The following is a 269042-nucleotide window of genomic DNA, read 5'->3' as shown; positions in this document are numbered from 1 at the left end:
CTGGGGGTCCAGGCTAGGCCCGCGGCCCCGGCTCCTGCTCCGGCTTGGTCCCGGGCACGCCGCGGATGTCCGGCAGCAGGCGGCAGCCGGCCACGATGTCCAGGCGCTCGGCCAGGGCGCTGAGGTCTCCGCGCGCCAGACGCACGCTGTGCGCCGCCGCCAAGCCCGCGGCCTGCGCGGCCGCCAGGCGCGCGGTCAGGGCGGCCACGTCGCGGCCGGCGCGGCGGTACACGCCGCTCACGGCGGCCGCCACGTCGTGGTCCAGCCGCGCCTGGCTGTCGGCGAGCCGGAGCTGCAGCAGCGAGCGCGCGGGCGCGGCGGCGGGGGGCTCCTCGGCGCCCCACGCCTCCCCGGCCGGCGCCCGCTGCACCACGAGCGGCGGCAGGTCCCGCGGCGCGGCTTCGGCCTCGGGCTCCGAGTCGGTCTCCGCGGCCTCCCCCGCCACCCGCAGCCCCGTGGGGCGGCCGCGCGTGGGGCCCGACGGGCCCAGGTACAGCTCCTCCTCCGACGAGGACGCAGAGGGCTCCGAGTCCGTCTCGGCCGCCTCCCCCGGGACCACGGTCTCGGGCCTCCGCCGACGACCCCGGGACGCCATGGCGCGAACTGGCGGGGGAGAGGGAAGGCACGGCGTGAGCGGCGGGCACGGACGCGGTCCCCAGAACCCCCCCACGGGGGCCAGAGGCTTTTTTGCGGGGTACTGGGGGCACATCCGGCCTGGGGGGGTCTCTCCAGGATCTACTGGGTGGGGAACTCGAGGTGCCGTGGTCAGAGGCTTGCAAGGGGAGCCCCTGAACCCCGGCACTATGTCTCGCCCCGATCAGCGACCGAGAATGACCTGCTCCCCCACCCCGGGAGCTGTTTCCTCTTGTGTAAACGAAGCGCGCCGGCCCTGTCCGCGATGGGGACTACCGGACCCGTTAAATGGACCCACGGGGAAACTGAGGCCCAACTGGACTCCGAACGGAGGCCACGGCCTCTGAGCTTGCATCAGACCAGGGTCACTTAAAGGGTGACAGTCCAGCTGGATTCTGGGGAGGGCGGGGGAACGCAGCACCGCGGAGCGTACCGGGTCACTGGAGCGCCGAGAACACGGAATCCGACTTCCAGGCGAAGCGCCGGGTCCTGCCGTGGAGGTGCAGTCCCAGCCAATCAGAGAACAGTGTGTGCGGGCGTCAGTGGCCAATCCCTGCAGCTGAGCCACCAACCAGAAAGCAACGCTTCCGTGCGATCACGTGAGAAGCGGGCTGACCAATAGGAGAGCCGTTAGTAGGCGCGTCCGGGATGAGGGTAGGGAGTGGACGAATGGGGATTTAAAATAAAAAAAGCAGAAAGTCACGTGTAGCGATTGGTTTGACCAATGGAAACACTTCGGGAACCCGGAACCAGCGCAGACTCCGAAGGAGGCCGCCCCCTGGTAGCTCAAGCTCACGCGCGCACCTCGTGAGCCAGGGAGGAAGGCGGGGCTAGTCCGAGCCACCAATGGCAGCGGGAGGAGGAGGGCCAGAGCGGGCCAATGAGAGCAACGGAGTGCGGGACAGTCGCTAGGCGCGCGAAGCTAGTGCATGGCGGACAGCACGTTGTTCGAGTTTCTGCACACAGAGATGGTGGCGGAGCTCTGCGGGCACGATCCTGACCCCGGCCCGGGGGTGAGCGCCGGGTCCCGGAGGCTGGGGAATGGGGCTGCCGCGGGAAGGTCAGGTCGAGACCCCAGGCAACGCGGAAGACGGTCCAGAGGTCGGAAGGGAGCCCCGGCCCCGCCCCAGCCCCAGCCCCCGCTTGCTCCTCCTCTAAGTGGGGGTGGCCGCGGGCGAGCCTAGGGGTGGGGGCTAGAATCGAGAGAGAGGGATCGGGGAGGGGGTGGGGGGGGAGGTCGTCGCTCACTGAGTGGCCCTTTGTGACCTTAACGATTGACCGCCGCCTGGGTTGAATCGCGGCCGCCCCGCCCAGTAGGTGTCAGAGCCAGTCCCGCCCCGTCTGTGCCTCGGTATCCTCTCTTGTATGAGCTGCATCGTGTATGCATCCGAGTCTCGGAATGGGACGCTGATTCATTCAACAAAAAATCAAGTTTGTGCTATGAAAGAACTTGGAAGAAACTATGTTGAGATGTAGTAGCAACACCCTTATTAGTTTTTTTTTGTGTGTGTGGGGAGGGGTTTGAGCCACATTCTGAAAGCTCAGGGGTTACTCCTGGCTCTGCACTCGGGAATCACTCCTGGCGGTGCCTGGGGGGACCATATGGGGTGCTGGGGATCAAGCCCAGGTCAGTGATATGCAAGGTAAAAAAAACTTACTGACTCATGCCCCAATACCCCCTTAGGGAACCTAATCTGAGGCAGTACAAAAGTTGTGTTTGTTTTGGACACCCAGTAGTGCTCAGGGCTTACTCCTCGCTTTGTGCTCAGGGGTCACTTTGGCCACGTGCAAGGCAAGCACCTTAATCCCGTTCTATGTCTTCTGTCCCTTCATTGGACAGATTGGGGAGGGGTGGGGGCAGCACAGGCGGCACACCTGGCAGTGTTCAGGGGACCACACAGGGTGCCAGGGATCAAACCTTGGTCAGCCACGTGCAAGGGAAACACCCTTCCAGCTGTACTATGGCTTCGGCCCCTCAGTTGACAGTTTTAATTAAAACTTGGGAGGTGCTAGGCTTCTCTCTGGGCTCTGGGGATTATCATAGAAGTTGGCAAAAATCCTTGTCCTCAGGGCAGAGCGATAATACAGCTGGTTTGGCATTTGCCTTGCATGTGGCTGACCCAGGTTTGACCCCCAGAATCCTGTATGGTCCCCCTGAGCAACGCCAGGAGTAATTCCCGTGTAATTCCTGCGTATAGAGGCAGGAGTAACCCCTGAGCATTGCCAGTGTGACCCAAAAAGGGAAAAATAAAAAACAATTGTCTGCTGGAAACTTGGGTTACTAGGTAGGGGTGGGAGACAGGTGGTTCTGGAGTCAAACACAGAGTAGATTGGGAAAATATTGGGGGGAATAAAGCAGGGGAAGGGTATTGGGGTGTGTGTGTGTGTGTGTGTGTGTGTGTGTTGGAACTTGCAGTATCTTCACATACCACCCATCTTTGCTCTCAAACCAGAAATTAGGGTCCTGGGGACCAAAGTGATAGTACAGCAGGGTTGACTCAGGTTCGATCCCCGGCATCCCATTTGGTCCCCTGAGTACCACCAGGAGTGATTCCTCAGTGCAGAGCCAGGAATAAGTCCTGAACATGGCCCAATATGACCCCAAACCCCCACACACACCCAAAAAAGATATTAGAGCCCTTGCCATGTTGTCATGTCTCTTTTGAGGGGGGGAGTGTTGGAATTTTTGGCTACATCCGGTGGTGCTCTGGCACTATTCCTGGCTCTGTGGGGTTGAAATGGGCTCGATACCTGCAGGGCAAGTGCCTTCCTTCACCCCCGTGCTACCTCTCTCTTGCGCACTCAGCACTTGCTGGGTTTTGCCTCATTTGTCTATGGGGTTCCCAGGGACCCCTCCCCTCCCCAGGGCCAGGCTCCCTCCTCTGCCCTTGGCCCTGTCTCCAGCCTCACCTCCACCTGCTCATCCTCTGTGTCTGGACTCGAGTTACCTTTACATGCTCACAGCCCCCACCACCCCGTCCCCATCCCCCCTCTTCCAGGGTCACCCTCCTGCATTCACTGGAATGGGGAACATCCCCCGAGTCAGATCCCTGCGCGGGGTTGGAGCTCAGGGCTTGTACAGAGGAGTGGGTGCAGCCCTGTACCCCGGTCCTCAGAGGCCCGGGATACCTGCAAGAGAGGGACTTCCCACCTAAGGCTCGGCCCTGGAGGAATGGGGTCCCCCCAACACCGCTCTCCCCACAGCACAGGCTCCCCGGATGGGGAGAGGCTCCCAAGATCTGGGTACCAGACTCCCAAGATCTGGGTACTTGAGGGCAAAGACACCAGTGGCCCAGGGACAGCCCCCCCAGCAGGCCCTGGGTGGGGGGCAGAGGCCAGAGGGCACAGTCCTTGTCCTCAGACCTGAAGTCCGGGGATCCTGGGGGGACAGTGCAAGGCTGCTAGGGAGCCCCGCCAGGGATCCTGGGGGGACAGTGCAAGGCCTCTAGGGAGCCCCGCCAGGAGTCGGGGTGAGGGGCAGTGTCCTGAGGGTGCTGGGGTCACAGGAGGCTCGAGCAGCGACCTGGCGGCTCCCAGGCCGTGCTCAGCACCTCTCTCGCCACTCTTGGCCCCCCCCCCAGCTGCTCAGGGGGACCGTGGGGTGCTCAAGAGGGAAAAGGGGTCAGCACATAGTCACATACAAGATGCACCCCCCAGCCTGTGTTGGCTCTCAGCCTGCGGCCCCACCCCGTGCCCCCCAGTTTGTGCTCCAGTGACTCTCCCGGGGGTTTCTGGTGGTGCATCTCTCCGCAGGATGCTGCGTGGGGAGCCCCCAAGCACCCCGACTCTGGGCTGGGCTCTTGTGCAAGCACTCAGAGAATGGGTGAGGCCTGCCCGCCCCAGGATGATGAACCCCTAATCCGAAGGCAGCTGCCAAGGAGCTGGGCGTGAGCACCCCAGAGGGAGCACTCCCCACGAGAGGGCACGGCAGGTGACACCTCTTTCCCGTGATCCCCCCATCAGTCAATGGGTAGATCCCCAACCCAGGGCCGGGCAAGGACTGTCCCCGCCCTGTTTCACCTGTGGGGACACTGAGGCTCAGGCCATGAGGGTGTTTGTTTGCCCCCCTCCCCAGTAAGCAGTGCAGCAGGGGTGCAAACCCAGGTCATGGAAAGCATCCCGGAGGGACCCAGGAAGCGGGGGACATTCTCAGAGTCTTTATCCCGGGGGTCAACTAAAAGTGGGCCCCTTCCTCACTTTGAAATGCCCTGCTGGTTGCATGGGAGGGGGCGTCTCAGGAGTCCAATGAGGGCCCAGGTGTGGCTGACGAGGAGGGTACATGTCCCTGGGACGTGTGAGGCCCCAGACTCTGTCCTGAGCACTGCTGTGGGGGCCCCTCCGGCCGTGACTGCAGAAGCAGCATCAGACACCCCTCCCCCGGGGAAACCAAGTCCTGGGGCAGCTGGCCATGGGCCTGTCCACCCATCCATGGTGGCAGGGGCGGATCTGGGCCACCAGGCCCATGGCCCCCTCCCCATGCAGCTGAGTCACAGATGCTCTGAGGAAACCTCAGAACAGTGGCGGGAGGGACCTGCCGGAAGCTGTGTCATCGCCCCGGCCCCGCAGACAGATGGGTGGCCCGGCCCTGAACTTTGTGTCATCAATGTCCAGATCCTACCCCCCACCAACCACCGTGGCTGGGGCGCCAGGGTGGTCTCCTCTTGGCCCCCTAGCCCCTCTCTGGGCGTGAGTGCCGCCCAGGCCCCAGCACCACTGTCCCTGGGACACGGCTGGACTCGCCACCTCGGACATGTCTGCTCAGATCCAGGCTCTGCCCGGGACCACCCACCGCCACATCCCGGCCCACAGCCCAATCCCTGAAGCGCCACTCACGAGCTGGTGCCAGCTTCTAGGGGCAGGGTCGGGAGACCTGGGAGAGGAGGGCCCAGAGAGCCTGCCGGGCGCGCAGGGCAAGGTGACAGGGTTGGAGGGACACTGGGTGCAGGAAGCTGTCCCCAGGCTGCGCCCCAGAGGAGTGTGGGGAGATGGTGAGGGGCGGGGGCTCAGCCAGCCTCTGCAGGCCCCATTTCTCAGTCTCCCACCTGGCATTCACGATGCCCCCGATAAGGGGCCCTTATCCAGATACGGGCCGAGAGAATGTACAGCGGAGGGGGACACTTAATGCCTTCACGGCACATGGCCATCCGGGTTGGATCCCTGGCACTGCATATGGTCTCACGTCCCTGAGCGTGGACGGGTGGCATGGCCATCTCGGGCCAGGCCAGCCCCACTGAGGGACACTCCAACAGCCCCCGCTGTGGGGTCCCCTGCTGTTCCCTGGCTCTCAGCCCTCCCTCCAGGGCACCCCACCTGCCTGTTCTTCCTGGGCTCTGAGCCGCTGTCCCAAGGTGCCATGACACGGGTGAAATTTCCAGTCCCCTCTTGGCCAGGCCTAGCCTGGAGGGATCGTTGGCTGTGGCCAGTGTCCTGGGCACTGCAGAAGGCCTGAGACATGTCCTAGGAGCTGAGCGGACCGCAGGATGTTGTGAGGGGTCACACTGACAGGCGACAGACATGGGGTCACTCGGGAGGGGTCGGGGTGAAACAGCCTGGGGAAGACCCTCTGCCCCCGAGTCAGCCTGGCACCCAGGGAAGTGGGGTGCGGGGGCCTCCATGATGCACCGGGGGATCCTGGAGGGGTGGCAAGACCCCTGAGCCTTCTCCGCCCCCCTCCTAGGGAGTGAAGCTGAGCCTGGCCGTGCTGGAGGGTGTGGGCTTCCGCGTGGGCCAGGCCCTGGGGGAGAGGTGAGCAGCGCCTGCCCACCTGGGCTGGGGGTCGGGGGGGGGGGGTGCCGGCTCGGGGCTTCCCCCTCCTCCCTGGGTCCGCTGGGTCTGTTGCATCTCCCCGCCCCCCCCAGGCTGTCCCGGGAGATGCTGGCCCTCAGGGAGGAGCTGGACGTGCTCAAGTTCCTGTGCAAGGACCTGTGGGTGGCGCTGTTCCAGAAGCAGATGGACAGTCTGCGCACCAACCACCAGGTGCGGCCGCGTGGGGGATCCCCGAGGTTCTCCTGACCCTGGGCAGAAGTCGCCTGAGTGCGAGTGCGGAGGGACTCAGGGTGGGGGTGCAGCCCTGCCTGCCAGCCCCCACAGGCCTCTCCTGCGCCGCCCCCAGGGGACCTACATCCTGCAGGACAATTGCTTCCCCCTCCTGGTGCGGATGGCCGCCGGCCCCCAGTATGTGGATGAGGCCCCCAAGGTACGGGGGTGCAGGGCTCCACCCAGCACATGCCACGCCCCCATCCCCACAGTCCCGTGTGGCCCCGACCCCCGGGGTGACCTGTGCCGCTCCCCCACCCCCGCCCCCCAGTTCCTGGCCTTCCCCTGTGGCCTGCTCCGTGGCGCCCTCAGCACGTTGGGCATCGAGAGTCTGGTCAGCGCCTCCGTGGCCGCCCTGCCCGCCTGTGAGTCGGGGGTGGGGGTGGGGGGCGGGAGTCCCCACATCCTGGGGGGCAGTGCCCCAGAGAACCAGCCACAGCCTGTCCAGGCCCCCTAATGTGCCACCCCCACCCCTGCCCCGCCTCCCCGGAGGGCCAGCCCGGGAACCCACCGCTGTGGCCCTCCTCCGGTCGCATTCCTACACTGGGGGGCAGCCTGCAGCCTCCTTCATCGGTTGGTTCGGTCCTCCCCTGCCTGGGGGCGGGGCTTCAGTGCCCAGGCCCCGCCCCGCCGCGCGCTTGACCTTGATACCCCAGTTCCCCTGGGATGCAGGTCAGGTGGGCGGGGAGCCTCGGGTCCTTTGAGCTGAGAGGCAGCAGCCAGCGTGGCCCCAGGCCACCGGGCAGGAGGAACAGCTCTGAGGCCAGGGGTGCCGGCTGCTTCACCCCCAGCTCCTGGCTCAGCTGAAGTCACCCCTTCTCTTCCAGGTAAGTTCCAGGTGCTGATCCAGAAATCCTGAGGGCCCCCCCGCATACCTGCCGAGCCTGGGCCGCTGCCTTTGGGGATGACCTATGGGCTGGGGAGTCCCGGAGACAAGCAAGATTGGGGGGGAGGGGGCGCAGCTGCTGGGGCATCCTGTGTGTTCCCATGAATGGGTGTCATGGGGAGGGGGTGGTGGAGGGACAGAGGGAGCAGATGTTTGTAATAAAGACTTTGAACCCCAGTTCCGAGTGGTGGGTGACTGGGTGGGGGAAGGGACGCGACGGGCTGTCCCTATCTGCAAGGGAGAGGAGGGGACACGCTCCTGTGAGGCTCCCCCACCTCCCCCCTGACCCCCAGGCCTGAGCCCTGGTTCTGAACATTCCTTCCACCTGCACACTTTCGGGGTCCCCTCCCCCTGGCCCTCGCAGCTCTGCGAGCACCAACAAGTCTGGGAACACCCTCTCCTCAGGCACGTGGCGCGCGGCGTGGGGGGGGACAGAAGTGGGGGTGCCCGAGGCTGACAGGGGCAGGCGGTGATGCCAGGCTGGGGTCGGATGAATGGACAGATGGGCCAGACGCCCTGCCCACCTCTCACACTTCACGTGTATCGCTGACACGAGTCCCCGCAGCACCGGGACCGGCTGCCTGCACCTGTCCCCACCACGGCCCGTCACCACCTTCCCCGTCTCTATTCCCAGCACCTGGGGGCGCCTGCACCCCACTGCCTGCTGCCCTGCCGGGTAAGTTAGCCTGCCTTTGGGCATTAAGCTGACTGGGGGCCCCCAACTGCTATGAGGGAATATCTGCTCCCCCAACCCTGCATTGCCCGCCGTGCCTCCCTCTGACCCTCCATGCAGCTGGGGCGAGTGCCTCCCTCAGCAGCTCATGGTTCAGCCTGGGGGGTTCCCCCGCTCACCCCGCTTGTTCTGGCAGGCCTGCGGGGTCAGCAGCCAGGCAAGGTTCCCTCTTCCCCTGCCAGGCGCCCCTCAACTCACCATGTGTGCTACGTGGGCCCCATGGCACCAGCAGCTGCAGGGGGTTGTAACCCCCCCCAGCCACCGGCCCCCTCCTCTGGGAGAATGTTCCAGAAGGTGGGCAGAGCAGAAACAGCCCCCCCTGCCTTCATAGTGCCCTGGGCAGGGCCTTCACCTCTGTGGGACTCAGTCGCCTCCTCAGGGACCTGGCTGTCCCCTGGCCCCTCTGGGGGGCCGAGGAGGTGGAAGGTGTCGGAAGCAGGGCTGTGTGTATGGGGGTGCTTCCGACACGCAGGCCTCCCCCGGGGGCCCCAGGAGCAGGGAAGTGGGTCAGGCAGCCGGTCGCGTGGCTCAGCAATGAGGAAGCCGAGGCCCAGAGAGGTGAAGTCACCTGCCTAGGGTCACACAGCTGGGCCCTGAACAGCTGGACTCTTGAGTCTCCCGGTTTCTCTCCTCCAAGGGTCCTGGGCCGGGGCTGGGCCCACTGGTGCCACAGCCCCCAGAGCCCTGGAGCGGCCCTCCTGGGGCAGGTCTCTCCATCCCTGACCCGCGGTATCCTTTACCCGGGTGCCCCCACCCTCCTCACCCCCAGTCCTAGAGAGCAGATCCAGGCGGGGGAGGAGGCGGGGCCGGCAAACCGGTCTGGTGGGGCCTCCCTCGGGCCTGCGCGCTGGGCCCCGGCAGCTCCGGCGCTGGAGCCGGGGCCGACAGGCCACCCTCAGGTACGGAGCCGGCTGGGGTGGGGGTTTGGGGGGGTGGGGACCCCAGCTCAGGCCCTCGCCCTCTTCCCGATTCCCTCTGCCCCCGTTTCCGCTGCCCCCCGTCCCCCGTCTTCCCAGCAGCATCCACCCCGGTTGCTTCGGGCTCATGTTCTAAACCCACCACTCGGCCAGTGTCCCCCCGAACGTCCCTCCCTCAGTCTGTCCCCAGGGGTGCCCGGCGCTGAGCAACACCCTCCCCGCCCGCTCCCCCAGACCCCCCACCTGCTGCTCCCTTCCTTCCGCTCAGTGCCCCGCAGGCTCCCGCATCGCCCAGCCCTCCCTCAGTGCTGCCCTCTCGGGAAAGGTCCTGGGGCTCCACCAAGAGAACCCCCTGAGCCCCGACCTCCCACCGTCAACTCTGAGAAGCACCTTGACCCTCCTGGCTGGCCCAGGACCCCAGCACTGGGCTGGCCGGGGGGCCCGGGTGGGGGTGGCTGGACACTGAACGGCATCTCTGTGCCCCGCAGCAGCCCCCCCGCCATGCACAAACACTACACCATGCACTTGGCCAAGGGCGCCCGGCCGCCCCGCACCCCCGCCGAGCACTGCTTCCTGGACCAGGAGCTGGGACAGCGGAAAGGTAGGCGCTCAGTTTGGTGGGGGGGGCTCCTCTGCAGGCCTGTGGTGGGGGGTCGCCGAGCAGGGCCGAGGACCCTGGGAAAGGAGGCTCAGTCCCCTCCCCGGGGCTTCTGCAGGGCCCATGGGGCCAACGGGGGACCCCCCTGAGGAAACTGCCCCCTAGGCTGAGTGCTTATCCCCTGACCTGGGGGCGCTGGGGGGGCGGGAGAGGGAGCCCCTCGTGCCCTGCTGAGGGTGCAGGGACAGACTGGGGCTTCCAGGGGTGCCTGTGGGTGCTTTTGGCCAGGCCCCCTCTGGCCAGCCTGGCCCTAGTATGAGGGCCCCTTCTCCAGTGCCCGCTGTCCCCTCCATGCTGGCCTCTGGGCCCAGCAGGCCAGCGAGTCGCCAAGCTGATGCCCACAGGGAGTGGGGGGGACACTGAGGCACCTGGGGCGGCTCGGTTCCCGCTGCCTAACCCACTCGGGCCCCAGGCCCAGGGCCCCAGGCCCAGTATCCCCCACTTCCTTCCTTCCAGGATGCGGCCACCAGCGAGCCCATGGGCCCTGCCGGCCGCCCCCCCAGGCCTGCTGGCAGCTGGCCTACCTCGGCCCCTGGGGGGGCTGCCGCTGGGGCCCCCAGGGCCCTGTGCTGCAGCAGCGGCAGCCCCCAGCCCCACCTCCCGGCCCCCTGCGCCAGCGCCTCTGCCCCCTTCACCAGGCCCAGAAGGGGCAGCCAGCAGCCAGCACTGCCCCCAAGGGACCGGCCAGCGCCTCCCAGTCGTCCCCTGCACGCACCACGGCCATGGCCACGGCCACGGCCAGCAGCGGCCCGGCCCCACCCTCCACCTCTGCGGCCCCGAGGCAGCCGAGCCAGCCCACGGACGCCCGGCCCCTACCCGCGCCCGCGGCCTGCGGCCCCTTCAGCTCCTTCAGTGCTGGTGCTCACCCCGCCCTCCCCGGGCACTGCCCCCCACCCCGCGCCGCTCGCCTGCCCCGGGCCGCTTGCTCTGGGCCAGCTGTCCGCCCTGTCCACTCCTGAGCCTGGCCTCGGCCTGCTGCTGGGGATCCAGGCCTGGCTGACCGCTGAGCCCCGCGCTCCTGCAGATGCCTTTGCCCTGCTTTCCGTCTTGCCAGCCCCCCTCCCATCCCCTCACCCCCCAGGTCCCGGGGTAGGGGGCAGGGGCATAAGCCTGGCAGCTCTGGGGGACCCATGGGGACCTCCTGCTGCAACAGGAAGCAGAGAGAGGCCTGGGGGCTGGAGAGAGCAATGCAGCCGCGGGTCTCTCTATTGCTTGTTCATTCATTGCCATGTGTGCAAATGCCTTCATTCATTCATTCATTCATTCATTCATTCATTCATCCATTCTCAGAGTAGATCTGCAAGTCTCCACGGGTGTCAGGCTCTGTTCTGGGGCGCAGCGGGGAGCTGGGTGCAGGTCTGCTCTGGGTGCTCACTGTGTGAGGGTCGGTATTGCACAGCAGAGAGGTGGGCACAGGAGGGAGAAATTAAATGAAGGGGTGGGCCAGCCTGGGGGGCAGGCAGGCAGGGCACCTAGGGCCATGTCCAATAGGGTCATGCTTGCGGGGGCTGCAAAGGTGAGCAGAGATGCAGGATGCGTGGCCAGGGACAGCCAGGCAGTCAGGGGGCTGAAAGGAGTAGGCGGGGACCTTGCAGGTGGGGTGACATGGATCTTTTGGCTAGTGGAGGAGGTTGCAAGGTGACAGATGAGGTGACCAGACTAAGTGTCCAGGCAGGTGGCCGGTGGCCTGTCCACGTGGTGGCTGGAAACTAATCTCTTGTGGGAGAAGCCCCGGGTAGGGTCTGCTTTTGGGGGGGGCTTATTTGTCGGGGGGGGGTCACACCAGCGGTGCTCAAGGGATCATTCCTGGTGGGGCTTGGGGGACCACAGGGGATGCCAGGGTGGAACCGGGGTTGGCCGCGTGCAAGGCAAGCGCTCCCCGCTGTCCTATGGCTCCTGCCCCTTGAAGTCTATTTTTGAATGAGGTGCGGAGCTGAACAGCCTCTCGGGCTCCAGGTCAGACGCACCCTGACCCTGGGGCCCCCGGCGCTGTCTCCAGCCCCGGAAATGGAGACTTCAAAGGTGAGAGGTGCCTCATCACCAGCCCAGTGCCGCCTCACCCTGAGCTGGATGCTGCCAGACCTTGATCCCCACCTTTATGGAGTCCCACCCCAGGTCCCGGAAGTAGCTCTCAGTGTGTGTGTGTGTGTGGGGGGGCCTCAGTGTCAGAACGGATTCTATGTCCCTTAATCCCTTAATATGGGGTTACAACTTAGACTCCAATATGCACCTAAAGGCCCAAGTGGACCCTGGGGCTGCCCAGACCAGGCTCTGGCCCCCTCATACCCGGGGGTCAGGCCCTGCCCGTGCACGTGACCTGCATGGTGGGCTATGTGCTGGTGAGGGGCGGGGGTGGGCAGCGGGCTGAGTCCCGGCCTTGGAGATGGAAGGCAGGGGTTCCAAGTCTGTGGATGTTTTGTGGATTGGTCGCGGTGCTTGGGCTGTTCCTGGCAGTGCTTAGTGGACTGGACTTCTGCATGCAAAGCTGGCTCAGCCCGTGGGTCCTTGTCTGGGGGGGTCCAGGCTGAGTTCCTGAAGGGTGTTGTGTGGGCAGAGCGGGGTGGGGGGGGTGGTCCTAGAGGCTGCCTGAGATCACAGGAAGCTCCATGGGGGTGGGAAAGACCAGGGCAGGGGAGAGGTAAGGGCAGCTCAGCCAGCCCCACTGACTTTTCCCCACTGCAACCCCCCGTCCCCAGATATCCTGACGGAGGATGATGTGTACTGCAGCTGCCTGGCCAAGACACTCTGCCATGTGCCCGTGCCCGTGACAGTGGGCTTCTACGCCCCCTTTGGCTGCCGCCTGCACATGATGCTGGACAAGATCACGGGTGAGGATGTGTGTGAGGGGGGAGGGGGGCCTCCTGGAGAACCAGAAACCAAAGCTCTGGCCTGACCGTGGCCCTCAGCTCCCAGAGTCTCAGCCCTGAAGACAGCCTGCCCAATCGGCATGCCCATGAATTGGCATGACGTGGGCACCCCTCCCATCCCCCATGCCCTGTTCCCACTTCCCCTCTAGCTTCCAATCTTCCCCCATCCCCCCCACTCATACCATAGATGGTTCCTTTTTTTGCTTTTTGGGTCACACCCGGATGCACAGGGGTTACTCCTGGCTCTGCACTCAGGAATCACCCCTGGCGGTGCTCGGGGGACCATATGGGATGCTGGAAATCGAACCCAGGTCAGCTGCATGCAAGGCAAATGCCCTACCCACTGTGCTATCGCTCCGGCCCCCACAGATGGTTTCTGAGTCCCCACTTCCCCCCCCATCACTACTCCTCCACACCGGCCCACACCTGTAAGTGGATTCGCTGAAGGTGGGAACTGCAACCCAGCTGAGCAGGGGAGATGGCTCATAGGGCCTGGGTGCAGGCTATGCATGTGGAAGGTCCAGGTTTGATTCCTGGCACCACACGGTCCCCTGAGCACTGCAGGAAGCAAACCCCCAAAGCACCGAGCTGGGCCTAGCCCGTGAGTACCGCTGGGTGTGGCCCCAGAGCCACAAGAAGAAATAGCACAGCTCTGCCCCATCACGCGAACAGACTGAGAACAAGGCATAGCAAACAGGAGCCTGCGTGAGTCGGACGCAGCTCCCGGCTGCTGGGTGACGTCGGCCGGTCGCCACCCCTTCCCGGCTGACCTCAGAGCAGAGAACCAGCTCGGCTCCCATGACGCAGCCGCAGACACTCCTCCATCCAGCGCTTCTTCCCGCGTGCCCAGAGCACAGCAGATCATCAAGATAGCAAGGCCCCAGGGCCACAGCGGTAGTACAGCAGGGAGGGCGCTTGCCTTGCACACAGCTGACCCGGGTTCCATCCCTGGCATCCCATAGGCTCCCCTAAGCCTCTCCAGGAGAGATCCCTGAGCGCAGAGCCAAGAGGAAGCTCTGAGTACTGCCGGGTGTGACCCAAAACCAAAAACAGAAGCAAACAATTGAGCATGGGCCCTGCCCTTCACTGTCCAGCCAGGGAAACCAGCTCTCGGCAGTGACCACCCAGTCTAGGTGGCCAAGAATGGGACAGGAAGCTCAGGGGAACGACTGATCTGATCAGGGAGGGCTTCCTGGAGGAGCTGAGATCCTCTCATTTTTTTTTTTTTTTTTTGCTTTTTGGGTCACACCCAAAGATGCTCAGAGGGTTACTCCTGGCTCTGCACTCAGGAGTTACTCCTGGTGGTGCTTGGGGGACCATATGGGATACCAGGGATTGAACCTAGGTCGGCAGCGGGCCAGACAAACGCCCTACTTGCTGTCTATCGCTCCGGCCCTCCCATTCATTCTTTCATTCCTTACCTTCTTTCCTGTGCCCTCTCTAGCCTCTGTCCTGGGGGCCCGCGTGCTCTACCTCTCTACCTCTCAGGTGCCCACTCCTGTCCCTCGCCTTCAGACATCCATCCACGGAGCCCAACTGGGGGCCCTTTTCTGTGCTTCCTTCTCTTCCCCCTCCTCTGGGATGGGGCTCGGGGTGTGGCCAACATCGGCCCCGCCCCCACTGGGACAGGCCTCGCCCACACGGGTGGGGCCACGCCCCCTCCCTGACCCCCGGGTTCCCTCGCTCTCCCTCCGCAGCGCTGATGCAGCAGGAGGCGGCGCAGCGCGAGGCGGAGGAGTTGCAGCGCGTGCAGTGGCGGCCGCGCCAGGTGAGCGGCTGGAGCCTGCCGCGCCTGCTGTGGTACCTGGTGTTCCTGCAGCCCGTCATCACCGAGGTGCACCTGCGGCGCAAGAACGTGAAGTTCCTCTTCATCCGCTTCAGCGCCTGGCAGTACGCGGGCACCGACAAGCTGTGGGCCGGCCTGGTGACCACGCTGTGCGAGGGCATCCGGCGCCAGTACGGGGCGCTGCCCTTCAGCGTCTACTCGGTCCTGGGCAACAAGCCGGCCACCACGTCGGGCTTCCGCCAGCGCGAGTGGCACTGCCGCCGCCGCGTGTGCCTGGGGCTGCTGGCGCTGCTGGCCGCGCTGGGCCTGGGCGTGGGGCTGCTCTACCTGTCGGTGGGCGCGCGGGCGCCGGGCCACGCGGGCGCCGGCGGCAACGTGCTGCGGGTGTTCGGCGGCGCGGCCACCACGCTGTCGGGCTCGGGGCTGCTCATGGCCGTGTACTCGGTGGGCAAGCACCTGTTCGTCAGCCAGCGCAAGAAGATCGAGCGGCTGGTGTCCCGCGAGAAGTTCGGCAGCCAGCTGGGCTTCATGTGCGAGGTGAAGAAGGAGGTGGAGCTCCTCACCGACTTCCTGTGCTTCCTGGAGATCTACCAGCGGCGCCGGCTGCGCGTGGTGCTCGAGGTCACCGGGCTGGACACGTGCCACCCGGAGCGCGTGGTGGGCGTGCTCAACGCCATCAACACGCTGCTGTCCGACAGCCACGCGCCCTTCATCTTCATCCTGGTGGTGGACCCCAGCATCCTGGCTGCCTGCCTGGAGAGCGCGGGCTCCATGAAGGGCACGGCCGACAACGGCTACCACTTCCTCAACCGCACGGTCACGCTGCCCTTCTCGGTGCCCATCATGGGCCGCCGCACCAAGCTGCAGTTCCTGCAGGACGCCGTGCAGAGCCGCGACGACCTGCTCTACCGCGAGATGACGCGCAAGCTGCGGCTGCCGGGCCAGGAGGCGACGGCGGGGGCCGAGGGCGCGCAGCTGCTGGCTGTGCAGACGCAGCAGGAGGGCGCGGTGGCCGCGCAGAGCCGCGTGGACGCCGAGGCCGCGCGACGCATCCAGGAGGCGCTCTTCTGCCTGCACGACGAGCGCGACTGCTTGTACGAGTACGTGCCCGACAACGTGGTGTCCATGCGGCGCATCGTCAACACCGTGCCCATCACCGTGCGCCTGCTGCAGCAGCAGCAGCTGCAGGGGGCCGCCCCGGGCCCCACGCCGCGCCAGGCCGTGGCGTGGGTGGTGCTGGCCAACCAGTGGCCCTGCCGCCTCAGCTGGGTACTGCAGTGCCTGGAGGACCGGCAGCAGGCGGGGGGCGCGCCTGAGGCCCGCGCACGCCTCTGGGACGTGTTTTGCGACGTCAGTCCAGAGCTGCACAGCATGACTAAGGCGCTGCAGAACGTGCTGGACCTCGACGGGGACCCCGAGCTCTTCGAGCGCTTCCTGGACACCGACTTCCCCTTCACCGTGGGTGAGGCGCAGACCTTGCTGCGTTGCACCGTCAACCTGGACCACTCCATCCGCCGCCGCATGGGCCTCATCCGGGCCGTCAGCGCGCTCAAGCCCCCCAGCCCCCCCAAGTCCCCCAGCCACGAACCCCCGCAGCCATCTAGCGGTGGCAACAGTACCCCCCGGGGACATCGGGCAGGCCAGAGCACAGGACACAGCCCTGGGCAGATCAGACAAGCCCAGCCTGCCCCCCCAAACTGGACGCTGGGGCCCAAGACAAGAATCATGGCCTAAGCGCCCTTCCTATAGGGCAGTCCAAACCAGGCGGACATTGAGTTGGGGTGCTCTGGGCAGCAGCCAGTCCTGATGAGGGCGTAGGAGCCCCCACCGGGCACACAGCCCAGGGTCCCACCGGGCGTTGTGCGGACAGGTCCCCAGGCACGTCTGGGAACAGGAGGGAAGCCGTCCACAGGAGGGCACAGCTGGCCGGCCAGCAGAGTGGATGCCGGAGCAGAGGTCCAGTGAGCAAGTCAGGGTTCAAGTGCAATAAACGAGGTGTGCCAGCCCCGACCTAGCTTGTGCCGTGGTGTCCCAGTCTGCATGACGGTGGCGCCTGCTCAGGCCCCCTCCCCCCCTTGGCAGGAGTGACTGTGGGGGTGTTGGGTGAGAGGGCGGGGACTGAGGGAGGAGGGATGTCCTGGCTGACTCAGGCCAGGAAGCGCGCCCAGGCCTCGAGGCATTCAGGTCCTTGTCGCTGCATCCTCACCTGTCCCTGTCAGAGGGCCAGGTGGCTGTTGGCATTTCCGAGGGTGGCGTTCCCGGTGACCTCAGAGGGCCCGGCCCTCCGGGGCTGCCCCGCCTACCAACATGGCTCAATCAGGTCTCACTGGCGCCCTCTCGCGGTGACGGCTGGCACTGCACACGCTGAAGACAACCGTGCGCCTTTGGAGGATGGGGGTGTTGAGGGGGGCCAGGACACAAGACTAAGGCAGGCCAGGGTATGAGGGCGGGCACTGGTCCCTGCCAGTGTGGTACCACCATGCCTCACACTGGTGGTGTCCAGCCTAGGAGGGAGATGAGGCTCCTCGTGGCCAAGTGCCACCTACAGGCCTGGTGCATCTGCCCCGCAGGCCCCTGGCTTGCCAGCGCGCCCTGTGCCAGAGGCTGTGTATAACTGCCAGGATCCTAGAGGCACAGGACTTGGTTTGCCACTCCTGGCTCTGCTCTGTGGAACCTGTGCTCCAGAGACGGAACCCCGGCCGGCCGCGTGCAAGGCAGGCGCCTCAACCCTGCACCCCCTTAACAGCACCCGGTTCCCTGCTCTAGCCCCAAAGCTGGGCACAGCACCCCTGGCCCGATGACTGCTCTGAAGTGAGCACAGGGCAGAGCTGGCACTACAGGGAAACTCAGTGCAGGCAGAAACCCGAGCAGCCTGCAGGGGGGTACCCTGACACCTGGGTCAGCATGCAGGTGCCCTTCTGGAGTCCATAGGTGGGTGCTCCCTGTGCCCTGCAGCCAGGAAGGGGATGGAGGCAGACATGCATACAGGCCTGCTGATGGGGAGGAGCAGGGCAGAGTACGCCCCAGGATCCAGAGAGGTGGTGCTAAGTCTCTCTTACACCCCGGCCAGGCCAGGTGCCACCTAAGGCAGCCAGGAGATGGGCTCGTGGAACACAACCAAGCTGACATGAGTAGCGGTGCCCACTGGTCTGCCATTTCTCTCCCAGGACACTTGGTTTTGTCTTGAGGCCATACTTGGCTTACTCAGGGTTGACTCCTAGGGTACAAAGGTAGTCCCAGGAGGGCACGTTTAAGGCACGTCCCCTATACTCTCTCCAGTTCTCACTCTTGTCTTCAAGAGTGAGCTTGGGGAGCTCAGGGCAAAGCTCACATGGTTGCAGGCAACAGACTCTTTCCCCCAGAACCCCCCGCCCCAAAAGCAGGAATCAACACAGCTGAACTGGCCTGTTTATCTCCTGGGGTTGCCAAGTCACAGAATCTGAGGGTGCTGAGAGCAATTCCCTCCCTCAGTTCCAGGAGGAAGGAATTGTGTGGGACCTGAGCCCAGGGAGGCGGGGTCCTGGCCTCAGAGCCTTGGGGGGAACTGGGGTCAGAGAATACCAGACCCCCTGGCTCCTGTCAGCGCCCCTCACACAAGCACCCCAACAGTCCCCAGTCCCTGCAGCAGCCTGACCCACGGGAGGGGGCACTTCCACTTCTCTGGGGTCCTGGGCTCCCCAGCACCCCTCCCCTGCCCCACTGTATACGGCGTGTAGGAACAAGGAGAACCCCATGGTACTGTCAGCCAGACCCGAGACGGCATCTCTGGGGCTGATCCCTCACCCGCTGACGGGTGTCTGAGTCCACCCCTGGGGCAGTGACACAGGCCCAGGGGCACTGTGTGGGAGACAGTGGGCAGTGATGGCTCTGCACCAGCAGGGGACCTTCCCAGGGCACAACAGACAGCAGCACACGGTGAATGCAGCTCTGGTTTATTAGAAAAGGTGAGAACAGAGTTGCACCGACAGGAGCCCCCCCCGCACCCCTCCCCCGGGGTTGTAGTGCCTCTCAGGGCGCCCCACAGAGGGGCTGCGGAGCCCGGCTGCTCCCCACCCCGGCTCCCTGATAGGTTTATTGCACTTAAGAAAAAAAGCTCTGATCCTCTGCCCTGTCCCCCCACCCACCCTGCTCTGCGATCTGGGGCTCCGTCACCACGCACTGCCCCGGCCTGCCCCGGCCTGCACCGGCCCACCCCACCACCACCCATGGCACCCGCACAGGGCAGCCGGGACTCCTGGACCCCGGGCCCTGTGGACGGCCTCACGGCCAAGGACCTCCGCCGCCTCCCCGTGTCCCCCCACGCCAGACACACACAGAAGTGCTCTGGTGGGGCGGCAGGGCCCCCGCTCAGGGCGTCCGCCCCCTGTAGTGTAGGGGGGCAGGGTCCCTAGGGAGGCCCCACCCCGGTGTCCAGGCCTCCGGAGGCTGGGGGGAGGGCCAGCAGTGTCTCATGGCTCTGGCCTCAGCTCCTTGAAGACCCCCTGGAAAAAAAGGAACTTAGGGAGACGGGGAGGGTCAGTCAGCACCAGGCTTCTGTCCCCAGCCCCGCCAGTTCCTCACACCCTCACCTAAAGTGTCACAGTGTCTCCTGCCCGGAGTCCTGACTGGCTTCCAGAAGCAGCTTCTCGAGCTCCTGCTCGTTCCGGGAGCAGCTCAGCTCTGGGGGGAGACGGGACTCCATGGAGGGGCCAAGCCGAGAACCCCACCCAGGGGCAGGGTTTCTGGGGCCCCAGCTCCTCTTACCGTGTTCCAGGCCACAGCTGCTCCCCTTGACCTCGGGCCTGGGGGGCGGCTCTGGAGGCAGGGCCAGGACAAACTCGGGCTTCAGGCCATTGGGCAGCGGCTGACCTGCCAGCGGCGGCTCCTGTGGCGGCGGAGGCTCCGGGGTGCCCGAGTCCTGGGTGGGCCTGGCCTCAGTGGGTGGGGAGGGTGGGGCAGGCAGCAGGGGGGGGTCCACTCTCTCAGGGGGACTCTCCACCCGGGTCACCACAAACACTTTATGGCCCCGGCCGGGGCTGGACACAGAAATGCGCTGCTCAGCAGGGGAGGAGGGGCTGCTGGGGGGCACCAGGGCCGGGCAGGGGGCGGCCACCTGCTCTGCAGCCACCTCTTCCTCCTCCTCCTCCCCATCCTCCCGCTCTGAGTCTGAGTCTGAATCCGAGTCCGGCTCGGGGCCAGCCGGGACCCCGTTCTCGTGGGTGCAGGCGGCAGTGGGCGGGGGCGCGGGGTCGGGGTCCCCATCGGCCGGGGCGGCCGTGACCGCGATCTCGGGCATGGCCGCAGACAGCTGCGCCTGCTCCTCGCGCTCCCGCGCCAGTACAAAATTGCGCTTGCAGCCGCTCTGGATCTCAGCCAGCAGCGCCTTCTGTGTCTCCAGGAAGCTCTTCACCTGCAGGGACAGGCGGGCGGGCTCAGGGGGAAGCCCAGGCCCTCCCAGCCCGGCCCCGCCCCGCCCCACTCACCGCCTCCTTCTTGGGCTCCCGGTCGAGGTCCAGGCGCAGCAGCGAGTGGTTCACCTTGAGGGCCAAGGACAGTGCCATGAGCCCGCCCGTCTTGATCTCGTTCTCCCGCAGGTCCAGTCTGAGGAGGCGGGGGCTCTCGGCGATGAACTCCGCCACGGCCACCGCGCCTGGGAGGGGGACCGCAGGGGCTGGCCAGGGGCCCACGCCCGCCGGCGCCCCGCCCCGCCCGGGCCCCGCCCCCGCCCGCCCGCCTACCCTCGCAGGTCAGCTTGCTGGAGGCCAGGCCCAGGCGCAGCACGCTGCGGTTGCTGATGAGGCCGTTCTTGAGACTCCGCGCGCCCTCGTTGCCGATGGGGTTGTGGCCCAAGTTCAAGGTCTCCAGGCTCTGCGTGTGGGGCTGGAGGAGCGGCACGAGTGGCGGAGTGAGGAGGATGCCCCCCCACACCCCCAGCTCTTGGCACCAAGACCCAGGAGTGTGTGTGAGGGCAGGTCGGGGCTCAGTGGGCAAGTCTGGGGGCCCGGTGTCTAATAAACCAAAATGCTACTGAACCAAAACTGAAGGGCTGGAGAGAGGGTCTGGGGGGAGGGCGGGAGCCATGAGCAGGTGCAGCCCTGAGGGCCCCAGAGGCCCCCAAAGAGGACTGAAGGCAGTAAGGACGGGGGCGGCAGACAATCTGGTGGGGTAAGTGAAAGGCGTGTGCACCAGTGTGTGCAAGGGGGCGCCGGCTGGGGAGGGCGCACTAAATAAGACCTAGTGGGCGAGGGGAGCCAGTCCCTGGCGCCCAGGACTCACCAGCGTCATGCCCAGGAAGGCCATGCCTGTGTGCGTGAGCTGGTTGTTCCACAGGACCAGGGTCACCAGCCCCTTGCGCTGCTCCTTAAGGCCCTCGCAGATGTAGGCCAGACCTGGGGGAGCAAGGGAGTCCTGGGGGCACGGGGATGGGATGGCGACCCCCAGCCCCACTAGTCTCGGAACCTCTGCAAGCCCTCCGGGGCGGGGCACACACCAAGGGCCGAAGGAGGTGCTGTGTCCTGCTCGGCAGGTCTCTCAGGGAGATCCAGGGGGTGGGATAACCTCCCAACACACGCCCGGAGCTCTCTTCGAGGCTGTTCCAAACCTTAGGGTTGACTGGTCCTATTCTCAGCCCCACAGGCTCCATTCACTCCGTTTAGTACTCTGCTGAGAAGTCCCCTCCTCCAGAAGTCCTTCCTGAGCCCCCCAGCCCCGCACACTAGGCCTGGTCAGATACCACTCTGGGCTCTGCTGTCCCACCCAGCAGGGTCCGCACCTGAGTCCAGCACATGGTTGTTGCGGAGGTCAAGGATCTGCAGGGAGCAGTTGAACTTGAGCAGATTGCCCAGCTGGGCCGAGTCCTGCAGGCCGTTGAGCTTGTTGTCAGCCAAGTACAGTTCCCGCAGGTTCATGTTCATCTTCAGGGCGGTGGCTGGAGGGGACAGATAGATGGACGTGACCGGCCGGCCCCCGTGCAGGGCAGTGGGGTGGGCGGGCGCGGGCCTCACCGAGCAGCATGAGCGGCCGGCCCGACAGGCTGGCGCTCTCCAGGTGCAGCACGGCCAGGCTGCTGCGGATGCGCAGGGCGCGCGCCACGAAGGGCGCCGAGTGATCCAGCAGCGGTGTGTTGCGGGCGTCCAGGTACTGCAGGCAGCTGGTCTGCGGGGCCAGGGGCAGGCTCAGAAGGACCCCACACCCCAGTCAACCACCCGGGATTTCCCATCTGGGGAAACTGAGGCTGGGGAGGGGGAAGGGGGGCTGCCTGGCTCCTGGGAGGCAGAGACCCTATGGGTGAAATGGGGGTCCAGTCCCCACTGAAGGCCACGCGAGTCCTGGAGGGAGAAGGCCCCAGGGGGACCCAGCACCCACCTTGCGCATCATGTGGGCGGCAGCCTGCCATCCCCGGGTGCCAATGTGCTTATTGAAGGAGATGTTGAGGTGTGTGGCTGACTCATAGTACTCGATCATGTCGAAGAGGGCCGAGGCGCCCTGGGAAGATGGGGTGCAGTCAGCACTGGCCCCCCCACAACCTGTGGGGGCCATGGGGGGTGACGCAGGCTGAATGGGAGAGGCTTGGAGCCAGGGAGAGCGCCCAGAAAGGCTCCCCTGCTTCCAATGTGTCTGCTTCTGGGGTGGGTCCAGGGGCCTTGCTGGGGGCCGCCAGTCACCCCGTCCATTCTGACCCCCCTGTCCCACAGTGGGCACGGGTGCTCACGTCCTCGTCCAGGCTCGTCTGCTCCAGGTCCACCACCCGGAACTGCAGTCTCTTGAAGACCTCCTCCAGCGCCTCGCATGTCTTGTAGTCGAGCTTCTCGCCTGTCAGGACATGTGGCCCTTAGAGTCCGAGACACGTCCAGGGCAGGGCCCCCCTTCCTCCTAGTGGCAGCCCCTTCCCCTTGGAGCTCCAGGCCCAGCAGGATCCATGAGCACCCCCCACAGCCCCCCAGGGGCCGACACACACCTTTCAGGTCCAGACAGTCGATTCGGTGGCCCAGGTCGGTGAACTCCTGCCAAGCAGAGGGTGGGGGTGGGAGCTCAGGCAGGGAACCCCCCACCCTGACCCCGAGGCCTGGCCAGAGCTGCAGGTCTGTGTGAGCTGGGCAGGCTCAGGGGAGCAGGGGACAGGGAGGTCTCTGGCAAGCAAATGCTCTTGGCCGGGGAGGCAGCTGGTATAGAAGCCGTGAGCTGGCCTGAGTGAAGTTCCAGTCAGGGCCACACAACACTGCAGAGCCGTGATCCCAATGCCCACAGGGAGGCTGTGCCCCCTCCACGTGCCCAGGGCCAGTCTGAGTGTGTGACCCTGGGGTTGCCACCAGTAGGGATGCCTGGGGAGTGGGGACTCAGCAACTGCAGTTTTTTTTTTTTTTTTTTAAATAATCCTATTATTTTGGGCTACACTTGGTGGTAATCAGGGATCACTCCTGGAGGGACTCGGGACCATATGGAGTGCTAGGGATCAAACACGAGCTGGCCATGCCTGAGGCAAGCGCCCTCCCACTTGAGCCCCTGGATTTTGTGTTTCAGGTCTGGAGTAGTTAATATACAATTCAAGGACACCTAGATGACCCTGGACCCCAGACTACAGGAATGAGGACAAAGAAGGTGGGAATGATATTGGTACATGATACCCAGAAACTCTATTACGAACTACTTCAAACCACAATTCTGAAGTGTAATTCAGACTTTTAAGAATAGGGGTCAAAAAAAAAAAAAAAAAGAGGGGTCAGAGAGCTAGTATAACGCAGAGAGGGGAGAGTGCTTGCCTTGCACATGGCCAGTTAGGGTCAGTCCCCAGCACCCCACAGTATCTCCCTGAGCCCTTTCAGGAGTGACCCCTGAGAACAGAGCCTGAGCATTGCTGGTGTGGCCCAAAAACTAACAAGAAAACTCAGACCCTTAAAAGTCAACAGCAGAGGGGCTGGAGCGATAGCACAGCGGGTAGGGCGTTTGCCTTGCACGCGGCCGACCCGGGTTCGAATCCCAGCATCCATTATGGTCCCCTGAGCACCGCCAGGGGTAATTCCTGAGTGCATGAGCCAGGAATGACCCGTGTGCATTGCCGGGTGTGACACAAAAAGCCAAAAAAAAAAAAAATAGAGTCAACAGCAGAGACGAGAATGAGCTTGGCCTGCAGCCCCAGGAGGTACCAGGGTGCAGCCCCCAATGTACCAGAGGACTTCAGGGAGTGCAAGTCCCCTGAAATTCTTTTTTCTTTTTGATGCTTAGGGCTTCCTCCTTGCTCGGTGCTCAGGGTTCACTTCCAGGCGGGACTCAGGGGACTACATGGGGTGCCCACATGCAAGTGCCCTACTCACTCCACCCACTCCGATATCCTTTCCCATACTCTGCATAGTGACAAGCTCGCCAGGGCCTGGTTCCCTTCACAGACGTGTGTTCCCATGGTCCTGAGCCACAGGGCCCCACAACTTCGTACCTGGAGCTGCCGGAGGAGCTTGGGGATCTGCCTGCAGCTCAGCTTCTGGCACGCCTGCTTGTAGGCACCAATGACCTCATCCACTGTCACATTCTGAGCTGTGGGGACAGGGACAGGCCGTGACTCTCCATACCCAACCGCCCGAACCCACAGTCACCATCATACCAGGTTTGTGCCCTGTCAGCCACCACCCACTCCCCATGCCCTTGATGCCACCCTATGGCAAGGCCTCAAATTTATTTTTGGGGCGGCCACCTCCAGTGGTGTTCAGGGTTTATTCCTGGCGGGAACCGAGGGTCCCCATGGAATGCTGGAGACCAAACCTAGGTCAGCTGTGTGTAAGGGAAATATCCTACCTACTGTACTATTGCTCTGGCTCCTCAATTTGAATTTTTCAAAACTATTTTGGGGCCTCCAAATAGTGCACCCTGGGCCTAGAGGCCACTCCTGGTGATTCTTGGCTAATGAGGTCAGAGGTTTAATGCGAGGGCAAATCAAACATGAGACCCTGCAGACTAGGATGTTCTCTTCAGGCATTAACCCCTTGCAGCCAGGTGTACCCAAACACTGCCACACACAGTCACCGCCCCAAGACAAAGAACCCCTGTAAGGGAAAGGTTGAGTACTCAGCAGAGCGGTTCCAGGTGTTTCTGGCCCCAAGGCTGTGCTGGTGCCACCCCAGCACCCAGGACCCTCTGCTGGCCCCACGAGAAACCTAAAGGGGACCTGAATGCATGGCTGAGGCCTGGGGGGTGCAGTCCCGGCCGCTCCTCCTTCATGCATTCACCTGGACAAGGAGGAGATACCACCCAGGGATGCACAGAGGGTATGGGCAGGAGAGTAGTGCAGCACGGTGAGGACACAGGAGCTCCCACACTTAGCACCTCCTTCCTAGGTATGCAAAGGGGGTGTGGGTGGGCAGGGGTGGAGCTGAAGAGGATGGATCTCCCAGTTAGCGATACCCACAAAGGGACAGGGGCTCCCCTCCAGGGTACCTCGATGGGCCCCAGGCTCCCCACAGCAGAGTATCCCACATTGCCTTCTCCCCCAGAGGTCATGAACAGAGTTGGGGATCCACGTGCCCAGAGGGCAGCGACCCTTGCGGTGTGCTCTCCCCAATAAAGGGCGGAGACTCCCCCACACCCCTCCCCTCTCTGATTGAAGGCGCGACACAAGGAAGTGCAGGAAAGGGGTGTCCTCCACCCCTTTCTGTAGGGACACAGGAGAACGAACATCAAGTGCCATAACAGGCTCAGGAGAAAGGTAAGACCAGCATCAGGATGTGGCCACCAGACCATCTGGGCAGGTGCTGTCTGGGGTGAGCTGCCACGTGATAGCTGGGCAGGGGCCCCTCACCCCAGCGCAGGAGAAACCCAAGGCGGGTGTCGGGATGGAACAGAGGGAGGAGACGCAGAGCAGGTCCCCACCTAGGAGGCAACAGTGCATGGGGCTTCTGGGGGAGCAGAGGAGGAGGTGGGGGGCTGTCAGGGGCCAGGCAGGTCTAGGGGGGCCCAGATCTGAGCACCTACTGCAGCAGCCATGGGAGCTGGCACCACATGCGCTGCATGAGGAACCCGGAGTGGGGGCAGGGGTGGGGACCTCTCTACAAGCCAAGCCAGCATCTCCCAGGCGCACAGAAAGCCCCTGCCCACCCATCCCAGCAAAACTTCCCAGGACGTTGCTCCCAGGACTCATCTGGGGAGCCTGTCCCCACCACCACCAGGTGTCTAAGCTTCCCAGAGGTCAGCCACCTGGGGCCTTCCCATGCGCATGCGCAACAGGCAACAGGCACCAGCAGCTTCCAGGCTTCCCGCCAGGTGCAGCGTTACAGCCCGGTGGGGCGGGGCTGGACAGGAGAGGGCTTGAGATTGCAAAGCCTCTGGGCTCTGAAATCCGGAAGATGCAGAGCCTTCAGGGAAGATTCCAGACTCCAGGCCCAGCTCTGACCCTTCCCTCTAAAGCCTGACTCGCGGCTCCGATTCCCCAGACCAGGCGCAAGCAGACCCACGGCCACCCTTGTGCACAGCCGCAGGAGGGCGCTGGCAGAGCCCCAGGAACAACCCTGCTGGCACTTTGCCCATGGGCGCCAACAAGGTCCCTGTGCCAGGTCTGCAGGGCCCCAGGAGGTGAGGCTGGTATATGCCACTACCTCACACCTGGGTCTGGGCCCTTCCTCCATGGGGTTGGCGGCACCACCTCTGGGCGCCTCTTCCCGCCTGGAGCCGGTGACAAACCTGCCCCAGAGACCACCAGCTTCTGGGTGCAGGCGGGTGCCCAATCCAAGGGTATTTCCCAGCTGCAAGCAGAGGCAGTCCGCATCTGTACCACTCACGTGGGACCACTCTTCCGACTGGGGAACTCCTCTAACTTCCCCCATTCCAACCTGTCCACGGGTATCTCGGAGTTCCCTCCCCAGAGCAGGGAGCAGAAGCTGAAGAACTCAGCCCTGCATAGCACAGTGGAGGGCTGGGGTATGCAGTAGCAGTGCAGGGATGGGGGTGCCTAAGGGCCTTAGGGGCTGGGACTGCACCCCCTGCACGGTGTGGCTGGTCAGGCTGGTCAGGTACTGCCAGGAGCTGATCTCAAGTAGCACGGTGTATGCCCTGTCCCCCCAACGCCCCACAAGAAAAAGAAGGCAGACGCAGGGTGGTGCCGTCTGCAGAGGTGGCATGGCCGGTACCCTGCCTGTCAACAGGCTAGCGGTCAGGAGCCAGCAGGCACCCGCACCCAGTGTGGTCTGAGTGGGGTGCCCAGTCTGAACCCAGACAGGGAGTGGGGAACGCAGACTCCCAGCCCTTCCATTTGGCTTTCTGGCACCTTCCTGAAGTGCAGAGGGCATTGCTGGGCTATGTGCCCCCAGGTTCAGAAGCCAGTCAGGAGAGGTCACAGGCGGTCACAGAGGTCACAGGGGTGCCCTCCCAGGCACGGGGAGAGGGGCCCTGAGCCCCAGGTGAAGGTGCAGGTCTAGCTCACAGCCGAGCCAGTACCCTGTGACCCCTGAGCACTGGGTGCAGCCACAAGCCCAGCCCAACCCCAGAAAAGGGAGAATAGCCACTGTACCAGGGCCAGGCCAGGGTCCACCCTGGGTCACCAAAGGGAGGGTCCCATGGGACCTCGGCAGCGTACCTGGCGGCACCCTGAGAAACCAGACCACTACGGTGGGCCACCCCTGTGAGCCCCCAAACCAACTATTGTCCCGGCCCAGCTTTCAGGCATCTCTAAACCCCTGGGAGGGGCTCTGAGCCAGGCCCTCACTCAGCCCTGGGTAACACTCCCCAGACGATGCTCTCGCAGCTCAGCTGCCATGGCTGTCAGCCTCCAAGGTCAGCCCCCAGAGTCAGTGCCAAGCCGTGCCAAGCTGACTGGCTTCCAGGAGGAAGTGTCCTGGGTTCGGTAGGTCCCTCCCCCTGGCTGGAAGACACCCCCACCATCTGCCCTGTGTCCTAGGTCCCGCTGGTGGCCTAGTCCCGCCAGCCTCGCTAGGTTTCTGCAGGGTGCACCCTATGGAGGGCTGAAGACAGCGGCCCTGATGGCTCACCACATCTGTGTGCACCTCTAGCACCCCTAGGTCCCAGCTTCTACTCCCACCAGCTTCCTTCCCACTTGAGCCCCCCTGCTGCTCCCCTAGCCCTCAGCTGCATATCACCTCCTCTGAGAAGTCCTCCTTGACTCCTAACCTCTGTTTACTTCTCTAGTCTCTGCGGGAGACCAAGAAGCTGGTCAGCAGTGATTGCCTGAGTCTGGGGAGCCCCTGCAGAAGCCTCTGGCTGAGTGAATGAATGAGGACACGCTCCCCAGCTCCCCAGGGGAGGAGCTGTTCTCCTGTCTCCTTCCTGGACAAGGAATCAGGGTGCTGGGGCGAGGTCCTGCTGGAGGGTTGGGCTGACACAACATCCCTGCTGGGCAGGGCCTGCCCACTGACAGCTGGCAGGTGCCCGGGGCTGGCCCACTCCCCCTCACGACTCCCCACACCCTGAACTTCCAGCCCGGCATGACACATGCAGATCCTGTTTCAGCCTCACGTGAGGGGCCAGGTCCCCCCAGCACCCCCAACCAGCAGGTGCCAATACACAAAGGGAACGCCCCACAGTGCAGCACACAGAATGAACATGGAGGGGAGGCCTGCGCCTGAAACATGGCCCTTTCCATGTCACTCCGTGGACTGCTTCTGACCACACTGTGAGGCAGGAGCCCCCGCTTTGAGGGGGACCATAAGGAAGGGAGCCATGTGGGCACCAGCCCTGGCAGTCTGGGTTCCACAATCCTTGTCATCACATGTGACTGGCACCACCTTTAAAGACACAGACCCCACCCCCTTTTCCAGAGGAGGAAAGTAGGGCTGAGGGTTAGGAGGACTCCAGCCTGGCTCCAGTGTCCCTCTGTGGGGGACAGACGAGGGCCATGTGTAGAACGGGGACCCAGGATGCTACAGATCACATGTGCCTAAGATCATGCCCCAATCGAGGGCACTGCTGAGATGTGTGTGCTGGCACACCTGGTAGTCTCTGACCCTCCCGCAGGGGTGGGGGGGTCCCTGAGAGAGGTGGGTGTGGGGAGGGCCTTGTCTGGGGGGCTGGTGGAGCCCAGGGCCCCCAGTTCAGAGACAAATGCCCTGACATGAAGCATCTGGGTTCTCCTGAGCCCAGGAGAGCACCAGACAGACCCGCTGTGGGGTCACCAGTCCTGGTGCTGGAGATCTCCAAACTCCCTCCTGGGGAGAAGCCCGTGAACTCCCTGTGCCAGTCATGCAATCTCTTCACCTACATGGCAGTGCCAGGACATGGAAGCTTCCAGAAGCAGCAGTGGGGGAGGCCCCAGGGATGGGTTAGGGGTCCTGCTCCAATGACCACCCTGCGCTGCCCCTCACACCCAGCACAGCTCCACCCAGAACTGTCTCAGACCCCCCTTGTTTGTGAAACAAGTGACAACTGTCTGCCTGGTGGGACTGGCGGGGGGGGGAGGGGGATCTGCAAACCCCAGGGGGGTATGTATGCGTCTATGGCCTCCGGAACCCCAACTTTGCTCCGCAAAGGCAGCACACTGCCCTGCCCTAGGTACTGAGCTCCACCCCTTTCCTGGGTTTGTTTCTTGTGCTGCCACTTGGAATTTGGAGGACTGCAGAGCTAGGGTCTCACCCCAAACTCCAAGAAGTGAAGGTTGTACTCAGGCCCTGGTCCCCCGGCCCATCCAGGCTGGGCTCTGCTCCTAAGCCCACAGCGTCAAGGCCACAGAAAAGCAGCTACAGAGAACACTCACTTCCAGTGGCGGATTTGGGGAGGGGAGGCCCTGCAGCCCAGCCAGCCCCCCACCAAAGCCAGTGACTGTGGCCCCAACACTCTAAGGGAAGCCACTGCTGTATTCACGGGGCCTGCTGGAAACCCGCTGCCACTCCTGGAAGCCAGCAGCCGGCCTCCTGAGGGGCACAGGCGTGTGGATGCCGCCATCGGTGCACCCTGTGCACCTGGTGACCTTTTAAGAACTTCTGAAAAGGGGCTGGAGCGATATTACAGTGGGTAGGGCGTTTGCCTTGCACGCAGCCGACCCGGGTTCGATTCCCAGCATCCCATATGGTACCCTGAGCACTGCCAGGAGTCATTTCTGAGTGCAGAGCCAGGAGTAACCCCTGAGCATCACCGGGTGTGACCCAAAAAGAAAAAAAAGAACTTCTAAAAAATCGTTGAGACCCCAAGATTTCCAGCAGGCAGGTGAGGCCCAGTGAGCAGAGGGATGAGAGGCTGATTTCAGGGAGGGGACACAAAGTGACAACACCAGGGAGTACATGGGTGCCCAGTCCCTCCAGATTTACTCTCATCCCACTGGTCAGCGCTGGGGCATGTCCTGCTACAAACAGGGGGGCTGGGGATCCGGGCTGTCTCCTGCTGGAGAGCCCTCCTGGAATGCAGTTTCCCCCAGTCAATGCCAAGCCTGTGTAGGGTGGGTGACTGCAGGATGGACAAGGGGTGGTCACTACATCCCCAGGAGGCCACAGGACTCCAAAGGATAAGATCAAGGAAGGTGAAGAGGAATCAGACCCCCAAGCACTGCACTGTGGGGCAGGGAGCCTAGAGCACATGTCCCTGGGGCAATGATCTGGCAGATGTTCAAAGCGTTCAACCCAGTTACCCCTGAGCAGGTAATTTGGCTGCTGGAGAAACACACGCGCCCTCAGCAGCCCTGGGTGGGAACAGCTGCTGCAGCTCGGAAACCACCCAAGGGACCAGCCGTGGAAGGTATGACCAATCAAGCAGGCAGAGCCATGCCCAGAGGTGGTTCGACAATGAGAGTGACGTGGAACCACATGCCAACTTGACTCCGGGAACTGTGTGATGCTGCAGGGGAACTCATGCACACACCAACATGCTCAGGCTTATACATGTGTTGACACACATACACACACACACACATATTCAGACACATGCGTGTGCACACACAGGCAGAAAGACAGTTCTGGAGTCAGCGCACAGGCTTTGTACAGGGAAACCTGGGACTTGTCACCTGCTACCACGTGGTCCCCAGCCCCAAGTTGGGAGGCCGCTGCCGCAGGTCCCCAACCCAACACCAACAAAATACAGTGAACAGACAGCAGGTCAGCCGGGAGGGTGAGACGGGGGCAGGGGTTAGCGGGGCAGAGGGCTTCTTTTTGGAGATGATGCAAAAAATTAAAAATAAATAAAAAACCAAAAACAGAAAAGAATCAATGTAGAAAATGGGGTGGAGAGAGAACAAGAGTTAAGGTGCTTCCACCCAAGTAGTACCTGGTCCCTCAGCACTGCAAGAGGACCCCCAAGCACAGAGCTGAGGATCCTCCAGCACTGCCAGGTGTGGCTCTGAAATCGGGCCGATGGCTGGGGGGGACCCCAGCTTTCTGCTCTTTCACTAACAAGAATTCACACAAATGAGAGACTCTTCTCCCAGTCCCCTGGGGTGCAGCCTCTGACCCTTGGAGATGCGTTGGGAGCGGAGGTGGGTCCAGGGTGCCACACAGACCAGCTGCCCCAGGGAGGTGCAAGAAGGTAACACGCCTAGGCTTGAAGCCATACACAGCGGGGACAGCACTTGCTCGCATGTAGTCGATCTGGATTTGATTTCTGACACCCCACATGGTCCCCTGAGCACTGCCAAGAGAGTTCCCAGAGTGCAGAGCCAGGAGTAAGTCCTGAGCATGCTGGGTGTGCCCCCCTCCAAAAAAAAAAAAAGCAGGTAAGCCCTGATTAACTCTGGAGAGGAGGAAAGGGTGGAACCAGGCAGTCAGTGGGCACAGAATTGCCGGCCCCACCCAGGACGGCTGGTGCTGTAATACCCAAAACTCAACTCATCCTAAAGCCCCTCATCCCCACTCCAGCACACACCCCAGCACGCAGCTGTGCCTTCCCAGGACTGCCCCCTTCCCAACAAGCACCTCCCCAAATGGGCAAGGGGTGGGTGGGGGCCCAGATAACCTCTAGGGGCAGAGCCCGTGTTCCTGCATGGAAGAAGGTGCTCTGGGGTGTGGGAAACTGTCAGATCATTTGGATGGCAGCAGCAAGAGCTGGGCCGGGAGAGATCCCCTGCGCGGAGCAGGAAGCAGGTTTCTGATGAGCGGGCGGAGGCAGGGGAGAGCATCAGGCTGGAGCTGGGGGCTGACTGCTGCTGACAATGACGTGCCTTCTTGTTGGGGGGCCAGGGAGAGAACAAGGGCTGGAGCTCGGGATCACCCCAGCACGGCCAAGTACAGCCCTGCGCTCCCCAGCACTGGTGGTATGCACTCCCCCATAAGAACTTGGGCTCTCTCAGTCCCACCCAGCAAGCCCGGTCCCTCAGTGCCCTTGACGGCAGGGGTGATGGCAGGGGCCATGCAAGACGCAGCAGCCCGGGCCCTGTCTGGATGCAGAGGCAGTGAGCAGCAGCGAGGGGTCTGCATCCACCCCCGTGTCCCACCAGGGCGAGGAGCTTGTTCACACTCCTCAAAGCCAGCCAGTCTGCGTGCCGCCAGGTCAAAGCAGAGGGAACCTGAGCTGGCCTACAGGTAAGCAGAGCCGGGGCCAGCAGGCCCGCAGGGATGGTCCTCCCTCCCCCCAGCCTGCTCCCAGACGGAACCCAATAAGGCACTGGGGTGCGAGAAATCGGGGGAGCGATGAAGAGGGGCTGCACCTCCTTCTCTGTACAGCCACGCCAAGGCTGAGCCGCCAACGTGCATGACCCAACGGTGTCCAACAAGCCTCTGCAGCCTTCCCCCAATTCTTGGGGGCCCCATTAGGCTGGGAGGGGCCTGGGAACGTGGTTCACCCCCTCCAGGGAGCCAGGTGGACAGGCTGCAGTCCCCCAGGCGCGCGCCCAGGAAGGAGGAGGGGCCAAAACAAACAACAGTGGTGTGGGGAGACGCCATGGCGACCTGCGCCTGGGACTGAGGCCTTGCCCACGGGACCTGGGCCCCCCGCTGCTGTGCAGCGGGATGAACAGGCTGGGTCATGAGGGAGGGGACAGACATCTGCTGGAGGGGCTCCCACCTGGCTCAGGGTACAGACTCTTTCCCTTTGCCTCAGGGTCTAAGGGAAGCTCCCCACCCGCAGGGAGGCTCTGTGCCTGAGTCAGTGCAGGTGGCCAAGTCCAGTCTGAGTGGCTTGAGGATGGTCCTTGTCGTCCTGTCACTACCTCCTGGAAGCCAGGGCCCTCCCCGGTGCACCTGCCTGGTGCCGAGAAGCACCAGAAACCAGCTTTGCTCCGAGCAGGGACAGAGCAGCCGCCGGCAGCTGGCAGCAGCAGGAGCTGTGGGTGGGAAGTGGCACACGAGTCTGACCCTGAGTGCCAGCGCGCAGGGCCGGCTGTGTGTGGGGCTGGAGCAGCGCTGCGGGAAGGGGAGGCGGCAGGCGCCTCACGCGGAGCAGGCGGCTGTCAGCAGACTCTCAGCAGTTGGGGGGAGGAGGGCTGTACCCCCAGCCACCACCATCCAGCCTCCAGAGGAGAGCAAGACCCCCCAGGGCACTGCCTTGGCAATAATGCCTTCCTGAGGGGGGGACACGGGGCCAGGGCCCGCTGTGGGGGGGAAGGGGTTCACTCCCTCCTGGAAATTCAGGACTCTAGAACCTCAAGCCCCTAGGCTGCCAAACAGAGTGATAAAGGCACGAAGGGGCTCCTCGCTGCACCCCAGTTTCCAAGTGGAACTCGTGGAGTGGCACCCCCATATCCCACAGCCCCACAGGGTGGGAGGAGGGGCTAAGCTTGCTCCTGCTCTAGCCCACTGAGTAACCGGGAGTTCAGGGGTCCACACAGACTCCTGGGGGCCCACCCACCTGGGCAGGTTAGCTGTGGGTGGGGGTGAGGGACCCACAAGCCTGCCATCCCTGGAAGGTGGGGATGGGAAAAGGGGGTGTTGCTCTATCCACAGGGCTGGGGGCCACCCAGACAGACTCAAACACAATGGTGCCATCAGGTGGCTCTGTGTGCAGGGGGGTCAGGCACGCAGGGAACACCTGGGGCCATGACCCCAGCCCTCGTCAGCCCCTCTCCACTATCCACTCAGAAGAAGCAGCTCCAGACCCTGAAGGTGTCTGAAGTCTGGCACGGGCGAGACCTTGCGCGAGAAGGTTCCCAGTATCTAGGGGCCCTCTGCTCCCAGCATCAGCTTCAAACCCTGCCTCCCAGACTCAGTCTCCCCCCTTTGTCAAAGTTCTGTTCAAAACAGCAGCCCCCAAACGAGCCTTCTCCAGCCTCCCCGCCAGGGGGAGCGGACTCGGGGTGCAGGGAGCCCTGGCTTCCATCCTGGCACGGGTCTGCCCTCCCACTAACCCTCCAACCCTCTGCGCTCACCCCAGTAACCTCGTGGTGGCCCTCAGCCTCAGTCCGCGCCCCCCCCCCATCCCTGACTAATCAGCTGTGGCAGTCGTTTGGTTTGACAGGCGCTGGTCCCCAGGTCTTCCTCATGTGACAGTAACCCCTGTGGATGCAGGGTCAGAGCACCAAAAGCCCAGGGAAAGGAGGGCCCGGAGGGCACCCCCTGCAGGTGGCCACTCCCCACTGTGGGTCCCTCTTGAAGGGACTGAGACAGGTCCCCCAGCTGAGTGGGTGAACAGTAGCGAGGGACGGCCCCCTTCGCTACAGTCATCTTTAGGCAGATATTCCAAGGCTTATCCAACAGTCTGTTCCCAAAGTAGCCCCTGAGGTGCACCCACAAACCCTTGCTGGGGTGGCTGACGGTGCAGCTGCCCACACTCTCCCCAGCCCCCACAGGACCCTCACACCCAGGGCAGCTGCCCAGTCGCCCCAGGACCCCACACACCTGCACTCCATGGCCTCTCGCCACTCTCCACCCTGCATCTGCATGCACTTTCTTTCCAGGGATGGGGGACAGACACCCCAGGGCCTCCGACTGGCACGGATGGAAGGACTCCCAAATGCTGCTGTGTGCCACGGGGCTGTCACACATCCTTGTCCTCCAAGGACACCAGTGCCAAGTGGACCATGGGGCAGAGGGCAGCATGGGGGGTAGGGGGCTTCCTAAGGAGGGTCCCGGCCAGGCAGGAGCTGCACCTCAGCCAAGACTGTGGCCACTCTCCAGGTTGTGTGGGGGTGGGAGTCTGGACTGTGAAGGGAGCCGGCTCCCCATGAACTGGTGACGCCCTCACAGTCCTAAGCCGGGGGCTCTCCCATGCCTGTCTACAGTGCACTGGCACCCTATTGTGTGTGTGTGTGGGGGGGGCGGGAAAAGCGGGGTTGCCCACACTATGCGGCAGGTGGGAGAGGAAGCAGCGGGCAGCCCGCCTGTCCTTGTCCTCAGAAGGGGCTCTCTGAGCCCAGTGAGGAGGTGACGACAGCCCTGCTGGGGGATGGCCCTTTCAGCGTAGACAGGTGCCCGCCACCTGCCAAACCAGTTTCCAAAGTCAACCTAGGGTTCAGTAAGGACAAACAGAGAGCCTCTGCCCCACCTTGCTCCCCACTGGAGAAGGGCACAGACCCTGGGTGCTTCTGCAGCTCAGCGATCTGAGTCACCCCTCCCCCCCAACAACCTCCTGGTACCCCCAGCTGCTGCCCTGGTTGGCCAGAGGCGAGGGAGTGGGGGTGAGTCACTGGCATGAGGGAGGGAGACAGTCACCACATCCCCCCACGAAGATGGGATTGAGTTTGGGTCTGGAGGGGTCCAGAGTCACATCTGGACCTGGCCCTCCAAAGGGCAGGAGCCCCTAGCCCCAAGGCCAATCCCTTCCCTACTGGCACCCCAGGGGCATGGGCCACGGGGTGACTCCTTCTAAGTCACTTCTTTCATTCACCATGTCCACCCTGGCTGCCCCTGCCCTCCACTGGAGTCCCCGCGAACCCAGCCCTAGGCTGCCCCTGCGGAGACCCTTCTAGAAGAGCTGTGTGCCTGCCATCCCTGGAAGGTGGGGATGGGAAAATGGGGTGTTGCTCTATCCACAGGGCTGGGGGCCACCCAGACAGACTCAAACACAATGGTGCCATCAGGTGGCTCTGTGTGCAGGGGGGTCAGGCACGCAGGGAACACCTGGGGCCATGACCCCAGCCCTCGTCAGCCCCTCTCCAGCTGGCTTCAGCTGCAGTAACCCTCTCCAGGTGACCTGTTGCAAAACCTGCTGGGGGAGGGGTGTGTCCCTGATTCCCCTACAGTCACCTTCCCCCACTCTCATGTGGACCCTCCAACCCCTTCTCCCCACAGGCCTCAAGGTGCCAGCAGGGCACCTTCTCACAGGGTCACAGCGTCAGGGACTCCCGAGCACTCCCAGAGGTCACCCCACTCCTCTGGCGCGGCACCCATCTCACCACCCCAGGCCCCCCACTCACCTCACCAACGTCACTACCTTCTCCCTACCTAGGGGCAGTGTCCCCCAACACCTTCACTGACAGGCCGATTTCCAGCCCCAACGCTGACCCCACCCCCACCTCAGACCTCACAAAGTCCTGACCAGGCCCTTGTCCTTCTGGAAACTTCCCAGAGTAATAGTCCTGACCCGTCAACTCCTCCCCGTGCCCACAGACCCTCTTCCTGGGCATACCTACCCACCCCAACTCCTGCCTGGCCTCGTCATGGGGTGAGGGGATGGACGGGAAAACAGCTGCTATCTCCTTTTTGCTTGGCTTGGGGGCATACGTGCTCAGGACTTACTCCTGGCTCTGTGCTCAGGAATCACACGAAGCTGGACACGTACAAGGCAAAGGGCTGTCCCTGCTACATGACTGCTCTGGTCCTGGCAGCTGCTTCTCCGGCGCAAGGACAATCTGATCCCATGGATAATCAGCACCTCCACCTGCACACTCAGAGGCTCCGAGAGGAAACTGCTCGCGAAGTCAGGCAGCCATTCTTCTGCGGGGTCCCCCCCGCCCGTTCCTCCAAAGCTCCCTGCACCTCTGCCCTCCCGCCACTCCATTTTCCCGGCCTTCATCCAGACCCACAAACAAACCACCCTCTGGGTCCTGCTTCTGGGGGTCTGTCTGTAAGGCACAAACAGGCGGTGCGGACAGAGCGGAACCCGGCCACCCCCGACACATACCAGTCAGGGGCTTCTGCCCCACGGTCCCAGGCACTGCTGCCCCCTTCACAGAAAGGAGAGCACTGGAGGCCAGGATGTGAGGGTACCTAGACCACCCCACTCTGTCTTGGGGTGCCCACTGCCTGCTGGATCCCCCATTCTCCAGTGGCTGGACACCACATGACAGCCCAGTCCCTTCCTCCGCCTCCCACTTCTCTACCCAAAAGGCAGCGCCTGTAAGGCTGGAGAGAGAGGCTCACAGGGCTGAAGCTTTGCGTGCAGGGGCCCCAAGTTCCATCCCTCGTACCACACAGTCCTCTGAGTAGACAGCACCTGGGGGCCACTGGGTGTAGCTCCAAAAACTAAAACACGACCCAGCAGTCACTACTGTGTGCAGGTTCCCAGCAGGCTGGGGAGCCACAGAGCTACCACTGCCTGGGGGGGTGGGGGGTGGCACATTTCCTTTTCTGTCCCCGGCAGGCCCAATCCCTCTCTCCAGATGCCTCTCTCTGCAGCCCCCCAACAGGACCCCCTCCTGCACTGCCCTTTCACGCCCAATATCCCGGGCACCTTCCCCAGGTGCTCAGGAAACGGACCTACTTCCCCACTCCCCCACACCTCAGGACCCCAAACTGATTCAAGGTGTCCACCTTCTCTGGGCACCTGTGAACGCTGTTCCCCAGCTCGGGGGGGGGGGGGGGGGGATAAAACCCCCTACCCACCCGGTTCCCAAAGCTCCTTTGCTGCTGAAAGGCCACTTCTGCTTCCCTTTGGGGGAAGAAGGGGCGCAGTGACCTTTCTCCTTTTTTCGGAGGAGGGCTTTGGAGTCACGCCCTCAGGGCTCAGGGATCACTCCCAGGCGGGCGGGGGCGGGAAAGGGGGTCTCCAAGGCGGTGCCAGCGATGGGCAGTGTGCCAGACCAGCGCCTTACTAACTCCAGCCCCTACTTGTCTTAGCAGCTGCCCCCGCAGCCCCCGGGCTCCCCTCCTTTCCGGCGGGCTGGCTGAGCGCGTTCCCCTTCCCCAGGCCCCCTTCCCCCCGCTCAGCAGCCCGCGCCCACATTCATTCCTCTTCCTCCTTCCAGCCGCGACAGGAGCAACATGGCCACTCCTCGTCCCGAACCCCCGCGGGCCCCTCCAGGGCGATGTGGACCGCCGCCTGCTTCCCCGGGGAGCCCCCCAAACCTCCCCAGGGGTGCAACTTTCTTGAACTGCTCCTGGCTTTCATTCCTCCTAAAGCGATTACCTTCGGCGTTCGGTTTCGTTTGGGGTTGTTTTTTTTTGTGTGTGGGGTGAGCACTTTCCCATCCCCCCCACCCGACAGCTACCTCCTGCCTCGGCCCCCGCCACTGCCTTTCTCCTCCGTCACTCGGGGCAACTCGCGGGGCGCCCCGTGCGCGCCCGGCGTGGCCGCGACTCGCGGGTCCCCTCCCCGCGCTCGCCCCCGCGCCCGCGGGCCCCGGCCGCGGCTACCGTGTCTCCAGGGGTCTTTGGGCTCCACGGCTCCGGACACGATATCCTCGTCGGAGGGGAAGGTGACGCGCTTGGCCGCGGCCTTAAGGCGCCCGTCGGCGGGGGGCGAGGTGGGGCTGGGCGGCCGGGCCTCGGCGGGGGCCTCGGCGGCGTCGCCGGGCCCGGGCGGCGCCTCCTGCGGCGGGACTTCCATCGCCGCCGCCGCCGCCGCCGCCGCCTCAGGGGGGCCCCGGGGACATGCCCCGGGCCCCGGACTGGTCTCTCCGGGCCCGCCCGCCGTCCCGGGGCATGGGCTCCGCCGCCGCTTCAGGCGCCGCCTCCGTCCGCGCTCCCGGCCGTCGTAGTCGTCGCCTCCGGGAGCCCGAGCGCGCCTCCCCCGAGCCCCGCGCGCGCCTGCTCATTCGCCACCGCACTTTCGCCAGGGGCCGCCGAGCCCGGGCCCGTCCTCCGGAGGCTGAGAAAATCCAGGCCGGTCTGGGGGGAGGTGGAGTCAGTCAGGGGGCGGGGGGCCAGCGCGGGCGGCGGGAGTCGCGGCCCCGAGACGCGGGAGCGGCGAATCGGCGGCGCCGGAACCGCGGGGCGGGGCGGACGCGTCTCCCGGCCAGCGCGCAGGCGCCGCCCCGACCCCGCCGCCCCCACCCCGCCTCGCCTCGGTCTAAACTGTGCTCAGGTTCGCACGCAGGCGTCATGAGCTCGGGCTGGGGAGAAGGGAGTGGACTGGAGAAAAATTGGAAACAGCTGCTTGGTGGGGCGCGGCGAATTGCGAAGGGCAGAGCTGTGGTTACTGTATGAGCACAGGTGCTTGCTGTGGACAAGGGGGTCTCGGCCTGGAGACGCCGCCGAGGCCCTCTGGCCAGCTATTCTTTAGCAGTCCATTTGCACCCTGCAGTGTCCTCCGTTCTCTGATTTTGGAGCACGTTGGGGCCCGGCCACGCCTCTCCCGGCTCCATTCCCGCCCACCCTCAAGTCTAACTGTATTTTTTAGACTTTAACATCTAAATGTACAAGTTAAAATAATTGGGAACCCCCCCCCGTGAGAAGCCTGAGTCTTGATTGAAAAATAAAATAAAGGCGGAAGGAAGAAAACCCCAAAAGCAAGAGCTAGAACTGCTAACAAAAAGACCAGGTTAAAAAAGAAAAAAAAAAAAAAAGACCAGGTGACAGCAGGTAAATTCAGCAAGCCCGGAAAAAAAATAAAATCCCGCACGAGCCTAGGCCACGCCTCCCAGGAGTCCAGCCCCTCCGGACACCTGCCGATTCGCCTCCGCACTTTCGCCAGGTTTTCCCAGCCCACCCCCGCGGACAGGGCGGGGCTTGAGAAAAATGGGGGCGGAGCGAGCGACGTGGTTGCCAAAGCAACCCGAGCGTTAGGCCGGGGACTGGCGGGCGGTGGCGGGCTGAAGGTCCGGGCGCGCTGCTCTCCGCTGCCCCTTCGACATCCTCGACTGTCGTCCTTTCACGAGTGAAGAGGAACAAAGCAAGTCTCTTCGGTGCTTAATGGAATTCCTCACTTGCGGGCTGAACTTGATGAGCGGAAATCCGACCCCCCTTTTAAAAAAAATTAAGACTCCGACTTGATTGGGTCTGGACTGCTGGAAGGGTTTGAAAAGGAACGTAGCCTCCCCGGGGCGCCAAACCGAAGACTTTCCTTGAGGCGTGGCTGCACTGCTTCCTCGCCCAGAGATGGGAGGCGAATCTAGTCACCCGTGGCGGGCCACTCCGCCCGGGTCTGCGGGAAGCGCGGTCTCCGCGACCCGGGTCTCATCCCCGCCCACCCGAAAGCCCGCCGCGCCAAATAATCGCCGCCAGCCAGGTTTTCAGATCCCTCTAGCCACGCCCAAAACTAACTGCACTTGCCTGGGCCTAGCCCAGCTGCACTAGACCGAGAGCCACCTTTCCACCCCCTCAGCCTGGCTGCAGCCCTGAGGATATAGTTCAGGGATGGAGATCCTGCACGTGCAAGGCCCAGGGTGGGATCCCAGCACCTCGGAAGAAAACAAAAGGAGGAAATGATTTTCGGTGGCCGAATTGGTTCTTTGCTAGGGGGGAGGATCTTCAGAGTTGCCCCACCTAGCAACCTCAAGAACCTGGAAAATAAAACAATTTACCTCCCTGGGGAGATGTTGTGCTGGGATGCACGTTTGATCCCAGCACCTCATGAGTTTCCAGTAGTAAAAGGCTAAAGCACATGCTCTAAACGTGGGGAGGGCTGGAGAGATAGCACAGCGGGTAGGGCGTTTGCCTTGCACGCGGCCGACTCGGGTTCGATTCCCAGCATCCCATATAGTCTCCTGAGCACCACCAGGAGTAATTCCTGAGTGCAGAGCCAGGAGTAACCCCTGTGCACTGCCAGGTGTGACCCAAAAAGCAAAAAATAAAAATAAATGTGGGGAGACTGGATTCTAGTGTTAGCACTGTATGGTCCCCTGAGCTTACCATGTATGTGAGGCCCTGGATTTGATCCCCAGGCCCACAAAAATAAAGACTCATTCCCGACCCTGGAAATAGGTCAGCATCTCAATTTATGACGCACTACCTGCCTTTTTTTCCCCTCTGGAGAAGCCAATGTTCTCTCTCAAACATGTGTCCAACCTCCCCCATCCCACCCCCATACCCCTGCCAACATCTTTCTAAGTAAATTTCTTTAAAACTACAGTTTTGGGAGCCGGAGAGTTAGTATGATAGGTAAGGTGTTTACCTCACACACAGCCAATCCAGCTTCGATCCCCACCATCCCATATGATCCTCAAGCACTGCAGGAATTGATTCCCGAGTACAGAGCCAGAAGTAATCACTAAGCATTGCCAGATGTGGCTCAAAAAGCCAAATAAAATAAAACAAATGTTTTGTTCTGTGACTATTCCTGGCGCTGCTCAGGGCTTAGTTCTGGCTAAGAACTCAGGAATTACTCTTAGTGAGGCTGGCAGGGGACCATATGGGATGCGGGAATCAAACATGGATCAGCCACATGCAAGGCAAGCACCTTGTCCACTGCACAACTGCTCCAGTCCAAAATAAAACTACTTTTTACTAAGAAAGAAAGAGAAGCAATTTTCGGCTGCACAGTTCATGTTCCTTTATTCGCCCTTTCTTCCCCACTCATCATTCTCCGAAGTCCTAAGGATCTGCTTTGGTTTTGAAGCCTGATTTCTACGGTTCTCTGCGGCAGGGCAAGAACACCTCCGGCTGTAGAATTTGACTGACAGATCCAGGGTACCCCCAAAGAGCCACAGTTGCCTGGAGCCCACTGCAGGAAATTCCGAAGCAGTTCTGAGCTTCCTGGGGTGCACGCAGAGTTCCGGGCCCAGGAGCACCTGCCGGCTTGGAGTCCCTTGGGTTTGTGCTCACGGCTTGAAGGTGTAGGCGATGATGTCGCTGCACCGAAGCAGCGCCTCTGCCTGCACCCCTATCGGAGTCTGCAGCTGCGACACGTAGAAGTTGGCCACGTCCAGGTCTGTGGCTCCGAAGTGCGCGGTCACGTGCACGCCCTCATGCAGTGTGAAGTTCACCTGGTGGCCCACCATAGCCAGCAGGCTGCGCAGGTAGCGTTCGCGCAGGGCGGCTCGTGCCCGCTGCTCCTGGACCTCGCGAGATTCCTGAGCTCCCGCGGCAGAGCCCGAGACTTCAGTCACGTCCGGCTTCCGGGCCGCCCGGCGCCCATCGGGGGCGAAGCCTCGGCTGAAGCCGTCGGGGCCCCGGGGGAGCCGCAGCACGGGTACGGGCATGGCCAGCGGGGTCTGCATGGTCCGGGCTGCGGGGTGAAGAAGCGCAGGGCGCCATTAGTGGGGAGCAGGGACTCAGGAAGGGGGCGGGGTGCAGAGGCTGGTCTGCCCAGCGCAGTTCGACTTGCCGGACCCCGGGCTCTGAATCCCTACCCCAACCCCCACCGTCCCTTTGCCCTCCACAAGCCTTCCCAAGACCCTTGGTGGGAACCAAGACTTAACCCCCCCAACACACACACACACACACATACACACATACCCACCACCACCACCACAGACTCTACCCCCCCCAACACACACACATACACACACACACAACCCCCCCCCCACCACCCCCCTTCCTCTCCAACACCACATCCTACGGAAAAATTTCCAGTCTCGGGAAGCAGCAGTGAGCGGCTCCTACTGGCTGATTGGAATACAGAAATAATGATAATTACAGATGATCAACCACCAGCTAAAATAGAGAAATACCTGAGACCACAGGAATAGGAAGGAAGAGAAGAAAAAAATGCCTTTGAAAAAAACTGGGGGTGGGTGGGGCTGTGGCAATAGCACAGCGGGTAGGGCATTTGCTTTGCACACGGCTGACCCGGGTTTGATTCCCGGCATCCCATATGGTACCCCAACCACTCAGAAGTAATTCCTGAGTGCAGAGCCAGGAGTAACCCCCTGTGCATCCCGGGGTATGACCCAAAAAAAAAAAAAAATGGGGGTGGGCCAGCGAGGTAGTACAGAAGGGAAAGAGGGAGCTTGTACAACAACTGACCCAGGTTGGGCCCCTGACACCCCATATGGTTTCCCAAGCCTGTCCTGGAGTGATTCCTGAGTGGAGAACCCGGAGTAACACCTGGGCATCATCAGGTGTGGCCCAAAGACAAATAGGAAGCAAGGTGGTAGTGCGCAGGTTAAGGCATTGCCTTCAATGCCCCACCAGCGGGGCTCTGATCCCTGGCACCGCCAGGGGTCGCCCCTGAGCACAGTCAGGAAAAGCATCCCCTCAAAACAAGTAACTAAGACTGTAGTATCAAGGGGACCGGAGTCATACTACAGCGGGTGCACGTGGCCCACCCAGGTTCAATCCCCAGCATCCCATTGGTCCCCGAGCACCGCCAGGAGTAAACCCTGAGCATTGCTGGGTGTGACCCTAAAAGAAAAAAATAAAGACTATCAAGGACTCTCTACAGTCTCCTCTCCCCACCCCCACCCCGCACCAATTCAAACCAATAAAAGACAAGTGAAAACATCTGTGCTCGCGCAGGCGCACCACGAAATTATCAACATTCAGGACTAGCCACCATCACTTCCTGTCTGCTCTGTTGAAGACCTCACCAGACTCCACCCTGCCCCACTTACACCTCCCCACATCGAGAGAGCCCCTGTCATACCACATCCCTTCCCCCTCTCGGAACCCTCCCCTGGCTTCTAGCTAGCTGTGTCAAAGCCCAGGTTCCTGGCAGCCCAGGCCTGCTGACACCCCTCTAGTGCCCTTCTGGGTACTTCCAAGACAGGAGCGCACCTAGTACTTGCCCTGCCTCTGTGCTTTCTTTCTGCAAGGTGGCTGTCTCCCCCCAGTATCCCCTGCTTGCCCCCCCCCCACACACAGGAGAGAGGGTATTTTTCCCCCTCTTAGCTGATTATCAGGATTCCACAGACTTGCACAGGACAGATTTGGTGGTATATTTGTCTCACATAGTGTACTTAAAGACAGTACAGCAAGGAGGGCGCTGGTCTTGCACTCACCAATGGGACTCAATCAATCCCATGTGGCTTCCCGGAGCATCATTAGGAGTGATCCCCTGAGTGTAGAACCCAGAACCCAGAGCATCACTATGTGGGTCCTAAAAACAAACATATGTGAGGCTGGAGCTATAGTACAGTGGACAGTGGGTAGGGCATTTGCCTTGCATGCAGCTGACCTGGGTTTGATTCCCAGCATCCCATATAGTCCCCTGAGCACCGCCAGGAGTAATTCCTGAGTGCATGAGCCAGGAGTAACCCCTGAGCAAAAAAAAAAAAAGAAAAGAAAAGAAAATTGTATATAGTACAGTGGGTAGGGCATTTGCCTTGCACGTGGCCGATCCGGGTTCAATTCCTCCGTCCCTCTTGGAGAGCCCAGCAAGCTACCGAGAGTATCACGCCCACACGGCAGAGCCTGGCAAGCTACCCGTGGCATATTCAATATGCCAAAAACACTAACAAGTCTCACAATGGAGACGTTACTGATGCCCACTCAAGCAAATCGATGAGCAACGGGATGACAGTGATACAGTGACCTAAGAAAGGGACTGAACTCAGTGCCAGCTGGGGACAGGATAATGACCGCCAAGAGGCAGGTTGACACACAAGTGTGGCTTTGTGGGAGGATGAGGGCAGGGACCCCAGCTGGAGGCAGCCCAGCCCGCAGGTAAAGTGTTCAGCGGGAGATGCGGCTGGAGAGATAGAGCAAAGGTCAAGGTTCTTGCCTGACCTGAGATAGGTTCCATCCCCAGCATCACGAGGTCCCCTGACCTCTGGCAGGAGTGACCCCTGAGCACAGAGCCAGGAAAAGCTGGCACCACTGCCCCAAACCAAAAGCCCTCAATAAAAGTGTTCTGTGAGTTCTCTGACAAAGTCCCAGCTTGGGGCCTGTGGAGCCGAGTAGGAGCCTTTGCCTGCCAGGCTCTTCCGGGGCCTGCAGCTCAGTGGGGAACCCTTTCTAAGGTGGTGTGGGCTAGGGTGCACAGCCACCGCGTGGTACCATACGGCCCCCGACCGCTGTCCTGTCGGTGCAGGGAGGCTATGGAGAAACAGCTCCCAGGGCCAACTCCTGACTTAGCCAGACAGGCCCAGGTTCTCACCGCAGCCTCCAAAGGGCCCCAAAGTTGGGCAACTTCTTCCCCTCTCAGTCCAGCAACTGTGGCGGCCCCACCCTCTACCTTTTCCTCATAGGTTGGCCCCCCAGGGAGCGGAAACTGTTAGAACTACATCTGAACATGTCTCCTCCACCAGGGCACCTTGGAGCCTGCCTCCCAGAGCCCAGAAGCCTCGTTACTCCAGGGACAAGGCCCCCAAACCAATCCCACCAGCCACCGGGCCCCCTGCCAGTCCCCAGAACAGGCCACACCTATCCTGCCTCAGGGCCTTTGCACTCGCTGGCCTTGGACCCTCCTCCAGCCCCAAGATTCATTATATTCCCAGATCCGGCTCCCCTCCCCTTCTTCCTTGCCCTCAGCTCACTGCTCAAGGGTCCCCTTGTCCCCTCATCAGGGAAGGACACAAGTGACCTTTCTACCACGTGCTCAGCTTGACCTACCCCCCACCCCTCCTGACTATGTGCACTGGCCTGCTGCCACATGTCCCTTCTCTCCAAGAACAGAGGGCCAAGAGTGGGGACCTAATCAGCATGTTCACCACGCCCTCCCCACCCAGCTTCGGGTCTGGCAAATGGAGGGAAGCCAACGCACATGGGAAAAAAATGAAGAATCACTGAGGCCAGAGCAAAAATACAGCTGGGAAGGCATTTGCCTTGCACAAGGCTGACCCAGGTTCCATTCCTGGCACCCCATGTGGTCCCCTGAGCCCTGACAAGAGTGATCCCTAAGCACACAAGATGTGGCCCAGAAACCAAAAAAAAAAAAAAAAAAAAAAAATCAGGATGGAACAACAGTACAGGGGGTAGGCTACTTGCCTTGCATGCAGTGGACCCAGGTTTTATCCCCGGCACCTCATATGGTTCCCCAAGCACAGAGCTAGCAGTAACAAGCCCTGGGCCCGCTGGGTGTGGCCCCAAACCCAGACAAAATAATAATAAAGGATCACCCATTCTGGCAACCCTTACCTGAGTGTCAGTGCTGTGCCCAGCCCATGAGGGTCAGGAAACATAGGCTCGTGGCTAGACAAGGACTGGCAGAGTGGTGGGGACAAGAATGAGCCCAGGGGCTGGAGCGATAACACAGCGGGTAGGGCGTTTGCCTTGCATGCAGCCGACCCGGGTTCGACTCCCAGCATCCCATAGGGTCCCCTGAGCACCGCCAGGAGTAATGCCTGAGTGCAGAGCCAGGAGTAACCCCTGTGCATCGCCAGGTGTGACCCAAAAAGCAAAAAAAAGAAAGCAGCCCAGGGAGCAGCCAGCTGAACCAAAGAGGGGGCTCTGGGAAGGACAAGGTGGAGATCTCTGAGTAGGTGTGAGTCGGCTGGAGATCTGGGGGGGAAGGCAAATGCCACCCCCAGGCTCCGAGGGCGCAGGACACGGTGTCTCGGTGGAGGACTGGGGCGCAGCGGCGAGAAGCTGGGTGTCTGCCAGGGCTGACCATGCTCCACCCGCTGCCCAGAGAACTGATGGTAAGGTAAGGGCAGGAAGCAGCCTCGCAGAAAGGAGACCCCGCTGAGGGCCAGGTATTAGATGGGGGTGGGCAGCGGAGATGAAAGAAGTGGTCAGATAAGGGTACATTTTATTTGTCTGGGTTGAGGGGCCCAAATTCTGCCCAGGAATTACTGGGGGCCCAAATACTGAGTCAGTCTGGGGCTGGTAGCCTGCAAGGCAACAGTCTTAAACCCTGAGCTATCTCTCTGGCCTGTTCAAACATACACTTTTTTTTTTCTCTTTGGGTCACACCCGGCGGTGCTCAGTGGTGACTGCTGGTGGTGCTCAGGGGACCATATGGGATGCCAGGGATCGAACCTGGATCGGCCGTGTGCAAGGCAAAATGCCCTACCTGCTGTGCTATCACTCCAGCCCCAAACATAACTTTTTTTTTAAATTAAATGTGTGGTTGTTGTTGCTTTTTGGATCACACCTGGTGATGTGCAGGGGTTATTCCTGGCCCAGGACTCAGGAATTACTCCTGGCAGTGCTAAGGGGACCATTTGGGATGCCAGGAATTGAACCTGGGTGCCCCATGTGCAAGGGAAATGTCCTAACCGCTGTACTATGGCTCTGGCCCCCTAGGATAGACTTTAAAAGGTAAAAAGCCCTCACAATTTGCTAATAAAGGGAAACAGCAGGGGCAGGGGGCACCCCCAAAACTTTGCTGTTGGGCGAGACCCCCATTAATGAATCTGAGTTTCATATTCATCTGCCCGCACTTCGGGATGGAGGCATCGAAAATTCTATCTGACCAGCAGTCTCCAAGTTCTGGCAAATGCCCCTGGGGCTGTCTCTCCTTTCCCTAGAGCTAGAATTAGCCAAGGATCAACAGCAACACAGCTGGTGGCCAGGAATTACTTCCAGTGTTGTGATAAAGCCCACGAAGGTGGGCCTGCCAGTGGGAGCATTTGTCTCCTCCACTAGGGAAACCCCAAAGCAGCTCTGTGGTGGTCTGACCCAGAGAATCCCAGTTTTCTCAAAAGGGGAAACTGGAGCTCTTCCTTTCTAGGCACAAGCCGGGAACTGGCAGAAAAGGGGCCTGACCCCACGGGGCCACCGCCCAACGCCAGCCCAGGGCAGCAGGGCAGACTGTGATGGGCAGTGAGTGCAGGGCGGCCGTTGGAGGTTCCAGGGACAAGGTGTGACCTGATAAGAAAGTTCTTTGAAAAAGGTCACCGAGGGTGTGCCCAGGCAAGCATTAGCCACTCTCTGGGGAGTGAGCCCAAAGTTCTTAATCCTTTCAATTTCCTGGCCGAGTATCCTGCTCCACGGCCACCGCCCCACCCACTCACCCACTGCACACTCCACTCACCCACACACCCGCCCACACACTCCGCTCTCCAGAAACATCCGAATCCATCTCTCACTCCTGGAAAAAACAATCAGCCAGGCTCCCCTCCAACCTGGAGAGGGAGGGCCAGAGGGTGGGGCGTTTGCTTTGCTCACACACAGCTGACCAGGGGTTCCATCTCCAGCATCCCCTAGGGTCCGGAGAACCGCCAGGAGGAAACCCCTGAAAATCGCCGGATGTGGCCTCCCTGCCCCCCAAAAACTGGCGAGGTAGCAGAGCGGGTAGGGGACTTGCCTTGCACCGGTGGCTCCTGTCCCCTACCAAGAGTGATCCCTGAGCACAGAGCCAGGAGTAAGACCCGGCAACTGCCGGGTATGGCTCCCAAACCAAACAAACAAAAAAAAAAGCCCATCGCTAGGTCAAAAGCAGGCAGACTGAGGGACTCACGCGGCGCCCTCCTTTGGGGCTAAACGCGTTGTTTCAATAAAATGGGGGGAAAAGCTGCGTCTTGGGAGCAGAGTCACCGGCGGGCGAGGCACGCGGCTGGGTGGCGGTGCCGGGATGCAAATGCGTTTAGTGCGGGCTCGCCCGAGGTTCCAACCCCAGCCCCGGCCCCCCCACCCCCCGCCACCGGCTCTGCGCGCCCCCGGGGACGGTCAGTTTCCATTCAACTCCGCACGTCCTCCCGCCCCGCCGGCGTCCTCTGCGCGCCCAGCGCTGGGCGTCCGGGCTGGACCCGCGTCCCGCTTGGGCCTCCCGGCCAGCGCGTCCCGCCCGCCGCCGCCGTTAGGACGGTTACGGCCGTCCCGGCGCTGGGGCCCCGCCCGAACGTGCGGGCGCGGCGGACGATGCACGGCGGGGAGGCCCCGCATCCGGCGTAGCCAGCCGGCCCGGCCCGGCCCGCCCGCCCCCGGGCGCGCGCCCCGCACTCACCCCGCCGCGCCGCGCGGTGCCCCGACTTCCGCCGGCGCGCGGGCCGCACACGCCCGGCCGAGCCCCGAGCCGCCGCGCCCGGGTTCCGCCCGCGCCGCCGCCCCACGTGGTCGCCCGCCCCGCACGGCCCCCGGCCCCACCCCGGCCGCCGGCGCGCGCCGCCGCCCGCCGCGCCCTGGGACGGAGGAGGAAACTGAGGCTCGGAGCAAAGCCACCCCCCACCCCCCACCCCTCCGATCTCCCCGCACCGCGGCAGTTACAGGCGGAGTGCGGTCTAGGCTCCCTCCGACTCCTGCACGTGTGCGCTCCTACTCCCCCCCATCCGAGCTCCGACTTCCCCCCGACCGAGAAATCGGGCTTGGAGAGCGGCTGCTGGGAGGGACCCCTTCCCTCCCCGCCCCGGGGTCATATTGTCCCCTCTGCCCACCTTGAAGTGTCGTTTTACAAAGGAGAAAACTGAGGCCCTGAAAGGTTATCTGTCCCGCCAGACAATTGAGCGGAGACCCAGACTTGACTGTCCTGGTCACTACCTCTCCACCCAGTCATTTTCCTGTAGGATATATTTTTTCCTGCGCTGGGTGTCTGGGTGTCTGGCTCCCAGACCCTCGGCTAATAGTTATTTAATCCACCTCTGGGAGCTGGGGAAATATACAGCCCTTTTTTTTTTTTTTTTTTTGCTTTTTGGGTCACACCTGGTGATGCACAGGGGTTACTCCTGGCTCTGGCTCTGCACTCAGGAAATTCTCCTGGCGGTGCTCAGGGGACCATAGGGGATGCTGGGATTCGAACTCGGGTCGGCCGCGTGCAAGGCAAACGCCCTACCCGCTGTGCTATCGCTCGAGCCCCAATATACAGCCTTTTTCTTGCACTCCAGGACCCGGGTTTGATCCCTGACACCCCATATGGCCTCCCGAACACTACCAGGGATAACCCCTGAGTGCCAGGTACTCAGGAATAACCTCTGATCTCCAAGTGCTCAGAAATAACCTCTGAGTATCCCTGGGTGTGCTCCCTGCCCCCCCACCAAATGAATCCACCTCATTTGTTTCTGAGGCCTGAGCTGCAGAAGGTCTAGGGTGAGGGAAAAGGTGTAATTGTCCCAGCCTTGGGGATTTAAGTGCTGGAAAGCAGATGAAAAATGAGTGTACTAAGGTAACAGGATGAGGAGGTGATAACCCAGAGAAAGCTTGCATGGACTGGTCAGAGGGGAAAGCACTGAAGAGACCACCACGTCCAGGAACAGATGGGGGAAACTGAGGCCCAGGCGCTGGGGACAGATGGAGGTCAGGGAGTGTACCTTGTAAGGCCTTGGGCCAGGTGGGGCCACTTTAGATATGGTGGTCAAGGAGGCCCTGGGCTCTCAGGAGGACAATTGAGCAGAGACCTGAATAACAATGAGGAGCCCCGGGGGCCTTGGGCCAGCTCTGGGGAGATTAGCATGTGAAATTCCCTTGCACTGGGCCGGACACTGCAGCTGGGGGTGGAGGACAGACCCTGGCCCTAACCTCAGGGGATTTGAATTGAGTGCTGAGGACAGTCCATAAACAGTTCTGATGTTATGATACAGACTGTGCCAGGAGAAAAGAAAACGTGTTAAGTGTGGAGGGTGGGGCCGGGTGTTGATGCCACTTCAAACAGTGATCAGAGAGCTGCAGGCAGGCAAGTTCAAGGAGGCCCGGTGGAAGGAGGTGAGACAGCCGGCTAATGAGTTTGCAGGGCATTCTAGGACTAGGAGCGAATCAGATATACACCAACGCCAACCTCCTCTGCTCAAAACCCATCTCCGAAGGCCAAGACCCTCTTGCTTGGCGATTTTGCTGGGGGAAGGGCAGAGATGCTCAAGGGTCACAATGAAGGTGCTGAGGGCACCAGATGCACTGGGGTTGGATTGAACCGGGATTGGCTACATGCAGGGTGAGTTCTCAAGTGCTAAAGAGTTTTTTGGATCTAATCCAGATCCCCCCACCCCCCAACCACCACCCTCCTGAGCTTCCTCCCCTCATTAGTCTGGAATTTCCAGGTTGACCGGCCCCTCAGCTCCCTCAGACTCTACTGTATGCTTCCCTGGGGAGGGAAGAACATTGAAAGCCCCCATCCCATTAACCCTGTCCAGTCCTTAAAACCAGTCCTAGCTTGCTTTTTTTTTTTTTGGGGGGGGGTAGCTGGCTCCTGGCTCCGAACCCTGGGATCACTCCCTGTGGTGCTTGGTGGACCATAGTTGCTGCCCAGGATGGGACATGTGCAAAGGCCAGCACTGGATTCTCTGGCCCAAGCCATTTGTCACTGTAGAGGACACTCTTTTTTTCTTTTTTCTTTTTTTTTGTCTTTTTTGGGTGACACCTGGCAATGCTTAGGGGTTACCTCCTGGTTCTGCACACAGGAATTATATACTATCGTTCTGTATAAGACACTCTTTTTTTTTTTGCTTTTTGGGTCACACCCAGCGATGCTCAGGGGTTACTCCTGGCTTTGCACTCAGGAATTGCTCCTGGCAGTGCTTGGGGGGACCATATGGGATGCCGGGGATAGAACCCAGGTCGGCCAAGTGCAAGGCAAATGCCCTACCCGCTGTGCTATCGCTCCGGCCCCTGTATAAGTCACTCTTATTTTACCTACTTCTCTGGTCCAGAGCGGTCTCCCTGAGCAAACGGGTGGCGCACAGAGGGTTGACGCTAGTTCACTGCCGTCTTTCCTTTAGCTCTACAAGTACGCACAGGGCATTCAACACTTAGTAAGGTTGGCCCAGCACAGTTTTCTTGTCCTACGTTGAATGGAGGAGTGCTGATAATTAGAAGGTGACCAGTTAGGTAGATGACCCTGCTATTTCCTGGCTGGAGACAGGGACACACATACATGCACTCTCTGCCTCTGTTCCACCAATCCAGACATGGCTTCAGAAATTGCCCTCCCGGGGCCTGAGCGATAGCACAGCGGGTTGGGCCTTTGCCTTGCACGCGGCCCACCCAGGTTGGATCCCTGGCACCCGATATGGTCCACCCAGCACCGCCAGGAGTAATACCTGAGTGCAGAGCCAGGAGTAACCCCTGAGCATTGCTGGGTGTGACCAAAAAAAAAAAAAAAAGGAATTGCATTGCTCTTCCTTGGGGCGGAAGCGATCGATGGACAGCGGGAAAGGCTCTTCCTCTGCACGTGGCTGACCTGGGTCCCACCCCCAGCATCCCGCACGGCCAGGAGCGATCCCCGGGTGGGTGCAGCGGAGCCAGGAGTCGGCCCCGAGCATCGTCAGGTGTAGCCCAGCCCCGAAAAAGGAAAGCAGTCGCCCTTTGCCGGCGCGGCGGGGTCCTTCATGAAGACTGGCCACCCCGCCTCAGCGGGTGGGCAGCGGCCCGGCCGGATTGGGCAGCGGGCGGGACCCCGGCGCGCGGCCCCGCCCTCGGGCCCCACCCCGGGGGCGGAGCCACGGGCCGGGCCAGCACGTGTAAGAGGAGTTCGCGGCGGGTCGCCGCAGCCACTCACCTGAGCGCCGCGGTCCGAGCGCGCACGGCCTGCGCGTCCTCCGCCCGCGACTCATGTCCCGCCGCAAGGCCGGCTGCATGCCCCGCCGAGTGGAACTCGAGCCCGCCAGCAGCTCGGACGACGAGCTGGAGATGCCGGACCTCGTCATCGACGTGAAGCCCGAGCCGGACGCGCGGCCGCTGCAGGCCCCGGCGCTGGAGGAAGCGCCCGCGCCGGGGAGCTTCGAGAGCGAACCCTACTTCTGCTACCCGGAGCCCGAAGCTTCCGTCCACGCCGCGGGCGCGCGGAACCCGTGCTGGGCGGCCCTGATCGCCAGCCCCTTCGGTGAGTGAGCGCCCCGCCTTCCCACCCGTGGCACCCCGCCACCCCGCCCCACGGGGACCACCCCCTCGCCGGTCGCCGACCCCCTGCCCCTCCCCCCCGCCCCTCGGCGTTCGCGGCCACTCGGAACCCCCAGCCCTCATCCTGGCCCCACCCGGTGCTCACCAACCCGCTTCCTCCCTGCAGACCGCCAGCCCTGCACCGAGAAACACCCTGATCTGTTGACCTGCGGCCGCTGCCTGCAGGCCTTCCCGCTGGAGGCCATCACGGCCTTCATGGACCACAAAAAGCTGGGGTGCCAGCTGTCCAGAGGCCCCAGCCCCTGCCAGGACTCAGGTAAGCGCGGTGGCCGCGCCCGGCTTCCTGTGAGAAAGGGGCCGAGCTGGACCGGCGGGCAGCGACTGTACTTCCCCTTTCTCGCTCCCCTTTCGGGTGCAGCCTAGGCGTGGCCAGGGCCTGCCCTGTCCCCAGGGCTGGGACTAGTGGTGAGGGGGTGGTGGAGGCAGGGGCCAGCCGGCCGGGCAGGCAAGGAGGGCCGCCCACAGGGTGTGGCCAGCTCCCGTCTGGGGATTTGCCATTATCGACGCCCCCCTCTAGTCCCCAAATCTGGTTTCACTTCTCCTTCCCCTTGGCCAGAAATAACTGGCCAGGTGGCTGGACCAGGGTGGCAGTAAGCGGCGAGGACCTCTGGGGAGGGCAGTGGCCTGGAGAGAGGCCAGCTGGGAGGAAGACTTTTACCATTTGCTGCCTTTCTCCCACTTCTGCCCCTTCTGATGGACAGGGCCCAGGGGTGCCTCTTGGTCAGCCGGGAAGGGGGTGCCTGGTGTGTCCCGCCCCCCCCAGGGCCCCCGGGGCTCTCCCAGGCCTCTCTGCTGGGAAGCCCCTGGTTTGAGTCAGGTCTCGGGCCTTGCTGGACACCTGGGTCCGTTCTCTCAGGCGGGAACTAAGACGCCTTCCCAGGGTGGCCATCTGAGTGGGCTGGGGGCTCCTCCTGGCTCCAGGGGTCTTTTCAGATTCTTTTCAGATGTTTGGAGTTTTTTTGTGTATTTTTTTGTTTCCCTTTGGGTGCCGGAATTGGAACCCAGAGCCTCACGCGTCCAAAGCAGTTCTGCCAGGAGGGTGCCATTCCCAGCCTCCTAGGATTTTGGAGAAATGGATTACCTGCCCTGGGTTCCCTGGAGAGGGTCTGAGAAGTCCAGTGCCTAAGGCCGGGCTGGGCAGGGGGCGTGGCCTCGTGGGCGGAGCAGGTCTGGGACAGGATTAAGGGGACTGAAGCCCCGAGGGCTCAGCTAGCCTGGTCCTGGTTCTGCGTCCCGGACACACTGCCTTCAAGAGAAGGCCCCTAGAGTCCCCAGGTTCCAGCCACTAAGGAAGGTGAAGCTCTGAGATGGGAGGGGGGGGTTCTTGTCCAGGGTTACCCAGCTTGGAGGCAGGTCTCAGAACTTGGAAAGTTTTATGCCCTATCCCTGGGTTCTCTGCAGCCATCAGCTGCCCGCAGGCTAGGATTTGAAATCTAAGGGCCAGTGGGTCCAGGAGCTGCCACAGGGACAGTGGCCAGAGAGGCCAGGCCCAGAGGGCTGTACGCCTCACACCCCTCCCTGGGTGGGGACTCGGGGCCACTCAGGGCCCTTCCTGCTAGTTCCTTGAAGAAGGCAGATTTGCCCTTTTTTCGTAAGCCAAACAGGTCTGAGAGCCTCAAGTCTAGACAAAACACCACGTTGGGGAGTTATCATTTGGGGTCCAGGCAGAGGGCGGGGAGCTAAGTCAACACCACACTCCTCTGTGGGGCTTTCTAAGCATGTCCCCATCCAGACCTGGACCCGTTCTCTTGAGGCAGGGATGCAGGGATGATGGGAAGCTACTTCTGTGTGTCTGTCTGGGTTTGAGGCACACCCTTCAGTGCACAGGGCCCAATCCTGGCTCTGCTCAGAGCCCCCCTTTGGTGCTAGGACTGGAACCAGGACTGGCTGCGTGCAAGTCCAGAACCTCAACCCCTGTGCGAGCTGTTTTTTAGTGTACAATCTGCCTTACACGCCCCAAGTTTCTGGGTTGGCACCCCAGCTCTGCCCCTTCGCTGCCATGTGAGAAGTGTGGGGGCCACTGGATGTCAGAGGGAGCCAGGGTGGACTCAGCTCAGAGCTCGGGCAGGAAGCCCAAACCTGCCCCTCTCCGGCCAGGTCCTGGATTCCACCAGCCCCAAATGTCCGGAGCGCTCCAAGCCCAGAAAGCACCCCCTAGGCGGCAGCAGCACCCACAGGGGTGGTCTTCCCCTGGATGCCTTCTAAACCCCCCTATTCTTCTCTGCAGATCACCCTGAGGACCTGAAAGTCCTGAGCTGCCTCCGCTGTGGCCGCCAGTTCGCCGGCGCCTGGAGGCTGCTGCGCCACGTGCAGTGGGACCACGGACTGTCCATCTACCAGACGGAACCCGAGAGCCCCGAGGCCCCGCTGCTGAGCCTGGCCGAGGTGGCCGCTGCTGTGTCCCCGGTGGCAGGGCCGGAGGCCGAGGTCAAGGCTAAGGTGCCGCGGCCAAGCAGCCTGGGCCGCCGGAGCCCCACCTGCCCAGTGTGCACCAAGACCCTGAGCTCCTTCAGCAACCTCAAGGTGCACATGCGCTCCCACACGGGCGAGCGGCCCTACGCCTGCGACCAGTGTCCCTACGCCTGCGCGCAGAGCAGCAAGCTCAACCGCCACAAGAAGACCCACCGGCAGGCACAGGCCCTTAGCCCCTGCCCGGCGCAGCCCCCCAGCCAGGAGCAGGCTGCCGCGGCCCCTCCCGAGCCCGCGGCCCACGCCGCCGCCCCGGCCAGCGCCCTCCAGCCCAGCAGCGGGGAAGGGGCCGGGGCGGCTGCCACGGCGGGGATCCAGGAACCCGGGGCGCCCGGGCTGGGGGCTCAGGCAGGCCCCAGCGGGGAGGCTTGGAGTGCTGCGCCCCAGGAACAGCACATGGACCCTGCCCAGCCCCAGAAGCCATCCCCCAAGAAGGTGCCCAAGGCCGGGGGCAAGAGCCGCGGGCCGGGTGGCAGCTGCGAGTTCTGCGGGAAGCACTTCGCCAACAGCAGCAACCTGACCGTGCACCGGCGCTCACACACCGGTGAGCGGCCCTACGCCTGCGAGCTCTGCCCCTATGCCTGTGCACAGAGCAGCAAACTCAACCGGCACCGCCGCATGCACGGCCTGGGCGCCGGCGGCCCGCGCTTCCCCTGCCCGCACTGCCTCGTGCCCTTCGGCCTGCGCGCCACTCTGGACAAGCACCTGCGGCAGAAGCACCCCGAGGTGGCTGGGGAAGCCTGAGCTGCAGGCCGCGCCCCTCCCCCCACCCCGGAGCACCCCGATGTGAAGCCCTCCTGTCCACCCCCCCCCCCAGTAAAACCTCCCCCTGACTACCTGCATTTGCACTCTGGCTTTCTTGGGGTGTCGGGGTGGGGGGAGGCTGGGCAGACCGGTTTGGGGTGAGGGGAGGCCAGCCCCCGGCGCCCGCGGCGCCACAGGACTGGCACAGAAAGCCGCGCTCCCGGTTCCCGGCCAGGGCGAGGCCGGGCAGAGGCCTGGGCCTGTCACCAGAGGCCCTGGGCAAAGTCCTGGCCCGGCCTCGGCGGCTGGGCACCGGGCCCTTTCCCACCGGCCCTGCCCTGCTGGCCGCCCTGGACACCCACGCGGACAGGCGGGACTCCCGCCGAGGCCCTGCTGAGGGGCACGGGCCTGTCCCCACAGGCAGCAGACACCGAGGCAGGGTGGGAATTAAATAGTCTTTATTTCACTGGGAACCCCAGCAGCCTCACAGCCTCGGCCCTTGGCCCTGCACCCCGTCCCCCTCGGCCCCCCTCTTCTGTTCAGTGTCGGTAATGGGGGCTGCGGGACCGGGACCTCGAGCGCCTGAGGAGAGAAGGGGGGGGATTCGTGAAGCTGCAGTCGAGGGGAGCAGCGAGGGAGAGGGTGTCCCCAGCTCACTCACCTTCGGGAAGAGCTGTACTCCCGACCTGGAAAGGAAGGAGGCAGGTGAGGGGGGGTTGGGGTGCCCCTGGGGTCCCTGTGCTCTGCGCACCCCCCGGCACTCACTGTAGCGGGGGGAGGGCGAGCGGCTCTGGCGGCTGTACTGGCGCTCCCACTCTTCTCGCTCCTTCTCACGGCGCTCCCGCTCCCTGCAGGGCAGGGGGCACCCGAGGGTGAGGCCACACAGGCCACCAGGGAGGCCACTGCCTCCCCCTCCCCGGTCACACACAGGCCGTCCCCAGCGTGGGACTGGCTGGACTGGGATCTGCAGGGCCAAGGGCCAGTGTGCCAGGAAGGGGGCCCGACATGCCCAGGCTGGCCAGGGCAGAGAACAACCCAGGCTACTGGTCAGAAGCGGGGGCTGGGCTGCAGACAGAGAGGCCCAGCCTCTCCCCACACCTACCCCCCCCCCACTTCCCCCAGGCCTCCCAGAGACCGGAAGCAGCTGCCCGGAACTCCCCACCTCCATGCTAGAACTGGTGCATCTTTTTCTGACTTTTTAAAAGAAAATGGTTTCGCTTTAATATAACTTCACCATCGTCGACAATGAAAACCTAAGACAGAGCCACCACCTCTGAGCTGGAGCCGCAGGGGTGAGGCGGGCCAGGCTGGCAGGCTGGCCAGGCAGAGGTGGGGCAAGCCCCCTGCAGGAAAGGGCAGAGCTGGGGCGTGGCCCTGGCAGGCTGGTCAGAGGCCTCTGTGGGGCGGGGGGAACCTCGAAGGCACCGGGACAAGTGAAGGACTTGGCAGGGCTCTGGGCGCAGGGGTCTTACTTCATCCGGATCTTGCGGGCCATGGCTCGGAGCTCGTCCTCCCGCTCCTAGGACAGGGGAATGAGGACCTGCCGCGCCCCTGGGGCCCCACTGCCCGCCCAGGCCTCCCACCCAGGCCCCTCACCTGGCGCTCGTGCTCCTGCTGAATCATCTTCTCCTGAGCCGCCTTCTTATCCGCCTTGACTAAGGGGGAACACATGGGCTGAGGGGTGCCCTCCGGAGCCCCTGGCCCCAAAGCTACAAACCCCCACCCGGGGAGCCGCAGGCGCCTACACTGTCTGTTGAGGGCTTTCTGCATCCTCAGCTTCAGCTTCTCCTGGGGCGTCAGCTTGGGCTGGGGAGGGGAAGAGGCAGGAGAGGGGGTGGGTGTCTAAGCCCCTGCACCCGACTCACCCAGAGCCTGGGACGCCCGCTGGGGTGTGGGGGTGGGTGCCCGGGGCTAAAGCCCCAGGGGCCAGCATGGCGGGGCGGGGCTCTCACGGGGCAGAACCCTCCCAGCCCCCCTGCAGGCCCGCCTGGCCCTGCTCTTGGGCACTGCCGCTGCTGTGGGACTTAGACGGGCGAGTCCGAATTCTTACTGACTTTGGCAGCTCCTGTCTCTTTACCAGCGGCAGGGTCGTTCCTGGGGCAGGGGCAGAAGCGCGGTCAGCCAGGACTGTGCCCCCCACGCCCGCCCCTGGACGCACACGCCAGCCCGGGCCGCCCACCCCCCTCACTTTTTCAGCTTCTCGCCCACGGCGGGGGACGCTGCCGGCCTGGCCAGCTTCTCCCTCGGGGGCGACGGCGAGGGGCTGCAGGTGGGGCTGCGGGAGGGGCTGCGGCTTCGGGAGGGGCTGCGGCTCTGGCTGGGGCTGCGGCTGCGGGACAGGCTGCGGCTTCGGGACGGGCTCAGGGACCAGCTGCTCCGGCTCCGGCTGCTGCTGTGGGGCCGGGGACAGCGGCCACCCCGCCGGTACCGGTCCCCTGAGCGAGAGCGGCTCCTGTGTGGGGGGAGCCGGGGGTGAGGCTCCGGGGCCCCCTCGGGCTCCCCCCTGCCCGGCTGCTGTCCCCCCTGCCCTACACACTGGATCCCCTCTGACCACAGCAGCCTGGGGGGGGGGGCTTCACGCTGCCCATGCTAAACACCTGCTGGCCAGCACCCCTTTTCCACACAGGGCCCGGACCTGCCCTCCCCCAGCTCACCTGCTGGGGTCTGTCCCCACCCCGCCTGCAGCAGACCCACAGATCAGTCCGGGGACAAACAGGATGAGGCTGTGAGGGACTGTCCTAGGGGCGCCCTCGGGTGAACATCTGAGGTTTGCCCGACGATACCTCCCCCATAGCCCTTTCCTGTCCACACGACGCTCAGGCTGCCGGAAATGACCTGGAGCCAGAACGAGTGACCACGCTGACCGCTGGGCTGCCCGAGAGTTTCAGGCTCCAGCAGTGAGCAAACCAGATGGGACCTTCAAAAGCCTGCCCGAGGGGGTGGTCCCGCAGGGGGGAGGTGGGGGCTTGGCCCACAGCCGATACAGATCCAATCCCGAGGACCACCAGAGGTCACTCCTGAGGGCAGAGCAAGGAGCAAGCCTTGAACACCACCAGGTGTGGTCCCAAATCCAAGACGAGTGGAGAAAACGAACAAGAACCCTCAGGAGAAAGTGGGCAAGGAGGCCCTCCCCAGCATCCTCCACCAGCTGAGTCCCACCTGGGTGTCAAGGGGCTGTTCCCCTTCCCAGACTGCCACAACACGGGGGCCTCAGAAGCCCCCGGGACAGGCGTCCCAGTTCCCAAGCCTGGGGCAGGGCTCCCCCACCACGCACCTGCTCCTGCGGCGGGGTCCGTGAGCCCCGCGCCGGGCTGGGGAGCGGGAGTAGCGGTGGCCATCCCGAGACCCGCACCCCGAGGGCCGCCGTCCACGACTGCGGGAGCGCGAGTAGCGGCGGGAGCGCGAGCGCGAGCGTGACCAGGAGCGGGAACGGGAGCGGCCGTGGCGGCCTGTGCGGTAGTACGCCCCGCCACGGCGGGAGCGGGAACTGGAACGGGAGCTGGAGCGGGAGCTGGAGGTCCTCGAGGCAGAGGAGGAGGACGAGGAAGAGGAGGAGGAGCGGCGGCTGCAGGCGGGGCACGGAGGGTCTGTCAGTCAGCTCGGGCCGGGTCCGAGGGCCCCCCTGCCCCGGGGCCAACCCCTCGACGGCCGGGCATAGGGCGGGCGGCGTGAGCGTTACCGACCGGGCGCTGGCATTACGTCCCAGTGCGGGCCCGCCGGGCTGGGGGGGTGCAGGGGCCTTCCCTGCGGTGGCCCCTGACGCGGCAGCGGCAGCAGCGGCAGCGGCAGCCTCCTCGTCGCTGCCCCCAAAACTGGTGATGAAGGTGATCTTCTCCTCGCGGCCCGGGGTAGGGGAGCGCGAACGCGAGCGGGACTCAGAGCTGGACTCGGAGGGTGACCTGCTGGGCACGCAAGAGGAGGCCAGTCAGGTTCCCTGCGGGAGGGGGAGTGGCTCGGCTGGGAGGGAGGCAGAGTGCCCCGGGACTCACCTCTTGTACGGGTCGTAGGTGGGGCTGTCTCGGCGGGCATAGCTGTGGGAGACGGGGTGGGTGAGGGACGGAGACGGGGCAGGCACGGAATTAGGCACAGCCCTCATGGAGATGCACGGGCCAGACACCAGCACGTGGGGGGACCTGGCCCTGTGTAGCCACATGCCCCCGCAAGAAATCCAGGCAGATGGCATCATGCATGGTTTACGGCGTGGAAGCCAGGCGCTGCCACCCCACCAGCTCAGGGGTCACAAAGCCACCGTCACCCACAACGTGAACACCTATCAATGGGGACAGGGGAGCAGGGGCCCAGGGCAGTGGCGCCCCAAAGCCTCCCCACAGGCCTGCCAGGCCTGTAGCTGGTGCAGCCCCCGAAAGCTGCCAGCGCCCGAACAGGAAGTGCTGGACTGAATCTGGGATGGAAGGAAGTGGGAGCAGGAGCAGGCGGGTCAGAGTCCAGGGCCCGCCCACCAGCTCCCCAGATGGGTCCCACAGGTGCCCGAGAGGGGCAAACACACGCCCTCCCGGTCCCTCCTGCCACTCAGTTCTTCTCGGGGAGCCCTGCAAGGGGTGCTCTCCACAGGAAGGGTGCCCGCCTCCCAGCCAGCCCCCATCCTAGCAACCAAGTCTGGCCCCAGGGGTGTGGGCGCGCAGGGCCCTGGGGTCCCACCTGGGGGGGCTGATCTTGCGTCCACGAAGCCTCTTCTCACGAAACTCCCTCCGCTGGCGCCGGGAGCGACGGCCCTAGAGGGGTGCCCGGCTGGTGAGGGGCCGGGCCAGGCACACGCCCTCGCACAGCCCACCCCCGAGCAGCCCCACGCTCACCGAGTACATGGCCTTTTCCTCCTCCAGGGCCTTTGCGTGCTTGATGGCTTCGGCCTCCTCCTTGTCTTTCCGGAGCATCCTGGGAAGGGGGGTTTGGTGGGGGGCATATGTCACTGGAGAGCACAGGCCGCCCGAGGACGGGGGCAGGAAGCCAAGGGCAGCCCTTGGGGCTCCCAGCACCGGGCACAGCTACCCAGAACTTGCTAGAAAGCAAACCAAAACCCAGCACTCCGGGGAGCAGAGCAGTAACCAGCCCTGTCTCTTGGGGCCACTAGTACCGACTAGTGCAGGTGACTGAAGCCTCCACTAGGGGGCACTGCCCACCCAGCCCAGGTCTGCACACCTGACAAAGTCGCCATCGGCCATGCCATAGGTGGTGGCCTGCTTGTTGAGATCAGCCACCTGCTCCTGGTTCAACTCGTCCACATCCACCTCCACGTCTGCACCAAGAGAAACACCGTCAGGGGCCATGGCCATAAAGGAAGACGGGGGAGCCGAGGCCGAGCCCCGGAGAGGGACGGGGGGGGGGGGGTCCCCACCACTGGGAGCTCCCGCAGGGAGGAACCAACCAGCTCACCTGGGTGCCCCCAGCCGGCACAGGCCGGGCTGGAGGCAGCAAACGGGGAAGGGCAGGCACAAGGCGCTGAGGGAAGCCCCAGAGGGACAGGGGAGGGGACGAGAGGGGGTGAGGGCAGGGAAGAAGGAAGAAGGGGCACGGGCAGGGCATGGGGGTAGTAGGACGGTGCCCAGGGGGTAGGAGCACCAATGTGTGACCACACAGCAGGGGGCCGCACCGAGGGAAAGGCAGGTGGGACGTCAGTGGGGGTCCAGGAGGGTGAGAAACAGTTGGGAGCCGGCCGGGGTCAGGGCCGGGGCGGCACCTCCTGGAAGCCACCCCAAGCACAGGCAGCACAGGCAGGAGGGAGAGGGAGCACGAGGCAGGGTGGAGGCAGCTCTAAGCTCGGGGAGCACCAGGTGGGTAAGGGGCCAGAGAACCGAAGCCCGGGGGCTGCGGGGGGGAGAGGGCAGAGAGGGGACCCCACCGATGTCGGGGATGACCTCATCTTCGTCCGAGTTGCTCTCCTCCTCAGCCGGCGACTCCTCCTCCTCCGGCTTCTCGGCTGCCTTCTCCACCTCGGCCACGGTGCTGTCCTCGTAGGTGTAGCCGATGGACGCCTTCTTCTCCGCCAGCCTGGCACAGGGCAGCCATGAGCCGGGGACCTCCCCACTGCCCCACCCTCTGCCTCCTCTTGCAGGCCCAGCTCCAAGGCTCAGGAAGGCCCCCCGGCAGGGCCAGCTGTCAAGGGACACTGCCCCCACGCCAGGATCCTCAGGTGCTGCTGACCTCACCCCAGAAGAGAGTTCGGGGCAGGGGGAGCCAAGAACTCGCAGCATGCCTGGGAATTCTTCACCCAGAGAGGGCGGGCAGGATCCTGGGACTATGGGTGCAGAGGGGCCGGGCTGATGGCAGAGAGGGGCCATATGGGGAGAAGCAATTGCTCGAAATTGCTCCCCCCAGTGATGGGCCTGCAAATGGCCTCTGGGGGGGCTCCTGCTCGGGGTCCAAGCCCCAGGCCCCTTCTATGGCTCCAGGGACTTGACCAGAAAGCAGCACAGTGGGGACAGCCCAACCCAGCCCTCGCCACCCGGAACCAGGGCCATGCTGGTACCAGTGTACACCAGGAGTGGCAGCTCAGGGAGAGCAACTGAGAGGGGTGGAGAGCGGGCATCCAGGAACCCCCCCATCTCCCCTAGACCCCACCTGTGTGCCCCCAACCCTCCCTCTCCACCCTCCCCATCCCGGCCCCCCAGCCAACTCACTTCTTCTTTTCCTCCTCACTGGGCCGTTGGAGACCCCCGTAGAGTTCATCGATGTAGATCTGGTACAAGCACTGCTCTTCAGAGACTGGGGGGCCAGGACACAAGGTTGATAGGAAACTGGAAATTCAGGGGTGGGGCAGGAAAGCCGGGAACCCCCCCACAGCACTCAGGGCAAAGGTCACAAACCCCAGCCATGGGAGGCAAGCAGCGGGAGGCAGTCTTGTACCATGTCGCCTGAGTCTACAGTCCTGCCCCTCAGTTTCCCTCCTGACATAGCGGAGCCTGGGGCCCCCAGGTTCTCACCCACCATCCAACTCTGGGGGCACTGTGAGGGGCCAGGGCACCTCTCTCCTTCCCTGCAGAAGACACCTGCCTTCTGCGGGGACCTTGGGAAGCCCCTCCGCATGGCCCACCCACAGGCCCGAGGGGCAACAGCCAGGTATACTGCAAAGGATGTGGCTGCTCCTGGCCCCTAGGGGGCGCCAGGCCTGTGGCTGGCCTCTGCTGGCTCACTGCCCCCCATTGGTCACAGTGTGTCATCACCTCATGAGGGACTGGGTGGGGGAAGGGCAGGCTAGAGGGGGATCCTGGCTGCACGCCCCCTCCATGGACCTGTCTCTGGTGACGACAGTGACAGCAAAGCCTGATCTCCTGCTCCTAAGTCCTTGCTTAAGTTTACTAGAATTTTGGCCACGTGGGGCCCGCTTCTGGTTCTGTGCCCACAGTGCTGGGATGAGCTGTCCCGGGTTCCGGCACAGAACCCGGGGGCCCCCTGCAACCTGACTTCTACACGCAGAGATGCCACCGCACCTCCCAGGACAGGGCGCCCAGCAGGTGAGCAGGCACGGCCAGGCTCCACGCAGGGCTGGAGAGGCAGAACTGGGGGACGGAGACTCCTGGTCCAGGTCCATCTGGGTTTCATCCCAGCACCTGACCCCTGAGCAGAGCCAGGAGGAGCAGGCCCTCGCCCCCTCCCACTGACAAATGAAGCTAGCGTAGCACCTTTCTGTGAGGCCCGTGTCCCTCCCCAGATCCCACAGGGAGCCCCAGAAACGAGCTGCCACGTGGGGCCCTTGTCTGTCTTTGTTTCGGGGTCACACCTGGTGGTCCCAGTGCTTACTTCTGACTCTGCATCAGGCATTACTCCTGGTGGTGCTCAGGGGACCCTATAGGGTGCTGGGGATTGACTCTGGGCTGGCAGCGCCCTCCCCACTGTGCTGCCACTGGCCCCACAAGGGACCCTTCTCTGTAGGATGGAGTGTCCCTGCTGCCTTGCAAGGGCACGAGTACCCCCGCCCCCTGGGAGCCGCAGGTGAGATACGAGTCCCGGAAAGAGTGAGTCGGGAACTGATGAGGCAGGGAGGCCGGGCACCCACGGGCTCCACAGAGGCTTTGGCGAGAGCTGGCAGTGCAGGCGGGGACCTGCCCTCCACGGCCCCCATGTGGTCAGGAAAGCGAGCAGAGTCGGGTACAGGCCACGGGGAGACAGACTGAGAAAGACTCCCTTCTCCCCACGCCGGACCCCATTCCCAGGATGCGGGGACCCTGCGCCAAGGGGAGGACTCACTCCCAGCGAAGTCGTTCTGCACCAAGCCCCGGTAACGCTCATAGTTGCACTTCCGCTCGTCCGACTCCTGCTCTGGAGAGCTGTGGGGAGGCCAGGGCCGGGGTCAGAGGTGGGGACCGGCACCGCCCAGGGGCCGCACTGGCCAGACACTTACACGGTGGTGAGCAGCGGCGGAGTGTAGTCGGGGATGTGGTCCAGGTGGGCGCGGACATCAAAGCGGTCGATCATATTGTTGGTGTCCCCCTGCCAGGGCATCCTGGAGTGGGGGGTGGGGGAGCCAGGGCTGAAGCGTCCCCTGGGCCCTCTCTCCCCCAGCACCCTACTCAGCGGCACCCCCAACGCCGCCACACCCTCACCTAGGGTCCTGAAGCCCCCAGACGCCAGTCTCAGGAGCGGGAACACTGGCACCCGTCTCAGGGCCACTGTGCTGAGTTCCCATCAGGGCCACTGTGCTGAGTTCCCATCAGCCCTAGACAGTCCCACACCGTATCCCCCACATGCCCCTGCCTCGGACAGTCCCGGTCCCCTCAGCCTCACATGTTCACGGGGCTCTCTGCAGCCAGCGCGACGGCGGAATCCAAGTGGACCTTGCATGCGCGCCCATGCACCTGCAGAAACTGCGCCGGGTCCTTCTTCTGCAAGGACAGGAGGGGTGTCACCACTGCACCCGACTCTTCAGCGCCCCCCAGGGGCTGCGCTCAGCCCAGCCGCCTCACAATCTTCCCGCAGGGATCCCCGTCAGCCAGGCTGAAGACCAAGGTCACAGGTGGCAGGCTCCAGGGGAGCACTGTCCCCCTTGGCAACACAGCCCAGGACCCAGCCTGGCTCAGCCCAGGCCATGACTCAAAAGAACAGATCTGGGCACTGGGCTGCAGGGCCAGGAAGACACACGCAGGAAGGCGGGGCTCCTGCAGGTGGGACACAGGGGGATGGGACACGACAGACAAGAGAAAGGGGCCACCTAAGAGCATCACAGCCTTGATGTGGGCCAAGCCTGCCATCGGGGCCACAGTCCACCGGTGGACCCACAAGTCACTCAGCGGACAGGACTGTGCAGTGCCGCTGACACATGGGTCCCTGTTTACACAGCTGAAGAGTGAGGACAGGCCCTGGGTCCAGCCAAACCCTCCACACTCAACAGCAGGGAACTCAGGGGTGAGCCTTGAGTCCAAGCCCGTCCCTGGCAGCCTGCCACCGCAACCCACTGTGCCACCACAACAACCAAGTGCGTGAGGCCATCATGACGACAAAAAACACGGGGACAATGGGGGCTGGAGCGATAGCACAGTGGGTAGGGTGTTTGCCTTGCACACGGCCGACCCGGGTTCAATTCCCAGCATCCCATATGGTCCCCTGAGCACCGCCAGGGGTAATTCCTGAGTGCAGAGCCAGGAATAACCCCTGTGCGTTGCCGGGTGTGACCCAAAAAAAAAAAAAAAACAACACAGGGACGAGAGGAAGGAGTGCTTGGGCCAGGGAGGTGGCACGGCGACAGCACACACAGTGGGCCTGAGGGATGCCCTAGGTTCCATCGCCAACACAGCACAGAAGGGGAAGGACTACAACCCCAAACAAGTGGGTAGGGCCTGGACCCCCAGCAACCTCCCCTGTGAGAATGAGGAGTTGCGGGGGGACTGAGAGGACACGACGGACTGGAGCAACAGCACAATGGGGAGGGAGGGCACTGGCCTTGCGCAACATGGCTGACCCGATAGGGGCCCCCAAGCAGGAGTCAGCCCTGAGCACAGCCAAGTGTGGCCCAAAAAACAAACAGTGAGAGGGGCTGGAGCAATAGCACAGCGGGTAGGGCGTTTGCCTTGCACGCGGCCGACCCGGGTTCGATTCCCAGCATCCCATATGGTCCCCTGAGCACCGCCAGGGGTAATTCCTGAGTGCAGAGCCAGGAGCAACCCCTGTGCATCGCCGGGTGTGACCCAAAAAGCAAAAAAAAAAAAACAAAAAAAAAACAGTGAGAGGCAAGTTGGCTCCACAAGTAGGGGTCACATTATATATGCCAGCTGCAGGTAACACCTCCCCCCCAGGTACCATACGATCCCCCAAAGCACCACACGGCCCCTCAAGCACTACACAGCCCACCAGGTACCACACCACACCACCCAAGCACCACATGGCCCACCGGGTACCATGGGAGCCACTCCCAAGTACCACCAGGTGTGGCCCAAACGCATGCACACAGAGTCAGGACTTGGGGGGCGCCAGATGCCTGAGCAGCCCACAGCACGGGTCAGAGTGAGTGCCACCTCCTGGAAAGGCACTGTGCCAAGCGCAAGGCTTGCAAGGAATGGGCGGCCCCAGCAGTGCAAGCCTAAGAGTAGACGGGACCCCCGTCTTTCATTGTGGGTTTCTGAGCCACCCAAGCAATCCTAGGGGCGACTTGTGGCTCAGAGCTCAGAGAATGGTGGTGCTGGAAACCAAACCCAGGCCTCCTGCATACAAAGTCTGCACTGCGTCTGCTGCCATCTCTCTGGCCCATCCCAAACTGTCAGCGCCCCAGACACCACAGCACAGGGAGGACAGATGCCCGTGGGTGCGGGGTCCTATGCCAGGACACCTCAGCAACCCCGAATGGGACTCAGAGCCCCCCCCACATGGCCAGGCAAGAAGGGGCGGGAAGGGGAGGAGCTCAGCCTGCGGTCTGAGCCGAGACCTGCTGGTCCCCCACTTACACCAACCAGAGTTCTGGTTCTTTCCCAAAGTGCTCTTAACAGCAGGAGCCAGCAAGGAGGGAGGCCAGGCTGGAAGCCTGGACAATGAGGGCTGTGTGGGGGAGCAGGGGGGGGGTGGGGGGGGAGGCGGGCGGGCAGGGAGAGGGTGGCAAGGGCGTGTGAGCACAGAGCATGGGCTGGGAGCACGGACAGGGAGACAGCAGCCTCTGGCACCACCCGGCAGCCACATCTGCAGGCAGCTCACGCAGGCTCCCGGGGACAGCGGCTATTTGTACAGGCTGGCCCACAAAGCACTGCACAGACACTCGCCCTGGGCCTGAAGCTCTTCCTTGTCACCCTGTGAGAAGGACTGGTCATCGCCATCCCCAGGGAGAAACAGCACAGGACCCGCACCCACAAACACGGAGAGCCCCAAGCCCGCAGAGTGGCCCAACTCCAGCCTCCTTGCAGCTGCACCCACACTACCCTGGCCCACTGCTCCCCTTCCAAGGAAAAGGTGCTCAGCACCTATGTCCCCATGCCCCCCCCCATAGCAATCTACCCTTGGTTTGTTTTATTTTGGACCACAGCTAACGGTGCTTGGGCTTACGCCAGAGGATCACTCCTGGCAGTACTCAGGAACCACAAGGGGTGACAGGATCAAACCTGGGTCAGCTGCAAATACCCTCCCCATTTTACTATCTCTCTGGTCCCAAAATCCATCTTCTTTATGCAAACTATTATCAATCCCCAGGTGCCCCCAAGGCTGTGACTGCCTCTCCAACAGACCTGGTAGCCTGCCGGGGATGACAGCCTCCTCACTTTGGACAAACTATTCTCTGGGACCCAAGACTCAACTGTGACAAGTCAGGCCCAAATAGGGCTGGGTTGCCTATGCCCAGTGCAGGGCCTGCCCATAGCTCATGTGTCACCCAGGGTGACACCCCTCCCTTCAGTGGGCACAGTCCTGGCCAGCAGGACCGAAATGGAGGTGTCAGGTGAAAACACCCGCAACTTATCCCCCCACAACATACGGCACAGGGGCCTCCCCACCCATTCCTCTAAAGGCACAATGGCCTGAGCCTGGCAGCCCCCTGATACCTGGAGGTGCTGTTGAGATGAGAAGGTGGGGGTCAATGAGGGACAAATGGGCCGCAGGTAGACACACTTCCACTGGGCTTTTAGCTTTCTGTGGGGCCTTAGGGGGGTCCTCTGGGGCCACACCTGGCAGTGCTTAGGGTTTATTCCTGGCTCTGCACTCAAGAATTGCTCCCTTGGAGCTGGAGTGATAGCACAGCAGGTAGGGCGTTTGCCTTGCACGCAGCCAACCCGGGTTCGATTCCCAGCATCCCATATGGTCCCCCGAGCACCGCCAGGAGTAATCCCTGTGCATCGCCAAGTATGGCCCAAAAAGCACTGTAGCACTGTCGTCTCGTTGTTCAACAATTTGCTTGAGCAGGCACCAGTAACGTCTCCATTGTGAGACTTGTTACTGTTTTGGCATATTGAACACACCATGGGTAGTTTGCCAGGCTCTGCCGTGCAGGCGGGATACTCTTGGTCGCTTGCCGGGCTCTCTGAGAGGGACAAAGGAATCAACCCAGGTCAGCTGCACGCAAGGCAAACACCCTACCCACTGTGCTATTGTTCCAGCCCATACCCAAAAAGAAAAAAAAAAAAATGCTCCCCCTACGTGGCTCAGCAATTGAACCTGGGTCTGCTGCACCTCCCCACCATGCTACGCTCAGGCCCTGCCACTGGACGTTAAAGAGCAAAGGTGCCAAAGCTGTTGCTGCAGGCCTGTGTGGCCACCGTCCAGCTGCCGCTTACACAATGGGCCTGCCCACAGGCCCGCCCACACTGCCGTCCACACTTTGGGCCAGAAGCAGCTGGATTCTGAACCCAGAGGGCCCAGGCCCAGGCCCAAGGCCCTGTCTGTCCGGTCATCTGCCTGCTGTCCGCGTGGCCTTCACCTCTCAGCATCGGTTTTCGCAGTATGAAGCCGAGGAGAGGAAGCCAGAGGGGCCTGGGTTGGTATGCCAAGTGTGGCTGGTGCAAGGGCCAGGGGTGGGGTGGGGGACTACAGGAACAGGGGACACTTCTATGACCAGCATCAACCACCACCAGGGCACCACCCCAAACAGAAGAACCCTGAAGGCAGCACTGCTGAATACAAGAGAAAAGACTGACCAGGAGGCAGGCAGAGGGCAGTGCACGGCCCCCCGCAGGGCATGGTCTGGCCCAGTGAGGCCTGCGGCACCACACCAGTTGCCTAAGCACTATCAGGAACAAATCCTGGGCAGGGATGAGTGTGGCCCCCACCCCCAAGACAGAGGGAGTGCCGGGGGCTGGAGCAATAGCACAGCTGGTAGGGCATTCACCTTGCATGTGGTCAACCCGGGTTCGATTCCCAGCATCCCATATGGTCCCCCAAGTACCGCCAGGAGTGATTCCTGAGTGCAGAGCCAGGAGTAACCCCTGTGCATCGCTGGGTGTGACCCAAAAGGCGAAGAAGGAAGGGAGGGAGGGAGGGAGAGAAATAAAGGGGGGGAGGGGAGGGGAGGGGAGGGGAGGATGCCAAAGGAGGGGCCCGGGGCTGGACTGGCACCCAGAAGCCACTACTAACAAGAGCCACTGTTCCCACCCAAGCACTGGGGTCACCTCCCCACAGGAAGCTGCACCCGGAGGGCTGCCTCTCGAGCCCAGCCAGTCTGGTCCAGTCTCGGGACAAGATGATGCCGTGGGAGAGGGGCGTTGCCATCCTGCGGGAATGAGCACTTTTCACTTTTCCAGGAGTCTACTTTGTGTTTGATTTTTAGGCCACACCTGGCACTACTCAGGGCTTACACCTGGCTCTGAACTCAGGAGTCACTTCTGGAGGTGTTCCGGGGACCATCTTCGATGCTGAGAATCGAACCCAGGTTGGCCACATGCAAGACAAAGGCCTGACCCGCTGTCCCGTCACTCCAGCCCCTCTTATCGGGTGCACGGTGGGCCCACTGTGACAGCGGGCGGGGCGGGAAGTGGTGTCAATGACTCTGCACGAGGGAGGTCCAGGGCACAGCTTTGGCTGGCTAGGCCCCTGTGGTCCCCAAACTAAACAAGTACTAAAAATCAAACAGTAACTGTCCCCACTCCCCTTCTGTCTCCACCTGTCAAACCTCCCTTGCTGGGCCTGACCCTGGGATGCAAACATGACCCAAACCCACACTGGCCCCAGTCTGGAACAGGCCGGGCTCGGGACTCCACGGAGGGAAGGAAGGGACGCTCAGTCAGCCAGCATCTGGGGTGATGCCAGGCCGACAGCTACAGTTTAGAGAAGGCCCCACAGGGTGACATCGGCAGCTGGAGCCACAAGCCCGAGCTGAGAGGGGTGTGGGGGGCTTGTGCCCAGGCCTGGGGCTGGGGCTCAGGGCACAGAGCCGGATCCTAGGATCCATGCCCAGCACCACAATAAATGCAGATTCTGGGGAGACAGTCTTTCCGTACCTCCCGAGTCAGACGAAAATCTTCCTCTGTTGGAAGCAAGAAGACCAGATTTTTATCGTGGGGGTGAGGGGGGCGGTTTGAGGGTTGGAGGAGAGAATGAGAAGGGAGGGAGGGCTGGTGCCAGACTGTGCAGGCCCTGAGGGTGGTGCTGTGGTGCTTGGGAATCCACCCCTGCCCCCCAGGTCTGAGCCTAAGAAAGGCAGGGTGGATTCTGTGCTGGAGAAAGACCCTTCTCCCTGCCACCAGGAGAGTGGGTCTGGTGGGAGAGGGGCAGAACACAGGGGCAGAAGCTGGAGCAGGGCGGTGGCTGCAGGGGCCAAGGTTGGCGTCATCTGACAGGGGACCGGGGGAGGCAGCATCGCAGCGACAGAGGAACAGGACAGGGTTTGCCAGAGAGAAGGGGACTGGAAAGCAGGGTGTGGAGAGGTGGGGCCCAGTGACACAGGCCTCCAGCCCAGGTGGGGGTCGGCCTGCCCAGGCCAGAGAAAGGACCCAACTGAACTCTCCGAGCACAAGCGCCCAACACCACAGCCACGTGGAAGCATGTGCTTGCCCACCTCCATCTTCACAACGGCAGGAACCAGGGGGTGCAATAGCCCTCCCTTCCTGAATCCCATCCGGATAACCCCACCCTCAGCACTGGGGTCTTTCTGTTGTCCAGCTTCTGTGTTTGCTTCTAATAAACGCTCTTGAGGAGGTGCCAAGAATCTGCCCGTGGTCCCGACTGTGCATCACGTCAGAGTCACCAATGGTAGCGGGGTGGGGGGGTGTCCCCACACAGAGAGCCGGCCACGCCACACGAGACCCTCCTCATTCCTGCCCGCCGACCCTGGCCTCCGAGTCAGCCTACCACGCCCCCACACAAGCCACCCAATAGGACCCCCCTCAAAAACAAAGCCACGCATCCCCAAAGATTGAGCTCAAAAGATGGAAGGAGGGGGCCGGGATGACACGACAGCAGGCAGGGTGCTTGCCTTGCATGTGGCCCACTCCCGAGTTCTGTCCCCAACATCCCATATGGTCCCCCGAGTCCTGCCGGGGTGATCTCTGAAAGAATGTGAAGGAGGATTTTGCCTGGGAAAACAGAGATCTAGCCTCTACCTGTTTCCAAGCCCCAACTTTTACAGGGACCCCAGCAGCCCCCCAGACGTGAGGGCAGGACTCACGATCTTCTCATAGTACTCCCGCCGCCGCTCCGCCCGCTTCTTGTAGTCCACCATCATGCCTCGAAGCTTCCGCTCATGCTTTCGAGCCTCGTGCCACATGGTGGAGAGGCCGAGCCCAGGGCCTCCGCCTGCAAGAGGAGGAGGGTCAGACAGGCAGAAGGCGAGAAGCAAGGGCCTGGGAAGGCGGGATGCTGTGGACCCAGAGAGCCCCCCTCCAACTCCCCAGAACCTGATCCCTTCCCCTGCGTTCTGAAAGTGAATGTGCAAATGCTGTGCTGGGTTCCAGGTGCTGAAATCAGGGAGGGAGGTGAGAGAGGGAGAAGTGCTTTTTTTTTCCCCTAGAGTATTTTTTTAGTTTTGGGGTTTTTTTTTTGTTTTGTTTTCAGGGCACATGCAGTGGTACTCAGAGCTTACACCTGATTGCACTCAGGAATCACTCCTGGTGGGCTCAGGGGAAACATAAGGGTGCTGAGGATTGAACTCTGGTCAGCTGCGTGCAAGGCAAGCGCCCTACTGGCTGTACTATTATTGCTCTGGCCCCAATTACTTTTTGGGAAAAAGGGAACGTTTGGAGCCACGCCCAGTAGTGCTCAGGAATTACTCCTGACTATGATCAGGGGACCATACGTCAGGTTCGGATCCAAACGGGGTGAGATGCACCTTAGTGCCTGTGCTGTTCTTCCTGCCCAGGGAGCATTTGAAACAAGGTGTGGAGACGGCTCTCCAGCATCTGGGGCTAATTCCCGGGAAGGAGAAAAGCAGAACTGGCTCCAAGGAGGTCCAACCACGGGGGCAGAGACAGGCTGCACAGCCGCGGGAATGGAATTTTGCCGAGGGACCGGAGCGAGAGGACAACACGGAATAGGGTGCTTGCCTCGCACGCAGCCAGCCCGGGTTGGACCCTCCGCATCCCATATGGTGTCCCCCTTGGAACGCTGCCAGGAGTGCTCCCTGAGCGTAAAACCAGGAGAAAGCCCAGAAAACAGCTGAATGCGCCCCTCCCCGCAAAAAAAAAAAAAAAAGAGAAAAAGCTGTTTTACGCGGAGTGGTCTGGAGCGTGGGGGTGCGTAAGATTGGGGACACGTGAAGGGCGTGGATGGACAATGAGCTCCCAGACGCGCCTGGGAAGGGGGGTCGACTGTGAGGGGGAGACCCGGGCAGGGCTGAGTGCTGAGAAAGGATTTAAACTGGGGCGGCTGAGGAAAGCAGAGGCGGAGGAGGGGGGCTGAGCTTAGGGGAGAAGTCCCCGGACCTGGGAGGAGCCGCGGATTGGGCTGGACAGCGCCGGAGGCCGGGGTCCGTGTCGCGCCCGGGGGTCCCGCGAAGTTTTGTTGACAGGGGGCGGGTCCCGGCGCGGCGGCGGGCGCCGCGGCCTGCCCCGACCAGCGCGGCCCGCGGCGGGGGCAGCGGCGCGGCCCGAGGCCCGGCAGGCCGCGGGGGGGACGGGGCGTGCGGGCCTGGCGGCCGGCGCCGGGCGGGGGCTCACCGCAGCCCGGGGGGACGCCGAAGCCCGTGCGGGGCCGCGCGGACGCCCGCCGCCGGCCAGGAGGTCCGGGCCCGCCGCCTGCACTCACCGGCTCCGCGCCGCCTCCCACCGCTGCGCTAGCGCGCTGCCCGCACCGGAAGCGGAAGTGGGCGGCCGCGTGAAGGGGAAGCGGAGGGCGGCGCTCGCTTCCGCCGGCGCGAGGGGCGGGGCCGAGCCGGCGGGGGCGGAGCCGAGCCGGCGGTCGCTCGTTTGTGGCCCGGGCCAGAGACGTAAAGAGGCGGGGCCGAGCGTAGAAGAGGCGGGGCCAAGCGACGCGCTGGAACTGAACGCACCTGAGCCGCGACAGAAGTGACAACCCCCCATGAGGCTCAAAAACTCATCTTTATTGGGAAGACTCTGAACAAACACCCCCCACACACATCTTCAGGCCTGGGGTAGGAGGGCTGGGGATCTGCGTCCTCCTCCCCTTTATATGCTCCAGACAGTGTGCCCTGGAGAAGGGGGGCCCCCTCTTGGGGCTGAGGCAGTTTCAAGGAGCGAGTGCATGAGAGACAAGCTCTGTCCTCTCCAGACTCAGCTTTCTCATCTGTAAAATGGGTCCAGGGGGAAATCGGCGTGCCGATGCAGCTCCTCCGCCGTGTCCACAATGTCCGGTTGCTTGAAGAAGGAGGACTGAACAACTGGGATGGGGTTGCTGGGCATCCTAGCCGGGTGCCCCCAGCCCTGCTACCTCCCTCCCAGACCTCCAGCGTCTCTCCTCCGGTGGCATAGGGGCTACGTGGCTTCAGGCCCTGGGGACAAGAGGCCACCTCCAAAGCCCGTCTCGCGGTATTGATTGGGGAACATGTTACTGCCCACAAGGCTGGCGGTGCCTCCATCCCCAGGGCCAGGGACTTGGTATGAGTCCAGCGTTAGTGGTTCAGGGCCGGGGGGCTCCCCAATGGGAGCCCCAGCACCCCCATTGCCCACAACAGCGCTGGCTAGTGGGGGAGCCGGGGACAGCATGTCCAGCATATTGAAGAGTGTGGGGGCTGAGGGGTCGTAGGTAAAGCCGTCTTCCAGGAGATCTGGCCCACCGGGCGGCTCCAGGCCAGGAAGGGTGACTGTGCCCGGGAAGAAGTCCGTGTCCGGCAGTAAGGCTGCAGGCGGAAGGAACGGTCCTGGCAGGGAAGAGAGAAGGATCTATGATGGCCTCCCTGCCAACTTCTTGCCAGCTCATAAACTGAACGTCCTGCCTGTGCTAAATAAATTTTCAGCAGCACCTTTGAGCCCTTGAATCCCCAGGAGGTCTTTTCAGTGGAGACGGTCATCATTGTCATTCTTTTCTTTTTTTTTTTTCTTTGGGCTCTACCCAGCAATGCTCAGAGGTTACTCCTGACTCTGCATTCAGGAATCACCCCTGGCAGTGCTCAGGGGACCATTGGGGTGCCGGGATCAAACCTGGGTCGGACATCTGCAAGGCAAGTGCCCTCCCCACAGTACCTCTCCAGCCCCTCATCATTCTCATTTAATAAGCAAACTGGAGAGTTAGTACATGTACATGTGTTAAGGCTCTTGCCTTGTATAGAGCTGACCCTGGTTCAATGTCCAGCATCATATACGGTCCCCAAGCCCCACCAGGAGCAATCCCTTAGCACAGAGTCAGGAATAAGCCCTAAGCACTGCTGGGTGTGGCAAAAAAAAAAAAAAAAAAAAGGAAAAAAGTTAAAAAGAAATGGAGTGGAAAGACAGTATAGCAGTTGGGGCGGCACAGCAGGTAGGGTGCTTGCCTTGCACACAGCCAACCTGAGTTAAGTCCTCAGCATCCTGAGCCCACCAGGAACTAGGAGTAAGCCTTATGCACTGCTGGGTGTGGTCCAACAAACTTAACCCCCTCAAAAAAATTTTTTTAGTGAAAGAACATTTTTTCAGGGGCACTCTCAGAGTTGCTTGGGGTAACAGGTGGCATCAGAAATCTAAACCTGGACCTACTGCATATGAAGGCCTTCGAGTGCTCCCTGGGTCCTGGAAAGAAATCTTAAAGGTCAAATGAAGCAGGCAAGTTGTGAGATTTTTCAGAGGTGCCCCTAAGACTCAAGTGCAGCACCTTGGCCAAGGTCACACCACTATTTACTAGCCCAACCTGGACCAGTCTCCTGTCTGGGGCTGCGGATAGTACAGGAAATATGGCACTTGCATTGCATTTGGTGACCCTGGTCTGATCCCTGATACATATATGGTCCCCGAGGTATCACTAAAGGGTGCTCCTAAGCAAATCTGGATTTGGTCCTCCCTGCCCCCAAAATCTCCCGTCCGTGTCTCCAAGCATAGTTTTGTTTTAAATTTTTTTGGGGGACAACACCCAGCTGTGCTCAATGGTTACTCCTGGCTCTTTGCTCAGGGATAACTTCTGGAAGGACTCTCAGAGGCGCTTGGGGTAACTAACAGGTGGCATCAGGAATCAAATGACCTACTGCATATGAAGTCCAATGAGTGCTCCCTGGCTCGTGTTAAAGAAATCTTAAAGGCCAGTGAGGCGGGAAAGTAGGGAGATTTTTCAGAGGAGCCTCTAAGTTAATCAAGCTGAGTGATCAGATGAAGGGGTTCCTCTAAGGGGCTGGAGCAATAGCACAGCCAGTAGGGCTTTTGCCTTGCACGCAGCAACCCAGGTTTGATTCCCAGCATCCCATACGGTCCCCCGAGCACCATCAGGAGTAATTCCTGAGTGCATGAGCCAGGAGTAACCCCTGTGCATCACCAGGTGTGACCCAGAAAGGGGAAAAAAGCGGTTCCTCTGAAAAATCTCCCCACAAATGTGGTGTTGGGGATCAAAGCTGGGTCAGTCATGTGCAAGGCAAATACCCTCCCGGCTGTACTATCGATCTGGCTCACCAAGCACAGTTTTTCATATTACTAACTGGCAACTCTTGTCCTGGGAGAGTTTCTAAGGTTCTCCAAAGGAGCAGGGATGCAGTTTGGGGGATGGGGGCGGGAGGGACTTACAGGCAGGAGAACCCACCTGAACTGTGGCTGGGCAGGAAGTGGTCCAGAAAGGCTGGCTTTTTCCTCCGCCGTTTGCTCTCGATGCCATGGGGGTCTGAGGGAAGGGAGAGATGAGGATCCCTGAGTCCAGCCAGCCCCACCCCACCTCCCCAGCCTAAAATGAGGCAGGCTAGGGGTGTCAAGCGGTCCTCCCCCAGGTGTGGACGGGGCCCTGGGGGCATACCAGAGCTATTCAGCTCCCCCATCAAGTCGGGCATCCCCCGCTTCCTCTTCCTGTCCACGCCATAGCTGTCTGCTCAAGAGAGAGAGAAGCACAAGTTATCTTTCTGCAGTGATTTGCGACTTACTGTCCAGACCACTTAAAGGGGCAGGAGAGCATGTGATAGGGCGAGCTCAGGCTTTGCATGTCGGAGGCCCCTGTGTTCCACACTCAGAACCCCTGGTCTCCTTGGCTGAGCACTGAGCCCGCATCCAGGAGCAGCCCCCGAGTACCACAGAAGGTGCCTCAAAACCCAGACTGAAACCAAACCCCGAGTACAAACCATTCAGAAAGTTCTTGAGAAGCTCAAATTTCTGGCCTAGCAATGCAAACATGTCGAAATGTCAGAGGGAAAAACCCAAACTTGCTTTTCGTTTCACCAGCCTCAGGGCTTTTGCACTTGCTGTTCCAGTTGCTTAAAAGCCTCCCAGCCTCTGTGCAGCCATAGCCTCCTGGCTGGGAGTGACCTCCATCACCACTGGGTTCCCAGTATCACCCAGAACGGGGCCAAGGCGCAAGCAGGGATGCAGAAAGATGGAATCACAAAGTCCCCACCCAAGCCCTGCTATGAACATTATCAGTATTTCTATTCTTCCCAGGAGATGGGCTCAGAGAGGCCAAGATCACACAGGCTGCAGCGACACAACCAGGTTCAAGCTCGGGTCTACGCAGCTCTGTACCTGTCTTCTGAGTGTTGCATGCTTCCCCTGTCCCCCCGGGTCTCGGGAAGCCGAGCACAGAGGCCTCCGAGTACATGTGCATGCCTGAGGTATGGGAAGGGTGGGCGTGCACACCATGACGTTACCATGGTCTCGGGGCAGGTAGGTGAAGGGCAGTGGCTCGCTGCAGACGCCATCCGTGAGCCGCTGCAGGAACACGTTCACCGTCACGGGCTCTGCGATTTCCAGGTCCTCGTAAGGTGGTGTCTTTAACACGATGGCAATCTGGCGGTGCACGTCGGCTTGCGAGAAGTCGGCCCGGCCTTCCCAGGACGCCCTGCTGAACACCACCGAAATATCCTCTGGCAGGAGAGAGAGGTGCTTCAGCTGAGCAGGACACTGGCCCAAGGCCCCCCCCAAATCACTAGGAATACAACCTGTAGCTGCAGTTACTGTCTTTTTGGGCATCGGTATGGGATACATCTGAATTTTTAAAATTTGGGTTTTTTTTTTTGTTGTTGTTGTTTTTTTAGTTTTGGGGCCAGCTGGATAATTTGAGGTTCTCGCAGCAGAGCCAGGCATGCAGTAAGTGTAGGAAGTTAGTAACTCTTCATTAGTCTTGTTGGTGATGTTGTGGAGGGTGGTCATGCCATAGCAAGTGTAGGGGTACAGAAGGAAGGAGGGTACCTACAGGCAAGAAGGCTCCTTCCTACCTAAGGTGGCTATATTTTTGGTGGTGGGGGGAGCGGTGGCCGGATCATACCCAGTCATGCTCATGTGCCAGAGAGGGAAACTGGGGTCTGCCCCATGCAAGGCAAGTGATCCCCTACACTATTTCTCTTGCCAAACCCCATCAAGTGTTTTTTTAACCCTTTGTGGGGGACCAGAGCAATAGTACAATGGGGAGGGCACTAACCTTGCAGACAATCAACCCGGGTTCAATCTCAGGCATCCTAGATGGGATCCCATATCCCCTGAGCACCACCAAGAGTAATTCCTGAGCACAGATCCAGGAGTAAACCCCTGAATATCACTGGTGTGGTCTCAAAACCAAACAATAAATAAACCCTCACGGGAAAAGGGGACTCTATTTATTTGTGTTTTGTTTTGGGCCACACCTGGCAGTGCCCGGGGCTAACTAACTCGTGGTGGTATCTGGGAAACCATACACAGTGCCAGGGATTGAACCCCAGTCAACTGTATGCAAGGCAAAGCAAGCGCCTTACCCGCTGTACTGTCTCCATACAAAGCTTTTTTTGGTGGGTGGAAGTTTGGGGACACACCTGTTTGGGCTTACTCTTGGCTCTGCATTCAAGGATCACTCCTGGAGGGCTGGGGACGGAGAGAGTGGGGTGGGGAGAGAGAAGCCGCTCATAGTTTGCTAGTGATCAAGCCCAGGTCAGCCTTGTGCAAGGCAAATGCCCGGACAACTGTACTAACTCTCCAGCCCCATAAAGAGTCATTTTACGTCACACACCTTTCGTCTGTCTGAGTCTTCCTGACAGTCAGCCAGGGGGTGGTGGGGAGCCTGGCACATAGCCTGCGCTAAGTCAGACCTCTCCCTGTGCACAGGAAGGAGTGAGGGCGCGAGTCCACCTGGCTCCAAAGCCCATTTCACCAGCTCCTCCTTGTGCCACCCCTGCCCCGTCCCAGTGCCAATCTCGCAGTGACGACAGCTCTCACCTTTCTGCACCTTGTCACACAGCAGGTAGAGCTCCTCACCCCCCGTACAGGGCCCACTCTCTTTGTTGATTCGGCAGATCCGCAGCTCTGAGGTGTTCGTGGACTCTGGAAAGGAGCCCGAGAAAGAGGCGCCTCGTGAGAAAACACCCAAAAATGGGTCATCCATCCCTGAGTAGGGAAGCTCAGAGGCCCACCCAGGGCCACAGAGACATGGCAAATGCAGAAAACAACACCCCGTCATCCTGGAAGCCATGCGCTAGAAAGAGGAAGGAGCCTCAAATATCCATCACGATCATCTGTCCCCATGCCGAGGACATGTCATCAGCATGGGGACAGAATGAATCTCCAGTCAAAAGGGAGACTCCCCCCACTCCACTCATCAGATCTCAGGGACACCAGGCAGGGACCAGAGATGACTGTGGTTGGTTGGTTTGAAACCGCACCAGATGTCCTGAGGGACTTATCCTCATTCCGGGTGGTATGCCCCCGGGTAGGGAGGTGGGGTAGGGTGGAGGGGGGGGTCCACCAAAAGCAAGGCAAGTGCCTTCATCTCTACACTCTCTTTCAGGCCACAAAGAGATTTTTCTTTTTTCTTTCTTTCTGGGTCACACCCGACGATGTACAGGGGTTAGTCCTGGCTCTGCACTCAGGACTCCTGGCGGTGTCGGGGGGCCATATGGGATGCTGGGGATCGAACCCGGGTGGGCTGCACACAAGATAAACGCCCTACCTGCTGTACTATAGCTCTAGCCCCAAAGAGATCATTCTTACAGGAGAGTTAATAGCATTCATCTGTCGCGAACTGTTGCTTTGCCCTTCTGGAGGGCCTGGCTCTTTCTCTTTTAATAGTCTCAAGTTGTTTTTCTTTCACGAAGGCAAAGACTACCTGCCACGCAGCCTGCACCAACTCAGAACCCTCCCCAGCTTTGCTCACGTGCCAGTGAGGGAGTCCTTGCCATTTCTGTCCGAGCCAATCCCCAGTTAGGCAGTAATCATGTGCTCCCTCTCCAGCCAATCAGAGCCTTGTCTCCCTGCAATTGGCCAAAACTCAGGCCAATGAGAGATAAGGCTGAGACTCCTGGGCAAGAAAGACTGGAGTGGCGGAGTGATGGTACAGTGCAGAGGCTTTGTACTCAGCTCACCCAGGTTCTAGCCCCAGATCCCAAATGGTCCCCTAGAGCCCTGCCAGAAATGATCCCTGAGCGCAGAGCCAAGAATAAATCCTGAGAAATGCTGGGTGCAACACACACAGAGAAAGGAAAAGAGGGTGTCAGAGCGATTATACAGCAGGTAGGACTTTTGCCATGCACACAACTTACTGGGGTTCGATCCCTTGCTCCCCATATGGTCCCCCTGAGCCCGCCAGGAGTAATCCCTGAGCACTGCTGGGTTTATATTGAGGAGTAGGTGGGGGGAGGCAGAAAGATAGTCCAGTAGGTAAGACTCTGGCCTTGCGTGTGGCTCACCTAGTTTGATTCTCCATGCCCCTACCGTTCCCAGAGCACTCCCAGGAATAATCCCTGAGCACGGAGTCACTGATTTATCCCCGAGTATGGCCAGATGTGACCCCAAAAGCAAAGAGAAAACTGAGCAAGGGGTGTAGTTAGTACTAGTTAGTTAGTCACTGTCACTGTCATCCCGTTGCTCATCGATTTGCTCGAGCAGGCACCAGTAACGTCTCTCATTGTGAGACTTATTGTTACTGTTTTTGGCATATCCAATATGCCACGGGTAGCTTGCCAAGCTCTGCCATGCGGGCACGATACTCTCAGCAGCTTGCCGGACCCTCTGAGAGGGGCGGACCAATCGAACACGGGTTGGCCGCGTGAAAGGGGAACACCCAACCGCTGTGTTACCACTCCAGCCCAGTTAGTTAGTACTAGTACTAATACTAGTTAGTGCTAGAGCTGGCCCTGCATTCCATCTTCGACACCCCAGGACCCAACTACATTGGGCAAAAGAAGCTCTGGGGATGGGAAAGATCCAAGCTGGTAGGATATAAACCAAGAGCAGCACAGTCTTTTTGTGGCCCCCCCTCTGTGTTGACACTGGGGTGCTGTACCAAGCGTAGCTCATCTAAGGAGTCTGCACAGCTCAGGGCCAGAGCCAGGGGCAACTAGCCTCAGTGCTGTTAGCCCTGGATTGTTTTAGTAAATTTGGTTGTGATTATTTTTTGGTGTTTCTTTTTCTGGGGGGACGGGGGTCATACACAATTGTTCTTATTACTTATTCCTAGCTCTGTGCTTAGGGATCACTCCTGGCCGGGCTCAGGGGACCATATGGGTTTCCAGGGACCAAATTTAGGTTGATCACATGAGAAGCAAGTGCCCTACGCTCCCTTCGTACTATTGCTCTGTCCCCCCCACCCACCCATTTTCAATTTTTTTTTGTTTTGGGCCACACCTGGTGATGCTCAGGGCTTACTGGTGGTGGTACTCTGGGTACCATATGGAATGCCAAGGATCAAGCCCAGTTCAGCCATGTGCAAGGCAAATACCCTACCCCCGAGTACTATCGCTCTGGTCCCAAATATTTTTATTTAGTTTCTTGCATCCACAGTAGCCCTGAGTGAAGCTGGGAAGCCAGCTTGGAGGGAGGACACACAGACTGCGTGCGCCCGTTTCACAGCCAGAGTGCATGGTCCCCCCAAGCAGCACTGTGTATGGCCCCGAGACCCCCAGCACCTCCAGCCCTGTTTTTTTTTTTTCCCTGTTTTTTGTTTTTGAGTGACACCCAGAATCCCCAATGCTCAGGGGTTACTCCTGGCTCTCCACTCAGGAATTACTCCTGGGGGTACTCAAGGGACCCTATGGGATACCGAGGATCAAACTTGGGTCAGCTGTGGACAAGGCAAGTACCCTCCTGACTGTACTATCACTCCGGCTCAACCTTTTTCTGACTGTGGACCCTCCGACCTTGTTTCCATCTTGTGACCCCCTGTCCTGCCAGCTGGTGCCCTAACTTTGTGTCACGACCCCCCTTTCACACAGTTTTTATCTGGGGCACCCTTGGAATTCGAGCTGCCTAGAATGGTCGTACTAGCTGTGCATTCTAATGATAGAGCAGCAGGGTGGGCACTTGCCTTGTGCACGGCATCCCATAAGGTCCCCTGAGCCCAACAGGAGTAACTCTCGAGTGCAGAGCCAGGAGAAACCCCTAAGCACTGCTGGTGTAGTCCAAAAAACAAACCAAAACAAATTTTAAAAATAGCTATGCATGGGGCTGGAGCAATAGCACAGCGGGTAGGGCGTTTGCCTTGTATGCGGCCGACCCGGGTTCTAATCCCAGCATCCCATATGGTCCCCTGAGCACCGCCAGGGGTAATTCCTGAGTGAAAAGCCAGGAGTGACCCCTGTGCATCGCCGGGTGTGACCCAAAAACAACAAAAAAAAAATAGCTATGCATTCTACAACACGCTATATCCACCCACAGGCTACATGATGAGTGCTGATCCCGAAATTAGGCAGGTACAACCTGCCCAACCATAGAGGATGATACTGCTGAGCAGACCTTAAACTCAGACATGATGCCTGGAGCTATGGCAGCCATCTCCTGACCATGAGGAAAGGTGAATCCAGAGGCCTGAGAGGATCAAGCCACTGACAACACCAGAAGAGAAGGAAGAGATGTTAATAACTAGTAACAGAGTCCTTTGCTTGGGCCCCAGGCCGTGAGACATTCAAACCAAGGAGCAGCCATGGGGAATGAGCACTCACTCTTGTCGTAGACGGGCTCTGACAGCACCGGGTCCAAGCGCCGTAGCTGTCCCTGCGGGTCCCTGTATGAGGCCAGGAAGCAGATTCTCACGACGTTCATGTCCACTTCCTGATGGTTCTTCAGGGACCCGGCTGGAGGCAAGACAGGGAGGCTGAAGGGGGAAGAGCGTTCCCCCTGGGGGGTCAGGGGGGCGCAGAAAGAGAGAATATGTGGGGACGGGGAGCAGGAAGGTGGGGACTCACCGTTGTAGGGGTCGATCCCCAGCTGAATCTTCCGCTCAATGGCGGCCTCAATCTCCTTCTTCCTTACGCACTGGATGCCTAGGTTGTTGAAGCTGCAGGGGGGCATGCAGGGAGGGACCCGTGAGGGTTGGGGGTGTGCTGGTTTGTTTTGTTTGGTTTGGGGGTCACTCAACAGTGCTCAGGAGTTACTCCTGGCTCTGTGCTCAGGAATCACTCCCGGTGGTGGTCGGGGGCTATGTGGGGTGCCAGGGATTGAACCCAGGTCGGCCGTGTGCAAGGCCAGCGCCCTCCCTGAAGTGCTATCGCTCCAGCCCCCGGAGATGCTTGAGGCACCCCGGGCCCAGTGGTCCACCATAGAAAGCCCTAGGGTGGAGGATTCTGGGTGGAATCTGGGAACATGCTTTTGTTTTTCTTGACCACGTGAAGTTACCAGTCGATCTTGTTCTTCTTTTTGAGTGTTGAGGATCTATTTCTTTGGTCTGGGGGCCTCACCCAGTGGTGCTCAGGTCTTACTCCTGGCTCTATGTTCAGGGATCACCCCTGGTGGTGCTCAAGGGACCATATGGGGTGGCGGGAATCCAATCCGGGTCACAGCGTGCAAGGCAAACCACCCTACCCACTGTCCTATCGCTCCAGCCATGTATGTCAGTTTTATCTTAGTAACACCAGGAAGGGGTGCTGGTAGAGGACCAGATAGGGGCAGGCATGTCTGTTTTGGGTCCCAAGCATCCCGAGCACTGCTCAGGAGACCCAGGGGGGCTCCTGTGATTCTCAACCACCAGAGCCAGTGTCTCCATGCAAGGGTCTGAGGATGTGCCTGAAGATGGGGTACTGCTCAGGCCTGCCCTGTGACACTGGGGGCTCCCCAAACCATCACAAAGGTGCTCCAGGGCCCCCAGGGCTGCACCTGAGATGTTCGGGGAACCATATGGTGCTGCTGAACCAAACCGGGATGGGGCCAGGGCAAAGATATAGTGGAAAGGGTGTTAGCCTTGCACGCACTGACCCAGGTTTAATTCCAGCATCTTATATGTTCCCCCAAGGACAGTGATCCCGGAGTGCGGAGTCAGGAGTAACCCCTGAGCATCGCCGAGTGTGGCCCCAAAACAAACCAAAAAAAAAAACCCAAGACATAAGCCTTGCCTGTGGCTGACTGGCTGACCCTGGTTTTGTTTTTCTTTCTTTCTTTTTTTTTTTCAACAAAAACTTACTGTTATTATTTGGAGTTTCCCCCCCAAGTCAGACCTGTTCAAATGGAACCGTTTCACATTGCTGACAATTATAAATGTTAAGTCAGGGAAATGTTAAGCCGCGTCCGCGCGGTTTTGGATTTCTGTATAAAGTCCAGGGAAAATTCTGCCAGAAATTACATAGCCCAGCTCACAGTCCCAGTGCATTGCTGTAAGAAGTCTCTGAATTCAAAGTATTTAGGCGAGAGGGTCCGATTCGCGCTCAGCAGCTCCAGATTTATCTGGGCCGAGGGCGTGCCGGTTACGCCCCCTTCCCATGAGTTCCTGGGAGCCCCCAAAGTAAAATCCGAATACCTGTGGGTTTGGAGTCACAGAAGATGGCGCCTGCCACATGGGTGCCGCCAGCCCGCCGATTTCCGTGCAGGAAGACAGGGTGGGGAGGAAAAAAAAATCCACCCCCGGCAGCACAGAGTTGTAGCCCAGTTTGGTGTCCCAGTGCATCGCTATCGGATGTTGCGCTGGATGCCCGAATGTGTTACATCTTTGGAATCAAAGTCTTTAGGCGAGAGGGTCCTGGTTTTGTTTTTCTGGCTTTTGTTTTGTTTTGTTTGGGGGCCACATAGGCTGATGCTCAGGGGTTACTCCTGGCTCTACACTCAGGAATCACTCGTGGTGGTGGTGCTGGAGGACCATACGGGATGCCGGGATCGAACTCAGTGCAAGGCAAATGCCCTACCCAGTAGGATCTGGCCTCTGGGGGGTTGTTTTTCTTGTTTGTTTTGTTTGTGGGCCACACCCAGCTGTGCTCAGGTATCATTCTTGAGAGGCTCAAGGGACCATCGAGGGTGCCATGTATTGGACCCAGGTCAACAGTTTGCAAGACACACATCCTACCTGCTATACCCCACGTGGGGGGTAGTTTTTTGGGTCACACTTGGCAATCCTCAGGGGCTACACCCAGCTCAGTGCTCAAGGGTCCCTCAAAGCAGTGCTTGGAGGCCCAGGTGGTGCCAAGGATCAAACTGGAGCCTCCCACTTGCAAAGCCACTGCTCAGTTTACTGAACTCTGCCTCCTTGGCACCTGTCTTCACACTGCGCTCTCTCTGGCCCCTAGAAGGGACCCTCCATTTTGCTGTAAGTTTCTGAATTTGTATTTCACTGTAGATTTTCTTTTGTTGTGGTTTTGGTTTGGGGGCCACACCAGGCAGTGCTTGGGCTATTCCTGGTTCTGCACTCAGGGATCATGTCTGATGGGGCTTGGGGGGACCAGTAAAGCTTATTAAACTATTAGAATTTATCTGGGGCCAAGGATGCAGCTCAATGGCCGAGCACTTGCCGTGCACCTGTGAAGTTCCAGGTTCCACTCCAGCACACCCTACACACACACACACACTACATATATGCACATGTTTAGGGCTAGACTGATAAGACAGCAGGTGGGGCATTTGACTTGCACGTGGGTGACCTGGGCTCAATCCCCGGCACCACACAGGGACCCCTGAGCCTGCCAGGAATGATCCCTGAGTATCACCAGGTGTGGTCTCCCAAGCTAAAGAAATACATAAACACATATGTATGTCTGTTTCTGTAGGCAAATATATGTAAATTATCAAGTAAGAAATGGACCACAGCAGGCCAGAATGTGGCTCAGCAACACGGCACATACCTCCTATGCATGAGGCCCCAGGTCGAAGCCCAGCACCAAAAAAATCAAAGATGGGCTCAAGCAGTAGTACAGCAGGGAGGGTGTTTGCCTTGCATGCAGTCAACCCGGGTTCGATCCCCGGCATCCTATATAATCCCCCCACAATGCCAAGAGTAATTTCTGAAAGCAGAGCCAGGAGTAAGTCCTGTGCCTTGCAGAGTGTGGCCCCCAAAATATCAAAGCCTGGCCGTGGAGTGTGGAAGGGAGTTAAGCAGGCACTCTGGGGGGGTACAGGGGGGTGGGGGGTTGGGGGGTCCACTCCTCTCCCCAAGGGCAGGCGGGTCAGTGAACACAGCAGACCTGCAGGCCACCACAGACCCCACCTCCCTCCCTCAGGCTTCAGTTTCCCCAGGAGAAAAGGCAGAGGGGAGGGGCCGGTTTCCCAGGGTGCTCCTGCGCATGTCTGTGCCCAGGTGCAGGGTGGGGGCGGGGGCTTGGGTACCTGTGCCGGGGGCTGATGTGAGGCCGGAGCCGCACCCTGCACACGCCGTCCGTGCAGTCCTTCCCCACAAGGCTGTGCGGGTGCACGCGGTAGGGCCAGTCCTTCCACACCAGGCAGGCGGTCACCTCCACCTCCCGCAGACCCACACAGTCCCGGAGCTGCAGGGAGACGGGTGCTCGCTGGGGTCCCGTGGCGTCCCCGGGCCACCCCTCCCCCAGCGCCTGGGCCTCCCCGGAAGTCCTCCCCCCGCCCCCCCTGGGATGACACAGGCAGGAAGGGAATGACCCCGACCCCCCCCATCCCTTTCAGATCTCTTCAGCTTGGTGCGAGGGGGTCACCTGGCAGCTGCCCCTCCTGGGCTTGGCATTACTGCCTGGCCTTTTAGTTTAATTTGGGGGCCACACCAAGGGTGTTCAGGGGCTACTCCTGGCTCTGTGCCCAGAGGTCACTCTCAGTGGTGACCCCACATGGCACACAGGGGACCATGTGGTGCCGGGGATCAAACCCAGAGCTCCAACATGCAAAGTCCATGCTCAGTACTCCGCACTATCTCCCCCAGTAGTACTGCAGGTCCAGGCACTTGCTTTGTACATGGCTGACCTGGGTTTGATCCCGGCACCCCATAGGGCCCCCTGAGCTGCGCCAGGAGTGACTTCTAAGTGCAGAGCCAGGAATAAGACCTAAGCATGGGCAAGTATGGCCCCCAAACCAAGTATAGACAAAAATAAGAGGAAGGTCTTTCTGTAGTCTCCTCCCTGCCCAGGCGGTGTTTTTGTTTGTTTGTTTGTTTGTTTTTAATACAGGCCATTTGCCACAGTGCTTGGAGGCTCATGCGGAGCCCAGATCAGACTGGGGCCTCAGGGCGGGAGAGTCCACTAGTCCAGGCCTTGCATCCTGCTGATTCCAGTTTGATCCCTCACTCCTCGAGTATGGTCCTGCTGAGAACCACCAGGGGGCACTCCTGAACACTGAGCAGGAGTATACCCTGAGCACTGATAGGTATGGCCCTCCCCAGAAAATAAGTTTTAAAAAAGATTTCAAAACAGTCTGGTAATAGCTAGACAGTGTCTGTCTGAAAAGCACCCACACTGCAGACACGGGGGCTGGAGAGACAGTACATCGGGGGAAGGTGTTTGCCTTGCACACGGCTGACCTGGTTCAATCCCTAGCTCCACACAGGAGCTCCCTTCCAGGAATAATCCCTAAACACAGGGCCAGAAATAAGCCCTGTGTACCGCCAGGGATGACCAAAATAAATAAGTAAATAATAAAATAAAAGACAGGGGCTGAATGGGACTGGAGCGATAGCACAGCGGGTAGGGCATTTGCCTTGCACACGGTTGACCCGGGTTCGATCCCCAGCATCCCATATGGCCCCCTGAGCACTGCCAGGAGTAATTCCTGAATGCAGAGCCAGGAGTAACACCTGTGCATCGCCGGGTGTGACCCAAAAAGAAAAAAATTAAAAAGACGGGCTAAAAAAAAAAAAAGATAGGGGCTGAAGAGAAAGTACAGCAGGTAGGTCACTAGCCTTGCATGCAGCTGACCCAGGTTCTATCCCATATATGCCTCCTGAGTGCCACCAGGAGTGATTCCTGAATGCAGAGCCAGGAGTAACTCCTGAGCACCTACGAGTGTGGCCCCCAAAACAGGACATAAATAAAATAGAATGAACAAGGGCCAAACAATCTGCAACAGTGGCCACAGGCTTTGTTTACAGGAGACCTGAGTTCCAGTGTGACACTGCACTGATGCCTCCACCACAACCATCACCACAAACAGGTCCTTCTCCACACCAGACACACACACACACACACACACACACACACACACACGCCAAAAAAAAAGTGTCTGAGTTGGGCACACACACACACACACACACACGCCAAAAAAAGTAAAAAGTGTCTTAGTTGGGGAGTACTGCCCTCTAGAGGGCATTCGGAGTACTGGTACACACACACACACACACACACACACATACACGCAAAAAAAAAAAGTATCTGAGTTGGGCACACACACACACACACACACACACACACACACACACACGCCAAGAAAGAAAAGTGTCTGCGTTGGGGAGTACTGCCCTCTAGAGGGCATTCGGAGTACTGGCGGCTGCTTGCAGCGGACCGGCCCAGGAGGCTAGGAACGCTACGTGATGTACCGAAGCACCGAGAGCCCCATACCAGTCCCGAACGCTTTGGGTCTCGACCTCTCTTTTCATCTATTTAGTTTTTATTTTTTGGCCACACGCACCGGTGCTCAGAGATCCCTCCTGGCTGTGCCCGGGGACCCTCGGCGGTGCCCAGGGCTGGAACTCGGGTCGTCCGCGTGCAAGGGAAAGCGTCTCCCCCGCTGCACTGTCTCTCCCCCCGCGGCCGGGGGCGCTTACCCGCCAGGGTCCAAACCCGCACAAGGATCCAAACCCGCGGAGGAAGAGACGCCCCCGCGGAGTGCGCGACCCCCCCCCGGCCCCCCGCCCGCCCCGCCGGCGCCCCCGCGGGCCCCACCTCGATGGCGGGCAGCGTCTTGCTGGCCTCGGTGCTGCCCTCGCCCAGGATGCTGCCGGCCGACCGGCCCTCGCACTCGTAGCGGAAGCGCATGCCGCGCTGCTTGGGCTGCTCGGTGATGACCAGGTGCGGCCGCGGGCCCGGGCCCGGGCTCGGGGGCACCAGGCGGCCCAGCGCGCAGCCCCAGGGCGGCGGCGTGGCGGGGGGCGCGGGCGCCGCGGGGCTCAGCGTGACAGTGCTCAGGGAGGCCGCCCCGCCGCCGCCGCCGCCGCGGGCCACCAGGCGCGGCCGCCCCTCGCCGCCCGGGCCCAGCAGCGTCCCGTCCACGCCGAAGCCCTCCTCCTTGATGAACTCGTCGATGATCTCTGTGGGAAGAGCAGAAAACGGGGTGACTGCCCACTCCGCTGCCCCAGGCGGGGTGTCACCCCCACCGCCCCCCAGCCTGTGCTGTGAGTGATCCCCCACCCTTCATCTCAAGACTTTGGAGAGGAGGGGGCTTTCCAGGGATGCTCAGGGTGTGGGGGGAACACCTGGAGTTCTCAGCCACCCAGACTCTATCACCGCCAGGGCCAGGTGATGTCAGTCCCGGAGCATTCCCGGCACTGCTGAGGGGGCCTCCAGGGCTGCACCCCAACATGGTCAGGCGTCCATGCAGTGCCGGGAATCCAGCATGCACCCTAACCACTGCGCTCTCTCCCCACCCTTCAAGACATTGTGGTTTTGTTTTCACATGATTTGGGGGCCACCAAATTAAGCTCTGTGCTCAGGATTCACTCCTGGTGGGTTTGGGGGAACCATATGGGGTGCCAGGGATCAAACCCGAGTTGGCCTGTGCAAGGCAAGAAACTTCCCAAGCTGTATTAGCACTCCGGCCCCTTTAAGACATTTCTTTTTTGTTGTTCTTTTTGGGTCACACCCGGCGATGCGTTACTCCTGGCTCTGGACTCAGGAATTATTCCTGGCGGTGCTCAGGGGACCATATGGGATGCTGGGAATTGAACCCGGGTCAGCTGCGTGCAAGGCAAACGCCCTACCCGCTGTGCTATCACTCCAGCCTCCGCCTTTAAGACATTTCTTGAAGGATCTCATCTTTCTGCAACACCCCCATCCATCCTCTCCCTCACCTGCTGGTCCAAGGCTGTACAGCCTCTCACGTGGACAAAGGTAAGGACCAAGTGACAGGTTCCCGTTCCACAAGGGGGCCTTTTGGGTTTGTTTGGGGGCCACACCCAGCAATGCTCAGGGCTCGGGGACCCTACCAGGTGCAGGGGATGGAACCCGGGTCAGCTGCAGGCAAGGCAAGTGCTCCTTTTCCTACCGTCTCCTCCGCAACTAGAGGCTCCGCCAGAGCGGGTAGGGCCAAGACTGTGCCTGATGCCAGCTGGTGCCCCCTGCCCAGGACAGCCCAGCTGAAGGTCAGGGTACGATACACTGCAGGATGGAGCCAACATCGGGGTCACTCCGAAGGCAGCTAAGACGGAGGCCGAGTCTTGTCCAAGTTCTGTCAAGCTCCACTAAGCACCTTGGGTACCTGTCCCCCCACCTGCCAGCACCCACCCCCCACAAGGGAAGCACCTCACCAGTCCCCTCCGCCTGGTGATGATACTCACCCAAATCGTCTGTGGAAGGAAGAGAGAAAGAGAAGGTGAGGTCCAGAAGGCGGTGCCCACTTTGCAGCTTTTAAGACAGACACTCCAGCCCTCCCCCCCTGCACTCTTTTCTCTCCCAGAGGGAACCCCAGATTCTGACTTCCCTGGAGTCCCAAACTTCTGTTGCTGGTTCCTAGGCAACTGCCCCTTCGCCTCTCTCTGTTGGGGTCCCAGAGCACCCTCCACCCCTCTTCCCCAAACACTCAGGGCAGGGACGACAGGAAAGCCTGGACTTCTTGCCCAGGGGGAAAGGGACGTCCAAGATTCTATACAAAAAGTGGAGGCCCAGGGCCTTAGTGAGCCCCAGAAGTGGTACGGGCAGGGCGGCAAGGCTGTAAAAGGCCAGACGTTCTGTGGCCCCTGGCACCTTCCCACTCAGTATCCCGTGCCGCCACCCCCAATCTGCACCCTGGGGCATTGGGGATACGGCAAAAGTCCCTGCCCCCTCCGCAGGCCGGCTCACCTGCGGAGAGGCTTGGACCAAAGTGAAACCAACCTCCCAACACGCCACAAACAGAGCAGGGGTGGCACCCTGCTGGGGAGGGTAGGCCAGGAGCCCCGCCCAGGCCACCTGCCTGGCCGCCTGATGCCCTGCCCAGAGGAGAGGAGCCGTTGCTGGGACCTTCGGTCTCTGCCAGGTGCCCAAGAGCCACACCGAACCCTTATCTGTTCCATCTGTGGACTCAGCAGGATGGGAAGGAGAGGGAGGAGGGGCCCCTTGTTGGGGAGCCCAGAGCTCCAGGATGCAGGGGGCGACCCGAGGGGCTGCCGGCAGCCGGGCCCTGAGCATTGGGCTCCTCAGTTCGAATCCTGGTTCTGCTGCCTGTCAGTTTGCTTGCCTGGAGTCCACTCCATAACCTCACTGTACTGTGCCTCAGTTTCTTCATCTGTAAAATGGACACACTAGAACACACACACACACACACACACACACACACACACACACACAGAGGCACCATGGAGTGGAAATGCATTGAGCGCCAACAAGGGAAGCTTTGAAAACGGCCGCTGGGAAGAGCCAGGAAGATGGAACGAGGTTCAGGCACAAGCCTGAACAAGCCATGTAGGCACAAGCCATGCGGGCAGGGCTTCTGTTGGACCCCCCGAGTCACAGGGTCTGCCAGCACCCCCAGTGTGGCCCTGGTGATCCCTGGCACTTGTAGGACCAAGCAACATCTGTTCCTGAGCCTGTTCAACCTTCCAGCCCAGTCGCTGATTAGAAGCCTCCTCCCTCCTCCGACCACCCCCGCAAAATAAACAGGAGGGCTGGAACACACAGGCTGCACGCAGGAGCCCAAGATTTGATCCCTGGCACTGCTTGGTACCTGGAGCACTACTGGAAGTGCTCCCGACTACTCTGAGTCCTCCAGCACCACTGGGCATGGTCCCAGGCCAAACCAGCCCTGTCACGATGCTAACCCTACAGACTGGGAAGCGCTACCCCTAGTAGGCCCGTTGGTCTATAAGAGGAGATGGGGTGGGGTGGATTTGCAAGACCAGCCTTTCGAGCCACAGAAGCCTGCTGTCATGTACCAGCTGGGTGGCCTTGGACAAGTCGCATAACCAGGGCTGGCCCTTCTCTGGGGACGGGGGTGGGGCTCAGTGAAACGCCACATACCTCACCTGTGTGAGGCCCTGGGTCTGATTCCTAGCCCCCAAACAAGCCAAGACAGAAAGAGGGTGCCGGGGAGACAGTACAGCGAGTCAGGCACTTTGCCTTGTGTGTGGCTGACCTGGGTTTGATCCCGGCACCCCACCTGGTTCCCCGAGCCCTGCTGGGAGTGACTCCTGAGCACGGAGCTAGAAGTCAGCCCTGAGCACTGTTAGATGTGGCCCCAGATCAAAATGAAACAACAAGAATTGAGATGCTGTATGAGGTGTTAGGATGGGAATTCAGGATCAGCCAGGGACATCCCATAGCACAGGATCTAACCATTCTAGAGCCTCTGTGTAAACTGTTACTGGTATTATTATTATTATTTATTATTATTGTTATTATTATTTTGGCTTGGGGGCCACACTCTGACAATGCTCAGGGCTTGCTCCCAGTAATGCTCAAGGGACCATAACGCATGGGGACTCATACCTGGGACTTCTGCATATAAAAAAATCTTTTTCCACCAGGAAACAATAGAATTATCTCTCTCACAGCTCAGCCAACACTAACCTCTTGCAGACTGGCCACACCAGGGCCAGGGCTGGCCCAACAGGAGCTGAGGTAAGAATTCAGCAGCATCTTTCCTGCCTCAGGGCCTCTGCACGGACTCTCTTGTCCTGTTCCCCTGGTCCTGGTTCAGGTCACACCTCCTCCTTGAAGTATTCTCTGCCCACTTAATCCAAGACCATTCCCCCAGGCCTCCCGACACACTGTTGGGGGCCTCTTTAAAATTCATCATTACTTTGTCTTCTCTACACTCCACCCCCTCCCCTTATTTGGCCACAGCTGGATTTACTCTGGGCTTCCTCCTGGCTCTGAGCTCAGGGATCAGATACGGATGCTGGCAGTGCTGATATGGGAAGCCAGGGGTTGAACCCGGGTCAGTCCTGTGCAAGGTAAGCACCCTCCCGAGTGTATTATCACTCCAGCCCTTCTTTGTCTTTTGATTTGGGGGGGCCTCAGGGAGCTGGCGTCATTCCCAGAGGTACCTGACCAACCCAGCATAGAGTTGAAGGCTTGGGCCTCGTGAGGTGGCACAGCTCAGACCCAGGCATGCTAGGGTCGACGGGGTCACACAGGGCCAGGGACTGAGTCCAGATGCTTGCACATGCCCCGGCACTGTTAGATCAGTTTCATGGCATTGACAAGGCCTTTTGCCACTGTGATTCCTATCCATCCGTTTCTAAGTGCGACCGGGCAGAGAACTTACCACCCCATCCCCACCCCGTGACCAAGCCCAACAGAGTGTGCGAGATTCCTCCTCTGTCCTTGCTTGGAAATTCTCCCACTCCCGCCCTGCTATCAGATATCACCGACCCCAAGCCCGCTGCATGGCCTTGATCCCGTTTAATTACTTCTGTGTCCACCTTCACAGAGGCTCAAGCAGGAACTGGGTGGAGGCAGGACTGTCCGGGGGTCCGCAGAGGCCCCCCACATGACCCAGCATAAAGCCAGAGATAGAACTGGAGCTCAAAAAAATATTTATTGAATGGCTGATGTCAGAATCACGCGCCATTGAAACCAAAGATCTAGGCCTCGGGCCAGGAAAGTATTAGCCTCGCTCTTACCCACCGCTTGTCCCCAAGGCCATCTCCCCCTTCTGCACTCTCCGACCTGAGAGCCTGCCCCTCTCCACAGCCAAGCCAGCTCTGCAGAGAGAGCTCCAGCCCCAGTTCATGGGGCCCATGAAATTTCATGCAACTAAGAATCAATCCCTGCCTTTTGAGGGGACGGGGATTGTAGAAAGGCCACTTCCAGTTCTGTGCTCCGTGGCTACTTCCTGTAACGCCTGGCTAGGAGCAAACCTAGCCTCCTCCAGGTGAAGCCTCCCTAGGTCGGTGAGTTCTATCCCTGACCTTGAGCCCAGCCAAAAAATTGTTTCTGTTTCTGGGTGAAATCTGGCAGTGTCTGGGGCTACTCCCAGTTCGGTGCTCAGGGGTACTCCAGGTGGGGCTTGGGGGCCTCTAGATAACACTAGGATTATACCTCAGCCTCCTGCACGCAAAGCACGCACTCCAGCCCACGAAGCTAGTTGCCCAGCCCCAATACAATCAAATAGGGATGGGGGGCAGTGCCAGAGATCGAACCCAGGGCCTCACACAGGCAAGGTATCTTCTCTGCCAGCGAACCACATTCACAGCCCCAACAATCTCTTTTAGCACTGAGGCACAGAAGAGTTTAAGAACCCCTGTATCAGTCTAATAATAAAATGAGATTGTCCATAACTATGATCGCGCTAGTATAGTAGTCAAAACTTATCACACCTGTCACACGCGGCTCAGTGAATTCTCCCACTGATATTATGTCCATTTTACAGAGGAGGAAAACCAAGGCCCATGAGAGGGAATGAGATGTTCACATAATGAGGGAGTGGTGGCACCAGAATGCAAACATCAGAATCTAAATTCTGGTGGATCTCTAAAGGATACTCTTTTTTTTTTTTTCTTTTTGGGTCATACCTGCAATGTACAGGGGTTACTCCTGGCTTTGCACTCAGGAATTACTCCTGGCGGTGCTCAGGGGACCATATGGGATGCTGGGAATCAAACCCGGGTCGGCTATGTGCAAGGCAAACACCCTACCTGCTGTGCTATCACTCCAGCCCATAAGGGCACTCTTATTTGAGTCTAAGAGGTGGTCAGCTCTACCTGTCCTAATCGGGGTCAGGGAAGGAACCCCCATATTGTTTTTCTTTTTGGATCACACCTGGCAATGCACAGGGGTTACTCCTGGCTCTGCACTCAGGAATTACCCCTGGCAGTGCACAGGGGACCATATGGGATGCTGGGAATCGAACCCGGGTTGGCCGTGTGTAAGGCAAACGCCCTACCCGCTGTGCTACTGCTCCAGTCCCATGGAACCCCCATTTTTAAGTGATCCAATCTCGATAGTAGAACAGGGCACAGTCCTACAGAGAAAAGCTGGGGGTGAACCTGGAATAAGTCCCAACTCCACTTCCCGGGGGTTCCCCCTGCCGTCCTCAATGGGCAGGTGGCAGGAGCTGTGGGGTCTCACCTGTCCTGGAAACACGCAGCGAGTGTGAGAAGTCCTGGGAGCCTGTGGAGAGAGGGGTCTCGGGAATCTCCCAAGCCACATCCCGGCCCACCCTGGCCCCTCACCCAGCAGAGTCTGGCCTCGCTTCCTCCCCAAGCTGGTTCCCTAGTTTCTGGCGCTCCCTGGGGCAGGTCCCTAGGGCGGTTCCCCGGGTTCTGGCGTCCACCCCGCACTTCCTCATGCCCAGGCCTTGCTCCTGGACTCCCTCCCGTGAGGGGCCAGGAAGGCTCAGTGATGAAAGTCCCCACCTCCTCCCTTCCTTCTCTGACGGCCAGACCCTGCACCTGCACTTCTGCAGTATCAAAGCCCATCCCCGTGTGCCTCAGGGAGTCAGACACTGCGCCCTCTCCCCAGACAAGGCTACCCCTTCTTCCTTCTGAGTCAAGCCCCACTCCTGGTCCCTCACCCATCTCTCCATCTGGCCCCGCCCCTACACAAAACCCCGCCCCTATCCTAGCGCCCCGCCCCTTGCATTCGTTGCTCTTCCCTGAGCCCGCCTCTCTTACCCGGTCATCCCTCTCTCGTGGCCCCGCCCCTCTCCCCAGCCCCTTCCTCGTCCAATCATCCCTCTCTACATCTGCCCGCCCTTCTCCTAGGCCCCGCCCCCTGTTCACTATAGGACAACTGTTTCCTTTTTGGATCTAGACCCCGCCCTCTATCCAGTCAAGGCCATGCCCGCCCCTTTCTTGCCACAGGTCCCTCCCCCAGCGCCTGGCCCCGCCTCACTGAGCATAGCCCCGCCCCAGGTCTGTTCCGGCCCCGCCTGCTCCGGTGGTGGCCCCACCCCTTATCTGCCTCAGGGAAGGCCCCGCCCCCTTCTCACTCTCCAGTCGGACGCCTCTCCGTTTCTAGGGCCGGCCCAGGTCACCATCCTTCCTTCCTTTCAATATCTCCTTCCTTCCTTTCAATACTGTGTCCCCCCGCAAGTCTCACACTCCCCGGGAAGGCCACAGAGTCCTGCCGGAGCCCCCTGATGACTCCGGGACCACCAGAGACCCTGCATGATCGGCTCCAGACTCCCCCCGAGCCCCGTCCCCGCCTTACCTAAGGTCCCCAGCTCTGGCGCAGCGGACGAGCTGCCGACGCGGCGACTAGGCATGGCCAGGCCAGCGGGGACGGACGGCCCGGTGGCCAGCCCAGACCAAAACACACGCGGGCTGGGCGGACGCCAGACGGCACAGCCGGGAGGACGGCCGCGGGACAAGCGGACGGCACAAGGGCTGGGGCCGCAGGCCGGGCTGGGCCGGGCGGGTGGGGGCGGGGCGGCGGAATTCCCCGGCGCCGCCGGCCTGCGCGCCCATTGGCCCGTGCCCCGCCGTGACGTCACGCGAGGGGAACGGGAAAACCCCCGCTCGTCACGTGGGCGCGGGGGCGGGGCCGGCCGGGAAGAGGAGGCCGGGTGCCCGGGAGGGGCGGGCCCGGGGCTGCTGCCCCCTGTGTCTCTTAGCCGGGCCGAGGCCGCCGAGGCCTGCTGGGGTCACTCACGGCCTTTTCCGCGGAACGAAACTGAGGCCCGCCACTCCTCGCCGCGGTGTGCCAGCGGGACTTGAACCCACGGGATACTCTGGAAGGGACGCTTCGGAATCGGGAGATGGACGGAGCTCAGGGGCTGCTCTTCAAATCTTGATGTTTAAGAAACTTCTGTTTCTTGGGCCAGGGAGCGGGCTCCAAGGGCTGGCGCTCAGACTTTGCAGGTGGGGGTCCCGGGGGTCGAGCCCCGCCACTGCATGGGCGCCTGAGCACCGTGGGGTGTGGCTCTCTGTCTCAGTTTCTTCAGCTCTAAATTGGGAGGGAAGAGACTGGTTTTCTACAGCCTGGATGTCAGCGCTAGGATATTTTTGTTGCGTGCGAGAGCTTAGAACGTGTGCAGTCAGTACTCACTGACAGGCCCTACATGATTCTTAGTGGTGGTAAGCACTTTCCACTGGGAGGTTCCTTAACTCTGCTGGGGGGCTTGCTGGCAGCCTCTGGGAGGATGGAGAATAGATACCTCACCCCTTGCACCAGCACCCCAGGCACGATGGAGGGAGGGCAGGGCTGAGGGGCAGTTTCATGAGCTAGATGGCATGGCATTGCTGACAGCCTCTCCCGTCCCTGTGAATGACCCGATCTTTGGTAGGTTCCTACTTGCGTTCTTCCAGAGTCTCCCACTTGCACCTGCTCGCCCATGTCCCTGTGTCAGGTGACTGCTTCTCCGATTTTTATTTTTGGGCCACACCCGGCAATGCTTAGGGGTTAGCCTGGTTCTCTGCTCAGTTATTACACCTTGCGGTGCTCAGGGAACCGTATGGGACATTAGAGAGATTGAACCTGGGTTGGCAACATGTAAGGCAAATGCTTTTCCCGATGTACTTCCGCTCTGGCCCCGTCACTGCAGATTCTTCACATACATTTAATCGCCATGGATACTAAGCATTTGATACAGATGCAAAGGCCCAGCATCCACTCGCCAGCTTCAGTACCTGCTCCTGAGAGGCAGAATGAGGTAGAACACGTCTTTATGCTGTGTCCCCAGCCCTGGGGGATGCAGCGTCAGCTCAAGATGAAGAACTGCTGTGACTCTGCCCACAGATTCAGCAGTGTCTCCGGTGACCAGGAACACAGGTGGGAGACAGCAGGTTCTGAGACCAGCCAGACATCTAGCTGGCCAGAAAAGCAGCCAGTGACAGGGACAGACACGTTGTGATGAACGTGGTCTTGTTCCAAGAAAGTGAAATTTTAAATTTTTTCACCTAACACGAAGCTTCCTTTGAAGATTTATTTCCCTTTGGAGGGGTTTTTTGGCCAGAGCCATGCTCAGAAGTTACTCCTGGCTCAGGGATGATTCTTGGTGGAATGGGGCGGGTGGGGGGGGGGGCCAGGGGACCATGTGGCGGTGGGACTGGAAGTGAGGTCAGCTGTACGCATGGCGTCTTTCACCTTGCACCATCTCTCCCCAGCCCTGGAGATTGTTTTTTCTTTTTTGGGTCACATCTGGCGATGCACAGAGGTTACTTCTGGCTTTGCACTCAGGAATTACTCCTGGCGGTGCTCGAGGGACCATCTGGGATGCTGGGAATTGAACCCGGGTTGGCCTTGTGCAAGGCAAACGCCCTACCCGCTATGCTATCACTCCAGCGCCCCCCCATGCCCTGGAGATGTTCTATAAGTCACTTAGAAAATAAAATGACACAGGGGCTGGAGCTATAGTACAGCAGGAGGGCACTTGCGTTGCATATGGACAACCTGGGTTCAATTCCCAGCATCCATCATGGTCTCCAGAGCACCACTGGAGTAATTCCTGAGCACAAAGACAGGAGAAATACCCAAGCACTGCTGGGTATGTCCCAAAAATCAAATAAATGTGTAAAAAAACACAAGCTTTTAACCATTCTGGAGAAGCCCATGTTATCTCTTAAACACGTATCTCTTTTTCCTCTCTCATATCTAAATTTCTCTAAAATCTAAATTGAAACACTTTGCTTTGGGGGCAGTGGGTAGGGCATTTGCCTTGCACACAGCGGACCCAGGTTCAATCCTCGGCACCCCATAGAATTCTCTGAACCTGCCATGAGTGATTGTTGAGTGCAGAACCCGGGTCAAGCAAGCCCTGACCACCACCAGGTGTGGCCCAAACCACCCTGCCCTGCCCCCCCCAAATAAAAACACCCACAAAACTTTAATTAGAAAAATGAAGAGAATTGTGACAAATGGTCAGTGATAGCCTGGATCTGACCGTCTGAATTCAAACCATCAACTAGCCGCTCAGCAGCTGTGCAGCCTCAGCCTGGCCCTCATCTCTGAGCCCCCTCCCTCCTCTGCACCGGTCTAATCACAGTTAAGAGGAGAAACAAACACCAACCCTAGGTGACACATGTATCTAGCGCAAAGCGCTTCACGTGAGGAACCACCTTGCTTGGGGGTTGCTCCATGCTCTCTCCTCCACTCTGGTGGTTCTATTTCACACAGGGTCACTGGGTGGGGCACTGCGTCACTAGCTGGGGGGACACAGGCCCAGAGCCCCTGCCACTGTGGAAAGAATCCAAGTGAAGGAAAGAGAAATATATAGAAGACAGTCTAGTCAGCCATGCAAGGCTTTGCATGCAGGAGACCAGGGTTCCATCCTTGGCAACACATGGTTCCTTGAGCACCTGGGTGTAGCCCAAATTACACACGGACACACCCTGGTGGTACAAAATAAAGTAGGACTTGGGTCCCACTTGAAAAGTATTATCTGAAGAGAAGAAAAGCACCTGCCAGGGCTGGAGTGATAGCACAGCAGGTAGGGCGTTTGCCTTACACGTGGCTGCCCCGGGTTCGATTCCCAGCATCCCATATGGTCCCCTGAGCACCGCCAGGAGTAATTCCTGAGTGCAGAGCCAGGACTAACCCCTGTGCATCGCCAGGTGTGACCAAAAAAGGAAAAGAAAAGAAGAGAAAAGAAAAGAAAAGAAAAGAAAAGAAAAAAGAAAAGAAAAAAAAAGCACCTGCCATAGAGCTGAGCAGGGGGTGGGGGATGGGAACCTAGGGAGACTGGTGCTGGGAAACGTACACTGATGGAGGGATGGGTGTTGGAATACTGTATGACTGAAATCCAACCATGAACTGTCACTATCACTGTCGTCTCATTGTTCATCAATTTGCTTGAGCAGGCACCAGTCAGGTCTCCATTTTTTTTTTTTTGCTTTTTTTGGGTCACACCCGGCGATGCACAGGGGTTACTCCTGGTTCTACACTCAGGAATTACTCCTGGCGGTGCTCAGGGGACCATATGGGATGCTGGGATTCAAACCCGGGTCGGCCTCGTGCAAGGCAAACGCCCTACCTGCTGTGCTATCGCTCCAGCCTCACCAGTCAGGTCTCCATTGTGAGACTTTGTTACTGTTGTTTTTTTTTTTTTTTTTTTGCATATTGAATACGCCACGGGTACCTTGCCAGGCTCTGCTGTGCGGGCAAGATACTCTTGGTAGCTTGCCGGGCTCTCTGAGAGGGGCGGAGAAATTGAACCCGGGTCAGCCGCGTGCAAGGCAAATGCCCTACTCGCTGTGCTATCGTTCCAGCCCCAATCATGAACAGTTTTGTAAAACAAAAAGATGTAAAGAACAAAAATAATAAAACAGATCAAAAAAAAAAAAAGAGCAGAAAACAAAAAACAAAAAATGTATTCTCTGACCCTGAAAGTTTATATTATTTTTAAAAGTTTGGTTTTTGGGCCACACCCGGCAGTACTGAGTTACTCCCAACTCTGCATTCAGGGGTCACTCCTGGCAGTGCTCAAGGGACTTTGTGGGGTGCCGGGGATTGAGTCCAGGTCAGCTGCGTGCAAGGCAAGTGCCTTACCTGCTGTACTATCCTTCTTTTTTTTTTTTTTTTTTTTTTTTAAGATTTGAGGCTGACCACAATGGAAAAGAAAGGGGGCTCAGAGTTACTCCAGGGGCCTGGTGTGTGTGCACGAACAGGGAAGCAGAGGTGCAAAGGTCCTGAGGTGGGAGCATGCCAGAGACCTGAGGGATAGCAAGGAGGCTAGAGATCACAGGAGAGGTGGGAGAGGACAGCAGCACAGGGGCTTCTAAGGTGCTGGGTCACTGAGGGCTACTCAGTCAGATGTATGCAGCCCCCAGGATGGGGAGTGACAAACTGACTTTTCCTTTTTTTTTTTTGCCTTTTGGGTCACACCCAGTGATGCCCAGGGGTTACTCCTGAGGGTGCTCAGGGGACCATATGTGATGCTGGGGATTGAACCTGCCTCAGCCGCCTGCACCCTCCCCGCTGGATATGGCTCTGGCCCCAGGGGGTGACAAGCTGACAGGTCCTGCCAGAGGGTTTCTGCGGGACTCCCGAGACTCCTGGTGCCAGGCCCCCATGATGCCCACTGGAGCCCTGGCACAGGGGCCTGACCAGGACAAGGGCTGAGTGAGTGCCTGCCCGCGGCCACTTGCCTGCCCCCGAGTCTGGCCATGGGCACTCTGGCTCTAGGCTGCCTCCTGTGCCTGTGACACATAGGGTTGAGCAAACCCCTCTGTGCTGTTGGCCCTGGCATGGAACAGGGCTCTCAGGCCTCCGTGCAGGGGCAGGAACCCTAGAGGCCCGGGACAGAGCGAGGCACCAGAGCAGGCTTCCTGGAGGCAATGACACTGGCTCAGGAGAGAGGTGCAGGACGGTCCGCGTTAAGCTCAGAAGTCAGTGTGGGAACACGTGCCCGATGCAGACAGCCTGGGCCTGAGCGAGTTCCGGCGGGGGCGCGAGGGGAACCCTCCAGGATCCTTCTTGAGAGCTCACACTGTCGCAGAGCCTGCTCTGTTCTCAGCAGGCAGAGGGAGGACCGTGCTGTGGGCAGCACAGGACAGGCCGGGTCACTGGTCTCTTGTGAACAAGGGCGTGAGGCCCGAGTGGCTGTGGGGTTTGGCGGTGGGGTGTGGACCCATGGGAGGAGCCAGGGCCACTGAGTGTCCCCATAGGTCATCACGAACCCCGCTAGCAGGTGGCGGGATGTGGGGCCGGGCTTGCGAGGGGCACCTCATCACACACACTGCACCCCTCCCGGGGGGCCCCGCTGAGGCTGCAGGGCAGATAGGCGGTGGGAGCCAGTGGGACCCTGAGGATGCCAATGGCCCCCCCAAGAGCCGGGGGCAGCCATAGCTGGGCCCTCGGAGGGGCCTGGGAGGGTTCCCAGAGAATCCGAGGTACAGACATGGGGCCGCTGGCCCAGGCTGGAGCTGGACTGCCCTGGGCGTCTGCTCCCCAGGTGGTGAAGCTGCCCGCGATGCCTGGCTGACAGCAGGCCACGACTCCCAGGGCGAGTGACAGAGCAGGCCGAGAACTGGGGTGCCGGGAGCGGGTGCCTCCACAGGGCCCCGCGGGGAGGAAGGCAGGCCGCAGGGTGGCAGGGTTCCAGGTAAACACCCATATGAATTTATTAAATCCAGACGGTGACAGGGCGGTGGTCTGGGAGGAGGGGTGGTCAGGGGATGTGGGATGAGATGCTGGGGGGCCCTGGGCACCCCAGAGAGGGGCCCGGCCCCTCCCCTGCCGGCCTCTCATGACTCCCCATCTTCCAGGGAGCAGACAGCAGGCCGGAGCCTCCCCCCATAAAAGGCGCGGCCCCCGCATCACGCAGCAGCCCGCCCGGCCCCAGGGAGTCGGGGGGGCGCATCCTGCCACCCGCCCGGCCCATCTGTCCAGGGAGGGGGCAGCAAGGGGGGAGGCGGGGCCAAGACACCGGTCACAGGTGAGGGGACCAGAGCGGCTAATCCCTTTTCTTGTCCTCTGCTGGCTTTGGAGGGGCTTCCTGGGGCTCAGCGGTGGGTTTGGCGGGCAGGGGCGCGGGGCTGTCCTCTCTGACGGAGGCGGCGGGGGGCGGGGCGACCTCTCCGCTCACACCGAACTCATTGACACGCGTGGGGTCCACGCGGTAGATCCACCGTTGGTAGAGGTAGATGAAGAAGACGACGTCTGAAGGGGAGCACACAGGGGCGCCATGTGAGGGGAAGGGGGGCCAGGACCGGCTAGGGCACACCCCTCCACCGCGCCCCGCTCAGCCAGCCTCACCATCACGCAGGCAGCCGATCCGGTACATGACGGGCATCTTGATGACGAAGGCGAAGAGGTCGTCGATGAAGGTGTTGAGGGCCTTGTAGGTGAGCATGCGCCAGGGCAGGTGTGCCACGGACTTGAGCTTGTAGTTGATGAAGAGCTGGGGCGTCATGGTGATGAAGCCTGGGGCGGGGAGGGGTGGCCATGAGGAGCGGCCGCGTCCTGACCCCGAACCTGTGCTCGGAAACCCCCTCCACCCCGGGCAGCGTCCCCTCGGGCGGGCTCACCGAAAGTCAGCAGGAAGCCGTAGAGCATGCTGAGCACCCACGAGTACCAGCCCTTGTGCTCCAGGTAGAGCAGGCTGTACACAGCGTAGCAGCCCAGCAGCGGGAAGAGGATCCAGGACAGGTACCGGAATGCCATCTGGGGGCATGGCGGGGACCTCAGGCCTCTGCCCGGCACCCCCCAGCCTGGCTCCCCCCCCCACGCCTCGCCCCATCCCGTCCCACAGCCCCACCCGGAAGACTGGTCCGCGGGGATTTCCAGGCTGCTCTGGATTCAGCAGGAAACCGAGTGGCAGGTTGGAGGGGGGGGACAGTGTAGGGTGTGACCCAGGCCATAAAGCGGGGGCCCGAGGGACACTCACGTCATCGTACACTTTGGTCGAGGACTCGATGTATGTGGACTTGTCCTTGAAGGTCGGCCGGGGGAACAGACCTGCCACCTTGTGCTCTGGGTCCAGCTGCGGCCATGGGGACAGGCCGTGGTCAGTGGCCCCCGGCGCCTGCCCTTCCCAGTTCCCCTGCCCCACGTGGGGCCCAAAAATCCCCTGGTGTGAAAACCCCCTTGGTCCAGGGAGTGCGGCCTGCGCCGGGAACCCCCAGGGCTGCTCCAGGGCCCCTTCCCAGCCCCTGGGGGTCTCCGAACGCGTGGGTCAGCGGCGCCTTACCCGGACATCCATGACCTTGGTGATCTTCCAGAGGTCGATGAGGACCCCGATGAAGACGCTGACCTGGACCACGAAGTTGGTCTCGTTGTCCAGGATGTACAGCAGGACCACGAAGGACTGGAAGACGCCAAAGAAGACGGAGCGCACGGAGAGGCCCTCCAGCGACTGCCGGCTGTTCCAGAACTGGATGTCTGCACACAAGAGGGGGCCGGGGGTTTGCGGCCCGACTCTGACGCATCCCCCCTGTCCACTGGGTGCACAGCAGCCCCCTGGGTGCTGGGCCTGGGCCCTCCCCGGTCAGGCAGAGCGAGGGTCCGGCTCCACTTCCAGCCCAGCTCCCCACACCTGCCTCTGGTGGCCCTGGGGGCAGAATGGGACCCTGAGGACCCCCAAAGCGGCTGGGCACAGGCAGTGAGTAGGCTGTGGACTGGTCGCCCTCAGGCTACCCTAATCCCCTTCCCTGAGCCCCAGCACAGAGGACAGGCTTCCTGCCCCACCCTCAGGCTTGGAGACTTTCCAGGGACAATCACGGAAGCTCCCAGTCCCGAATGGGGGAAAATGAGAGGCTGGAGGGGCTGCAGATGCAAAGATGGTCTCGAAGGGTGGGCTCAGGGTGGGCGCAGGTGTTATGTGGAGGAGAGCCTGGTTCCTCTTAATGGCTGTGTGTATGCATACATGGTGCATACGTGTGTGTGTGTGTGTCTCTCTCTCTTTCTCTCTCTCTCTCTCTCACACACACACACACACTGTGCTCACAGCCCCAGGAGTCGGGCAGGCCCTGGGAAGGGCCCCACTGTGTGCTGTTAGGTGGGTGAAGGCCCTCCCTGCTCCTTTCTTTCACGCCAGGCCATGTGCCAGCCAGGGCTGGGCCCCTTCCCTGCCTCCCTGCAGAGACCGGCCCCACTGAGCCCCTCAGTCTCTCTCTTCCAAGCAGTGCTCCCGGCAGTACTCAGCCTGGTGGTGCTCAGGAACTGCGTGGAGCCCAGCCTGCTCCCAGCCCCCTGGACACTGCTTGGACGCGGCCTGGGCGCAGTGCAGCAGGGAACACCCGTCTCCGTGGCCAGGCCCTGAGCTCCATCCGGGGGGCGGGGGGTGCGTGTGGAGGGTGAGAGGTGCCACAGGGTCCTGAGCTCCACTGCCACGATCCATGGAGGAGGCAAGTGCCAGGGTGTGGGGGGAGCGTGTCCCATGGACGAGAGCCTGGAGCTCCTCTGCTTCTCAGACTCAGGACTGGTCAGGCTCCCCGACCCCAGCAGGGCTGAGCTTCAGAAACAGGGGCGTCCCCAGAGCAGGCAGGGCCCCGGGGCAGCTTGGGGGCTTCCCTGCTCCCGGCTCCAGGAGGCCTTGGAGTTCCCCTCCGTGGCTGGTCACTGCCCCACCCCCGCCCCACCCTGGGGCCGGGAGTTTCTGGGCCGGGAGTTTCTGGGTCTCCAGAAAGGGCTGGGGCAGCAGGTGGGGGAGCAGAGACCCCAGGTAGGGGCAGGAGGACGGGGCGCGCCGCTCCTACCATTCTTGAAGGCCAGGAACTCGAAGACACTGTGGACAATGGACACCACGATGGTGAGCGCCAGCAGGTAGGGGTTGGTCTCCAGGAGGGCCACCTGAGGGGGCACGGCCATGAGCCCAGAGCCAGCCACAGCTGCCCTGGAGGCCCCAGCATGAGGCAGGAGAGGGGGCGGGTCCGAGACAGGAAGGGGGTGAGGCGGGAGAGACAGACAAAGGCAAGGAACAGAAACCCAGCTCCAGCGGGAGGGCGGGGAGAGGGAGAGGGTCATGAAGGTGTGAGGCTGGGGTGGGGCAGCGGTGTGTGGGGGGGGGCGGTGAGCAGGCTGGGCGGGCGGCTTCCTGCGGGTGGGGTCCCAGCCCTGCTCCCACTTCCCCTTCCCGCCCTTCACCTTCACCGAGTCCTGCTCCTCGTCCGACTGCTCGTACAGCTCGTCCCCCAGGAAGTTCCAGGGCGAGCGGGTGCTCTGCGCGGCGTAGAGCTGCCAGCGCCACAGCGAGAGCGGGCAGAAGGACACACGCAGCGGCAGGCGCGCCAGGCTCTCATTGATGGGGAAGTAATCCTTCTGCAGGTTCCAGTAGTCGTTGAAGTAGATGATGGGGTAGTAGTCGCCGCTCACCGCGTCGAACTTCACGTCTGCAGGCGGGCGGCCACGTCACGCGTCTGCAGGGACCCGACGGGGCCCCACTGACGGACGTCTGCCAGGCAGGCCAAAGGGGCTCGCGACACCCCCCGAGGCGCCCTGGACCCGGGTTTCGGGAGAGAAGTCAGAGCTGGGGGTTCCGGGGAGTGCCACCCCAACTTCCAAGTTGGCAGCCGATGGAGGGGTTGCCAGTCTGGTTTGGGGGCTATTCCCAGCGTGGTGCTGGTCATTCCCCAAACCACAGCAGGCGTCTGGGCTCCAGTCTGGGTGCAAGGCCTGTGCCCAGGCCTTTGAGCTGTGCCCCGCCCCCCACCCCGGCCTGGCCCCAGAGCAGGGTGGCTGGTCCAGTGGGGAGGACGAGGCACGTGTGGGGGGGAGTACTCACACTGGTCCAGGGGCGGAGGCACGCTGCCCTTCACCCAGGGCGTGTGGTCGTCCACGATGTTGATGGTGATATTGGGGTGCCAGTGGGAGATCACCTCCACGGGGCCATAGTCCTCAGCCCTCTGAGGGGACACAGGATGGGGTGGCCTCAGGGCCCCGCCCATCTGCTCCCCCAGGCTCCAGGGTCATGGGGACAGGCAGGAGAAGCCCCCCACAGCAGCTTTAACCCCCACACCACCCTGAACCCCTGGGGCCCTGACACAGGCAGGTGGGCAACGCAAGTGTCCAGTGTGCTCAGGTCACCTTGATCATTTCTGGGTCGGCCTCAGTCTCACCCGTGAGCAGGTTCTTGGTTTTCTGGAACCGTCGGCGTTTATATTTGTTGATCACTGTGGGGAGGATGGCAAGGCAGACCTGAGACCCCCAGAATTCTCTGTCTGCGGCCAGCGGCTGGCTCAGCTACTGGCCGCCTGCTCTGCTCCACCCACCAGCTGCCAGAAGGGGTCGCCAGAGAGAAACCTTGGCTGCAGCCACACCATGTGCCCGCAACCAGCACCTGCCTCCCCAGCCTCCCCTCGGCCAGCGCAGGCCCCACAACCCCTCACTCCCAGTGGCCCCCGGATCTTCTCCCTGGGGAAGTCACAGGTCCCCACACCTATTTGGGCTGCTGACCCCTTTCCAGACCAAGACAAAATCCACTGTCCCCCAGAAACAGGCCTTAAGATGTCCCCCAAGTGTGCCCCCGCTATGTTACCACCCACCCCACGTCCCAGCGTCCCCCAAGGGCTGGTCCTGCCCCCCACCGAGAATGCTGCTCTGAATCAAGCATCGGGCAGGTGGTTCCCCTCGGCCCCACCCCACCGCTGCTCCCCAAATCCACAGCACAAATAGGTGCCTGCCACAGCCAGGAGGCCCAACGCCTCCTCAGCCCCGAGCCCCCCCACCCTCAGAGCCCCCCGCTCTTTACTACACTCCCTGTGGCTGGGGGGGGGAAGGGTGGCCGCATGGTCATACCCAGAACCCTGAGCACTGCTGGTCTGACCCCAAAACAACAACAAAAAGGAGCAGAGGTTCTGGGGTGCTGTCCCTGCCAGGGCGAGGGAGCCATCCCTGGGCCCTGTGTCCCCAGAGCCCAGCAGCGACAGGGGCCCGCACACCCGGGGCCACACCCACTAGTGCTCAGGGACCAGTACTGGCTCCGCGCTTCAGGGATCACTCCTGGTGGGGTTAAGGAACCGTACGGGGAGCCGGGGATTGAACCCAGGCCAGCTGCATGCAAGGCAATGCTATACTACGGCTCTGGCTCCGAAATTCTTTTTTTTTTTTTTTTTTGCTTTTTGGGTCACACCCAGCAATGCTCAGGGGTTACTCCTGGCTTTGCACTCAGGAATTACTCCTGGCGGTGCTTGGGGGACCATATGGGATGCCGGGGATCGAACCCGGGTCGGCCGCGTGCAAGGCAAACGCCCTACCCGCTGTGCTATCGCTCCGGCCCCCGAAATTCATTTTTTCAGTTCTGATTCTCTGTGGCCACAACATGCCGAGCTCAATAATATGATCACGGGTGTTAACTTCATGCTGTATTTTTGGTTTGTGTGTTTGGTTTTGGTTTTGAGGCCAAAACCATACAGGGGATCGAGCCATGTAGAGCCACGAGTTAGATGGTACTACCTCTCTGGCCCCTGGTTTGTCTATTTTTGTGGCGCAGAGATGGGACCTGGGGTCTCAATATATGCAAGGCTGCCACCCAGCCCCATTTTCTGTACTGGGGGTGGGGGAAGGATTTGGGCCACACCCAGTGGTGCTGGGCCGGAACCAGGGTCGGCAGCAGAAAAAGCAGGAGCCTGAAGCCCTGAGCTCCCTCTGGGGCACTTTTAGGGTCTCCTTTTATAGCAGAAGCGAGAGAGCCCCAAGGCCAGCACAGCCCACACCTCGCTATTAGAGTGGCGGGTGGTGGGGAGCCAGGGCGTTCCACCCAGACCACGGTGGTCCTCAGGGGAGAGAGAGTGGGTGGGAGGCTCCAGGCTCACTGGAGGGCGAGCACGAGAGATGTGGACCAGGACCTCCCCCACCAGTCCCCTCACAAGTCGGGTGGGAGAGGAAAAGTAGCAACAAGTCCCATTTCATTTGGGGTGAAGCTGAGTCAACACCTCCAAATGAGCCACTGAACCCCCCTGGGAAGGGTGTTCTTCCTCCAAGGTCAAAGGTCAGAAATTGCAGGGCGGCACTGGAACAATAGCACAGCGAGTAGGGTGTTTGCCTTGCACGCGGCCGACCCAGGTTTGATTCCCAGCATCCCATATGGTCCCCTGAGCACCGCCATGGTTAATTCCTGAGTGCAGAGTCAGGAGTAACCCCTGTGCATCGCCGAGTGTGACCCAAAAAGGAAAAAAAAAAAGTGAAACTGCAGGGCAATCTGGAGGGGACTGGGGGCAGGTGGCACAGCACCTTGGGGGGCTTCCAGGAAGCTGCCCGTGCAGGCCGCGGGTTGTGCATGTGTGGGGACAGGTCGGCAGCTGCCTGGCACCTGGAAAGCTCCGGGTTCCTGGGGGGCCAGAAGTGGTGGTCAGGGTGTTGAACGGAAAGAAACGTTTATTTGGATCATGAACTCCACAGGGGCAATGGGAGACTGACTCTGAAGGGCTGGAGAGAAGGACAGGGAGGGAAAAGGTGCTTGTCCTGCACAAAGGCAGCCCACTCGGGTCCCCTGAGCACTGCCACGTTCTCAGGAGCAAAAGGAGGCATGCAGAGGCTGCTCCCCCCAGACCTCCTGAGAGCACGCCCCTGACGAGTGGGGGACTGGACCCACTTCCGGGCAGCTGGTGGTGCGCCAGAGGAGACGGGTCAGAGATCAGCCGGGTGCCCCCAGCCCCACAGGCGCCCGCCCCAGGGGTCCCCTCGCAGGACTCACTCCGGGACGTGTGCACCGTGGCCAGCCGGCGGTACAGCGCCTTCTGTCGGGGGTCTGGGTGGAAGCCGCTCTTGGTGAAGTAGGCATGGATGTAGATGGAGCCGTTCTGCTGCACGCTCTGTGGGAGCGGGAAGGCTGAGCCCCGGGGAACCCTCCCCCACGCCCCCCACATGCTCCCGGCTCTGGCTCTCGCCCCTCGCCCCTCCCACCCTGTGGAGACAGGCCTCCTGCACGCCCCTCCCCCATGGGGGACACGCCCCCTGCACACCTTCCCACGCCCTTCGTGGGGACATGCCCACTGCACACTCCTGGCTCTCGCCCCACCCCTGAGCAGGGTTCTGGGCCAAGACTGGACAGAGGGTGACAGAGGGTGCTCTGGCAGGGGGTGGCAATCCAGGAGGGAGGTGGCCATGGGGCTGACCCAACTGGAGCATGTCTAGCTGCCCCCTTCCTTCTGCTCCCCCTTCACTCACTTTGGAGGGGGCGCTCCCCCGATGCAAACCGGGACACCAGGGGTGGCCATATTGACCCCTGACCCTGCCTGTCACCTGGTCACCCCGGCCCACCCTTCTGGGCGCCTTGCGGCTAGTACGGATCGTGCCAGAAATGGTCTTGGACGACCACAGGTCGGAGCGGGTGGGAGACCATCCTGCCCAGGGCGGGCGGATTCCTGCAGAAGCCGGGCAGGTCTGCCTGCAAGTGCTCCCACGACAGCCGTGCCCTTCCCGAGGCAACTCCAGCTCTCCCGAGTGCCCCACACCCAAAACAAGCTGCCGGCCTTGGCTTCCTGGTGGTGCTTTGGGGCTACCTCTGGCTCGCTGCCAGGGGCCACTCCCAGTGGTCCTGGGGGGTCAGCCGGGGTGGTGCCTGAGACAGAACTCAGGATACCCGGGGGCAAAGTCCTTTACGGATCTCCCGGGCCCCATGTCCCAGCTGCTACGAGGGCATCACAACCCCACATGGGTCATGTGACTGATGTGGGGACTGTAAAATATTAGCCACAACTGAAGGGATTTTTTTTTGGGGGGAGGACTGGAGAAAAAACACAGCGGGCAAGGCACCTGCCTTATGGGCAACCCAGAGTCGACCCCCAGCACCCCTCCAGGAGTGATCGCTGAGCACTGCCAGGCACGGCCCCCAAACCAGAATAATTTAAAAAAATAAGTAAGTTTCAAAATGTGAAACGACTGAAGCTCGCTCCCAATCCAGCACATGCTGGCATCACAGCAGGGGGCTGCCCCGGGCAAGAGGGGGTGGAGGAGGCTGCTCCGTGCCACCCCGGCCCCCAAACCGAGGACACCGCACCAGGAGCACCCTGACCCCCACCAGGGTGCCCATGCCCACCTGCGGGATGTCGAGCTCGGCGAAGTGTTCGTAGCAGCCGTCGGCACGCTCGCCGCTCGTCCAGTCCCCGTACACCAGGTCCTGCTGCTCCCAGAACAGCGCCGACGTGGCGTTGAAGTCTGTGAAGTGCTCGTGCTCGGAGATATACACGTGCAGGTTCTGGGGGGCGGAGCGGCGTCAGGGCCCAGCACGGAGCCGCGGGAGCCCCTCTCCCAGCACCCAACCCAGCCAGCACGAGGGAGGGAGACAGATGATGAGGGAGAGCCGGCTGGCCGGTGCCTGCAGGGGGCAGGGGTGGGACGCGGGATGCGGGATGTGGGCTCGGGATGCGGGATGCAGGATGCTGGATGTGGGATGTGGGATCGGGATGTGGGATCGGGATGCGGGATGCCATGTGGGATGAGGACTGTGGGCAGCCTCTCTCTCCTCCCTGATCAGCCTCTCCTCGCTAGGCAGGTACCTGGGTAAACCTGGGGCGTCACAGAAGGGCAAGAGCGGCCACGCTGGGAGCCCGAGAGAACTACCCCGCCCCCAGTCCCTGCAGCCCTGACACTGAACAGGTGACACTGATGTCTGGAATTCCCAGAGGTGGACCCTGCCAAGAGAAGAGGCCAGTGACCGGGGACCAGATCCCAGCCCAGGTACTCGCTCTGACTCCCTGCTCGCGCCCCCACCTGCAGTCTTTCTGTCGTGTGGGGGGGGAGCCCCCGGCGGTGCTTAGGGCTGACTCCTCAGCAGGGCTCAGGGAACCATGTGGGGTGTTGGGGATGGCACCGGGTCAGCCGCATGCCAGCAAGCGCCCTTCCCGCTGTGTCCCATCTCCCTGCTATGAGAGCCTCGAAATGCCCCTGAGAGTCGGGGACCTGAGCCACAGCACAGCAGGGAGGGAGCCTGCCTGGTATGCAACAGACCCCAGTTCGATCCCCAGCACCACAGAGGGTCCCCCAAGCCCTGCCAGGAGTAATCCCTGAGCGCTGCCAGGGTGCGACCCAGAAGGCAAAACCAGCAACAGAGTCAATGTGCGTACGCTGCAGGGCGCCTGCGAGGCTAGTGCTCTAGTGCGGAGCCCCGAGGCTTCACCCAGCTCCCAAAATACAGAGGCCTGGCTTCCCCCTGGGAGTCAAGCTGGCACGTGGGGCTCAGGGCCCAGGAAGGACCCCCAGGGCCTCCCCTGTGCACGGACAGGTGTCAGGGCGCCTGTCCAGTCCCTCCCAGCCCCCGTTACCATTAAAGTGTCTTTGGGGAACAGGTTCCGGCTGGCGACGCGCGTGGCTCCTCCGGGGCCTGCCTGGTCCTGAGGGGCCGGCCCTCGGCGGAACCAGCTGCTGATGGCCCAGATAATGAAGATCCTGAGGAGGAAACGCACACGGGGTCAGACCGGGCATCTCCTGCCCTGGGCCCCCCCAGCGTCCTACACACCTGGCACCTGTCTTGTGTGTCTGTGTGTGTAGGGGGGTCCCGGACAAGCTACCCCCCAGCCCTGGACAGATGCGCCAGGCACTGGGTCTCCACAGGGGCTCCCAGCCCACAGGAAGTCCGGTGGCAGCCGTGGGCCCCTCGACTCCTGAGCCCCTGTAAGGCTGGCATCTCAGGAAGAACAATCCCTCAGAGCTCAGAGCAGGGCCCGAGACAGCACTGGCCCTGCACATGGCCAGCCCGGTCTCGATCCCTGGCACCTCAGATGGTCCCCAGAGCCCCACCAGGAGTGGTCCCTGAGCACAGAGTCAGGAGTCGGCCCTGGGCCCCGCCGGGTCTGGCCCCCAAAACCAAAGACAAGAAAGCACATCAGAGACCCCCTCTGAGAGGCACCAGCTTCTTTTCTGGGTGCAGCCCCTGGGAAACCAGGAACGTTCCAGCAACAGGCACACGGCAGAGCAGGCGCCGTCCAGCTGCTGGCACCAGAGCCGGCTCTCGGCACTGAGGCCCACCGCACCCGAAAGGGTCGTTCTTTTTGGGTACTGGGCTATAAGTGGTGGTGCTCAGGGCTGACTCCTGGCAGTGCTGGGGGGCCCTAGTTGGTGGCGGGGATCGAACCGAGGTCAGCTGTGTTCAAGGCACAGTGTCTCCCCCTCCCCCGCCACTGTGCAAGGGCTCGGCCCCTAAATTCGTGCTAAGAGACTCGCAGGGAACCATGAACACAAACGCCCTACCACCCCGTGCGGGCGGGCATGACAGTGAGATGCACCCCGCCTCAGGGTGCGACCCCCACACGTCCCACATGAAAGGACTCTGCTTCAACACAGCTGTCCATATGTCACGTGCGGCGATGGCTCAAGGCTGTCTGCCCGGGGTTGGAGCAACAGAACAGTGGGGAGGGCGTTGACCTTGCACGCAGCTGACCCGGCTTTGATCCCTGCATCCCATATGGTCCCAGAGCCCACCGAGAGTAACTCCTGAGTGCAGAGCCAGGAGTGAGCCCTGATTACAGCCGGGGCTTGCTCAAAAGTCAAATAAAAAATGCGGGGTCCTGCCTGCTGCCCCCCTCTGGGGTGACCCTGGTGTCCCAGGCCCTGGTGGTGACACCAGAACTAAAACCCACAGAAGTGAGCAGTCACTGGGATCTGACACCACCCCCTACCCCGCCCTGGCTTCAAGGACAGCTGGAGAGCCCCTCCCTCCAGCAAACAGACAAAACCAAAACAAGGGTCATGGGGAGCACGCAGTGGGCTACCCCTGCAGGAGGCCTGGGGCGGAGCCCGGCAGAGGGTACCCGAGCACCTCCAGGGGTGCCCTCCGGCACTGCCATGTGTGCTCCCAACGCCCACTTCGAGGTCTGGAGCACCTGGTCCTGGTGCCCACCCATGCCGACAGACTGTCCTGCACGTGGACAAGAGCTGTGTGTGTGCCCCCGCCAGACACGAGTCCCCTGCCAGCCCATGTGTGCGCCACCGTGCCCCCAGGGAACAGCAGGGTGAGGGAGCCTGGACTGAGAGCGGGTGCGCCCCAGGGAGCACTGCAGGCTGAGCCCTGCAGGCCCAACCCCAGCAGTGCCTGGCCAGGCCAGGGCCAAGGTGGGGCAGGGCAGGGGGCAGTTGTGCCCAGGCACAGAAAACCACCAGGAAGAAGTTCTCGCAGAGGCCAGTGCCTCCCTGCGGAGCCTGAAGCCTGCCCGGTGGCGCCCAGGGCAGGCCCTCAGGGACCGCGGCCCAGCTGTGCCATCTGCCGCCTCCCCACAAGTCCCCGGGGTGCACCTCGGGGGGAGGCCTGGAACCGGGACTCTGGGGGACCCTTCCGCCTCCAACAGAGGCTCCCGTTTCAGTGACGATGCCAGGGAGATGCTGGGCATGGGGATGGGCAGAGGCAGCTCTGGGGGGGGGGGGTCCAGTGTGAGGTGGGGGTTCCGGTCCCCAGGCCCTCCCTACAGAACACATGCCCAGCTTTGGGGACCCTCACCGGGGCTCGTGGGCACAGCCTCCCACCCAAGACTGCTGACCTATAGGGAACCATAGCATCCCACACAGCTTCCTGGGGTGCACAGCTAGGAGCCCCCCATCCTGCCTCCCACCCGGGCTCCACATCCCTGACTCGGACAAATGGACAAATGCAGAAAGACAGACAGCAGGACCCCCTGTCCCACTCACGGATCTCCCCGGGAGCCACGACAACCAGGACCCCCCTCCCCTCGCCACTCCCAAACTCCTGCATGAAGCCCCAGGGACACTGGCCACTCGAGAGTGACTGTCCAGCTGCCAGGAGGGAGGGCGGGAGCAGACGGAGCCCTGGGTTCAGTGACCACCCCCCAGTCCTTCAACACGCTGAGGACAATGCAAAACACCAGAAAAGAAGTTTAACTGAAAATGAAAGAACTGTGAGATGAGAAAGAAGGGGGGGGGGGAGAGAGAGAGAGAGAGAGAGAGAGAGAGAGGGAGGGAGAGGGAGAGAGAGAGAGAGAAAGAGAGGGGAGAGAGGGAGGGCTAGAGAGGGGAGAGGGAGGGAGAGAGAAAGGGAGAGAGGGAGAGAGAGAAAGGGAGAGGGAGAGAGAGGGGGGGGAGATGGAGGGAGGGAGAGAGAGAGAGAGGGAGAGAGGAAAAGAGAAAAGGAGAGGGAGGGGCTGGAGCGATAGCACAGCGGGTAGGGTGTCTGCCTTGCACGCGGCCCACCCGGGTTCGATCCCTGGCATCCCATATGGTCCCCCAGCACCGCCAGGAGTAATTCCTGAGTGCAAAGCCAGGAGTAACCCCTGAGCATCGCTGGGTGTGACCCAAAAAGCAAAAAAAAAAAAAAAAAAAAAAAAAAGGAGAGGGAGAGAGGGAGAGGGAGAGAGGAAGAGAGAGAGGGAGAGGAAGAGGGAGGAAGAGAGAGAGAGAGAAAGGGGAGAGGGAAGGAGAGGGAGAGGGAGAGAGGGAGAGGGAGAGAGAGGAGAGTGAGGGAGAGGGAGAGAGAGAGAAAGGGAGAGGGAGGGAGAGAGAGAGGGATGGGGAGAGAGGAAGAGAGAGAGAGAGAGAGAGAGAGAGAGAGAGAGAGAGAGAGAGAGAGAGAGAACGCTCCATGGGCCCATGGGCCGAGCATGGGCTGTACACGCAGAAGGCCGGGTCCGACGACCTCTAGCATGGCAGGATCCCCGGAGCACCACCAGGGACCCCTAAATCCAGGCCCAAAGTAGCCCCCAGGCATTACCCCAAATCAAAGAAGGAACGGCAGAGATGGTCCCTGGGCACAGCCATTCCACCAAGCCCGGGATGTCCTTGTGGGGTGAGGTGGGAAGATTTCTGCGGCACCCAGGAGGGAAACAACAGTGCAGAGGCAGGAGGCGGAGAGACGGCGCACTGCGGAGGGAGTCCCCGGCGTCCCTACAGGCTCCCCGAGCACCACCAGGAGGAACTCCTGAGCACCATCAGGAATCCCCCCACACATGAAAAAAAAAAGAGCAGAACCATGTGCAACCAGCTGCCTCTCAGAACCAAGAGGGGTCAAAGAAAACCCTCTTCACACTGCCCGAGGGGCCAGAGCGACAGCACAGCGGGGAGAGCATTTGCCTTGCACGTGGCTGACCCGGGCTGGATCCCGGCATCCATATGGTCCCTCAAGCACGGCCAGGAGTGACTCCTGAGCATTGCAGGGTGTGTGGGGGGAAATGTCCAACAGGCTGGAGTGATTGTACAAGGGGGAGGGCACTGGCCTTGCACACAGCTGACCAGGGTTGATGCCCAGCACCGTGATCCCCTGAGCACCGTCACTGGGAGTGGGCCCTGAGCACATTTGGGCATGACGCAAAAGCCATAAAGAAAGGAAGAAGAAACGTGACAGGTCTTAGAGCAGGGAGAGGTGCTGGGTCCAAACCTGGCCCCAGGTGGCTCCGCAGCACTGACAACACGACCCACGTAATAGGGGCCTGAGCAACAACACAGCAGGGAGGGAGCTGGCCTCGCACTCGGCTGGCCCGGGTTTGATCCCCAGCATCCCATAGGGTTCCCCGAACACTGCCAGGAGTGATTCCTGAGTGTAGATCAGGAGTAACTCCTGAGGATCGCCCAAATTGTGGCCCAAAAAAGCCAAAGAAAAGAAAAAAGGAAAGGAAAGGAAAGGAAAGGAAAGGAAAGGAAAGGAAAGGAAAGGAAAGGAAAGGAAAGGAAAGGAAAGGAAAGGAAAGGAAAGGAAGAAATAAGGAAAGAAGAGAAAGAAAGGAGAGAGAGAAAGAAAGAAAGAAAGAAAGAAAGAAAGAAAGAAAGAAAGAAAGAAAGAAAGAAAGAAAGAAAGAAAGAAAGAGAGAAAGAGAGAAAGAGAGAAAGAAAGAAAGAAAGAAAGAAAGAAAGAAAGAAAGAAAGAAAGAAAGAAAGAAAGAAAGAAAGAAAGAAAGAAAGAAAGAAAGAAAGAAAGAAAGAAAGAAAGAAAGAAAAATGCCGAGGGGCCCAGCAGGGGTGGGGGAGTGAGAGAGGCACGAGGGAAAGGACAGGGCTCCCAGCTGAGGCAGGAGGGATCCCCCACACAGCTCCTCAGCATCCTACACGGCACTGCCATGGGCACCAGACAGGTGGTCAACCCCACCTGGAGTGACGCCTATGCCTGAGCTTTATATCTTATTTTGTTTTGGTTGGGTGGGGGGGAACCATGCCCATCAGTGCTCAAGGATCACTCCTGGCGGGTCCGAGGACCCTGCTGGGTGCTGGCAAGAGACCTGCGGTCTGCAGGGTGCAAGCCCCGCCCTTCTCTCTCCGGTCTCTGCTTGGGTTTCTCTTTGTTTGGTTTTGGGGCCCCACCTGGAGGTGCTCAGGGATTACTCCTAGTTCTTCACTCGGAAATCACCCCTGGTGGTACTCGGGGGACCACCTGGGATGCTGGAGACCGAGCCCAGGCCGGCCACATGCAAGGCAAACGCCCTTCCCGCTGGACTATCGCTCCGGCCCCTTTGCTTATCTTTTTAGGTCGACTCAAGGCCACGGACAGGTTCGTCTTGTCCTGACCCCTGTGCCCAGCTCTATGTGTGTCCCTCGCAAAGGCAGAGAGGGGAGGCGCCTGCCTGCTCCACATGCAGGGAAGCACACACCACAGCCTGTGAGGCCGCCTCCCGACCCCATGAGGCTGCCTGCCCCCTCGGTCAGGCGGGCCCTGCACTTTCCCAGTGTGGAGCAATGCCGGGACACCCTCGCAGGGAGCGTCCCCGCTGGGCATGGGCTCCTGCAGCCTTGTCTCTGCTGCATCAACAACTTCCCTGTCCCCTCAGCCTTGCTGCTCCTGAGCACTGGGGGGGGGCCCTAATGAGAGTATGGGGAGAGGAGGAGTGCCTCCCCCCGGGAAATCCCCCCGCCCCAGCTCTCCTATAAGCAGAAGCCCTAGGACGCACTGGGAGGGAGCCCAGATTCCAGCCCTGAGCACCCCCGAGAGCAAAGCCTGAGCAGCATCAGGTGAGGTCTAAGCACACGTCAAAGAATGGGGGAGAGGGCCAGCTGACCCGGGTTCGATTCCCAGCACCCACTGGGTCCACCAAACCCCACCAGGACTGATTCCTGAGCACAGAGCAGGGGTCAGCCCTGAGCACCCCAGGGTGTGGTCCAAAAGCCAAAAAATTAAAGAGAGGCCAGGGACGGAGAGCACAATGGGAAGGCGGTCACTTGGCAGACTCAGATTCGAGTGTCAGAGGCAGAGCAGCACGTGGTTCCCCTGAGGCCAGTGTCCTGCCTGGCCACATCACGTGCACGGTCACACCCAGGCCGGTGCCCTGCCTGAGCCTTGATTGCACCCCTGCCCAGTGCCATGCCCTGCCTGGTCACATCCCTGCCCGGAAATCTGCCTGGTCACACCCCTGTCCCGCCCCGCCTGGTCACACCGCTGTCCGGCGCCCCTACTCACCTGAACAAAACGCCTTTGATGACCTGCCAGGCATTGGGTGCTGGCTGGGGTGCTGGGTTCTGGGGCTGGGTCTCCGCCGGCGGATCCCTCCCGATGCTGCCGTTGCTGGTCACCTGCAGGGCATAGAGGCGGGTGAGGGCAAGGCAGCAGGCCCGGGCCAGGGTCACACCCACTGCCGTCCGGGACTGCAGGGCCCCCAGAGCACTGGGCCAGGAGCAGCCTTCAGGTGGCACCAAAAAAAACAAACAAAAAAAGAAGGCCAAAAACTCCCTTAAGGTCCTCTCTGCGAGGGACACAGAGACGACCCCCATCCCCTGGAACATTCTGAGGGGGCCAGACCTGTTCTCAGAAAGGGCAAACCCAGGAGCCGGAGCCATAACACAGGGGGGAGAGTATTCGCCTTGCACGCGGCTGACCCAGGCTCGATCCCTGGCATCCCACAGGGTCCCGGAGCACCACCAGGAGAGATTCCTGAGTGCAGAGCCAGGGGTAACCCCTGAGCACTGTCAGGTGTGACTCAAAAAGCCAAAAGGAAAGAAAGAAAAAGGCAAACCCGGAGGGATCTGACCTGGGCCGCGGGGGACGCGAGGGGCACCTGGCTGTGCGTGGGGGCCAGGAGGGCTTCCTTCGGGCAGGCCGAGGGCAGAACCCTCTTGTGGAAGGAGGGACGTGCGGGAAGCAGCAGGAAGGTCTGTGGGGATCCCAATGCTGGCCCTGCTTGGGGGACCCCCACAGACAGGCCATCACCCGCGGCCCACTCCCATGAGGCTGGGCAGAGCTGGGGGGGGGGCAATGCCCTTTGGGGGAGGCCACAAAGAGCTCGTGGGGGCCTCACCCGGGGGGGCACAGGGAGGACCAGCAGACCCGCCCCCAGTTCTCCCACCCTCCCCTCAGTCACAGTCACTTCTGCTAATTTAGGGGCCCCACCACCGCTCAGGGCGGCCACTTCCGGGAGTGAGCCCTGAGCACTGAGGCAGGAGTCCTCTCACAAGCCCCCCTGAACTGGCATGTACTACTGCAGGGCAGGCCCCACAGCCCCCCAAATTCTCTCCCCACTGGGCTTCTGCGGCCAGACTCACTCCTCTGCCTCCCTCGGCCCCGAGCACCCTGGGAGCAGGGAGAGGTGTCAACAGAGGAGGTGGCACCCAGGAAAAGGAAGGGGGCCCCGGGGCCCAGCAGGCACTACCACACTCTGCCCTCCTGGGCCTACGCTGACCCAGAGCAGGAACTGCCCACACCCCGCAGCGTCCAGGGTGCACAAAAGTGGGTCTCAGGGGGCCGGAGTGATAGCACAGCGGGTAGGGCGTTTGCCTTGCACGCGGCCGACCCGGGTTCGATCCCCGGCATCCCATATGGTCCCCCAAGCACTGCCAGGAGTAATTCCTGAGTGCAAAACCAGGAGTAACCCCTGAGCATCGCTGGGTGTGACCCCAAAAAAGCAAAAAAAAAAAAAAAAGTGGGTCTCAGGGTACAGAGATGGGCTCAGGGTGGAGGTGGAAACACCCGACAGCCAGGAGGGCCGGGGAGACGCCCAGGCCGAGGCCCCATCCAGCCCCAGCACAGCTCGGCCCCCCTAAACTCACCGGGAGCAACCTCCGAGCACCGCTGGGGGTGGCCCCAACCCCCCCCACTGAAAGGCAACAGCAAAAAGGCCCGCTGGGGGCGATGGGGTGGGGGCAGGGCGCCATGTCTCTGCCCGAGGGGTGGGGGGTCTCTGTTTCAGGGCGGCCGCAGGCGTGAGCTGATTCGGGGCCCCCCAACCAGGATGTGCCTCTCAGACTCTCCAACAAGGGGCTGGACACCGCCCCAGAGGGCCGGGGGAGGGTTGGGGGCACCTGCCCCTCAGGCACGAAGCCAGGGCTCACCCCAAAACTGACACTGCAGGGGGACGCACCCCAGGATCATGGCAGGGCCTGAGTGAGCATTCACCTGCCGGACACCAGCACGCCAGCCAGACACGAGGCCCCAGCACCAGGGACGAGGGGCCACCAGCAGGCGGAGGGACATGTGCACGGCACGGACAGTGGCCCAGGGCCCTGGACCTGCACACTTCAAGCCAAGGGACGCTTGCTGCTCCCAGAGAAGCAAAGTAGCCCCCACCCGCAGCCACCCTCCACCCTCCTGTCCCCTCACACACACACCCCGCCCCTCGGCAGGGCAGCACCACCCCAGATCCCCCACACCGCCTCCCTGCTCGGCACCCCCGTTAATCACAGCACCCATCCTGCCTCAGCCCGTGGCGCCATCGCTTTCTCACGTGCTGGACTGACAGTGGCTGAGACGCAGACCCCGGCTGGCACCCTGTGTCCAGGAACCCCCTCAGAGGGCCCAGGATGCACCTGAGACCATGACAGGGGAGTGGGGGGCTTCGCCACAGCCACAGCCAAGGGTATAACCTTGGGCAGCAGGGAGCATGTCCCCCTACCCCGCCCTGGCCACCCATGACCCAAGATCCCGCTTCTATCCTCTGAAACACCCCCCCCACACACACACACACACACACCCAGGTCAGTGAAAACAGTCAGTGATGACCTGAGGGGGCACGAGGCTCGGGGCTGCAGGGCTCCACCAGCCACGGTGGGGAGAACATAAGAAGCTGATGGAGAGAGAGAGCCAGACACATTCTGGGGGGGAGGGGGCTCAGGAGGGGCCTATGACCACCTCGTCTAGGGCGGTCTCCAGCCAGATGATTCTGTGGGGTTCCCTCCCCGCCCCACTGCAATGTCTGGGGTGGGTTCAGGACTGGGAAAGTGGGGGGTGTGCTATCCAGAGGGCAGAAAAGCCAGAGACCACCACGGTGGCCAAGACACTTATCCCCCACCACCCCCAACAAAGAACTAGCATCCCCACACCCCCCGAAAGCTGGCCATGATTCTGGGGCATCTGTGCGAGAACTTCACCAGCCAAGGAACATCTGCTTCTGGGCACAGCGGGTATGGGATCCCTGGCATCCCACAGGGTCCCCTGAGCACTGCCCAGGAGTACTTCCTGAGTGCAGAGCCAGGAGTAAGCCCCGAGCACCGCCAGGAGTGATCCCTGCGTGCAGAGCCAGGAGTGATTGCTGAGCACCGTCAGGTGTGGCCCCCAAACAAAAACGAAACAGAAACACCAGAACAGAAAATCGGCTTCAGCACCAGGGTCAAGGCTTTGATGACAGGTGTGCTCAGGGCCCAGAGGAGCCTGGAGTCGACTCCGCTCACCCGGCCACCAGCAGCCACACACAGAGGGGGCAAAGACAGGTCAGTCACCGGGCAGCGTGGGCAGCGTCTTCCCCGCAGCCTCACCCCAGACACGGCCTGCCACCCCCAGCTCCGCGAGTCCCTGCCTGAAGATCGTGCAGGAATCCAGACACCAGAGTCCTGGGCCCCAGTTCCCCGCCCCCTCCTCCCCAAGGCGCCCAGGTTCACCCTTCTGTCACCCCATCCTAGTCACTCAGGTTTCCGAAGCCTGGGTTCTCCCAGCAGTTCTCTCGCTCTCTCCCCTTGGAGGAGAGACCCGGGGCTGGAAGCTAACTTTGGGGGTCCAACTCTGGGGCGCCCTCCCCTTCCTCCCAGTCCCCCCAGATACCCCCTCACCCCCCCACCCCGAAAGAAAGGCCCAAGGTCACATGGAGTCAGCCTCACTCCTTCCAACCTGCACGCCTCTCTCCCTGCTGCCTCCCACATGTCAGGCACATCCCAGTGGGTGGGTCGACTGCACCTCGCTGTCACTCCACCGGTTCCCTCCACGCGGGAAGGTGACTGCCTCAACTCCGAGGCTTCTTCGCAGCCTAGGTCGGCAGGAGGCAGCAACCGGGAGAAAGTCAGCAGCTCTCCCCCTCCAAGCCCCCCCACCCCGCCCCATGCACAAGGGATGCTCGAAGCACGGTCTCTGGGGGTCCGAATCACCCAGGGCCAGCAGTGCCCGGCCACTGGGAGCCCGAATCTCTAAGTGGGTGGTCCCCGCTGCAAGCTCCCTCGTCTCCCCCCCACCCGGAGCGGCGGTTTGCGTCTGTGAAATGGGTCTGTCGCTGTCCACGGCCCGTGCCCCGCATCAGCACCCGACTTCCCCGGCGCGCAGAAAACCCGCGAATCATCAGCCAGCGCCTGCACCCCGGGCTCAGCGGGCAGCGCCTGGACGCCAGCCCACTCGACGATCCGTCTCGGGGCCCGGGATCGCCCGCTCGCCAACCCGGGACGTCCGGGGACGGGTCTGCGCCTCGACGCGCCCACGGTGTGCCCGGCTCGAGCGAGGGGCCGGCCGGCCGGGCGCCGGGCGCGAGCGCGCAGGGCCCCCCGGGCGCGCCCCGGCTCCCGCTCCCCGCTCGGCCCGGCCTCCCGGGCCACCGGCCCCGCCTGGGCCCGACACTCAAGGTCCCTCTGGGCACGGAGCTCCCCGTGCACGGGATGCTGAGAAACGGGGCAGGACACGCCCCGGGGGAGCCCCCGCGGGTCGGCAGGAGCCCCTCGGGCCCCTCTCGGCCGCCGTACCTGACCGGAGCCGCCTCCCCCGGCCGCCACCACGGCGCTGCCGGCCCCGTCCGCCTCCTGCGCCGCCGCCATCTTCCCGCTCCGGGTCCCCGCCCCCGCCGTCGGCCCCGCCCCGTCCCCGACGGCGCCGGCGCGATCGCGCGAGATTTCGCTGCCGCCCCCCCCGGCCTGCCGGCCACCGTAGTGCGCAAGAGCGCCCCCACAAGGACCCGCCTCTACCGGCGGGGAGCGAGCCAGCGCGGCCACCGTACTCCGCCCTCGTCCCTGCCGTCTGTCCGCCCTGCGCTCCGAGGATTTTTCAGGGCTCTCCCCACCGCGCCAGACCTTCTTCCCACTCGAGCAAACTCGCCTCTTCTGCTCGCAGGCGCCTTCGGCACCGTCTTGCACGCTTCGTCCCTCCGGCTCCGCGAGGCTTTAGTCCGAGATGTTTGAACTTTCTCGGCCACCGTAACAGTCCGAGCCGTTCCGCCCAGCCACGCCCTCCCGCCTTCAAATGACTCTCCCTGGCCACCGTACCGAGACTCGGCGGGCTGGTTTCCTACCCGGCGTCCTGCTCTCTCCTTCCTAAGGCAATCCATTCTTCCGACAAGTACCCCAATAGCTGCACACTCAGTTACCATCCTGGTGTTCACAAGGTCACTTTACCGCTATTGGGCGCCTATTGCCTCGTTCCCTGAGTACTGGGGATGCCTTATGCGCATGCGCGTTCCTAGTGCTCGGTGGTAGGGGGTTCCTTGGTTTCCTATCACAACCCCGGTATTTGGCTGCCGGGACCCAGGACAATTTTGAACTCTTGGAGATGGGGTGAGCCACACGCGGTTGGTGCTCAAGGTCTCTTGGTTCACTCCCAGTGCGGTGCTATAGGGGACCAAGAGATACCGGGGTTTAGCCTGGGGCTTCTGCATGCAAAGCTTCGGCCCCAGCCCAGTCTCTGTACTTCTTAACTGGCTTCCTGCTGGCGACGCCAAAGCTGGACATGTGTTGAGAGAACCTGGGCCTAGGCCTCGGTGCACGGAATGCTGGGCGGCTATTAACTGTCACCAGTGAGTTTTGGGGAAATCTGATCTGGATTCAGACTCAGATTATGCTGTGACCGGCCCCTCCTGGTACGCCTCTCTAAGCTTCAGTTTCTTTCCCTTATGGAACCGGAGAGACAGTACAGCGGGTTGGGCATTTGCCTTGCACAAGGCTGACCTCAGCATCCTATATGGTCCTGCAGCATCGCCAATAGTGATTCCTAAGTGCAAACCAGCCCTGCATCCCCGGCTGTGGCCCAAAAACAAACGAAAAACAGTTTCTTTTTTGTCTGTTAAACTTTATACTAGTTTCTGCCTTTCCTTTGGCCTGACTGCTCGCCGGGGGCTGCCAGTTTGCTGATCAAAATCTCTGCACAAAATAAATAAATAAATAAATGGAGACTGGAGCAATAGCACAGCAGGTAGGGCATTTGCCTTGCACGCGGCTGACCCGGGTTCGATTCCCAGCATCCCACATGGCCCCCTGAGCACCGCCGGGAGTAATTCCTGAGTGCAGAGCTAGGAGTAACCCATGTGCATCACTGGGTGTGACCCAAAAAGCAAAGCAAAAAAAAAATAATAATAATCTCTGCACCATTAGGTACTTACCCAGAAGTTGAATTTGGAAATGATTTATCATTTTACTGTCTACTTACTCAACTTTCCTCTCAGTCTGGTTCTCCCCCAGAAGATCCTCCCTGTGCCTCCCAGACTGTGTGGTTACTATTTCCCCATTTTACCCTGGATTCCTAGACTCCCCACCCAGCTCCTCACCACTTAGCGTTCTGACTGTCTATGCATTCCCCCAGGGGCTGATGAAAGGATGACGACTTACTTTCTCTTTCTTTCTTTCTTTTTTTTTGTTTTGGGGACCACATTGAGAGACACGCTCAGAGGGTACTCCCAGCTGTGCACTCAGGAATCACTTCTGCTCAGAGACCATTTGGGACCATATGGGGTGCTGGGGATCTTTCCAGTTCCCAACTCTGCCTTTAAACAAACATGTCTCAACCCCCAGGTCCCCCTAACACTGTGACTGCCCCTCTGTATGGACCCCCACTTTGGAAAGACTGTTCCCTAGCACCCAGAGATGTGGTTCTGATCCTGGCTGGAGCTGGTGACAAGAAGCCAGATCCAGACAGGCTATTCATGGGATGCCAGGGACCAAATCCAGGTCAGCCATCTGCAAGGCAAGCTCCTTAGCTGCTGGACCATCTTTCCATTCAGAAAGGATGACACTTTCCGAGTGACTTGCCTCTGAAAGCCAGTGAGGGTAGACAAAAATATGTCCCTGGGGTAGGGAAGGAAGAGTACAGTAGGTAGGGAGTTTGCCTTGCGTGCAGCCCACCCAAGTACAATCCCCAGCACCCCACTGTCATCCTCAGGAGTTAAGTCCAGAGCCACAACCCGGTTTGGCCCCAAACCAAAAGTCACCCAATCCCGTTTTTGCTTTTATTTTTGAAGTGGGACGCCAGAACCTGTTGTACCACAAAACTTCTCTAGCACCTCCAGGGGTCAATCATGAGTACAGACCAGAACTAGCTCTGAGCACTGCTGTGTGTTGCACCCCCCAAAACAATTAACTTAAGAAAGTCTGAGTGGGGCCGACATGACAGCACAGCGGGTAGGGTGTTTGCCTTGCACATGGCCAACCTGGGTTCAATCCCCGGCATCCCATATGGTCCCCCAAGCACTGCCGGGAATAATTTCTGAGTGCAGAGCCAAGAGTAATCCCTGAGCAATACTGGGTGTGACCAAAAAGAAAATAAATAAATAAATAAATAAAAAGTCTAGAGTGCGGAGATAGCTCCGAGGGCTGGAGCACTTGCTTTGTTTTTTTTTTTTCCTTTTTGGGTCACACCTGGGGATGCACAGGGGTTACTCCTGGCTCTTCACTCAGGAATTACCCCTGGCGGTGCTTGGGGGACCATATGGGATGCTGGAAATTGAACCCGGGTTGGCCGCGTGCAAGGCAAACGCCCTACGCGCTGTGCTATTGTTCCAGCCCCTGGAGCACTTGCTTTGGATATAAGTGTCCCCAGGTACGATCCCGAAACACCACCAGGTGCGACCCTGAGCAATGAGCACCGCGGACATGGGACCCCTGAGAAACACACAAATTGAAATAGAAGAACCCCAGAGAGCCCCAGCAGGAGGGCCTTGAAGCCCTGTAACCAGCTTTCCCGTCACCCCCTCTCTGCCTTCAGCATAGCCTGAATCGTTCTGTCTCTCCTGCACTAGAGCTCCCCCGGGGATACATGCGCACGGTTGGCCCCCCACCATGCAAACACTGTGCCCTCCAATGAACCGGAGCCCCGCACAGCCCTCCCCCAAATCAGCCAGAAGACGAAATCCTCCTGCAAGGCAGCCCCGCCAGCCCTCCACGAGGGGGCGCCCGTGAACCACCGCAGGTTGCGGGGTCAGCTTGGAAGGGCCGAAGGTCCTTGGGGACCCAGACTTCTGGGGCCTGGGGAGACGGTGGGGGATCCGAACTCCAGAGGCTGAGGCGGGAGGGGGTTTCTGGGGTCGCGAGGGGAGTGAGGCTGGGGCGGGCGCTTGAGAAAGGAAGGAGGGGTCTGGGCCTGGCCGCCGGTTGGCTGGAAGCGGAAACTGGCCTGCGAGGCGCTTTGGTTTGGCCGGAGTCCGTGGGAAACAAGTGGACAGAGCAGGGATTGTTCCTCAGGGGTCCCCCCCCTCCAGCGCCCCCTGGGCTTGGCAGTCTCTGCTCTTCCCAGGCGCTGGGGACATGGGGACATTTCCCACCCCTCCTCCCCTCGCCGAGGCCCCTGTTTTCCACTGGACTGGCTAATGCCGGGCCCCAGGAGCTGGGAACGCGGCCCAGGAGGGTGAAAGGCTGGCGGAGAGACAGAAGAACACAGGCCCCCAGATGCTCCCGCGGGGTCACAGCCCCACCCACGGGTGGGGGCCCTGTACCACCTTCTTCACCCTGGGGTCCAGAGAGCACCTGGGGTCCTTCATAACTCACCCCTCCTCGGGCTACAGAGCTCTGTTTGCTGCTGGAGGACCAACTTCCAACCATACTCTGTCTGGCTGTACCTGCCAGGCCCATTGGGGATCACCAGTGCCACCCCCGGTGACACCAGGCGGGTCAGGTGGAGGGTTCAGTACTCAACCACTGTGATGCTTCTGTTGGCCTGTGGATTTCCCAGTGCCATCCCTCTTCAGACCCAATGAGGCTGGGGGCGGGCGGAGCTATAGTACAACGGGTAGGGCATTTGCCTTGCATGTGGTTTACCCAGGTTCAATTCCCAGCATCCCATAGGGTTCCTCAAAGCACTGCCAGGAGTAATTCCTGAATGCAGAGCCAGGAGTGACCCCTGAGCATTGTTGGATGTGACCAAAAAAACTAGTAATGGGGTCTGGAGCAATAGCACAGTGGGTAGGGCATTGCCTTGTGTACGGCCGACCTGGGTTCGATTCCCAGCATCCCATATGGTCCCCCGAGCACCGCCAGGGGGAGTAATTCGGAGTAATTCCTAAATTCAGAGCCAGGAGTAACCCCTGAGCATCGCTGGGTGTGACCCAAAAAGAAAATAATAATAATAATAAAGAGGTTGAGGGGGGCCAAAGAGAGTGAATGGGGTAAGGCTCTAGCCTTGCATGCAGCAACCCAGGTTGGACTCCCGGACCCCAGGCAGTTTCCAAGTCCCACCAGGAGTGATCCCTGGGTGCACAGCCAGGAGGAACCCCCTTCACCCGAGCACTGCTGTGGGTGGCCCCCCAAAACAAATAACAATGAGAACAAGGACAACAGAGGCAGGGGAGGGGTCACAAGTTAAGGCTCCGGGTTTAATCCCGGCCACTAACCAGCAGGAAAACAGCGCTGCAGGCCTGCACGGCGTTCCCGGGAAGCTGTGACCGAGAGAAACAGCTAACAAAACACCCTGGCCGCTGTGATGACTAAGGCCAGGGGCCCGCGCCAGCACTGGCTCCCTCGCCCTCTCACACGTGGCTGGACCCTTGGACTTTTTCCTGCCCCCTCCCAGAGACAGATAGGAGAGATATAGGAATGCTCTCCGAGCTCAGGCAGGCCAGCTCTGTTGTGAGGGTCACCGGGCCCTGGCCCCTGACTGGAGGCCCCAGTCCCCCTCCCCCCAGTCCTGTGCAGGACCCTGGCCCCCCACTCCTTGTGCTGGCTGCCCTCGAGAACCAGTCGTTGCTGCAGAGGAGCTGACCAGCGCCAGGCCGAGGGGGACGCGCTCTGAGCACCGACCTGAACCCCGAGTCCCCCCCTCCGTGACCCCCATCTTGGCTTCCCCGGATGCCCATGAACCACCACAAAGAGAAGGAACATGACCCAATTTTATTGATGACAAGTCCAGCTGGAGGGGCTGGGGCGTGCTGCGAGCTTGCTGGGAAGTGGGGCCCAGGTCAGTCCGGAGTGGCCGCCGCCAGCTGGGCCCTCCCTCGCCGGGCCATTACGGGTCTCCCCGGATCAGGGAGTAGAGCTGGTCAGTGAAGATCGCCGCGTAGGTGGCCACGGCGGCTGTGCTCTGGCTGTAAATGTCCCTGGGGAGAGGGGACAGCACCTCAGAGAGAAGCTGGGGGGTGGGGCTGAAGGACAACCCCCCGCCCCCCATGCCCAGGCTGAGCCCAGAATCCTGTCCTAGGCATCGGAGCCATAAGGGAAGATGGATTCCTGAGCCCGCAGGTCGCCAGGGCTGGACCCTCAGTCTCCTGGGTTTTTTTTTTTGGGGGGGGTCACACTGGCAATGCACAGGGGTTACTCCTGGCTCTGCACTCAGGAATGACTCCTGGCGTTGCTCAGGGGACACTATGGGATGCTGGGATTCGAACCTGGGTTGGTCACATGCAAGGCAAACGCCCTACCCGCTGTGCGATCACTCCAGTCCCTCCCAGTTTTTTATTGTTGTTTTTTTTTTTCCTTTTTGGGTCATACCTGGTGATACTCAGGGGTTACCCCTGGCTCTGCACTCACTGGGTGACTATAAGGAATGCCGGAGATCAAACTCAGGCCGGCAACCCCCCTCCCCGCTGTACCATCACTCCAGCCCCAGACCCCTAATTCTGTATTTTTGGTGGGGGTCGGGGGGCATGCCCTGCAGTGTTGGGAGCTTATTCTGGGCTCTGCACTCGGTGATCAATCCTGGCAGGGCGACTCCTGCTGTCACTTTTGCTGACAGGGCTTTTCTTCCCTTTTCTTTCTTTCCTTCTATTTAGTTTTGCTTTGGGGGCCACACCCAGTGATGCTCAGGGTTACTCCTGGCTCTGCCCTCAGGAATCATGCCTGGCGGTGTTCAGGGGACCCTATGGGATGCTGGGAATCGAACCCGGGTCGGCTGCGTGCAAGGCAAACGCCCTATCCGCTGCACCATCATCTCTCCAGCCCCTGACTCCCAGGTGTGACGGACCACAGCTGAATTCCCTGAGGCTGGAGCATGAATAGAAAGAGTGGGGTGTGCAGTGGGGGTGCTGGAAGTGGTTCCCGGGGGGCTGTACCTGAGTTTCTCATCCACATTGGTCAGGGTCGCCTTTTCGTACAGGCCCTGCGCGGCCGTCTTGGCGGAGTCCCAGTAGCCAAATAAGGAAGTCTGGAACTTGGGGAGGAGCGCCTCATCTTCCTGGGGCAACACCTGGGCCTCTGCAGGGGAGAGGGCGCGAGTTAGGGCCTGCTGCAGCGGGGAGGGCTATAGGCTCCAGTGCAACTGGGGCAGAAAAAAGACTAGGGACTTGTCCCCCACACCCCCCCATACCGCCCTCCGGGGGGCATACTCACCACACCCCAGTATCAGGAGAACAAGAGTCAGCGCGAGGAGTCTGCGGTCCATGGTGTCAGGGGTCCTGCAACACTGGACATTGCGGGACAGGGCCCCTGGAGGCCTCTCTTCCGGAGGGCCTGACCATGCCCCCCCCCCCCCCCGTCACGTTCCTCCTACAGTGACCAAGAGCCTGATTTCCTTCTGATGCTGAGCTGCTCTCCTGGCGACAGTGCTTTTATCTCTGTTTTCTTTTTTTCTTGCTTTTTGGGTCACACCTGGTGATGCTGAGGGGTTACTCTTGGTGATGCTCAGAGGACCAGATGGGATGACGGGGATTGGCCGTTTGCAGGGAAAACGCCCTACCTGTTGTGCTATTGCTCCAGCCCCCTCCTTTCCTTGTTTTTGTTCTTGGGGTCACACCCAGCATTGCTCAGGGGTCACTCCTGGCAGTGCTCAGGGGGCCCTCTGGGATGCTGGGGATTATTTTTTTTTCCTTTTTGGGTCACACCCGGAAATGCTCAGGAGTTATTCCTGGCTGTGCTTGGGGGACCATATGGGATGCTGGGAATCGAACCTGCAGGGCAAACGCCCTACCCCCTGTGCTATCTCTCCAGCCCCCGGATGCCGGGGATTAATCTTGAGTCGGCCACGTACAAGGTGAGCACTCTATCTACTTTATTATCTCTCTAGTCCCTTTTTTCCCCCTTTTCTTTTGGAGCCACATCCAGTGGTGCTCAAGGGTCACTTCTGGTGGCACTGGCGGGTGGGGGGAGTGCAGGACCATGTGTGGCAGGGGATCCCAACCCGTCTGACCCTGCGCAGCCTGCGTTCCTGCCCGTGACGGGCACGGCTCATTCTAAACCCAGCACCTTCTCTCTGGGAGTCTTTCCTGAGGACTCACAGCTCTGCAGCCCAGCGAAGTTCCTGCCCTCGCCCAGCGCATGAGAAACAGCCAGAGCTGACGCTGACAGAACAAATGAGGGGGGTCTTGGGGGCCTTGGTTTTCAGACCACACCCTGTTGTGCTCAGGGTTGACTCCTGGCTCTGCACTCAGGGCTCAGTCCCGGCAGTGCTGGGGGGGGGACCATCTGGGGTGCCGGGGATCAAACCCAGGTCGGCTTTATGCCAGGCAAGGGCCTCCCCACCCGCTGAGGCCTGAGGGGACATTGCTGGGAGCCCTTGGCAGGGCCGGGCGGATGGTGTAGCCTGAAAGAGTCTCCACAGAGGAACCCACCAGCCCCCTGAGAGAGCGATCCTCCACATTCTGCACCCCAAACCTCGCCCCGGGGGCCAGCAGCCCTGTTGCCCATCTTCCTATTTAGAAGATGGGGAAACCGAGGCAGGAGGTGGTCAGAACCCAAGCCCTCCCGGGCAAACGGAACAGATTCCAAAGCCACTGTTCCCACAACCAGGTGTTGGACTCCCGCTATAGATTTCACAATCGCCCCCTCCCCGCAGCCCCTCAGCGTCCGCCCCTCTTACCGAACTCGGAGGGCTGTCCTTGTCACTCCCACGGTCCCCACAGCTGTGCCCAGGAGGGCTTTATAGCTCCTGAGAGTCCCCTCCCGCCTCCCCCACCCAGCGGCCCGGGCCAAAGTCCCAGCCAACAGTACCAGAGGGGTGGGGTGGGGGCAGAGGGCAGTGGCGTCCCCCGGGTCAGGCCACCGGGACCCCCGGAGGCAGGTTGGGTGGGGGGTTGTGGAAAGTTTTCCCAGGAGCTGAGAGGAATAGGGCCTGGGGTCTTCATCTGCGGGCAGGAAATGAGGGGGTGCGGGGAAGCTGCCGGTCCCAAGTGCTTCCAGCCTCACCGTAGGTATCAAACGGGGAGCTTGGCGTTTCCCACCCCAGAGTCTTCAGACCCCCCCAACCCCTCTCCCCGATCCCCTCTGCTCCGTGTTACTTCCTCTCGGGCCACTGGTGGCCAGAAGTTCTCTCTGCGGGCACCGCGGGAGGGACGGGCAGGGACACGGGACAAGCGTTCTTTATTGGGGGGCTGCGGGCGCATCAGTCCTGGCTCTGGGGCCCACAGAGCAGCGTGGGGCACAGACTGTGGGCCCTGCTCAGGAGCTTCTCCTTGGAGCCACGCAGCCAGGCCTGGGCGCGGGGCGGCAGGTCCTTCAGGTGGTCTTCATAGTAGGTCTGCACGTAGCCTCGGAAGGTGCTGGGGCCCCTGAGGGACAGGGACATGGCAGCTGAGAGCCCGCTCAACCCCTGGTACACCCACCCCTACACCTCGCCTTATCCCCTTCGGAATTAGGAATCCCTTCCTCAGATTCAGGGTATAGTCCCCAGCCTCCTCCCTCAGACCAGGGTCCATCCCCCAGCCTCCTCCCTCAGACCAGGGTCCATCCCCAGCCTCCTTCCACAGACCCAGAGGCCCATCCCCCAGCCTGCTCCCTCACATCCAGGGTCAGTTCACCAGCCTCCTCCTTCAGACCAGGGTCCATCCCCCTTAGACCAGAGTCCATCCCCCCAGTCTTCTCTCTCAGACCAGGGTCCATCCCCCCTTAGACCAGAGTCCACTCTCTCAGCCTCCTCCCTCAAACCAGGGTCCACCCCCCCAGTCTCCTCCCTCAGACTATGGTCCATCCCTCCTTAGACCAGGGTCCACCCCCCCCGCCAGTCTCCTCCCTCAGACCAGGGTCCATCCTCCAGCCTCCTCCCTCAGACCAGGGTCCATCCCCCAGTCTCCCTCAGACTAGGGTCCATCCCCTATCCTCCTCCCTCAGACCAGGGTCCATCCCCCAGCCTCCTCCCTCAGGTCAGGGTCCATCCCCCAGTCTCCTCCCTCAGACCAGGGTCCATCCCCCTAGTCCCTCCTCCCTCAGACCAGGGTCCATCCCCCAGCCTCCTCCCTCAGACTGGGCCCGCATACCCACCAGAACTGCTGCCATGTCTCCTGGGTCCTGCTCACCAGCGGCTCCACCAACCCCTTCACTTTGTCCCGGACGAGGCTCCAGGGCCCCGTTGCTGGCTCAGGCTCAGGAGTTGGGGTCTCTGCAGGAGGCGTTGGCTGGCACCCTCGGGAGGGCACAGGGCAGTGTGGGTGAGTGCTCTGGGCAACGCGCCTCCCGCAGCCCCAGGCCCTGTCCAGGCGTGCAGGGGCCTGGCTCGCACCCTCTGTACCCTCCTCAGCACCTCTGTCTGTGCAGGTGGGGGAGAGGCGGGAGGGTGGAGAGAGCCCAGATGACTTTCCAACCTGGGGTAGAGCCTGGCTTAGCAGGCCCTGGGGGGCCGGGGCCCCTACTGACACATGGCAGTGGGTGGGCGCCCCGACACCTGGCAAAGCCCTGCCTAGGAGAGCTGCCAGCCCAGGGCGCACATGTGCCCCTGCAGAGGCCTCCAGACAATCTGCCCGATGGCCTTGCCCAGGACCTCCCACACTCAGTCTCACCTTCTGTAGAATGGGGCTGCGGAAACACCCACACAGTGAGGTCAGAACGTAACTCACACACTGGCGGCCCCTGATGGCGCTTTGCAGGCTGGGGCAGTGTGTCTCATTGGTTAACGCTGGGTGGGCAGGCACCCACTGGGTAGGCCACAGCACACACGGAAGTCTGGGTTCAACCCCAGCACCACGCCACGCCCCCCCAGTACATTACGCCCACTCCCCAGCTCTACCAGCAGCAAACCCCCCAGCAATGAACTGGGGGTCACCAGCACCACAGGGTGTGGCCCCAAATCAAAAGAAAAAGATGGTAATGCTGTATAGAGGGCCCCCTGCCCTGCACCCCTACCCAGCCCCTCAGCACCCCCGCACCCATGTCCACCCACACAGAGCTTTGGTGCAATGCCCTGCTCAGACACACGCAGACACATGCATGTGAGCATATTCAGGACACATATTTAGGGGCTGGAGCCATAGCACAGCAGGGAGAACTTTTGCCTTGCACACGGCCGACCCGTGTTCGATTCCCAGCATCCCTGATGGTCCCTCGAGCACCGCCAGGAGTAATTCCTGAGTGCAGAGCCAGGAGTAACCCCTGTGCATCACCGGGTGTGACCCAAAAAGCAAAAAAAAAAAAAAAACATATTTAAGAAAACACTGATAGGGGTGCTTGGGCCACGCTTGGCAGTGCTCGGGCTTACTCCTGGCACTGTGCTCAGAGATCAGCCCTGGTGGGGTTCAGGGTCGATGGTGGCGGGGGTGAAACCCAGGTGGGTGGAGCGCGAGGCAAGCACCTTCCTCCCTGCTCTGCCTCTGGCCCCTGCACAAGCATCTGTGTGCGCACTCTGCTCCCCTCCCCCATGCACACAGGCAGACCGGCGGGCGCCCCCCTCCACGCACCCTCCCACAGCACAGAGCACTGTGCCCCCACGCTCCACCCCTCCTCACCCACAGTGCAGGCCAAGACCAGGAGGCAAAGGCAGAGGGACTTTGGCGGTCCAGGGAGCGCCATTTCTGGGCCCTGTCCTTCTGTCCGTCTGTGCTCAGCTCCCGGTGCAGGGAGTGGACGCTGACCCGCAGAGCCCTCCCCGGCCGCCTCCCCACGCCCCTTGGCAGGGACTCCAGAGAGAGGCCAGGGCCACCGTGCTCATCACGGCAGGCCCGGCCTGCCTGCTAACCTCCCTTCTGCCCCCTCCCCACACACAGGGGAAGACAGAAAGTGCCCAGGGGCTGAGAGACAGTACAGCGGGTAAGGCGGTGCCTGGCTGGCAGATGACCTAAGTTCGATCCCCAGCACCACCACATAGAGTCTCTCTAGCGCTGTAGAGCCAGGAATAGCGCCTCCCCCAGGCTGCCCGCTGTGGCTCCAACTCCCTCCAAAAGAAAGAAATGAAAAGAGGCTCCTGGCCTGTGGTTCTGATTCTGACTCCGCCTCATGTGACTCAGGCCTCAATTTCCACCCCTGTGAAATGGGTCACGCTGCAGGAGAGGGACCGAGGAATTTTTTTATTTGATTTTTTTGTTTGTTTGTCTGTGGGCCACACCTCGAGGGCTCAGGGCTTCTTCCTGGGTCTGTACTCAGGAGTTATCCCTGGTGGGGCTCAGGGGATCAAACCAGGGTCAGTCAGGTGCAAAGCAAGCACCTTCCCGGCTGTACTATTGCTCTGGCGCCCCAAGAAAGTTCTTAATGTGGAACGTAGCAACGTGGCATTAACAGAGCTGAACTGTTCCTGAATTATGGGGCGTGAGCTGGGGTCACGACCTATGTCATTCAGCAGCTACTCCTGGCTTTGTGCTCAGGATTGGTCCCTGGCAGTGCTCAAGGGGCGACATCTGGTGTCAGGCATTGAATTCCTCCATTCAAGGAAGTCCCTGACCTGCTGCATGCTTCTCCAGGTATTAATCACCCCTCATGGTTCTCAGGAGATCCCTCAGTGCCACCCTCGTGCTCTCAGCCTGTCATCATCACTGTCATCCCCTTTGCTCATCAATTTGCTCGAGTGGGCACCAGTAACGTCTCCATTGTGAGACTTGTTACTGTTTTGGGCATATTGGTTTTTGTTTTTTTTTTTTTTTTTGCTTTTTGGGCCACACCTGGCGATGCACAGGGGTCACTCCTGGCTCTTCACTCAGGAATCACCCCTGGCGGTGCTCAGGGGACCATATGGGACGCTGGGATTTGAACCCGGATCGGCCTCGTGCAAGGCAAACGCCCTACCCGCTGTGCTATCGCTCCAGCCCCTGTTTTGGGCATATCGAATATGCTACGGGGAGCTTGCCAGGCTCTGCCGTGTGGGCGGGATACTCTTGGTAACTTGCCGGCCTCTCCAAGAGAGACGGAGGAATCGAACCCGGGTTGGCTACGTGCAAGGTAAATGCCCTACCCGCTGTGCTGTCGCTCCAGCCTGCTCTCAGCCTCATCAGCTTTTTTTTTTTTTTTTTACTTTTGGTGCTTTTTGGGTGACACCTGGCAATACACAGGAGTTACTCCTGGCTCTGCACTCAGAAATTACTTCTGGCAGTGCTCGGGGGACCATATGGGATGCTGGAAATCGAACCCGGATTGACCGTAAGCAAGGCAAATGCCCTACATGCTGTGCTATCACTCCAGCCCCCTGATCAGCTTTTCTAATTTTTTACTTTTGTGGGGGGGGGGCTAGTACACCCAACAGTACTCAGGAGTCACTTCTGGCAGTGCTCAGGGGTCATATGTGGTGCCAGATATGAAATCCAGACCTCCTGCAATGTAAAGCACATGTTCTAGCTCAATGAGCCCTCCCTCCCTCCCTCCCTCCCTCCCTCTCTGTCTTTCTGTCTCTCTCTCTGTCTCTCTCTCTCTCCCCGCCCCCCTGCCTGGTTCATGAATGATTTTCTCATTTTTTTTTTTTTTTTTTAGATTGGGGCCACACCCAGCGATGCTCAGGGTTGACTCCTGGCTCTGCACTCATGAATCACTCTGGGCAGAGCTCAGGGGTCCCTAGGGGATGCCAGGGATTGAACCCAGGTCGACCATGTGCAAGGCCAGCACCGTCCTCATTGTACCATCGCTCTGGCCCCTAACATTTTCATCTCTTGAACCCCGGAGCCACAGGATTATACAGACACACCTTTACCCCGTATCATAGGCAGACGCATTTCTTTCTCTGGCCTCAGCATAAAATGGTGAAGGCTTTAGCCCAGTCTGCCAGAGTTCTCCAGGTGTTCACAGGAAGCTCTGCTCAATGCTAGACAAAGTACAGGCGCTTGTGCCGCCTCCTCTGTGCTGGACTCCTGGGTGTCAACTTATACCGAGAAAATGAAGTTCAAGTTCAATTTCAACTTCAAGTTAACAATTCCTTTTTTTTTTTTGCATGGCTTATGCAATGTTTGGGAATTAACCTAAAATGAACCAGGTGTCCTGAGACTTTTGTGTGATTAATCTGATGCCATGACCCTGGCCCCAACCTGAGTGACTCTACAGGAAAGGTCAGAAGCAGGGTTTCCTGCAGGTTGTCACCCACCTCTGGGCTCCACATGTGCCCTCCCAGCCCAAGCCTGAGCTCCGAGTGCGGGACACAACCTCTCCACCTAGTGTTCTGGACACGGCTGTGAGCAACTCCCAAGCTCTGAGCTGGGTGTCACCTCCAGATGTGGCCCCCCCTGCCAGCCGAAAAAAAAAGAGTCAAAGAAAAAAGTGACCAGGGGCCAGTGCGATAGTACAGCGGAAAGAGTGTTTGCCTTGCACATGGCCAACCTGGATTCAATTCCTGGTATCCCATAGGGGCCCCCGAGCACCGCCAGAAGTGATTCCTAAGAGGAAAGCAGGAGTAACCCCTGAGCATCGCTGGGTGTGACCCAAAAAAGGAGAAAAAATAAAAGTGCTCAGAGCAGAGGGCTGGGGTGGCTCTGCTGAGTGTGTGTGATATATTTTTTTTCTTTTTGGGTCACACCTGGCGATGTTCAGGGGTTACTCCTGGCTCTGCACTCAGGAATTACTCCTGGCAGTGCTTAGGGGACCATATGGGATGCTGGGAATTGAGCCTGGGTCGGCTGCGTGCAAGGCAAATGCCCTACCCTCTGTGCTATTGTTCCAGCCCCTGAGTGTGTGATATTTCTAATTTTTCTTTTTCTTTTGGCTTTTTGAGTCACCCAGCGATGCTCAGGGCAACTCCTGGCTCTGCTCTCGTGAGTCACTCCTGGCGGTGCTCAGGGACCATCTGGGTTGCCAGGGATCGAACCCGGGTCAACTGCGTGCAAGGCAAACACCCTCCCCTGATATTCCTGGTGCGTGCCCCTCACAGGGATCTGACAGGAGCCCAGAGGGAAAGCTCTGAGCCAGAACACAGGCTTTGCATTTGCAAGGCCCCAACCTGATTCCCGGCCCTGCCAAGTCCTCCAAGCTCCGCCAGATCCCACCCTGGAGATCCCCTGAGTACTCACTTCCAGGAGGGTCCCAGGTAACCCCCAGAACCTAGGCTGGAATAGCGCTCCATCCTCAGCCCTCATGTGGAACCTTCAAGTCAGCCGAGAATCCCCAGGACTGGTCCCCTAGCACCTCTGGGGAGGTCCCCACCTAAGCACGAACGGGCAGAAAGAGGCCCCACATAGCATCAGCCCACTGGACTGTCTCTCCGGTTCCCGCTTCATGTCTCTGGACCACGATGGAGGAGGAAGGGAAGGAAGGAGGGCCCCAGAGCAAGGGAACATTCGAGAGTGTGAGTGGCCCAGGCATGGGGCCAGGAGCTCCTGGTCAAGGTCGGTAGCAGTTCATTTCACTAATTAACTTGCTGTTGTTGGGGGCCACACCTGGCAGTGCTCAGGGATCACTCCTGACAGGCTCGAGGGCCCTGTGGGGTGGCAGAGATAGAGCTGGGTCAGAAGCGCTCTGCCCACTGTACTCTCTCTCTGGCCCCCTTCACTAGTTAATTTCCTTCACGTCTCTCCAGTGCAGTTGGGCACCGGGTGCCAGCAGAGTTTGTACCAGTTCATCTGTTGGGCCAACACCCAATGGCCCAGGGAATTGAGTGTCTTTATCATTTTTATCTTCCGGTTGGGGACACTGAGGCAGAGGGCTGCTCCCATCCCCCACCCCACCTTACCCAAGGCTCCAGCCACCACCAGCAAGCTGGCCCCTTGCGCTCCTGGATCCCAGATGCCAGAGCGAGGCAGGCACAGAGCAGAACTGGGAAGACGGAGGCCTCTGACCCCCTGCCCCTCCCCCCGCCACACACAGCCCCAAGGCCGGCAGCTGTTTGCAGAGGTTGCCCAACTCCGGACAGCAAAGGCCGAAGGACGGGTTGTCCAGGGCTTCTGGGAAATAACTGTGGGGGAGGGGGAGGGGCTGGTGTGTGTGTGTGTGGGGAGCTTAGACCCCAAGAACTCAGTGTGCCTCTGGGGGTCCCTGCAGCCGTCAGATGCCATCCTCCCTGTTCACAAAGGTCTCTTCTTTGCTCCATTCCTCACCCCGTCCCCTCTCTTTGGCCACACCCGGCTGTGCTCAGGACTGACTCTCAGCTCTGTGCTCAGGGATCACTCGGGGAACCCCATGAAGAGCCAGGTTTCGAACCCTGGTCAGCCGTGTGCAAGACAAGGGGACAGGGCTTAGCCCTCCCCGCTGTCCTGTCACCTTAGCTCCCGCCCCTCTTTCTCTCTGCCTCCTTGGTGGCCCTGACCACTGAGCTCCCCGTGCCGCACTGGTCAGCCCACTGAACCAGGAGCGATCCCTGAGTGTGGAGCTAGGAGTCTGCGCCAAGCACCGCTGGGTGTGACCCCCAAACAGAAAGACAAGCAGTGGCTGGAGAGAGAGCACAGAAGGTAAGGGACTTACTTGTCTTGCATGCAGTCAGGCCAGATCAACCCCCTGCACCTTGGGGGCCCCAGAGCAGAGATGGTAGGAACCCCTGAGGACCGCAGCTGGGTCCCAAATACTCACAGCCACCATAACAAAAAAAAAAAAAAAAAATCACTAACATGGGGACCAGAGAGATACAGTAGCAAGGAAGCAGCTTGCCAGCACACAGCTGACCCAGGCTGGATCCCCCGCCCCCATCAGTGCTCAGGGCTTAACTCCCGACTCTGTGCTCAGCGATCATTCCTGGTGGGGCTCCGGGACCATCTGTGGTGTTGGGGATCCAATCTGGGTCTGTGGGGTGCTAGGCAAGTGCCCTCCCTCCCTCCCTCCCTCCCATCTCAGGGATACACCCCTACCCTTAACCCAGGCCCATAACAAAGAAACATTCAGAATTCTGCAGAGTTTTTTATTGGTGGGGTGCAGGGACCCTGGCATAGTGGGGAAGAAAACTCAGGGCTCCCTCCCGATGCTCAGAAGTTATTTCTCCATTTCTCCTTCATTTTCTCGAGTGTTTCATGGAACCAGTTCCTGTAGGGCAGATGGGGAAGGGGGGGTGTCACTTGGTGCTGCCACCCTCCCCCCACCCGTATATCCAAACCCTGCTCCTACCTCACTCCCTAATGTCCTTCCCCACATAAAAGGCCGAGGTAGGGTCTGCACAGTGGGGAGGGCGTTTGCCTTGCACACGGCCGACCTGGGTTCGATTCCCAGCATCCCATATGGTCCCCTGAGCACCACCAGGAGTGATTCCTGAGTGCAAACCCTGGGCATCGTCGGGTGTGACCCAAAAAGAAAAAAAAAAAAAGGCAGCGGTAGGGAGCTGGAGCGATAGTACACAGGTTGGCCGGTGTATGCTGTGGAGCCAAGTTCAATCCCCGGCACCCATATGGTTCCCAAGCATGACCAGGAGTAACCCCTGAGCATCACTGGGTATGACCCAAAAAGCAAAAAAAAAAAAAAAAAAAAAAAGGCAGAGCTGCCCACTTAGCAGGATTGGTGGTATACCTTCTGTGCCTCAGTTTCCTTGGCAGATCAGCACTGCAAAGCCAAGTCCAAAGTCTCGCTCTGGTTTGACTTTCTGGAATGTCCCCCGTTATCTACTCTTGTTCCTCCTACCTCAGGACCTTTGCACCTGCCCCTGGCTCAGGGGCCCAAAGGGTTCATTCTCCAGATTTGGATTCAAAATGTGGACCCTTCTGGGAAGACTGCAGTGCCTGCAGCTCCGCCCCAGTCTTCTCTGGAGGAATCTGGAAATCCTCTCTTCTATCTGCCCCCATCTCCTGCCCAACCCCAAGCCACTCCCAAGGGGCCACCCTCTCTGTCCTCTATTGTTATCACCCCCCACTTTGGAGCAGTTCCCAGCACTTACCCGAAGCTTACTACTCCCTCAGGAATGAAAAGAATCTTCCAAGGCCAGCCAGAGCCCAGTGGACGTGCCCTGGGCCAGCCCCTCTCCCCGGAGAACCACCCATTTTGCAGACAAGAAAACAGACCTTGCAGCTCCATTCCCAAGGGAGGGGCCTGGGGACCCCCCCCCCCAGCTTGGGGGTGAGAGGCCAGGGCTGTCGCTGCAGCAAGGCGATGAGTCAGGGACTCTCCCCAGAACTCAACCGCACCCCCCCAGGATCAACCGAGATGGCAGGGTCCTGGCCAGTCTCTCTGGGCCTCAGTTTCCCCACTCAGTGGAGACCCCCAAACCTCCTGGTGTGGGAGGCTCTTACCTTGCTTTGGTAGTGATCTCACTCTCTTTGATGCGGGTGACAACCGACCGGGTCCCCTCCCCCAGGGTCTTCCCGATCTCCTTGAGCTTGCTGGGGAGCTCCTTCAGCTTGTCGGGGATCCCCTCCAAAGTGCTGGAGAGATCCGGGGCCGCCTGTGCAGGGGCTGGGCCTGACCGGAACACCGAGAGGGTGCGGACAAGTCAGTCTGGGGGCGCTCGAGATGGGCAAGACGCTTGGGGGGTGAGGGTGGTAGAATGGGGGTGTGTGCATTTATGCGTGCGAACGCGTGTGCAGGGGCGACTGGAGGGCCCAGATTCGGGCCAGAACTACTGGGGGCGCCTTTCCTCGCTCCGGGCTCCAGCGCCCCCATCTCCTCTTTCATTCCAGGGTGCGACAGCAAAACAGCCAATCAGGAGGTGGGAGAGGCTTGCGTCACCAGTTGCTAGGGCTCTCCTGGGCAGATTTGTCTGGACGATCGTTTAGGGCAGTTTCTGGACTCTGCATGGGCCGTGGCCCGACCGCTTGGGACTTGGTTTCCCTCCTGTGGCCACCCGGGTTCTAGAGGGGTCGGCTCTGGAGTCTCAGGCCGGGGGCCCAGTCCCGCGGTTTTCACCAGTGGCCCCTCGGAATATCCCGGGGCCGGGGAGCCCAGTGTGGGGGGCAGAAGGGGGTTGCAGATGCCTTTGGGGGATCCTGGGGCGCACGGTGGGCGGGGTGGGGGCGACCCGCGGATGATGGGGGACCCGGGCCCTGAAAGGGCCGCTGAGCTCTAGAGACGGGGGTGCACCCCCTGCCCTAGGTCCCACCCTGGGGCTCCCGTACCTTCGGACACCAGCCACAGGGCCACCAGCACGACCGGCAGCGACAGGAAGAGCCTCATGGTGGGGCGGGCCGAGCACTCTGGGGGCAGAGGGGGGTGGGGGAGTGGGGAGCAGGTCGGCCTCTGCCCCACCCCCCGCAGGCTCCTCCCTTCTCCCCCAGACCCCTTTCCCTCCCCCTCCTCATTCTCTCGGGGTGGCAAGTATGGGCGATGCCACCCGGGCACCCGGCACCAACCTTGGACGGGGCAGCAGGCGGGATCCGCGGTCTGGGCCTGGCGCGGCCCGGGGCCCCTTTATCAGCCCGGGGCAGGGGCAGGGGCGGGGCGGGCGAGTCTCCCTCCCCCCAGGCCGGGCCCACCCACCTCTCCCGGCCCGGATCCTCGAGGTGGGGGCGGGGCGCAGGCACCTATCTGAGACCCAAAGGGGCTGCCCGCCCCCCGTCCCCGCCCCCGGCTGCCGCAGCCTGCGCCCCCTCCCCTCTGCTCTCGGCCCGGGGGTGCGGGTTCCGCGGGAACCCCAGGGGCGCTCGGCGTTAGCGTGGGCAGGTGGGACCCGAGATGGAGGAGGAGGACGCTATAATTAGAGGGGATCCCAGGCGCCGCCCCGGCTGACCCAAGCAAGGCGCCCCGGGGTGACAGCGTGGGATGCCCAGCAATGCCCCCCACCCCGACTAGATTCCTGGGGGTGACTGCAGGCTGGGGGGTGGCGTGGGGCAGGCTGCCTTGGGGGCTGGCATTTTGGTGGGGTGGGCTGGAACGTCCGAAATTGAGGAAAGAAAGAAATGGTCAACTAGAAGCCCACCCGCAGGATTGGGGTCTCCCACTCCTGACGCCCCCTCTGAGACCTGAAGGGCAGAGTCCTTTCCTTTCACTTCCACTTCTCTCTCTCTCTCTCTCTTTCTCTCTTTCATTTTTGGGCCATACCCTGAGGTGCTCAGGACTTATTACTAGCCTTGCACTCAAGAATTACTCCCAGGAGCGGAGCGATAGCACAGCAGATAGGGTGTTTGCCTTGCATGCAGCCAACCAGGTTCGATCCTGGCATCCCATATGGTCCCCCCCCTCCCAGAACTGCCAGGAGTGATTCCTGAGTGCAAATATAGGAGTCACCCCTGAGCATCGCCAGGTGTGACCAAGAAAAAAAAAGAAAAAGAAAAAAGAATTAGTCCTGGCCGTTCTGGGGAACCATAAGGGATGCTGGGGATCAAACCCAGGTCAGCTACATGCAAGGCAAAGTTCCCTCCCGCTGGATTATTGCTCTTGGCCCCTTGTTACCTTTTTTTGGTAATAAAATTTAGCACAGCGGGTAGGCGTTTGCCTTGCATGCGGCCAACCCGGATTTGATTCCTCCGTCCCTCTCGGAGAGCCTGGCAAGTTACCAAGATTCCCAGCATCCCAGCCCGCACGGCAGAGCCTGGCAAGCTCCCCATGGCGTATTGGATATGCCAAAAACAGTAACAAGTCTCACAATGGAAACGTTACTGGTGCTCACTTAAGCAAATCGATGAACAACGGGACAACAGTGCTATAGTGCTATGAATAAAATTTATGTCACTATTAATTTTCAGATGTGCTGGAGCAATAGCACAGCGGTAGGGCGTTTGCCTTGCATGCGGCTGACCTGGGTTAGATTCCTCCTCCCCTCTCAGAGAGCCTGGCAAGCTACTGAGAGTATCTTGCCCTCATGGCAGAGCCTGGCAAGCTACCCATGGCGTATTCGATATGCCAAAAACCGTAACAAGTCTCACACTGGAGACGCTACTGGTGCCCGCTCGAGCAAATCGATGAGCAATGGGACAGTAACAGTGACAGTGATTAATTTTGGATGATCTGAGTAAATTGTTTTGTTTGGAGGGACCATACCTCACAGCGCTCGGGGCTCTGTGCTCAGGGATCACTTTAGGCTGTGGGTTAATGGGAGCCTGTGGGGCGCCTGGAATCAAATTGGGGTCAGTCACATGCCAGGCCTTACCTGATGAGCTAAGTCTCAGGCTCCCTGAGTGAACTCTTGGGTCTCAGGGATGGGAACGGAAGAATGAGTGGCAGTGCCTCGGCCCCAATCTTCTTAACAGGCCTCTTTAACGCAGGCTAAGCCTTAGGACGCTGGGTGGGACTCAGCTGTAAAGCTGGTGTCTTGTGAGGAAGATCTGGGTTCCAGCCTGGCCCCGCAAATAAACCAAAAAATCAACTCAGAAGCTGGAGCGCGGGGCTGGAGCGATAGCACAGAGGCTAGGGAGTTTGCCTTGCACGCAGCCGACCCAGGTTCAATTCCCAGCATCCCATATGGTCCCCTGAGCACCGCCAGGGAGTAATTCCTGAGTGCATGAGCCAGGAGTAATCCCTGTGCATCGCTGGGTGTGACCCAAAAAGAAAAAAAAAAGAAGAAGCTGGAGCGGTAGCACAGAAGGTAGGGCACTTGCCTTGCTCACGGTCAACCCAGGTTTCATCCCTGCACCCCATATGGTCCCCCGAACCTGAGCACAGAGCGAGGAGTGAGTCCTGAGCACTGCCTGGGATGGCCACAAAACAAATGAAAGATAAACTCATCCATATTTCTGGGTCACCAGTGTGCCCCATATAACACCCCTCATCCACTTCCGATCTCTCAGACTGAACCTTCAGCAACTCACTCATTCGCAGCCGATCCCTGGGAGCAGGGGGTAGTTCTCAAGCCTTAATCTCACAACCCTCCCAGAGAAGGAGCTTTTCTTTTTTCTTTTTTTTTTTTTTTTTGCTTTTTGGGTCACACCTGGAGATGCACAGGGGTTACTCCTGGCTCTGCACTCAGGAACCACTCCTGGCGGTGCTCAGGGGACCATATGCGATGCTGGGAATCGAACCTGGGTCAGCCTCGTGCAAGGCAAACACCCTACCCACTGTGCTATCGCTCCAGCCCCGAGAAGGAGGGGGGCTGGGGAGGAAATGGGGTACAGATGTTTTGCCTCAGGGCTGGAGAGATAGCACAGCTGGGAGGGCTCTTGCCTTCACTGGCCACTTGGGTTTGATCTCGAGCATCCCATATGGTCCCCTGAGCACAGCCAGTGCAGAACCAGGAGTAAACTCTGACCGTCGCCAGGTGTGACCCAGAAGGGAAAAAAAAAAAAAAGTGTTTGCTCCGGCCAGACCCAGACCAGCTTTGCTTTCCACAGGGATGACCTAGGTTTGATCCCCAGCATCCCTTCTGGTCCCGGGAAAAAACACTTCCAGGAGTAATTCTGGAACGAGGAGTAAGCCCTGAGCATCTTCGAGTGGGGTGCGGCCCCAAAACCAAAAACATTAAACAAAAAAAAAAGTACTTGCCACGCAATTAACCCTGGTTTGATCCCCATCACCTCATCAGCTCCTCTGAGCACCGCAGGGAGACCCCTGGGCACAGAGCCAGGAGTAGCCCCTGAGCACTGCTGGTGTGGCCCCAACCCCCAAATAAAAAGAAACGACAGCGTCAGCTTTAAGAATCCCATTCTGGGCCTCCCTGCCCCCCTCCCTCCTGCCCCCCCCACTCCCCAAGCCTCCAGGCCCCCATCTGCTCCATTCACCCTCTCAGACCCCTGCTGGCACCAGGCCCCCCCCAGCCGCCCTTCCTCCCACCACATCCGGCCACACTTCCTGGGGCTGCCTTTGACCGCCAGTGAACCCTGGCAGCGGGGCGGGAGGGGAGGGGTGCCCTGGGCCCTCTAGGTTGGCTGGCCTCGTGCCCCCGCGGCCACGTGTCAGCCGGGAGCTGCGGTGGCAGAGAGTTGTGAAAGGCACCTACAGATCCCACCCGCCAGCATTGCGACACCCTGGCTGTGCCCCCCCAGCCCCCAGTCTCGCCTTCCCAGACATCTGCTTCCCCTGGGAGTCAGGCGCTCTCCAGACACCGCCCCCCCCCCAGCGTGCTCCCCTCTTTACCAGAAGAGAACAACAACCTCTCTACTTCTCTGCTGTGGCATCTGGGGGGGGGGGGTTGCTTGCCCGCAGTGGCAGGAGGGAGGGGGGGCTGAGCAGGGACCAGAGCAGCTGCGTGGGTGGGGGCTGCCCGCCTCTCCCACCCCCAGGGTCTAGCTAGCAACCCCCCCTTAGCAAGCAGCCTTCTCTGCCCCCCGCAGTCCCCCAAGATTCAGCTCTCTTCCAGTGCTGGGAAGCTCGCCCTCCCTGACAGGTGGGGAGACTGAGGCTGAGAGCTGCTGGCTCCACGCCAGGGCACGCAGTGAAATCAACAGCAGCCCCCATCCACCACCCAGGGATAGGCGGGGAGCCCCAGGGCAGCTGAGGGGGGCGCCCAGGGGCAGTGCCAGCGACTGCAAAGACTGAAGGGCAGCGTTCAAGCCCAGGCTTGTCCCCTACACCTTCCTGAGAAATGAGGGGGTGGGACGGCAGGGCCCCCCCCTCCCAGCCAGCTCCCAACAAGCCACAGCCTGAAGGGAGAGAGAAGGGAGGGGGGCAGTGAAGGCCTGGAGTCCTGTTTTGTGTTTTTGTTTTTCTTGGTTTGGGGGCCACACCCAGCGATGCTCCGGGATTGCTCGGGTTCAGCACTCAGGAATTCCACTTGGAGGTGCTCAGGGGCTTGACCGTGGGTGGGCAGCCTGCAAGGCACGCAGGTCCCCACTGTGCTATGGCTGGGGGTGGGGGAGGCTCCAAGGGGGAGGAGGTTGTGTGTGGGGGTCACAGGCTGCCTGGAAACTTTGGGATGAGGGATTAGAGAGAAGGCCTGGGGCAAGAAAAACTACAAAGGAGAGAGAGATAAAAGATAGAGGCTCTTGCTGGAAGCTGGCTGAGCCTGAGAAGGCCCTGCAAAGGCAGGGCTTACTGGGAGGACACTTAGCTTGCACGTACCACACCCTGAGTTCCATCTCCAGCCCCTCTAAACCAACAAAACACCTAGTGAATGTGTGTGTGTGTATTGAATAGTGAATAGTGGGGGGAAATGAAATGGTGAAATGGTCTCAGACTTTTTTTATTTGGGCCACACCTGCTGATGCTCAGGGCTGACTCCTGGCTCTGCACTCAGGGACCACTCCTGGCGGTGCTGGGGAGCCCTAGGGGATGCCGGGGATTGAACCTGGTAGGCTGCGTGCAAGGCAAACGCCTCCTTGCTGGTACCATCCCTCTGACCCTGCCTCGCCTCAGCGACTTTCTGATTTAGGTTTGGCCAGGGGTGCTTCCCTCTCAGCTCTGTGTTTGGAGATTGTCTCCACCGGCGCCCGCCCGGATGCCGGATGCCCGGCTGGGCTGCAGGCAAGGCCAGCACTTCAGCTGCCCTCTGGGCTAATTCTCCAGACCCTTTGGTCTGGGGGCTACACCCAGCAGTGCTCAGGGAACCGTGGGGTGCTGGGGAGTGAACCCAGGTCTCCTGCACCCGAAGCCTGTGCAGCTGCTCACGGGGCTCTCCCTTGGGGAGACCCCTTGGGGCCTTTTGGGTCCACAACACCCATACCTGTCTGACTCAGGGATGACTCACTTTTCTGGGGTCCACTTTGTTGTTCTGAAAAGCCAGGAAGCAACGCTGAGACCAGATTTACCCCACAAGAAAATAAATTTTACCCCGGGGCGGGCTGGAAGCGACAGAACAGCTGGGAGGGCGCTTCCCTTGCGTGTGGCTGACCTGTGCTGACCCAGGTTCGACCCCCAGCATCCCATAGGGTCCCCCAGGGCTGCCAGGACTTAATTCCCAAGTGTAGAGGCAGTCCTGAGCATTGTTGGGTGTGCCCCCCCTTTTTTGGGTTATTTTTGGGTCATACTCAGCGTTGCACAGGGGTTACTCCTGGCTCATGCACTCAGGAATTACTCCTGGCCGTGCTCAGGGGACCATATGGGATGCTGGGATTCAAACCTCAGTCGGCTGCGTGCAAGAAAAACGCCCTACCTTCTGTGCTATCACTCCAGCCTCACTTCCCCCGTTTTTTTTTTAAACCCCATAAGTGGACTTGTTACAGAACAGAGACAAGACAGGCCGAGCCCAGACCCCTGTGAGGCTGTGGAGGATGGTGTGCTAAAGCCAGAATGCTTCGCGCATAACTCTTCCCTCCAGCCTTGGCACGGAAGGGCTCCGCAGAAACCGAAACCCCAGAGACCCAGGGTCATGCGTGGGTCCCCTAAAGAGGAAAAACAACCGGCGCGCGCGGAAGGAGACACGACACAAGGGAGCTCGCCACGTGCTGAAAGCTTCTGAATCTTTATTAAGGGGAGCCCACTGGGGGTGGGAGGGATGACCAGGGCGGGGCTGACTCTTGCAGCCAGATGTGGGGAAGGCAGGTAGCGTGGGGGGGCCCCCTCAGAGCAGCGAGGTGCTCACTGATTCTCGCTGGGCACCGTAGCAGTGGCCGTGGCCGGCTGGTTGCCGATGGCCTGCTGCACCTTCTCCACCAGCCCGGCCCACTGGCGCTGCATGTCCTGCACCAGGGGCTCGAACCAGCTCTTGACCTGGGCCTGGAAGGCCTCGGCCTGCTGCTCCATCTTCACGCGCACCTCCCGCATCTGCTCATTCAGCTCGTCCAGGCGGTCTCGGGCGCGGCCGCCCACCTCCTCCAGCCGCCCGGCCAGCTGCTGGCGGAAGGCCGCGGTGCGCTCCAGCAGGGGCCGGCTGGCGCGCTGGCGGCTCTGCTCCATCAGCGGCCCCAGGCGCTCGCGCAGGGCCCCCACGCTGCGCTCCGCGCCCTCGTGCGCGCCGGCGCGGTACACGGCCAGGCGCTTCTGCAGGTCCTCGGCGTCACGCAGCAGCCGCTTGCGCAGCTTGCGCAGGTGCGAAGACAGGCGGTTGCGCAGCTCCTCGGTGCTCTGGCCCAGCATGGACTGCACGTCGGTGCGGTACTGGCTCAGGCGGCTGCGCAAGTCTTCCATATCGGTCTCCAGCCGGGCCTGGGCGGCCTGCAGCTCCTTGCACAGGCGGGTCTTGGTCTCCTCGGCCACGGGGCCCAGCTGCGCCTCCACCTCCGCCAAGGACGCCTTGATTTCCTTCATGGTCTCCTCGCTCAGCTGCCTGGAGGGGGGTAGGGTGCACGCGTGGGCGGACAGCCAGGAATCCGGACAAAGAAGGGGTGGTGGTGGGGGCGTTGCGCAGACGCCTCGGAAGCGGGTGAGAGGGTCAGGGGAAACAGAGGTGTGGGCAAGTGAGCCAGGATGTCGGAAACGGGAGATGGGAGCATTCCAGACACAGGGAGGGCCGAGGGAATGCAGAGAGAGAGGGGTGAAGCCAGGAGGGCCTCATGGAAGAGGAGGCAAGAAGCCAACAGAGAGGCCGTGGGGAGGTTCTGGCATGTGGGAACCCCTAGGTTCGAACTTAGGCACCACATATTCTGCTCACCAGGCAAGTCCCCAACTCCGAAAAAAGAGGGGACTGTTCACCTAGATGCCCGTGTTGGGGGATTGGGAGAGCGGGAGAGCCAGGTGGAAGGGGCGGGGGTGGGGTGGGGACTCACGACAGCTCCTGGGTGACCTGGGAGCTCAGCAGTTCCTGCTGCACCTGGTCGGAGAGCGTCTGCACCCAGCGCAGGTAGTCCCAGACGCGGCCGAGCGCCTGCTCCCAGGGCTGGCTGGCTTGCCACCGGTCCAGCTCAGGCTTCTGCTGCGGCAGCTTGGCCTCCAGCTGGGCCTCCAGCTCCATGTCGGATGGCACCTCGGCATCGGACGCCACGCGGGCTGGGCATCCTGCGAGGAGCAGGCAGGGGAGGTCACGGCCCTCTGCCCAGCCCAGCACGCAGGACCTGGCACAGAAGCGCGGCTTCCCCCGGCCCGGGAGAACCCAGTTTTGTTCATGGGATGTCTGGGGGTGTTGCGTGAAGCGGGGGAGGGAGGGGAGCTGGGACAGTTCACATCACCCCAGTTCACTGCCCGCTCCGCAGCAAGGGGAAACGTGTCCTTGCGATCGCAAGGATGGGGAAACTGAGACCCAGAGAAGGCCAAACAGTTCGTGACTTTCGCATGGAAGACCCAGACCTGGGGCCGCTTCTCCAGGAGGAGGGTGCGGGGCCTAACTTAAGGTACCGGGAAGGACAGGGGGTTCCACCGAGCCCACCGCCATACCTGCCAGGAGCACGACCACCACCACGGCCGCCAGAACCTTCATCTTCCCGGTCTGCGATTGGTCAATCTGGGGAGGAGGAAAACTGTTAATAGTCAAGGGGCGGCTCCGCCCCTCCCACCCCAGCTCCGCCCCCCCACCAGCCCGGGCCCTAGAAACTGGGTGGCCGCCCCCACCCCCACCCTCATCAGCCTAATCTAATCCTCCCCATTGTCTATTTAAACCCCATTGTCTTTTCCTATCTGCTATCGCTCCATCTCCTGGGCAGCCTCGCCTCCAAAATTCCATCCCGTCCCAGGGTTCAAATTCCACGCACCCCTCCGAATTCCACATCAGCCCCGAGCCAGACTTGGAGGGGGGGCCACCCGAGCGCCCCTTTTCCGCACTCCGCGCATTCCCGAAGCCCCAGCTGCACCTCCGGGCACCGTTTTTTCACTTTTTGGCTCTTTCCACCCTTGGCGCCAAGCGCTTCCCTCGACGTGGGCGCGCGCGACCCCGCAGCGCCCCTGCACCTCCCGTTCCCGGGCCCTCGAGGACGCGGGGCGCGCAGTGACCAGGGGCGACGCGGGCTCATCTCAGCAGCCCCTGACCTCAAGGTCCCCCGCCCTGGGTCGGCTCCCCACCTCTGGCCTCGTACCCATCGGGGCTGCGGCTTCTGCCCCGATCCAAGGAGTGAGACGGGCAGAGAACCCCCTCCCCAAAACCCGTCCCTCCAGTCTCCCCCGCGCGGGTCTCTGCAGCTCACCGCCTCCGTGGGTCCGGGTCCGGGTCCTGCGCAGGGGTTCCGCAGCGCTCCGGGAGCCCGGGCGGGTCCAGTTATAGGGCTCCCCCCCCCCCGCCCCGCCCACTCCTCCGGGCCGGGGCATCTGGGCCGCCCCCAGTCACGAGGTGGGCTGCTCCCCACCCCCAGCCCACACGCACGCAGCAGGGAGGGGCGGGTGGGGCCGAAACCCTGTGACCGTCCCCCCAGCACCCCCCCCCCCCGGTCCCCACGAGAGAACTGACTAACTCTGCAGTCAATGAGTCCCCTGTTGCGTTCTGGGGGGCGCGGGGCTTGGAGGGCCGGTCAGAGACCGCTGCGGGATGCCCTTCCCTGCCCCTCTATTCCTGGGGATGGGAAAATCGGGGGAGGGCGCCCGATTGCTGTTCAAAGGAGCCGGCGGCCCGGGTGAACCCTGGCTTTTCGCCCGAGACCTTGGGTCCAGATGAACCCATCTGTGACACAGGAATCTAGCGCTCGACCCGCGGGTGGAGGACCCCGGGGCACCCCCCCCACTCTCCCCGCCCCTGCTCCGGGCGTGCCTGCATTCATTCCCCCTGCCCCTTCAGGGCTGCGGACTCTGGAACCAAACGGCCCGGGATGTTCACCGGCGCCCGCTGTGTGACCTTGGGCCAAGGACCCAGCCTCTCTGGGCCTTTCAGCGGTTTGTTTCTCCACCGAACGGGTTCCTCTGTGCCTACCCCACAGCGGCGTGGCGCAACAATGATGGGCCCTGCACAATCCCTGGCACGCGCCGGGGGCCGCTGTGCCAAATGCCGTGAGGGCCCACCGGGAGTGGAGTGGTCCCTCCTTGCTCTCAGGCTCCCCACCCTCCAACAGGCCGTTTCTTCAGCGACGACGGCCAGCCCGATGGATTGGGTGATGGCCCAGGACACGCGGGGATCCAGGCTACAGCCCTGGCACGCGCCCCCACTCCCAGGTGGAGGGTCCCGGCCCGGTGCCCTCCTGCCCCAGCTTGGGGGGCGTGGAACCCTCAGGTCTTGTACCCCCCCCACCAACTGTGCAGCAACCCAGGGCTTTCCCAGCTTTTATTTTCGGGTGGGTGGGAGGGGGCGGAGGCCTTCCCAACAACCCCCCCCCATATGGCCCGTGGCCGAGCCCAGCCCCCATCGCCCTGCTGCTTCAGCAGGCGGGGGCAGAGTCCACCGCGGCCGGGTCACGCCTGGGCTAGTGACCGCATGACGCTGCCCTCCCGAAGAAGGGCCTGTGATGTCCGCGGCCGGGCCTTAGTCACCCTGGCTGTGACCCCCGGCCTGACCCTTCCCCTGGACGTCGGCCCCGGTCCGATCCCGCCCGCGGCGGCCTCACGCGCCTGCCCCACAGCGCCCCCTGCGGGCCGCGCCGGGAAGGAGACCTCTGGGAGCCGCGGCTTTTCTCCCACATATATTTTTTGTTGTTTTTTGTTTTTCTGTAAAATGTCCCGGTTCTCCCATAACTTATAAACATGATTTATACCGAGGGGTGGGCGGGAAGGTGGGCGGACCGGGGAAGGGGACGCTCCTCTGCGTGCTGCCCCCACGGGGCCGGGCTCAGGGCCCTGGGGGGGACAGGGACACCCCAACACCTCCCTGAGGTTGTCTGGCCACCCCCGCCCTGGTGCTCGGGGTCCCGCGTCCCCCTCGATGCCGGAACTCCTTCCGGGGCCCCCAGGCCCACTCCTGGGCTCGCTGCCCATGGTGCTCCAGGTCCTGAGGCACCGCCCGGGCCTCCACTGCTGGGGTGACGGGTCCCCTCCGTTCCGCGGCCCCCCAACCCCCGAGGAGGGAGGGGAGGGAGAGGAGGGGGCTCGGTGGGATGTGCAGGACGAAGGGCGCGGTGGCGGCGGAGGCTCAGCCGATGGTGAGGCCGAAGCCACACTGGAACTTGTTCTTGCGGTGATTGAGGAAGGCGCCCAGGGCCAGCGTCAGGGGCAGCGGCGGCAGCTTCTTCTCCAGCGTGGCGCCCACGATCCAGTTGCTGTCCACGGAGCCTGGGGCAGACACAGCACTCAGCGCTGGGTCACCCCCACAGGCCCTCCCAGGGCTGGGCTGAGCTGCGGGGGAGAGCGGCAGCACTGCCCGGCCTGGGGAAGCCCCGCCCAGGTCCCCTGCCCCCTTCAGGGGGTCCTGCTACACCCGGAAGCTGAGGGCGATGGGTGCAGGGACAGGAACTGGCAGCCTCTGCAAGAGACACCGTCTCAGGAGCCTCCGTTTCCACCTCAAGCCAAGTCGGCTTGATCCTGGGCAGGAGCGGGGAAGGTGGGTGGGGCTATGTCCAGGTGTGGGAAACTGAGGCCAGTACCTTTGAAGAGGAGGTTGGCCTTGGGCAGGTCCAGCTGGTACCCGAAGGAGACACTTGTGTCCTGCATCCTCGTGCTGGCCTCAAACTCCACGCCCACCTGCAGCTGGGGAGGGGTCACAAGCGGGGGTGAGCACCTGCCTACAGAGCGCCCCGCCCCCCGCCACAATGCCCACCCCAGGGTGCTCCTGCCCACCTGGTCACTGGCTCTGTGATAGTATGTCGCGTGCATGCCTGCCTGGCCCAGTGTGACTGTCGCCAACCAGTTGTTCACTGCGGGAGGCAGGACCAGGAAGCTGTGAGCCCTGGGACCCCTCCCTGCCCTGCCCAGCCCAGCCCAGCCCAGCCGGCCACCCAGCCCCACTCACTCGTGTATTTCCCAGCTAGAGACATGACGGTGCCCTCCTCGCCCGGCCGCCGGTGGTAGACCAGTTCTCCGCCCAGCGCCAGGCACGGCGTGATGCTCTGCAGGTAGTGGGCCACCAGGATGCCTGTGGCGACAGACGGGGGTCACTGGGCCTGGCTGCCCCAGACCAGGGGCCAGACTCGGCTCTCAGGGCTGGTCACCGCTGGATGCAGGCTTGGGGGAACCTCGCCTCCTCCAGCCACTGTTCCTGGGGCTCCCCCGGCTGCAGATCTGGCCTGTGTGGGCGCTGGCCCTTGCCCCCACTTCCAGGGGCCGCCCCAGACGCTGAGCACCTGACTCCAACTCAGAGCCCGCTGCAGGGTGTCTGAGGAGCACTCACGCCGGGCCTGGCCACCTGCTGGCCCAGCCCGCCCTTGTCCTCACCCGGCTAAGCCCTGCGCGTGTTCCCCAGTGACAGCCTCTTACCCCACCGCCACCCCGGCGGTCAGGGGCCGGGTGCCTAGAACCCAGGCAAAGCCTCGCTCCCAGGAAAGGGGCCAGCAGGGGACTCTCAGGGACTCAGGGAGCTGACCCGTCACTAATCCCTCTGCCCTCTCCTGGGCCCACCCCAGACCCAGCACCGGCAACCCAGTGCCAGGGGACCCTGCTCCGTGAGCTGGGTTGTGTGCGTGGCCGGGTCCAGACTGCTCCAGGCCCGGCTCTCCTTCCTGGCCTACGCAGGCAACAGGGCGCATGCGCAACCCCCGGGGCGCACCCGTCAGGCCCCCCACGGGGCTGTGGCATGGACAACCAACTCTGAATGCAAGACTAAGCGTCTCTGGGGACACGCACTCCGGGGAGCTCCCCCCAGGCGCCCCGTCTCCACGCCCCCCCAGCTCCCAGCCGTCTGTGGTGCAGCTCTGGGCCTCCTTAGACACAGGGACTCTCATACTGTCCCCAGAAGCCCAGATGACCACTGAAGAGTGGGGGGCCTGGACCCCACCACGCTCGGGTCTGAGCCTGGGTTCCACCCCGGCACCATGGAGGTCCCCCCGCCCCCCGCACTGCCAGAAGTGTCTCTCCCATGCCTAGAATGAAACAGCAGCCGGGGCCGGGAAGGGCTCAGCCCCTTACCTGAGCCCACCAGGACGTCGGGGTTGCCCAGGGTGACGGCTGCCGTGAAGTCGGAGCCTCGGTACTCCCCGTCCACCTGCCAGTTCACGAACTTGGACTGCTGGGTCTGCGGGCGGGAGGAGTGTGAGGGTGAAGACGGCCCCGCCCGGCCTGCAGGGGGCGCCCGGGGAGCCCAGGGAGCCCATTCACCTGGATGGCCATCTTGGACCGGAGGCCGGGGCCCAGTTGGTGAATGACCTGTGCATTGAGGCTGCCGCTATTGTCCATGTCCCCCACCAGCACGGGGAAGGCCTGTGGGCCAGAGGGCAAAGTCAGAGGTTGGAGGTCTCACGGACTGGGAAACCCGATCGACGAGCCCTGGTCCCACACCTGGTAACACAGTGCCTCAGAGGGAGGTCCCCTCCTCCAGGAAGTCTGCCCTGACCACCAAGACAGCTGGGATCATGTAGCCGCTGGGGTCCCCCTACTCTGGCCACTGGGGACAAGTCTGTTCTGTGGACTGCGAGCGTCCTGGCTGTGGCACTGGGCTGAGCAGAGGGAAGGTGAGCAGAAGGGACCACCTGCTTCAGGGTCTCACTCCACCCGGGCCCCGCCCCAGCTTCCTTCCAGGCCTCCAGTTTGGCTTCTAGCCCCCAATGGTTTTTTGGGGGGGTCCATACCCAGCAGTGCTCAGGGCTGACTCCTGGCTCTGGACTCGGATAACTCCTGATAGACTCAGGGAAGCACATGGGTGGCCAGGCATTGAACCCAGGCTGGCTGTGTGCAACACAAATGCCCGCCCCGCTGCACTACAGCTCCGGCCCCTGCAGCCCCCACGTCTACACTGGCAGCGGAGCAGAGAACCCCGCTAAATAAGGTTTCTAAAACCCTTTGCACCCACAACCCCTTACCTAAGGAATGTTTACATAACCCCCAGCACAGAGTTGTATGAGATAGATGTAGTGGAACGCTTATTAAACAGAGAAATAGCATCACGTGTAAGGTACCCACTGTGCACGTAGCCTACCCAGTACAAATCCAGGGCATCACAAAGGGTGGTCCATACAGAGTGATCCCTGAGCACCAAAAGGCCCCTCCGAAATTTGTAAACAAAAATGTTGATTTTGGGGTCACACCTGGCAATGGGGGATATTTGAAAAGCCTGTGCTTAGCTGCTACTCTATCTCTCTGGCCCTTAAAACAAATTTTTTTAGGATTTTTCACGCGCTCCCCCCCCAACATCCAGTCCTGCATGGGGTTTGCCACCCCCAGTTCAAGCGGGCGGCTCTGCTCCCTCCATCTGTCCCTGGCTGCAAAGGCTTTACCTCTCTGGCGCCACCTAGCGGTGCATCTGAAGCCTGATGCCACTAATGTTCCCTGCGCTGTGCCAGAAGTTGTCAGGGACCCCCTAGTGAGGCCAGTCTCAGCTCTCCACAAAGGTCTGGGCAGAGAGCAGGGGGTGCAGAAGGCAGAAGAAACGTGTTCCGTTGTGACCAGGGAACACGCAATCCCCACCATCCGACTGCCCGTCTGGCAGCCTCCCAGCAGCGCTGTCCCTCCCCCTTCACGTGTAGGAAAAGAAAAGGCCCCAGGTCAGGGCCAAGAGGGGCTCACCTCGGTGGGACTGAGCTGCTTTGTCCCTACATACGTGACCCCAAAGTGGTAGTTGGAGTCTCCGATCGTGCTGAGGGCGACGGTGTGATTCACCTGGAGAGGAGGAAGAGCGAGAGCGAGAATGAATCTGGGGTCAACGCTCTCCCCCAAAAACTCAGCTGAGCCCAGCAAAGCTCCCCTTCGGCCTCAGGATGAGGGGGACCCGAGCCAGAGCCAGTGCCCATCGAGGACAGGCGGTCCTGCCTGGGGCAGGGGTGAGAGCGGGAGGTGTCACTGGCTACGCTGCCTATGCCACACCAAGACCTAGGAGGTGCGGGCTGCACGGGGCTTCCTGGCTCCAGGGGCCAGTAGGGGCTCGCCATCTGGTGACTCCGGGTCCCTAAACCTACCACTGACGCAGTCAGCTAGACCCTGGGTCTTTGCCAGCATCAAGACCTAGGTGTCAGGGGATGGGGTGTGCAGAAGCAGAAGAAGCAGAAGAGAAGCAGGGAGGCTGCGAGAGCTGAGGGTCAGGACCCCGCTAGGCTCACCTGGAAGTGGTTACTCAACCCTTTGTTGACGGTGAGCTTGACACCTTCCATCTGAATGGGAAAGAGCTCTGAGGAAGAGAAAGGCCATCACATGCCACCCACCACGCCCCCCAACTCTTCGCCCTCCCTTGCCCCCACTAGCCCTGATTCCTTCCTATAAGCTGGGTCCCTCTCCACCCTCCACCCACAAAGCACCCACCCAGTCGGTCCTCTGCCAGGACCAGGGCCGCATCCATAACCCAGCGCTACCTCCACCTTACTGCCCAGGGCTCGCAGCAAATCAGTATTTAGAAGGAGCTGGTCATTCTTTAGATAAGTCTGCAGATTTCGCGGGTTCACATTCACGCCATCCCGGAGCAGCGCTCGGCGAGCCGCCACTGTATCTGCTCTCGCGACTCCCCCCAGCCTTGGGTCCCTCCCGCGCCGGACCCTTGGTGACACTGTGACCTTGGGACTCAGTTCCTCTCCCCATCACCAGAGGAAGCTGGCTTGGCTGATCCCTGGGGGCACGGGGGAGGTGTCCCTGAAGTCCCTGGAGTTTTCTCCACTGCTAAGGCATTCCAGCCCGAGCTTCCACCATCGGATCCCCTTGTTCCAAGCCCCAAGTTCAACGTTGCACCATTCGATCCCAACGTCAACTCCTAACGCTCTCTGTTCAAGGGTTCCACTGGCGCAAGCCAATGCCCCAGGCACCCCGCGCGCGCCCCACATCTCTCCCGGACCATCACGCCCCCGGCCGGGCCGCCCGCCCCTCACCCTTGCACTTCCGGTGGCACTCCTCGAACGTGCCCGGGTTGGGCAGGCACCCGCAGGCCCCATCGTCCGCGGTCCCCGCGGCGCCAGCGGCCGCGGCTCCGGGCGTCCGCTCCGAGCCGCGCCCCGCGCCGGCCCCGGCCCCCAGGCCGCCCCCGAGCGGCGGCAACGTGAAGCCGGGAGGAGAGGGCGGAGGCGGCGGCAGTCCCACGAGGGCAGGAGCAGGCGGCGGCGGCGGCCCTGCGGGCGGTGAGCTGGCGGCCAACACGTTCCCCATGGTAGCCTGCAAGGGGGAAGGTCGGAGGGCGAAGGTCAGGCTCGTGGGCTCCGGACCCGACACCCAGCAAGGCCCGCCCTGCTCTGGGGCCCCCGTTCTCACTGGCGGCAGCGCCTGCTCCCGGCCTGGGATCCGCTCCCACCCCGTGCGCCACGCGCAACCGAACCCGCTGCCGCCGCCGCCGCCACGGTTGCTCCGCCCCGCCTAAATCATTGGCTCAGCATGCCATGGGGTCCTCCCACCGGTTTCAGGGTCTGACCTTGCTATTGGACTTTTGGGCAGGAGTCCCACCTACCTCTTAAGAACGACCTATACTATTGGTTCTGAGTAGTGCCGGTCACAGCACACCGCCCCCCTCTTTCTATTGGCTCCAGAAGCCTGTGCTTATTGGCTTGCGACGCCGCGGTTTCCGCTGCTGGTCCACCATTGGCCTCTGCTTAGCACTCTGCAACGCCCACTGACGCAAAGGCTCCGCCCCCTCCCAGAAGCGGCCTCTTTCGACTCCGCCCCCGGGGTGAAGTTGGCCTGTTGATTGGCCGGCGTTGGCCATTGTCGCAGCCTGATTGGCTACGGCACGACCTTGATGACGTCATCTCCCTGGCGCGCCCATTGGCTAACGTGCCGGGGTCGAGGGACGCGGGTAAAGGTGGGTTGCGCGGCAGAGGCTGCTAGGCAGCAAGGTCAGGCCTCGCGTCCCACCAGGCACCGCGGCAGAGGTGCAGCCCCCTGGTCCCGAGTCGCCGTCCGAAAGCCGGAAGTGCTCGTCCTTCCCACAGTGCCCCGGGAGGCTCCTGACCGGTGCCGTGAACCCTGCCCTGGTTCTCGTTACCCACAATGCCCCCTACCTGCTTGTCGCTGCAGCTGCCGTAGACCCGCCCCTCCTGCTTACCAATCAATCTTCTGCTTGCAGCCCGCCTCCCGCAGTCACTGCGGCGGCCGACTTCGGCCCATTCATTCGCGTCCCATTACCCAGCATGCCTCCCGCCCCATTCATTCCTCCGCATTGCTGCTACTGCCTTTAGCCATTCCTGCCAGCCCACTTCCAGCTCGTTCTTCAGCTCTTTTCTAGTGAACTATGTTCCAGGTGCTTAACTCACCGTGCTGTGAGCTCCTCCGACCACGTTATTCCTAATTTTGCCTTTCGCTTTTTCTGCAGTGACCAACAGTTGAGCCTCACACCTGGGAGCCGCGCGCTCAGCATCTGAGCTACATCCTCAGCCCTTTGAACTATAGTTAGTTGGTTTGGGGCGCCACACCCAGTGATGCTTAGGGCCTGCTCCAGGTTCTGCTCTGTTATGGAGGGAGGGAGTCCCACTCCTGGCAGTGCTCAGGGTACCATGCGGTGCTGGGAATGGAACCTGGCCCCCAGCATGTAAACTATGTACTCCAGCCCATTGAGTAATCTCATCCAACCCTGGCCAATTAGCCATTACACCTGGGACCCTTGTACTTAGTGACTCGTTTCTGGCTTTTTGTTGGTTTGGGGTCATTTTGGCGGTACTCAGGATTTACTCCTGGCTCTGCACCCAAGGATCATTCCTGGTAGGCTCAGGGAAGCATATGTGATGATAGGGATAGAACTAGGGTCTGCCATATGTGGTGCCAGGTCTGGCTACCCCTGTATTATCGCTCTGGTTCTGTCGTTTGCATTTTCCTTCCTTCCTTGGTCCTGTCATTTGCATTTTTGTTTGCTTTCTTCCTTTCATGCTACACCTGGCAGTGCTCGCTCAGGGCTTACTCCTGCCACTGCACTCAGGAATCTGACAGTGCTTGGGACCTTGGGACCGTATGGGATGTGAGGGATCAGGATTGGCCATATGCAAGGCAAACGCCCTACCTGCTGCACTATCGCTCTCGTCCTTCCACTTATTTCTATCACTCATAAGATTGTTGCAGTTTTTTTTTTTCTTTTTGGGTCACACCCAGCAATGCTCAGGGGTTACTCCTGGCTCTGACTCAGGAATTACTCTTTGCGGTGCTTGGGGGACCATATGGGATGCCAGGGATTGAACCTGGGTCGACCACATGCAAAGCAAATGCCCTACTGGCTGTACTGCCGCTCTGGCTCCAGCACCAATTTTAAACTAGTGAGCTCTGTTTATGCATCTTTGCTCATTACCTCCATCATAATTTTGCTACGTTAGAGACTGGATGGATAATACAGTGGGCAGGACACTTGCCTTGCACACAGCCAACCTGGGTTTGATCCCTGACATCCCACGTGGTCCCCTGAACACTATCACTGTCATCCCGTTGTTCATCGATTTGCTTGAGTGGGTGCCAGTAACGTTTCCATTCGTCCCTGTCACATGCTAGTGTAGCCTGATGGTGTATTGGAGACTCTTTCAGGGTAAGGGGAATGTGGACCATCGTTGTTATTGTTTTTGGCATATTGAGTATGCCACGGGTAGCTTGCCAGGCTCTGCCCCTGAACGCTACCAGAAGTAATTCCTGTGTGCAGAGCCAAGGAGTTACCCCTGAGCCTTGTGGGGTGTGGCCCCAAAACAAAACAAATTTTGCTGTGTATATATGGTGACTGGGGTGGAACCCAGGGCTTCACAGATGCAATCACTTGACACTGAGTCACATCGTGGCCCCATTAGATAACTATTCTTTTCCAAAATTACCCTTTTGTTTTGTCTACTGCCTTATCTTATTGGTTGTAGCTTTTGGAGGATTCGTACCCCAAAATGCTCAAGCCTGTGACTCATTACTTGCTCCTTGGGGGGATGACGCGGTGCTGGGAATTGAATCAGGGTCTCCGACTTGCAAACAAAGCCAGACACTAGCCTTCTGAGCTCTCTTCATGACCCAAACAAGTCAGTCTATTTTGTTTGTTTTTGAGACACCGGATGAGGTGAGGGAGCGGGGTGGGAAGGAAACTGGGGACACTGGTGGTGGGAAATGTACCTGGGGTGTTGGAACACTGTATGACTGAAAACCAATCAAGAACAACTTTGTAACTGTGTACCTCACTGTGATTCAATAAAAAAATTTTTTTTTTTTTTGCTTTTTAGGTCACACCCGGCGATGCACAGGGGTCACTCCTGGCTCTGCATTCAGGAATTACCCCTGGCGGTGCTCAGGGGACCATATGGGATTCTGGGAATCGAACCCGGGTTGGCCTCGTGCAAGGCAAACGCCCTACCCACTGTGCTATCACTCAGCCCCTAAAAAGGTTTTTAAAAAAGTCACTGCACTGGGGCTGGAGCGATAGCACAGCGGGTAGGGCGTTTGCCTTGCACGCGGCCGACCCACGTTCGATCCCCGGCATCCCATATGGTCCCCCAAGCACTGCCAGGAGTAATTCCTGAGTGCAAAGCCAGGAGTAACCCCTGAGCATCGCTGGGTGTGACCCAAAAAGCAAAAAAAAAAAAAAAAAAAAAAAAGTCACTGCACTGGATGGCGCTGAGGACCATGAAGGCTGGGAACTGGCGGGGTTTGGGGGGGGGGGAAAGGTTCTACAGTCCTTTGAGCCACCTCCCGGGTCCATGTGGACACTGAGCCTAATTCCTGCAAGTCCTAAGCTTCCTCTTCAGACCCGCGATGTCTCACCCTCTATCCCCTTCACGTGGCACAGAAAACACGAGACTGGGTCAAAGTATAAATCCACATTTTGTAGGAAATGCTCTATTACAAAACAATACCATATCCCATCCCAAACCCAGGTGACCCTTCTCCCTCTGGCCAGAGAGATGCTGGGCACCAATCCATCGGGCAGGGGTGAAAGGACTCAGTAGTCTCCAAGGTAACAGCAAGTCTCCTAAGGCACCTTCTGTACCTTCCACCCATCTGCCCCGGGGTGGAACTTCGTTTGCCGTAGCCGGGAACAGGGCTCAGGTCAATGGTGCTCAGGGAAGGTCCCGAGCTTCCAGACTGCAGAGGGACTGGCGGGGGCAGCTCTGACTTGGGCTGGGGACTCCCCCACTTGTCACTTTTGGGGACAGAGTGAGGAGGAGGCGAGTGGCATTTTGCTGCCTGGAGGGCTCAGGTCTGAGCAACAGGATGCCCCCGCCAATGCCCATCCCAGCAGATACTGGTGTTCTGGGACCTTCTGGTTTTGCCAGGCAAAGGGCTGCTCCTGGCGGAGCTTGGACCGTAACATAATACGGACTGAACCTGGAGCTCTCTCATGCAACCGAGTGCTCCAGACCTTTGCTCTGCTCTCTGGACCAGTCAGCGAGCTTCTTAGGCGGTTTGGAAGTGTGGACAGTGTGTCAGGAAACATACCCCACACCTTTTTTTGGAGGGGGACTGAGCGGGGCCACAGCTGGTGTTGCTCAGGGGAAACTCCTGGCTGTATCCTCGGGGCTCACTGCTGGCTGGGCTTGGGGGGACATACAGGGAATGCCAGGATTTGAATCTGGTGCAGCTCGCCTTGTTGTACTAGCTCTCTGGGGCTCCCCCTTTTTTCGGGGATTATACCTGACATCACTTAGAACTTCCTCCTGGCTCTGCAATCAGGAGTCACTCCTGGCGGGGATTGCGGGACCATATGGGGGGCCCAGGACTGAGCCCGGGTGGTCCACATACAAGGCAACTGCCTCTTGCCCTGCTGTACTGTTGCTCCAGCACCCCCACACCTGCTCTGCCCACCAGGTTCTCTGGGTCAGAGGTTATGGGTGAAAAGTCAGGCTAGAACCATCGAGGGGTGCTTGTCTGTGAAAGGCTGGTGGGTTGGCCCGAGGTTAGGGGCTGCTTTGACCCTGGTACCAGGTGGAGGGAGGGGGAGAGGCGTGGGTGGCCAGACCAGGTCACACATACATGGCCCGGGACATGACAAAACCTTTGCCCTGGTAGGAATCGGATGGGCTGGTATAGGACAGGGCATCATAGATGGGGTTGATCTTGTCCAGATAGTCTTCGTCCCCTTCGTCATCGTCGTCCTCCATGTCCAGGGAAATCCTCTCCACCGCAGGGGGCACAGAGGGCACCAGGATGGGGTTTCCCGGGCTCGTGGCCCCCCGGAGCAGAGACCCCGATCGCTCCTCCAGTGTAGGCAGCTCATGGTACCGAGGCCCCTCCTGCGGGGCAGGGGAGAGAAACGAGAATCTGGGATCACGACTGAGTTTCAGATCTTTCTCGCTTATTTTTGGGGTGCTCAGCCGTGACCCCTGGCAGTGCTCAGGGGACCAGGGTTGCCCCATGCAAGGAAAATGCCCTCCCCGATGCCACACCTCCAACCCTCCGTATAGATTTTTTTTGGTTTTGTTTCAGGCCACAGTGCTCAGGGCTGACTACTGAGTCTGTGCTCAGGGATCACACCTGACTGACTCAGGGAGTGGTGCCAGGAATCTGTGCCACCTATCCAACCCCAGACCAATCAGACCATCTTTCTCCTTTGTTTTTATTTAATTAATTAATTTATTTATTTATTGCTTTTTGGGTCACACCCGGTGATGGTCAGGGGTTACTCGTGGCTCACGCACTCAGGAATTACTCCTGGCGGTGCTTGAGGGACCATGTGGGATGCTGGGAATCGAACCCTGATCGGCCGCTTGCAAGGCAAATGCCCTACCCGCTGTGCTAATGCTCCAGCCGATTCTTCTTTTTTTAAATTATTTTCCTTTTTTAATTTTCAATGGGCCACACCTGGCGGTGCTCAGGGGTGACTCCTAGCTCTGCTCTGGCGCTTTTGGCGGTGCTTGGGGACCTTATGGATGCTGGAAACGGAACCCAGAGGGGCTGCCTACAAGGCAAGCACCTTACCGGCTGTGCTATCACTCTGGCCCCCATCTCGCCCCTCCTTAGGATAGACCCACCCCGCTGACCACCCATCTGGGGTGGCCGTGACCTGGGCCCAGCCTGGCAGGCACAAGTTTCCCTCCCCTTGCCTCCAGGTGGCCCCCGCCCGGTGTGTCTCTGACTCCAGCGGCTCTGGTGGACCTCCGGGAGGGATGACCAACCCTCCAAGTCATCTTTGGGGTCACTATTGCAGTCCTTGTCCATGATGGGACTTTTCCAGGCACTCTTCCCCTCACGCACTCCCAAACACACCGGCCTGCTCCAGGCGCTGACTTGGACTTCTGACCTTGATGTCTCCACCTTTTATTTTAGTTTAGTTTGTTGGGGGTTTTGGGCCACACCTGGCAGTGTTCAGTGGTTACTCCCGGTTCTGTGCTCAGGAATCACTCCTGGCAGTGCTCAGGGTGAAGTGCCAGGGAAGAAACCCGGGGTCAGAAATGTGTAAGCCAAGCGCCTTATCTGTGGGACTATCTCTTCAGCCCCCGGCCTGGACCTTTTATTTATTTGGGGCTTGCAACATGATGCTAGTTCTGTGTTCTGGGGGTCACTTCTGGCGTAGTTCAGGAGACCGTGTGTGGTGCCAGGAACCAAACTGAGGTTCAACATATGCAAGACGAGTACCTTAGATGCCACAGTGACAGTACGGGGTTGGTAAGGCGCTTGCTGTGCACGCGGCAGACCCAAGTTCGATCCCCAGCATCCCATATGGTTCCCCAAGCACTGCCAGGAGTAATTCCTAATTGCAGAGCCAGGAGTAACCCCTGAACATCACTGGGTGTGGCCCAAAAACAAACAAAAAAGACAAGAGTCTTGAGCCCTGTGTTACCTCTTCTGCCTTTTTTGGTAGGTCGGGAAAGCCCCTGGCCCAGACCCCAAACCCACCTTCAGGCTCCCCAAATCTTACCTGTTCGGTGCAGGAGACACCAGCATCAAAGTAAGGTGTCTTGAGCGGGCTGTGCTCCGAGGCCCCCAGAGTGAAGAGCTGGGAGGGCTGCCGGGTGAAGGGGGGACAGGTCAGGACCCCCGGTCCCCACTGCTGCTGTCCTTGGCCCCCCTCCCCCAGAACCCGTTCCCAACCCCCACTCAGGGAAAGGTGGGACTGGCCTGGGTTCCAGGGGTGGTGCTCACCATTTCCGGCTCCTCCAGCTTCGCCTTGGGGGTGGGTGGCTTGTAAGAGGGAGGAGCCTCCAGGCTGTAGGGGAGACACAGGTTCAGATAGTTGAGGGTCACAGCCCAAGCCCCCTTTCCATGATCCCTAACTTCTAGGAAGCGCCCAGCTCCCTGGAGAAACAGGTTGGGGGTCCCTGTGCTTCCCTTGGGGTAATCTGCATTTCAATGACTGGGGTGGGTGAGAGGGGCTGGGCTCACTCCTGCCAGTGCTCAGGGCTTAGACCTGGTTTTGTGCTTAGGGATCATTCCTGTGCTCAGGGGACCACATGCAACGCTGGGGACCAAGGCAATTGCAAAGCAAGTGCCTTAACCCCTGCACTATCTTTCTGGCTCTGGACAATTCATTTTGTCTGTGGGGGAGGGGGTGCTGGGGAATCAAACCCAAGACTTCATACATCTCTACCACTAAAGCAAACTGGGACTCTGAAATATTCTTCCCATTGTTCAATCACCCAAATGCACTTTAAACAGATTTTGTGGGTTTTTTTTTCTTTTGGCTTTTTGGGTGACACCCAGTGGTGCACAGGGGTTACTCCTGGTTCATATACTTAGGAATTACTCCTGGCGGTGCTCGGGGGACCATATGGGATGCTGGGAATCGAACCTGGATCTGCCGCATACAAGGCAAACACCCTACCCGCTGTGCTATCGCTCCAGCCCCACTTTAAGTGGATTTTGTGGGGCGTTTTTTTTGGCATTTTGGGCCAACCCCAGTGATGATCAGGGATTATTCCTGTCTCCACACTCCTGGCAGTGCTTGGGGGACCATATGGGATGCCGGGGATCGAACCTGGGTTGGCCGTGTGCAAGGCTAACACCCACCCACTATATTATCACTCTGGCCCCTCGCTTTGGCCATATTGGGAGAGGAGGAATAAGAATTCCAGAATCCAAGAGATGAAGCCATAAAATGACTTTCTTTAATTTGGGCCATGGTGTTCAGGGGACCCAACCCAGGCTTCTGACACACGAAGTATTTGTTCAGCACTTTGTTCCATCTCCCAGGCCCCAGATTCAGTAAATGATTGTTAAAAGAATAAATGAGGTGGCAGGGAAGGTGGCTCAAAGGGCAAAGGCAGCTGTGTGTGACCCCGCACACCATGGCACGATCCCTGTGTAGAGGCAAAAAGGGCTCAGGGCCAGAGAGAGGACAGTGGGTGAGGTGCTGGCCTTGCACACAGCTGACCCCAATCTGAACCCCCGCATGCATGTGGTTCCCAGTGTACTATCAGGAGTGAGCCCTGAGCACCTCTAGGTGTGACCCCAAGCTCCCCCAAAGAATAAATGAAGTGTTTTACCGACTCCAAATTAATGTCCCTCACCCCATACACACCAAGAATTCTTTGGGGACATCCCAAACAATGATCAGGGGTTACTCCTGGCTCTGGGCTCAGAAATTACTCCTGGCGGTGCTAGGGGAACCATATGGGATGTCAGTGATCGAACCTGGGTAAGCCGCATGCAAGGCAAATGCCCTCCCCTGTGTACTATTGCTTCGGCCCCCCCACCAGAAATTCTGTGCATAATAATGATGGGTGCTACTTCAATTCTCAACTCAGATGCCCCCCTCCTCCAGGAAGCCTTCCTGCTCCTCTGGCTGGGTTAAGTGTACCCTCAGCCTCTCCCATCTACCCTGGCCATTCTGGACAGTTACTGTCCGGGGTTGCATCTGTTTCCTCCAGACTGTGAGCACAGGAGGACAGGGCCAGGCCATCTCAGATCAGGTCCCACTGGTCTCAGCACCCAGCTGTGCAGAGAGCACAAGATCAATAGCAAGTTGTTAGTTGGCTGGGACTAGACTATAAAGATTGTGATTCACGGGCTCCGAGTTCCAGTACACAGGGGAAGGCATGTGGCCAACTGGGTTCTGTTCCTGGCATCCCATACAGTTCCCCCGAGCACCGCCCAGGGGTAGAGTCAGGAATAACCACTGAGCACACAACAAAAAACCAATAATAATAGATTCTCGGGGCTGGAGCAATAGCACAGCGGGGAGGGTGTTTGCCTTGCATGCAGCCGACCCGGGTTCGATTCCCAGCATCCCATATGGTCTCCTAAGCACTGCCAGGAGTAATTCCTGAGTGCAGAGCTAGAACTAACCCCTGTGCATCGCCGAGTGTGACCCAAAAACCAATAAATAAATAAATAAATAAAATGTTAAAAAAAAAAAAGATTCTCTTGGGACACGGGGTCAGACTACATTTCCCATTTTCCTCTGTGACTACCACGTGACTAAGTCTGGCCAATGGGAAGCAAGAGAGTGACCAGTGGTCCTTACAGGCTGCGTTTTATTTCCACTTTCCTCTGCTATTGGCAGAGATGGGTTTGTCGAGGCCAGGATGGCAATGTCTGGTTGTCACGAAGGTAGATATCCTTATAAGAGTGGTTGAGGGTGGCGACCCCAAAGAGCAGGATCTGGACCCCAATGGCCTCTTTATGAGAGACAGAAATTAGGGGACTATTCCTTTCATTGGAACCAAAATTATTGGGAGTTGGGATTGAAGAGATGGTTACGGGGGAAGGGTGCTTGCCTTGGCATGCAGCCAACCCAGGTTCGATCTCCAATATCTAATATGGTCCTCCCCAGTCCTGCCAGGAGTAATTCCCGAGCACAGAGCCAGGAGTAACCTCTTGGTTCGTGTAGCCCAAAATTAAAAAAAAAAGTGCATAGGGGGCTGGGACGATAGCACAGCGGGTAGGGCGTTTGCCTGGCACGCGGCCCACCCGGGTTTGATTCCCAGCATCCCATAAGGTCCCCGGAGCACCGCAAGGAGTAATTCCTGAGTGCTGAACCAGGTGTGACCCAAAAAGCAAAAAACAAACAAACAAAAAACAAAAAACCACTAACGTGCACAGCTATTTATGGGGTTAAACGGGGGTTTATCTCATTCACCCACACCTTCACCCACACACCCACTAGACGCCAATTCAGGGCCGTCTCCCCATCCCCTTTTCAGGGACCCCCACTCACTCCTCCTCCTCTGCCCCTTGCAGCCTCTGTTCTTTCTGCTGCTGCCGGCAGATCAGGATGCCCGTGGCGGCCACGGCGGTGGCGATGATGGCAGCGATGATGCCTCCGATGATGCCCCCGGTGGCCCCCGCACCTGCCGTGTTGGGGGTCTCTGCAAGAGGAAGGGCAGCGTAAGGGGATCTCCAGGAGGAAGTCACAGTTACCTGTTTCCAGCCGCCCCCCTTCCGTCCCCCCTGCCTACCTCCTCTCTCAAGGGACTCGGGCGTGGTGGCCGCGACACAGAAGGTCCCACCCCCGTGACTGTGCTCCAGTGGGACAGACAGACGCGGACGGAGTTAGGGAGGAGGTGGCAGCGAGGGGTCCTCGAGACTGAGCAGAGCCTTCCTAGCAGGGGATACCGGAGTAGGGACCTCAGGGCGCCCGGGGGGTGGGGAGCCTGGCAAAGGCTTTGCGGAGGACACCTCCTGTGGGTCTGTACGTGTGTGGGGTGGCGGGCACTGAACCCACAGCCGTCTGCCAGCAAGCCAGGTGCTCCCCCTCTGAGCCTCCTATCAGACCCCCAAAACCTCCTGCCGTTTTGATTTGTTTTCAGTTAGGGGGCCACACCCGGTAGTGCTCAGGGGCTCCTCCCGGCTCCTCCTTGTTCACAGCTGGCTTCTGGCAGGGCTGGGGACCAGACGCTGGGTCTCCCACTACACCTCCCCGAGCCCCCTCTCCCCGCCCCCAGCCCTCCTGCGTTTTCTAGGGACAGGGCTGAAAGACAGAGACTAGAGCGGAAATGCTGAGACCCAGGAGAGGATCAAGTCCTCCAGGCTCCGCCCACCCCAGGAAAGGGGCGGACTCGCAAGCCCCGCCCACAGCCGGTGCGTTCCAAGGGGCAGGGGCCCACTTGCCTGTCTGTGCAAGAGGGACCCGCAGCGGGCTTGAGGGCGCCACCGCAGGGAGCAGCGGGGCGGCGCGGACCATGACCCGCACAGGTGTGCACCCGCCCCACCCACGGGCCCGTGCTTTCTCTGGGGCCCCACGCCCAGACGGGACGAGAAGCCCAGAGCCGGTCTGGTTCCTGGACTGTCCGGTTTCCGCCCCTTCCTGTTGCCTGCAGGCATCCTGGGGAGACTGCTGAGTGTGGGGAATTCGCGGGGAAACCGCGCCGCCGGGCCACGCCCGACCCCTCCAAGGAGAGGGCTCTTCCTGTCCTTGGGACTGGCTGTTTACAACCCCCCCCCCCCACCCCCGAAGTCTCTGCAGGTCCGGGCAATGAAAGTGGAAGTTGGAAGGGGTCGGTTCAGCCAACCCCTCCCTCTCATGCGGACTCATGTGGGGTGGAAAGTTGGGGAACTTCCTTTTTGGGGGGGTGAGAGAGCAGAGATCCCCGCCCCTGAATCACTGGAGCCAGGACGTGGGTGGGGGGGAGCAGGAAGAGAAAGAGGGGAAAGGCCATCCAGGGGTGGAACTTCTGGGATTCCTTTGTCTGAGATTTGCGGGGGGGTCAGCCTTCCCCTCCCAGGCCCCCCCCCAGATCAGGACCCAACACCAGCGCCTTCAGCCACTCCAGGGACCCCACAGTGCAGGCCCCCACTATGGTGGGGGGTGGTCTCAGGCAGCTAGTATGTCCCAATCTGGCAGCGCCCCCACCAAATCGCCCCCCCCCCGCTAGTTCCTGCCCCCATCCATCCCAGAGGGGGCTCCGAGGTATTCCAAGACACCCCAAGACACCCCGATGTGTTTCGTTTCGTTCGTTTGTTTGTCCTCCAAGGCGTTTATTAACTCCTGAGTATCACGGGATGGGGAGGCAGGCTGGGAGGCAAAAACAAAAGTCTCTGGAGGGTTCCCGGGTGGGCGCCCAGCCCCCCGCTGGGGGCCTCCCCTCCCCCGTGCAGCCCCGGAGTCCAGCGCGGGGGTCCACCTCCCTGGGCGGCCGGGAGCGTGGGAGGTAGCGGTTGCGCTCCAGCGCCGGCCGGCCGAGCGAGTCCGACCCGTCGGGTCTGCGTCTGCCTGTCCGTCCGTCGGGGGGGCGCGGGGTCACACGTAGACGGCCCGCCGGGAAATGAGCGACCCGTCCAGCTGCGACTCCATGTCGTCCTCGAGGCCCAGGGCCGGGGGCAGCATCAGGCCGGCCTCGGCCTTCTCGTCCTCCTCCTCGTCCTCCTCGTCCTCGTCCTTGCCGTCGGGCCGCCGCGCCCCGGGCCCCGTGGGCGTCCAGAAGGCGGGGCCCCCGTTCCCAAACACCTGAGTTTTCGGGTCACAGGCCCCTCGCTCCGCACCGTCGCCTGCATTGCCGCCGCCGCCGCCTCCGGGGCTCTTCCGCCGCCTCCTCATCCTCAGCAGGATGAAGGCCACGAACCCCCCGGCCAGAAGCAGCAGCACCAGCAGTGTCCCCCCCACGGCCCCCCACACCACTGGGCCCACTTCCTGGGGCGAGGCCCGTGGGGTGTCTGAGGAGAGAGAGAGGAGGGTGAGAGAGAGAGAAGGAGATGAAAGTCAAGGGGCTACCTGGGGTGGGGGGCGGCGCAGTGGGGGGCATCGAGGGGCAGCCCTGGGCAGAGATGGAGGGGGGGTGGAGGAGGAAAAGAGAACCCGTTCCCTCTTCTTGGCGGGTGGGCACGGGCGCACGGGAGGGAGAAGGGGTCCCCGACACCCACACACAGCTCTTTAGGCATCTGCCGGCTGCCGGCTGGAGGGACAGGCCAGCGGGCAGGGCACTGGCATTGCACGCAGCTGACCAGGTTCGATCCTTCACACCCCAGAGTCTCTTGACTCTGTTCACTGGGGGGATGCCTGAATGCAGGAGCCGGGAGTAAGCCCTAAGCACTGCTGGTGTGACCCAAGACTAAATAAATAAACGCGCTTGTCAGCTGTTCAAACACCAAATGGGGGGGGGGGCGGGGAGAGGCTGCCCAAGGGGCACGTGCCTGCGCAAGCCCAGCTTTGATCCCCAATACTGCACACGCCCCTGAGCAACTGCCGGAATTGATCTCTGAGCATTTCTGCATGTGGGCCCCCCACAAACCCCCAAGAAGCCAAATTTTACTCCTCCAAGTACAGATGTATTTTAAGAGGGGATAAATATCAGATCTTGGGGCCGGAGCGATAGTGCAGTGGGTAGGGCGTTTGCCTTGCATGTGGCCGACCTGGGCATCCCATATGGTCCCCCGCTCCCCCCGCACTGCCAGGAGTAATTCCTGAGTGCAGAGCCAGGAGTCACCCCTGAGCATTGCTGTGTGTGACTCAAAAAGCAAGAAAAAAAAAAGATCAGATCTGGCCTGTTGGGGGCTTCTACTGGTAAAGGCTGGTTCCTCTGAGTGGAAGGGACGTGCCAGGCCCCCTGATGCACATGTTTGCAGCTCCCTTGGAAGCACTGGGGTGGGTCCCCTCAAGAAGGCTCTGATGCCAGGGCCCCCGACTCATGCATGGATCTGGTCAGGACAGCAAGGCAGAGCTGGGTGTTCCCTTCCAAATGACTCCAGGACTGAGGTGATAGGACAGTGGGGAGGGCACTTGTCTTGCCTGCCACTGGCCCAGGTCCAATCCCTGGCACACCGCATGGTCACCGGAGCCCCCCAGGATTGATCCCTGAGTGCAGAGCCAAGAAGCAGCCCTGAGCACTGCCAGGTGTGACCCAAAACCAATCAACCAAACAAAACCCAAACCACAGGGTCAGAGAAGGAAGGATTCCTGCCTTGCACGTGGCTGACCTGGGTTCGACATCTGGCGTCCCATAGGGTCTCCAGAGCACCGCTAGGAATAATTCCTGAGTGCAGAGCCAGGAGCATCTGAGCATTGACGGGTGTGCCCCCCCCCCAAAAAAAAAAGCAAAAACAAAACCAAAAACCTGAACAGATTGACCCCAGAGCTGGCTCGACTGGGCTGAGCATAAGCTCTGCATGTGGCCAGCTGGGTTCATTCAGTCCCCGGTACTATATGACAGTCCCCTCCTGCCTGTCGCTGCTGGCGTTAGAGCTGAATGTGGCCCAAATAACCACAAACATGAAACCAAAGCTGTGAGGGGGCTGGAGCAATAGCATAGTGGTTAGGGAGTTTGCCTTGCACGCGGCCCACCCGGGTTCGATTCCCAGCATCCCATATGGTCCCCTGAGCACCGCCAGGGGTAATTCCTGAGTGCAGAGCCAGGAGTAACCCCTGTGCATTGCCGGGTGTGACCCAAAGAGCCAAAAAAAAAAAAAAAAGACAAAACAAAAAACAAAGCTGTGAGAAGGGGAGCTGGGGAGGATATAAGGTGCTTTGCTAACCCCTCCGGAGGAGAGTGGGGGAACGACAGTACCTGGTGTGGTGGCAACCCCAAAGTAAAAGACAAGGGCGGGAGTTACAGTGCCTTGCACTGGGCTTGCCTTGCACGGGGCTGACCTGGGTTAGATCCCTGGCACCCCATACGGTCCCCCAAGCACTGCCAGGAGTGATCCCAGAGTGCAGAGCCAGGGGGAAGCCCTGAGCACCACCAGGTGTGGTCCCAAAGCAAAAAAAAAAAAAAGTAGGAAATAAAAGGGGCGCCCATTTCCCTCGAGCCCCCCAGTGGCTGAGCAGGCAAGGGGGTCCTGGGGAGCGAAACTGGGAGGCTTAAGGGGAAGGGAAAGAGGCCATGGCAGGTTAGGGAGGGACACTGAGTCAAGTGTCTCCTCTGTACCCTGGAAAACGGGGCTCCCCTGACTGGCTACTCCCCGCACCCAGGCTCCTGATGGGGAGGGGGCTCAGATCAGGGGTCCCAGCCCAGTGAGTTAGCAAAGTGGTTTAGCCACTTGCAAGTGGCAGTTAATAAAGGGTAAAAATGGGGCTGGAGCGTTAGCACAATGGGAAGTGAGTTTGCCTTGCACGTGGCTGACCCGGGTCCAATTCCCAGCATCCCATATGGTCCCCTGAGCACTGTGCCAAGAGTAATTCCTGAATGCAAAGCCAGGAGTAACCCCTGTGTAACCCCTGTGCATTGCCAGGTGTGACCCAAAAAGAAAAAGAAAAAGAAGGTAGAAAATGCTCCTCTCAGGTTAGCTTGGGGACTGTTTGCTGACACTGGGGAGAGGTTTCTTTTGTGGGGGGCCATGTGGTCCTAGGGGCAAGATCCTGGTTTCGGTCGGCCATGCCTCCAGACCTTAGAACTGGCTCTCCAGCCACAAATTCCTCTTTTTAATAGTTTTGCTTTTTTGGGGGGGTGTCACACCCAGCAATGCTCAGGGGTTACTCCTGGTGCTCTGCACTCAGGAATTACTCCTGGCAGTGCTTGGGGGATCATATGGGACGCTGGGAATCGAACCCGAGTCGGCCACGTAAAAGGCAAATGCCCTACTCGCTGTGCTATCGCTCCAGCCCCAGTTTTGCTTTTTGGGTCACACTGAAGATGCTGAGGGATTACTCCTGGCTCTGCACTCAGGAATCACTTTGACAATGCTTGGGGGACCCTATGGGATGCCCGGAATTGAACCCCGGGCAGCAAAGTGCCAGGCAAACACCCTCCCTGCTGTACTACCACTCTGGCTTTGCAGATTCCTTTTTCCCTTTCTGGTTTTGATTTTGAGTCACACCAATGCTTGAGGATGGCTCCCAGCAATGTGCTCAGGGGACCATGTGGTGCGGGAAATCAAGCCCAGGCCTCCCGTGTGCAAATCACATGTTGAGTCCCCTGAGCTCGCTCCCAGGCCTGGTCCAGGCGTGTCCGTAGCATGCGGGAACCACCTGAGGTGCAAGTGGGGACTCTGGTCAGGTCAGGTCTGGTGTGTGGGCTGAAGCTTCGCCCCAGTGTCCCTGACGTGACTGCGAGCCCGTAGCCCATCTGCGGAACTGTGTGTGCCTTGGTCTGAAAAACCCAAACCATGGGACTGGAGCAATAGCACAGCAGGTAGGGCGTTTGCCTTGCATGCGGCCGACCCGGGTTCGATTCCCAGCATCCCGTATGCCCCCCCACCCCCCCGGAGCACCGCCAGGAGTAATTCCTGAGTGCAGAGCCAGGAGTAACCTCTGTGCATCACCGGGTGTGACCCAAAAGGAAAAAAAGAAAAGAAAGAAAAACCCAAACCACAACTGGTGACAGCATGTCTGGGTTCCTGGCATGTGGGCACGTGGCTGCTCTGTGGTTGAGACTGCTGGCCACAGAGACACAAGGGAGCCCAGCTAAGGGCACTTCCTGGCCTGGCCTGGCGGGGGCGAGGCATGTTCCTGTTCAGCTCCACACCATGCTTTTGCAGTGATGGTTCTTTCGGCTGCTCCTGGGCTGCACCTGGTGCTCAGGGGACCTTTCGGGATCAGGATGGAACCAGGGACTCTCACCTGCAGAGCATGTACGCTGACGGGCCCTTGGAGTCCTCTCCCCGGCCCAACTGGAAATCCCTCGTTCGAGCTCAAAGGTACCTTTTCCTTTTAGTAGCGTCAGATTTCATGCACACAATGCTTTACCACTGACTCACACCCTGCTCTGCAATCTTTTTTTTTTTGGTGTGGGGAGCCACACCTGACAGAGCTCAGGGGTTACTCCTGGCTCTGCACTCAGGGATCACTTCTGGGACCATATGGGGTGCTGGATGGAGACTGAACAAAGGTCAGCCACACACAAAGCAAATACCCTACCCGCGGTACTCTGGTCCCCTGCAGTGATTTACTTATTTATTTACTTTGCTTTGTGGGTCACACCCAGAGACGCTCAGAGGTAACTTCTGCCTCTGCACTGAGGAGTTACTCCTGGCAATGTTCAGGGAACCATATGGGATGCTGGGGAATTGAACCTGGGTCAGCCGCCTGCAAAGAAACGCCCTCCCCGCTATACTATCACGTGATTTTATTTTTTTAAAAAAATAGTTTAGTTTGGGTTTGGGGGCCACACCCGTCGGTGCTCTGCGGCTACTTTCGGCAATGCTCAGGGGCTACTTCCGGCAATGCTCGGGGAACCATACGGATTACCGAGGATTGAATTGGGGTCGGCCATGTACAGGGCAAGCACCTTATCCCCGGTACAGTTCTCTCCAGCCTGGCAGTTTCAACGGCTTCCGTTTTTTGGTTTGGGGAACGGGGGTGGCGGAGGGGACACCTGGCAGTGCTCAGGGCTCACTCCGGGTGGCGTTTGGGGACCGTATGTGGTGCTTGGGATAGGAACGAGGTTAACTATGTGCAAGGTAAGCGTCTCACTCACCCACGGTCCCTATCGCTCCAGCCCAGCGATGCTGTAACTGGCTCCACCTGGGACCCTGGGGACCCTGGGGAGAGCTGGGGGCGGGGCTCTCCGTGCGCGGAGGTGCCCCATTGGCTCTGAGCACGCATGCATATTTTTGCGCCTGGATGGCGGAAGTGCTGAATTCCCGAGGTGCTGGGGGCCTCCTGGGGGCGCGGTTGCTAGGGGTGGACACTCCTGAGGTTTTTATCGCGGGGGTGGGGGTGGGCACGGGCCCTTCCTTGAACAGGTATGTGCCCTTCAGCCCCTTGGCGATGCCAAGTGAGTGAGTGCAAGTGGGGAGACCAGTTTCTGGGGCGTGTCTCTGGGGAAAAGGTTCAGGGGTGTATTTCCAGTTGGGCATCTCGCGGGGCGGGGTGGGGCTGACCCTGCGCTGGCAGCGCCTTCTCCTTCACCGGGTGTTCCCCATGCTGGGGCACGGCTGGTACCCAGGAAACTTGCCCCCCTCCCCCCCGACTGTCTTCTTGGCGGGGGTTCCCAGAGTGGTGGGAGGGGGGAGCTGTGTCCCCGAGTCTGTGCACATATTGAGGTCTCCAGGCGGGTCCCTAGGAAGGGCTGACCCCTCAGATGTGTTGCTGGGGGCAGCCTTTTTGAGGGGCTCCATCCTGCTCCCCGCCAAAGCCTGTTTTTGGGTTGAGTTTGGGTGTGTCCCGGGTCACATGTAGGTTTCTGCATTCTTACCTGGGAGATGGGGGTAGGGGGGGTGTGGGGGGCGTGTGGGTGGGAGGGTTGGGTTTGAGGGTTGGGGGGGATGGAGGGAGTTCTAACTCACAGACGACACATCAGTTTGTGTTTTGGTTTGGAGGCCACACCTGGCGAGGCTCAAGGGCTACTCTACTCCCGGCTCAGTGCTCAAGGTTTGTCCCGGGCAAAGCTCAGGGCCCAGGGCCCAGGCAGGGCTGCGGGTCGAACCTGGTACTCCTGCCTGCAAAGCTTGTGCTTCGGCCCGTGGACCATTTCTCTGGTCCCTCAGCTAAGGTGATGGGCGCAGTGGGGGGAAAGGCACACATTCAGAGGGGCTCTGGGCACGCTATGTGGGACTGGGTCACATATTGATTGAACCTGGGCCAGCCACATGCAAGACAAGTGCCCCCCTCCCCAGTGCTCTACCTCTCTCGCTCCAGCCGCCATTAGGTGGCACTTCCTTGATCTGGAACCTTCCGCACACAAAGGCTCTGGTTTCCAGTGGTGCAAATGGCTCCCGTAAGGCCCCCTACATGGTGTGGGCCTCACTCCAGCTGCTCTGGCTCTGGGGCTGTGAGCTGCATGATTCTGGGGTGCTCCCCTGACTGGCACCCCCCAAAGCGTGCTCCCCAGCCTCCTCATTTCCGGAAGCCCCCAGCACAGGCCTCTGCCTCTAATGCCCATCTCAAGGCCTACACAGTCACCCCCAATCTGGACCCACAGGCTCAGCGAGGTGGGTCCCCAGGACGGCGGCACAGCCCCACCCCCCCGCCTCATGTGCAGCCCCCCCCGCAGCCCGATGGGACCAGATGTGCCCCCACCACTCACCTCGCACCAGGACGAGCTGCTCGGCGCGGCCGGTGCCCACGGCATTGGTGACGGTGCAGATGAAGGTGGTGTTCACCAGCCGGTCCACGGAGTGGATCACCAGCTGCGGGCCCCGGGCGAGGGCTGACGCTGGGAAGAGGCCTGAAGTCCTGCAGGGTGGCGAGGGTCAGCAGCGGCACCAGCGCCCCAGACTCGGCCTGCTGCTGTAGACCCCCCCAGGCTGCCGGTCCTGCTTTCTGAGGGTTCCCGGGATCAGCCCCGTGCACAGCTTTGTCTCCTGTTTTAAGGGGTCCAGCCTCCAGCCCTTCCTCCCTGAGACCCGGGGGAGTCCCATTCTTCAGCCTCCTCCTCCCTCAGACCAGGAGTCTAGACCCCGGCCCTTCCTCCCTCAGACCCACGAGTCTCAGCCCCACCCCCTTCGGGACCCAGAGCACCTCGTCAGCCTCCCCCCTCAGACTGGGAGCCAGGCCCCGGGGACTCACGTGCTCCAGTCATAGCCCGTGGGCTCCGGGTTGCTGCGGACATCACAGGTCAGGGTGGCCTCACTGCGGCCGATGTACCAGTTGTCATCATAGCCAGAGATAGAGACCTCAGGAGGGTCTGGGGATAAGGGGGCGGGGTCAGAGAAGGGACAGGCAGGCAAGGGGCGGGGGTGGAAACGGGCATTAGAAAGAAATGAGATGGGCTGACCAGAGGGTGCCATTCAAAGGGGTCCCTGAGGCCAGGGAGGGCGCCCCATGTTGTCTGAGATTGGTGGACAGAGCAGACGCTGCCCGCAGGAGCCTGGGGATGAAGTGTCCTGATTGGCCCAGGGTCGATCCCAGAGGATATGGGTAGAAATGGGGCCAGTGTGGACAGCCCTGAGTTGGGAGACATTTGGTCAACACTCGGGGATGCAGTTCATGTCTGGGGGGAGTGAACGCAGAAGACAGTGGGGGGCAGGCCCGGGAGAGCGGGTTCAGGTGATTCGAACAGGTGTGTGCAATGCAGACCAGCCTACCCCAGCCGGGGCACCCCCAGATCACAGAGTGGGGAACCGGTGGGAGACTAGGGAGCCAACTGGTCAGTCAGGGCCACAGGGAGGAGACAGGCGGGAAGCGGGGGAGGGGCAGAGGAAGAGGATGGAGCTGGGACAGATGGGAGGGGTTGGTGGTAGCCAGAAAGGAATTTTTGTGGTCCCCTGGGTGCCCCCTGTGAAGCAGTTGGGGGGACTCTGACCCGCACTGGCTCTCTGCGGCATAAACCTTGCCCTGTGGGCCAGTTCACTAGCGCTGGGCCAGGTGGACACGTGTCAGACCAGCTCTGCCCAACGAACTTTGGCTCATCACCTATCGGGGGACGCCAAAAGAGCATCAGGTGTAACCTGTGTAGACAGAGAGGTGCCCAGGAGAGCGGGTGTAGACGGGGCGGGGGGGGGGTCACACGCCGGGGCACTCACAGCGCACGGACAGGGTCACAGGCAGCAGGACGGGCTCCTCGAAGCTCTCGTGCTCCACTTTGCAGGTGACCGTGACGCCATCGACGCGGCCCAGGGGCACCAGGGTGAAGCGGCTGGTGACAGTGGACGTCCCGGGCACGGGCCCCGCCACCTGGCTCTGGCTGGCCTCCCCGTCCAGGGGGGACAGCCAAGAGACCCGGGCGGGGGGGCGGCCCCCCTTGGACACGCAGAGGGCGACAGGCATGGGCTCCAGGCTCAGGGTGACTTCCTGCTTTTCCACGCGGTTCTGGGGCTGGGCTGGGGAGAGGAGAGGGTGGGGGAGGGGAACACAGTGTCAACCCATGTTGGCTGCCTCCTGGCGGTGGGCGGCTTGAGGGGGGCCGAGGGGAGCCACACTCCCAATTCTGGACAGCCGGGCTTCAAGACCCAGTTCTGCGGCTCGGTAGCTGCTGACCTTTCGGGGGTACAAGCCGTTTCCCGGCTTCCTTGGTAAAGTGGAGATCATAACAGGAAGGCCCTGCCTCTGCCCTCTGGTTAACTTTGTTGGTGGCCGAAGGAAGCGGGTTGATCCCAAGCAGTTGGGACGGGGCTGGAGCGACAGCCCAGCAGGTAGGGCATTTGCCTTGCATGCGGCCAACCCAGGTTCAATTTCCAGCATCCCATAGGGTCCCCGGAGCACTGCCAGGGATAATTCCTGAGTGCAGAGCCAGGAGTGACCCCTGTGCATCGCCGGGTGTGACCCAAAAACAAAACAAAACAAAACAAGCAGTTGGGGGGCTGGAGTGATAGCACAGCGGGTAGGGCGTTTGCCTTGCATGCGGCCGACCCGGGTTCGAATCCCAGTATCCCATATGGTCCCCTGAGCACCGCCAGGGGAGATTCCTGAGTGCATGAGCCAGGAGTGACCCCTGTGCATCGCTGGGTGTGACCCAAAAAGGAAAAAAAAAAAAAACCAAGCAGTTGGGACAGTTGTCCGCAAACTGCCTGTCCTGCTCCTTTAACTACAAGCAGATACGGGTGAGGTTGAGAGAGAAGCCAAGGGCCAGAGACCCGGGATGGCCGGGGAAGCACTGACCTGGACCACAGCTGACCTGGCTGACAAAATCCTTGGCGCCACAAAAGGTCCCCTGAACCCTGCAGGAGGAAGCCCTGAGCACGGAGCTAGAAGGAAGCCCTGAGCACTACCGGGTATGACCGCAAAACCCAGGGGCCAGAGCCACAGCCCAGTGGGTGAGGGAGGCGCTTGCCTTGCACGTGACCCACCCAGGTTTGATCCCAGCATTCCGTATAGTCCCCTGTGCCCACCAGGAGTGATCCCGGAGTGTAAGTCGAGCTTGCAGTCAGCCCTGAGCACTGCTGGGTGTGGCCCCCAGACCAACCAAACCCAACAAAAAACCCCAAAGTTCCAGCTGAGAGCCAGGGCAACGACTGGGTTAAGGCACTGACCTTGCATGCAGCCCACCTGGGTCCCATCCCTGGCACCACATAAGGTCCCCGGGGAGGAAGGCGTGGGCCAGGCTGGCTGTGCCTCAACACAGTGGCTTCAGCTGAAACGGTCTCTGGCTTCTCCTGAGACCACCCTTAGATTTGGGCATCATTGATGTGATGCCGGAAGTGGGATAAAGGCACACGAGATCCTGAAGGCAGGTAACTTTATTGGGGGTGGGGTGGGGGTCCGTGCTGGGCCTTGAACTCCAGGCATCATACAAGCAGATCATCTCCCACTGGGCTTGATCCCTAGCTGAGTCAGCCACTTTTTGTTAGTTTGTATTTGGGGGCCACACCTGGTAGTGCTCAGGACTTATTCCTGGCTCTGCGCTCAGGGATCACTCCTGGGGGGGGGCTCAAACCCCAAGCTGGCAGCGTGCAAGGCCGTCTCCACTGTACTATCTCTCCAGTGACCATCTGAAAACTTTTCTTTTTTTGCTTTTTGGGTCACACCCGGCGATGCACAGGGGGTTACTCCTGGCTCATGCACTCAGGAATTACCCCTGGTGGTGCTCAGGGGACCCTATGGGATGCTGGGAATCGAACTCGGGTCGGCCATGTGCAAGGCAAACACTCTCCCCACTGTGCTACCGCTCCAGCCCCTGAGTTGGGAACTTTTCTGTCCTCCTCACCCTTCCTCCTGGGAAATGCCGGCCAATCAACCTTTGGGAGGAAAAAAAAAAACCACCAAACCCAGGTACCGATGGCGTCTGTCCAGAGCCACACTGAGCTGGACTTTCCCTCAGGTGCTCCTGAGCTCAGCGTTCTCTGGGCTCAACTTGCACCGTCCCCCCCCCCTCGTTGTAGAGCTGCCTTACTTTTGGTCCTTCCAGCAGCCCCCCAGCCCCCAGCCCGTCAGCACTGCCCACTGCATGGTCCAGGGTGGGTCTCTGCGGCAGGCATGTGACTCCCCAAGCCCCAGGCCAGCCTCCCTCCTCCAGGGCATTCCCTGAGGCTGGACACCGGATGTCACCTGGAAGCAGAGGCGGGGCCTCCTGTTCTGAGCTGGGGTCCCAGAAGTGTCCTTCCCCCAGCCTCCAGCAGAACAGATGGTGGAGCGAGAAGAGGCTGTGTGAGGGGGGTGGCCAGGAGGGAGAGCTGTGCTGTTTGTTTCTGGGTGGGGGGTTCCCCCCCACCTGACAGTGTTCAGGCACTACTCATGTCTCAATGCTGGTGGGCGTAGGGGAGGCCAGGGTCACTCCTGGTTGTGCGACCAGGATCATGGTGGTGCTGGGGGTTGAACCGGGGACTCCCACATGCAAATCCTGCGCTCAGCCCACTGAACCACCTCTCTGGCCCTGAGAGCTGTGCTTTGAATGACATAAGGCAGCTGTGGTTTCAGGGAAAGGGAAGCATCTAGCCAGGGGCAGTCCAGGCTCCACTTCCCGGGAACTGAGTTGGCAGAAATGAGCTTCTGAGATGAAGTCTGGGGAAAATGGCTTCTGGGAAGCTGCTGCTGGTGGTGGGGTGTGTGTGTGTGGGGGGGGGGAGAGGTCACAGGCAGAGTGGTGGGGTGTGACCCTAGGGGGATTCCCACCTGGAGTAGCCCTTCCCAGGGCCAAGGCGAGGGCGCAGAGTCAGAACGCACACTTTTGTGTGTGCAGGAGGCTCCGGGGTTTGATCCCTGGCACTATCAGGGGCCTCGACATGGCTGGGAGTGGCCCCCGAGCACAAAGGCACAAAGCCAGAAGTGTAAATGCAGACAGGACAGCCTGGGAGAGGCACTGGCCTTGGACGTGGCCGACCTGGGTTTGATCCCTGGCATCCCAGATGGTCCCCTGAGCCCCTGAGCCCTGAGTACAGCGCAAGGGGAGACCCCCCCAAACAAAAACAGATGTAGCAACGCAGGCATCATGCGCAAAATCTAACCACCACCCAGCCACAACAACAGCAACAAAATGCCTTCTCAGGCCAGACTACAGTACAGCGGGGAGGGTGCTTGCCTTGAATGCAGCAGACCCCGAGTTCGATACCCGGCATCCCATATGGAATGATTTCTGAGTGCAGAGCCAGGAATAACCCCTGAGCATCACTGGGGGTGGCCCAAAACAAACAAAGAAAAAAACCTTCTGAAGTCTCCCCCTTTGCCTCTGGCTGTCAGAAGGGTGGGGGTCCTGCTGGCTGACCCTGGACCCAGCCGGGCCAGAGGCGGGCTCTCTGGCGCCCCCTGTCGGGCCTCGCCGGCACGGCGCAAGGCGCATTGCTTCACCCACTTTGCAGATGAGCGCGGGGCGCACACGGCAAACGCTTAGTCCTTGCCTATGGGCTGAACGCCCGGGTGGGGCGTGGACGTTCAGCTGACGCGGAGAGACCAACAGATCCGCGCTGGGGAGCCCCACCCCGCCGACGCGCCCCACTGGACTCACCTATGGCTCGGAGCCAGGTGACCCCGCGACTGGTGCCCCAGGGGAAGGTGGCAAACTCGCAGGTGTAATTGCCCTCGTCCTCCACCGTCAGCCCGTGCAGCGCCAGCGTGGCATCGCGCACCTCCGCCTCGGTGCCTGGCTCAGTGCTCGGGTTCTGGCCGGCGGTGACGAACGACAGGCGATCCTTGCCGGGCTTGGAGCTGGGGAAGCTGGGGCCGTAGGAGGGGTGGAAGATGGCCAGGTTCTGGCTGGTCTTGCTGGCATCCTGGCGCATCCACATCACCTGGGACACGCGGACTTCCGGAGTGGGGGGCAGCAGGTGGCATGGCAGCTCCACGGTGGCCCCCAGGAGGCCCCGCACCTCAGGCGGCACACGAACTCCCACATCCTGGGCTCCTGGAGAGGGAACAGAGACACAGTGAAAATTTAAAAAAAAGAAGAAAATATATGAGGGGGCTGGAGTGATAGCACAGCGGGTAGGGCATTTGCCTTGCACGCGGCTGACCCAGGTTTGAGTCCCAGCATCCCATATGGTCCCCTGAGCACCGCCAGGAGTAATTCCTGAGCGTAAAGCCAGGAGTAACCCCTGTGCAGCACCGGGCGTGACCCAAAAAGAAAATATATATATGGGGCAGAAGTCATACTGCAAAAGAAAAGGTTGTTGCACGAGGTCCACTCTGGTTCGATTCCTGGCACCCCAGAGGGTTCCTGAGCCCAATATAAGTGATCCCCAAGCACAGAGCCAGAAGTAACCCCTGAGCATCGCCAGATGTGGAACCCTCCCACCAAAATATGGGGGAAGGGGGCGGAGCGATAGTAGTGGGGAGGGCTTTTGCTCTGCACATGGCCGACCTGGGTTCAGTCTCCCGCATTCCATATGGTTCCCCGAGCACCACCAGGAGTGATTCCTGAGTGCAGAGCCAGGAGTAAGCCCTGAGCATCAGCAGGTATGACCCAAAAAGAAATAACTTATAGGGAGAGTTTTGGGGCCCTGTGGTGCTCAAAGGTCACTGTTGGCAGGGGATTAAATGGGGTCAGCTGCATGCAAGGCAAGCACAGTACCCCCTGGAGATACAGTGTGGGAGGGAGTGCCCCAACACCCCAGGGTGTGGCAAAAAATAGGTGTGACCAGTGCAGTGCCACCTTCGGCCTCCCTTTCCCAAGCATGAAAATGGACTTTGACCTGTCCCTACATCCAGTTACCCTCTCAACATGTCACTTCCTTTTAGCAAATTTTGCTGAGCCAGTCATTAAAAATGAGTACAGTCACGACTTTTTGGTTGTTTTTTTTTATTTTGGGAGGGGAGGAGAGAAGAGACTCAGGTTTTTTTTTTTGTTTTTTGCTTTTTGGGTCATACCTGGCGATGCACAGGGGTTAGTCCTGGCTCTGCACTCAGGAATTACTCCTGGCGGTGCTCAGGGGACCACATAGGATGCTGGTAATCGAACCCGGGTCGCACGTGTGCAAGGCAAACGCCCTACCCGCTGTGCTATCACTCCAGCCCTGAGACTCAGTTTTGAGCTTAACCCAGCAGTGCTCAGTGCTTACACCTGGCTCAATCCTCAGAGTCTCAGAGATCACCCCTGACAGGGGGGTGGGGGAGTGGTGTCTTAGTGACCATGGACTGTATGGGGCGGGGGGGTGGGGGGGGAAGAAGGGAAATGGAACTGGGTTGAGCCAAGTACCCCCACCCTGTAACTCTCCCTGCACTAGCAAGAGCATTTCTGTATCCAAGAGTCAGTCCCCACCAGCAGAATGGACTAGACGATGTTAAAAAATAATTTTGGGGAGGCCGGAGTGATAGTCCAGTGCGAAGGGTAAGCCCTGAGCACTGCTGGGTGTGGCCCCAAAGCCCCCCCCAAATCATTTTTTTGGGTGGGGTGCCACACCAGCAGTGCCCATGGGTCGTTAGCTCTGCACTTAGGGATCACTCCTGGTGGGCTTGCGAGACCGTATGGAGTGACAGGAATTGAACCCAGTGCCAGCCGTGTCCCCGCTGTTCTATCGCTCCAGCCCGTCTAGGATATTTTTAGAATGTCTGGGTGGGCCCAAGGCTGTGCTCCATGTCTGTGCCCTGTGGTCATCTTCTCCTGAGGACGGCCAGGCCGGGGTGCAGGGCTGGCTTCTACCTGCTACACCAAGGTCTTGTGGGGTGCGGTCATGGGGTGCGGCAGGGCCCAGGGCCAGCTGACCCACCTCAGCTGATGGGATTTGGATCGTTTCCACTTTCCGGTTCTCGGCTTATCTTCTGCTTTCTACCTTAAATAAACTCTGGTCTCTAGGTGGGTGCAGGGGCTGGAGCGATAGTACAGCGGGTGGGGCATTTGCATCGCATGCGGCTGACTGGGTTCCATCCCTGGCATCTCATAGGGTCCCTGGAGCCCTGCCAGGAGTAATTCCTGAGTGCAGAGTCAGGAGTAAGGAAGGCCTGGCCACCGCCTGGTGTGGCCCCTAAACCAAATAAATAAACAAAGGTGACTTCATTTCTGTGGCAAGCACAGAGCGAAGCTGGCAGGGTGGGGCGCCACAGACACTGCCTGGTATCTGACTTCTGGTTCTGTCACTTGCTGTGGGATCTCAGGCCGGACACTGAACCTCTCTGGGCCTCCTTGGGCTCACAGGAGGGTGAGTTGTTAGAGTCCCCTCCTGGAAATTAGTGAATGACTTTTTTAGGGCTTCCAAACCATTTTCAGGGGCTTTGGGTGCCAATCCTGGGGTGACACTTGGTCGGGGGATGAATGGTCTGAGTCCAGCAGGGCAGGGGGAGGGGAACAGGGCCACACTCAGTGGGTTGCGGGGAGGCTGCAGTGCGGGGCTGGGAGCAAGGACACTTGTGCCGACAAGGGAGGCGCTCCATGGCCGGAGCCATAGCACAGCGGGTAGGGCGTTTGCCTTGCACGCGGCCGACCCAGGTTCGATCCCCGGCATCCCATATGGTCCCCCAAGCACTGCCAGGAGTAATTCCTGAGTGCAGAGCCAGGAGTAACCCCTGAACATCGCTGGGTGTGACCCAAAAAGAAAAAAAAAAAAGGGAGGCGCTCCAGCCCCTTCAAACTTATTCTAAGGATGAATGAAAACTTGTGGGCCAGAGCGATAGCACAGCGGGGAGGGCACTTGCCTTGCACACAGCCAGCCCGAGTTCGATTCCTGGCATCCCCCCAAGCACCGCCAGGATTAATTCCTGAGAGCCAGGAGTAACCCCTGAGTGTCTCTGAGTATGCCCGCCCCCCCCACCGCCAAAGAACAAAAGAAAGAAAGTTTGTAGAGGGGCCAGAAAGATGGAACAGGGTGAAGCCTGCACCCTGCAGGCAGCTTGATTCCCAAACTGCATATGGTTTCCGGAGCACTGAGCCAGGAGTAAGCCCCAGGCTGCCCTGGGCATGACCCCAAAACAAAATAAGATAAAAAAGAAAGAATACATGGAGAGAGAGCTCAATGATCTGAGTGCAGGCTTTGCATGCAAGAGCCCTGAATTGGGTCCCCGGCACCTCTGGAGCACTGTTCCAAGAGTAGCTCCTGAGCACGCCTCAGTGTGCACGCCTCCAAAAGAATAAGAGGTCCAGGTTAAAAGCTCACGCCTCGTGGGACCACAGTCTCAGTACAGTGGGTGAGGTGTCGGCTTTGCATGAATTCAACCTGGGTTCAACTCCTGGCACCCCATTGTGGTCCTCTGAGCACAGAGTCAAGAGTCAGTCCTGAGTACAGCTGGGTGTGATTCTCCCCCAGCCCCCCCCCAAACCCCACACGTTGCACACAGCTGACCCTGGTCCTATCCCTGCACCCCATGGTCCTCCCAAGCTCTGCCAGGCGCCATCCAGGAGATCCTGAGCAGAATCACAATCTCTGGCCCCTGAGCAACCCACCGACAAGCAAATTCTTGGAGAGGGGCCCGGGGGATGGCCCGTAAGGCCTTGTGCGGACGCCTGGCCTGGCCAGGGCCTGGCAGGCCTCAGCGTGTCACAGCTCTGAGCCTTAAAGTCCATGCACGCAGCACCCTCCAGGCTGAGCGCCGCCCGCCCCTCGCCCCGGGGTGGAGGATCCGTGCCCTCCACCCCACCAGGCACTACTTGAGAGCACTTGGCGGAGGGCCACAGGAAAGTGAGGCCGGCGCGGGTCCCGCGGTCACATCTAATTACAAGGGGGCCCTGACCCTGGCCTGCGGGCGGAGCAGCTCTGGAGGCGGCTGAGCCGGGGGTGGGGTGCTTCCCCAGGGAAGCCAGGGGACCCTAATGAAGGGGTTCGGGCGGAAGGCAGCCCTCAGTGGCCTCGCCTGCGAAAGAAACCGCCGGCCGGAGCCATAGTCCACAGGGGAGGGCATTTGCCTTGCACGCGGCTGACCCAGCTTCGACCCCCAGGGTCCCATGGGGTCCCCCGGCACCGCCAGGATGACTCCCGAGTGCAGAGCCAGGAGTCTCCCCTGAGCATCGCCGGGTGTGGCCCCCAAACAAATCACCAAGAAGCCATCGTGTCGGGCACCCACTTCTCCGCCTCTCTGCCCTGCACAGACCCAACGGGGCCTCGCTCGGAGATGGGGGCCTGTCCCCACTGGAGGCACCTCGCCACACGGCCTCCTGGTTTTCCACCCGGGCCCCCCCCCCACCGCACCTGTAAGCTGGGCGAGCGATGGCACCCGCCGCCACACCCCTGCTGACTTCTGCCCCCAGTGCCATCCCTGTGGAAACTGGATCCGGACACCGTGTTGAAACGCAGGGAGGGGCGGCCGCGCCACGTCCCCAGCACCGCACGGGGCCTGGAGCCCCATCAGAAGTGAGCCCGTGGGCTGGAGCAATAGCACAGCGGGTAGGGCATTTGCCTTGCACGCATGCGACCTGGGTTTGATTCCCAGCATCCCATATGTATGGTCCCCTGAGCACTGCCAGGAGTAATTCTTGAGTGTGCATGAGCCAGGAGTTAAGCCCTGTGCATCACCGAGTGTGACCCAAAAAGCCAAAAAAAAAAAAATGAAGTGAGCCCTGAGCAGAGAGCCGGGAGTGAGCCCTGCGGACAGGACAGCTCCATGTGGCTCCACCCCCCACAAAAATCAGGACATGGGTGGGGACAGGGCGGGGGCACCAGGAGGGACTGGGCAGGGGAGGGGCTGCCCAGCACGAGGCCACCTGACTAACCTGGTCCCCTATTAGGAGCACTGTTAGGAGCAACCCCTGAATAAAACCCCAGGAATTCCCCCCACCACAAAAAAATCAGGACATGAGACTCTTAAGCAAAGGGCTGGGCCTGAACACTGCCCAATCCCTCAGGGGCTCCTACTTACTCCCCTGGGCCCCGAAGGCCCCTGCCCCATCAGTGCTGTGCTGAGGGCGGAGGGGCGGAGGTGGGGGAGTGCGAGGAGGGGCAGATTCCAGGGGTGGGGGGCCCGCAGTGCTCTTCATTTGTTCTATTTTGAGGCCTCATCTGGGGATACTCGGGGTTACTCCTGGTTCTGTGCTCACCTGGTGGGGCTCAGGGGAACCTTTCGGGGTGCCAGGAATCAAATCTAGGTGGGCCTCCTTCCAGCTCCCCCCACCCCAGGAGTCCTGGAGCCTGAGAAGGTCGGGTGAAACCCAGGAGGGTCTGAGGGGAGAGGCAGCTGTCCAGGAAGGACGGCGGAGAGCAAAGCCTGCAGACCGGAGACCCAGGGGTGGGGCGGGGGGAGGGGCAGGTTCCATGTGGAGTCCAAGGGCCCCCCTGTCCCCGCCCCCGTCCCCATCCAGAACAAAGCCACAGGACTAAAGGGCTGGGGGGGCTCAGGCTCCAGCAGCACCCCCAGGAAAAGAAGGGGGTGGGCGGGAGGGGGGCGCTGACTCAAGGCAGGGACTCGGTAAACAGGGCACTCACTCGGCACTTGGTGCCCCTGCCAGCCTGGACAAAGTGGGTGCTTGTCCTGCCAGAGGTGACATTCCAATGGAGAGACAAATATTGCACAAAGGGCCATCAGCAGGGACGCCAGGAAAATGAGAGCGGGGTGGAGAGGGGGGGTTGGGCCGAGGAGATGCCAGAGCAGGGAACCCAGTCACCTGAACAGACCAGGAGGGCTTCCTGGAGGAGGAGGCCTCGTTCCTGTCCTGGGGAAGCCTCCAAGGCCAGCAGAAGCCTCACCCTTCCCTGGGTCCCTTCTGGGGGGAGGACAGATTCCCTCTGCCCAGGAGAGGCTGATGGTGAGATGGGCCTCCACCCCACCTTCTGACGGCACCTTCCTCCTGCTTCCCAGGCTGCTGGGGAGATGACTTAAAACCTTCCACTCCGGGGGCTGGAGCGATAGCACAACGGGTAGGGCGTTTGCCTTGCACGCGGCCGACCCGGGTTCAAATCCCAGCATCCCATATGGTCCCCTGAGCACGGCCGGGGGTAATTCCTGAGTGCAGAGCCAGGAGTAACCCCTGTGCGTTGCCGGGTGTGACCCAAAAAGGAAAAAAAAAAAAAAACAACCTTCCACTCCGGGGGGCCGGAGAGATGGTCCACAAGCTGTAGCGCACGGGCCTGGGTTTGGTCCCTGGCACCGCAGGGTCTCCCCAGCACTGCCAGGAGAGTGGTCGTCCCCTAGCACAGAACCCGAGTGGTCCCCCCAAACCCAAACCCCAAAGAACAGAATCTCAGAGCTGGAGCTTCGGGTGGGGCTGCCCCTCGGGCCGTGGCTCTGTTACCAGTGCTCTGCCCCCATGGCCATACGTTCCCGGTCCCACTGTCCGTACCCGAGCCCCACTATCCGGGCGACACCTGTCCCCCGCACCCCCCCAGCTCTTCCCCAGGTCCGGAGCCCCTCGGCATCCCCCAACAATGCTCCCAGGAGACACAGGACACTGGCCGTGTGCACAAGGCTGAGCCCCCACCCCCTTCCTGCCCACTCCAGCTGAGCCCAGCCAGGCACCTCTGGCCCTGGCCCCCATGGGCCCCTGAGAGTCATCGCTCCTCCTGGGGTCCCACCCTGGCTCTCTCCTCACCCCCAGGAAAAGGTCACTCCTCCCCAGGGCCGCCCGCAGGCTCTGCACCCATCCTCCCCCTGATGGCGCGCCCTCTCCTGCTCCGGCCATCCTCGGCCATGCTGGCCTCCTTCCTACCCTTTCAGCTCAGCCAAGGCCCGAGACAGTACAGGGTGTCTGTACTCGCCTCGCCAACCCCTGGCCCGGGGCTCAGGTGAGCACCACCGGATGTGATTAACAACACCAAAACAACCCCTCCTCCCATAAAAAAAACCCAGCGCCTGATTCCACCCCAGAGCCTTTGCATATGCCAGTCATGCTTCTAGGAAGCCCTTGCCGCCCCCTCCCCCAACCCTCCTGCTCACTTTCTTGGACCACCGGAACCATAAAGACAAAAAAACTCCTCTGGCCTGGCTGGCTTTTCCTCCCAGCCCCAGCCGGGTCTGTGCCTCACACCCACACCCACGCCCCCCCCACCCCGCCCCCGGGGCAGTAGGGCTAGGGATCTCCTTCCTGCTCACTGCTGAGTCCGCACGCCTTCCCAACTCCTGGCACACTGGCCGCGCTCCAGAGACAGCGGAGCGTGGGATGGAGAAAAGGCTCAAAGGGCGGCGTGCCCCTGGCCTGAGACGGCAGCCTCTAGAACAGCCGGGCGTGGCCCCCCAAACAGACCCAGGGGGAGCGCCAGTACCAGGTTGGGGCGCTTGACAAGCCTGGGGCCATCCCCATGCCACGCCACACCAGGCCATGCCATGCCATGCCATGCCAGGTAGGGTCCTTGGAGCACCTCCAGGAGTCAGCCCCAAGCACTGCCACCGGGTGTGGCTCGAACCCCCCCTCAAATAAACACACACCCACACACAGCCCAGATGCGTGAAAGAGTGAGACGGGGAGAGAGATAGCCGCTTATCAGCTGAGGCCAAATTCCAGAATGCGCTTCCTTCTCCCTGCGGGCTGGCACTGGTTCCAAGCGGCGAGTGGCGGGAGGGACTTGGCTAGGCCGGTGCCTTCCAGAGAGCCCCCCGGCGTGCAGGGGGGCCCGGGGGGCATGGGTGCAGGGTGAACTGGATTGAGCACCTTCAGAGACGGGAAACGGGGGAACAGGGAGGCCGGCGGGGGCCCCGGGTGAGGCCGAGGTAGGCTGGGGAGGCGTCCTGGAGGCAGGCTGGGCGGGTGTCCGTGTCCTGCCCTTGGTCAGTGGGCCAGTGTGCTGGCCTGCCTGGGGCTGGACTGTTTGTGCAAATATGTGCCTCCCTCCCTCCGCTTTCCCTAGCTGGGTCGGGCCGGTCGCAACACTCTCGGCTTTATGAGGTGTCAGCTGGGTCCCCAGACACACTTCCTTCTCCCTGTGGTCTGAACTGCAGGCTTCCTGCGGGACTGTCCAGGCATTGTGTAAGCAGGGCGGGGGGTGTGTGGAATGTTTGGGGGACAGCCTGAGATCAAGGTATGGGGACCCAGGTGTGCGGGGTTGGGGGGGTGTGGGCTGGGGGCACGGTCTCCTGAGACTCAGCCTGGCTGGCTGAAAGGGGCTTGGCCACCCTCACCCCAACCTATAAAGCCCAGTGACCACCCCGTCTTGGCGGGGGTGGGGTGGGGGGGCAGGGAGTAGGGCTCCAGCTGGTCCTTCAAAGGCTTGTGTGCCGGGAGCCCCAGCCTCAGCTGCCGCCTCAGCCACCCTGTTAATTAATTAATTGCATTAATCACACAGCAGGCATCCAGGAGCCAGTTTGGGGGGGTACAGCCGCAGAGGGCAGGATTGGGGGTTTTCTGAGGGCGCCTGGCTCCCTGGGCACCGACCTGCCGCCCTCCGGCCTAGAGGGGGTGCCTTGGGGCTCCCCAGGGTCTCTCCACAGAGCCTGGCTGCAGGGGGTCCCTGGACCAGTCTGATGCACTTCGGGCCAGCTGTGTCTCCGGCTCTGATGGGGATCTCTTGCCGTCTCCTCTGAGTCTTCCCCATCACTGGGTCTCCCGAGAACCCTCGACTCTGTCCTGACTCTCGGGGCCTCCCCCGCCCCATTGTGTGGCATGAGTGAGCTCGGACCCCCCATTTATCAACAGCGCTCAGTGGTCATCACCATGAGCCCACCCCTGGCATCCCTGAAGAAGGGGGCTCACACCCAGAGGCGCTCAGGGCTGACTCCTGGCTCAGTGCTCAGGGCTGATTCCTGGTGATGCTCAGAGGAAACTGGATACAGTGCTGGGGATTGAACCCAGGTCAGCCTGGTGCAAGGCAAGCGGCCGTGAGCCCTGGGACATGTATCCATCTCAGCCTTTCTCTGGGTGTCCCTGGCCCCCATTCCTGGGTGCACTGCTCTCGCCAAGATCCTGGAGTGTCTCTCTCTGTGCACAGATGTCCCCTGCCCTGCAGATCATCCTGTCTCTCTCTGTGTCTCTGTCAGGGGCTGGTCACTGGGTCTCTGGTGTTCCTCCCCCTTCTGCTCCCATTCTCAGCCAGACATTAAAAATGTAACAGCTTCCCAGCAGGGCGGGGGAGCCAGCAGCCTGGGGCCTCCCCAGCACCCCGGCCCTTACTCCTCCCTGCCCCAGCCCTGACCTCCCTGGGTCACCACCCGCGTCCCTCGGGGCTTTGGTCGGTCACCCAACCTCCATGTCTCTTAGTCCTGCAGCACCAGGGTATCTGCCCAGCCACTGCCCCTCCACGTCCCCTCCCCATGCACCCCTTCCCTTGTCCTGGGCGTCCCTCCTGCCTCCAGCCCTGTGCTACCCCCATTCCTGCCTCCGGCCTCTCCTGGATCCCCATTCTCCCCCTGCCCCCACGTCTTGGTGCAAACGTTTGCTCTTTTCCTGCCCAGACCCTTTTCCCAAAGGGGAAGAGACCCCCTCCCCCTTCCCCTCTACTTCCTGGCCAGAGTCTCACTGGGAGTGGGGGTGGGGGCACTCAGGTGGTGAGTCCCTGCGGAGAGCAAGGGAGGAGAAGGCTAGCAAGGAGAGATGGAGAGAAGGACAGGGACAGAGCAAGGAGGAGAAAGATGGGGAGAGAAGGGGGAAGCAGGGAGCAAAGCCCCCTTCCGCCCTGGGGACCCAGAGCTTTCAGACTGGAGGCATCTCAGTTTTGCAGAGGACCACCTCAGTAGCACCCCGCCCCCCCAGTTCCCAGGGAGCCCCTCGGCTGAGGCTAAAGTCCCCTCTGGCTTTCGGGGGAAGGGGGCGGGTCTTCTAAGCCTGTTTCCCATCCCCAAGTGCAAAATGGGAAAAGAGGATGCGGGGCCATCTAGAGCCTTCCACGGGCAGCTGCTCGGGCTCCGCGCGCGGGCCCAAGGTCGGGTGGATTCGGGGCTCCCCTCGGGCGCACGGTCCCGCCTCGCCTCTCAGGGGCCGGAGGACGTGCCCGCCTCTGGGGCTCGGCCACCGCCGGGAGAAACCTGGGTTTCTCGGTGGAACAAACACCAGGTCACCTGCGAGGGGCGGGGCGCGCCTCCACCTGTTTCTTCCCCGCCCCCCGCCTTGGCGCCGCGCCCCTCCCGCTGCGGGGGCTCGGGGGAAACCAGGGGGGGGGAGGCGGACGAGAGGGAGGGGCGGGGGATTAGGGCGGCGGCTCCTCGCGGCCACCTCCCGCCGAGACTCGGGAGGACAAAGACGTGGCCGGAGCAGAGAAAGTCCCAAAAGCCCGAGCCCGGCCCGGAGCCGCCAGGCACGCGCGCCCGACCCGCCCCTGCCGGGATCGCCCCAAGTGAGACCCGCAAAACTTCCCCCGGGACCGCCCCGCCGGCCGCACGCAGGGAAAGTGGGGAGACAGGGGTCCGCTGCCCGACACCCTCCATCTCGGTCCAGCTGGAACCCAGGTGCCCGCGCCCCCAACCCACCGGCGAGTCCCGAGCTCCGGAGACGTGGCGGGCGCCCAGGGCGGACCGTTTGACCCCCCCACTCTACCCGGGACCCGGGCAGCCGCGCCCCTAGACCCTAATTTTCCGGGAGGCCAGGATTCAGCTCTGGGCTTTCTGGGGCGCCGCGGTGGGCGTCCTCAGGCCTTGCCTGCCCCGGGTCCCCCAACTCTCCTCCTAGGCCCTCCGAGAGCCCCAAGGCCCGACACTGCCCGCCTCTCCTCCTCCCGGACCCCCACCTCCGCCCCCACCCTTACTTCTTCCCGGGCCTCGCGGACCCGACCTGGGGAGGGGGTAGGGAGGAGGGTCTCGTCCCCCAGACCCCCCCCTGCTGGGAGGAGGAGGGAGACATTCCGCGCATTTCCGAGGGAAGGGGAGAGCGAAACCACCTCAACGGATGGGCGCCGAGTGGGGAGGGGGCGCGGGGCCTCGCCATTAACCCTTTCGGTGCGAGTCCGGGGCGGGGGGAGGGGAGAAGTCCGGGGTAGGATGGGGAGTTGGCATCAGCCCAGGGTGTGGGGGGCGAGAGGGATGCCCGGCTCAAAGGCGGGTTGTCTGCGAGAGCGAACGGGTGTGGTGGCGGTGAGGGGAGTCCGAGCCGATGGTGGTCAGCCAAGGATAAGGGGGCGGCCGAGGGGGCTCGAGAATCCATGCCCAGGCCCTCCCGACCAGGCGGTGGGTGGGCAGGGGCTCGGGCCGGCGGGGGGCGGGGGGCGCCTGCAGTCTCTCACCGGCTTCCCGGAGCAGCAGCAGTAACAAGGGCAGCAGCGGCAGCGTCGGCGGCGATCTGGACGGCCGGAGGGCTGCGGCCCGGGCCATGGAGGGCCCGGGGAGGGAATGGGCCCGGGCGGGGGCCTGCGGGCCACTCTGCGTGCTTGCACCGATCGGCTGGACGCGCGAGCAGGTGCCCGGGGGCTCCGGCTCCCGGCCGGCTCCCGGCGCGCTCTCGATCTCGCGGCCCGACTCGGTCGGCTCGGCGCCCCCGGCCCCTGGCTGGGTTCTGGCAGTTCGGACTCGCTGACGTCACAGGACCCACCCCTTCCCTCCCCCTCCCCCAGCCTCAGCGACCCCGGGCTGCGCTCCGCCCCCTCCGGCGGCCCTGGCCCCGCCCCTCCCGGGCCGTGCGCCCCCCGGGGCTCAGCGCCCGCCCTCGCCGCGCGCCGCCCCGCCCCCCTCCCAGAATCCTACACCTGCGGCTCCCCAGGAGCCTGCGATCCCCCGAGTCGGCGGCCGCCCCGCCCCCGGGTTCAGTCTGGGCTCTCCTGGGGTTCCAGCCCGGCCCTCGGCGTCGGGACCACGCCTCCTGGACCCTGGAGCCTTTCACACACCCCCGGGCCCCCGGGCCGCACCCCCTGCGCCCCACCCTCGGCGTCGGGCGAATCCAAGTTTCTACCACGCCCCCTTGGAGTTTCAGGCTCCAGGCGTCCGCCCGGGCCACGCCCCCTCCGCGACCCGCCCGCCGCGACTCCAGGCCACGCCCACCACAGGCCCCACCCACCACGTTGCCTGGGCCCCGCTCAGGCCCCGCCCATAGCCAAGGCCCCGCCCACCGCGCTTCCCGGGCCCGGGTCCAGCTCTAGTCTCGGCCCCGCCCAGAGTCCTGGCTCCTCCCCGGCGGCGCCGCTGTCGTCACTCGCACCTGCGAGAGAGGCACGTGGGTTCTAGTAGACTGGCCTCCACACCCACACGCCACCCCCGTCCCCGCCTCCAGACGCCCCGGGTTCTCTCCCCTTGCCCTGTTCGTTCCTGCCTCACGTCTGTCCGCAGCTCGACAGAACTTCTCTTAGTTTTTGGACCGCACCCAGCAGTGCTCAGAGCTAACTCCAGCTAACTGCGCTCAGAGATCATCCCTGGCAGGCTGCGCGGACTTTATGGGGTGCTAAGGAATCGAACCCGGGCCGGCCAGGTGCAAGGCCAAGAGCCTCCCCGCTGTGCTGTCGCTCCTCGTCTCTTTCTAGTCTCAGCCTCGGACTCCGGGAGTCGACGCGCTGGTTTCTAAGATTTCTCTCGGTCTGTGCCCTTCACTGCCTTTGCGTCTCCTCCGTCCCTGAATTTCTCTGTCTCTCTGTCTGCCTCTCTCCCAGTCCTCAGTCTCCCCGTTGTTTTTGTCTTTCGCTGCTCCTGTCCCTGCATCGTTTTCTGTTCTTTTGTCTCTTTCTCTTTGTCTCTTTCTGGGCCTCCACTGCGTGCTTTTGGTGTCTCTCGTTTCTATCTCTGGCCGCTCTCTCTCGATGTCTCTGCACCTGCCTGGGGTTCTCCTTCCCTCCCTGCATCTCCCCCGCCACCCTTCTCCCTCCAGCGGGCCCGCGCGGGCTCCTTACCGCAGCCGCCCGCCAGGGGGCAGCACAGACCGCTCCGCGCTCTGCACGCCCTGCGGGGCTGGACCTGAGTCTGGCCTCCCGGCGCAGCCAGTCCCTCTTCGTGTCCTTGTCCCACTTCTCCTATCTCCCCGGCTTCCTCGCGCCTTTGTGTCTCTCGCTCTGACTCGGCCTCTTTGTCTCTCCCCCGCCGCTCGCTCCTGCTCCTCCCCCGCCCCCACCTACCTCTTCACATTCCTGGGGCGGCCCAGCGGGCAGGGCTGGAGGCCGCGGGAGGGGACGCGGGGAGGGGACTGAGCGTGAGAAATCCCTCCGCTCCAGGCCCTTGGGGCCAGGAAGTGCTCCGCTGAGCTGCCGGCCGCGCACACGTGGCCGTTTCTAGACCTAGCAGAAGGAGCCCCCGAACTGCAGTCCCGCCCCGGCGCCCCCTCCCCGCCCCCCAGCCACCTGCCATTCCTTTCCAGAAGGGCGGGGTCTCAAGCTGAGCCTTGCTGATCCGATCTTGGCAGTGAAACTAGTCATCGATCCGTTCGTTGAACAGTTGCCCGGTGCCGGGCGTGGGGAGCATCTCAATCCGCACAGCACCCTGTGTGGTGACCAAACAGGCCGAGAGCCCGAGGGACTCGGCCCCAGCCGCTGCGGAAATAAATGCTGGGGAGGGTCTTGGTGCCTTTGCACAAGAAACCGCCCTCCCCCCCCCCCGTTTTCAGGAAACGTCACAGGGCAGAGTGGGGTGCTTGGCCCCAAGTTCCCCGGAAAGCCGGCAGCTGACCGGGATTCTCACGGAGGCGGTGTGGGCACGGGGGCATCGGGTGCTCTGTAATCTGCAGATCAAGTGTCAGGCTTGGCCCTGGCTGGGCTGGGTGGTTGCACAGAGCTGTGCTTTAGAAATGTGCTCCTGGGGCCGGATGCCATAGCCCGGCGGGTAAGGCGCCCGTCGACCCAGGTTCATCCCAGCATCCCACGTGGTCCCGGAGCACCACCAAGACTCATACCTGAGTGTAGGAGCAGGAGTAACTCCTGAACATCAATCAGTGGGCATGACCCGACACCCCCACCCCCCGCCAAAGCCAAATACAAACGAACAAACATAGCACAGGGGGCTCAAGCCATAGCACAGCGGGTCGGGTGTTTGCCTAGCACACCGCTGACCTGGATTCGATTCCCAGCATCGCATATGGTCCCCTGAGCACCGCCAGGAGTGATTCCTGACTGCAGAACCAGGAGTAACCCCTGTACATCTCCGGGTGTGACCCAAAAAGAAAAAAAATAGCACAATGGGTAAGTCACCTTGTACTCAGTCAAGCCAGGTTCATTCCTCAGCATCCCATATGGTCCACGGAACCTGCCAGAAGTGATTCCTGAGTTCAGAGTCAGGTGCCAAAAACCAAAAAGGAAAAAGGAAAAGAAAGAGAGAAATGTGCTCTTTGGAAAAGGAGAAAAAAAGGAAAGAGATGGGCCAGAACCATTGTACAGCAGGAAGGGTCCTTCCCTTGCACGTGGACAACCCGGTTCTATCCTCAGCACCCCATATGGTTTTTCGAGCACCATGTCTCCCGAGCACTGCCAGGAGTGATCCCTGAGCAGAGTCAGAAGTCAGCCCTCAGTACTAGGAAAGATGGGGGGCCACAGAGAGAGGGAGGGAGAGAGACAGAGAGAGAGAGAATACAGTGGGTCGGGTGCTTGCCTTGCATGCAGCTGACCTGGTTCAATCCTCAGCATCCCAGCAGGTTCCTCAAGCCCACCGAAAGTGATTCCTGAATGCAGAACTAGGAGTAACCCCTGAACATCATTGGGTCTGGCCCCAAAACAGCAACCTAAGTAAAGGCAGGACTGGGGCTGGAGCGACAGCACAGCGAGTAGGGCGTTTGCCTTGCACACGGCCGACCCGAGTTCAATTCCCAGCATCGCATCTGTCCCCCAAGCACCACCAGGAATTCCTGAGTGCAAGCGCCAAGAGCAACCCCTGTGCAACGCTAAGTGTGGCCCAAAAAGCAAAAAAAAAAAAAAAATTAAAAAAGGAAAGAAAAGGCAGGACTGGGCTGAGTGCAGGCTTTGCACACAGAAGGCCCAAGTGTGATCCCTGGCACTCACTGTACAGTCCCCGAAGTACCAATGGGAGTGGCCCCCTGATCACGGAGTGGAGAGTGACTGCAGAAAAAACAAAAGGAAATGTGTTCTTGTTCTTTTCATCTGGGGCCAGGCCAGAGGCCAGGATGTTGGCGGGTAGTGCCAGTTTTGTGATTTGCTTTGTCAAATCCGCCCCTCTCTGGACCCTGTCTTACCTTGAACAAAGCTCCCGGGACTTTTGTCAAGGAAGGCCCCTGGCACTGACCCTATCCTGTTGTGTCAGTGAGTGGACTTTGTTTTTTTGTGGGTTGGGGGAGCACAGAAGGGGGTCCAAAGGTGGGGAGATGCAGTCACAGGACCCCCCCCAAACACAGGTCACCTGCTAAAGCTCCACGCTGAGCACTGAGGGCCCCCTCCTGGGGAGCTGACCCCCGGGTGTCAAGAATTTTCCCATAAGCCCTTTCTTCTCCCAACTGTCCCTCCCCAGCTTTCTCATCTCCCGACCCCTGTGGGGTTTGACTTACACCAGCTTTGCTCAGGGGCTACTCCAGGCACCGTGCTGGGGTGGGGTTCACTCCCTTGCAGTGCCAGGGGAACAAGCCCCACCCAGACCTACCTACCTACCTACGTGCATGACATGTGCTCAGCCCCCACTGAGTGCTTGCTCCGGCACCCCCTGTTTCCTTATGGCCTTATGGGGAGTCCTAACACTACACCCTCACAGTGACAAGTAAGCTGGACAGGGTCCTGGACATTTGGTGGAGCTGTCACGCCTAGTGGAGCTCAGGGGACCATATGGGATACTGGGGATCAAACCCTAGTAGGCCACATGCACGGCAAACGCCCTACACGTTGTGCTACTCCTCACCCCGCTAATCTCACCCCTTTAGAGCCCTTGAGCCTCTGCTTCAGGGATTGGTTCTGCTGTGGGTGTGTGACTCACTCCTGACCAATGAGAAACAGCTAAGAGCCGATTGCTTGAAATAAGAGAAAAGCCCAGGAGATGATACAGCAAGTAGGGTGTTTGCCTTGCACCCAGCCACCCTGGGTTCAATCCTTGGCACTCCATATCACCCTAGGAGTGATCACTGAGCACAGAGTCAGGAGTAAGCCCTGAGCACCACCACCCCACCAAGAAAAAAAAAAGAGGAAAAGGACAACTCTTTTGTTTTGCTTGTTTGGGGCCACTCCAGGGATGCTCAGGTGTTACTCCTGGCTTTGCACTCTGGAATTTTTCCTGGCAGTGCTCTGGGGACCTTATGGGATGCAGGGGATCAAACCCGGGACTGCCACGTGCAAGGAAAAGGCCCTTCCTACTGTATTATTGCTCAGGCCCAAGGGGACAACATTTAATTGTTTTGTTTTGTTTTGCTTTGTTTTGGCGGGGACTCAGGGACTGTTCCTGGCTCTGTGCTCAGGTGTGATCCCTCGCAGTGTTCAGGGACACCGTATGTGATGTCAGGGATTCCAACCAGGGTTGGCTGCATGCACGGTAAGTGCTTTCATTTCTGTACTATCTCTCTGACCGCCTTGGGACACTCTTTTCTTGTTTGTTCTTGGGGTCACGCTAGAGGTCTTTCCTGGCAATCCCTCAGGGACCATGCTGGGGGGTGGGAAGGTCATGGGTTGCCTAGAATTGAACTCAGGGCTTTGCACATACACGCCACATGCCAAACTGACCGAGAGCTTCCAGCTTCGGGGGCCTTCCCTGGACCTTGCTGAGCGTATGAGGGTGGGGGGTAGGAATCTGGAGCTATGGGTGGAGGTGGGGCATAAAATAATCTGCCTTGGCGTGGAGGACACTGCATTGAGTAAAGGAGGTTGCTTTTATTGTTTATGGGGGGAGGTGTTTCCCAAGTGGCCCTCAGGAGGTCTGGGGGTCATGATTCCTTAGTGAGGCTGCCGGCTCAGTGCCGCTAAGACTGCCAGTGGCCAACACAGGTTCCATCCCTGGCACTGGCATCACTTGTTCCATCCCCTGAGCATCACCAGAAGCGATCCTTGAGCACAGAACCAGGAGTCAGCCCAAAGCACTGTCAAGTGGCCCAAAGCCAAAAAAATCATTCATTCATTATGGTTAAATTGGTTTACAAGAGGGGCCAGAGCGATAGCACATTGGGTAGGGCGTTTGCCTTGCACACGGCCGACCCGGGTTCAATCCCCGGCATCCCATATGGTCCCCCAAGCACCAGCAGGAGTAATTTCTGAGTGAAGAGCCAGGAGTAACCCATGAGCATTGCTGGATGTGACTCAAAAAGCAAAAAAAAAAAAAGTATTGGTTTACAAGAGTGTCAGTTTTATGTTTCAGGAGTCTGAGGGTACCAGCCCAGGAGTGCTGCCATCTTTCATAAGACCCTTCCCTTCAGCTCCTCCCCCATCCTCAGTCAATCTGGCTGTTAGTTTGTGGGGGCCATGCCCAGCATTACTTAGGGGCTCCTCCCAACTCAGTAACGACTATGCGGTACCAGGGATCGAACCCGGGGCTCTTGCATGACAGTCTGTGCTTCATCCTTTGAGTCACCTCCTTGGCCCTGGCTTTTTGGTTTTGTTTTTTTGTTTTTTGGGTCACACCTGGCAATGCTCAGGGGTTACTCCTGGCTCTGCACTCAGGAATTACTCCTGGCGGTGCTCAGGGGACCATATGGGATGCTGGGAATTGAACCCGGGTCAGCTGTGTGCAAGGCAAATGCCCTACCCGCTGTGGCTGTTTGTTTGAACCTCACCTAGCGGTGCTCAGAGGTCGCACCCAGCAGCAGGGCTTGTGGGAACAAGCACTGTTGTCATAGCACTGTCATCCTGTTCTTCATCGATTTACTCAAGCGGGCACCAGTAACGTCTCCATGGTGAGACTTTTGTTACTGTTTTTGGCATGTCAGTATGCCACGGGTAGCTTGCCAGGCTCTGCCATGCGGGCGGGATAGTCTCGGTAGCTTGCCGGGCTCTCCAAGAGGGACGGAGGAATCGAACGTGGGTCAGCTGCATGCAAGGCAAGCGCCCTACCCGCTGTGGCTCTGTTTGTTTGAACCTCACCTGGCAGTCCTCAGAGGTTGCTCCCAGCAGCAGGGCTTGTGGGAACAGGAGGTGCTAGAAATTAAACTCAGAGTCCCCCACATGGAAAATATGCGTTCCACCCCTCGGGCCAGCTCCCCTGGCCGGGGTCATCTTGAATTTTTCTCTTAGGCGCTCATACCCCCACCTTTTTCCTTCCCCCCCCAGGCTGGTCCTAACCTGGCTGTGGTATTGCCGGATGCGGTGCAGGACACGGGGCATCTCATCCTGAGGCCACAGCGGCCAGGTGGGGGGCTCAACAGCCCCCAAACTGTTCCTCTAGGCCGTCGCTGCGGCTGTTATCAGAGGGGACGCCTTTGTTTTCCTTGGACGTCGTCTGTTCCCTCGCTTTGTTTCCTTATAAACCACATGTGCGTGAGCTCATCTATGTTTGTCTTTCTCCTTCTGACTGATTTCACGAGCATGTGTCATAGGGCAACTTCAGGCTTTGGCTTGCGGTGTTTTATTTCCCTCCCTCTTTTTTCAGTCCTTTGCAACCAAACATAGCCTTCCTGGCAAAATCGGTGCAAGTCCCTAAAATGCTGTAAAATTCCAAGGGCAGGGAAAGGGGAGTGAACAGGATTCAGAAGTTCGCATTAGTTTGCTTTTAGGACCACACCTGGCAATGCTCAGGGCTTACCCCTGGCCCTGCACTCAGGGATCACTTTTGGGGGTGTCTGGGGACCATGTGGGGTGCCTGGGTTGAACCAACCACCAACTGGAGTTGGCTGTGTGCAAGGCAAGTGCTTGAGTATCCCCCCTCCACCCCCTACCCTGTACTCTCACAATTCCAAATCAGTGGCTCCCCACTGCCCCGTTCCACCTCTCATACTCTTGGTCAAGAAAGGAGGGGTCAGGGACTAGAGCAATAGCACAGCGGGTAGGACATTTGCCTTGCACACGGGTTTGATTCCCAGCATCCCATATGGTTCCCTGAGCACTGCCAGGAGTAAACCCTGAGCATCGCCAAATGTGACCCAAAAAGGAGGAGGAGGAGGAGGAGGAGGAGGAGGAGGAGGAGGAAGAGAAGAAGAAGAAGAAGAGGAGGAGGAGGAAGAAGAGGAAGAAGAAAAGGAAGAGGAAGAAGAGGAAGAGGAAGGAAGAAGAGGAAGAAAGAAGAGGAAGAAGAGGAAGGAAGTAGATGGAAGAAGAAAGAAGAAGAAGAAGAAGAGGAAGAGGAGGAGGAGGAGGAGGAGAAGGAGGAGGAGGAGGAGGAGGAGGAGGAGAAGAAAAGAAGGAGGAGAAGGAGAAGAAGAAGAAGAAGGAGAAGGAGAAGGAGAAGGAGAAGAAGAAGAAGAAGAAGAAAGAAGTCGTCAAAGGGGGGAGAGCCAGGCTGCCATCTGTACGCAAATAGTAGTGTCAGGAAGATGAGGGGGTCTTATGCAAATGATGCCCTCCTGGGAGAGGGCCAGGACCCTCCTTCCTTCATTAACATGGGGACCAGGTGCTGGGTGGGAATCCCTTTATCTCCAGGGTCTCCTCTCCTGTGTCCCACCAGCCATTTGTTTACTCCCCCTCAAAGCCCCCAGGTCCACTCTCACTAATACCTGGTTACCTCTCCACCTGGGCCCAGGATCCATTGCTTTTGTATTTTTGGTTTTGGTTTTGGGGACACACCCGGCAATAACCCCTCTGCTATTTCTCTGGCCCTCTGTTGCATATATCTTTTTGTTTGTTTGTTTGTTTGTTTTTATCTTATCCAGAATGATGATTTTTTGGTGGGGGCGGGGGAGTCAAACCCAGCGATGCACAGGGGTTACTCCTCTGCACTCAGGAATTACCCCTGGCGGCACTCAGGGGACCATATGGGATGCTGGGAATTGAACCCGGGTCAGCCGCGTGCAAGGCAAACACCCTCCCCGCTGTGCTATCGCTCCAGCCCCCAGAGTGATCATTTCTAACTATTATTGTCATCCTGGTCCCTTCTCTATCCTAACTGCGCTTTCGGGGCATATTTCTGTAAAGAATATCCTTTGCCCTAGAGAAGTCAAGGAAGTCACACAAGGAGACAGATAACGGAATTGGGAGAATGGATTTTATGTGAGCTGAATGGGGGGTGGAAGGGGTGACAGGATTGGCACAACTAGTCCCCAGGAGCCACACCGCCTTAGGATGCGTCCAGTTATCGATCCCAGGCGGTACCCACACTGTCCACCAGCTCCAGTGGCATCTGCCCTTTCCCTCTCTGGGAAATGCCCCCCTCCCCCGCATTCCTCATGGAATCTTCCCACGGGGAGGCAGAGCCTGGACCTGTACGACTCCCAGACGTGCAGTGCTTGGGGAGGGGGGGGTGCAGTGACCTTTGGTGGCTTGACCCTGCATCCACTGCTCCATCTTTTCCTCTTTGCTTTAGCTTTTCTGTTTGGGGTGACACCTGGCAGTGCTGGGGTGGGGGCCCCCTCTTAGTAGTAGCTCAGGACTTGGTGGGGGGATTGTTCCTGGCAGGGCTCAGGAAGTCATGCAATGTTGGGGATCAAACACAGGGTCCCTGCATGCAAAGTGTGTGCTCTAGCCCATGGACCCATCTCTATGGCCTCTCACCTTTATTTACTTCTGATTTGGGGGCCACATCGGGCCGTGCTCAGGGCTTCTGGCTCTGTACTCAGGAATCACTCCCAGCAAGCGTGGGGGCTGTCTGGGGTGCCGGGGATCCAACCCAGGTCACCTTGTGCAAGGAAAGCTCCCTCCCCGCTGTATTATCTCCAGCCCTTCACCTTTATTTTGTTTTCAGGAGGTTTGGAGCCATGCCCAGTGATTCTCAAGGGCTACTCCTGGCTCTGCACTCAGAATTACTCCTGGCAGTGCTCAGAAGACCACATAGGGTGCCAGGGATCGAACTTGGGTCAGCAGCATGCAAGGCAAGCACCCTACCAGCTGTACTAACTCTCTGAGCAGACTCCTCTCATTATTAAAAAAAAAAAAATGGGGGGCTGGAGTGATAGCACAGCGGGTAGGGCGTTTGCCTTACACGCGGCCGACCCGGGTTCTAATCCCAGCATCCCATATGGTCCCCTGAGCACCGCCAGGGGTAAATCCTGAGTGAAGAGCCAGGAGTAACCCCTGTGCATCGCCGGGTGTGACCCAAAAAAAAAAAATGTATTAGAGATATACAGAGAGGGAAGGACAATCTCTGCTTTGGTTTGGGGGCCTACCCAGTGATGCTCAGGGCTTAACTACTGGCTCTACACTCAGAAGTACTCCTGGTGGTGCTCTGGGTTGGGGGGACCATATGGGAAACTGGGGATTGAAGCCGGGTTGGCAGCGTGCAAGGCAAGAGCCCTCCCCAATTCTGCCACCGGCCAAAAATTTATAAGGGGTGAATAAGCCGTGTTTTTTTTTTTTTTTCAGGTCACACCTGGTGATGCATAGGCGTTACTCCTGGCTCATGCACTCAGGCATTACCCCTTGCGGTGCTCAGGGGATCATATGGGATGCAGGGAATCGAACCCGGGTCGGCCGCGTGCAAGGCAAATGCCCTCCCCGCTGTGCTATCGCTCCAGCCCCAAGCTGAGGGGTTTTCATGGCTGAAGTGTCCCTGCGCCACTCCGTCCATGACGAATCTCACTCTGTCCATTTTGTAGCCAGGTAAACGGGAGTCAGAGAGGGGGCGTGGCTTAGGAGGGAGGAGGTGTGAGAGCAGAGAAGTTGGGAAGGAGGGGGTCTCTCCTCCCCGCAGGCTAAGTGCGATTTCTCTTTGCCTCCACCCAGTGTTCTCTCCCCGCTGGGCACCGAGATCTCTGGGAAACCCCAGTTCTTTGCCTGCCTGTGTCTCTCTCCCCAAATCTGTCTGCCTGCAGAGCTGGTAGGGGCTGAAGGCGCTGCATAGCAAAAGGATGACCCGGGTTCACCCTCCACCACTGCACAAAGTCCCTGGAGCCGCCAGGGGTCCCTGCCCAGAGCCGGGCCAGGAACAGCCCCCAGCACCGCCCATTCTGCCCGTTCCTTCCCGCCTCCTTCCCCCCCAAATCTCTGACTTGGACTCCCGCTCAGCTGAGCTGGCCCCGCCCATCCTGTCCCTCCCCCTAGGTCCTTCCACCCTTTCTACGCTCTTCCTCTACCTGGGGGGTGCAGCCGGCTTCACCTCGGGGGCCACATCCTCTCCCCTCCCCCGCCCCTTTGTCTGGGATCCTTGGAGCGACGCCCCCTTCCCCAGGGCGGCTCTCCCCTCCCCCCCTCCCCCCTGACCCTCTCGGCCTGGATTCCATTCATTCTGCAGGGCCGGAGTTTATTCCTCTCCCGATTTATTCCCTCTGGAACTCCGGCCGCACGGACGCGGAGCTCTTAAAGCCGAAAGGGACAGCACCCCTCTTCCCGCGGCGCGAGCCTGCGGGCTTTCTCTCCGCCCCTCCCCGCACGCCCCAGGTGTAGCCAGGGGGGGTCCCCGGAGGCGGCGGCCGCGGCGGGGTGCAGGCGACGGCCTCGAGTCCAGAATCCAGTGTCCACGGACGGCGGGGCGGGGGGGGATGGTGGGGATCCAGTGTCAGACTAGGGGCGGCGGGGCGGCAGGTGGGGGCCCAGCGGTGGCGGCAGAAGGTAAAAATAGAGCCGGCCGGCCGGCGACCCTCGCGGCCTGGGCCCAGGCCGGCCCGGGCGCGGCTCCAGGAGCTATTCTGGGGCCTGGGAGAGTCACCCTCCCGGAGGAAGGGCCCCGCGCCCCTCCCCCGCGCGCGGCCGGCCCCGGGGCCCGAGGAAGGAAGGGAGGGCCGGGGCCGGGGCCGGGGCCGGGACCGGGGCGGGCCCGGGTGGCGGGGGCGGCGCGGGCCCTTCGTCTGCCCGCTCGGCGATCCCGGGACGACTCCGGGGCTTACAGGGGCTCCTCACTGGAGAGAAGGGGGAGGGGTCAGCCAGCACTGGGAGGGGGGGTGCTGTCCCGGCCCCCCCCGCCCCACCCCGGGGTGTCCGCACCCACCGCTTCTCTGAAGGCCCCGCTGCCGCGCTGGGCGGCCCCCGAGGGGCCCCCCTTGAGGAGGCCCGTCTGCTCCGGCGGCTCCGCCCCGTTCTGGCTCAGCTCCGGATCTCCCGGAGGCCTGCCGGGAGAAGGTGGCATCGGGGAGTGAGCCATCGGGGCTGGGCAAGGAGCAGGGGCCGGGGGGAGGGGGGTGTGCACTGGGAGGGGGTGTCCACCACGGCCTGAGGGTTGGGGGTGCGGGGCTTGGGTGGCAGCAGACGGTGATTAGCGTTGGGTAAATGATTGGGGCTGGCTTTGGGGATGCCTGTGGGTGGGAATGGAGAGTTGGCCGGGTATTTTCGGGGGATCTCATGGGGGTGAGGACGGAGTCAGGAACAGAAATGAGTTGGGTTTGGAGAGGATTGGGGATGGGGAAGGGTTGAAATTGAGTTCGGCTAGGCAGAGGGGCTAGAGGGGTGTGTGGGCGTGGCATGGCGGGGGAGTGGGCGTGGCGTGGGTTGAAGGGGCGGAGCGTGGATTGGAGGAACGCAGGTGGGAGGGCGGGGCTAGGCCGGAGGGCGGGGAGTGGGCGGGGTTAGTGCTGGGGCGTGGTTCTGTGAGGCGGAGGTGGGCTTGTGATGGAAAGGGAGGCGGTGAGCTGGGGGCGGGGTGGTGCGGGAAGCAGAGATGAGGTTGAGGGAGGTGATGGAGGGGGGCACCGAGAAGAGAAGCTGGGTTCAGGATGGTTCTGGTTTGGGTGGGCTGGTTCTGGTTTGGATGAGCCATGGAGCACGGGACCTTCATGGGTGGGGGTGGGGGTGGATATTTAAAGGACCATTGAAAGGAAATGTGCAGAGGTCGGGGGTGAATCGGGCACTCACGGAGCCCCCTTCTCGGCCCGCCGGCAGCACCCGGGGCGCCCCTTGCGTCGCATGCAGTAGAAGGCGGCCACCACGAGGAGCAGGAGGCCCACGCTGACGGCCACGGCCAGGACGGCCACTCCGGCCTGGGCGGCCTGGGGGGCCACTGCAGGGCGGGACAGAGGTGGCGGGTGAGCCCGCCGCCCAGCCTCCCCCCGCCCCGCCGCGCGCCCCGAACCCTTAACGGCTCACCGTGGCCGAAGTGGAAAACGTGCTGTGCGCTCCCGTAGGGGTTGGCCGCCTCGCAGGACACGCCCTCGCGGCTCAGGGAGCTGGTCACCTTCAGCCTCAGTGAACTGCTCACCCAGCCCTGGGCGCCAGGGGTCGACTCTGCGGGCTGGGTGGCGGGGATGCGGGGATGAGGGTGGTGGCGCAGCTGTCCAGTCCCGGAGAAGGGCCATGGCTCCGGGTGTTGGGCAGGGGCGGGGGACGGGGGGAGGGTTCAGGATGGGACGGGGTGCTTACACTGCCGCCCGGCTGGCTCCAGGTGAGTTTGGGTTCGGGGTGGCCGCGGGCCAAGCAGGTCAGCATAACTTCGTCCCCTTCCCTCCAGCTACCCTCGGCTTGGGGCTGAGTCTCCTCCGGCCTTAGCTCAGGGGACCCTGGGGAAGGGCGGGGAGTGAGACCAGGGGAAGGAGCCAGGGAGAAAGGAGAGCGATGCCTGGGGATGTGCATCTTGCATGCTTGAGACCCGGAGTTTGAGGCTGGAGCCGTTTACAGTGCGGAGGGCGTTTGCTTGCTGGCAGTCAACCTAGGTTTGATGACCACCACCACCACTACCACATCCGGTTCCTCAAGCCCCACCAGGAGTGCCAGGAGTAAGCCCTGAGCGCTGGATGTGGCCCCCAAACCAAAACACTCAGTCAATCCCCTTTGGCTTGATGGTTCCTGAGAGGTGGGTCATTGGGCCTCATTGACAGAGTGTCGCCAGGAGTGTCCCCCTACCCTCAAATGGTCCTTGGGAACCCCCTCCCTCCCACAAAGGAGAGAGAAGGAAGTAGAAGAAAGCCACAGGCCTGAACGCCCCCAAATTATCCTGCCCCCCCCATTCCCTTGGTCTCCATCCCAGTTACCCCGTGCCCCTCCCAAACCTTGAACCAGCAGCTTGAAGCTCCGGGTGCGGCTCAGCAGGGGGACGGTGGGCATGGAGGCCTCGCACGTGTAGGTGCCCGCGGCATCAAAGGTGACCGCGCTGAGGGACAGCGCGGGCCCGTCCTCCAGGGGCACCGAATCCTGAGGCAGCAAGAGAGTGAGGGCCAGGGAGGGGGGACAGACAGGGGGTACCCCGGGGTCCAGCAGGAGACCCCCCTCACCTTGGTCCAGCGCAGGGCGGGGGTAGGCAGGCCTCTCACAGAGCAGTTGGCAGTGGCGCTGCCTCCCAGGGGCACAATCAGCTCCTCCCCTGTGCTGAGCTCCAGGGGGTCCAGGTCTGGAGGCGGGGACAGACCGTCACCCTCCCTGCCCCTCACTCCCTGGGTCCGGGGGGCCTGTCCGGGACAGTCGGAGCGCAGGTGCGGAGGGCCAGAGTGAGCTGGGCGTGGCCCTCACCCTGATAAATTCTGGGTCTCAGTCTCCTGTGGATTGTAACCCTTCTGGACACACCCCCAGGGTGACTCCCGGGGTGCAGGTTAATGTGCAATCTTAGTTCCTGGGGGTCTTCATCCCCTCTGCTCCCACCTAACCTGGGCTCCTCTTCAGGACCCACTTTTCTTTTTTTTTTGTGGCTTTTTGGGTCACACCCAGCGATGCACAGGGGTTACTCCTGGCTCTGCTCAGGAATTACTCCTGGCGGTGCTCAGGGGACCATATGGGATGCTGGGAATCGAACCCGGGGTTGGCCACGTGCAAGGCAAATGCCCTACCTTCTGTGTTATCGCTCCAGCCCCCAGGACCCGCTTTTCTCTGTCCTCTCTATGCTGCCTCTCCCCACCCCCCACCCCCCACCCCCACATTCTCCTCCTTAATTTTTTTTTTTTTTAGTTTATAGGCCACACCCAGCAATTCTCAGGAATCACTCCTGGTTCTGTGCTCAGTAATCACTCCTGGTGATGCTTGTGGACCCTATGGGATGTGGGGGATTAAACCCAGGTCGGCTGCAAATGCCCTCCCCCGCTGTACTATTGCTCCAGCTGCCTCCTCCTTCCATCACCTCTGGATGAGACCTCACTGGTTTCTCTGCTGTGCGGGAGTCCACCTGGAAGGTGCATCCCAGTGAGCTCCAGGGAGAGCTCAGGTTCAGTCCCCAGCACCAGCCTATCCAATCCCCAAATAAAAACCTAGCCCGACCCCTAGCAGGCTCATTACTCTCTCCTCTGCCTCAAATCCCACAGAAGCTTCCGAATAGAGCCTGCCTGCGCTCAACCTTGCCAGCCATGTCCCTGCGCCAGCAGCCCCAGGGTCTTTGCACCTGCTGTCCAGGCCCCTGGAATGCCTTTTGGGCACTGCACACTTCTGTTCCCAGCCTGGGGTTTCTCAAAGGTGCCCTTGTCAGAGGTGCCTGCTGGTCCAACTGTGCTCCCTCCCAGCCACCTGGCTGAGCGACAGCTGTCGGGGCCTCAGCTGCCAGCCACACTGGGATCGGCTCTCATGGCCAGGCCCCTCTGCCCAGCAACCGGCTTGGAATGGTGGACACAGGATATAAAGGCTCCCCATCCACTGGGCTCAGTCCAGCTTCCCAGGGGCCACCTGAACCCTGGTGTATATTGCAGCCAATATTTCCCTCTGTCCTATCCTGCCCCCTGCCCCTCCCTGACCCCCAACCTATGGGTCCCCAAGGCACATTCCATAAACTTCCTGCCTCTAATTTCCAAGTCAGAATCTGCTTTCCATGGAACACAGCCTGCAACGCCCCTTCTATACTTATTGCCCCTTTGGCCTTCTGAGTCTTTGGCAGGGGCGAGGGGAGGCTCCCAAACAGTGTTCAGGGGGCCCTGGGGCCACTGCTGGTCATCCCTGACCTAGCTGTGCAGTGTGGAGTGGCTCAGGCCAGGCAGTGCGTGGGGAACGCACAGGGCGGAGTTTGGAAATCGAACCCAGGGCCTAGGACGAGTGGGAAGGCAGGTGCTAGTTCTGTGAAGCGTCTCCCCTGCCCATGTCCTGCTAACCTGTGATTCCATCTCACTGGGTGGGTCCCCTTGGGGGCCACTGGGCTGGGAGGGACAGGTTTGGTGACTGTTCACAGATGTGCCCTCAGCAACACGCACGGACTGAGAAGGCAGTGGGGATCAGAGCAGGTGCCGAGCCAGTTTTAGGAATGGATGGGGGAGGGCTGGGGGCCCAGCTCGATGGCTGGGACTACAGGCTTTACATGCAGGACACCCCCAAACCCCTGGGCTGGGAATAGCTCGCCAGCACTGCCAGGTGGACTGGGAGTAGTAAATGAGCATTGGCAGTGAGGTGTGTGACCCCGAAAGGAAAAGGGAAGGGGAGGGGCTGGAGCGTTAGTACAGCGGGTAGGGCGTTTGCCTTGCACACGGTTGACCCGGGTTCGATTTCCAGCATCCCATATGGTCCCCTGAGCACCGCCAAGAGTAATTCCTGAGTGCAGAGCTAGGAGTAACAATTGTGCATTGCCGGGTGTGACCCAAAAAGCAAGAAAAAAAAAGGGAAGAGGAGAGGAGGGAAGAGGGAGGGGGAAAGAGGGAGGAGGGAAGAGGGAGGAGGGAAGAGGGAGGAGGAAAGGGAAGGGAGAAAAGGAGGGGGGAGGAAGAAGTGGAAAGGGAAAGAGGAAAGGGGAGGGGAGGGGGTAGGAGGGGAAAGGGAAAGAGAGGAGGGGGAAGGGGAGGTGTGGGAAGGGAGACAGAGGGTAGAGTAGAGGGGAGTTGCATCAGGAACTGGGTGTGGGGCTGGGAGAGGAATGAGGGACCCTGGCAGGGAGAAGCTTAGCCAGAGGCTGAGATGGGCAGGTCGGGCTCTCCTGAGGGCGCCCGCAGTGGGCTGGAGCCAGGGGCTCCGCTTAGAAGCGAGCTTCTGAGCAGCAGTGTGGGCGCGGGAGGAGGCCCGCGGGGCACAGGGAGGAAGGACGCGCTAGACCGGGCTGGGCCAGACGGACAGGGGTGGGGGCGGCATGTGGGGCCCCCAGCCCCTCCCGCTCCCCGGCTCTCACAAGCCACACGCAGCTCCAGGGTCTTCGAGAGCTCCGCGTCCTCGGGGGCGTCGTAGTCCTCCACCCGGCAGCCGTAGGTCCCGCTCTGGCCCCGCTGCACCCCCTCCAGCGTGAGGTTCCCCTCCAGGTTGTTCTTCAGAGTGTCCTCGTGCTCTCCCTGGGCACGCGGAAGTGCGGGTTCAGCTCAGGAGGCGCCGGGGCTGCGCCAAAGTCCCCCTCCCCGAGGAGGGTCGGAGACCCCGTTAACCAGAGGTGACCCATGTTAGGAGCTCGCCCATCGTGGATCTGGGCCGCCCAGGTCCCCGACTTGTGGGTCACTGGCTGGCAAATGACAAGTTTGGGGTGTTCAGGCTGCATGGGGGAGTCACCTGAAGCCGGAAGAAGGTGTATTCGGGGCTGGGGCTGCCGTCGCCCCGGCAGAAGAGGTGCACGGAGTCCCCTTCACGCACCCAGCCCTCCGTGGTGGCTGGGCTGCCCACCCAGAATTGCACGTGCTCCGTGGGGTCTGCGGGCAAGGGCAGGGGCAAGGGGCAAAGTCAGGGCAGGTCAAGGGGCAAGGCTGAAGGGAAAGGGGTCACCAGCTCGCCAAGGGTGGGTCGATGATGGGCCAAAGGTTAGAGGTCAACATTTCTTTTTTATGGGAGGGGGGCCCACCAGGGGTTACTCCTGGCTCTACACTTAGGGATCACTCCTGGCGGGGCTCGGGGGACCATATGGGGTGCCAGGGGTCAAAGCTTTCGGGCAAGAGCTTTATCCGATTGCTGCTGCCGTATTAGTGCTGCAGCCCCCCTAAATGTCAGTGTTTCAGGGTGAGAGCTCAGGGTGCCCGCCCGGTTAGTCAGGGCAAGACTGGGGGCGCGAGGGGCTGGGATCCGGTGTGAGAGGCTGGAGCACAGCGAATAACACGACCCCCCGGGGCTTGGGGGCGAGGGACAGGCTCACAGTGCAGGGTGAGACGGAAGGGGGCGCTGTCCAGCCGGCCCTGCTGGCCCTTGGGCAGGCGGAAGTGCGCGGCACAGTGGAAGCTGGACTCGCGGTCCTCCTTGTGCAGGCGCAGATAGAGGATGCTGGTGAGTGACAGCAGCCCCGACGCCTCGCGGACTGTGCGGCTGGTCATGTAGCCGGCTGGGGGGGTGGGGGAAGTGGGGGGCGCTCAGTCGGGGGCCCTGGGCACGACCCAGTCTCCGCCCCCGCCCACCGGGGGGCGCCCCCCACTCACCTGCCTTTACCTCCATGGGAACCTCCAGCAGCTGCCCGTTGCGGTACCACGTGATCTGGGGTGCTGGGTTCCCGTTGAGACTCTTGCAGGTGGCGATCTGCAGCAGGCACCAGGCTCAGAAAGTGTCACGCCACGCCTCCCGGGACGACGCCCCCGCGGGGCAGCGCCCCCCCACCCCCACTTCACCCCCGCCGTCCGGCCCAGTACCTCCTGGGGAATGTCCTCCATCACCGACAGCGTCCCCGTATTGGGGGTGACCTGCGTAGCCTCTGGTTTGGCTGCGGGGGAGATGGCACTGTAGGGGGGGGCGCGTATGTGGGGGGCCCTTCTCCGCTCTCCCCGCCCCAGGACTGTCCCGGACACTCACCAAACACGTGGAGCCGCGCCGTGGCCTCGGCGGTGCCCGCGGTGCCCGCCCGCACCACACACACGTAGTCGCGCTCGTCTGCCACCTGCGCCTCCGCCAGCACCAGGCGCCCCTGCTTGTCCAGCTGGTAGGGGGGGCTGCGGCCCCGCGAGTCATGCACCTGGTCCTGCCTCTGGGACCCCTTCAACTCGGCAGAGGCCAGGCGGCGGCGGACCCCAGAACGGTCGGCCTGCGGGGTGGGGAGGGGCATGGCTCAGTTGGGGGGGGCGCACCCCCCACTCTTCTCCCCAACCTCTGGCTCAGCTCTGCTCCGTGGCTTCTGTTCTCCCTCTTCCCCAGGACTTGGTTCCTTGTTGTCTCATCCCCCCGCAAGCCCCGGCAGCAAACCCTCCCAGGGGAACCTGGGCCCAGTTCCAGCTGTACTTAGCAACCCAAAGGGCCCCAGAGGGACCCTGGTTTTTGCTGGGCCTCAGTTTCCCCAGCGGAACAACCCACGGCAGCGGCAGCGTGGCAGAGCTCTGTGAGGGGTTGGCCGCAGGGGGGGTGTCCTGACTTCCGCTCCCCCCACCCCTTCAGGACACTCACACTCACCATGAACCATTCCAGCACGAAGCTGTCCGGGGTCCCCTGAGGCTTGCAGTTCAGAGTGACAGAGTCCCCCCTCATCACCTCCACCAGGGGGGGCACAGACACATGCACCTCAGCCTGGGCACCTGTGGGGCAGCAACGGAGTGAGACGCTTCTGCACAGGCCCCCCTACCCCCCTCAGACCAGGAGTCTAGGGGCTGGAGCCATAGCACAGCGGGGAGGGTACTTTCCATCCTCAGTATCCCATTTTGTCCCCGACCCGACCCCCAGGAGTGATCCCTGAGTTCAGAGCCACCAGGAGTCAGCCCTGAGCAATGTGGGTGTGGCCCAAAACCAACCAAACAAAAACAGACCCAGGAGTCCATCCCCTGCCTCCACCCTCAGACCCAGGTGTACATCCCCAGCCTCCTCCCTCAGACCCAGGAGTCTATCCTCAGCCTCCTCCCTCAGATCCAGGGAGTCTATCCCCAGCCTCCTCCCTCAGACCCAGGAGTCCGTCCCTAGCCTCCTCCCTCAGACCCAGACTCTGCTTGGACCCCTGGCCATTGGAGTAAAAATGACATTTCCATTGCCCAAATGTCCCCTGGGGGCAGGGCAGGGGCTGGCTGTCGCTCTGAGGGCCCGGCCTGGGTGCGCCCAGGCCTCTCCCCAGCCTCACTCCGCCCCTGCTCCATCTCCCTTAGCCCCCGGGGCGCTCCCTCATGGGGTGTGGGCTGCGGCTGGGCCCGAGCTGCGGCAGGATGGGTGTGTGGGGGTGGTGAGGGGGGACAGGGCTGGGCAGGTTGCAGGAATGTGGGAGGGACAGGCTGGCTCAGACCTGCCCGGCCTGGCGCCAGAGCCCCCTGCCCGCCCCCCTGGCCCCTCTGTCGTCCCCTCTCTCTTATTTATTAATTTTTATAAAGGCTCCTCCCCTCCCCAGGACTTGGGGGCTCGGGGCCACTCTGGGCAGAACTCAGTCCGGTGAGCCAGCTGGTGGGGGGGGGGGCTTGGGGCGGAGCCTGGGTCAAGCCTGGAGCCTCCCACTAGCGAGGCACGTATGTGCCCTACATCCCCCGAGTCCCACGCCAGACCCCTCCCTCTGCCTCTCCAACCTAAAGTACAAACTATTTAGTTTACTATTATCATTATTATAATTTAAAAAAAATTGGGGGCCGCCACGCCCAGCGATGCTCAGGGGTTACTCCTGACTCTGCACTAAGGAATCACTCCTGGTGGTGTTAGGGGGACCACCGGGGCGCTGCCGCCCGAACCCGGGTCAGCCACGTGCCAGACAAGCACCCAAACAGCTGCTATAATATTGCTCCGGCCCCTCACCTAGAGCAGGTAAAGGGGGTGGGTAATTCACCCCAGATCAGGAGAGGGTGCTGGGGACCCCCCCCAGGGTCCCAAGAGAGAAGGGATGTCGGGGTGCTGCTCCTGCGGTCCAGGATGCTGGCAGGCAGAGCCGTTCTCCAGGGGAACCACCTCTCCCCTCCAGCCTGGCACCAGCCGCCTGCCTCAGAACTTTCCCCTCCCTTCCCTTCCCTTCCCCGCCCAGCGTGCCCGGCCCTGCCCTGCCCCCAGGGAGCGACTCTTTGCCTGGCTGGTCCAGGGGGCACAGATTATGAGGCCTGGCACGGGAGACAGACAGACAGACAGACAGAGAGGGCGCGGGGGGGGGGGGGGGGAATCTCCCCTCCTGCTTCCCCAGCCCCTCCCTCTTCCGTCCTCCCCACCCTCCGCCGGGCAGGTGTGTGGATTCAGGGGGAGACGAGCCGTTAACCCAGGAAATCCTTGTTCTACACAGGACCAGGCTGATTTCCTGGGAGTGGCGGGCGGGCTCTTTGGATCTGAATCTAGCTTGGGGGACCCCCCCCACCTCAAACGGGGGTACCCTGCTGCTTTCCAGTCCTAGAGTCCGAAACCCTTTCAAAACTCGAGAGCCTTGGTCCGGGTTCAGGGGGCACTTCGGTCACGGGGTCTGCAGGAGCAGGGGGCTGGGGGTACGAGAGAGCGGGGCGGGGAGGGGGGCGCGGCCCCCCGCGGGGGAGGGGCTGGCATCTCAGATGGTCTCCATTCCCCGCGGTGGATGGGGGGGTGTTTCTCATTGGATGGGGGACCCGCCCACTCCGCCTGCATTCCCCGTTCCCCTTTCCCAGGCTCCCCGGCTTTGGCTTTCCCCTTCCCGGGGTCCCCCGGGACCGCCATCCCCCGCGCCCCCGTGCCCCGTGCCCCCAGGGGGCGGCCGGTGCCCCGCCCGGGCCCTACCTGGGTGCGCTCCCAGCAGGAGCGCCAGCGCCAGCAGCCGCGGGGCCCTGCGCGCCCCGGGGCGGGAGTCTGGGGGCTCCATGATCGCTGCGCGGCTGCGACTGAGCCAGGGACGGGCAGCCGCGGGCCCGGGAGGAGGAGGAGGAGGAGCCCCGCCCCCGGTGGCCCCGCCCCGCCCCGCCTCCCCGCCCCCCCCCCCCCGTTCCCCCGAAACCGGGCGGCGGGCCAGGACCTCCCACTGCCCCGAGCGGACCTCCCAGCGGTCCCGAGCCAGCCCGGCTTCCGCAGCCCCCCAGCGCCCCCGGCTGTGTGTGTGTGTGCGCGCGCGCGGCTCTGCTGACCGGTGCTCCCGGCACCCTGCGGCCCGGCTCGCCCGACCAGTTTGGCCAGTGTCCTGGGATTGGACTGGACAGGACCCAACCTCTGGCCCACACTGGGGCGGGAGGGGGACCCCACTCCACCTCCTCTCCCGAATTTGTTCGTTGGAGGTGGGAGGGGGTTTGGATTTGTCCACGCCTCCCAGGATCCTTCCCTCTCCGGGTGTTGCTGGGGTCCCCTCCCGCGACAGTCTTCACTAGACCACCGAGAAGACCAGCTGTTTTGACCAGTCCTCCCGGGCCGGGCATTTCCAGCCAGCCCAGTGGCCTAGAACAGTTTCCCTGCGCAGCCGCCCGGAACCTGCTTCCATCCTATCTAATGGGCTGCGCCCCCGGGTCAGCCCAGGCCTCCGTGCGCGCGCTGGGGGTGCTCTCCCCTTGGCGCTCCTCTCCGGGGCCCTCCCTCTCTTCCCCCCATCCAGGGAATCCCAGGAATGCACCCCCTTCCTCCCTCCTTCTCCCCTTCTGCTCCCTCCTGACCTGGGGGGAGGGGGAGTCGGGCTGGCAGAAGCAGGTGAGTGGGGGAGGGGAGGGAGCCTGGGCACCTGCGGGCGGCCGCAGGAGGCGGGGCCTGGAGGGGTCACAGGTCACGCTGCCCAGACCCTCTGCTGATGGAGGTGGGGCCTAGGGGCGCGGGGGTGGGGGGGAGCAGCAGGGGAAGTGGTGTGTGTGTGTGTGTGTGTGTGTGTGTGTGTGTGAGAGAGAGAGAGAGAGAGAGAGAGAGAGAGAGAGAGAGAGAGAGAGCCCGGTGGGAAGGGACAGGTCATTGGTTATGAGAGAGAAGCTAGCCCTTGACAGGGGTCAGCATGGAGGTCGCTGGGCATGCTGGGAGATGAGCCCCCCACCCCCACTACTCCAGCCTCTGATCTGCAGCAGGTGGGGTAGGGGGTGTGACAAGTAGACCAGGAGCCAGGAGGCGGTCTTAGACTACAAGTCAGCCAGGGCATTATTGGCCAGATTGTCAAAGCGTCTCAGTCCAGTGGTCCAGCAGGATCCAGCAAACAACAGCCACATTGGAGCAAGAACTTTTTATGCCCTGCCACCTCCCCCAGGAGGTCCTCCCTGCCCTCCCCAGGTTCCCCTAACTCAGCCCTGCCCTGTGAGGCTTTCTCCTCCTTAGACTGTGAAACTGCAAGAACATCAGGGCAGATGCAGAGCCTGAGACATTCACCCACTCCGGCCCCCAGACCTCCCCAACTTGGGCACTTCTGCTTGGCTGTGCCCCTCCACCGTTCCTCAGGACTCCCCAGCCCATTGAGGTTCCAGGGGCCCCGACGGAACAAATGGAGTAAATGCAGGAGGGATTACTCGAAGCCCAGCCTGGTTCTCGCAGACTTGCAGAAACGGGTCCAGTCACTCATCGGTCCTCATGCCGACACTGTCTGTCCCCACAAAACAGCCGGAGGGAGCCCACAAAAAGGTGAGTCAGCCCAAGTCTGAGTGAAGGCTCAGGCACCTCCATATCTCACCCTAAGTGAAAGCTAAAGTCGTCACGGGTTCTGGCCACCCCAACTTTTACTTCCTTCCTTCAGCGCTCCCCAGGTCTGATGACCAGCCCCTGCCCCGGACATTTTTTGCATGTTCTTGTTCTAGGGGGTGTTAGTCCCCACTGAGCTTTGCCAGGAGTGAAATCTGAGCACACTGAGAGTGTGGCCCCCCCTCAAAAAAAAGAGATCATGACCCATTTGGAGGGGTCTAGATAGTTCTTCATGGTTCTAGACTTGCCTCTAGAAACTGCAACTCACCGGTTGTGGTCTTGGGCGGGGGAGGGCGGTCTGTGGATGCACTTGGGTTTGTCACTCAGGGAGGGTTAAGAGAAGTTGGGGGGTGATGGAGTGATAGTACAGCAGAGAGGGCATTTTCCTTGCTCACAGCCAACCCAGGTTTGATCCCTGGCATCCCATAGGGTCCCCCAAGCACTGCCAGGAGTAGTTCCTGAGTGCAGAGCCAGGACTAAGCACTTGAGCATTGCTGGGTGTGACCCAAAAAGAAAAAAATAAATAAATAAGAGGAAAACTTGGCGGGGAAGAGAATGTATGTCTAAGACACAGGGTGCCCCCGAGCTGAGAGTCCAGTGGAGTGGACTGTCGCAGACTTGGGGTGAGGGGTTAGCATTGCCTGGAAAGCCCCTGCTGTCAAAATCAGCAAGGACAGACCCTTCCCTGCTTCCTGTTGGAATTCAGGTGGCTGAGGCATGGCTGAGTCTAGCCTTTGGAATTGGTGCCTCATCACGCCATGAAGGTGGTCTAGTCCGACTCTGGCAGCTGGGAAAGATTCAACTGTCTAAAGATGGCTGGGGGGGGGGGCTGGAGCGATAGCACAATGGCTAGGGTGTTTGCCTTGCACATGGCTGACCTAGGTTCGATCCTGGCATCCCATGTGGTCCCGAAAGCACCTCCAGGAGTAATTCCTGAATGCAGAGCCAGGAGTAACCCCTGTGCATTGCTGGGTGTGACCCCAAAAGCAAAAAAAAAAAAAAACCAACAACATAAAAGATGGCTGGGACAATGGGTAGTGCCTGTCATGCAGCCCACCCTGGTTCCATCCCTGGCACTGCATAGAGTCCCTTGAGTCCCGCTAGGAGCAAACCCTGAGCACAGATTCAGGGGTAGCACCACCGAGGGAACCCAAATCTTCCTCCACCCGAACTGAACTGAATACAGCTACACAGGACATCCCAGCCTTGCTTCTCTCGTGCATTCTGATATTGGCATTCGAGGCCCTAGAACTGGGCTCCCGGTCTTCAAATGAGCCCTGAATACAGAGACAAACTGCTGGGTGTGGTTCAGTAACCGAAAAAAGAAAAAGACTTCTGACTAGGTTCCTGCCATTTTTTTTTCTTTTTGGTCACACAATGCACAGGGGTTACTCCTGGTTCTGCACTCAGGAATTACTCTTGGTGGTGCTCAGGGGACCATATGGGATGCTGGGAATCGAACCCGGGTTGGCCGCGTGCAAGGCAAATGCCCTACCCGCTGTGCTATCACTCCAGCCCCACACAATATTTTTTGTAAATACAAAAAGTAATCGATAAATGGAAAATATACAGATGCATCAATAAATAATATAAGCATGCAATAGCAGTTTTTAGAACAACAATTTCTGTTAATATTTTATTAATTTTTTTTCTTTTTGGGTCACACCCAGCGGTGCACAAGGGTTACTCCTGGCTCTATAGTCAGGAATTACCCCTGGTGGTGCTTAGGGGACCATATGGGATGTTGGGAATCAAACCGGGATCAGCCATGTGCAAGGGAAATGCCCTACCACCCGCTGTGCTATTGCTCCAGCCCCCATTTTTTTCTAAAGATGAAAGATATATTCCTTTTTATTTTATTTTTTTAAATTTGGGCCACACCTGGGGCCAGAGCAATAGTACAATGAGTAGGGTGTTTGCATGCGGCCAAGTCGTGTTCGATCCATGTGGTCTCCTGAGCATCGCCAGGAGTGATTGCTGAGTGCAGAGCCAGGAGTAACCCCTGAGCATCGCTGGGTGTGACCCAAAAGGAGACAATAATAATAATAACAATAATAATTTGGGCCAGGGGGCTGGAGGGATAACACAGAGGGTAGGGCGTTTGCCTTGCCTGCTGCCGACCTGGGTTCAATTCCCAGCATCCCATATGGTCTCCTGAGCACCGCCAGGGGTGATTCCTAAGTGCATGAGCCAGGAGTAACTCCTGAGCATTGCTGGGTTTGATCCAAATATAATAAATAAAAATAAATAAAATAAAAATAAATTAAAAATAATAATTTGGGCCATACCTGACGGTGCTCAGGCTTACTCCTTACTCTGTGCACTCAGGGATCATCCTAGCTCAGGAAACTGGGTTCTGGGCATCAGACCTTGGTCGAATGTGTGAGGCAGGCACCCACCCGCTGTCCCCTCACCCGATCCCCATCGCACTGCCTTGAGACAGCCAAGTCTCAAGGCACACCACTTGTCAGCCTTGAGACAGTGTGGCAGCCCCCAAGAGAGGTCCTAGCTGCAAATTGGTGCCCGTCCAGCCCCGGCTCCATGCACCCATAGGTGGCACCTTTCACTTGCACCCTGAAGGCCAGTTTGATAGGACTGCAGGGAGCCTGTTTGCTTTGCATGTGGCCAACCCGGGGTTGATCCCTGGCATCCCAGGGGGTTCCCTGAGCCCCACCTCGAGTGGCCCTTGAGTGCAGAGCCAGGAGCAAGCCCGGAGCACTGTTGGGTGTGGCTCCCCCCAAACAACGACAAAAAGCACCACTTGCATCCTGAGCCACCACTGCCTTAGGGAGAACTTTCCCTGCATCCTCACGGGCCACGGCAGCCGGGAGCGAGGAGGCTTGTCGCTGCTTGCTGGCACGTTCAGGCACTGAGTTCCCAGCCGCCGTGGGCAGACACCGTCTGTTTCTGGGGCAGGGAGTGCCGCGAGAGGACCGGTGTCCAGTGGCCGTGCGCTGGCTTATGCTTATCACACCAGCTCCGTGGCGTGACGGCTGTGGTTGCGCTCGGGTTGGAGGCCAGCTGCCCGAGTTCTTGGTCACCGTCCAGCCCAGCTTCTGTGCTCACTCCTGGGAGTCGGGGAATGATCCCGAATCCTCTCAGTCAATTCTCTCTGCCCTAGAGACGGCTTCGGTTGCTGGGAACTCAATCTGCCATGCAGCTTTCTGAGCTCCATTTACCTTGGAATAACCTTTTTCTCTTCTTTTCAGTCTCGGCTGGGATGCCCCCTCCTCCTAGAAGCCCTCCTTGACCACTTTATTTGGCTCAGCTAGTACAGACTGCTCTGGACTCTGCCCCCGCCTTTACAGTTTGGCCCACTCTGGGTCACCACTGTCCGGGGTTGGGTCTGTCTTTCCTCTGGACTTTGAGTCAGGGGGTTAGAGGTGGGCTGGAGGCACACCACTTGTCAGCCTTGGGGTGGGCATAGGGGAGGGGCTCAGGAAATCTGAGGAGGGGACCAGAGAGAGATTTAAGGTACCGCTAGGGTCCCCCTGAGCTCTACCCGGAGCCCCAAACACTCAGGGTGTGGCTCCAAATCCAAACCCCAAACAAAATAGGGGCCACAGCAATAGTGCAGTGGGTAGCGCTCTGGCTTTGTACACAGTTGGCCAAGTTCCATTGCCAGCACCCCAGATGGTCCCCTGAGACTATCAGGAATGATCCCTGAGCACAGCCCGGTGTGGCTCAAACTCCAAACACACACACACACACACACACACACACACACACACACACACACACACACACACGAGAGAGAGAGAGAGAGAGAGAGAGAGAGAGAGAGAGAGAGAGAGAAATAATTTTTTTTTTTTTTGCTTTTTGGGTCACACCCGGCGATGCACAGGGGTCACTCCTGGCTCTGCACTCAGGAATTACCCCCTGGCAGTGCTCAGGGGACCCTATGGGATGCTGGGAACCGAACCCAGGTCAGCCGTGTGCAAGGCAAACGCCCTACCCGCTGTTCTATTTCTCCAGCCCCGAGAGAGAATAATTTTTAAAAAATTAAGTGGAAGGAAGTTGCAATTTCTTGGGCACCAGGGTAACAATGTGCAGAGATATTTCCTTACTGCATTTTTGGGGGTGCTGGGCTCCTTACGCAGCCACCACCCAGCCCCACTTCCTGCACTTGGTTCCGGCTGGAGGTTGCCCTTTCTTGGGGAGGAGGTGCCCGGGGAGGAATGGAGGAGGGGGACAGCCATGGCAGGATGGGGTGGAAACTCTCCAGGGAATGTGAGACTCGGCACTTAAAATATGGATATGTGGGGCTGGACGCAGGATTTTTTTCAGGTTTTTTTTTTTTTTTTTAAAGGAGGGGCTGATGCCTGATTCTTGGAGAACTTGGGAGCTCTGGATACCGAAATTTTTTTTTTTTCTTTTTGGGTCACACCTGGCGATGCACAGGGGTTACTCCTGGCTTTGCACTCAGGAATTACCCCTGGCCGTGCTCAGGGGACCATATGGGATGCTGGGATTTGAACCCGGGTCGGTCGCGTGCAAGGCAAACGCCCTACCCGCTGTGCTATCTCTCCAGCCCCAATTATTTTAATTATTTTCTGGGGAGCTACACGTGGTGATGTCCAGGGGTTACTCCTGCCTCTGCACTCAACTCCTGGGGGTGCTCGGGGGACCCTGTGGGATGCCGGGGATCGAACCCAGGTTGGCTCGTGCAAGGCAAACGCCCTCCCCGCTGTGCTATCCCTCTAGCCACTGCATACCTAATTCTGAGGGCTGCACGCCTGGGTCTGAGCAAGGAGGGCTGGGGGGGGGGGCGCTCCTCGGGGTCCATCAGAGGGGCTCATATTGGGATGCCTGGCTGTCCCCTGCTCACACATCAGAACACAGACTGGACTGGGCAGTTTATTTCTGTAGCCTGCGCCCCTTCCAGTCCTGGGATCCCTTTAGCAGCACATCTGGGCACCTGAAGGAGGACAGAACAGTGGTTTAGACAGTGTCAGCCCCCTGGTGGGCGGGGCCAGGCTGAGGGGGGGAACCTGGGCAGGGTGTGGGCTCACCTGGCATGGGCAGGGTCATGGGCTCCCCGGGGCCAGCTGGAGGGGGGACTTTTCCTTTAGGAGTTTCTGCAACAGGAAAAGGAAGCAGGGGGGATAGTTTATCTCCTGGGACCCGTGTGTCCCGTCAGTCCCCACTTCATCTGCCTGCAGCCCCAGGAGCCCTGAACCCCAGCTGCCCCCTCTACTTACTCCGAGTCTCTCTCCCTGGCCCCGGAGCGGAAGGTGACATCGGGCAGGGCTGAAGCTGCAGTTCTGCTTCTTGGCAAGGGGAGAGGGGCGCGGAGTTTGGGGAGAACCGGAGGTGCCTGGACAAGAGATGAAGAAATGTCACAGCTGAGCTGCAGCTGTGCTCATGTCGCAGGGCCAGATGGGGGCACCCGCAGGGGCGGGGCTGCACCACAGGGTCTTGTCCCAAGCCCAGGATTTTCCCTGAGGCCTTCTTGTCCAAGGAGGAAGCGTTTTCAATTTGTCCATATGTCTGTCCGTGGACATCCACCCAATGGTTCATCCATCTGTCCATCCACTGTCTGCCCATCTGTCGTTTGTTCATCTGTCTGTCTGTCTGTCTGTCAATCCATCCATCCACACATCATCCATGTACATTCCTTCTTGTGTGTGTGTGTGTGTGTGCGCACGCGCACCACACCTGGTGGTGCTCAGGGCTTACTCCTGACTCTGCACGCAGGAATTACTCCTGGCAGTGCTCAGGGCACCATGTGGAATGCTGGGGATTGAACCCAGGTCTGCTGGGTGCAGGGCAAACTCCCTTCCTGCTGTCCTGCCTTACCTGCCATACCCTCTGGCCCTGTTCATTGCTTCTTTTTGTCTGGTAATCTATTTGTTCACCCTCCCACTATCTGTCCACCCACCCATCCACCCAACCACTCACATGTTCATCCACCTGTTCATCCATCCTTCCTTCCCTTCAGCTGTGGGTCTGTTCATCTGTCTATCCTTCCATCTATTTATCTAGTCATCTCTTATCCATTATCTAGTCATCCATCTTTTTGTCTGCTATCCACCAACTCACCCATCCATCCACATTCATTGATCCATCCATCCACATTCATTGATACACCCATCCATCTGAATCCATCCATCCATCCATCCACATCCATTGGTCCACATGCACCCATCTCGCACCTGCCTGTTCATTCATCCCACACACGTCTCCCGAGCAGCACCTAAAGATTTAGCACCACGTTCTGGATTCTGGAGAGACAACCTGGATGCAGATGGACACAAAGCTCTGTCCCCATGGAGACAGAGCCCTCATGGAGCAAGACTCTCACCATGAGATGCCAGTGCACCAACCATGCCTGAGGTGCCAGTGCCCTGGAAGGCATGGGGAGGCTGGGGGAGCAGGGGAGGACCTTATGTGGTGCCAGGGATTCAAACCAGGGTTGGCTCCATGCCAGACAAGTGCTCCCTTCCCTGCAGTTCTGTCTCATCTGTTTTTTTCTGGGGGGTGACCACACCCAGTGATGCTCAGTGGTCACTCCTGGCTCTGCACTCAGGGATCACTCCTGGCAGACTCCGAGCACCCTACAGGATGCTGGGGATTGAACCCGGGTTGGCCGTGTGCAAAGTGAGCACCCTACCTGCTGTCCTACCGCTCCACCCCTGTCCTGTCTCATCTTACAGATGGCACCCCAGGGCCCCCAGGGAGAGGAGGATGCTGTGAGAGCTGGAAGCTGGGGGTCTGGCTTCGAGCCCCCACTTGCCACTTTTGGACTGGGCGAGATGCCTGGGGCCTCAGTGTGTCCCCAAGTCCAGTGGGGGGGTCCTTTTGCCCTCTCTGGCTTCCTGGGCAGCCTCCCCCCGCCCCGGGCACTCCGAAGGCCGTGCGCTCATCAACTATTCTTGAGGTGCTGGTCACCTTTCGGGGAAGTGACACCCGGGGCCGGCGAGCTCTCGAGAGCCGAGTGGAAGCTGACTGGAATCTGAATCAGGCCAAGGCGCCTCGGTGGGGCTCGGGGCCCGGCCAGCCTGCCCTCCCGCCTGGGCCGGCGCGGTCCCCTGGGAGCCGGCTGAGTGCTCCTAATCTTTCCATTCGCTGTTGGCTGTGGGTCGGATCTGTTTTTAGCTTCCCGGGCTGGTGTCACACTCCCCGCCCCCCCCACTCCCGAGCACCCCCCCTTCCTGCTGGCTGTCTTGTTTGCTGTGGTCGAATAATGTTCCCGGACATCCTGCGCTGTTTGTTTGAAGACTGTTGGGTATTGATTGAATCTGCTGTGGACTCAGGCTGAGAGGCCAAACTGCATCTGCTCGCGCCTTGCTGGCCCTGAAATTCTCTAGGGGATGCGGGGAGGAGAGGTAGCCCAGGTGGAGTCCGGCTTGAAGAAAAAAGAGATCACGGTGGGGGGGGGGGGCCCTCCGGCAGGAACCTCCTCCCCACGGCTGCTCCCTTGGCTGGATTTGGGGATCCACCTTGGGGCTTTCCAGGCTAAAAAAAATATATATTTTTTGTGCTTTTTGGGTCACACCTGGCGATGCTCAGGGGTTACTCCTGGCACTGCATTCAGGAATTACTCCTAGTGGGGGGACCACATGGGATGCTGATGATAGAACCCAAGTTGGCCGTGAGCAAAGGCAAAAGCACTCCCTGCCATACTGTTACTCCAGCCCACCCCCCAATTTTTTTTTTTTTTTTAATTTCCAGTCTACTATACCCAGAGGTACTCAGGGCTCACTCCTGGCTCTGTGCTCAGGGATGACTCCTGGCAGTATTCTGGGGACCATACGGGCAGGGGGTGAGGGTGGGGTGTCGAACCGGGTTGGCCACATGCAAGGCAAGCGTTTTCTTCACCTGCTGCGTATTAGTCAGGCTTCCTCCAGGCAAATTCTCAAGCCACTACCCCAGTGTCGGGCCTGGCCTGACTCCACAGACTGGGGTGGGGGGACTCAAGGAACTCCTGGTCGTTGGGAGGGCCCGCGCGGTGCATGCAGGTGACAGAGAAAACTGTCAGTTTCAGTCACTTGGTTCAAGAGGATTGTGGGTTTTTTTTTTGTTTCCTTTTGTGTTTTTGTTTGGTTTGGGGGCCATACCTGGAGGGGCTCAGGGCTGACTCCTGGCTCTGCACTCAGGGACCAGATGGGGTGCCAGGGATGGAACCCCAGTCAGCCACGTGCAAGGCGAGTGCCCTCCGAGCTGGCCTGTGGCTCTGGCCTGTGGTTTTTACCTCTTTGGAAAAGACTACCTCTCTGTCTCTCTTTCTCTCTCCCTCTCCCTCTCTCTCCCTCTCCCTTTCTCCCTCTCCCTCCTTCTCTCTCTCTCTCTCTGCGCCACTCCCTGATATGCCTCTAAATAAATATTTTTGACTTTTTTTTTTTTTTTTGCTTTTTGGGTCATACCCGACGATGCTCAGGGGTTACTCCTGACTCATGCATTCAGGAATTACTCCTGGCGGTGCTCAGGGAACCCTATGGGATGCTGGGAATCAAACCCGGGTGGGTCTCGTGCAAAGCCCTACCCGCTGTGTTATCGCTCCAGCCCCATGCCTCTAAATAAATATTTTTAAGTACAGCTATTTTAGTTAAAGAGGAAAAGAAATGGTGTGTGAAGATAAAGGGGGGAGGGCAGGGGAGGCCTGGCCAGGCCTGGCCACTAGGTTCCTGGGTAGGGGGAGTGTGATCAGGGAGGACTTCTGGGAAGAGGGGAGTAAAAGTAATCAGACAGACGGAAGAGTGAGAGCAAAAGTCCTGGGGCGGCATCGGAGGGACAGGCACCCAGAGAGACCAGGGACCCAGAGCAGGAGAGACCAAGGCTGCCCGCCTCACACTGGCCCAACTCACCACCTTCAGTACGCCTTTACTTGGGCTTTCCTTCGGCCGAGGGGGCAGTGGAGGAGCTGAGGGGATCGTCTGGGGAGAGAGGGGGTGGGGAGGAGGGGGCGTTAGTCCTGCCTCACCTCCCTGTGCTCCTGCCTGGAGCTGTGGCATTCGAACTCGCCTTGCCCGGCCCCGGGGAGGGGGCCCTCACCGCAGCTGCCAGAGCGAGGAAAGGTCAGGTCCTTGACCCTCACCAGTGCCCTTCTCTCAGGACCCCACCCCCCAGCCTCCTCAGACTCAGAAATCCAAGCCCCAGCCTCCTCCCTCAGACTCAGAAATCCATACCCTCCATACCCCAGCCTCCTCCCTCAGACTCAGAAATCCATACCCCAGTCTCCTCCCTCAGACTCCCATATTTCAGCCTCTTCCCTAAGACCCAGAAATCTATCCAGCCTCCTCCCTTAGACTCAAGGAGTCCATTCACCAGCCTCCCCCCTCAGACCAGGAATTGACCCCCAACATTGGTGGGGGGCAATGTGCACTGGTGAAGGGACTGGTTATAGGACTGAAACCCAGTCATGAACAACTTTGTAACTGTGTATCTCACTGTGATTCAGTAAAAAATAATAATAATAATATTTTTAAAAGGAATTCATCCCCATCCTCCTCCCTCAGACCCAGGAATCTATGCAGCCCCCTCCTTCAGACCCAGGAGTCCATCCCCAGCCTCCTCCCTCAGACCAGGAGTCCCGGTTCCCACCTGGTGCCCGGTGCTCACTGGCTCCTCACCCAGCAGGCCCGCGGGGCTCTGGCTGATACTGATGGACTCTTGGCCCTTGATCTTGCAGCGACAGAAGGGACAGGTCTTGCTGTCGGAGAGCTGTGGGGTGAAGAAGGGGGGCTGGGGGGTCCTGAGCAAGGACCCCCAGGGGCTTCACCCCGGAGGGCAGGGACCGGGCAAGGGAGGACCAGAAGTGAGGGTCCAGGTTGGGGACCTGGGCAGTGAGTGCTCTGGGCTGGGCCTGGCATGCTGGAAGCCCCCCAAGACTCTCCCCATATTGGGGGGCCAAGTCCACGGCCCTGGGGGTTTGCACATTCATGACACAAGGATCTGATTCATGACCACCAAGAACTAGAACATTCCTCATCCTGTTTTGTTGCTTTGGGGTCACACCCGGCAGTGCTCAGGAGTTACTCCTGCCTCTGTACGCAGGAATCACTCCTGGTGGTACTTGGGGAACCAGGTGGGGTGCCGGGGATTGAACCCAGATCGGCAGCGTGCAGGGAAAGTGCCCTCCCCGCTGTACTATCGCTCCGGCCCCACATTTCTGGTTTGGACCCTAGGGGGATGACCCAAGGGATCTCAACTAGCAGAGATTGGGGGTGGGGGGCCTCTGCCTTCCGTAGGGGCCCCAACGGGGGGCTTAGGAGTGAGTGGGCAGCATAGGAGTAAGCATCAGGGTCTAGAGGGACAGGACAGCAGGTCAGGAGCATGCCTTGCCCGAGTTCCATCCCTGGCATCCCTGAGCACCGCCAGGAGTGATCCCCGAGTTGCAGAGCCTGGAGTCAGCTCTGAGCACCGCAGGGTGTGGCCCCAACACAAAACAAAGGAGTGGGCTCAGGGTGTGGGGAGGGCAGTGCAGGGTCACTCCAGGACTATCCAGGTCAGCCCAGGCGGGGGGACTCTGGGCTGGGTGACGGGCTCCTTATCTGCTGCTGGGCTGGCGGCTGGCTGCATCCCACCGTGGGGCCGTGTTTATTCCAGATTGATGGCCGTGATAGTAAAGCCGACAATCAGAGGCCCATGGCAAACACTGGCAGCGGGATAAAAACTGGGCACAGGGCCTGGCAGAGGGCTCCGCTGTTCCTCTCCCAGGCCCCTGACCCGACATCACCCCACGGAGGTCAGCGGGGGCACCACTCCCGTGGCAGCAGTGGTGCCAGGCACTGGGAGCCTCGGGGGCAGAAGCACTCGACACGCTTCTGCCAGGCTCAGGCCTCGGTTTCCCTGGGTGACAGAGACGGCCCCGGCGTGGGGCGGGTCCTCAGCCTCACCTGCCAGGTGGCCAGGCAGTGGCTGCAGAGCAGGTGGCCGCAGGGCTTGATCTTCACATCCTTGTTGTTCTCGGCACAGATTTTGCACAGCTCGAAGGTGGAGTCCATGGCCCAGTAGAGCTGCAGCTGCTCCTGGGGGCCCGAGGCGCCAGCGTTAGTTAGGGAGAGTGATGCCAGCCGCCCGCCCGCCCCCCCAGCCCTTCCCGCTGCCTCCCGGAGGGTCCCCTGGAGGTGAGACTCGTTCTCTGGGGCTCGTCCCCCTTAGCTGCCAACTGGAGGGAAACACGGGTGGGGCACTCAGGTCAAAGCAACCTGCGGAGCCTTCGGGCGTGCAGCGGGGGGAGCCTGGGCCCAACACACCCGACAGTGCTCAGGGATCACGCCTGGCAGGCTCAGGGGACCACTCTGGGGATGCCAGGGACCGAGCCTGGGCTGGCCATGTGCAAGTCGAGTGCCCGTCCAGCTGTCCTATGGCTCTGGCCCCATACTGAGCCCAGGAGGTGATTCTAAGATCACATTTTCGGGGTCCGCAGAGGTAGCACGGGAGGTCAGGCACTTGCCTTGTGTCCGCAGACCCGGTTTGGTCCCACAGACCCCAGTTTGATCCTTGGCACTGCATATGGCCCCCTGAGCACTGCCAGGGGTCACTCCTGAGCAGAGAGCCAGGAACAGCCTGTGAGCACTGGGTGTGGCCCCCTCCCCATAAATCAAATCAGTTCCTGTTTTTCAGGGCTCAAGGGGCTGGAGCAGGGGCTTTGCATGTGGAAGGCGGGTTCCATTGCCAGCCCTGAATTATTTCCGGGTCACTCCTGAGCACCACAGGGCATCCCAAGACATAAACCAAAGGGCCGGGGGAACCCCTGGATCTGTCATGTCTCCCACCTATGAACACTGGGCTGTGTCCAGTGGGTACACATGCCTGCCACCGCATCACCACTGTTTCCTGCTTCAGCCTCATGAGAGGCCCCACAGAGGAGGCACGGGGGCTCAGAGAGGTCGAGCCACCAGCCCAAGGTAACGCAGCCAGCGAGAGAGCACAGAAACCCGAGGGCTCCAATGAGGGAGGTGGGGGGCTGGAGAAAGGCCATGGGGCACCGGCAGGGCCTCACCTCAGGGACGAAGATTTGCTGGTGGGCTTCTTTCTGGCAGAGTTCAGTGAGGTCTGGGTTGTGTTTCCTCCCATCTGGGTAGAGGTAGCTGGAAGACGGGGAGGGGACACTGAGGCACCATGAGGGCTGTCCCTCCTGCACATGCCCAGGGTGTCGCCCTGACCTAGAGCACCGCCCTGTGGACCCTCAATGCATGGCATGACACGCTGGCGGGGGGAGGAACGAGTGCCCAGCTGCTCCAGGGCAGACTCCAGGACAGAGTCACATCTGCTCAGCCCCCACAGAAGGCCCGTGTCCCCTTGTCCCCCATCGAAAAGCTTCATGTCCCCTCAACCCCTGAGAAGTCCCATGTCCCCTCAGCACCCCCCACCCCCCAGAGGGCCCGTGTCCCCTCAGCCCCGCATAATGGCACTGAGGACATGAATCTGCGAGGCTTTAGTGCTGTAAATCTGCCCAATGTAGGATCAAGGCAGATTCCCCCCTACCCCTGTGGCTCTATTTTTTTTTCTTTTTTGGTCACACCCGGCGATGCACAGGGGTCACTCCTGGCTCTGCACCGAGGAATTACTCCTGGCGGTGCTGGGGGACCATGTTGGATGCAGGAAATCGAACCCGGGTCGGCCGCGTGCAAGGCAAACGCCCTACCCACTGTGCTATCGCTGTGGCTCTTTTTCTGGGGACTCAGACCAAGCACTGCACACACTCAGTCTGAGTCTGGAGGGTGTGTGTGTGTGTGTGTGTGTGTGTGTGGTGGGGTACAGGGGAGGCATAAAGCCTTAGACCAGGGCAGTGGGACCCTCCTCTCCACCATGTGCTCTGGGCCGTCACTGGGGCTTCGTGTGGGGACGCCCCCACTCCAAGACCACACAGGGGGGCCCTGCAGGCATTGAGTGCTGAGAAGCCCCCACCAGGGCTGGTGGGGCTGGGGACTGAGTAGGGCCCCGCATCCCCCGGGGCTGGTCACACCTATTTCAACTCCAGAAGCAGAAGCCTATCTCCCAGTCACATCTGACCTGGATCTGGAACATTCTAGCCGGAGAATGAGCCTGGCTGTCTGCCTCCTCGACCCACCCCAGCCCGCCAGCTCGGGAGCTGTGTAGCCTGGGCAGACAGCTCAGGTCCTCAGCTTCCCTCAGCAACCCTTGGGGAGTGAAGTGTGTGGATCAGAAAGGCCCCACCCGGTCTCCATGACACCCTGGACACGCCATGAGCCCTGAGCACCACCAGAGGTCGCTCCTGAGCACAGAGCCAGGAGCAGCCCCATCTGATGTAGAGGGCTCTGCTCCAAACGAATTATGTGGGGCTTCGAGAGATAGTACAGTGGGTAAGACCAGGTAAGGTGCTTGCCTTGCACACGGCCAACCTGGGTTCGAGCCCCAGCATCCCATCTGGTCCCCTGAGTACCACCAACCTGGGAACAGCCAGGTGTGGCCAAAAAAACAAAACGAGGCTGGGACGATAGCACAGCGGGTAGGGCATTTGTCTTGCACTCAGCTGACTGGGGTTCGATTTCCAGCATTCCATATGGTCCCCTGGGCAACGCCAGGAGCAATTCCTGAGTGCATGAGCCAGGAGTAACCCCTGTGCATTGCCAGGTGTGACTCAAATAGAAAAAACAAAAATAATTATATGTGGGTATACAATTGCACACACAGAATCTCCATTCTTTGTGGATCCTGTGTTTGCTGGTGGCCTAACTGCAAATATGTATTTGCAACCCAGATCAATACTTGGACATGTGCACAGCCGCTAAAAACCCAAGTTTCCAGAGGCCAGTTTGCTCCTGGCCTGGTTTCAGTTAGGACCGTAAACTAGTGTCCCTTTTCACACTTTTAGAGCCACTTGCTGTGCTATTTTTCCCCCCTTTTTGTTTTGCCACATCCAGCAGCACTGGGGGCTTACGGAGCTAGGCTCACACCCGAAATTCCTTTTCCTTTTTTCACTTTTTGTGTCACATCTGGAGATGCTCAGGGGTTACTCCTGGCTCTGCACTCAGAAATTACTCCTGGTAGCACAGCAGGTAGGGCATTTGCCTTGCACGCGGCCGACCCAGGTTTGATTCCTCCGTCCCTCTCAGAGAGCCCAGCAAGCTACCTAGAGTATCCAGCCTGCACGTCAGAGCCTGGCAAGCTATCCAGTGGTGTATTGGACATGCCGAAAACAGTAACAAGTAACAGTAACAGTAACAAGTATCACAATGGAGACGTTACTGGTGTCTGCTCGAGCAAATCCATGAACGAGGGGAGGACAGTGATATAGTGCTACAGTGGTGCTTGGGGGAGCATATGGGATGCCAAGAATAGAACCCGCTGGGCACAGCAGGTAGGGCCTCTATCTTTCTTGCGGCCAGCCCGAGTTCACTCCTCAGCATCCCATATGGTCCCCCAAGCACCACCAGTAGTAATTCCTGAGTGAAGAGCCAGGAGTAACTCCTGAGCATCGTAGGGTGTGATGTGACCCAAAAAGCAAAAAAAAATAAATAAAAATAAACCCGGGTTTGACAAACTTTCCCCTGTGCTGTACTTTGTTTGTTGGGTTAGTTTGGGGCCCTTAGCTGGTGACGCTCAGCGTTTACTTCTGGCTCTATGCTCAGGGATCACCCCAGTGATACTTAAGGGACCTGGGATCAAACCCGCGTCAGCTGCATGCAAGGCCAGAGCCCTACAACCTCTGTCTCCTGCCCATACATAGTGGATTTTTATGTTTCCCCGAGGCGTCCCCTGCCCCCCCCAGTGTTGGTCACTGGTTTAGAGTCCTCTTCCCCCAGTGCTCTGAGCAGAAGGAAGGCGAGTGTGAGATGTGCTTTGCCGGGGCCGAATGGGGGTGGCCTTGGCTGTAAATTCCCGGTGGCTCTGTCAGGAGCGCGTACCCAGCATGGTGCAGAAGCATAGTCACCAGCATTTGCCAGGAATGGGTTGGCAAAAATGGCATGACCCATCTTTCAGGAAGCTGACCTGATTTCCCAGGGGAGCTCGGGCTGAGAATCAGCAAATTCAACATTTGCAGTAACTTTGCAGTGCCACAGAGGCACCGGATGTGAGGCTGAATGCATGCAGCCAATCCGGGTTCGATTCCCAGCATCCCCTATGGTCCCCCGAGCACTGCCAGGAGTTAATTCCTGAGTGCATGAGCCAAGAGTAACCCCTGTGCATTGCAACACAAGGAGGTGACTGCCATTACCTCCTGTCTACCTCCCACCTGCCCATTTCCTGCCCTGTCTACCTCCCACCCACCTACACCCCTGACCTGTCTACCTGTCCTCTGCCTATCACCAACCTGGCACCCATCTGTACACTCATCAGCTCTCATCATTCATCATCTATTTATCTGCATTAGACTCTCAGTCACCACCCCCCTACCTGCCTCTGGATTTATTGTTTATCTCTAAGGAAACTGATCATCTAGCAAAACTAGCAGTCACAAATCTATCAATAATCACCAATACCCTCTCACCTACCTTGTCATCCACCATCTATTTCTCAATGCATTGCCAGTCACTGAATTAAGTAGACTATAAATAGTTGATCTAACTCTGGCATCTCACTCATGTCCTCTCCATGCAGACTGTCCGTAATGATCCAGGGGGCCTCACATGGTGGGATTCCTTCAGGTCCAGGTAACCCAGGTTTCACTCCCCCAAACACCAGTAGAAGGGAGCCCCCACCCCAATTCCAAGCACAGAGCCGGCAGGAGCCCCTGAGAACTGCTGGGTGTGGGAAAGAAAGCAAGAGAGAGGAAAGAAAAGAGAGAAAGAGAGAGAAAGGAAGAAAAGAAAGAATGAAAGAATGAATAAAAGAGAGATCTCAGGTGGGAGGGAGGGGGAAGAAAAGAAAGAGAAAAGAAGGAAGAGAAAGAACGAAAAAAAAAAGAAAGAATGAAAGGAAAAAGAAAAAGAAGAAAGAGGAAGAAAAAGAGATGGACCCAGAGTGGGTCAGAGTGATAGAACAGGGGGAGGGTGCCTGCCTTCTGCATGCAGCCGACCTGGGTTCCATCCTGGGCATCCCATCTGATCCCCTGAGTACCACCACCCCAGGCACATTCCTGAGCACCATGAGGAGTAATTTCTGAATGCAGGGCCCTGAGCATTCAGAGTGTGCTCAACACACCTTACAAAAAAAAATCCAAAGTGCGGAGAGAGAAACTAGGAACCCCCACTGTCTTCTCTTTGCCTTTTTCTTTTTTTCTTTTTGCTTTTTGGGTCACACCTGGAGATGCACAGGGGTTACTCCTGGCTCTGCACTCAGGAATTACTTCTGGCGGTGTTCAGGGGACCATATGGGTGGGGTTCTGGGAGTCGAACTCGGGTCGCCCGCGTGCAAGGCAAACACCCTACCCACTGTGCTATCGCTCCAGCCCCTGCATTTTGTTTTTGGGTTCACACCCAGCGATGCTCAGGGCTGCTCAGGGCTGGCTCCTGGCTCTGCACTCAGGGATCACTCCGGGGCCATGTGGGATAACGGGGAAGGCACCCGGGCCAGTCGCCTGGCAGGCAGCGTCCTTCCCGCTGTCCTAGGGCTCGGGCTCTTTCCCTCCACTGCCTTTTCTCCGCCCATCTGTGACCCCCATCCGGGCATCCGCGGGCCAGGCGGGGTCCGAACATCATTCGTTTGAAAACCTGAGTCTAGAGCCCCGTTCTTTCTGCTTCAACAGTGTGGACTCTAGAACGGCAGATGAGCATCGCAAATGGAAGCCGGGGGAGTGCGATTCCCAGGGACCGGCCTCAGTTTCCCACGCGCTGCTCTACCTTCTGCGCAAGCGCCGCGCCGCCGTCGCCGGCCCACCTGGCCGGACCGAGAACTAGCAGCTCCTCTTGCCGCCCGCCACCTGCTCAGACTCCCGCCTGCCCCCTGTTGGACCTCGGTGGAACTGACCAATCCATCCCGAGCCCGCGGGGCGTCCCGCCTCCCAGCCGCCCGCCACGGGGACACTCACTAGCCGTCCTTCTGTCCTTCCAGGAGCACCTGGAACAGGGGCCTGTTGGGCGGGATGGTCTGCAGGATGCTACCATCGTTGCTCACGTGTCCGATGGCCCACTGCCCCAGGCGCGTGCAGCTGGGCCGGAAGATGTAGCTGCAACCAGAGACAGGTGGGCTGGGGCGAGGGCGTGGACAGTCCCTAAAGGGACATCCACCCCGTCCCCCCTAGGGTATCCTCTTTGCAGCCCAGACTCCAAAAGTTTAGCCACTGGTGTGTTAGATTCCTGCAGGCCGCTTGCTATGTTCCTTCTGCTGGCGCCCCCGTTATGAGCTGATTCTGCCTTGGTCTCACACACACACACACACACACACACACACACACACACACACACACACACACACACACACACACACACACACACACACACTTTTCAGAGCTGATTCTGCCTTGGTCTCACACACACACACACACACACACACACACACACACACACACACACACACACACACACACTTTTCAGGCGTCCTGACTTTGAGGATGTGCTGCAGTTGGGCGCTTTTGGTAAGGTTATCAGCAGTGAAGGATAGGGGGGGCTATTAAAAACAACCTCCCCCACCCCCCCTACCCGCCCCCTCCCCCCGCAACCAAAGGGGAAGGACCCGGCTTAGAAGGAAGCTAACACAGGGAAAGGGGAGAGGGGTGAACAGAACCACTGCACTAGGGCACCTGGATCCAACTATGCCTGAAACCCTGAGCTTGGGCTTTCTTCTTTTGTGGGGGTAGCTTGGGCCACAGCTGATGGGGCTCAGAGCTCTGCACTCAGGGATCCTTCTGGTGGTGGTCGGGGAAACATACGTGGTGCCAGGGGTGGAACGCAGGTCAGCCGTGTGCAAAGCAAGTGCCTTACCGCTGTACTATCTCTCAGGCCCCTTATGTATTTTTATTTGTTTTGCTTTTGTTGTTGTTGTTATTGTTGTTTGTTTGTTTTGTTTAGGGATCACACTGGGCAGTGCTGGTGCTCAGGGGCCAGGAGTAACCCCTGTGTATCGCCGGGTGTGACCCAAAAAGCAAAAAAAAGCAAAAAAAAAAAAGAGGGCTGGAGCAATAGCACAGCGGGTAGGGCATTTGCCTTGCAGGCAGCCAACCTCGGTTCGATTCCCAGCATCCCATATTCTCCCCTGAGCACCACCAGGAGTAATTCCTGAGTGCAGAGCCAGGAGTAACCCCTGTGCATCACCGGCTGTGACCCAAAAAGCAAAAATAAATAAATAAAAATTAAAAAAAAAAATTTTTTTTTTAAAGTGTAACTAGAATACTGTGTGACTGACTACATTCCCCTGCTCAGGGTCCTACAGAGATTCAAGAAGCAAAGATTCTAGAATTCCTATCCACTCCTCCACTCTCTCGACACCCCCTCACCCCCCTTTTTTTTTATTTCAGTGCCAGGGATGAACTAAAGGTTTTACACATGCAAAGCAAGCCAAGACCTATCTCCAGTCTTAAACCCCATTCCCTTAACTTCTTGGTGTCCCATTTAATTCCTAGCCTTCTGGGAGACCTACAAGATATTATAAAAAGTCTTGACCTTAAAAAAAAAAAAGTCCTGGGAGTGATAGTACAGTGGGCTGGGCTCTCCCCTTGCATGTGACTGACCTGGGTTCTATCCCTGGCATCCCATAGGGTCCCCCATGCACTGCCAGGAGCAATTCCTGAGTGCCGAGCCAGGAGTAACCCCTGAGCATCTCCGGGTTGGCCCCAAAAGTCAAATTTTTTTTTTAAAAAAGGTAATTTTTTTAAAAAATTGGGAGTGGGGGGGGTCACTCCCAGCGGGGCTCAGGGAATATAATGGTGCAAGGATTGAACTGGGGTTCAGGCCTTCCCTGCTGTATTACCTCTGGACCAAATATGTTCCAAATATTTAACAAATGTTGATTGTGGGCCAGACCTACTGCCGACCCAACTCACTAGGGCTGGCGTGGGAGGAAGCTCCAAAAGCTCCTGGGTGACCCAACACCCTCCCTTGGGGTTCCCGGTTCCCTCTGTTCCCAGGACCCCCTGTTTGCCTGGCCTCCCCGTGCGGCCCGGCCCAGCCTCCAGGGCACTTACCTGCCCGGCTTGTGTCTGCATTCCTGCAGGCGGGCCTGCACCTCCTCGTAGGTGAGGAAGGCCATGTACCCCGGGTGGTTGACCGCCAGGAGCTGCCAGTTCCTCAGGATCGTTGGCCAGGGCTAGGGGCGGGGGTGGGGGCGAGGCTAGGGTCAAGAGGGGGCCCAGGAAGCTGTTGACCTCTTAGAAGCCTCCAGGGTCCAAGATGCAAGCGAAACTGATGGTGGGCCTTAGCAGACCACCCTGGACTCAGGTCACCCCACCCCGAGCATTTTTCCTCAGCCCCAGGAGTCCATGTCCAACCCCTCCTCCCTCACACGCAGGGACCCCTGACCTGGAAGAGCCTGCTGAAGATGTCGAACTCGAAGACGGACACGTGGCCGCTGCAGGTGATGTCGATGGTGGAGCGCAAGGCCAGGGCCGTGGGGCCTGATTCTATAGGGTGGCAGGAGCCCAGGAGCGACTGAAACTCATCCCAGGGCACCACGCACCTGAGGGGTAGGGGGGAGGGCACACAGCTGAGGCCTCTGCGAGCCCAGGGTGGGGACAATGCCAGGAAAGAGGGGCCCTGGATTCCCCAGTCCAAGGCTGGGGGCTGGACTCCTGGGTCTGAGGGAGGAGGCAAGGTTAGGATGACAGGGCTGAGGGAGGAGGCAGGATTAGGATGACAGGGCTGAGGGGAAGAAGCAGGGTTTGGAGTCCAGGCTCTGAGGGAGGAGGCAGGGTCTGAACTCCAGGGTCTGAGGATGGAGATGGAGTTTAGAGTCCATGGTCTGAGGGAGGAGACAGGGTCTGGAGTCCAGGGTCTGAGGGAGGAGTTGGGGTCTGGACTCAGGTTCTGAGGGAGGAGGCAGGGTCTGAACTCCAGGGTCTGAGGGAAGAGGCAGGGTCCGGAGTCCAGGGTCTGAGGGAGGAGTTGGGGTCTGGACTCAGGGTCTGAGGGAGGAGTTGGGGTCTGGACTCAGGGTCTGAGGGAGGAGGCAGGGTCTGGGGGAGGGGGATGAGGTGCAGGGGCTGGCCCTCACCGGGTTCCGCAGTGCTCCCTCCAGAACACGTGTGCCTGCGGCTTGGTGACGTGGTACAGGTCGCCGCAGTACTGTCCGCCTGGGAAGAGTGCGCCCAGCTCCGCATGCATGTAGTTGAAGATCAGCGCCAGCTTGGCCAACTGTCGCCTACGGAAGGGACTCTGAGGGCCTGGCTGGACCTGGGGCCCCCCCCACCGGCACAGCACTGCCCCAGCCTCGGCAGGAAGCAATGTGATATCTGTGATATCAAAGCGGAGCAGGAGGACAGAGCATGGCCTCGCCCGCTACCCCTTGTCCAAAGGGCAGAGTGCATGCCCCGGGTGTGATCCCCGATACCTCACCATCTCCCAACACTGCTGGGAGTGACCCCGGCCTTGCACACGGACAACCCGGGCTCAATCCCTGGCCCTTCATACACAGTCCCCCCAACTCTGTCAGAAGTGAGCCCTGGCCACAGCGATGGTCCAGCAGGGAGGGTGCCGGCCTTGCACGCGGCCAATTCGGGTTTGATTCCCCCAACGCCAGCCAGGAGTGATCCCTGAGTGCAGATCCAGTGCCTTGAGCACAGCGGGGTGTGAGGCCTACCCCCCAAAAAAGGCTCTTTGGGGGTTAGAGAGAGAAATTAATGGGTTGAACACACGTCCTGAGATCCAGCTTCCACCTAAGGCACTGTATAATCCCTTGGGCACTTCCAGAAGTGGCCCTGAGCACAGAACCAGGAGCAAGCCCTGAGCACCCTGAGCACCACCCCTTCCCCTACCAGAAAAGCCTTTTTGTAATAGATAGACTAGAAATGGGCTAGAAAATAGGAGTTTTTTTCTTTTTCCCTCTTCCAACCTTTGGAGCCACCCAGAACTCAGGGGACTATATGAGATTCTGGGATTGAACCCACATTGGCCACGTGCAAGTCAAACACCCTTCTGGCTGTACTATGACTCATGTTCCTGTAAACGGAAGCTCCATTTGTAGCTTGCACTACATTTTATTTATTTATTTATTTATTTTTGCTTTTTGGGTCACACCCGGTGATGCACAGGGGTTACTCCTGGCTCTGCACTCAGGAATTACTCCTGGCGGTGCTCGGGGGACTACTGGGGATGCTGGGAATCGAACCCGGGTAGGCCACGTGCAAGGAAAATGCCCTACCCGCTGTGCTATCGCTCCAGCCCCTACTTTTTTTTTTTTTTTATTACTTTGTTTTGCTTTGGGGCCAAACCTGGTGCTACTCGAGGCTTACTCCCGGCTCTGTGCTCCAGGATGACGCCTGGTGGTACTGGGGGGAACCATAAGTGGTCCACGGACGTGAACTGTGGTTGGAGGCAAGCAAGGCCAGTGCCTTGATGAACTGTCTCAGCAGCCCCAGCAACACACCAACTGTGAGAAACTCCACTATGCTGTGTAACCACGGAAGAAAACTTGATTCCACAGCTTTGTGATCCACTCAGGACACAGAATAGGCATGGTCACCTCTCCATGACTAGTGTGCCAATGTCGTGACATTTCCTCTGAGGTAGAGAGAACTTACTTTTTTTTTGTCTTTTTGGGTCACACCTAGTGAGGCACAGGGGTTACTCCTGGCTTTGCATGCAGGAATTACTCTTGGCGGTGCTCAGATATGGGATGCTGGGAATCAAACCCGGGTCAACCGCGTGCAAGACAAACGCCCTACCCGCTGTGCTACTGCTTCTGCCCCTGAAGACAGTTCTCTCTTTTTTTTTCTTTTTGGGTCACACCTGGCGATGCACAGGGGTTACTCCTGGCTCTGCACACAGGAATTACTCCTGGCGGTGCTCAGGGAACCATATGGGATGCTGGGAATCGAACCTGGGTCGACCACATGCAAGGCAAACGCCCTACCCGCTGTGCTATCGCTCCAGCCCCTGAAGACAGTTCTTTATCACTCTTACAATCCATTTGGGACTCTAGACCCACTTATTTGTTTATTTTTGGTTTGGGGACACCTAATGGTGCTCAGGGCTTATTCCTGGCTCTCTCTGTTCGGGGATCAGTCCTGGGTGTGTGGGGCAATCAATCGGGGGTTTATATATGAGCAATCAAACCTGGGATGGCCACATACAAGGTGAGTGTCCTACCCATGCTATTCTCTCTCCAGTCCCCTGAATTCTTTTTTTGAGAGGGCACAGACAATGATGCTCAGGGCCTCAGGCGTCGGGATTGAACATGAGGTTCCCATATGTGAAATACACATTCCAGCCCTTTGAGCAATCTCCCTGACCCCAAAAGTTAATTTATTTTTGCAGTGCTGGGGAACCAAACCTGGGTCTCTGGCGTATAAAGCCTGAGCTCCAGCTTGCTGAATTCTCTTCCTGGCCCCGAGGAGGATTGTGTTTGTTGGTCTGGGGGCCTCTCCCTGCTCAGGATTTACTCCTCATTCCTGGTTCTGCACTCAGAGATCACTCCTGGCAGTGCTCAGGGGACCATGTAGGGTGCCAGGGACTAAGCCAGCTATGTGCAAAGCAAAGGCCTCACTCGCTACACTATCTCTCCAACCTTGGATTTTGGAATAAAGTTCGAGTGCTTTCACCACCGTGGTTCATTCAGGAGTCCCTGGGGTTACCTGGCATGCCCAGAGTCATGGATCTAGCCTGTGTCCTGGGTCTCTCCACAAGGCCACTTGGCAGTGCCCCTCAGGGCTTATAAGTGGAGCAGCGGTGTGGACATGAAGTGGGGAGGGGGGAGCTAAAAGGGGTCCCTCCGCTGGTGTGAGGAGAGCTGAGCATCCCCAGAAATCGCCTCCAAAACCTCCTCAGGCAGAAAGCCCCCAGGGACCTTACAGATCTCCAGGATTTGCGTCCCAAGTCTGAGAGACTGGGACACAGCGGAGGGACTGTGGGGGTGGCACAGGCAATGAGCTGGCACAGGTACCCCAGGAGAAACCACGGGGTGACTCCTTTGCTAGCTTCTCTGAAGGAGAAGGGACTGGAACTCAGACTTCCATGCAGAAGGAGGGCAGGGCATGGGGAGTGCTGGTCTGAGGGAGGAGGGCAGGGCATGGGGAGTCCCGCCCGAGGGCGGAGGCGCTAGGATGGACTCCGGGGAGCCGAGGGGCTGCCTGCTGCGGGCGGGCGGGGACTCACCTGAGGGGGCTGCCCTCCCGGAAGAGCTGGTCGTCGGCGGCCTTTCGCTCCCGGGGCGGCAGCAGGGCGGCCAGCTGCCGGCCCTTGGCCTCCAGGTTGTCGAGGAAGACGCAGAGGAAGTCGGCGGCGCCCCCGGGGCTCTCGGCGGCCTCCCGGGCGTCCTGCAGCCGCGCCCGGGCCACGTCCCGCAGCAGCTGCGCGAGGCGGGGCAGCAGGTTGCTCAGCGAGGGCGGGCTGGTGGCGAACCGGGGGTCCCCGCACTGCGCCTCCAGGCGCTGCAGCAGGTTCACGGCGCGGCCGAGCGCGCTGGGGACCCCCCTCTGCCGGCCTCGCGGGGCCGCCGCGGCTGCCATGGCCCAGGTGCCCGGCGAGGGACGGGTGCGGCCCGGGAGGCGTCGCCGGCCGGGCCCAGGTGGGGCGGGAGGGGGCGGGCCCCGCGGGCGGGGCGGGGCCGGCAGGTGAGCTGGGGCCCGGGGTCCGGCGGTCGGAGGGGACACGCGGGGTGGCAGGGCGGCCGCGGGGCGGGGCTGCGGGGCCTGGCCGCGTCGTGCAGCCCAGACGGCTTCGCTTCCCGGCCCTGCTGCACGCTCGGGCCGGGCTGGAGCGCTCCGGGGCGGGGACCGAAGGTGTGCATGGAGCGGGAGGGGGAGGGAAGGGGGGCTGGGAGCAAAGGTCGCCGAGCTGAACTTTCGAGAAGGAAAGGTCGGGGAGCCTGCCCTCTGTGACCGGGAAGGCCGCCTGTGATCTCGGCGCCTCCCTGGGGCCGGAGTTAGGAGGAGGGTGCAGGGACTAGTGAGGGGACGGAATTCCGGGGCCCCCCAGATCTCCAGGCGGCCTCCCGGGTCTCCAAGGATGAGTCAGAACGGGGCATTTAAGAAAACGGGGTAGGGGCTGGAGCGATAGCACAGCGGGTAGGGCGTTTGCCTTGCACGCGGCCGACCCGGGTTCGATTCCCAGCATCCCATATGGTCCTCTGAGCACCGCTAAGGGTAATTCCCGAGTGCAGAGCCAGGAGTGACCCCTGGGCATCGCCGGGTGTGACCCAAAAACAAACAAACAAACAAACAAGAAAACGGGGTAGCAGTGGGTAGGGCGCTTGCCTTGCACTTTCCGCCGCAGCGCCATCCCTGGCACCACATAGGGTCCTCTGATGTGGCCCAACACAAAAAACAAAATCGGAGCCGAAAAGGGGTTTGTTTCAGCACCGTCTGGGCGTGGCCTGCCGCGAGTGGGCGTGGCCTGTGCCCAGTGGGCGTGGCTCTAGGGGCACCGGGCCGCCTCCCTGGACGTTGCAGACAGGGGCCAGACCCCTGGTAGTTCCGAAGGCCAATAAAGGTGGAGGGGCGGTGAGGAGGTTTGATTTTGCTGTACCTCCATGCCGTTCCTCAATCTGCACTTCCCCCTCCTGGGAACCTCCGTGCACCGCCAGGAGTTATCCCTGAGTGCAAATCCGAGCATTTCCGGGTGTGGACCCCAAACAAAAACAAGCGACTCAAAATAATCTGGGAACTCTTTTTTTTTTTTCTTGAGGTGTGGGGCACACCCGAAGTGCTCAGGGGTTATTCCTGACCCTGCACTCCGAGATCGCTCCTTGTGGTGATCTCTCAGGGGCCACAAGTATTGTTGAGGATAAAACCTTAAAATACTATACTCCCTGAGTTTGCCCCAGGCTAAGCAGAGACCAGTTTTGGGTGAGAATGCCGAGGGGTAGGGCAGGGTCTGCATACCTGCCTTTGCTATTTGCAGTCCAGCCCTGTCTGAGCCTTAGGTCCTCCAGAAAGAGGGCCTGGCCAAAATTCTTTTTCCTTTTTTTTTGGGGTCCTGCTGGGAATCAAATCCAGGAGCTCAGACATTCAAGTGTTCTGCAAATAATCTATACCCCCAATTCTCCCAATTCATATGTGTGTGTGTGTAGATATATAGTTAGGAGGGGATGCAGATGGAGACAGACTGATGTCCAGGGGGCTATTCCTAACTGTCCTCAGGATGACCCCTGGCCATGCTGGAATTGAACTGGGGTCTGGTGCATGCAAGGCAAGTGCCTTTCTAGGCACTATCTATCTCTCAGCCCTCAACGCAGACTTAATCCTGTCACCTAGTGCAGGCAAAAGGGTTGATGGCCAGACCAGTGAAGCTGGAGAGTCAGTCGACAGCATCTGGCACCCCTTTGACCCGGAAATCCCTTACCCACTCCATCCTTCAGAACCGTGTATTGTAACTACTTGTGTGTACATCACGCCATAAAACAGGCCAAACCAAACGTTTCCTCGCCTGACTACGTGTGCATGTTCTATCTTGTGTTTAATTCCATTTGGTTAAGGGGAAAATCGTGTTTGCAACCCACTAAATAGATTTCCTATCCTGCTAATGGGTCTTGCTGGGCGGTTTGGAAAATGCAGCCTTAGGAGGGACTCTAAGAGACATAGCTGGGGCGATAGAAATTACAGCCTTGTCGGAAATGGAGAAAACAGAAAACAGTTACCTGCTGCAGGGTGATGAATAAATTGGAGGTTACTCTCCAAGGCAAACCCAAACAGTGATACAAGTGAGCAAACTTTAGCACAAATCAGAAAACAAAGTACCCACGAGTGCACCAGGGTGAGTGGTTCCCACTGTCCCCCACTCCCGTCTCTCCCCCACTACACCCCAATTCATAGCCCTAGATCCTGTGGGCCTCGCCTAACTCAGAAATAAAGTCTTGGCAGGCCCACCCAGGTTCAGATGAGATTCAACTGAATTTGGTTGGACCCCAGAGCCAAGCCGACTGGGAACAGGTACAGAATCACATGGGGAGAAATTCCTGGGTGATGTCAGACATGGATTTGTACAGTCCCTCAGTGGCAGAAGCTAAGGAGTGCCGGGCAGTGGTTGGCAAACAACGGGAGCTAGAAAGATGCAAGGAAGGACCCCCTAGAGCCCCCTAAGGGAGCATGCTCAGGCAGCGCCTTCACCCCGGGCTCCTCCCCGCCAGATATGACAGAGAAGCTGTGTCTGCTGTTTGAAGTCATTTAGTGTGTGGCCCTCTGTTATGACAACCCAAGGGGTCTTGCACAAAGTGGAAAAATCAACACAAGAAATAAAGCAAAAAAACAAGACTTGGCGGCCGGAGCAATAGCACAGCAGGGAGGGTACTTGCCTTGTACACAGCCTACCCAGGGTATAAACAGAATTATTTTTTAAATGGGGGGGGGACAACTCCAGCAGTGCTCAGGGGCTATTCCTACCTCTGTGTCCATCACTGTCCATCACTGTCAGTGTCATCCCGTTGCTCATTGATTTGCTCGAGCGGGCACCGGTAACGTCTCTCATTGTGAGACTTATTGTTACTGTTTTTGGCATATCCAATATGCCACAGGTAGCTTGCTAGGCTCTGTAGTGCGAGCGTGATACTCTCAGTAGCTTGCCGGGAGCAATAGCACAGCGGTAGGGCGCTCGCCTTTCACGAGGCCAACTCATGTTCGATTCCTCCACCCCTCTTGGACAGCCCAGGGTCCATATGTGGCCCATATCCCTGGCAGTACCAGGGATGAAATGAACTGACCACATGGAAAGTACCTTTTACCTTCACTGGCAGTCTCTCTCCAGTACTCCAAACAAATAAGACATTATTTATTTATTTGTTTGTTTGTTTGTCATGCCCAGCAGTGCTCAGGGCTTACTCCTGGCTCTGTGCTCAGGGCTCATCCCTGGAGGTGGTCAGGGGATTGGATGTGGTGCCTGAAATCAAACCTTGGGGGTAAGCTTTGTGCCTTGCTTGCGTCAACCTGGGTTCAATCCCTGGTATCCCATAATAGTTCCCTAACCACAGCCTGGAGTAATTCCTGAGCATAGATAAACCCTGAGCACCATTGTGGTCTGAAAAACAAATTAAAAAATTCCAGGGGATGAGATATTATCCAGACACTAACAGGAGTGAAGTAATGTCTTAATGTCTCCTAACAACCAGACCATAATACACTCTGAAACTGTAACAGGCATTTTGGGGTGCGGCACACTCAGGAATGTTGGGTATCAAACCTCCACTTGGCTGAATGCAAGGCAAATCCCCTACCTGCTGTATTTTTTTTTTTTTTTTTTTTTTGCTTTTTGGGTCACACCCGGCAATGCACAGGGGTCATTCCTGGCTCATGCACTCAGGAATTACCCCTGGCGGTGCTCAGGGGGACCATATGGGATGCTGGGATTCGAACCCGGGTCGGCCGCGTGCAAGGCAAACGCCCTACCCGCTGTGCTATCTCTCCAGCCCTACCTGCTGTATTTTAGCTCTGCCCTGTTTGGTCTTTTGGTTTGTTTTGGGGCCACATCTGGTGATGCTCAGAGGATACTCCTGGTTCTGTGCTCAAGAATTACTCCTGGCTGGGGCTGGAGTGATAGTATAGCAGTCAGGGTGTTTGCCTTGCAAGCATCCGACCTGGGTTCGATTCCCAGCATCCCATATGGTCCCTTGAGCACCGCCAGGAACAGTTCCTGAATGCAGAGGAGGGAGTAACCTCTGTGCATCACCGGGTGTGACCCAAAAAGCAAAAAAAAAAAAAAAAAAAAAAAACAAAACAGACATACTCAGGGCTTACTCCTACCTCTTTAACTCCTATATGATCTGTCCTGCCTCAGAAAGCTGTTTCTTATTTATTTTTTTAAAGTTTGTCTTGTTTTTTGGGAGGTTACACACTGCAGTACTCAGGGGTTACTCAGGAATTACTCCTAGTGGTGCCTGGTGGACCTGGGTTGAATGTGTCCGCTGTACTATCACTTCAGCCTCTTATGTTTTTTTAACTTAATTTTTATTTATTATTTTTTTCTTTTTTGGTTTGTTTATTATTATTATTATTATTATTATTATTATTATTATTATCTTGGGGTCACACCTGGCGATGCACAGGGGTTACTCCTGGCTCTGCACTCAGGAATTACTCCTGGCAGTGCTCAGGGGACCATATGGGATGCTGGGAATCGAACCTGGGTCGGCCGCGTGCAAGGCAAACGCCCTACCCGCTTTGCTATCATTCCAGCCCCCTAATTTTTATTATTTTTTATGTTTATTTTTAATCACTGTCACTGTCATTCTGTTGCTCTTGGATTTGCTCCAGCGGGCACCAGTAGCGTCTCCAGTGTGAGACTTGCTGTTACTATTTTTGGCATAAGCCACAGGTAGCTTGCCAGGCTTTGCCGTGGGGGCGAGATACTCTTGATAGCTTGCCAGGCTCTCCGAGAGGGGCAGAGGAATCAAACCCGGGCCGGTCTCGTGCAAGGCGAACGCCCTATCCGCTGGGCTACAAATTTTATTTTTAATTTTTTAAATATTTTATTTTTTTGTTATTATTAGTGAATCACCGTGAGGTACTATTTTTTTTTTTTTTTTTTTTGCTTTTTGGGTCACACCTGGCGATGCACAGGGGTTATTCCTGGCTCTACACTCAGGAATTACCCCTGGCGGTGCTCAGGGGACCATATGGGATGCTGGGAATCGGACCCGGGTCGGCCGCGTGCAAGGCAAACGCCCTACCCGCTGTGCTATCTCTCCAGCCCCGAGGTACTATTTTTAATAAATTTTATTTTTTTGTCCCAGAATGAAGCGGTTTTAAAAAGGAAGACCACCCCTAGAACGACCACGAGATGGCGCTATAAGAATAGGTTTACCTTCTCCCTAGGGACTGGAGTTTTTCAGGCCACGCCCCCAGGCTCCAGCCACACCTCCAGGGACCCTGCAACCCTGGTAACCGCCCCATGGCAGCAACTGAAGCAGCATCTTCACGCTGTTTCTCTGGTCACAGATCCAGGCACCGGTTTAGGTACTCTGAGGAGGTACGGAACCTTAAAATCTTAGTCTTTTTTTGGGCTGGAGCGATAGTAAAGCGGGAGGGTGTTTGCCTTGCACGAGGCCAACCGGAGTTCCTTCCCGGCACCCCATAGGGTCTCCCCAGCACTGCTAGGAGTGATTCCTGAGTGCAGAGCCAGCCCTGAGCATCGCCAGGTGTGACCAAAAACATATATAAAATCTGTAATATAATAAATTATATGCAATATATGTAGCACTGTCGCACTGTCGTCCAGTCCTGTTGTTCGCGTGGGCACCAGTAACGTCTCCATTGTGAGACTTGTTGCTGTTTTTGGCATATCGAATACACCACGGGGAGCTTGCCAGGCTCTGACGTGTGCGCGGGATACTCTCCGTAGCTTGCCGGGCTCTCCGAGAGGGACGAAGGAGTAAAACAATGTATCATCTATTATATATAATCTTGGTCTTTTTCTTCTTGAAATTGCTTGGAACTTCCTACATGTACCTTACCTGCTGTACAAGCTCTTCACCTGCTCATCAGCCAGAATGCAGCTTGTCAACAATTTGTTGATTTGGGGCCAGAGCGACTGTTCAGCGGGTAGGCACAGGTCTTGCAGCCGGCCAAGCTGCTTTCAATCCCGGCATCCCCTATAGTTCCCCCTAAGCCAGCCATGAGGGGCCCCTGAGGTCTGGGCCAGGAGTACACCATGGGCACTGCCGGATATGGCCGCCAAACAGACCAAGAAAACAATTTGCTGATTTGCTTTATGTATTTATTTGCTTTGGGGAGGTGGGGGAGTGTCATACCTGGTGAAGCTCAGGGGTTACTCTTGGCCCTGTGCTCAGGGATCGCTCCTGGCATTGCTTTGGGGGACCATATCGAATACAGAAAATCAAACCCAGGTTGGCCACTTGCAAGGCAAACGCCCTCCCCGCCGTCCTATTGCTCCCCGCTATAGGAAGTAAGTTTCAGCTCTAGACTCTGGGGCTGTTTCCAAGCAGTGGGGTGTTGGGGCCGGAGCGATAGCACAACGGGTAGGGTGCTTGCCTTGTACGTGGCCGACCCGGGTTCGATCCCTGGCATCCCATATGGCCCCCCTGAGCACCGCCAGGAGTAATTCCTGAGTGCATGAGCCAGGAGTAACCCCTGTGCATCACCAGGTGTGACCCAAAAAGCAAAAAAAAAAAACAAAAAAAAAAAACAACAAAACCCAAAAAACAAGCAGAGCAGTGTTTCCTCACAGTCTATAGGGGTCCAAGGGGACTCTCCCAGAGTGGCCTATACCCCAATCAACCCACAAAACCTTTTTCCAGTTCCACCTCCAATCTAAGATGACTAGAGAAGGTTGGTTGGGCCATATCCAGTGGTGATGGCGGGCACTCACTCCCGGGGCGGTGCAGCCTGGCTCTCCAGCCCACTTTGCAAGCACTCAGCCCCTTGTGCAAACCCTCGGGCCCTGTCTGGCTGCCTTGGGTGCTGGTATTTTTGGTGTTGTTGCTGATGAAGGAATATATACATTTTGGGTGTGGGGTAGGGGCCACACCCGGCAATGTTCATGGGTTAACTCTAGCTCTGCACTCAGGGATTACTCCAGGCGGTGCTCAGGGGACCCTATGAGATGGTGGGGATCAAATCTGGGTCGGCGGGGCTGGAGCGATAGCACAGTGGGTAGGGCGTTTGCCTAGCACGTGGCCAACCCGGGTTCGATTCCTAGCATCCCATAGGGTCCTCTGAGCACTGCTGGGGGTAATTCCTGAGTGCAGAGCCAGGAGTAAGCCCTGTGCATCGCCTGGTGTGACCTCTCCCTCAAAAAAAACATTCTGGGTCAGCATTGTGAAAGGCAAACGCCTTACTTGCTGTACTATCTCTCCAGCCCTCTCATTAATTTCAGTTTGGGGGCCACATCTGGCAGTGCTCGGGCCTTACTCCTGGCTTTTTGCTTGGGGATCTCTCCTTGGCTTGTGAGACCATATGTGGTGTCAGGGATCAAACCTAGGTTGGCTGCATGCAAAGCAAGTGCCCTACCTGCTGTACAGTTTAATTCTATTTAGTTCTCATACTTTCAAAACTTACATATTTTAGTCAGACCCTTTTGCAGGTCCGACTTTAGGGGAGAGACTCTCCAAACAATAATAGTGAGTTTTGTTGAAATATCGAATGCAATCAAAGTGAAAGTAAAGTGAAATTTATTAGTTACACAAGTGGGGGGCTCAGGGTGGGGGGGGCTAGGGGCGTGGGGGGGCTAGGGGTGTGGGGGCGCGGGGTGGAGCTATACTGTGATTCTTGGTGGTGGAATATGTGCACTGGTGAAGGGATGGGTGTTCGAGCATTGTATAACTGAGACTTAAACCTGAGAACTTTGTAACTTTCCACATGGTGACTCAATAAAAAAATAAATAAATAAACAAAACTTACATATTTTAAGATACATATGTAATAGATATAAACAAATATAGTTATATATATAGTAGCATCAACCAGCATTTTTTTTTTAACATTTGGTGGCTTGGGGCTGGAGGGAGCAATGAGTAGGGCATTTGTCTTGCACGCGGCTGCCTGGAGTTCAATCCCCAGCATGGCCAGGAGTAATACTTGAGTGCAGGGCAAGAGTAAGCCCTGAGCACTAATGGGTGTGAACCAAAAAGCAAAAAAAAAAAAAAATAGATTTGGTAGCTTGCATCTGGAGGAGCCAGTCACTGCCTAGGTGAACCCACAGTGGTGACAAGTGAAACTTGGCTGTTCTCAGCGAACTGAAAGACTTGCTTCTGGTTTCTCAGAAAGCTGGGTGGTCGCAGGTAAGGGGAAGGGACTGGGCGGCGGTGGGTCAGGGGTGCACCGAGGCCTGTGTGCAAGCATGTCCTGCACGAGCCTCCAGGGGAAGCAGGGCAGCTGAGGAAGGACACACGCCCAGTCCCAAGGCCAGGAGGCGCAGAGGGGATTTCCAGACACTTTGATTTAGAGAAGTGACTTACGAGGGTCAATGCCCAAGCATCTTCAAGAGCCACTTCAACTCTTGAACCCGGGTATGAGTTCTCACACACAAAGAGGACCTTCACCCACAGGTACAAGGACGCTCCCTTGCATGCGCCAGGCTGGCAGTGGCCTCTGGACCCTCATGAAATCCTCCCCCCTCCACCACCCCTGCCAAGATGCGCGTTGATGTTTCCATTTTTCAGAGGAAGAAACTGAGGCTCGTGGCAGTGAAGGCGCCTCACCCAGCCTCAAGGAGCCTTTGGGAGCAGAACCCTGCGTTGCTAGATGCGGTGATGCCTGGCCGCTTTCCTTTCCCTTTTTTAACATCCTTGGAATTTCAGCTGGGGTCCCCACCAGGCTGTCCAGAGAAAACTACATTTCCCAGCCTCCCCGGTGTGAAGTGTGGTCACATGACTGAATCCTGGCCAATAGAAGGTGCTGAGTATGACTTGTGGGTGGAAGCTTTAAAGGGCCAGGGCACAAGTGTCATATTTTTGGTTAGCTTCGCATGGGGAAGGTGGCCGTGATGGGGGTGGGGCGGGGGCTAGAGCAGCTCTCTTGTGTGAGGCAAAGGCGAGAGAGCAGTGAAGCTGCATGAGCCAGGGTCTCCTGTCTTCCGGCCACTATTTTAAGTCGTGGGCTTTAACAGGATCTTTCTGTGAGAGAACAGGCGTTTATCTTATTGAAATCGCTGTAGATCTTCCTTTTTTTTTTGTTTTTTTGTTTGTCTGTTTGGGGGCCACATCCAGCAGTGCTCATGGCTTACTCCTCTCTCTGCACTCAGGAATGACTCCTGGCAGTGCTCATATGGAGAGTCTGCCCCCACCCCCCTAAGTAAAGACATTCATCCGAGTGGCTGGAGCGATAGCACAGCGGGCAGACCCGGGTTCGATTCCCAGCATCCCATATGGTCCACTGAGTACCGCCAGGAGTGATTCCTGAGTGCAGAGCCAGGAGTAACCCCTGTGCAGTGCCGGGTGAAACCCAAAAAGAAAAAAAAAGACATTCACCTGAGTCTTTATTTTTTCTTCTGACCGCTCCCACAGGGGCCCGGGTGGTGGGGACCCACCCGGGTTCCGGTCCCTCCTAGAGGGTCCAGTTTGGCCCCTGCCCATCCATCTTCTTTTCCAGGGGGTCAAATCCCTAATAAACCATCGCATCCCTTTACCAAGCCTGGGCTGTACAGACCTTCGGGAAGTTCCTATGCTGAGAAAAGAAATCTAGAGGTCTCCGAAATCCTTACATGCCAGCTGGCGAAGGTTCCTGGGGGCCCCACGGGTGGCTCTATAAACAGTCAGGAGGCCATGGGCCTGAAGTGCAGCTGGGAGCAGGTTTCTGAGACAACAGGGAGGGGGCTGCCGGCGGGGAGTGCGTGAGCTGCCTTGGGAAGCTGGGAATGAACAGGGCAGCGTTCCCTGGAAGAAACCATCTGGCTGCTGGGGCCGGAGTGCTAGTACAGCAGGAGGGCGTCCGCCTTGATGTGGCCGACCTGAGTTCGATCCCCGGCATCCCATCGGATCCCCCAAGCACCAGGAGTAATTACTGAGTTCAATGAGTGCAGAACCAGGAGTAACCCCTGCACATGGCTGGGTGTGACCCAAAAACAGGAAAAAAAAAAAAACCAACAATCCGAAACCAGCTGGCGTCTCTGTCCCCGATTTGAGACTTCTGACCACTAGAACCGCCAACACGACTAGAGTGATAGTACAGGGGACGGGAGAAGAGGGCGTCTACCTGGCATTCAGTTAACTCGGTTCCTAGATGGTCCCCTGAGCACCCCCAGGATCACCACTGGGGATAGCCCCCAAACTAAGAACCAAACTAAGAACCAAAACCAAAACGGGCTGACTAGGGGGCTTTGTGGTGCTGCAACACAGTAACACTTGATTTTTTTTGGTTTGTTTTATATTTTTGCTTTTTGGGTCACACCTGGCGATGCTCAGGGGTTACTCCTGGTTCTGTACTGAGGAATTACTCCTGGCGGTGCTCGGTGAACCATATGGGATGCTGGGGATTGAACCCGGGTCGGCTGCGTACAAGGCAAACGCCCTACCCTTTGTACTATCACTCTGGCCCACGGCGACACTTGAGGTTTATCAGGGAGGACAAATGTGGCTGAGATGGCCCCAACTGCTCCCACATATCCACACGCACCTGCAAAGCTGTGGCAAATCTGGCTCTTGAATGGGGACCCCCAAACTGCATAATCCCCCAAGAAAACCACACCTAGGTGTGCGCACGCATCCCGGGTGCCTATGGGTCTCGTGGGTAAGGCTCATCCCCGTCATTCCCATTCACCCCAAGCTTACTGGAATCCCATCACCACATGGCATCTATCTGAGATCTCTGGGAGCCCCTCACCGAGTAGCCTGGATATGGGGGACAGGCTTGCAAACATCCACCTGTTTTTCTTCACTCCCTGCAAGTGGGGCCCCGCAAGCAACATGGTACAAAAATAGTTTATTACAAAAGAAATCCAACCAAAATGCCTAATAATTTACATTGCTATCAGTGCCCGGCCCGGCCCTCTTCTCCCTGTCTGTTGAGTGGGGTCGAAGGCAAAGGAGAGAGGGGGGTTTCCTGCTTCCACCGGCTCCCAGGAAGGGACTGTTTGGGTGGAACTGCAGAGAGAGGGCGGGTGCCTGAGAATCATGGGGGTGGGTGGAACAACAGTGCTCAGAAGAGACGCATGTGCCGCTGTGCAAATCTGGTCCCAAAGACTGGGGGAGGGGTGGGGGGCAGAGTGAGCAGTTTCACAGTTTCCAGGAGGGCTGACCCCACTGGGCCTAGGGGGGTCCCTCCTCATGAGTCCGACATCTGCCTCCTCCCCACCCCCCATTCTTCTCAGCTGCCTCCTGGAGCCGGGGCGGGGGGCACTGGCCGGCCAGGGCCTCGAAGGACTCCAGGAAAGGGCAGGAAGGCAGTAGGGGAGGAGGGAGAGCAGAGAAAGCTGGGGGCCACCGCGGGGTATCTGCAGAACTTCTTGGGAGGAGCATGGGAAGGCGGTGAGGCCGGCGAGGCGGGCAGCAGACCTGGGGGGCAGAAGAGCGGGGATGGGGTGAGGGCCCGAGAAGAGGGTGCCCAGTGCTCCCGGGTCTCAGGGTTCACCCCAACCCGAGCGGTCCGGGAGTGGGGCTGGGATCGGCTTCTCACCATTAGAGCTGAGGTGGCTGCTTTCAGGGGAGGGTGTGGCCCGGCGCTTGGGGGAGGACTCTGGGGGTGCAGGCGGGGGCCGCGTGGCTTTTCCCCGCAGGATGTCTATGACCTGTGGGAGAGGGGGGTCAGCACCAGGCGCCCCTGCGAGCCCGGGCGCCTTCAGAGTTGGTGAAAGCGAGTGAATCCTTTGCTGAGGTCTGCGTGCCTCAGTCTCCCCCCTGAGCGACCAGCACCCCGCGCGGACCCCTGGCACGCGCATGCCAGGTCCCCGGGGCCTCCTCCCCCACAACCCTCCCCAAGCCCCGCACCCCCGCCCGCTCCCTAGGACCCCGGCCGCCCCGGCCCCGCGCACGCACTCACCCGGCGGTTGCGCGCCACCATCAGCGGCGTGTCGTTGTGGCAGTTCTTGAGGCCGCTGTCCGCGCCACTGCGGACCAGGGTGCGCACGAGCGGGAGCAGCCCGCGGCCCGACGCCGAGTGCAGCGCAGAGTTGCCCGAGCACATCTGAGCGTTCACGTTGGCGCCGTGCTGTGAGACCGGGACCAGAGCGGGGTCATGGGGGCGTCACAACCCGGACCCGGCCGCACCGACCGAGCACGCCCAGACCCTGGCCCGGTGTGGGCGTGGCCAAGCGGGGCGGGACCTGAGCAGCGAGGGCGGAGCCCGAGTGGGGGTGGAGCCAAATGGGCGTGGCCTAAGAGGGGCGGTGAGCGGGTGGGAACGGGCTGGGCGGAGCCTTAGGAGGTGCGGTCTGTATGGGGCGGCGAGAGGGCGGAACCTTAACGGGGCGGAGTTTGCATGGAGCGGAGCCTGTGTGGGACAGGACCCGAGCGGGGCGGAGTCTGCGGGGCGGTAAGGAGCGAGGCGGGGCGGAGTCCTAATGGGCGGGGCCAGGCCGAGGGTGGGGTCTGAATTGGGCCAGTTTTGGCAAATAGAGACTAAGGGTGTCCGAGAGAGGCAGGAACCTGGGTCAGAACCAGGTTAGGGTAGAGAATTGAAGGTTACACCCAGAGCCAATGGCTGGTGGCGCTGGACCCACCATCGCTAGACCTCGGTCGGGTGGGGTGGGGGGAGGGAGTGTGGAGTCACAGAAAAAAGTGAAAGGATCCAGGCATCTCCCGCACATCTTGGGCAGACCGAGACGTGGGAAAGGGCAGCGTGGGAACTGGGCCAAAGCCGGCTGGCCGGGTGAGCAAAGTAATCACTGGGAGGGATGAGACCTTTTGGGGGGGGAGTCAGGAGAGGGTTCGCAGCAAGTCTGCAGCCTGGGGACCGGCGGCGCGATGTGAAGTCACCAGGTTGACAGAACGGGGCCCAGATTGGAAGGTTCAGAGCTGGAAGCGAAGCAAGAGCTGGTCCTAACAAGCGGGGTCAGTGCCAGCGACGGAGGCGAGAGCCGGGTTGGTGCCAGAGAAAAGGGTGGCACGAGGCCAGGGGTAGGAGCTGTGCCCACCTGCAGCAGCAGCTGCACCATGTCCAGGCTGTTGTTTTCCACGGCGTGGATGAGCGGCGAGCGGCCGCTCTTGATGTCCTGCGGCAGGAGAGGTCTTTGAGTGCCTCGGAGCCCCGCCCCGACAGCTGGCTGCTCGCATCCCAGTCGCTGGGGTCTGGCGCCTCATTCCCGTTAGATATTGAAGCCCCGCCCCCATCTCGCGGAAGTGCGCCCGCAGACCACGCCCCGTCCCGCCCCAGACTCCGCCCCCATGGTCCGCGCATGCTCACCACTGCGTCGATGTCAGCTCCGCGCTCCAGCAAGAGCCTCACAGAGTCTTGACACTCAGTGTTGACGGCCACGTGCAGGGCCGTGAGCCCTAAGAGACAAGCAGGCTCCATTAAACCCGGGGCTGGGCCTCGCCAGACAGCCTCAGTCCGTTTACCCCACGTAGCTGCTCACCGTCGAAATTGCGGGCCTCCAGGTCGACGGTGCCCGGGGCGGCGCTGTCCAGCACCGCCTGCAGGCAGTTGGGGTTGCGGTGCTCGCATGCCAGGTGGGCCGCTGTCTGACCATTGCGGTCCAGGGCCATGGGGCTGGCACCAGCCATCACCAGGAGCTTGACCACCGTCGGCAAGGTGGTGATCACAGCCAGATGCAGCGGCGTCTGGGGCGACAGAGACTAATCAGGGACGCATGCCTTCCCCTAAAGCCCAGACTGGTGGGCGTCTCCTTGTTCTCCACCTCCAGGCTTACTCAGGAAAACAGAAATCAAGAGCGCCCTGCCTCACAGGCCCAGAGCCTCTCCTTCCCTAGAACCCAGAAGCCCCAACACCCACCCATTCCTCCCTCAGACCCAGAGTCCCGGGCCCACCCTCACCTGCCGGAGATTGTTGTAGATGTCCAGGTCCCGGCCTCCATGTTGGAAGAGGGTGACCAGCCGATGCACAACGGGGAGATTACCCTGCACCACGGCAATGTGGAGTGGCCTGAAGGTGAGGGGAAACACAGGCATTGGGGAGAGTCTCCTCTCCCGGTCCACACAGTGATAACTCTGGTGGGTGAGGGCTGCCCGAGGCCATCCCACCCCAGTATCTTTGGGGCTCATGCTGACCTCTGCTCACACAGCAGAGGGGTGGCCGGCTCCCTCCCCCACCCCATCCCTGACCCTGCTGCATTTCCCTCCGGGTCCTAGACATTGTGCCCTGCACTTGTCTTCCTGCTAGAATGGCAAACCGCCCCCCACCCCCGTGCCCAGTGCTATGCGGGTGCCTTAGACACACGCTGAAGGTTTGAGTCATACTTTTTGGGGGGCTTTTTGGGTTACACCCAGTGATACTCAGGGGTTACTCCTGGCTCTGCACTCAGGATTTACTCCTGGTGGTGCACGGGGGACTCTATGGGATGCCAGGGATCGACCTGGGTTGGCCACAAATGCCCTCCCCACCCTCCCTGCTGTCCTATCACTCCAGTCCCAGGCTTGAGTCATTCCGAAAGGGAGCCGGCTCTTACTCCCCTCCACACCCCCTGCCTCTGGGCCACCAGTTCTCTGATCTGAGAGGGGAAGATGAACCTGGGCTCTCCAGGTTCATCCGGTTGACTATCACATCAGCCTCCAGCCCCTGGGACACAAGGGCAGGCTGGCAAAGGGGATGAAATTTGGCCTTGAAGGCATCTGAGTTAGGGCCAGGGCTGGAGCTCTGGGTTGCATCCCTAGCACCACATGGTCCCCCAGTCCTGCCAGGTATGGGCCCCAAACTGAAGTAAACTGAAGTAATATACCAAAAGAACAACCAGGTGTTGGGGCCGGATTGATAGTACAAAGGGTAGGGCGTTTGCTTTGCTTGCTGCCAACCTGGGTTCAATCCCCAGAATCCCATAGGTGCCCTGAACACCACCAGGAGTGATTCCTGAGTGCAGAGCCAGGAGTAAACTCTGAGCATTGCTGGGTGTGACCCCAAGAGAAAAAAAGAAAAAAACAGTCAGGTGGGCCTAATCAGGATATGGAACTGGTTTCAGATGCTAGGTTGGGGGACCCAGGGCCCCCAATTTCTGGGCAGGTAGCCAGTGAGTGGGGGCAGTCACCCCCGCCTTGGGCATCCAGTGATTGGCTAGTGTTGTAGAAAAAGTCCAGGCTGGTGGTATCAGCTCCCTAAGCCCTCTCAACTGTTTTTTCTTTGTTTTTTGCTTTTGGGGTCACACCCGGCGATGCACAGGGGTTACTCCTGGCTCATGCACTCAGGACTTACTCCTGGCAGTGCTCAGGGGACCATATGGGATGCTGGGAATCGAACCCGGGTTGGCCGTGTGCAAGGCAAACGCCCTACCCACTGTTCTTTCACTCCAGCCCCAAGTCCCCTCAACTCTGATAGTCCCAGTTGGGAGGCCGGGCGGGGGCCTGAGACACTGCACAGACCACTGAACTACCCCACTTCTCACTCTGCAGTGGTTTTACCAGGGCCCGACCCTGGAGTAGCACTAAGAACAGAGAGCCAGCTAGGATGGCACTGTGTGTGTGTGGTGGAGGTGGGGTGGGGAGGAGGATGACATCAGCTCCACGGCTGCGAGATTGACAGTGTAGGGACTGGAGGGACAGTATAGCGGGTAGGGCGCTTGCCTCGCACGTGCTAAGCCAGCACTCCATAAGGTCCCTCAAGTTCTCCAGGAATAATTCCTGAGCACAAAACCAGGAGTAACCCCTGAGCGTTACCAAGTGTAAGCCACCCCCCCAAAAAAGGCTGACAATATAAACAGGGACTGCGAGAGCGTGGACAGAGTCCACAGAGACCAGGAAGTGGCTCTGAAGCCGCCGAGAGAACATGCTTTGCATATGCGAAGACCTGAGTTGGATTCTTCCCCCACCCCCAAAGTCCATTTGCTAGAACTGCTTTTCTTTTCTTTGTTTTACCTTTGGGCCACACCTGGGCTTCCTCATGGCAGGGCACAGGGGCCATCAGTGGTGACAGGGAACAAACCACATGGTCACACCTATGGCAACCACCTGACCCCCTGTACTAACAGTCCGACCCACAGCTGCTTCTTTACGAACTAGATTTTCCCCACTGTAAGCATAGATCCTGAATCCAGTTTTTTTTTTTTGGGGGGGGTGGCATTGGCAGGGGGAGGCCCACAGCTGGTAGTGCCCAGGGGCTATTGCCGCTGATGCTCTGAGAACCGCATGAGCCAGAGGCTACCTGACTGTTCTCAGGAGCAGCTTCCGGCGGTGTTCAGGGGACCCTATGGGGTGCCGCCGATTTAACCCAGGCTGGCGGTTGCTGCCTCTCGGGCTCACATTCTGCTTTTCGGGGTGTGCATTTGGGGATCATGCAGTGCTGACCCTCAGAATCCAGGTCTGCAGCCTTGCAAGCACGCGCACTGTATCTTGAGCCTTCTCCTTCATATGTCACTGTTTGGGTTTATTTAGTAACTTGTTACTTTATTTCTATTGGGGGGTGGGTTGGGGCCACCTCTGTGTTGCCGTGCGTGACGCCTGGCTTGAGGCTTGGGGGCGTCTCCTGGCAGTGCTTGGGAGACCATAATGCAGTGCCTGGGATTTGAACCAGGACTGCTCTCATGCATGATAAACACCTTGACCTCCTGGACTGTCTCTCCGGCACCTTCATATTTATTCATCTAGGTTGGTGGGGGGGTCAGACCTGGCTGTGCTCAGGGTTTATTCCTGGCTCTCCACTTGGGGATCACCTCTGGAGTGGGGAAGAGGGAGACAGTATGGGGTGCGGGGGTGGGGACTGAACCAGGGTCAGATGCGAGGTAAACGCCTACCTACCTGCTCTATCTCTCCGGGCCTTCCCTCATATTTGAAATGGGCTCTCTAGTGTTGCAGGTGCGGGGTACAGAAACCTGTCCCCTAGGGGCCTTCCCTCAGATCCCTGCGACCCCAGATGCTGGGGTGTCGCCGCCTACCTTTCCCACTAACCGCTCCCCCCAACTCTGTGCCTTTCATCATGAACCTTGCCCCCTCCCCCCGTCCATCTCCTGCTTCTTTACAACCCCCACAGCCCTGGATATCAAAAACCCCCCAAATGCACATTTGCCTCAACCCCGAGTTCCTAAGGACTGAAAATTCCCTGGGTTCTGGGATTTCAGGCTGGGGGGCGGGGTCCTCCAGTCCCGAGTGCCCGCCCCCTAAGTGTCCCGGCACGGGGCTACCTCCCATCTGTCCCCGGCGGCCACCGCTCCGTGACCCTCCCCATTGCGGGGGGTCAGGCCCAAAGCTGTCCCCGACCTCACACAGGCATCCTGGGGAACGTGGGTTCCATCCCCAGCATCCCGTATGGTGCCCTGAACACCACCAGGAGTGATTCCTGAGCGCAAAGCCAGGAGTGATCCCTGAGCACCGCTGGGTGTGACCCCCTCCCAAAAAAAAGAAGGAACCTATTGGGGTCTCCCTAATGGGCAAAGCCAAAGGGCGTCTCCGAGCTTCAGTTTTCCTCCCTCAAGAGTGCAGAAGTGAGGACCTGGCCGGAGGGGGCCCCTGGGGAGGGCCCCCATCCCGCCCCAGTCTCCCAGGACGCCGGGCGGGGTTAAGCCAGGGCAGAGGAGCGAATGATTTCAGAGAAACCGCGCCGGCCCGAGTTCCCATAAACGCGCGGGCCCCGGGCTGAGGCGGGGCCGGAGGAAGTGGGGATGGGAGGGGCGGCCCGGCCCTTGGCCTTCCAGTAACAGGTCTGCGGGGCGGGGTCGCTTCCTGCTCCCCGGGGAGGGAAGCCTGTCTCGCCCGAGTCGGGGATCTACCCAGCCACCCCAACTTCCATCCCTGGACGGAGCGACCCAAAGCCACCTAGCTGCCCTGGGGGAGGGGGGGACCAGCCTCGTCCCCCCACCCTGCAAAGCCAGCCAAGGACGTCAACTGGCTTATGATCCCATTTCCAGCCTCCACCCCCCACCCCCAGATGTTCAGGCACTCAGGGCACCCCAGCTCTGCCCCTACCCACTCCCCTAATGCTTCTGCTGTGTAGATCCCTAGGAGGTCCCCATTTTCTCATGCACCCGCCCCCCGCCCCTTGCCCCAAGGTTACGGACTCCCAACTTCTGCTCTCTGGATTTTGGAGCATCCTGATCTCTGCTGGGGTGGGGTGGGGTGGGGTGGAGTCCACCTGCCTGGGGCTTCTGGCTCCCTTCCTTCCTCAATAGCCCAACCCAGGCCCCCCCCAGCCCCCCTCCCCCGCCCTCCCCCAGGGGGGCTGGGGCCCATTCCCGTAAAGGCTGGGCCCCAGCGGAAGGGGTTAAGGTTAGAGGGAGCACGGGGGGGAGGCGGCAGTGACGGGCGCTGACGCGGGAGGCCAAGCAGCTGGGCTGCGGTCAGCTTCTGCGGGAAGGGATTTCCCCCTTCTGGCAGCCCGGGCAGAACTGTTTGCTTTGGGGGAGAGAGAAGGCGGGGAGAAGCCAGAGCGGGTGGGGCCGGGCTCGGAGACTGGAGGGCAGGTCCTATTCTGCACCCTGTGGGTGAGGCCCCAAAGCTGGGGGCCTGGGGCAGATCCCTGTGAAATCTACTTCCCAGGGGACGCCCCTCCCCACCCCGGACACACACACACCCAGGGTGGAGAGAAACGACGAACAGAATCCCTCATTTTTGTTTTTCTGAATCTTGTTCTATCTGTTGGGGGGGGCACACCCAGCAATGCTCAGGGGTTACCCCTGGCTCTGCACTCAGGAATCACTCCTGGCAGTGCTCCGGGCCCCAACGGGATGCCAGCGATCAAACCGGTTGGCCGCATGCAAGGCAAGTGCCTTATCTGCTGTACTATCCATTCTGGGTGTTTGGTTCATTTTGTTTGGGGGGGGGGGGAGGCAGTGCCATGTCCAGCGGTGCACAGGGCTTACTCCTGGCTCTGTGCTCAGGGATCACTCCTGGCAGGGTTTGGGGGACCCTGCGGAGTGCCAGGGATTAAACCTGGGTCAGTCACCTGGGTCAATCCCTGCCCGTTGGATTATCTCTCCAGTCCTCTGGTTTTTACAGGGAGAAACTGAGGCAAGGAGAGAGCTGGGAAAGATTCCAACCTAGGCGAAGCAAATTGCCATCATCCTGATGATCAAGGAACAGGGGGGAGGGCACTTGCCTTGCCCTCAGCCTACGCAGGTTCGATCCCCAACACTCCCTATGGCCCCTGGAGCCAGCCAGGAGTGATCCCTGAGCATAGCCAGGTGTGGCCCCCAAACCCAAACAAACGAAAATGAATATCCAGTGCCCCCCTAGGGCTCTGCAGAGGGCTCAAAGGTCCAGAGTAGGATTTTACAGCAGTTCCAAGACAGCTGGGGCCCAACTGCAGTTCCCGAAATCTGCTTAGGGACCCTCACTGGGTGCCTGAGCCCTAACAATGAAACTGACCATGGGAGACAGCAAAAAAGCAGACAGATGCCGCCGTCAGAGGGAGTGTTGCTTTCAGGGAAGACCGCTTGCAGCTTATTTATGGGGTAGACTAAAATTCATTGCCATCCTATTATTATTATTATTATTATTATTATTATTATTATTATTATTATTATTATTATTATTCTGGCTTTTGGGTCATACCTGGTGATGCTCAGGTCTGACTCCTGGCTCTGCACTCAGGAATAACTCCTGGTGGTGCTTGGGGAGGGATTGAACCCGGGTCAGCTGCAATCGAGGCAAAGGCCCTCCCCACTGTGCTATTGCTTCAACCCCAAAGCCATCATATTATTACCGATAACGGGACTGAGCAGATCCTTAAAGTCACAGGTACTGAGCCCAGGCTCTCGGTCCATGACCCATGGACATCATCCATTGAATCCACACCATGGGATTTCTCATTGAGGGATCACACATGGGAAGCCCCCCTCTCTGGGGGTGCCCTTGGGGGAGGCTATTTTTACGAAGATAAATCTAAAAGTTTGGAAGGGAGCCTGGCTCAGAGTTGCAGAGCAGAGACTGGACTCTAGTCTAGCACCCCCTGTTCTCCCGTGGCCGGGACACAGGGGCACAGTCACTTACGTGTCTCCGTCCTCATCTGCACAGGTCGCCATGGCGATATCAGCCGACAGAGGGTGTTCCATGGAGTACATCATGGGGCACAGGGGTGAAGGCAGGTTCAGCAGGGGAAAGGGGGCGTTCGTGGTGGGAGTGGGGTACAAGGGCAGCAAGGGTCCTGGGTGGAGAGAAGACCTAGGTGAGGCGGCCTGGTTGCTCTGGCAATGTCCCTAGTGTCCCTTTTGCATTTCATCCGGGGGTCTCCGGGCCCCAGCTGGCCCCCACCCCCTCCCACGTCCTCTGCGCCTTTGCAACTCTGCTCCCCCCACATTGCTCACTCTCTGATTTCTCTCTGCTTGAAATTCACCCCCAACCTCGGGGTAGGCAATGAGCTCTCAGCACACACATACCTCACAGCACCGCCCTCCCGCCCCGCAGGGGGACCCCAGGAGCAGGTGGATCTGTGAGGGGAGAAGTGCTGAAAGATGTGGGTGAATGTGTGGAGTTTGAGGGGCACTGGGGAGGGTGAGAAGGTGAGAGGGTACTGCCGGAAGTCTGCAGGTCAAACTGTTAGAAGAGGGCTGTGACAGCCGAGGATTCCACTACCCACCCCCTTGCTCAGACAGGCAAACTGAGGCCTGCCGTTCTCCCCCAGGGAAGGAAAGTGGAGGTGGGTGAGGGCCTGGCTGTTTAAGGTACCATCAGAGCGCTGCTCTGTGCTCTGACAGGGCGGGGGGAGGGTGCCTGTACCTGGGGGCACGAGATAGGGGCTCGCTGCTGTTTGGGGATCCCCTGGAAGGGTGCCACGGGCGCAGCTCCTTCCTGGAGTCGGGGTGGGAAGCGGCACCGTGGGGTCCAACTCGTTCTGTCGTCTCCCTGAACCCCTAACTCTCCAGGTGGTTCCTGTTTGTCTACTATAAACCTGATGCAACTGGGATTTCCCCCCTCCCCAATTTATCATGGCTCTGAGTCCCTGCTTACAGAAGCCCCCCAGGCTTGCCTCCTCTTCCTGACCTTTGCCCTAAGGCCTGGGCACTTGTGCCCCCAGGGGAGGCCTTACCAGCCCCTTTCCTCGCACCCTCAGATCCCAGCAACCCCAGATGCTGGGGTGTCGCCGCCTACCTTTCCCACTAACCGCTCCCCCCACCTCTGTGCCCTTTCATCATGAACCCTGCTCCCCCTGGGTCCATCTCCTGCTTCTTTGCAAACCCCCAACCCTGCTCCCCGGACTCTGTCCGACCCCCACGGCCCTAAATGTCAAAACTCCCCAAATGCACATTTGCCTCAACCCTGAGTTCCTAAGGACTGAAAATTCCCTGGGTTCTGGGATTTCATGCTGGGGGGGTCCTCCAGTCCCGAGTGCCCGCCCCCTAAGTGTCCCAGCACGGGGCTACCTCCCCTCTGTCCCCAGCCACCGCTCCGTGACCCTCCCCGTCGCTCGGGGTCAGGCCCGCAGCTGTCCACGGGCGTCCTGAGAGACGCAAGATTCTGCCCCCGGTGGGCCTCCCGGGGCCCGTCCCCCCGGCCCGGGCCGTCCCCCGTCCCCCAGCCCGGCTGACCCGGAGCCCCCGAGCACTCACCCGGGTAGTACAGCGCCTCCGGCCGCACCAGGCCGGGCGGCGGCGCGGGCAGGGCTGGCGAGCCGGAGCCGGAGCCGGAGCCGCAGCACCGGGCATCGGCGGGGAGCACTGGGCCGGGGGCATCGCGTGGGGCGGCGGGCGCGGGCGAGCACGCGCGCAGGGGGCGCTTGCGGAGGGGCAGCGCGGCGCGGGGGGGCGCGGCGGCCTTGGGCCGGGTGCGCAGGTCCACGGGCCCCTCGTCCATGGCCCCCGCGGGGCATCGGGGCATCTGGCCGCCGGGGTGGCGGCCGGGCGGGCGGCCGGAGCGCGGCGGTGCGGGGCGGCACGGGACGGTGGCAGCGCCAGGCGCCGGGACTTCCCCTGCCGCCGGCCGAACTGAAGGGACTTTTGTCGGCCGGGGCGGTGCCGGCCGCCCGCTCCCCGCCCCCGGCCCCCCCGGGGCCACCCGGCCGCCCCAGGGGTTTCCTGGACCCGCCGCCCCGCCGTGCGCCCCGCCGTGCGCCCCGCCCAGCGCGCCTCGGCGGGGGGCGGGGGCGGGGGCGGGGGTCCCCGCCCCTCTGCGCGGGCCTCGGCCAGAGCCTGTCCTTGGGGCTGGGCCCCTCTGCGATCACTGGGGCTGGCTCTCTCCCTCCCTTTCTTCCTCCCTCTCTCCTCTCTCTCTCCCTCTCCCCTCTCCTTTCTCCTCCTTCCCTTCCTCCCTTCCTCCCTCTTTCTCTCTCCCCCCCCTCTCTTTCTGCCCCGTCTCTGGCTACAGTTTTAGTGTTATTTATAGCAAACTCCAGAGGGCAGCGCCTTGGGGGCCGGCCGGGGTTAGACCCCACCTGGTGCTGCCTGGGGGCTACTCCTGGTGGTGCCCAGGGAGTTTGCGGAGCGGGAGTCCCGCGCTGTGCGAGCTCTCCTCTCTCCGTCCCTTTTTCCTTTACCTTCCTTTTGGGTTGGGAGCTGAGGGGTTGGCTCTGTGCTCCTGGGGGTGCGCGGGGCGCTGGGGGCAGCCCCCAGGGTGCAGACCCTGCCCTCCCCACCTGCAACTCTCTGTCTCTGTCTCTCCCTCTCCCCCCCCTTTTCTCCCTGGCTGTGCTGGGGATCAAACCCAAACCCTCACACCTGCAAGGCAAAGGCTCTGGTCTGGCCCCACCACCCCCAGGCCCGGCCCTCAGCCTCTCCGTCTCTCCTCATGCCCTGGTCTCTCGAGCTGTGCCGGTGTCTCTCCGTGTCTCTGCGTGGTCTCACTCTCCGCAGTGCTCGCCCGCCCTCGGTCTGTCTCCTAGCCCAGGCCCTGGATGGGGGTGGGAAGGGGGCTGGGACTCTCGGGGAGACTGGGGTTCCAGTCTCCCAACTCCCACTTCCTCTGCAGGTGACCTTGGCCTAGGCACTTCCCTCCCGCAGCTTCCTCCTCCGTGGGCGGGCAGTGAGCACTGGGGACTGAGCACGCGGAAGGAAAGGAGCTGGGTCCTTCCCCACTACCTTCCTGAGCACTGAGTCCGAGGGGAGGGGGGTAGCCGGCCCTTGGCCCCACCGCGTGTGGCTCTGCCCCCTCCCCCGCTGCAGTAGGCGCCCAGGTCCGAACTGAGCGCGCCAGAGTTCAGCAGGGTCCCCCGCGCCGCTCAGAGCACCCCCTGCCTCCCCGACCTCAGCACTGGGCGTGACTCCGAGTCAAAGAGCCGCCCGCCCCCCCCCCCCCGGGAGGAATTACGCTGGCTGGTGTAGTGGGGCGCTACCCCTCCACGGCCCCTCGGCCCCTGCAGCGCGCCGGGAGGGTGCACTGGAAGCGCGACCTCCAAGGGGTGCCTATGCCCACTCAGACCCTCCCGCGCCCCAACCCGGGCGGGGGACCCGGCTGGGGGCCGTGCAGGGTCCGAGCTCCTGAGAGAGGGCGGGAGCCGAGCCTTCCCGCCCGGGGAGGAGAAGCGTGGGGTGGGGGCGCAACCCGGCTCCCCGCTTCCCAGGCTCATCCCGGGAGGAGTTGGGTGGGTGGGGAACAGGCCGGGCGAGTTGGGGGCATGACTCAGAGGCAGGCTGGAGCACGGGGTGGGGGGTGGGGAGGTGGGGGGGCGGGCCCCGGCCCCTCCCCGGCCCCTCCCCTGCCACCTTCTCCCCGCCCCGGGGAGGGCCCCATTCCCCGCCCCCAATCGGGGCTTTCCCGGATTTCCCAGAGGGCGGGGCGGGCGCTGGGGTTGCGTCCAGGTCACTGGTTACGGGGTGAGCAGAGGTCTGGCGGGGTGCAGAGGGAGGGGGCTGCACCCCGGGTCTGTCCAGGCGGCACGCAGGTACCTGGACAGATCTCGGGCCCTGCCCCTCCTCACCCCGTCCCTTTAGTCTTCGGCCGGGTGTGGGGGGGGTCTCCACCTGTCTCTGCCCCCCCACACGCCGCCTGCCGTGCTTCTCTGGGCTTTTGAAAGTGGATGTGGGGCCTGGGGCCCCCAGGAAGGAACTTTGCCCGGCCTCGGGCCGCACCCCGATGGATCGTTAACCCGGGATGTGGGGAGCAGCTGTGGGCTGCGGCTTGGCCCTCCCCCCTCCTTTCCTGCACCCTCATTAGCTGCCCCTCAGGCCCCCTCCGCGGGGAACATCTGTGGGCACAGGGCACCTGCGCCCCCTGCTCAGCCCAGCACTGCTCGCCGCCTGCTCCTGCCCCCGTAACAGGCACTTTTATTTGCTTATTTTTTAAAAAATGAGTCGAATCGGGGCGCTTGGGGAGAGAGGAACACAGCCCAGAAGGCACTTGCCTTGCCCACAGGCCGCCCGGGTTCTAGCCCCCAGGAGTGATCACTGAGTGCAGAGCCAGGAGTAGCCCTGAGCACTGCCAGGTGTGCCCCCCCCAAAAAAAAATTAAAAAGGTCTTTTCAGTTGTTTTTCTTTTTCTTTTCTTTTTTTGGGGGGGTCACACCCGGCGATGCACAGGGGTTACTCCTGGCTCATGCATTCAGGAACTACCCCTGGCGGTGCTCGGGGACTCTATGGGATGCTGGGAATCGAACCCAGGTCGGCTCTGTGCAAGGCAAACGCTCCACCCACTGTGCTATTGCTCCAGCTCCAGGTCTTTTCAACTTTATGGAATGGTGGGGAATAAAATAATGTTCTATTGTGGCCTGTAAGATAACACAGCAGGTACTGCATTTGCCTTGCACACAGCAGACTTGCGTTTGATCCCCTGCACCCCCTATGGTTCCCCCCGCCCCTGTGTGAGTGATCCCTGAGTGCCAAGCAGGAGCAAACCCTGAGCACTGCCGGCTGTGGCCCCCAAACCTAAAAATCAATAAATAGAGCCAAAGAGAGGAGAAGGGTGGGTAGTGGAGCACTGCACCACCAAAAGGGAGGCACAGTCCAAGGAGGGAGGGGCTTAGCAGTGTGGGGGCCCACGGAGCACCCCTTTCTCCCCGTAACCATGGAGCAATCACCCTGGGTCCAGGAAGGACCGGAGGGTTATGTCTGCGCTGAGCTCAGAAGGGGAGAGAGGGCTGCTGGTGTCCAGGCTTGCAGGCCTGGCAATAGAACAGGCCTGAGGGAGGAGGCACAGAGGGAGAAGACATGTCTAAGAGGAAAGCAGACGGTCTGAGGGAGGCAGGAGGGATAGGAGGGCAAGGAAGAGGACCTGATGGAAGAGGTGAGGATCTGAGGCTCCGAGACGGTGGAGGCCTGAGGGAGGCTGAGTCTGATGGAGGAGGCGACAAGTTTGAAGGAGGTGGAGAATGTGAAGATGCAGTAAGGTGGTAAAGGAGAGGTGAGGGTCTGAGCCGGGCTTGGCGAGGTGGTCTGGGAAGGCTGAAGTGAGGCGAGCAGGACTGAGGGAGGAGAGGGGGTTTGAGGGAGGAGAAGTGGAGAAGAAACACGGGGGGAACGGAAAGAGGGACTTGGACAGGCTCTGTGGGTGGCGACACATTCCAAGGAGGGAGCTTTGAGGGTCTGAGGGTGGCGGGCAGGGTTGGGGTGGTGCGCTGGGGACCCGGCAGGGAGGGGAAGGGGGGGGGCCTGCCACCAGCCCCGCCCTGCAGCTGCCTCTGACTTCCCAGAATCTTCTGCAGTGCAGGAAAGTCCCAGCGCCCGCACCTCCCTCGAGTGTCGGGAATGGAGGATGTGGAACCAGGATGGCGGCCCCTCCTTCCCCTGGCGTTCCCGCACCCCTGGGGGGCCAGCTCGCTCCTCTCTGGGCCTGCAGTTTGGGAGGCCCCTGCCGACAGGGGCAGTCCCTGGACGAGTCCCAGAGTCTTCCCAGAGGAGGCTCCACAGTGCCGCTGGGTGTCTGACCACGCTCCCTCGCTCCCTGCTCCCTTCAACACTGGGACTCCCTTCAGCCTGCAGCGCTGGGACTTCTCCCCCACAGCCCGTCCTGCCCCCCAATATCCACCGCAGGGGGCTTGGCCTCTCTAAAAAATGGGTCAGAGGGGGCTGGAGCAATAGCACAGCGGGGAGACTGTTGGCCTTGCACGCGGCCGACCAACCCGGGTTCGATTTCCAGCATCCCATTTGGTCCCCTGAGCACTGCCAGGGGTAATTCCTGAGTGCAGAGCCAGGCGTGACCCCTGTGCATTGCCAGGTGTGACCTAAAAAAGCATAAATAAGTAAATAACACTGTCATTCCTTGTTCATCGATTTGCTCGAGCGGGCACCAGTAACGCCTCCATTGTGAGACTTGTTGTTATTGTTTTTGGCATATCGAATATGCCACGGGTAGCTTGCCAGGCTCTGCCATGCGGGCGTGATACTCTCGGTAGCTTGCTGGACTCTCCGAGAGGGACGGAGGAATCAAACCCCGGTCTGCCGCGTGCAAGGCAAACGCCCTACCCGCTGTGCTATCGCTCCAGCCGAAATAAATAAATAAATAAAAAGTAAAATATGAGGGGGCTGGAGTGATAGCACAGCGGGTAGGGTGTTTGCCTTGCACGCAGCTGACCTGGGTTCGATTCCCAGCATCCCATATGGTCCCCTGAGCACCGCCAGGGGTAATTCCTGAGTGAAGAGCCAGGAGTGACCCCTGTGCCATCGCCAGGTGTGACCCAAAAAGAAAAAAAAAATTAAAATATGAAACAGGGACCAGATCGGGGCTGGAGTGATAGCATAGCGGGTAGGGCGTTTGCCTTGCATGCGGCCGACCTGGGTTCGATTCCCAGCATCCCATATAGTCAGAGCCAGGAGTGACCCCTGTGCATCACCGGGTGTGACCCAAAAAGCAAAAAAAAAAAAGAAAGAAAAGAAAAGAAAGTGGGTTTCTGTGTGCGCAGCCTGTGCTCAGCCCCAGGGCGATGCATCTCTCAGGCTCAAAATTCCCTGATTGGGGCTGGAGTGATAGCACAGTGGGGAGGGCGTTTGCCTTGCACTCGGCTGACCCGGGTTCGATTCCCAGCATCCCATATGGTCCCCCCCACCCAGCACTGCCAGGAGTAATTCCTGAGTGCAGAGCCAGGTGTGACCCAAAAAAGAAAAAAAAAAATCCTGACTGCTGTGGGAGGGGAGGTGACAGTGCCTGCCTGTTTGCTGAGCAGATGGAGAGAGGCATGCAGAACGAACGAATGAATGAATGAATGAAATGATGTATATTCTACCTCCACTTTGTCTGCCTTAATCCCTTAGGGCAGGCAACCCCTCTGCCCTTCTTGCACTGGGATGAACCCAGTAAGTTACCCACTCTGGGCCAGGTTCCCAATAGGACTCGAGCCATTAAAAATTGTGTGTGGGACTGGAGCGATAGCACAGAGGGTAGGGCATTTGCCTTGCATGTGGCCGACCCAGGTTCGATTCCCAGCATCCCATATGGTCCCCTGAGCACTGTCAGGGGTAATTCCTGAGTGCAGAGCCAGGAGTAACCCCTGAGCATCACCGGGTGTGACCTCAAAAGAAAAAAAAATTGTGTGTGGGCTGGAGAGAAAGTACATAGGGAGGGCATTTGCCTTGCATGTAGCCGGCCTGGGTTTGATCCTCGGCATCCTATATGGTCCCCTGAGCACTTCTAGGAGTAATTCCTGAGTGCAGAGCTAGGAGTAACCTCTGATTATCGCCGAGTGGGACCCAAAGAGAAAAAATAAAAGTGTGTGTGTGTGTGTGTGTGTGTGTGTGTGTGTGTTGGCCAAATCTAGCTGTGCTTCAGGGCTTCCTCCTGGCAAGGAGCAGGAGGCCATAATGGGGTGCCAGGGATGGAACTAGACTCCTACCCACTGTAGTATCTCTCAGACCCTGGGGAGGGGCTATTTAAAATCTGAGCTTTGGAAGGAAAATTCTATCACAACTTTACAGAGTAGAGGCTGGCACAATAGCACAGTGAGGTGGGGGGGAGCTCTTGCCTTCAGCATGCAGCTGACCTGGGTTTGGTCTCCCACATCCCATAGGGTCCCCTGAGCACTGCCAGGAGTGATTCCTGCATGCAGAGCCAGGAGTAAACCCTAAGCATCACCCTGTGTGACTCAAAAAGAAAAAGAAGAGGCTGGAGCAATAGCACAGCGGGTAGGGCGCTTGCCTTGCACGCGGCCGACCCGGGTTCGATTCCCAGCATCCCATATGGTCCCCTGAGCACTGCCAGGAGTAGTTCCTGAGTGCAGAGCCAGGAGTAACCCCTGAGCATCGCCAGGTGTGACCCAAAAAGCAAAAGCAAAAGAACTTTACAGAATTGCCCACAAGCACAGAGCGGGCCAGGGGCACAGGGTGCTGGGGGCAGTCGGGGAGGCAAGATTTTAAATTTTAAATTTTAATAGCACAGAGGGGAGGGCGCTCACCTTGCATGCAGCCAACCCAGACTCCAGCTCCGCATCCCAAACGGTCCCCTAAATCCCACCGGGAGTGATCCCGGAGCTCAGAGCCAGGAGTCAGCTCTGAACACCAGGAGGTATGACTAAGTCAAAAATTCTTTTAACCCCAGACTCAGTCCCTGCTTCCGGTGCATGGACCCAGCCTGGAGGGAATCCCACTTAGCTGCAGAGCCGAGGGTCTTCCCTTCCTATGTGAAATCTCCAGTTTCAGCTGATTCCCTGGGGAAGGAATGGTCCAGAGGGGAAACTGAGGCACGGGGGTCACTTTGGGAGCAGCTCTGTGCTGACTCTAGATAGGGAGCGTGTGTGTGTGTGTCCATGTGTGTGAGTGCACGTGTGCGTACGTGTTTGCATGTGCATGCATGTGTCCTTGTGTGCAGGAATCTGTGCCCACGCGCGTGTGCGCACATACGCGTGTCTGTGTGTGTGAGAGGAAGGAGAGCAAACTCAGGGCGCTCGGATGAATTTCAAGTCAGAAGAGGAAAAAAGAAATACAGAGATGCCGGCGGCTGGGGCGGGCCCTGCCCAAGGTCAGCGTGTCCTGCCCAGGTCAGAGACTCGGTCGGTCCCCACGCACACAGCGCTGCTCCAGGCTGGCCCCCACCCCCGGGTGCGGCGAGCGTCAGCCAGCTTCCTGGAGCACGGCCTGACCCTCCCGGCCCTGGCAGCTGCTGGAAACCCCTGGCACCAGCGGGATCAGCCTGCCCGGGGCCGTGGCCAAGGCCTAATCTTCCCTTTTCTCCCCCGCCCGCCCGGTCTGCACGCAGCACAGCGCTGAGTCAGAAGATTGCCACATCCGAGCTGGCAGGGCCGGAGCCGGACACCCTTCCTCCCTGCTGCCCCCTCCTCCCCTCCCGCTCCCCCGCTTCCCCTCCTCCCTGCTGTTCTCCTCCCTCCTCCCCTCCCCCTCCCCCCTCCCCTGCTCCTCTCCTCCCCCTTGCCCTCTGGCCCTCCTCTTGGGCACTGCCTGGGCAGACATGGCACACACGATACACGCGGGGGGGGGGCAGGGCCTCTGGACAGGTGCCACGGGCCTGGCTAGGGATGGGGTCTGGGAAAGTTTCCCCAGCAGGGGTGAGAGGGCATATTGGGGAGCACCCTGCTGGCCCCCATGCTCATCACCAGATAGTTTGGGTCCCAATTCCCTGCTGCATGGCCCCAGGCACGCGGCTGACCCTCTCTGAGCCTCCTCTGTGGAACAGGCTTCATGCAGAGGGGTTGCCCGGCTGAGGGGGGTGGGGGGGCAGAGGGGGCGGAGAGGGTCAACGGGCAAACAGGGTTTAACCTCAGCGGGTGGAATGATGGTGGGTACTGGGAGGCATTGCCGGCCTGCGGCCTGGTCTCCGCTTCAGGAAAGGGCCCGAGGCTCAGGGGCCAGGCAGGCGGGGGGCTGAGCCCCCACTGGGCTCCCTCCAGAGCCCCCTTAGGAGCTAGGCCAGTTCAGGAGGATTCTGGGGAGCTCTTTTCCTTCAGCCCCCACCCTTGGGCCGGCCTCTGGCCCTGATGGCTCCCCTGCTCGCTGGCACCCCCAGACCCCCTTTCCCGTCCCTCGAGATGAACCCCACCAGATAGACTGTCCTGGATGAGAAGGACCCCCTCCTCTCTGGGACTCAGTTTCCCCACTTAGTTGGCTGAGTTGGCTGCCCAGAGCCCGGAGAGTCAGCAAGAAAGCTGGGGCACAGTGGCCTGGCACCAAACACGGTCTGAGGCCAGACACCCAGATACGGTGGGGTCCAGCGTGGGAAGCCGGCTGAGCCCAGCCCACGAGCAGGCCCACTGGCCACCACTGTGACGACCTGGGGGGCCTGGGACGGGCCTCTGGGCTGGTCCCCTCTGCCTCCCCACCCCCCGTCAGCCAGGGGAGCAGCCCAAGATGACCTGGTCTCCGGCTGGCCACCTGAGAGGGCGCCAGGGCTGGGAAAGTGGGTCCCTCCTGCAGAGGTTCTGTGAGTGCCCCGCGAAGGGGGGGCAGGGCAAGGCCCTGCCTGGCATCCCCGAGGCAGGGGGAGAGGAAGGACACGGCTAAAAGGTGGGCAAAGCATTTGCCGGGCAACTCCGGCACTCCACACGGCCCTTCCGAGCACTACAAGGAGTAATTCCAGAGCCAGGAGTAACCGGATGTGGCCCCCGAAGCCAAAGATAAATAAATAAATAAACAAACAAATAAATAAATAAATAAGTAAAAATTGAAGGTGGAGGGAGGTGAAGGTGGAGGAGGGGGCTGTCGCCCTCATCGAACTGGGAGGGGCCTGGCCGGGTGGGGCGGGCGCCTAACCCACATCCACGTTGGAGATTCGAGTCGCCCTCCTCCTCCTCCTCCTCCGCCCCCTCCTTCTCCAGACAGGGAGTGCACCAGAAGGAGGTGTCAGTTCATGTATCAGCCATCTGGACTGGCGGGACACGTCTCCACTCTCTTATCAAGCTTGGAACTCCCCGGGGTGGGTGGCTTGGGGTGAGGAGGCCATGGTCTCACCTTTGGCTTGGGGCTCCCTAAAGATGAGGTGGCCTGGCAGCATGCCTCCGGCATCTGTTTGGTACCGTGACTCTCTGCGAAAGGGGACCTTTCTCCCCCCACCCACCCCCGTTCCTGTATTGATGGGGGTGGGGGTCTTAAATGGGGCTGGAGCTTTCAGAAGAGAGGGGGCAAGCCCTCTGCCGTAAGACTAAATTTCTCTTAAGATTCTGGCCTGGGGGCTGCAGCGATAGTATAGCGGGTAGGGCGTTTGCCTTGCATGTGGCCGACCCGGGTTCGATTCCCAGCATCCCATAGGGTCCCCCGAGCACTGCGAGGAGAAATTCCTGAGTGTAAAGCCAGGAGGAACCCCTGAGCATTGGGTGTGACCCAAAAAGCAAAAAAAAAAAAAAAAAAGTCTGGCTTGGTGGGGCCAATACAATAGTACAGCAGGGAGGGCATTTGCCTTGCACGCAGCCGACCTGGGTTCTATCTGCCAGATGTGACCCAAAAAGCAAAAAAAAAAAAAAAAATAGAGTCTGGCGGGTCCAGTCTCCTCCATCAGACTAACTCGTGGAATTGCAGCTTGAATTAGCCATCAAAGCTGCAGGCTGGGAGCGATAGCACAGCGGGGAGGGCGTTTGCCTTGCACGCAGCCTACCCAGGTTCGATTTCCAGCAACCCATAGTGTCCCCCGAGCACCGCCAGGAGTAATTCCTGAGTGCAGAGCCAGAAGTAACCCCTGAGCATCAGGTGTGACCCAAAAAGAAAAAAAAAAATACCAAAGCTGCAGGCCTGAAAGTGTGGGGATCAACTCTGGCCTCCAACTTTCAATTCAGAGCTCTGAGGTATCCAGGAGGGAGGGTGTGTGCGCCTCCACCAGCCTAACCCCTCCAGAAGGGGTCTCCCCCGCCTTGCAGACAAGGACCCTCCTTTGCTAAGACCCTTCTCAGGGACAGACTGTAGCCCCCCATCCCTAGGGAGGGACCCCACGGTGCTTTAAACTCATCCTGTTACTGGGGGCTAGAGCTTCCCTGTCTGAGGCCGCTGTGTCCCCTCTCCCACAGACCCTAAAAATAAAGATGCAAAAGTCCCCCCTCTGGGAAACCCAAAGAGTCGATGTCACGCTAGGTCCTTCCTCCTGTGGGCCAGGCCTCGGGGACTCACCTTCCTGCTCCCCAACCACAGTATCTCAGCATGGGGGTGCTGGCCCCCCCGGCCCCCACGTTGGACCGTGCAGACGTGGCTCAGCAGCCTCACGCCGTTTTCAGCTAGGCGGGCTCAGCGTGGCCCCGCTGGAGAGACGGGGGAGGGACAGCAGATGTCCCCCCACCGTCCTGTGGGGCAGGAAGTGGGGTGAGGTGGGCTTGTGGCGTCTTTGCCGGAGGTCACCCACCTCTGAACTTGTCCCTGGGGCCGCCTGAGGTCAAACTCGTCTTGCTTC

At 60.2% G+C, this 269042-nt stretch overlaps 18 protein-coding genes across 26 annotated transcripts in view; 3 read left to right on the top strand and 15 right to left on the bottom strand.

Annotated features, from left to right (window-relative positions):
• The window catches only part of BLOC1S3 (biogenesis of lysosomal organelles complex 1 subunit 3), a 2433-nt gene extending 1211 nt beyond the window's left edge, over window positions 1-1222 (bottom strand). The window contains exons 1-2 of the mRNA XM_055145629.1: window positions 1067-1222; window positions 1-603 (exon numbers count right to left, since the gene is read on the bottom strand). The exon at window positions 1-603 is cut by the window's left edge and continues 1211 nt beyond it. Coding sequence (XP_055001604.1) covers window positions 14-595 — 582 coding nt within the window. The 5' untranslated portion in view covers window positions 596-603; window positions 1067-1222 and the 3' untranslated portion in view covers window positions 1-13. The remainder of the gene's footprint in view (window positions 604-1066) is intronic.
• A 284-nt stretch (window positions 1223-1506) lies between these two features.
• On the top strand, window positions 1507-7633 carry TRAPPC6A (trafficking protein particle complex subunit 6A). Of its 2 annotated transcripts, XM_004607743.2 has the most exons (6): window positions 1507-1646; window positions 6311-6378; window positions 6492-6609; window positions 6746-6829; window positions 6941-7034; window positions 7497-7633. In XM_004607743.2, the coding sequence occupies exons 1-6, from the start codon at window positions 1563-1565 to the stop codon at window positions 7526-7528; spliced, it is 480 nt and encodes a 159-aa protein (XP_004607800.1). In that variant the 5' UTR covers window positions 1507-1562; the 3' UTR covers window positions 7529-7633. The 2 variants fall into 2 exon arrangements, with proteins under 2 accessions (XP_004607800.1, XP_055001867.1); XM_055145892.1 differs by lacking the exon at window positions 6746-6829.
• A 423-nt stretch (window positions 7634-8056) lies between these two features.
• NKPD1 (NTPase KAP family P-loop domain containing 1) lies at window positions 8057-16447 on the top strand. Its single transcript, XM_055145891.1, has 4 exons — window positions 8057-8231; window positions 9694-9806; window positions 12560-12691; window positions 14428-16447. Exons 2-4 carry the CDS (start codon window positions 9707-9709, stop codon window positions 16248-16250), a joined length of 2055 nt encoding a protein of 684 aa, XP_055001866.1. The 5' UTR covers window positions 8057-8231; window positions 9694-9706; the 3' UTR covers window positions 16251-16447.
• A 2029-nt stretch (window positions 16448-18476) lies between these two features.
• Window positions 18477-38196, bottom strand: PPP1R37 (protein phosphatase 1 regulatory subunit 37). 2 transcript variants are annotated; one of them, XM_055146160.1, is made up of 13 exons: window positions 37856-38196; window positions 23926-24023; window positions 22453-22498; window positions 22207-22307; window positions 21861-21980; window positions 21500-21650; window positions 21268-21423; window positions 20772-20884; window positions 20234-20375; window positions 19979-20145; window positions 19260-19905; window positions 19085-19175; window positions 18477-18997 (listed from the first exon to the last, which is right to left on the bottom strand). In XM_055146160.1, the coding sequence occupies exons 1-12, from the start codon at window positions 38046-38048 to the stop codon at window positions 19093-19095; spliced, it is 2016 nt and encodes a 671-aa protein (XP_055002135.1). In that variant the 5' UTR covers window positions 38049-38196; the 3' UTR covers window positions 18477-18997; window positions 19085-19092. The 2 variants fall into 2 exon arrangements, with proteins under 2 accessions (XP_055002135.1, XP_055002134.1); XM_055146159.1 differs by having other exon boundaries at window positions 18482-19012.
• A 2720-nt stretch (window positions 38197-40916) lies between these two features.
• Window positions 40917-48259, bottom strand: GEMIN7 (gem nuclear organelle associated protein 7). 2 transcript variants are annotated; one of them, XM_055145849.1, is made up of 3 exons: window positions 48150-48250; window positions 43321-43418; window positions 40917-41606 (listed from the first exon to the last, which is right to left on the bottom strand). In XM_055145849.1, the coding sequence occupies exon 3, from the start codon at window positions 41596-41598 to the stop codon at window positions 41200-41202; it is 399 nt and encodes a 132-aa protein (XP_055001824.1). In that variant the 5' UTR covers window positions 41599-41606; window positions 43321-43418; window positions 48150-48250; the 3' UTR covers window positions 40917-41199. The 2 variants fall into 2 exon arrangements, with proteins under 2 accessions (XP_055001824.1, XP_055001823.1); XM_055145848.1 differs by lacking the exon at window positions 43321-43418 and having other exon boundaries at window positions 48150-48259.
• Window positions 48260-51632: 3373 nt separating this feature from the next.
• ZNF296 (zinc finger protein 296) lies at window positions 51633-55273 on the top strand. The gene is made up of 3 exons (XM_004607745.2): window positions 51633-51950; window positions 52134-52283; window positions 54255-55273. The coding sequence occupies exons 1-3, from the start codon at window positions 51680-51682 to the stop codon at window positions 55238-55240; spliced, it is 1407 nt and encodes a 468-aa protein (XP_004607802.2). The 5' UTR covers window positions 51633-51679; the 3' UTR covers window positions 55241-55273.
• A 414-nt stretch (window positions 55274-55687) lies between these two features.
• Window positions 55688-72399, bottom strand: CLASRP (CLK4 associating serine/arginine rich protein). Of its 5 annotated transcripts, none has more exons than XM_055146070.1 (21): window positions 72338-72399; window positions 70764-70891; window positions 63980-64077; window positions 63597-63698; window positions 63443-63522; window positions 61876-61960; window positions 61098-61246; window positions 60398-60494; window positions 60055-60133; window positions 59900-59973; window positions 59230-59271; window positions 58924-59142; window positions 58515-58805; window positions 57429-57692; window positions 57295-57334; window positions 56986-57046; window positions 56837-56895; window positions 56713-56759; window positions 56006-56088; window positions 55902-55926; window positions 55688-55822 (listed from the first exon to the last, which is right to left on the bottom strand). In XM_055146070.1, exons 2-21 carry the CDS (start codon window positions 70860-70862, stop codon window positions 55780-55782), a joined length of 2037 nt encoding a protein of 678 aa, XP_055002045.1. In that variant the 5' UTR covers window positions 70863-70891; window positions 72338-72399; the 3' UTR covers window positions 55688-55779. The 5 variants fall into 5 exon arrangements, 3 of the variants coding, with proteins under 3 accessions (XP_055002045.1, XP_004607803.1, XP_055002046.1); XM_004607746.3 differs by having other exon boundaries at window positions 58924-59139; XM_055146071.1 differs by lacking the exon at window positions 72338-72399 and adding an exon at window positions 72016-72145.
• Window positions 72400-72624: 225 nt separating this feature from the next.
• Window positions 72625-96167, bottom strand: RELB (RELB proto-oncogene, NF-kB subunit). Its single transcript, XM_055146452.1, has 13 exons — window positions 96130-96167; window positions 95043-95287; window positions 93960-94001; window positions 89249-89257; window positions 87639-88003; window positions 85129-85286; window positions 81792-81883; window positions 81549-81680; window positions 77833-77937; window positions 76296-76511; window positions 75455-75523; window positions 75248-75325; window positions 72625-73409 (listed from the first exon to the last, which is right to left on the bottom strand). The coding sequence occupies exons 1-13, from the start codon at window positions 96165-96167 to the stop codon at window positions 73024-73026; spliced, it is 1935 nt and encodes a 644-aa protein (XP_055002427.1). The 3' UTR covers window positions 72625-73023.
• Window positions 96168-100866: 4699 nt separating this feature from the next.
• CLPTM1 (CLPTM1 regulator of GABA type A receptor forward trafficking) lies at window positions 100867-121100 on the bottom strand. The gene is made up of 14 exons (XM_004607825.2): window positions 121002-121100; window positions 116533-116645; window positions 110471-110594; window positions 109246-109404; window positions 107902-108019; window positions 105294-105379; window positions 104992-105112; window positions 104355-104599; window positions 103967-104060; window positions 102460-102650; window positions 102157-102252; window positions 101798-101933; window positions 101526-101693; window positions 100867-101429 (listed from the first exon to the last, which is right to left on the bottom strand). Exons 1-14 carry the CDS (start codon window positions 121071-121073, stop codon window positions 101224-101226), a joined length of 1929 nt encoding a protein of 642 aa, XP_004607882.1. The 5' UTR covers window positions 121074-121100; the 3' UTR covers window positions 100867-101223.
• Window positions 121101-126414: 5314 nt separating this feature from the next.
• Window positions 126415-129384, bottom strand: APOC2 (apolipoprotein C2). The gene is made up of 4 exons (XM_004607826.2): window positions 129241-129384; window positions 127776-127848; window positions 127499-127640; window positions 126415-126547 (listed from the first exon to the last, which is right to left on the bottom strand). The coding sequence occupies exons 2-4, from the start codon at window positions 127825-127827 to the stop codon at window positions 126457-126459; spliced, it is 285 nt and encodes a 94-aa protein (XP_004607883.1). The 5' UTR covers window positions 127828-127848; window positions 129241-129384; the 3' UTR covers window positions 126415-126456.
• Window positions 129385-129723: 339 nt separating this feature from the next.
• On the bottom strand, window positions 129724-132296 carry APOC4 (apolipoprotein C4). The gene is made up of 3 exons (XM_055146354.1): window positions 132095-132296; window positions 130638-130779; window positions 129724-129928 (listed from the first exon to the last, which is right to left on the bottom strand). The coding sequence occupies exons 1-3, from the start codon at window positions 132156-132158 to the stop codon at window positions 129763-129765; spliced, it is 372 nt and encodes a 123-aa protein (XP_055002329.1). The 5' UTR covers window positions 132159-132296; the 3' UTR covers window positions 129724-129762.
• Window positions 132297-137368: 5072 nt separating this feature from the next.
• Window positions 137369-139831, bottom strand: APOC1 (apolipoprotein C1). The gene is made up of 4 exons (XM_004607828.2): window positions 139754-139831; window positions 139520-139597; window positions 138698-138866; window positions 137369-137504 (listed from the first exon to the last, which is right to left on the bottom strand). The coding sequence occupies exons 2-4, from the start codon at window positions 139575-139577 to the stop codon at window positions 137447-137449; spliced, it is 285 nt and encodes a 94-aa protein (XP_004607885.1). The 5' UTR covers window positions 139578-139597; window positions 139754-139831; the 3' UTR covers window positions 137369-137446.
• Window positions 139832-145652: 5821 nt separating this feature from the next.
• On the bottom strand, window positions 145653-148353 carry APOE (apolipoprotein E). The gene is made up of 4 exons (XM_055145799.1): window positions 148262-148353; window positions 147519-147585; window positions 146915-147143; window positions 145653-146475 (listed from the first exon to the last, which is right to left on the bottom strand). Exons 2-4 carry the CDS (start codon window positions 147559-147561, stop codon window positions 145788-145790), a joined length of 960 nt encoding a protein of 319 aa, XP_055001774.1. The 5' UTR covers window positions 147562-147585; window positions 148262-148353; the 3' UTR covers window positions 145653-145787.
• Window positions 148354-149666: 1313 nt separating this feature from the next.
• On the bottom strand, window positions 149667-155402 carry TOMM40 (translocase of outer mitochondrial membrane 40). The gene is made up of 10 exons (XM_004607748.3): window positions 155310-155402; window positions 154934-155213; window positions 154178-154245; window positions 153648-153740; window positions 152244-152345; window positions 152055-152160; window positions 150943-151065; window positions 150771-150847; window positions 150578-150680; window positions 149667-150266 (listed from the first exon to the last, which is right to left on the bottom strand). Exons 2-10 carry the CDS (start codon window positions 155205-155207, stop codon window positions 150127-150129), a joined length of 1086 nt encoding a protein of 361 aa, XP_004607805.3. The 5' UTR covers window positions 155208-155213; window positions 155310-155402; the 3' UTR covers window positions 149667-150126.
• Window positions 155403-158803: 3401 nt separating this feature from the next.
• NECTIN2 (nectin cell adhesion molecule 2) lies at window positions 158804-190839 on the bottom strand. 2 transcript variants are annotated; one of them, XM_004607749.2, is made up of 9 exons: window positions 190557-190839; window positions 179066-179461; window positions 175212-175508; window positions 174256-174373; window positions 173774-173922; window positions 165094-165244; window positions 162081-162144; window positions 161857-161943; window positions 158804-160231 (listed from the first exon to the last, which is right to left on the bottom strand). In XM_004607749.2, the coding sequence occupies exons 1-9, from the start codon at window positions 190642-190644 to the stop codon at window positions 159962-159964; spliced, it is 1620 nt and encodes a 539-aa protein (XP_004607806.1). In that variant the 5' UTR covers window positions 190645-190839; the 3' UTR covers window positions 158804-159961. The 2 variants fall into 2 exon arrangements, with proteins under 2 accessions (XP_004607806.1, XP_055002173.1); XM_055146198.1 differs by lacking the exons at window positions 158804-160231; window positions 161857-161943; window positions 162081-162144; window positions 165094-165244 and adding an exon at window positions 166819-167528.
• A 10620-nt stretch (window positions 190840-201459) lies between these two features.
• On the bottom strand, window positions 201460-211749 carry BCAM (basal cell adhesion molecule (Lutheran blood group)). Its single transcript, XM_055145479.1, has 15 exons — window positions 211596-211749; window positions 209352-209473; window positions 208761-208989; window positions 208601-208671; window positions 208394-208490; window positions 208117-208299; window positions 207543-207679; window positions 207175-207331; window positions 204383-204498; window positions 204161-204302; window positions 203535-203671; window positions 203262-203406; window positions 203031-203175; window positions 202171-202288; window positions 201460-202081 (listed from the first exon to the last, which is right to left on the bottom strand). Exons 1-15 carry the CDS (start codon window positions 211675-211677, stop codon window positions 202079-202081), a joined length of 1884 nt encoding a protein of 627 aa, XP_055001454.1. The 5' UTR covers window positions 211678-211749; the 3' UTR covers window positions 201460-202078.
• A 6709-nt stretch (window positions 211750-218458) lies between these two features.
• Window positions 218459-236895, bottom strand: CBLC (Cbl proto-oncogene C). The gene is made up of 11 exons (XM_055146248.1): window positions 236543-236895; window positions 233445-233591; window positions 232754-232910; window positions 232420-232541; window positions 230329-230466; window positions 225397-225484; window positions 224288-224419; window positions 222993-223112; window positions 222257-222325; window positions 218651-218766; window positions 218459-218527 (listed from the first exon to the last, which is right to left on the bottom strand). Exons 1-11 carry the CDS (start codon window positions 236893-236895, stop codon window positions 218518-218520), a joined length of 1452 nt encoding a protein of 483 aa, XP_055002223.1. The 3' UTR covers window positions 218459-218517.
• Window positions 236896-246952: 10057 nt separating this feature from the next.
• On the bottom strand, window positions 246953-258869 carry BCL3 (BCL3 transcription coactivator). The gene is made up of 9 exons (XM_055145914.1): window positions 258410-258869; window positions 256854-257007; window positions 250761-250869; window positions 250343-250547; window positions 250171-250259; window positions 249902-249979; window positions 248809-248976; window positions 248446-248557; window positions 246953-248324 (listed from the first exon to the last, which is right to left on the bottom strand). Exons 1-9 carry the CDS (start codon window positions 258675-258677, stop codon window positions 248137-248139), a joined length of 1371 nt encoding a protein of 456 aa, XP_055001889.1. The 5' UTR covers window positions 258678-258869; the 3' UTR covers window positions 246953-248136.
• Between the last annotated feature and the right edge of the window lie 10173 nt (window positions 258870-269042).

Source organism: Sorex araneus, chromosome 8 (assembly GCF_027595985.1).
Source record: "Sorex araneus isolate mSorAra2 chromosome 8, mSorAra2.pri, whole genome shotgun sequence".
NCBI lineage: Eukaryota > Metazoa > Chordata > Mammalia > Eulipotyphla > Soricidae > Sorex > Sorex araneus.
This window is presented reverse-complemented; position numbering and strand designations above follow the sequence as displayed.

What these genes read in the sequence shown, in the direction of transcription:
- APOC2 (XM_004607826.2), bottom strand. Translation starts at nt 127,827, where the DNA reads ATGGACCGCAGACTCCTCGCGCTGACTCTTGTTCTCCTGATACTGGGG. An exon ending in TCTCCTGATACTGGGGTGTG is followed by an intron (nt 127,641 to 127,775) that starts GTGAGTATGCCC and finishes TCTCCCCTGCAG; the next exon opens with AGGCCCAGGTGTTGCCCCAG. An exon ending in AATGTGGATGAGAAACTCAG is followed by an intron (nt 126,548 to 127,498) that starts GTACAGCCCCCC and finishes CCCTCTCCCCAG; the next exon opens with GGACATTTACAGCCAGAGCA.
- NKPD1 (XM_055145891.1), top strand. Translation starts at nt 9,707, where the DNA reads ATGCACAAACACTACACCATGCACTTGGCCAAGGGCGCCCGGCCGCCC. An exon ending in GGAGCTGGGACAGCGGAAAG is followed by an intron (nt 9,807 to 12,559) that starts GTAGGCGCTCAG and finishes CCCCGTCCCCAG; the next exon opens with ATATCCTGACGGAGGATGAT. An exon ending in GATGCTGGACAAGATCACGG is followed by an intron (nt 12,692 to 14,427) that starts GTGAGGATGTGT and finishes CTCCCTCCGCAG; the next exon opens with CGCTGATGCAGCAGGAGGCG.
- CLASRP (XM_055146070.1), bottom strand. Translation starts at nt 70,862, where the DNA reads ATGTGGCACGAGGCTCGAAAGCATGAGCGGAAGCTTCGAGGCATGATG. An exon ending in GGACGTAATGCCAGCGCCCG is followed by an intron (nt 58,806 to 58,923) that starts GTCGGTAACGCT and finishes CCCCGCCTGCAG; the next exon opens with CCGCCGCTCCTCCTCCTCTT. An exon ending in GTGGGCGAGAAGCTGAAAAA is followed by an intron (nt 57,335 to 57,428) that starts GTGAGGGGGGTG and finishes CCCCTGCCCCAG; the next exon opens with GAACGACCCTGCCGCTGGTA.
- TRAPPC6A (XM_004607743.2), top strand. Translation starts at nt 1,563, where the DNA reads ATGGCGGACAGCACGTTGTTCGAGTTTCTGCACACAGAGATGGTGGCG. An exon ending in GTCTGCGCACCAACCACCAG is followed by an intron (nt 6,610 to 6,745) that starts GTGCGGCCGCGT and finishes CGCCGCCCCCAG; the next exon opens with GGGACCTACATCCTGCAGGA. An exon ending in CGTGGCCGCCCTGCCCGCCT is followed by an intron (nt 7,035 to 7,496) that starts GTGAGTCGGGGG and finishes CTTCTCTTCCAG; the next exon opens with GTAAGTTCCAGGTGCTGATC.
- APOE (XM_055145799.1), bottom strand. Translation starts at nt 147,561, where the DNA reads ATGAAGGTTCTGGCGGCCGTGGTGGTGGTCGTGCTCCTGGCAG. An exon ending in GGTGGTCGTGCTCCTGGCAG is followed by an intron (nt 147,144 to 147,518) that starts GTATGGCGGTGG and finishes TGCTCCTCGCAG; the next exon opens with GATGCCCAGCCCGCGTGGCG. An exon ending in CAGGTCACCCAGGAGCTGTC is followed by an intron (nt 146,476 to 146,914) that starts GTGAGTCCCCAC and finishes ACCCCCCTCCAG; the next exon opens with GCAGCTGAGCGAGGAGACCA.
- CBLC (XM_055146248.1), bottom strand. Translation starts at nt 236,895, where the DNA reads ATGGCAGCCGCGGCGGCCCCGCGAGGCCGGCAGAGGGGGGTCCCCAGC. An exon ending in AGGGAGCACTGCGGAACCCG is followed by an intron (nt 232,911 to 233,444) that starts GTGAGGGCCAGC and finishes CCTACCCCTCAG; the next exon opens with GTGCGTGGTGCCCTGGGATG. An exon ending in TGCAGACACAAGCCGGGCAG is followed by an intron (nt 230,467 to 232,419) that starts GTAAGTGCCCTG and finishes CTCTGGTTGCAG; the next exon opens with CTACATCTTCCGGCCCAGCT.
- PPP1R37 (XM_055146160.1), bottom strand. Translation starts at nt 38,048, where the DNA reads ATGGAAGTCCCGCCGCAGGAGGCGCCGCCCGGGCCCGGCGACGCCGCC. An exon ending in AGACGAGCCTGGACGAGGAC is followed by an intron (nt 21,981 to 22,206) that starts GTGAGCACCCGT and finishes CCATCTTCCCAG; the next exon opens with GGCGCCTCGGCCCTCTTCGA. An exon ending in GGGAGCCCAAGAAGGAGGCG is followed by an intron (nt 19,906 to 19,978) that starts GTGAGTGGGGCG and finishes CTGTCCCTGCAG; the next exon opens with GTGAAGAGCTTCCTGGAGAC.
- CLPTM1 (XM_004607825.2), bottom strand. Translation starts at nt 121,073, where the DNA reads ATGGCGGCGGCGCAGGAGGCGGACGGGGCCGGCAGCGCCGTGGTGGCG. An exon ending in CCAAGGTCATGGATGTCCGG is followed by an intron (nt 102,253 to 102,459) that starts GTAAGGCGCCGC and finishes CCATGGCCGCAG; the next exon opens with CTGGACCCAGAGCACAAGGT. An exon ending in CGGCTTCCTGCTGACTTTCG is followed by an intron (nt 101,694 to 101,797) that starts GTGAGCCCGCCC and finishes TCCCCGCCCCAG; the next exon opens with GCTTCATCACCATGACGCCC.
- APOC1 (XM_004607828.2), bottom strand. Translation starts at nt 139,577, where the DNA reads ATGAGGCTCTTCCTGTCGCTGCCGGTCGTGCTGGTGGCCCTGTGGCTG. An exon ending in CCTGTGGCTGGTGTCCGAAG is followed by an intron (nt 138,867 to 139,519) that starts GTACGGGAGCCC and finishes TGTTCCGGTCAG; the next exon opens with GCCCAGCCCCTGCACAGGCG. An exon ending in GAGATCACTACCAAAGCAAG is followed by an intron (nt 137,505 to 138,697) that starts GTAAGAGCCTCC and finishes TCTGCCCTACAG; the next exon opens with GAACTGGTTCCATGAAACAC.
- NECTIN2 (XM_004607749.2), bottom strand. Translation starts at nt 190,644, where the DNA reads ATGGCCCGGGCCGCAGCCCTCCGGCCGTCCAGATCGCCGCCGACGCTG. An exon ending in GCTGCTGCTCCGGGAAGCCG is followed by an intron (nt 179,462 to 190,556) that starts GTGAGAGACTGC and finishes TTCCCTCTCCAG; the next exon opens with GAGCCCAGGATGTGGGAGTT. An exon ending in GCAGCTCGTCCTGGTGCGAG is followed by an intron (nt 165,245 to 173,773) that starts GTGAGTGGTGGG and finishes TTCCTCTTGCAG; the next exon opens with AGACCCCCAACACGGCAGGT.
- BCAM (XM_055145479.1), bottom strand. Translation starts at nt 211,677, where the DNA reads ATGGAGCCCCCAGACTCCCGCCCCGGGGCGCGCAGGGCCCCGCGGCTG. An exon ending in CCTGGAGCTGCGTGTGGCTT is followed by an intron (nt 204,499 to 207,174) that starts GTGAGAGCCGGG and finishes CCCCGCCTCCAG; the next exon opens with ACCTGGACCCCCTGGAGCTC. An exon ending in CGGGCCGAGAAGGGGGCTCC is followed by an intron (nt 202,289 to 203,030) that starts GTGAGTGCCCGA and finishes TTCTCCCGGCAG; the next exon opens with GCCTCCGGGAGATCCGGAGC.
- RELB (XM_055146452.1), bottom strand. Translation starts at nt 96,167, where the DNA reads ATGGGCGAGCAGGTGCAAGTGGGAGACTCTGGAAGAAC. An exon ending in GTGTGACAAGGTGCAGAAAG is followed by an intron (nt 76,512 to 77,832) that starts GTGAGAGCTGTC and finishes CTCTCCTGCCAG; the next exon opens with AGGATATTTCGGTGGTGTTC. An exon ending in CTACCTGCCCCGAGACCATG is followed by an intron (nt 75,524 to 76,295) that starts GTAACGTCATGG and finishes TCTCTTGAGCAG; the next exon opens with ACAGCTATGGCGTGGACAGG.
- TOMM40 (XM_004607748.3), bottom strand. Translation starts at nt 155,207, where the DNA reads ATGGGGAACGTGTTGGCCGCCAGCTCACCGCCCGCAGGGCCGCCGCCG. An exon ending in GGTCCAAGATGGCCATCCAG is followed by an intron (nt 152,161 to 152,243) that starts GTGAATGGGCTC and finishes TCCCGCCCGCAG; the next exon opens with ACCCAGCAGTCCAAGTTCGT. An exon ending in CGACGTCCTGGTGGGCTCAG is followed by an intron (nt 151,066 to 152,054) that starts GTAAGGGGCTGA and finishes CTGTCGCCACAG; the next exon opens with GCATCCTGGTGGCCCACTAC.
- BCL3 (XM_055145914.1), bottom strand. Translation starts at nt 258,677, where the DNA reads ATGCCCCGATGCCCCGCGGGGGCCATGGACGAGGGGCCCGTGGACCTG. An exon ending in GGAGGCCCGCAATTTCGACG is followed by an intron (nt 250,260 to 250,342) that starts GTGAGCAGCTAC and finishes CTTGTCTCTTAG; the next exon opens with GGCTCACGGCCCTGCACGTG. An exon ending in GAGCTGACATCGACGCAGTG is followed by an intron (nt 249,980 to 250,170) that starts GTGAGCATGCGC and finishes CTCCTGCCGCAG; the next exon opens with GACATCAAGAGCGGCCGCTC.
- ZNF296 (XM_004607745.2), top strand. Translation starts at nt 51,680, where the DNA reads ATGTCCCGCCGCAAGGCCGGCTGCATGCCCCGCCGAGTGGAACTCGAG. An exon ending in CCTGATCGCCAGCCCCTTCG is followed by an intron (nt 51,951 to 52,133) that starts GTGAGTGAGCGC and finishes TCCTCCCTGCAG; the next exon opens with ACCGCCAGCCCTGCACCGAG. An exon ending in CAGCCCCTGCCAGGACTCAG is followed by an intron (nt 52,284 to 54,254) that starts GTAAGCGCGGTG and finishes TCTTCTCTGCAG; the next exon opens with ATCACCCTGAGGACCTGAAA.
- APOC4 (XM_055146354.1), bottom strand. Translation starts at nt 132,158, where the DNA reads ATGGCGCTCCCTGGACCGCCAAAGTCCCTCTGCCTTTGCCTCCTGGTC. An exon ending in GGTCTTGGCCTGCACTGTGG is followed by an intron (nt 130,780 to 132,094) that starts GTGAGGAGGGGT and finishes TGCCCTCCCGAG; the next exon opens with GGTGCCAGCCAACGCCTCCT. An exon ending in GAGACATGGCAGCAGTTCTG is followed by an intron (nt 129,929 to 130,637) that starts GTGGGTATGCGG and finishes CCTGTCCCTCAG; the next exon opens with GGGCCCCAGCACCTTCCGAG.
- GEMIN7 (XM_055145848.1), bottom strand. Translation starts at nt 41,598, where the DNA reads ATGCAGACCCCGCTGGCCATGCCCGTACCCGTGCTGCGGCTCCCCCGG.